Source organism: Pezoporus occidentalis, unplaced genomic scaffold (genome assembly GCF_034315485.1).
Source record: "Pezoporus occidentalis ecotype Australia unplaced genomic scaffold, CSIRO_AGI_Poc_V1 ctg1, whole genome shotgun sequence".
Classification (NCBI taxonomy): domain Eukaryota; kingdom Metazoa; phylum Chordata; class Aves; order Psittaciformes; family Psittacidae; genus Pezoporus; species Pezoporus occidentalis.
Window position 1 is genome coordinate 12,056,239 of NW_026912778.1, and position 288,358 is coordinate 12,344,596.

Here is a 288,358-nt window from a genome sequence, read left to right on the forward strand (position 1 = left end):
GCTAGCTTGGAAAAGAAAATCCCGTGCTCTGTGAAACAGCTTAATTACAAGAGTTGTTTACGCATCTAACTCTGGACACCTGTTGCATTTAGACATTTCTTAGGTTGGGTGAGGGAAGTGGATGAATGTCGTGGTTTAAACCCAGCCAGACAGCTCATTCACTCACTTCTCCCCTTTGACTGCTACTGCTAAACCCAGGACAATGAATCAAGGAAAAAGACTTAGCTGCTTTAACTCAAGGAAACAGCAGAACTGGGGAGATGAATCTAGTATGAATATATATTTAATCAATAAGACAAGCATTTTTCATCTCTTACCACCTGTATGTTATTAGCCTTATATTTTCTTCCAGAGCACTAGAGATTTTAAAGTACGCCAGATGAACCTAAAGCTTAGATCAATATGTGCAACAAAGTGCTTAAGAAAAATCTTTAAGCCTTAACCTTCTTGTGACATGTACTAGAAGAAGCACTGTTTCTGTTGGAAACATTGTTTGTACGCTTCTCATAAATTGCTTTTTGTGTAAGATGGTGTATGCTGTTATAGAATATCTGTTAACATGAACACTTTGAGATCATGGGTGTATTATTAAACGGGCTACACCAGTACACTTTCTGGTTTAGTCTGCTTGCAGAGCAAATGCACTTTAACATTTATGGATGGCAGCTTGTAGTTATAACAGTCCATAACGCCATATAACTTGTACCATCTTATTTTTTCAATTGTGTAATCAAGGGAATAAGGTCTCATCCTCTGGTGAACACACTTGCCACAGACTAATCAGCTGTCAAAAAAACCCCATCATAATTATTTGTAAAACACTGTACAATTTAATTATCTTGTAAACATGGAGTTCCTTCTGATACCTTCCAGAATTTGTAGCTTTGTAAAGCAGACATAAGCTAATGTGAATTTGCAATGAGGGCTGTTAATGTCCAGGTAGCAGAGTGGTAGTGAGAACTAGGAGGTAAGGTGCTCCAAATGTCAAATGAAGCAAATGTGTACCTGAATCCTGTGGGGTCAGTGTCATTATTGTAACTGATGCTCAGGTGGAGGATCTGCATGTCTAAATGTAAGATGGAGAAGCGAATGAACCTTTTCTGATCAGATACTTATGAAAAGATATGAAAACACTTCCAAAATCTTTGTTGGTTACAGAATGGTAGCAATGCCTCACTGGTTTAGAGAGTGCTACAGACAAAAATGCTCTTCATAAGGAAAAAATGGGGAATTCACTTTTGCCCTCTAAACATCCCTGTTCTCTTAGCCCTTTCTGTTCCTCCACAGGTAAGTAGCAAACTGGCTTGGGAAACGAGTACTTGCTTTTTGTTAGCAAGTTTTGCTACTGTCTCACATGCGCTCCTTGGCCTGTTCTGTTGCAATGCTGAAGGCTGTTCAAGCGCAGGGTAGTGGAGAGGCTGGGAGTTGGATTTTGCTGTTTCAGGTGAAGGGCGGCAGAGCCGGTTTGTGCTGCTGGGACTTTAGCAGAGTGAAGTATGTTTGGTGGTGGGAGGTTACACATGTTCTGGATTGGCAGATTCTGGCCTAAATAACCCAGAACTGACTGTTTGTTTTTGGTTTTTTTTTAATTAGTTACAAGGTTTTCTTAGTGGCTTTATGGCGTCCATGAAAAGGTAGCATCTATGTCTCTTGCAAGACTGTCTCGGGATGCTCTCCTAGCATAGCTCTGTATCTGTATAGATGAAGCCTGTTGGGCACAATTTAACTGTAAAGAAGTTATATAATAGCCAAAAGTTTAAGAAAAGGGTATTTTTCCTTAGTTACTGTAGTGGTCCCTTGTAACTCCATTTTATCAGGGGTTGGTCCTCTAGAAATGTTGCCTGACTTTTCTGTCTTTAGTAACTTCCTTCTTAGTAGACTGTCTCGTTACTGTAGCCTTTCCTCCACCTCCATCTTTGTAATTGATTTTCAAGGTAATTTTCCCTCTCTTTCTCTAAATATGTATCCTCTCTGCATCTTTAAGTGTGCTATTACAATACAGTAAACAGATATCCTTCATGACGGTACACACTATTAGCAATTACAGCAAAGAGCCCATGAAACCCTTAGATGCCTTTCACTGCTCACTGAGCAATGCAGCATGTTTAAAAAACAAAATGGACAAAGAAGCTATTACAGACCAAAGAAATGGCATCATACACAAAAAGTACGTATTTACGGGGAGGAAAAGAATCCCAGAAATATTTCATGAAATAATATGTCTTCTAAATGAAGCAACCACTTCAGAGCACATACTATACAAATACTATGTTGTTTGCAACTATTAGATTGCTATTTTGGGAAATCTGTTCTGCATTTGGTGTCATGTGGAACTGTATAAAATGTCTGGTGTGAAAGAAAATGTGTTGTTAAAACCAATGAACTGTATGCTTTAGAAGCTGAATCAGTCACAAGAGAGTTGATGCTAAGATTTCCAAGATTTGTTTGCTGGCTGACAGAACTGGAAAATGGTGAACTTTCAACCCAAGTTTGGAAGTCAGTATATATGGGAATGAGTAAACAAGGACAAAGGTGAAAAAATTAAGAAAGGGAACTCTAAACAAAAAATGTGTACATTGAAAAATGTTGTAATTGTTGACCTAAATTTGTATGAAACAAATATAGGAAGAGAATTTCTTTAACAAGCCTAACAAGGGGATTTTTACCGGGGGGGAGGATGGATCTTCAAGGATAGCATGGTGCTGCTTATTCTTCTGTGAAGACTGCAAATACACAGGGGTGAGAAGGATGTGTTCAACCTGGAGATTAGCCAGGGAATTCAAACAATGGATCATGGTTGAGGGAAACACATAGAGGCTTTAAGCAAACAGCAGCACATATGTTTGGAAGGAAATTAATCTGTCTCATTCTAACATCAACTTCTGTCTGTTTAGTTGACTAATAAAGCAGAGGACTACACTTCCAGCTTGCAGTTCCGTCTGAGCTGCTTCTGTACAACCCTAGTGGTAAAAGGCTTGTTACTTCCTCCCTTCTAAACTTCTGTAATTGAGCCCACAAAACCCTAAAATCGTGTTTGCCTTCTCCCTGCTCCCATCCACATTGTCATGTGGACTTTCTTCAGATCCCTGCTGAAAACTTACTTCTATGAAGCTTTGCATTAAACATTGCATTGTTGGTATGAAGGGGTTAATAAGGGTGCATGTCCTCAGTGCCCTGGGCAACACCTGAGGGTTGAGTAGGATTAAGGTTATGAGACACAGGTGTGGGGAGAGTGCAAAGGGGTAGATAGAAGGTTTGTTGGGAGTAACCTTTCTAACAGAGGTGTAGAAGGGTTCTTTGTTCTGTTGCTGGTGTGTGGAAATCTTGCAAGAAGCTGAGCTGCTTTGGGGTCTGACTTGAAGGTGGGGTGAGCTGAAGCAGCAGCTACATGGCAGCAGGAGAGGACAGACTGATTAAGGGGTAAAATCTCTGTATTTTTTAATTCAGCTTTCTGTAAAGGAGGTGGAGAAGGAGAGGTGTGTAATGTGTAAACGTGGTGAAGGAGTGAATGTCAGTCCAGATCTCACTGTGACTTGCTTTTTCTGTTGGTCTTATTACTGTCTTGGAGAATATATGTCATAATGTTTTTTTATATTGTTTAATGAATCAGAATCTGGACTGGGTACTGTTTCTGCAATCCATTTGTGCAGCAGTCAGGAATGTGTGTGGCAATTTTATGACAAGCCTTTATTAATTTGCTTTCCTGCTTAAATCATGTTGCCTCAGAGGAATAGGGTGGTCACTGTTTCATCCTTACTGATCCTCTAAAATGGGAGGGGGGACCCCTCTCTGTAGGTGTACTAGCATTTTACTGGTATGTGAACAGCAAGGCGAACTGAAGTTCAAACAATGTTCTGTAATTCTAGCCCTCATCAGTAGTGTGTTGGGTATTTCTCCTACCCAAGTAACCAGACACACAACCAGACATATAGACTAAAAGTCTGAGGTGCTGGTGACTCATCTGGGCCAGTTTCTAAGTCAATCTTAAAAACAGAATAGCAGAAATGTCTTTGAACTAAGGCTTTAAGTACAAAGAACCAGTCTGGTGGTGCAATCAGAAGCTGAAGGGAAACTGCAGTAAGTTTGAAATCCATTTATATTTTAATTCTAGCTAGGAATAAATAATTTAGATGCTTGAGAGTGTATTTATGAATTGGCTTCAGACTGCAGCTCCCTTACTGTTATACTGCTTCAGGAATATAAATAATCATAAAGGTAGCATTGCTCTAGGTGTGTTAGACCAGATGATGAGCTTTCAGCTGTGCAGTGTGTCATCCTAAGATCTGAAACACACTGGTCCCTTTCATCTATCCAATGTCATTCAGTGTCAGATGCTGTGTTTTGACTATGACTGCAGCTCTCAAGCACATTACTCTTGCTTTTTGTCTTTGTGTTGGTTTTCCATAGGGAAGTGTTTTCCTTGCTAATTTGTATACCAAGCAGTAACCCTGCTGTATAATACCCAGTTCCACTAATTCAGGGTGGCATGCCATCTGCACTATCTAAAGGTCAATTCAAGTGTTGCTTGCAATTCTGTGGCCTCTTAATAAGCTGCATACTAGTGCTGCACTGATTCTTGTTTTCTGGTAACAGTAATTCAAGTCCTGTACAAAATAAACCCCAAGTGTATCTCACCTGAAAGAAACCTATATGCCTTACAGCTCAGGAGATGCAACTGCGTTTCTGAACACTCAATTTCATTGCTGTGATATACTGAATTTTGCTTAATGTTGATGCATACAGTGCTCTTCAAACCCTCCTGTCTTGATTATAACAGTTAACAGCGGCCTCTTGCGACGGCAAGAGCTTTTGGCACTCAGGGTTTCCATATAAGCAGCACAGGTTAAACAGTCTTCCAAGCTGCTGTTGGATGAACGGAGGCCTGAACGCTGGGAGATGGCTCTGTTCGCTACCTGCAGGATCTACAGCTGCTGTAGGGGCAGCAGCATTAGTTAGAGTGAACAGCAGAAGGAAAGAAAGGAATCATGATAGAGGCAATCTCGGAGATCTGTCTGCCTATTGTGCCAGACCATGAGCCTCTCCCCTGCATGCTGAGATCCTGCTGGGATGTACTCTGGAAAAGAGCCCAAAGGCAGAGTTCGGGAAGTGAAGCACCTAAATGAGAGACAAAACTGGGCTTTTAGGAGAAATGTGAGCAGAGACTGTATAATGTCTCATAAAGAAAAATGGTTGGGAATTGGCTGGCCAGCAGTGAGTGCTGCTTCAGAGCACTAGCCCCTCCAGTAACATACATGGTAGGTGTTGTGGATAGAACTGAAGCCTTAAAACCTTAGGGATTCTTGTTGGGGATTTTGTTGTTGGTTTTACTGATCCAGTAGTGTGCTTTGAAAAAGGGGCATTTTGTAGTGGTGAGGTCTAACTTATCAAAGAAAGATGATGTTTGAGAAATGTTCTATCTTGCCAGACATAAGAAATTTTCTCCAACACCATGAACATACCGGTGTGTTTTGAGCTGTGTGAGATATTTATGAGATTCTTATGAAGAAGCACCGGCAATAGAACATGAAAGAACTGGAATTTGAAAAGGTAGGAAGATCTTCAGTCTCGAGTGCCAGTGTTTTGCAAACCCGTGGTGTTAGCACACTTGCATTGCCCTGTGTTACTGTTGAGTGCTGATCTGGATTTGTCACATCATTCCTTTGAATGAATGTGGAGCTCAAATATAAAAAAATATTGGTGGATAAAATCTTGTCAAGTTTGTAAGTGTATATAACATAATTATTTATTTTAGTTGAATAGAACATATGTTTGACTTTGTAAATCCCAATGAAAAGACACTTCACTGAATATAGAGGTGCCATGCTTGACCTTGTGCTCACCAACAGGGAAGGGCTCGTTGGAAATGTGACACTCCAGGGCAGCCTTGGATGCAGCGATCATGAGATGGTCGAATTTGAGATGCTCAGGATAGTGAGAAGAGCGTGCAGCAAGCTCACTGCCCTGGACTTCAAAAAAAGCAGACTTTGGCCTCTTCAGGAACCTGCTTAGGAAGGTTCCATGGGATACAACCCTAGAGGGCAGGGGGGCCCAGGACTCTTGGCTGATATTCAAGGATCACCTGCTACAAGCTCAGGAGCGTTGCATCTCAATTAGAAGGAAGTGCAGCAGGAGGGCCAGGAGACCTCCTTGTATGGATAAGGAGCTCCTGAGGAAAATTCAAATGAAAAAAAGAGGCTTATAAAATGTGGAAACAAGGACAGGCAGCCTGGGAAGAGTACAGGGATGTTGTCTGGGAAGCTAGGGACCAGGTGAGGAAAGCTAAGGCCAAGTTAGAATTAAACTTGGCTAGGGATATTAAGGATAACAGGAAGGGATTTTATAGGTACATAGCAAATAAAAAACAGACTAGGGAGAACGTAGGCCCCCTCAGGGAAGCTCTTGAGAGAACTGGCTGCACAGGATTTGGAGAAGGCTGAGGTTCTGAATGACTTCTTTGCCTTGGTCTTCACTGGCAAAGGCTCTGACCGCACCGCTAAAGACTTGAAAGGCAGACACAGGGACTGTGAGAATGAAGACCTTGGGACCACTGTAGGAGAGGAACTGGTTCGAGACCATCTTAAAAAATCTGAATGTGCACAAGTCCGCGGGTCCTGAAGGAGCTGAAGAATGAAGTTGCTAAGCCGCTGTCCATCATATTTGAGAAATCATGGCAGTCAGGTGAAGTTCCCAATAACTGGAAAAAGGGGAATATAATCCCCATTTTCAAGAAGGGGAAAATGGATGACCCGGGGAATTACAGACCAGTCAGTCTCACCTCTGTGCCTGGCAAAACCTTGGAGCAGATTCTCTTGGAAGGCTTGCTAAGGCACATGAAAAACAACAAAGTGCTTGGTGACAGCCAGCATGGCTTCACTAAGGGGGAATACTGCCTGACCAATTTGGTGGCTTTCTGTGATGGGGCTACAGAACTGGTGGACAGGGATAGAGCAGTTGATGTCATCTACCTGGACTTGTGCAAAGCATTCGACACTGTCCCACACGACATCCTTGTCTCTAAATTGGAGAGACGTCAATCTGATGGGTGGATCACTTGGTGGATAAAGAACTGGCTGGATAGCCACACACAAAGAGTTGTGGTCAGTGGCTCAATGTCCAGCTGGAGACCAGTAATGAGTGGTGTTCCTCAGGGACTGGTGTTGGGACCGGTCTTATTCAACATCTTTGTCGGTGACATGGACCGTGGGATTGAGTGCGCCCTCAGCAAGTTTGCCAATGACACCAAGCTGTGTGGTTCGGTTGATACGCTGGAGGGAAGGAATGTCATCCAGAGGGACCTTGACACGCTTGTGAGGTGGGCTGATGCCAACCTCATGAAGTTTAACCATGACAAGTGCAAGGTCCTACACCTGGGGCAGAGCAATCCCAGGCACAGCTACAGGTTGGGCAGAGAAGAGATTGAGAGCAGCCCTGCAGAGAAGGACTTGGGGGTGTTGGTTGATGAGAAAATGAACACAAGCAGGCAGTGTGCACTTGCAGCTCAGAAAGCCAACCGTACCCTGGGCTGCATCAAAAGCAGTGTGACCAGCAGGTCAAAGGAGGTGATCCTGCCTGTCTACTCTGCTCTCATGAGATCTCACCTGGAGTATTGTGTGCAGTTCTGGTGTCCTCAGCATAAAAAGGACATGGAACTGTTGGAACAAGTCCAGAGGAGGGCCATGAGGATGATCAGGGGACTGGAGAACCTCCTGAAGATAGGCTGAGAAAGTTGGGGCTGTTCAGCCTGGAGAAGAGAAGGCTGCGTGGAGCCCTCATAGCAGCCTTCCAGTATCTGAAGGGGACCTATAGGGATGCTGGGGATGGACTCTTCATTAGGGACTGTAGTGATAGGACAAGGGGTAACAGGTTAAAACTTAAACAGGGGAAGTTTAGATTGGATATAAGGAGGAAATTCTTTCCTGTTAGGGTGGTGAGGCACTGGAATGGGTTGCCCAGGGAGGCTGTGAATGCTCCATCCCTGGCAGTGTTCAAGACCAGCTTGGATGAAGCCTTGGGTGAGATGGTTTAGTGTGAGGTGTCCCTGCCCATGGCAGGGGGTTGGACCTAGATGATCTTAAGGTCCTTTCCAACCCTAAGTATTCTATGATTCTATGAATATGTATTTGTTTTTACTGAATAATAATCCAAATGCTTAGAATTAGGAAGCAAATTCTTTCTTTTAACCTATGATGTTCTCTGAAATCTAAAACGACCATAATTCAGTTTTAATTTATTCATTCTATATACTTACAGACTTGAAGAGACACTGCATTACTAACTTCAGCCTGTAGAGTTTGACATCATATTTACCTGTTTATTGACTTTTGTAATGTTTTATATTTAAAGTTAGTTGAAGGAGGGATAGAAAAAGGATGATTAGAGATACCTTAAGTAGTACCAGAGGCTTTAAATTGCAATTCTTTGCTTTTAACTAACTAAATCACAACTAATACTTTACCTTTCAAGATCTGAAACTGCAAGCTAATATACTGACAAAACTATGCAAGAGTGTTCCTGTAGCAGGGATTTCTGCAAAGGTTTGTTTCTAGTGGAGGGAATTGCATTTCTTCAGTGTTGGGTTGCCCTAGAAAAGAGTGGAAGAAACTTTATTGAACTTTGTTGTCGGACATAGCTGACATTATTGCTGTATAGTATCAGAGATGAAAAACAATTTCAGAAACAGGGCAGTAAAAATAACTTCTGTCTGGTTCAGACACTGAACTGAAAACTTCATTCAGTACAGCTGCATGAAAGCTCCTCTATCTTGCCAAAATGAACACTAAAAAAGAAACAGCCCAAAACACCCTTAGGTCAATTGAACCTTTAGTTCATCTTGAAAGGAAAGCATCTTATTTATTTCATTTAACAAATCAGTGAAGGAACAGAACTAAAACAATTCACAGAAACTGGAAGGCAGCACTAGTACAACTCCTCTACACCTTTATTCAGTGCTCCAAACTGCTGAAAGTTTTCCTTTTTGTGGGAAACCTTCATAAAAACTCTGCTTTACATAAAGGACTTTGGTGTGTTTTGTTATTGTGTTGTTTGGGGGATTTTTTTCTCCAATTTTTTTTTTTTTTTTTTTTGCCTTCAAAGTCAGATCTGGCTGCTGTGTAAATGTCTTTCAGGCAATACTCATCTGGTTATCTTTGGATACTAATCCTAACCTAATATTTTTACCTGAACCTGAATTTCTGTCCCTGTTCCATAACCATCTGAATGAAAGTGTGAATGTGCAGCTTTTGTATCCTGTTGTTGACTATGCTTCTAATGTCACAGTGCCCATGTGATATCTGCTTTTACATTGGATAAGACAAAGCTGTTTGGATTAATGTTTTTGATAATGGCCATAGTGGCAAGTGGTCTTTCGTCTCCTATGTGTAGAAACAAAGATAACGTGAAAGGATTGTACAGAGAATCTACAAATGCCCAGAAGACTGGCACTATGTGATTCAATTTAGTTCTCATTTTTCAAGCAGCAGAGCAGGTTGTCCAGTTTGATAGTCTCAATGTGCCTGTTTGCTGCTGCATTCTGCTATTAGTAATTGGCTTATTTCTTAAATGCTGCATTCATGGGAAGCTGGTACTTGGTTTGTCTTGCTCGGTATCCTGTCTTTGTCAGTGGCCAGTCTCATGGTCTGAGGCAATTTTAGTTGGCTGTGTCCTAGATAACATAAGGTTTAGAAGCATTAAGTACTTCAGAAGCACTGAGTTGGCGTCATATTGTCTCCAATGCTGTTTATTCTCATTTATTCATATCCTTTTATTGTGTGATTTCTACATTAAGACCTTGCAAAGGAATGATACATCCCAACTTTTACCACAGTGGACATAGATGCAAGGAAGGAAAACATCTGCTTGTCTTGAATTCCCCAAAGTTCCTGTTACATCTTGATCTTCCACTAGTTATATAAAGCTCTTCATCAGAATTTTCTGCTTTTAATATGTTTTAAAATAAACTTTAATTTTTGATGTCTGTAAATTGTTCCTCAAACATTTCTGGATAATCTTACTCTGTACTGTACTTGACAGAATTTGTTCTTTCTTATTTTCTTTGCTTTTGTGGAACTTCCGCTTCCTGAAGTTTATAGCATTCCCTGCTTTACTGTTTTACCATGCCTTTGTCTTTCAAGTTTTATTGAGATAAATGGTATAAGCTTGCCAATATGACATCTTTGTACAATCTGCATCCCATGCTAAGAATTACCTTTCAGCTCCCTCTTAGCTCTCTTTAAAAAGCTTGTTCATTTTGTGTGGATGTTTTTCATCATGGCAGGAAGAAATTTTGGCTTTTGATGCTCTTACAAAGCTTTAAAATGAAACTCTTCCATTAAATGCTGTGTCTTCAACAGTGTTATTACTTATTGGGTACTGTATACCACAAAGGATGAGTTCAAGAGTTGCTTTTGCTCTTAGGGGCTCATGGTATGTTTTGTGCAGTGAAGTCGCTGATAGGGCAAAGGTTGACAAGGTCAGCATCGTGCAGGTGTGCATGAAATACCAACACAAATAGGAATCGGAGAGAGAACAGGTACCCTACCTGTCTTGAGGCAAGGTACTAGAGAGTTAACTTTGTGGTAAATGAACAATAAATTACAAACATGAAGGAATTAAGATATTAATTGTGAATGACTGAAATGGTCTGTTCATGAGAGGAATCCTTAAATTTTCCTCATCTTTGAGAAACCTGTGTTTGGCTATTAATGGATATCGATGTATCTAGCTATTCTTAATGGCAAAGCCTACTTTAGCACAGTATAGAAATGATATTTTCAACCTTACACACTCGTCCCTGGATGTGAACTGAGCTGCTTAATATACCCTCTATCCTCAGAGCATCCTTTTTTTACTAACCTTGTAGAGAGAGAGAGAAAACTTGTTTGCTACAAGCTTTCCTTAAGACTCTAACCCTGTTGTAAGAGATCAGCCAAGGTGAACACTCATGAGTGTTTAGGTTGGGTTTGTTTTTTTTTTTTTTTTTTGTTTTTAACTGAAGACCATTATTTTCTCTATAGGGTCCTAAAATGGACTGATTTAAATGAGTTTCTGGCAGAGTGGTTATATCAAATATTCATATGGAGGGAGATATTTCTGCCCTTTCCCAAGGAAATTTACTAGTAATAGCCAAAAGGGAAAACCAAACACCTAAAGATCAGAAATGCTTAAAATAACACGCTTCACTCCAGATACAGGGAAGCAATCTCTGGCATTTAAAGTACAGCAGAACTGAATGCTTTCCTTGTTTGAGGGGTGATTTGGTAATACCTGGATCCAGGTAAAGTCTGAGCTGAATGTCAGCCCTTTTAACGCCAGACCTTTTCTCTACTCGTGTTACCAATAAGTGTGAATACCACTGCCTTCTGGGAACATAAATCCAGCTGTCCCTCCTGCGTGCTCCTGCTGCAGGGTTAAGAGGGGAGGGATGTTTCCTGATCTGCAAAGTGGCTGTAGGCTGTTTAGCAAGTGCTTGGCAAAAGGATTGATTAACCTCTACTAGAACAGAGAAAGTGGAGAGGAAATGAACTGCTGTCCCCAGGAGACTGGGGAGGCTCAATCTTGAGTCTGCCTCACTTCCTCAGAATGCTAAAATACAAACTGTGGGATTTTTAGGGTGGCCAATAGGAAAGTCATGGCCAGGGACACATATGGATTGTAGTAGGCTTGTTAAGAGGAAATGCTTTACCTTCTTAGAAAGGCTGTCAAGAGCAGGCCAGAGTGGTTTGCTGTCTCCAAAGTCAGATAGGATTTTAACTTGAGGGACACAGCTCTGCATCTAGCTCTCAGAAAAGCTTGCACACTGAGCAAGAATAAGCCCGCATTAAATCACAGGAAGCCTCTAGGCTGCAAATTTAAGTATCTAAAATACTTATGATGTAGCCTATTAAAAGACTTTGAAACTGTTATTAGGATATACTTTCTTCGACTTAAAGCAAAACCTCTCTCTGCCTCAGCTGCTCTCTAAGTTTGTCTTCCTCTGATTTTTCAAAATTCCTCACGTTTTACTTCTGTGCTGTCTCTGAGCTGATAAATTGCTGTTGTGAGGTGTGTGTGTGGGCTTGTTTTTAACCCTTGTCACCGTTGTTTTGTTGCTTTTGTTTTCTTGGGACACAAGGTGTGTCTTCTGTCTTTGTCTTTTCCCATTGGCCAGGTTAGATGGCTTTCTGGCTTCCTCAGCAGGAGCTCTTGAGGTGGGTAATCAGTGAAAGACGTGGGGTTTAGACACAAAGTGTTTAACTAGGGCAAAGTCATCTTTGTTCTGCTTTCTAGGTGTTTCTGAGCACTACACAGAGCTTTTGGAGGCAAGTTCTGTGGAATTTAAGTGGGACAGAACAAAGTTCAGCTTTAAAATAAAAAAGGCTCATTACATACAGTTAAGCTCCAATTTTACCTTTAGCTTTTTTCCTCTGCGAGTTCTTTCCCACACCGTCTCACCCCCAGTGAAACTCCAAGCAGAAGTTCCTATTATCTATGACCATCCTAAAGTAGTAATTGTTTAAACAGGAGGCATTTTAACTTTTATGCTATATATTACTGTCACTGCTTCGAGTTCTCCAGAAAAAGATATTAAATTAGAAAACAGTCTTTTTGATGCAGCAGCCAATCTTTCCTTATGTATTCCTTCAAAGTTAAATGTGAGCTCTGAAAGCAATTCATCCTGCTTAGCATGTTTTCCAATTGGTACCATGGGGACTAATGACTCATATACATAATTGGGCTTCTCCGTGCTCTTCCTCACTGAATATTTCCACTCCAAACATATAAACATATAAGAAGCTGAGGAAATTATCATCTGCAGCAAAGTATTTAGAAAGACAAATGGCTCAGCTTTGATAATTCTTGAACAAGAGCAAAGAGTTTCATTTAATGGTCTGTCGTGGTTTAAACCCAGTCAGGTAATTCGTTCGCTCACTTCCCCCCCTTTCTTGCCCTCCCCCTGCTCCCGGAGGGACGGAGAGGAGAATCGAAAAGAATGCAACTCCCACGGGTTGAGATAAGAACAGTTTAGTAACTAAGGTATAACACAAATCACTGCTGCTACCACCAATGATAATAATGATAAAGGAAATAACAAGGGAAGAGAATACATCATCTCACCACCAGCCGACCGATAACTCGCCCCCCAGGCCCAACCAAGCTCCGACCGATACCTCCTCCAACCCCGCAGTCTCCCAGCCCTTCCGGCTAACTCCCAGTCACATCCTGGGCATGACGTGCTGTGGTATGGAATACCTCTTTGGCTAACTTGGGTCAGGTGTCCTGTCTCTGCTTCCTCCTGGCTCCCCCTCCTCCCTGGCAGAGCATGAGGCTCACAAAGTCCTTGGCCAAACCAAAACATCGCTTCTTATCAGCTCTGTTCCCGAGCTGAAAGTCAAAACACTGCACTGCACCAGCTACCAAGAAGGGGAAAAATGACTGCTACTGCTGAACCCAGGACATGGTCATAATGTCAATGCTCTTAGTGATAGCCTTGACTCCTGTGTGGTTGCTGCAGGTGCCTAACTTGTTTGTGTATGAAGTTTTAAATTTGTGTTACAATTGAAATGCTTCCATGGGTCAGATTCAGCAATGAATGTGGGCATTGGTAATCAATAAGATTTTGGTTCTTAGCAAATAATGTATCATGACATTATTCAGAAATGTAGTTACCTTATATGAGGGGAAAATAATTCTAATAAGCTCTTAAATTTTTTTCTTTAAGATCAAAGCAAAGAGCTCATTTTCCTGCTTTGCAGCCATACTTGATACTGCACTGAGCTTCTCTGTTTTTCCTCCCACATGCCAGCTGTGGAAGAATGAATAATGCTGCCAAAATTCACATAAGCTTCAGAGTGCTTGCTTTAATGGGGGCGTCAAATTTTCCAATATTTTTGTGTGGGTTTGAAAGCCATTTACAGCTAAAAATTGGCAGCAGCTATGAAGAGATACTGAGGCACCCACCTCTGACTTTTGTGAGAGGCACGTGTGCAAGGCTTTGCTGTGAAGTACACAGACTCCTTGTATGGAGGCTTCAGGGGCCTTGGATGGCAGTTTGCAGCTAGTTTTTAGTGTGCAGAGCTGTGATCTGGACAGAGCTTGTGAATGCAAAGTCAGGAGTCATCCTGGGCACCTGCTTATCAGTAGCCTCTGTCTGCAGAGGTGTCAGCCATGAGCCTGAGAGAGCAGACTAATCTCTGCAGCTGTCTTCAAGGGCTTACCAGATAGATCCACCATGGAGTGGTGGATTTATCACCTTCTTTCTCCTCTACCCCAATGAAAGGGTGGATCTTGTGTCTTGCAGTTAGAGACTGATTCAATACTTTCTTTGGCCTGAGAGGACTCAGATTTGTTTCCCTTGGGCAGTGCAGGCAGGAAATCTCATTGGACTTGGTTGCTTGGGACAGTACTTGTTTCATGGGTAGAGCAGGGAACAATGGAAAAACAATCTGAGTAAATATCCTTGGAAAAGGGGCCAAAGCCTGGTACTCTCTGGTCTTGTTCCTTCTTGTAAGTGTGTACCTCTATCCTGGAGTCCTCAGATCAGGTGCGAGTGTTAAATACTGACAGAAATAAGCTTCATAGGTATGTCGTCTGTTTTCACCTCTTTTAAATACTATTAATCAGGTAGAATAGCAGTTTGTTCTCTGCTCTGAGGCAAAATATTTCCTACATTCCGAACAAAACATAGATTGGACAGAAGAGATTTGACTAAAATCTGCTCAATAAACTTCCGAGTTCTACTAGCTCATAAGTGTCTGTGTGTGTGTGTGTGTGTATATATGTGTGTGTATATATGTATATATATATGTGTATATATATGTATATATATAATCTTCCACCTTCTGTAGAAGGACAGAGAGTTAACTGGAGTCCAGTAAAGGGCCAGTAAAGCAAGAAACTGGCGTCTCTTTCATGAGAGACTTGAGAGAACTGAGGCTGTTCAGCCTGGAAAAGAGAAGGCTCACTGGTGAACTTATTAATGGTTATGAATACCTGATGTGAAAATGTAAAGACAGGGACAGGCTCTTCTTGGTGATGCCATGTGGCAATGGGCACAAACAAACACATGAAACTACATCCATGCATAAAACTTTCCCTGTGAGGAGACAGGAACGGGTTGCCCAAGAAAAGTTTTAGTCTCCATCACTGGAAACAGTCAAGAGATGCCTTCTAAGGTCAACTATTCAATCTGGGGTGTTGCTTTAAGACCTTTTAATATGGATATGTGAACTACCCAAAAGCTGAGATGAAGTTTGTATTTATCTTTAGCCGCTTAACATGTATAAGGAATTAAGTAAAACATACTAATAGTAACTATAGACTTGAATGTATGACTCCACTGAAACTCCCTATTTTAAAATGTTTGGCTCATAAAATAAACCATCTGGTCTATGCTTTTGAGTGTCTTGGGCTACTCTTGGGTCAAACAGTGCTCTGCTGTATCAGTGTTTTATTGGGTTAAAAATCTTATCAGGTTGGTCTTGTGTATTGCTGTAGCTTTGTGTGGGAAGCCGATTTAACTGTGCTTACTGGACTTGAATTAGGTGGTAATAGCTCCCGATATTTCTGCAAAGGAAGCATTTGTTTAACATGGCCTTGCTTTACCCACCAACTGCAAAGCTGATTGATGTGGAGTTGAAGCTGCCTGTTATTTCCTTAAGTGGCAGCTATCACACCCTCTTGTCCTTTGCCCCGTGTTGCCTAGCAGCACAGTTCTTGTGAAAAGATAAAAAGATGCTTTGAGACTTTCAACAAGGTTTTCTTCAGTTGCTCCATTTTGTGAGTACACAGCCCTCTTAAATACAAATCCAGTATCCTGTTCCCCCAGATGGTGGAAAGCCTAGGCTTAGCTCTCATGTGTGGGAGAATCTAATACTGTACCGTCCCAGGCTACAGAACTTTGAGATGGAAAACAGTGGAGATAGAGCTGAAAGGAGTCCAGGGTATATTAAAAATTCACTAATGTGCTAAGAAATCTGTCCTGGCCTTAAAATGCATCCCTTGTGCAAGAGGCAGGAGACAGATATCTCATTCCTTTACCTCACCATCAGGGCAAATTTGGGCTAGAGAACTTTGTTAGATAAACCAAGCTCTAATCAGAAAAGCAGCTGGATAATATACAGGTAAATGTCTAGTGTGAATTTAATGCAGAAAATTGCAATTATAATTGCGCAAAACCTCCATTCCATTTATCACAAACTGAAAGTGGCACAGAAATTCCAGCATACAAATACATAATCAAGGGACAATTATTCTTAACTATTTGGGTGATTAAGAAAGGAAGAAACTGCTTTAAAGGGCTTGTTTTTTTTTCTGTATCTATTTTGAGGACTTACTTAAGCAAAAACACTCAGTAATTTACGTAGCTGATATTGTATGTTCAAAGAAAAATGCAAACTACCCAGAAGGCTACTGGAGTTTGATACCCATCAATCTTTATTCATACTGGCCCGTTTACTTTTTCACACCATTAAGTAGACACACACTGCCATCTAGTGAGCATCTAACACAGCTGCGCTTTGACTTCTGAGGAGAGGGAAAAGTGGTGCTTGGAGCAATTAACTTCGTACAGTACAAAACATATACAGACTTAAAAACGCTGCACTGAATGCTTTGTCAATTGTATATTATATATAATACAGATACACAGAGCAAAGCTAAAGTATTTTATTAATAATTTATTGTCAGTAAGAAAGACTGGCTAATGGTAATTTTCAGTAAAAACCTTTCTTTACAAGACCATTGGATCACAAATATACAGACACTATAAAAACTGTGTCATGGTGGTTTTGGTTCTAAACTGGTATGTAGAGGGCCCCCAACGCACTTTCCAAGAAGGGAAAAATTGTTTACAGTTTTAAAATACAGCAACCCATTTAAGACATTTCCATGTAGCTGACCCAGAAGAGCATCAGACTTAACCTATGTACAGTTGGAATTGTGTGAAAATGTTTTTTTTTTTTTTTATTTTTATTTTTTTTAACATATAATGAAATGTCAAACCTTAGTTTTCTGGGGAATACATACAGTGACGCCCTGATTATAATAAGTCAGGGTGCTAGTTTTTAATGGCACACTAACACCACTAGTTTCAGTGGGAAACAAATTCACAAAATATCTACAAAATCTAGTTAAAACTATTAAAATCAAAACTGTACATAAAATTTACAAAAAGTAGGAGAAAAGTAATTGCATTAGAACTATAAATATATGTATCATGCTAACATGGAGAAGTGGTATGTGATTTTTCTTAACATAGACAATGTAAGTACAAAAAGGATGTTCAGAAATGGCACAGCCAATGGAAATCTTGGAACTGTCCAATTACAGTAGGTCAGGAAATGGAAACAGGCTGATTTAGTGAAATGAACTGCATGATCCAAGGCTGCCATGCCAGTTTAGCTCACTGAAACAAAAGCATTCACTGTGGCTAGGAAAAAGAAAAGAATAAAAAAGCTTTTGAAAGTTGTTCTAGAATTGATAAAGTTTGTTAGAGTCCAGGCACTTTCGTTGAGTGTGTCAGACTTCTGTATGTTGCTGGGAATCAAGTGGAGGAATCTTCACATCTTCAAAATGACCGTCGTCTCCACTCTCATAGTCACTCATCATGACTTCTGACTCCATTTCACAGCATGCTGACACATCAGAGCATGAAGCTGTGGAAGCATACACAGACATGGACATGCTGTCTACAGTTGGTGCTTCAAAGTCTCTATTGTACCCTAATGTGTAAGGAGCGTAAGGTTCTCTGTAACTACCGCTGACACCACTGGCTGCGGTCTGAGGTTCTGACATGTCTGCAGGATAGTGATGGGGAAGGTACTGATTAAGGTTAAATCTCTGCCTGCTTCTTGCAGAAGAACCCAAGCTACCTACAGCTGGCATGTCTCTGGGTGGCTGTATTGACTCAAATTGGTCGCTGTATTCTGGTGGTAACGGTGGAAGCTCATCAGGTGCAGGGAAGTCATCAGGTGGAGGTGGAAAATCACTTTCTATGTCATAACCACCAGGGTAATAGTCTGTATCGATGGCATTTGGATCATTGTAGAGGGGAGCTGACTCTTCAACCACTTCATAATTTGGATACTCTTGGATACCTGGCAACTGAACGCTTGGCATCCAGTCTGATGTATCCCAGTGATAACCTGAAAAGGTAATTTTTTTTTTTTTTAAAAGTAGTATTAGTATCTTGTCTTCAAGTCAGTCTGAACTGAGAAGTCAATATATGTATTAAGCCAATGCAGTCACCATGATTAGGACAGTACTTGTTAATTAGAGAGCAGTTTGTCCCGGTTCCACAAAGACATTTAACACAACACAACTTTACATTATGCCATGCATTAGATATTGCGTTATTCACACTTGAACTTTTACATTTTATTTTGACATCACGCCTAACACAGGAAGAGCTGTTGGTCACCTATGGAATGTGCTATTGCAATACATAGTATAGAACTGTTCACCAGACAGCAAAGAACCAACAGGCTCCCTGGTGCAGCTAAATTCTTAATTGTTGTTGGGTAATTACAGTTAGGGTGATAACAGCTACGTGTTTTTCTTAAAAATATATTTAGCACATACAAACCATATTTTTCTTGCATAAAAGAAATAATGTTTAATTGGTAAAGTATCCAGACCATTTAAAGCAACTTTACCCCTTAACTGAAATGTAAGGGTAACTTCACAAAATGCTGTTAGCTCTACATAACTGCCACACACCTCTGCTAAAAATCCTTGACTATTAGTAAAGGCATTCCACATTCAAAGGTCAAAACAAGATCAAAATTCCACATACAAGATCAAAACACGAAAATCAAGCTTAATCATGCATAAATGACTGAAAGTGATCCTTTCTCACAAACTCCCCTTAAATAAGTTTGTATTCATCTGCTGGAAACTAGATGTAAGCCTAATCTCATTAAAAAAAAAGAATTTTCTCTCATCTGAACACCGAAAAGGAAACTACTACAGAATTGTAAGAAGGTGCAAATCTAGTTAAGAATAATCACTGCAGACAGATGCACAGCAAGCAAGAGATAGTAAGTTTGTGTTAAAACCAAGTATTAACAGAAATATTTTGGTGAACATCAACAAACTGCATGCAGAAGTCACCTCTTGAATTGCTGAGGTCAGGAACAGCAAAAGATTCTTTAGGTGGCAGAATGAGAAGAAAAAGGAGAAAACATCTGTAGTTAGGAATCAAATACTAGAACCAATATGAAGATAAACAATGACTGTCACTAGGATGTTCATGCTGCTTTGCTTTTTTTCCAGTTTACTTAGCAGTGCTAAAGGAGTTTTGGTTTCTGTTGTGTTTTTTTTGTTTGTTTGTTTTACTCCTGGGATCCTTCTTTGTTAAACTTGAACTGTAGAATAGTTACTGAGTTACATACAGCCCACCTGGGACATGGCTGTGTGATGGCAAAATCTGCAGTCTCTAGTTTGCTGAAATCCTCTTATCAGTAGATTTAGGACTTCTGCTAAAAAAGGGTAACAAGACTCGACTTTTTTCTTTCCTTGTATCCCCCTTTGTTTTTTGATATAGGGCTGCATCTCTTAGGACTTGCACTTTCCAGTATTTCATGCAAAGACGGGAATGCTCCCTGTAGTATCTAGCTTACATACGCTGTGCACTGGGAGACCTGCCTCCCTTGGTATACTAATCCCAACAACTCACGCTCAGCAGAGAATTGGCCAGTGTTATCTGATGAATTTAGGTTTCTTTCTCTTCAGGAACCTATATTCCCTGTTCAGGTCTCTAAGGATGAGTGATGCCTATCCTAATGCCAGAATCTTTTCCTAAGAATGGATATTTTTACCTATTCTTTGAAGACTGGAAGGACAGAGACTGACTCTTAGGGGAGGTTCCTTTTTCTTTTCCTTTTCAAGCTTGCCTAACCCAGACAAGAAAATATTGTCCACAGTAAAGGAGACACCAGTTGAAGATCTAAGACTCTTAAAACATCTCTGCCCTTATCTCCAGGAGAAGGTTCTGACCACTACATCTACTTAGAAGATGACATTCTTAATTTTTCTAAGGAAACTGGGTGCAAAACTGAAGATGATAGGCAGACTGTGGTCTTATGACTTAGTGCACTTTTACCAAGGAATGGAACCTGATGTGCCCATCTTTCTAGGTGATGACCTGCTAGACTGGAGCTATATTTTCTCTTGCATGCGGCATTATCAATCTGCATGGAGCTACAACCTCCCCTGCAGAGCAGTGCAGAGAATGAAGACCTGCAACTGTCCTGGAATGAGACTACAGTTCATGCTTCCAGGATACCTCTTGAACAGAAACACTTGGGGAGACTAAAGGAAAAGACCATCTGTCCCAGAATGTGACCTTGCTGAAGGCTTGAGCAAGGATCTCTGCTACTCAAGCTGGCACTCTCCTGAGGGTGCTCAAAAGCAGAACTCTACCCAAGATGCTTTGAAAGAAGGAATGCTTATTAAGAGTAGAAACTTCCAAGTGTTAAGAAGTAGCTGAGCAGAACATCTTCAATTTCTCTACAAATATTGTGCAATGCATAAAATATTTATATTTATTTTACAGTGACACTAAACCACCAAGCAATACTTACAACTTTAACTTGAGAACTACATCCATCATTTTTAGTTTCTACCAGTCAAAATCTCAGAGAAAATCTGAGTGATTAAATATTTCCCCATATAGATTTTGCCTCTTCTAGTCTTCCAATTCTCCCTTCATAAGTACTGTGCATTACAGTTTTCTATCACTGAGGACTCTATACGTACACATCAATTACTGTCATGTAATTAGGAGTCTCTGCATTTTTTGTAGACAATGTATGTGTCTGTCTGCATACATTAGACAGGATGTACTTCAAATAGTAAATCTAAGAATCTTTAGATACTGTAATTTTATATTCTTAAAATGGCTTTAAGTAGAAATTAATAAAAAGTAGGGTTTTCTCAACAAATAGGAAACATGTGCTATGGATGGTATTTCAGAAGTAACCTCTGCAGCCTCATGGTCATGAATTGCTTGCATATTACTGGAACTTTAGGGAGTTTTAAGTTAATTAAAAGAATAGTTAGCATTTGTATAGACTCATTGGCACCTTTGTTACTACTATTATTTTGTAAAGAGTTGTGTTTTCCAGAGTGGTCAGTTCTTAAATGTTAGGGAAGAAATAAAATTCCACCAAAAATGTCTACTTCATCTAATTTCTGAAGATATACTACACACACAAGTATATGTGTGTGCACATGTATACACCCAAACATACCTTTTAGATACTGATTTAAGGCTGGGTAGTAACTACTTAAAGCAATAGGGATGAGTATGCCCATACACCTCAAGATCATATGAAAAATCAGAGGTTTTTGCTAAAGAGACAGACTGATCTGACAAACAGGGAAGTGAATATTGTCATCGGACTACTCCCATTCTGCTCAGCTGGACAAGGTGCCAACATATGTGGGTGTGAGAAGAAAAGGAAGCAGGGACTGCTGCTATTTCATCTACAGCAGTGTATGTAATTGCCTTTGATGCTGTCTCAATACTGCTGGGAACTTTGGCATGAAAATTTTCAGGAGTAAGAAGAGAGTAAGATCTTTTCATACCAATACTTCCCCCCCCCGAGATCACACTGTAAAACCTGTCCACAGGGTAGCTACAGCATACACATGAAAATACTAACAGATATACAATATAAACATATCCTTTGTTAAAACTTATCAGAAAGTCCAAGTAAATAATATTTTATGACTCCCATCTGCTAGGACTACATTAACTAGAAGACAAACGTGCATTATTCTGCAAAACTGTAAATAAATATGAAAAGCATGTATATACCTTCTTTTTCCACCGAGTCAACAACAGCATTGACAAGGTGTATTACAGTCACTATGGAAGCTTGTAAAAGGTATAAAAGGAGCAAATTAAAACAAACCTATAGTTAGTATCACTTTAAAAAGCATATAGATATACAAAAACCACTGTAAAATTGCAGTTCATTACTATTTTATAGAGCAAGATTATTGGTGTACATATACATTTACCCTCTTCTTATCTAGAAAGCAGTTGCATATAATACATAAAATACATCTCTAATAATGAATTTTATTCTTGATAAAAATGGAAATGTAATTACTCCTGAAGCAAATTCTGCATAAGCACAAAACTGCTTTAGTTGACCCAGGATTTCTGAAATTTGCCTAAACATACCATTTGCATAATACTTCATCTAACAGCAATGACCTAAAGCTCTTCTAAAGGCTTGTGTTGCATGAATTAAGGATTATTTCATTAGGCTTCCCTTTTAGACTGAAAACTACTCCCCCACTCCAATATAAGACCAGGGGAAGAAATTTTCACTGAAATGAACTAAAATGCTAGAATATGAAAAATATCTACTAAAAACTTCTGTTGCTGACCTACTTAATTTGTGTGTGAATAGTGGTATCACTGTAGAAATACCAAATTCAGGTTGTGACATTCTGATGTAAATACAGCTGAAATTAATGCATTTTTTGTGTCTTCCCTTTCCCAAGATTCTTTTGGAAGGGAGAAGGATTTACTCTTATATACGATGAGATAAACACATTCATTTTTTTTTTGCATGGCTTGGGGATCAAATTTCAAACTAATAAATTCAGAATCTACCAAAAAGGAAGGAACAATATTTATGATGCTACAGGTATTTCTCTTAAAATGATGTATTAATGAGTAAACAATACATGACAAGAAATGTAAGTATAGAATACATGAAATATATGGGATGGAGAGGAGGGGAGAACCACATGTACTGCACAACACTTTATACCACAGGAAAAAGGTTGAAAATTGGTAACAGGTCTACAGGTAGAATGACGAGTACTGTTAAGCATACCATTTTACTTTCACCACTCATTAACACGTTTCTTTTCATGCTGTTAAGAACAAATCACGCTACTTCACTGAGAAGTAGAATGTTCTTTATTCCTAAGCTAAAGCAATTTCAAATTCTTTTTACCATACAGAGACAAAAGCAGAAATTGGAAAAGGAAGTCAAAACACCTTAATGTAGTGAATTAAGTTATGAGGCAACTGTGGCTTTGTCCAATCATTCTGAAATGTTTCTGAATGCACAGATGCATTCACAGCAACTGTAAAAGTGTCTGTCATCACAACGGAAAAGTAAAAGACTTCCAATTAATAATAATAAATCCCCAATATACATATGCTGATTATATTTTGATGGACTGGATTTGTGATCAAAATATATTTTATATTGGCTTTTTTCAATGTAGGAATTTTTTATGAATTCATTTTAATCATGGTGAAAGCCAAATATACTGTTCTACTGTAACAAAATCCTTTTTGTGCAGCTTCCTTCATTACTAAAGTAATCAAACTTACAAGCAGTCCCTTAAACTCTGCTCTCACTCAGAACTGATCTGATCCATATGGGAGCTGAGGTCGCAGCAAGAAAAAGAGAAGGAAACAAATGAAACTGTAACACCAGAAAGGCTTTTACTGAGAGCTGAATGTCAAAGTGAAAGTTATTTGTGCAGAAGCCATTTTTACAATTCCCTGTATTCTTCTATCAGGTGGTAACTGATGATTACCTAGAAAAGTCTCTCAAATTTGAACACACTTTTAACACCTTTTAAACACAAGGCTCTGAACACATCTAATACTCTAACAGCAGAATGATCACATATAATTTTAAGCTAAAGTAATTAAAACAAGGTGCAATGCAGGCAAAATACTTAAAAAAATAACATATTGTGTTATTAACATAAGTAAATACAGATATATATATTAAATAAAATATTATTTAATATATATTGGATACATGTAAGCCCTATTGATACTAAGAGATGCAAAGACAGAACAAATAAACCTATGGGGCAAGACTGCATTTTACTTACCGTTGTCATCACATGATTCAGACTGAAAGGAGCTGAGAGACTGGACCTCAGACATGCTTTCTCTAGCACTGTAAGGATGGGAGTTCTTTTCATCCAGAGGCTTTTTTGAAAGACAGGGGTCAAGATCTACTACTTTAGCTGAAAGAAGTGGTGAGATAATTATTAGATTCTAGATTAGAGTCAATAACATTTAAGGCTAAGATCTACACATTTTTACAAAACTTAGCAGAGCTTGAAGCTCAATCAGTCAGACTCAAACCCCAGTAAAATCATAATGCCTTTTGTAACATAACAGGCATAGACAAAGACTCTGCATTCATAATAAAATTGCAGCAGCACACACCTTTAATAGAAAAGTAATAAAATAAGAACACTTCTTACTGTCATAGTCAAAATCCCAGCTGGGTTTCTGTATTGAATCGCTGTCTGAAGGAGAGTTGGAGGGAGGTGGAGGTGGCAAATTTGGTGCTACGCTGCAAACAGCTACAGCTTTCCGATGACCATGTACAGAATCTGGGTTAAAAGTACTAAACTCTGGGTGCTCGGGGATAGCAGACCCTTCAAAAGAATTCCTGTCAAGATTATTCCTGGAGTCACTTGGAATGCTTGGAGTGTATGAAATGGGACGAACAGGAACCTGTGGTGGAATGTCAGAATAGATGTTCTTATTCAATTTTGCATCAAAATAAGGTCTTTGCAAGAAAGCTGTTGTAACTCCCAGCTGCTTGTCTTCAGGTTCTGGCTGATGCTTCTTCTTTCTACTAATCACTTTGCGGCAAACAACAAAAATGACAACTAACAAGAATATTCCTGCGATGAAAACAATAATCCCAATCACTTCAGCTAAGCTAATGTTCCAAGATGTTGAAACGTATTTGTTAAGAACAATGTCTGTGCAGTGTTTTCCTCCAAATCCATGACTACAATTGCAGTGATATGAACCGTAAGTATTCTCACAAAGTGCACCATTAAGACATGGGTTTTCTATGCATTCATCGACATCAGTCAGGCACCTACCAGAAAAAGAGCAGAGCAATCAGTGATGGTTAGTTTACACTGGTAGTCTTTGTTCTAGTCTCCTTGATCTCAACACATTTAATATACAGTACTATACACTACTAAGCAATTTGCTGTTTTATTAACATTACAGATTTCAACCAATTTGAACTGTTAAGTAATACAGTTAAAATTCCATTTATGTGGAACACTACCTACCTTTCTCCACGGAAGCCTACTTCACACTCACAAACAGGTCCATCCAAACTGTCAATACACTTGCCACTGTTTTTACAAGGATTGTCTTTGCAGTATGGACCCAGCTGGCACCTGCAAGGGTGAAAAAACCCCAAACCACTACCTTACTGCAAGTGAATATATAGTGTGGGATTCAGGGCTATGCGGGACATAGGGCCTGCCATTAACTTTAACCAACTTCAGTGTGTTTCAACTCTGAACTTTAAGTAGGAAACAGATAAACAAGAAAGCAGAAAAAGTGTTACATTTATAACTTATTCTCTAAAGGGATCATTTGTACAATAAACCATACAAACGTACCTTTGCCCTGTATACTGTCCTCGGCACTGGCAGATAAAATCGTCACTGACTGGGATGCAAGTACCACCATAAAGGCAGGGGTTGGAAGCACACGGATTGACGCTTACATCACAGTGAGTTCCCATAAACAAAGGTGCACACTTGCAGTAGTAACCTGAAATCAAATACATTTTTTTTGAAAGACACACATGACTTTACAGGATTTAAGATCCTCTCTGCCCACTGTTCAGACAGAGTGAGGATAGGAAGAAATAGAAATATTTTTAGCAAAAGACAAAGGAGAGTCTAACAGTAAGTTTTTTGAATATGATTGAAGGATAACTTCCATACTCTCACAAAACTCAAGCTTGTCACTGAATTCAGAATTTTTGAAGGAAGACTCTAAAGTAGGCAGTTAAGAGGACTGACTACAGGCGTTGATACTGAAGTTAATCCCCACTTTGTCTGATGGACTTAGTCTACTTCATACCCCAAGGACCTGAGTCTAGAACACAGGCAGGCACATCCTTCTCACCTGCTCAACAATCCTACCTGTGGAACAATGTGTTCCACAACTCTCTTGAAAAGCAAGAATTATTCACAAAGTCATTTTGCTCTTCAAGGCAGTAAAGTGGAAAAGCAGTTTTGAAAGCCAACAGCAGAAGAACAGAGCACAGCTTACCTCCATTTGAGAGTGCGTTACAGATGCCTCCATTCTGACACGGACTGCTTGAACAACCTTCCGTGGTAGTCAGTAAACATCCAGGAGTCACATCTACAGATTCTTCCATGTGTGCATAATTTCGTGGTTTACTGTTCAGGGGCAGCTCTTGTCCATTAAGTACAACAGAATCCATACAGCCTCTGAAACCATTGCTAACCTGAGGGCTTCTACCATGTCTTGTACCTTGCTGCCGAATATGACCACCAAAAAACACATGATTATCTAGGTTTAGTGTCCTAAGTGTACCAGGAGCAGTACCAGAAGCAGTATGCACCCTATCCAGAACAAGTCGTGCATAATTTCCATCCACTTCAAGAGATACTGAATGCCACTGGCCATCATTTATCTGAATGCTCTGAACAGAGACAATCCCAGGTCCACTGCCACAATCAAATTTGTATTGGAGCCTTCCATGGTGAATCTACAGAGGAAAAACACAGCATCAACAAATGGTTTGCATGCTTAAAGAATATAAAATATCGATGCCTATAGAAGTTTGTTTGCTGGAGAGACAGGATGATGGCAGTGTTCATGGAAGGATGTTTAATAACATTGTATTCTAAACAGTTACAGTGATTGTGATTCATTCCATATGGTTCTTTAAAATATATACCTTGCACAATTTTCCTCTAGTAATGAAGTCTCAGATCATCATCAAAAGATTATAATACCTCAAGACCTTTCATCTTGTGCTTTAAATAACTTTTTCTGTATGGATTAAATGAGTATTATAAACAAATAAATGTAAAGTTGCAGCTAATTCAGGGTGTTTTTTGTTTTATTTAAAAAAACACTAAAGAAAACTAATTCCTTTTACACATTATAGAAATTCCGTACAAGTCTGTCACCTGGATGTATAACACACTCTACCTTGAAGGCAATTCTCAATTTTAACAATTCTACAGAGATGATATGATTCTATCTTTTAATTTGGCACAAAAAAAAAGTAAGAACATGGTAAGAAGAAAAGAGAAGGAGATATGAACTAAGAGATTTTAACATACCTCTAAGATACTGTAGTCTGTTCCTCGAGCATACATAACAACTGCATGAGCAGAGTAAGTCCTAAGTCTCATTGTCAGCTTCATTTCTTCTTTATTCTCATTTTCCATGAGACGGTATTTCACATAGCTGCTCCCAGTAAATGTCACAGCAGAGCCGGCTGATGCTTAGGAATACAAAAAAGCATAAAAGGTTTTAACACAGGTCTGGAATCAAATTTATGTTTGGAAAGTAATATTTTTTTTGCAGAGATTTTTAATTTCTTACCAGGACACTGTCCGACTTTGCTGTCTTGGCAAACACAGGTGTATTTTCCTTCCTTTGGATCTCCTAAACATTCAGTACCTTCAGGGCATGGGTTTTCTTCACACACACTATTCACCAAGGGGCATTTCCCTTCTGTAAAACAAAACACATTATTTCTCTTCTGTTGGTGGTAATGGTATTTTGTGAAAAGGGAGACTTAAGTGTAGTAGCTGAAAGTAACCCAAATGATATTCCTAACCATCAGACAAAAAAGTGAAGTAATAGTAATGGCACATGACTGGCACCAACACAGATGAAACAAATGGCATATGTAATTACTCAAACAATTCAATTGCCCGAATTTGGCAAATGGTGGTGTGGTTTAAAGTTTACCATTACTATCATACACCATAAAAAAACAACATGTAGGTATTCAACATGGACAGAGTGGGTTGGGGGGAGCAGAAGAGAGTGTCTGTATTTTAGACAGAAAAGGAACAGGCTTTAAATATTTACTTAAGATGTGTGAATTCACTCAGGACCATGATTTCAAAGCCATAGTTTTAAAAAGAAATGTTGTTTTCCTTGGAGCTAAAGACAAATAAATCTTCTGTTATAAATCTGTATATGTACCTTAATGAATATTCATTTCCCAGTTCACCCTGCCATTCCTATGCAAGTTTGGAAGTTGCATGGGCTACTCCTCTAAGCGGAGACCAGGTAGTATTCAGGTACTTTGCAAGCATTACCTTTGTGCATATAAGACCAAAAACGGCTGGCAATTTAGAATAGGGAGCAAAAAAGGGAACTTCCTTCATAAAATGGAAAATGAAGGTGCAGCTATAAAAAAACAACCCTTCCATAAGCCTGTATTACGTAAACGCTTAAAATGACGTAATGAGACAAGAAAGAATTACTCCCTACTCTGAATAAAATTAGGCAAATACTGCAGTGAGGGTTACAGGACATTCTTAATCTTGTCCCATAACTTGAATTTTCCCCTGTGTATTACGGCTGTTCAAAACCAAACCAGTCTTTTCAAGGATATGGTTTTCCTTACCGCTTTTCTTACCTTTACAAAGACAAACTGCTGTTCTGTGATGACGGGGAGTGACAAAACTCAACCTGGCTGTGCTGTGGGTTGACATGATGTTCTCATCCACTGTTACCTTTTCTTCACAAAATTTCAAAGGACAATCTAGGCCCGCACAAAGTTTATGGAAAACATCAATTATTCGGACACCCAAAATCTCCTCTAGGTCAGGCACAGAAGAGTTTATTTTGTGGAGCAAAATTCTCATTGGATGCTGAGAGCTACCAGACTTTTCAATATTCAGAAGGACATCAAGATTTGAAGGAGGATCAGAGGGCTGCAAACTAACAATCTGGATATCATTTCTCCTCACACCCAAGATGTTTCTCAATGCTCTTTGGAAATTGCGCCAGTAATCACCAATGAATTCTTCAGGGGCAAGGTTTGCAAAGCGTATTGCGATGCTGTGATTTAGTAAATCTTGTGTGATTTGTCTGATATGCACAGTAATATCAGCTGCAGTTGTAAATTTTCCATCTGTAACAGTGACATTTAGGAGGTACTGTCCTACGTCCAAGCTTTTATGTGCTATTAGTTTGCCACCGGTACTGGAAACAGAGAACAACGATTCCATTTTGGGGTCCAGACTGTATGTCAGAGTATCATAAACATCTTGATCGGTTGCATGAATTTTTCCAATAACACCACCTGAATATTCTTCTCCAAAGGCTGTGATAAAGATTTCTAGAGGCAGAATTGCTGGAGAATAAATGCTTTCCTCAATAACTCGAATATCAATGTAAGTCAAAGATGAAAGCGGTGGTTTTCCATTATCTGCCACCTAAGGAAGATGAGGATAGAGTTAGCTTTTTGTACTGTGGATAGTACAGTCGCATTTTTCTACAAAAAAAAAAAAAGGTCCCTACAAGAATATGGTTTATGTTAATTTTACAGCTCCTGACATCACTGCAAATCCTGAAAATTTAAGAAGCTTATATAAGTAGGTTCATGCAAACATGTTTTCATGTCTTCCAAGATTAAATGGCTGCAGGGCTCTTAATACCTGGTAATGCCAGGAAACCACTAACACTTCTAGCAAATTCAGAGGAAATGCACAGTAGCCAATTTCAGACAGCAGATGGTGCTTGAAGCTTTTTTATTTCAAGCATGGAAACTCATTACGAACTCGGAATGAGTCATGCATTAGAAATTTACAACATGCTTCACCACAGTTATTAGGAGGTGGTCTTGAAGACATTCTAAATGCAGTATGCCAAGCAGTACTTCAAAAAGAAAACGATACATGTAGAGAGTTACAATTAATTATATTGTCTTTCATGATTTATGATCATGGAGAGGGGAAAAAAACCCCACCTGTAGTGGTACTTGCTTCAGACAATTAAAATAATTGTCTTTAACAGAATCAGCCTAATTCAATTTTAAAGCCTGTTTAAACACCATGTCCCCTATCCTCCACTCCTTTTTTACAAAAGCATACATTGTTGTCATACGAAGAAGGGACCAAAAAAAAAAAAAAAAGTGTAGAAAAGTGAGAAAAGAGCATTCCCTTGGGTTCACTTCTTTCTATTTCTCAGTTCTTGCTTCCCATTTACCTTTTTCCCAGAGCTCTTTCCCAGTTACTGAAAGTGAGACTAAAGAAAGGGGTGAAGAACTGGAGAGATGTGAAGGGACAGATGGGGTATATAGAGTTCAGAAGGTATCCTGCATGGTTCAAAAGATTTTACAATAATTTTACAATTACTACAGGTAGTTGATACACTTTGAAGATCTATGCAGAGAAGCTGCTTGTGACTTTTCATATAAATTTAAGCCAAAGAGTTAAAACGCCAGGCACGAGATTGTCTGTGGGTGTCCACCTCATCACAGCATTTTTAAAAAGTAACGCATGTCTCATAGAAATGCTTGTCTTCATCCATTAATTCCAAAAGACAGGCATGGCTAGAAACTTGCCCTCTAGTTACCCAAACGTAAATAACAAGAGAGAGTGCTCCAGCTCAAGTTGGCAAAGTTTTGTTTTGCCTAGAATTCTGCCTGGAAACAAGACAAGGCAGGCAGTTCAGTTACAGGAGAAATGCCAAAGGGAAAAAAGAAAGGGTTCAAAACAAACAGGCAAGCAAAATTAAAACAAATGGACAGCAAGACGGAAAGAAGAGCCCCAGGAGAAGTGATTTTTCAATAGTGCAGATATTTAAAAATCTGCTGTGGTTTTAAACTAAAGACTTCAGAGTGTGGCATAGAGGACTGTATGACTCATAGCTGAAGATTTCACACACTAATGCTGTAAGACATTTGTTAATGGATAATCTATTTCCTTTGGAGAGAGGGAAAGCAAATGCGAGAGAGGGAAAGCAATGTGGCATGCACATGAAAAGTGGCTGTTTGGAAAAGAAAACACCTTATTTCTATTAAACCCACAAAAGTAAAGAAAGGCTTATGTTAAGTAAAGTTTGTTTGGTGGTAGTGAGTGTGTGGGGAGTATAAAGGAGGGATTATGTGTGGGGTTTTGTTCAAATTTTTTTGTTTTCCCTAATTAAGGTATGCCTGGAACATAAGAAGACCACTGCCTCAGCAATCCATTCAGGAAGCAGCCAAGGTGAAAGCTGTCAATACTGAAAAGCACACCAGTGAAGGTCAGTTAAAAAACAAAAACAAGTATTGAGACATGATACACAGCCATTAACTTAAGAGCTGCAAAATGAAAGTGTGGAAAGTGTAAACTTGAGAAGACGCCTTCCTACAGCCTTTGAAAAAAAATTATTTTAAAGGAAGAGGGGAAGAATGTTTTTCCACAGAAGTAACATATCTATTTTTGTGTGTATTATTGGAACTGAAGTCATGTCTTATAGAAATGCTAGTATTAGTCTTGGATGCCTTCATCCTCATGCATAGTGACTCACTAAGGAGAGGATGACAGCAAATTATTGCAGTGTATCTATTTAAAAAAGCTATCATACTATAAGATGACCAATGGCAATTAAAAGACTGTGACATATTTCCAGAATTCAGGCAGGCAGGAAAGTACAGCACACAAACCATACATGTTAGTATAGTTCATTTGAATGATTTACAGTCTCTGAGAAGCCTTTGTTCTAAATAAGTACATTTGTTATAAGACACTTGTTTGGCTATTGGATGCCGTTAAAATAGCCCTTACTCATTCTCTATAAAAAAGGTACTTTTCAAGTGCTGTGCTAAAGAGAAGATAGCTGAAGTACTGACAGGCTGTTTACAAGCATACTACAGCCTAAGAGTGGCTTGGAAATAAAAGAATTGCATGATTCTACCTAGAGGAAGGTGTTAGATAGGTGCCTCGTAATTAAAGGCAGGCACATTAGGAAGGGCCAAAGGTGCAGCTAAATAATGAAACGTGAGAAAGGCAATGTAACATTTTACATAGAACAGACATAATTGCCTGTGTATGTTTTCATAGAAATATGTTTTAGAAGCAAAATAAATAGAAATTAGTTACTGCTTAAAGAAATGTAAAATAAAACATATGAATCTTACATTTCACTGATGGCACATACAGGAAAAGCACTGCTGTTTTTTCTTCCCTAAACAAAAATGTTACTTTGGAGAACTGGTATAGAACTTGGAAAGCATATTAGGCAAGTGTGAGAATGCCTGGCTCTCCTGCTGTTCTGGACTCATGCAGCCTAGGAAGGACAATAGATCCATCGCCCAAGTACCCTAAAGGGTAATCTGTCCCACCACTAATTAGCAGATCACTACTGAGAAAAAAATGGCTAACAAAGGAATGATACACTTCCCTGCTTCGTTTTTAATCATCGCAATTCTTTAACCTTAAACTAAACTACATTTAAATGGAACCTTTATTTATGATGATTCTTATACTAGCCATATGATGCTCTGAGCTCCTAATGTTTCAGTGACTCAGTAAACGTACAGTACCTGTAGGAAGTTTCTTAATTTTCCTGAAAAAAAGAGACAGACTTTGTCTAAACACTTCATGATTATTATCCAAATGTGGACATAATTCAGTATACACTGATGCAGACGATACTGCTCTAGATCTCTGCAAGAGTATGCTTACTCAGAAATTGTCTGCAATATTACATCTGAGAGTAATTTGGAGATTGAAAAAAATTCCTTGGGTAAAAGTAAAGGTAAGGATTTTTCTTAATACACAAATCTGGAAATGAAGTATAAGAATTAAGGCCAGCTATTTTTAGCTTACCAATTTTAAATCCCCTGTTCACAGCTCCTTAGTTTATAACTGAATTAAAAAGGAGAGGATGAGATTAAAAAAATTGGTTTGAACTTTTCTAACATGAGGTTACAAAAAAGTATTTTAGAGAACTTAGATATGTTTAGGTAACCTAGATTTTTTTTAGACATGGGCTGGTCTTTTTGCTATACAACGGCAAATGTAGCCACATATTACAGCATTTTAGGGTAATTTTTGAGTTTTATGCCATGCTTTCCACTGCAAGATTCTGAGATCTCCAAGTAGTACTGCAAGTTTCAATGCTATAACAAAGGTCCAATGACCTGGTTTTCCAAAATTTTTCTTTAAAAAAAGATGTTTTCAATTGCTACTTGGAAAAGAATGTGTCACTATAGAAAAATATTTCAGTACTGCTATGATGTGCAACTTTCAACATCCCTGTTTCCATTGTATCAGCATATTCCAGCTCACATCTTCAAGGGTCAAAGCAATAGTGGCCAGAGGAAGTCTGCAGGCAACAGCAGATGGCTAAAGTGACCTGCCCCCTGCTGGCTTTTCTAGCATCCTGTGTAAAAGGCAAAGGGCTTACCAAGGCCACTCACTCCGTTAGCATTTCATTTATAACTTACCCTTACTGTGAGTTTAATTAAGCTATTACACCTGTGAAGATTTCCATTTAAACCAACAGATTTTGTCTCTGAAGATGTTACCTCAAGGTATGTGACCCAAATGACTACCTGGCACATCAGGATCTTGCGAAAGGAAGGCAAAGGGTAGGCATACTGGGCATACATGGGAAATGCAAAATGACCAGAGGCAGCACATCCTACCTTAACATGGAGTAAATAGTGATCCCTGACTTTACGATTCAGTGCAGCACCTGTTGTCAATACTCCCTGCTGGGTAATTTGAAAAGTGTTCTCTTCATTTCCACTCAGGATGGTAAAGAGAAATGGAGGGCCATTGTGAGAAGAATCCTTGTCTGTCACCACTAGCTGCAGCACACTAAATCCAACAGGCTTATTTTCCTATAAATGAATAATACAATTACAATGGTTTTGTTAAAATTGAGGACATTGCCTGATGATTTCTTTTTTGCAACAGAAAAAAAAAAAAGAATATCAAATTACTGTCAAACCAGCTAATCAGTGTAAAAGAAATTAGGAAGTACATTTTTAAACTTTGTGGGTTTTTTTTAACTTTATCTTATGACATTTTTTAAAGTAGCTTAGCCTTGAAACCTTACGTTTTCCACTTTTGGTCTGAATTAAGATTCCTCTAGATTAATTACCAAGTCATCAAAGACTTTTAGCTAAAACACCTGTTAAGAATAATTCAATGCCTTTGCTGGGAGGACTAGAGAAAACACACTCCCTATCTAACCCCTTGTGTCCCTAATTAATGTTCTGAACACAGTTGTGGGTGCTACAGCCACAGTCCAATTAAAATATGAAATCCAGGTTTTAAAATTTGCATCATAAAAATCCCTTCAAGTCTGCATCATGTGGGTGCCTGAGGTTTCATGAACACTTCACACACCTTGATCAATCATGTATCTGATACACCACCCCCCCCCCCTTACCTTGTAACAGGTAAGATTAACTTGTAGCACTCCTCCCAGAATATTCAGGCTATACTGTATTGACCAGATTTTTTTATATTTCTACACACACATGTATTTTAAATGCGGAAAAAGTAGAAGCCTTATCGTGAAGGCTCCTACAAGCACACTCTGTTCTTGAGAGAGCAACTCAAGTTAATTATCAGATTTGCAGCTGAAGCTTTATTTCGCCTTCAGTAAAACAGAGAAAGACCATCATTTTAAAACACAAATATTTACATTTGGACATCTAAAGTAATTTGATTTTCATAATAACCAAGCACATTTCCAAATGTGTCCATCTCCAATACGTCAGGAAATGCATACTTGCATTCTTGGGCAACTCCTTCAGCTTTTTCTCTGCTACCCTCATATCGGGACAGGCTGATATGAATGAACTATAAAACATGAGGTCTTCCTTTTTAATTGAGTAAGGGAAGCATCACAGACATTGGTTATATAGTATACAGTTTGAGGGGCTACATTAATTAACATTCACTTCAAGAAAGATTGTAACTGGGGAAAGCAAAATACCAGTGACAATCTTCTGTTTCTTGTTTGTTTGTTTTTTAACTAACAAACAAACAAACCAGTAAGATTCAGGATATCTTACTTGAATACACTATATACGTCGCATAGAGATATATCAACTTGTCCTCTTTTGGAGAGCTATCTTTACAAATCACATACATGGTCTCAATTGCTTCAATAGGTATCTAAACTGTCTTTTTCAAAGCAGTAACTCTAAGATTAAAAATAGTGAAATTATTATGTATTTTAACCTACTGTATGATGTAAGAATGTTATAAATGCAGTCTATAATATACATACATGTACACAAACTATGTGAAAAAAGAACATGCTCAGCTTGCAATGTAAGTTTCTAAATAGACTACACAATATGAATTTTGTAACCCTTAACTCTTATTCAGGTAAGCACTCTCACTGGCAATCTTAAATAATTAAAAATACAGAAGAATGAAACTGAAGCATTAGGTTTTCAAACCTTGAAGTCACAAATTAATACTCCAATATTACTGTTCTGACTATTCCACTCTCTATATTTACCTGGATGATAACACTATAGTTTCCTTTTGAGAATACTGGAGGATTGTCATTTACATCAGAAACATCAATGTTAACTGCAGTTGTGTTAAGTCTTGGTGGGTTTCCATTATCTGACGCTTGAACTGTCAAGGTATAGCCTGAAATCTAAAAAATAATAATTAAAAAAATTCAAACATTGACTAAGGAGTGAAAAAATAGCAAACTCAACTTTTAAGGAAGAAATTTAGTGCAAATCCCCAATAAAGCTTGCTTTCATGTATTTAATCCTTTCTTTTCCTCCCTGCTGCCAAAAAGCACTGACATAAATAGATGCTTTCACATTATTATAGCTATATTAATTTTGGAACATCAGATGGAGATTTACAAATGTAATAAAAATATACTGGTCATCAATTATGTACAGCAAAACTAATCCCAACTGCTCAAAAAGGATCAAAACCTTACCTTTTCTCTGTCTAGAAGTTTAGTTACTTTTATTTCACCCCTTGTGGGGTCAATTGTAAAAGGATTTCCCTGATTGCCATCTACAATTGCGTAGTGAATTCGGTTGTTTGAAGGTCCATCAGCATCATCTGCCATAACCTAAGGGACATTACAGTCTCATGTAAAACAGGTCAAAATAGACTTTATCACATTTCAGATAAACTCATCCTGAAGATCAGCACAGCTAGCTTTGTCTAATACATTTCATAGTTCTCCAGATAAATGTCACCCAAATAGAATGTACCAACATCATTCAATTTCCTGAACTACTTCTGAAAATTGAGGCATGTTCTCAAGAACACAAATATATCACAAAATACCAACTATTTTCCCATAGCATCTCAAGTCCTTTGTTCTGAAACTTTTTGAAATGAAATTTTCCATTCTCTCAGTGGCAAACTTATCTATTCGTTTATGTCCATCGTCAAATCAGTATTAATTCCTTCAAGACTGAAAGCATGATTGCTATGACAGGGTATTTCAAAGGAATAAACCCAATACGTACGGTAATGACTGATTGTTCAAGCATAGAATCTTCACTGATTACTGCAGTGTAAGTGTCTTGGCTGAACACGGGAGTATTGTCATTGATATCTGTTACATTAATATTCACTGTTACAACATCACTTAATGAAGGTGTGCCTCCATCTGTGGCTTCCACTGTCAAGTAGTACTCATGAGAACTTTCATAATCCAAGCTCTCAATGACAAAAATGGCTCCTAGGGAAGAAAAGTAAAAAGGTGAAAAGTTCCTGCTATTACCACAAAAGACTCTCACTTTAAAATCACCTGATTTATACTTTGTAAAGAAAGAAATGAAGAAAAATTAAAAAAGTGTTTTAAAAAAAATCTCCTTTTCTTAATTTTCAATTTAAATTCAGCAAAAATATGAAATGACCTTTAATTTTATTTTCCTTGCAACCAGCATTGATGTCATGATGCATGAAGAGGTGGCAAGAGAAGTGTCTGACCATGATTTCTGATTGATGGAAATATCTGAGTTAAAACGTGAGCTTTTAACTGGCTAAAGATAGTGCAGACTGTAACATACATGCTGATTTGCTGCTGGAAAAGTGTCTTCTTGGAACCTTTTTCCTCTTTTCAATATGTGAAGAAGTTAAACTGGCAAAGTACTTCTACAGCACAGTACTAGCATGCACACTGTAAAAAACAACTGGAAGAACTGCATTTCAATTACGCTGGTATAGATGACTACTATTAACCTTTGGGTAGAAATCTTTTCTAAAACAACAAACTTTACCAGGAATTAACTCTAGAAAACTCTTCTTTAGAGCCAGAGAAGAAAACAAGACTAGAAGTGAGATGTATATTGATCCTCAACAATTTAACTAACAATTATCACTAACACGGAAAACTTCTCCATAGAACCTAAATGCTTCCTGAGACTAAATCTGACTAACATGCAAGCCTAAAATCTCCACCGTCATGGTGAATATATTACCGAACAGAATATTCCAACCTCTCTTTAGTGCTGTATCAAACTCCTTTAGAACTAATGTCTTCATGGACTAATAACTAATTTTTCCAATCAATTTAATTTCTGATCTTTTACCACGTCTGGCCACTCATTCTGATTATACAGCTTTTGTGAAAAGACTATTATGCTTCCATTATTACAGACCTATGTTTCTCCATCCCCTCTGCCCCCAAGATGGGGAATATTCCAGCTAGGTAACCCTTACTCTTGCCAGCTAAATGAATCTAACCCAAATAACAATAAATAGCGACAGCAAATAAAGTTCCTATTCTACGTTTTACTGCACTCCTCTAATGTGTGCTGATAAAATGGGTGAACAGACAGTAGCACACAGATTATACATATTTGGCTGAATTACCGTAAAACAGTATGGCACTATGTGCTTGGTTAGCCTGAAGTATATTCATGGTTGTAATCTGTTACCTGTTGTTGAATCGATGCTGAATTTTCCATGTTCATTGCCACTGACTATTGAGTATGTGATTTCAGCATTGGCTTCAATGTCCCTGCTTGCAGCATAGATCTGGAGAACTTCAGTTCCAACCAAAATGTCCTCTGATACATTTGCACTATATTCCCTGTGCTCAAATACAGGTGGATTATCATTTATATCCAAAACTGAAACTATAAGACTACTTGTTGAAGACAGTCTTCTAGGTAAACCTTCATCTGTAGCCTTCAAAGTTAGAGTGTACACAGCTTGTAATTCCCGATCCAAAGGCTTCTCCAACCGAATTATTCCAGAGAATTCATCAATAGAGAACTGGCCCTCTGCAGAGCTCACCAATGAATAATGGATTTTACGGTTCATCCCTACATTTTGAAAACAATTGCAAAGCATGAAGCAGCCATTAAAGTACACCAACATAATAACAGATCTCATAGTTATAGAAATAAAACATGCATGCTAAGTATTATCCTTCATGTTAAAAGTAAATTTCAGCGAGAGTTAAAGGCTCTTGTGAAGGACTGAATGATTACTGAAAAGATGTAATCTGATTTAAAAAAATAAGCTGACGCTTCATTGCACTGATTTTCTGCCACATAAAAAATCATGGAGCATGGTCTGCTTCAGCCACAGTACTAGCTAATATGAAACGATTAGTAATATAAATCTAATTATAACTTATAAACAACAGCATCTGCTTAGCAGGCTTATAAATAACGCAGAAGGATATAGGAGAGTTAGGCTGCATCAAATAACTAGACTCAATACCAGTAAGTTTATTTAAGAACCATGTCCCCAGATTAAGAGAAACATGATTTTTGGCAACCTTCCTGTACACAACAAAGAAATTGAAAGCTTGTAGGCTTCTGGGCCAAGTATTTTGTTCTTCCTGAGCCTCAAAGACCAGTAAAGTGTGAAAACATTTGTCTGATATCTTCCAATTCAACAACCTAGCTTTATCCTAGCACAAAGCAGGTTGGTTGTTTCATGAGACTAAGGCAACAATTAATTAATGCTATTTGATTAATAAAATGATGATACATGGAAATCCTACACCTTTAAAAAAGGTTGTATTCCTTACAAGAAAGCCTAGAGAACAAACTCTTTCTAAGGTAGTTTTCAGTTCATGTTTACTTACATACTTGTAACTACACAGTGAAGATAAAGAGAAAGCAAAAATCTTAACAGGGTAGCATATGAAGAAAGCTGCAATCAATCAGGGTTGTCTTTATGGTATGATCACTGATGGCTAGCCTGAGAAGCACCCATTCAAAAATTTATGAACACACATTACATGAACTGATATGGTTTGATATTCCTTTCACTTATACTAGGAATAGAAGGCTGGGCCTAACATGTTTTAACATTAATAGCTTATCACACTAAAAATGTCCCGGATTTTGTCCCTCTTCCTCCTCTTATTTTTTGCAGAGACACAAAAGGACTATCATGCAATTTTGTCGCACTTGGAAATCAGGTGTTACATGATTTAGTAGACCTAAATATATCTTTCAGGAATCTAATCCAGCGTGGTACTAAACATTTATCAGTTCTACCGAAAGACTTAACACCTCTCAGGATAAGACTAAATAAATAACTTTGAGACCATGACAAAAGTTATCAATCAAAGAATGCATACCTGCATCTCCATCTATTGCCTGCACTCTTGTCAAAAGGGTTTTAGGCTCTGTGTTTTCAAATACTGTAATGGAGTAAGGATCAGCTGTAAACTCCGGGGCATTATCATTCACATCTTCCAGAGTCAGAATAATATTAGATTGGCAGAATCTTCCTCCTCCATCTGTGGCTTTCATTAGAAGATAATAAACTGCTTGCTGCTCACGATCAAGTGGCATTAATGTTTTCAGTTCACCTATAAAGACAGTAACATACATAAGCTGATGCAACTTGCAAGACTTCAGTATCCTAACGTTTTCTTCTAAAATCTCTGCACTCAGAAAAATGAAAAAAAATATTTCTTTTCAACAGTAATTTCATCAGTGGCTAAGTCAGCATCTGTACTGCGCTAATGAGCTGCTCTTTGAGCAAAGAGTGTCAGTGGACTGTTATTTCAGCTTTTCAAGATTAAATACTAAAATCCTCTGCCTTTTTTCCAAAAGCCTCTGGAACAGAAATTAGCTATAGTAAAACTACCTGATGGTGCAGAAAGGGAGAGAATATATATTCATGCACAAATCCATCTGGTTTTGTGTAAAGAGAATTAAAATATTAGAACTCTGGCTTTAACAAAATTCAAGGTAAAATCCACATGCGATTTTCCTGGGCTATTTAGTTGTGTTCCTTCCACAGCTATTGAGCTGGCTCCCCTCCTCTAACATTCAGTAAATGAACAGAACTATTCACACTATCAAATATAACTTACCACTATGGACAAACCTCTGGAAATCTAACAAATACTTTCTTTCCAGAGTGACAGAAAACATGGTGACAGACACAATGTGCAGCCATTGCCTCCTTTTAAACAATTCAAAAAAGTATCCTGACACTGTTTATGAGTATTCTCATAAACTCATTTGCCAATCTGAATTTATTAAATAACATGTCATCACAGCACACAGGCGACATTCAAATTGAAAAAAAAAAACCAAACCACCCAAAACAACAGTGAGAAAGATCATTCTCATTTATTTTGCCACTGAAGTATTCTCATCTCCTTCTCCATACTTCCACCGTATCTTTGTATTTTTCTTATTTTCTTATTCTTATTTTCTTATTTGTATTTTCTTATTTACTTATTTTTTTAATATTGTTTACTACTCCCTTCTACTGCATGTCTAATGCTGCCTGCAGAGAACAGGATTTTGGCATTAGCTTTGACTTTGTTATAATCCAGAAGACAGGAATGCCTTGAAAACCAAAGTCAGGCAAGTTAAATGTTATTCTCCTTCATATAATGCTTCTAAAACTGGAGGCACTTTTGGTGTTTAGTATGAAAAGGAAGTTTGTTGCTCCTTCTAACCTCATCCCATTTAATATGACAAACCAAATGCTGACAAAGAGAATCTGAATGAAGATATTTTCAATTATAAACCATTACTGCTATTAGTGAGTATATACTGAATACACAATGAATATAAAAGGTAAAAAAATTTATAGCATACATTTAGTCAAGTCACTTCAACATGGAAGCTTCTGGCTTTAGAACAATTACCATATTTACTCTTTAGTTCCTCATATATTAAAATACTAGCTTTTTCAATATATTATTAGCATTTGTGTTGTAGAAACTTTTCAAACAGTTATATAATAAAATAACCCTTACTGGAAAGCTTAAAGTACTGACATTTATGTATGTCTTAATGTAATCATACAACATTCTATAAACTGAGGTGATGATTAGAATTTTGCATAGTGTATAAAGTATTGTTACCTGTGTCTGGAGTGAGTCTGAATTTTTCTGCTCCTGTGCCATGCAGTGTATAAGTAATTTCTGCATTGGAACGAATATCTGCGTCTGTAGCAGATACCTGCATTATCAGTTTGCCAGGAAGCGCATCCTCAGGAACAGAATCAGTGTATAAAGCCTGCAAGATTTTAAAGTTACATTGAAAGACTAAACATATGAAGTAGTAGAGCTTGGAAAGGGATGGGGAAGAAGGAAATACAGATGAGATAATATCCCATTTGGGTGTCTGGTAACATATGAAATGAAACAGAGGATGAAACACCTGCAAATAAAAAGAATTTCTCATTTTCTAATTAATTAGCTCACATCTGTTAGGTTATTCAGAAAGGTAATTAATACTGCAACCATAGGGACTCCTGAATATCACTGCATAGCTAAGAACTCTAAACACTTGTAACTGATTAACTGATAATTAAATGCATTCCTGTAACAGGAGTTATAAATTTTTGGTAACTGCATCTTTTTCTTTTTTTGGTAGATTTCTAGGTCTGACTCAATCTAGAAGAAACTGATACCTGTCTTTTTTGTAAGGAATAAAAAGTTTTCAGTTTAATTAAAAACTAAGAAGAAAACAATCCAGAATTTAAAGGCACTACGCACTCTTACACTCATCCATGTCAGGGATGCACAGTAAATTAGAAGGACTGAGCCTTCTAACACCAATATTAACAAAATTGAAAGTCTAAAACCACTGACATACCAGTAGATATAACTGCAGTTGTTCATACGGAGGTAACCAACACAAACTAAAAAAACACAAAAGAATTAAATGCTCACTATATACTTGATGCTTCCCAGAACAAGAAAAGATTTCCACCTGCTAACATGAAGTTTGTGTTGAAAGATAGCTATGAAAAGTCCAAATGTGCTAAAGTAAAAAACAAAGAAGCTGACCATGAAAAAGCAGGGCTTTCTCATAAGGCAACTGCACATCTTACATGAGCCCACCTTTCTGGTTTGTGGGGTGTTTTTTTGGTTTGGATTGTTTTGTTGTTTTTTTTTTTCTTCTCATTCTTTGTTTTTCATGTCCATTTGTGCAGGCTATCAAATCTGGTATGGTGGATAGCTTTGTAACAGGAAAATGTTTACCGATTACGTATTTTTGGTGCTGTTGAGTGCAGCTGCAGAATAATATTCCAGTCTTTTCAACTCTTTTATCAGAAGAAATGCACAAATACATCAACTAAGTGATGGTATACAGCCTTCTTTGAGACTTCGCTTCCTTCAGAAAATGGAGCATATAAGCTATTATGGCTGCAGCTTAAAACAATTCCGTTTGGAAAAGCATGCATTAACACAGGAGAAACGTACCACAACTCTCCTTATACTCTTCAAATACCCATTAAGTGTTAAAAATACATCAATTTTTTATTTTATTTAAGAAGCCTGTCCATGAAGTAACTTTCCTTTGACAACAGTCTACCTTAATAGTCCAAATTTCTGTTACCAACATAAAAAGAATTGCTATTTGTCAGTATCCTGAGAAGCAATTTCATGAAAATTTCAGATTTTATGTATTGAAGCAGCTGGACATGAAGATACCAAGACTATGCCTACCTTTTCACAAACAGGGCTATTATCATTAGCATCAAGGACTTTAACCTCCACCACAGCTTTAGTTGCAAAGGTCCCATCAGTAGCTGTAATATTTAGAAGGTAATTATCCTTCTCTTCCCTGTCCAAAGGCTTTTTGACATAGACCTTCCATTCATTCTGTATATTTTCAATAGCAAACTGTCCCAAGGGATCACCTCCTGAAATACAAAAAGAAACATTTAATTAAAGAGAGAAATTGCTACTATTACTAGATCAACATTAAGTTATAGTTATAGAGGAAAAAAAGGTAAATGCAAATAAGCAACACTCTCTGTGGTGTTACAGGGAAATAGCTTCATTTTCCAGGTAGAAATAATCAGAAGATGCTCATACAATGAACATCTGTAACAACACTGTATCAAGACATATGCTAAAAACTAATAAAAAACACCATTGGAAATTAATAGCGATTATTTTGTGAAATTTCTTTCATTAGTTAACTCACCACTAATTTAAGTGTAAGTATATTTATAAAATAAAATTTGATATGCAAGTGAACAACAAATGTAGGAAGGCATTTTAAGCAAGGCATACATGAAATGGACAGCCAAAGATCTCTTTTCTAAAACTCTTTTTCCCCCTAAGTTCATATTAAGGCACAGACCATTTTTCTTTGAAGCTCTATGGTTTCAAATACTTTTCAATATCTCACATCATTCCAGGACCACTCAAATGATTATTCTGTCATTATTCAAAAAGATTTACCTGTAATGTAATAGAAGACTTGTTTATTGGCTTCTTCTGTATCAGCATCAGTTGTACTCAAGATGGCAATTACCCCATCAGGAGGGTCATCCTCACTCACTGTTCCTTTATATATCTCTGCAGTAAAGCGTGGTGGATTGTCATTCACATCTGTAACAGTAACTTCAATCACAGCCGTAGAAGACAGTTGAACTTTTTCACCCCGATCAGATGCAATCACTGTGACTTTGTATTTGTCTCGTTTCTCATGGTCAAGTTCTTTGAGAGTGGTAACCCAGCCAGTTTCCATGTTTATAGCAAAGGACTCTATAACATCTAGTTCTTGAGAAGGATCCAAGCTGTACGTAACCTGCCCATTGAGCCCAGAATCCAAGTCAGTTCCTTTAATCTGGATGACTCTTGTTCCAGCTGGCATGTTTTCTACAATGAATGCTTCATAAGGATTGGACTCCAAAACTGGTCTGTTATCATTTGCATCTTTTACCTGAATGCTTACCTCTACTGAGGAAACAACTTTATAATCTTCATTTGCATACTGTGCTTGAACTGAGAACTGGTACCATTTAGTTGTTTCATGATCAAGATTCTTATCAAGTTTCAACTGTCCAGTCTGTCGGTCAATCACAAAAAAAGCATCTCTATTGCTTTCAGGAGTGTTCCCTTTAATCAGACTATATACTAAAGTCTGATTATGCTCTGCTTTGATAACATCTATCTCAGTTCCAATTGGAATGTCCTCAGAAACTGTGTAAGAATAAAATGGCTCCGAAAATTTTGGAAGAGGCACTTCTGGTGGGAGTATTCTAGCATAGACAGGAACAACTGACTCTTTCTGGGGGGATCCACCATCAACTGCTCTAACAAAGAAGGTCAGAAACTCATTTTCTAAACCAATTAAGCTTTCTTTTGTAGTAATTATGCCAGACAATGAGTCAATTTCTAAATTCTCTTTAACATTTTCAGACTGTGCTTCAATAGAGTATGTGATATCTGCATTTGTACCCTCATCAGCATCAGATGCCCAGACTTTAACGACAGAAGTACCCCGTGGAACATCAGATCCAATATTTACTTCATACTCTGTCACTCGGAATTGAGGAGCGTTATCATTGACATCTGTAAGTATTACATTAACAGTACAGAAAGCAACTTTTCCCCCTGAATCTTTGGCCATTAAACTAATGGCAATTACTTTTTCTGCTTGTGTTTCACGGTCAAGCTTTTTAGAAGTAAATATCTGTCCTCTCTCATTTGTATAAAACCTATCTTTGGCAAAGTCATTCACAATGTGGTAAGTGATGTGGCCATATGTACCAGAATCTTCATCAGTTGCTTTAACTTCAGTCACTGAAGTATGCAATGGAGCGTTTTCAGCTAGTTCAACCTCATATTCATTCTGGCTGAAAACAGGACTGTGCATATTGGCACTGGTTACAGTTACGTGGACTTGGGCTGAGCTTCTGAAGACCCCATCAGAAACAGACACATTAAGATTATAATGTGACTTTAGTGTCTGTCTGCGTAGGTTTGATATGGTGATAATGCCGGTTTTACTATTAATTACAAAATTCTTCTGGTCATTGCCTGTCAGAATGGAGTATTCCAGCTTGTCAACATCTGAACTATCTGCATCTGATGCTTGCACACATGTCACAAAATGCCCTCGGGGAGCCAGTTCACTAATCTTAGCTTCATAAAGCAACTGGTTAAAAACAGGAGGGTTATCATTGAGATTGGTTACATCAACAGTTACAATGGTATCACTGCTCAACGGCAGCATGCCGCCATCTATGGCCCTTATTAGTAACTTGTGCTGTTTAATTTGTTCATAGTCCAAAGTTCTTGCTGTAAGAATGAGTCCAGTGATGCTATCTATGTGGAAGTAGTCATGACTTTCACTATTATCCTCAACCAAGTGATAGGAAATCCCCCTGTTTGTTCCAGAATCAGCATCTGTAGCACTCACTTGTACAACAGATGTTCCAATGACAGACGCCTCAGAAAGGGTTGCAGTGTAAGTTTGCTCTGTAAACACAGGATGATTATCATTGATGTCTTCCACTATGATGTCTACAAACACATCAGCGTGGGCCCCTGTTAAGGAGTCTGTTGCTCGAACACTCAGTTTGTAGGCTGGATGAGATTCAAAGTCAAGAAGGGCAACGACATTTATAACTCCAGTGTTGAAGTTGATAGTGAACTGATTGAAAGGATCTCCACCTGTGATGCTGTAAAACACCTTAAGTCCTTCTGGGCTGTTTGCTTGTACATGTACCACAGGACTATGGAGCTGAATGTTTTCTGGTATCTCTGCACTATAGAAAGGTTTTTCGAAAACTGGCATGGCTTTACTCATAACTGTAACTGGGACTGTAACTTCAGCAGAAAATGCAGGGTCTCCTCCATCTTTTGCCACTACTGTGACCAGATACTCCTTGTTTAGTGTATCTGGTTCAAACTTCTTCTTCAGGGAGATTTCACCAGTGGGATCAATTTGGAAATGTTCATGATGTTCTTTGAGATAATAATGCACCTCTCCATTTCTGCCTGTATCTTTATCTACTGCAGTGACACGCTGAATAACATGGCCTACTTCAGAGTCTACTTTAACAACAGCATAATATGGAAGACTGACAAAAAATGGAGCATTATCATTTACATCTTCCACTGTGACTTTAACTACAATGTGTGCAACAACTGATGGTCTATATTCCTCTGTCACTTCTACAACCACATCAAAAGATTCTTGCTGTTCACGATCAAACGGTATTCCTGTTGTTGAAAGGACTCCAGAAGTTGGGCTTATTTTAAATCTGCTGTCTGGATTTAGGATATGGTAAAACAAAGGCTCATTTATTTGATTTCCTATAGCAGTAACAACAGCTATTGTTTTTGCCTCTGTGGAATTCTCCTGCACTGTTGCAGAGTAAGAACTCTGTGTGAACTTCAGCTGGCTTGCCTTGCTTTCTTTCACATTAATTTTTACAGATGCAGTGCTTGCAAATCTGCCATCAGATGCTCTCACTGTTAATTCATATCTGCTTCTTAACTGAGTTGTATTTTGCACTGTTATATCTCCAGTCTTAGGGTTTATTGAAAATTTTTCTCCGATGTTGCCTTCAATAATGGAATAAATTAATTGTGAAAAAATGCCTGAATCAGCATCAGTGGCATTTACGCTGATGACTTCCACGCCTTTATAGGTTGGAACCAACATGGATGTCTCGTACAATTCTCTTGAAAACACAGGAGGACAGTCATTGATGTCAATTACATAAATAGTAACATTAGCTGCATATTCTGCGTATAAATGTGATATCCCCATATCATGTACTTGCACTGAAAAGTGGAAAATATTTGTCTCCTCATAGTCCAGACTCATTACTGTCCAAATGGCACCAGTGCTAGAATCAATGGCAAAATACTTGCGGACAGATGGTTCAACAATTTGATAAACAAGCAAAGCATTAGATTCTTTATCAGCATCTGTAGCTCGAATTACTAATGGAATATTCTTGTCAGTCAGAACCACACTGTTAATTGAAGCTGATTCACTGATGAGTCCTGTATATTCAGCCTGCATAAAAACTGGTGGATTATCATTCTCATCCCGAAGATGTACTAAAACTGTTGCATTAGTGGACAAGCCAGCCATATTTGTTCCTTGCACAGTCAGAGTGTAAACAGGCAAAGTTTCAAAATCAAGTACCTTCTGAGAAACAATGACACCGGAGTTTGGATTGATAGCAAAGGCATCACCTATATTACCATCTTTTATTTCAAAGACTACAGAAGACTGACTGTATGCTGTAACAATTCCAACAAAACTACCAATGCTGGCACTTTCACTGATTTCTGCAGAATATTCTTTGGCTGTGAATTTTGGTGAGGCATTATCAGAAACCGTGACAAAGATATGTACAGAGGTCACTTCACTCAGTGGAGGATCTCCTTTGTCTGTAGCTTTTACCATCAGGTTGTATTCTTCCTGGTTACTACGATCTAATTCCTTTGCAGTTCTAATCATACCCAAAATGGGATCTAAAGAGAAGGAATTTCCAATATTCCCTGTGAAGAAAAAGAAAGTAATTAAGAGGTATACAGAACTTCAAGGATGACTGTTTATTTAGCTAAATACTAAAAGAGAGAACACACTGAATAGTAAAGTCTCTTAGTTTTGTTTGATAAACATTTGTTAGCCTCTCTAGAAAGCTTTCTGTTATCAAGAGCAGTAATTCTAAGTTTGTTTGTGGAAACATTACATAAACCAGTTAGCAAATCTATCCAAGCCTTGAAAATAAATGGAGAAAAATGGTTTAATTTTCCATTTAGAAAAATTAAAAAGATAAGCATTTTTCAGGTTTCAACATTATAAATTCTGTATTTTCTTCAAATTATCTTTGTCACTTGGTTCATGTTTAAACCAAATTAAATACCTACTGAAGCTGAAATAGAATTATACTCAGAAATTAACATTAGTGCAATACAAGTTACATTTTATAATCTAAAATAAGTAGACTGCTTTGAAAAAAGGTGCTTTAATGAATTCATACTTGGCAACCCTAGTTGCTTATGCAAGTATTGTTTAAATCACTGCTTCAAAAATAAACTTCCTGAATTGGACCAATAATTACCTCTTTCCTAGCTTCCTATTAACACATAGGGAAGTTACTCCCTGTGATAGTATTAGAAAAAAAAAACCAAAACTACCCTCTGAGGGTTACCACCTGCCATTTGATAAATGCCTGTTTTCTGTGCATTTTCAAATATATAGCTGAACTATACTGCATACAATATTCAGTTCATGTACTAACTATTGCATACAATATTCAGTTCATCTACTAACTATGGCAAGATTTACATTTTACTTCCTTAAAAAAAACACATTACTAAAGCCATGTTCTCAGCATGGAAAAAAATCATTAAGAACTTCTGAGTAGGCAAGGGGGGGGGTGGGGGGGTGGGGTGTGGTTTTTTGTTTGGGTTTGGTTTTTTTTTTTAGTGGAGGCTCTAAACATAGTGGTATTCTTAGAATATCCCAATACAAATCTAAGCAGCCATTACAAGCATTTAAGGAATGTTCCTTCCATATGCTTAGAAAATCAATTATAATGCTTTTACCACTCAGTAGATCACAGTCCTGTAAAACAAACCTCATAAGTCTTACATTTATTCACACACAAAATTAGATGAATGGAAGAAAGCACTTGTCTCAGGCTCTTACTCTTTCTATGAAACCCTTGCTTTGCCTATGCCACAGAACATCGCTTACATTACCAAGAAAGAATGCTTTTTAGATCTGATTTTAATGCTCCTGTAATTTCTAAAGAACACTCCCCTCTTAAGGGTTGAAAGGTAGTTTTTTCTTCTACTACTACTAAAATGTTCTAAATGTATCTAAAGGATAATACAAATAGCTAAGGGAGGGAGATGACTATTTGCCATTGTAGTCTTCTTTTAAATGCTGAGGCTGTATCTTAAATACCTCTCACAGAATACAACAGGTACACCTGTAGTGCCTTCTTTTTTATAGCTATTTTTAACATGCCTACAGTTGAAATAAAGTATCAGCAAGCATAGTTTCAAAATAAACTGAAGATGTAATAAAGTCAATATACCTGATTCAATAGAGTACACAATTTCTGCATTTTTTCCTTTGTCCTTATCTAATGCTGTAACTTGAAGTACTGCTGATCCAACAGCTGCTGACTCGTACACCCGTCCTTCATTGGAAGAGCTGGTGAACCATGGAGCGTGATCATTTGTGTCACTAACATTAATGACGATTCTAGCATAGTTGCGCTTTACAGGGACATCTTGGTCTCGAACCTGAAGCAGTTAGCATATTACTAGTAATTAGCACTGTTATTTTAGTAGTTCATCAAATATTCATAATTCAAGGTTTAATCTGTACCAATCACAGAGACAAAGACTGCACACAAATTAAACATACAAATAAATGCTTTAATTAAGGGGACAAATTAAAAAGACATTAAAAAAGATCTGTTTGTTACTGGCTACAGAATATAATTTGTGTTTATTTACCATTACTGTAAGAATATGCTGGTTCATGGTCTCATGATCCAGTTTTTCTGAAGTATAAAGAGAGCCAGTTCCAGGGTCCAGACGAAATTTTTTAAGACTGATGGGATCAGTGCTGCCCTGAATAGTATAAATCAGTTTATTCTTCTCATCTCTGTCTGTGGCACTGACTTGCAGAATTTCTGTCTCTGGCATGGTGTCTTCAGGTATAACAACTTCATATTTTGAAGCAGAAAACCGAGGCCTATGATTATTTGTGTCTATAACTTTGATGTACACCTGAAATGATACAATGGGAAGGGGGAAGAATTGATGATACTTGGAAAACAGAGATGAAAAGAGGACATTTTATTAAAAATCAGACCATAACACTGAAATAATTCCACCTCAAGGCAATCTTTCTTTCAGGGACAGGATAAGATCTAAGAGGTGTAGAGAAGAAGAATCTCACTAAACCTGTATCTGCCTCACCTTTCCCAAAGTCAACCCAGAAATCTATACAATCAAAAATACCTTAGGTAAGGTATCTTGAAGGGAATTATTTTTGTCTAAAGCATGATGAAAAAGAACTTATCAGTAATTTTGGAATAAAAACAAGAAAAATAAAATTATCTCAGTCTGGGTTCCAGGGTGGGTAAAATTCTTTTTATTTGTGCAAATTTGGAATTCTAAGCAATGCTTTACAAGGCAGTGGATACACTGTACCTCCCCTTGCTCTCATGTGGAAGCAATCTTCTTTCATTCCTTACATTTCCAAGTCTAGGCAAGAACATAAAATTGTGGAATTCCCACGAAAGTATATTATTTCAAAGAACCACAGGTATTGCTTGCTCTTCTTCAACAATTTAGCTCAATCTCTGCATAGGTAATTGGTCACACCATTTTTCTGGAGTTACAGTTAAATTAACTTTGATGCTTCAAATTGTGCTTTCCCACAGAAATTCAGCTGGGTTCACTTATGTGCTATGCAGGCAATGATCTCTTTGAATCATAATGTTCACTGAAACCACACAATATCCCTGCACACCACTTGCCCTTCACAGCACTGAACTCTTGTACAGAAAGAGTAAGACACTCAGCCACCATCCTGTTCCATCAACAGTGATAATGTTAAACAAGCAACAGTAATGCAGAGGAGCTGGCAGGTAGGCAGCAAAGACCCCAGAACACATGGCTAAATTCAAGTTCTTTATGTGCTGCACATACAGCCATGCTTTTAGCCACTCAAAGGTTAGCTGCTTTGTATAAATTAACTGCCATCAACACATGTTTAAAAGTACTTATCAAAAGTGGGTTAGATTACTATTTGGAGATACTTATTGTTTCCCATTGATACCTGGTAGAGTCTAGAAATAAAATATAATGCAGTAGAAATCAGATTAGATGAATCCTGATGGTGGTAAGTAATGAAGAAATGTCATGCATTTTGCTACAGGAAAAGAAAACTTCCTCAACTTCAACCTTGCAAAACTAGAATCTTATGTTAAAACTTCTACCAAGGAAAAACAGATGCTGAGTGTATCAACAGGAGTCATACTGAGTCTTCTCAAAAAGTGGGATATTGCCCACTCTGGCACCTGAAATAACTGTCACCAGAAAGACTGTTTACACTGACAGTTTTACCTGGATAATATTAAAAGAACAGATAAGCATATAAAACGGAATATAGGAACAGAGTTGAGGTGACAGATGTGGAATCTCAAGTCAGAAGACACATATGGAATAAAAAGCCAGGTAAGGAACAAAAAGGGATTTAAGTTTGTAAGTTTATTCGAAACAATCTGTTATTTAACAATGCCACCAGAAAATATAAAGAGCAATCAAGGAGAAGAAAAGTCCATACCAGATTACAATTTTGCCTCAGTCTTATTCACCAAGAACAATAGGGAGCATGACCCTGCACAAAACAAACTAAAAATGAAACACTGCAAAGCAGTGATGCTGCAATAAACCTCTAAGTGGACACAAATCACCAAGATGGGAGCCACTCCCAGGTTCTGCTGGACTGCAGGATAAAAAAACCACAAAACTGAAAAACCCCATGATAATCCCCCTAATATAATACACTGTTAATAACACTGAGCTCCACCTCCAGAGCGCCAGTCAGGGTGGAGAGGGAAGCACACATATGTATGTGTGGACACACTAGTGTGTGCACACACACGTGCCTTTAACTTTTTTAGCAGATGTAGTCCTAAGCATTGCAGGTCTCTGAGCCATAATCCAATACATGGTACCTTTAGGGAAATATTCATAAACGTTGGTAGTTTTTTAATATTTGAAACAGTCTGACAGGATAAATGCAAAACTGCAGAGGCAAACTCTGCCTACCACCTAGATTTCCTAGAAAATGCAAGAAATAGGAAATGAACTAATCATTTGGCACATTGATAAAAATCCTTGCAAGATGTTGCTATGGAAACTAAGGAGTTTGGTTTTGTCATGAATTAGAAACTGATTAAAGGAACAGAGTTGGAACAAATATTGATTTTTAGTGGGGAGAAAAATCAATGGTAGGTGATCCAGGACACATATTAGGTCAAGTTTTTAAATACATTCACTAATAAAATCAAGCAGAAAATGAACAGCAAGAATCAAAAGAACATGACCTTAAATATGCAATTCTTTTATCATAAGCACAGTTGTTGGTTTAAATCCTGTATAAATAAAATACATTTTAAGGCATCTTGGAAGAAGAAATATGGAAGGGTCCAATGCAGTCAGTCACTGAGCATTTTAGTAAAAACAGATGCTCACAGAACACTGGTGCTCCTGAATACGAAAAATGAAACCAAACAAAGATAGTCAACAAATAAAAAAAAAAGGAGGTGGGGACCTGAAAACCCCAAACCTCAATACAAATAAAACTACAGAAATATTTTTGTATAAATAAAAGGCTAAAAGACTGTATACAATTACAACACTTAATTAATGGATACTATGCTTTCAAAATGAACACATTGACAATTTTTTAAATCAATTCCCACTCTCTCGAAAGATTATTAATTTCACACTCAGAATAGCAGTAAGTGAAAAAAGAAAGTGTCAAATTTTATAGATTTAAATAAAACCTGCTGTTTAAGCTCATACCTATTTCCCCTCTGATAATGTTTCTCTACACCCCTCTGCAGACTCTGGTGGATAAGGCTGATGTGAATTGATGGGCACCCTTTTGATAACTCGGCTAACTGCATGCTGGTCTGTTTTAATAAGGGAAGCAGCAGGCATGGGGCAAGGAATTACTCCCCTCTATTTGATACTCACTGGTGGGACTCTAGATCCACTAGAGTTTTGGACACTTCAGTCCAAAAGAGATCCTGACAAACTTAAACCCAGTGAAGGCCTACTAAAATCAATGGGGATCTAAAAGCTCTCCATCCACTGTGTAAAGGGAGTGCTGCTGGAAAGAAAGCCAGACTCTTCTCAGAGATGCACAGTGAAAGGACACTCCCAAGCTCCAATAAGGGAAAATACAGAAAGCCTAAGAAAAGAATATTTTTCAAGGAGGGTTGTTAAACACTAATGTAAAAGCAGGTCCAAGGAAAAGCTGCCATGCCCTGTCATCCCAGGTACTTAGAACCTGACAAGTCCCTGAGCAACTTGATCCAGCTTTGCAATCGGCACTACTTTAAGCAGGAGTTTTAACTAGATGAACTCCAGCAGCTCTTTCCTATCTAAACTGTTAAATAAATGCAGTAAGGAAGCTCTACTTTCAAGACAGGGACTGTTACCAATGTTAAGTGACAGGTGTTAGATGTGAATTTTCCTTTTAAATGTAAAAGGATCAAATTTTCATATAAAATTGTTAAGGCCTTCATATTAAATGAAAGGCACCTGAAGTAATAATATTAAGTGCAATTTTAAAGATTGACACAGAAGAATACGGGTTTGCAAACCTGAGAAAAAAGTACAAGAGCTTGTGTTACTCTAAAGTAACATGTATAATACAATAAAACTAGCTATTGAGCATTTCTCAATGAAATCATGAGATTAAATTTAAATGAAATAGACTATCTCCTAAGAAAGAAGTTGCACATTAAAAGAGCACACTACAGAAAAGTTTAACGTTACTGGAACATGTGATCTCCAAAACAACAATGGTCTGGAACTGAAAAATCTTGACTTGTCTTGCAGAGCTATACAAGGACTGTGTTGCACAACTGCTCTCTATTCACAGATCTCATGGAAAGCAATATAGCCTGGCTACACAGACAGAGAACACAGCAGCCCAGGATTATTTAGGGGAAGTATTTGAGCTCTACTAATTAATTGATAGGTAAAACCTAAATTTCCATAGGAAAGCATTAATTACTAGCAGCCTATAGCAGAGAGATGCGCTTTGACAAAACATACTCAGTTTTTAATATCTGAACTTGTTCCTTTGGACTGTTTTAATCTAATTTTTCATTTGCTGATTCTATGTGGAATTTAAAATCTCCTCCTCTCTCCATTCATAATTATACTTACATTGATATGTTTATAATACTTCATATAAACAAAAAAGTTATATTATCCAGAGATAATATAACTGAATTCCAGCTCTAAAATGACTCTGTGGAGCAGTGTGGTGATGGCAACCAAAAATACACATTTAATCGATGAAGAATATTCAATCCTTCATTCCCAAAGCATAATATCCATATGCATTTTGCATAAAGCAAGATTAAACATTCTGCAACAGCACAGCAAAAGGTAAAATCCTGCAATTACCTTTAAACCATCTTAAGTAATACTTCTGGCAAAAAAAGAAAAAAAATGATAGACTTAGCAATGACTGCAAGGGGCTACAGCTAGAAACAGGATATTCATTTTTTGTTTCCCCCAAAATGCAACTCAATAGTTCATATATTGCCACTTACAGCCTGTCAATAGCCTTTTCTATTTCAGACAAAAAGAGAATAAAATAAAAACATAAGTACATCGAGTTATATTTTTAATGATACTCCTTCCTAGTATGACACTAGTAATCTCTAACATCATCTGTCAAACATCACTACTGTAGGCCTGGAATTTGTTTGTCCTTGCTTTGCATCATGCATTTGGCATCTAGATGGATGCAAAAATCTAACAGACTCCACGCCTACTACTGCTGTATTTTTCAAAAAAGCTATTTAACTGAAGTCCTGAAGGAGTCAAATGCTCTACAGATGTTAATGGCCTGAGGCCAGCAAATGCCTTCTAGTTTAAAGTCAGATTCAATACATTGCTTTCACATAATAAGATTTTCTTTTCTTGTCCCCCTCCCCAATGTCTTGAAAATGTAATTTCCTTTTTCAAATTAAATGTAAAATTATTTAAACTGCTGTTAATCAAGGTCTGTTAAATTGTTTACTGTGTTTCCAATGTTTACAGCAATTACTTTGTAAGCTAAAAGCTGTGTGTATGGCATATTGTTGTGCCTAATGTATGCACTCAGTATGCAGAATTTCTTTTGCCTGTCACTTCATTTTAACTGCTCTCAATTTATCAGCTTTCAGAAGAATCCAACACCACATCAACACTCAAACTGTAATCATTATTATTTCAGCAGTGAGTAATGGAATTTACACACTGGCAGCCATAAATCATACCTTCAACTTGGATTTCCTAACAACATTTTTAAATTCCCTGAAGTTAAGCCTCATCTGAAATGCATCTTCTCAACAATAGCCCTGAAGACTACCTTAACAGAGTAGCCCATTTGGGTGGGCCAGAAGTTACAGGGGAGATAAGAGAATCAGTTAAAATCAGGAGTTTCTTCATGCATCAACAATTGTAGAGTTTGAACTAATCAATGCTCCTCCATCTATATACCACAGTAATGTGAGACTCAAAACAGCAAGAGCATTAATTGTATTTATGCCACCAGAAGGGGAAAAACGAAGACAACGCAAAGGAAGTCTTTGTGCTCTCCTGTTAACAGAAACCACAGCCTCTAATCTTGCCAACTCTAGCTGAGAGGAAAGACGCGAAAGAAAATCATGCAAAAAACAATCAGAGACAGTAAATTTGAGACTACTATTCCAATTCTTGTGCAGAAGATTGCTGTGGTAAATGTTGATATTGTTCACTCAGCTTTACAAAATTCTAAAATAACAAATTCATTTAAAGAAATTGGACAAAAGCTACACTGTGCACTTCAAGAATCACATAACCCAGAGGAAGAGAAGGGGTGAGGGTTAAAGTATTTTTGTGACCTTCCAATTCTTGGTTGTTCTAGAAGACAAAGCAGATTATGGTTGAACTGTGACAGCTCAGGACGCCTGCACAAATTCAGCTATATAAGCAGCAACACTGGATAGAATATCTGTAGTCATCAAGACCAAATATTCAGCCTTTACTAGCCCCCAGGCTACCTCAACACACTCTGCATGGTGGCGTTTTTGACTGCATTCTTGGGGCTGGGGAGAAGTGGGTGTGGAAAGCCTATTGCTGTCTTTCTCACTTTCCTGGCAAAAGGAATTCTCTTTAGCCGATTTGGATTTCTTTCATTATTTCTTTCTCTCTTCCCATCCCCCATCCCCCCCCAACCCCCCCCCCCCAAGTAATTGATGCCTTTTATCCAGCATTCTGTAATTAGTAGAAATGAATCTGCTCAGTATTTTTACTACAACTAGGCAATAAATTTAAAGACGGATTCTCCAAACCTTTCATGGTGTTTATCAGCACCAGAAACAATGGCACCACAGCTGTGATAGCTGCAAGTTCTGACTGGGGGACATGTTGTTGTGTTTGGAGATTTATGGTCTAGAATATCACTCTCAACTGTCACCATTAAAGGAAAAGGCAGTTCTCAGAGGAAACTGCTAACTCTGCAATCTTCTACTATTGAATTTAGTCTACTTGACCTATCAAGCCTCTAGACTTTCAGCCAGCTCAATAAAGATGCTGTTTCAAATCCTAAACATTGACAAGAAACATCTTTCCCTCTGGCCAAAAGGAGGAAGACAAGATATAAGGCATTAGAAAAGATGTCAGGAAACCATGCATACTGCACAAGAGTTCAACAAGAAATTGCATTCATAACACAGATTTCCATTACAGAAAAGACAGCAGTAACCTACTTATTACTCTTTGAGGTCCTGAGGGGTAGATCAGTGACAGGGGTAGGTAAGAAAGACACATCACTGTCTCAATCCAATAGTCTTAAATCAGTAAATAAATAGTTTTCTTTCTGTTTGCAAGAAAACTGGAGCCTGTCTAAGCTCCTGGCTCCATTCACAATCAACCTCAGCTAAACCTTACTTCCAAACATACTCAAGGTCTGGGTGGGGAAAACAAACTAGATGAGAAAAAACAGCAGAAATACACATCATAACCTACTTTACTACAAGTTATTTCCAGTAGTGTCACAAAAGGCTTCTGCCTTAAAGTGAACTTACTAGTTCAACTGCAAATAACTGCCACCACTATTAAAACTTAGTAAAGAGGTAATTTGAAAAGATTTGGTTTGTCTAAGATTGCTGCTATCTGGACAGTGTTTAACAATCTCTACCTTCACTGAAGCTACAAGAAAGTACTCAGAAATATACACAGAGATGTTATCATCTAAACCTTGTTTCTGTATGTACACTATACAGAAGGAGCAGCTCAGTTTCATAAAATGGTACTTGTACATTGTACTGTCATTCACAGATCTTGGGTGGAGAGAACCAAGCAACCTTAAAATGGTTGTCTTTTAAATTTCAAGTGAAGTAACCATATTATTTGGTGATTCTGGGGGAGCTGGATAAAGAGAAATAATCCAGATAAGAAGTAGTAATCCTTTTCTTGTGAATAAATCATGCAAGGAAGGGTTTAGTTTATGTTTTAATTTATTTAGCTCATGTAGGAACATGATACAACTTAAAAGCTGCTGATTCAGACTACAGCATAGGAACACATAACCTTCCACCTGGACTGCCAAACATGTCTCCAAGAATATAAGAATCCACTTTTCTTTCAGAGTCACAAACCTATATAAAAAAAATTCATTGTCCAGGGAGAAAATGCGATACCCTCCCCACCCCCCAGCTACAAATTCCTTCTTCTATATGTGCTTCATGAGGAAGTCCATTACCTGAGTGCTGATAGATCTGGTTCCATCTGTTGCCTCTACTGTCAAGTTGTAATTTGACTTCTGTTCTGCATCAAGAGGTCTAGCAACAATGATAGTTCCAGTACCCTTGTCCACATCAAATCGACTGTCATAGTTGCCACCTTGTTCAGGAAATTGGGAGAGGAATAAGTTCATAAAACACAGCACTGTTTCATTGTTTTCATGTATGATCATGGTCTGTCTTCAAATGCTTAATGAAGGTGGAGCTATACACACATATATATACACACTTATTTTAAAACATTTTTTTTAATTTTATTTTTCTGATAATGTGATATGCTCCTACTTACAGATATTTAAAACTGCATAGTTTTGGACAAAGCTGATTTGTCTGGCTCATGGAAAGTTAGCAGGTGGATTCTTAGCAAGATTCTCCACTTTTTTTTTTTTTTTAACCAGAATTTAAAGATTTCAAATAGCAGGAAACGGAGAATTACTATGTGAAATTTGATAGCTTCTTTCTAGCAGACTGCCAGGCTAATTAGGGGAAAAAACTACTTTGTAAGAAATTAAATGAAAATCCCAAATCATTACACAGTCAAATTTGTGTCTTTTGGATAAGAGCAAATTACTATAATCATATATGACTATGGATAAGGTTAAAAAAGCTACAGTACTTGAAAGGATTCTCATCTTAATGCCAAGTATCTGAAGAACTCACTATCTTATGCCTACTGAGATAAGCAGGACACAGACGAGTGCTAAATTTTAAATGTCCAGTGTTTAAATGTGGACAAGCTCCTTCTCCGAAGCAAATTATCTTAACTCCCCTTGTGAAACTTTTAAATTAGCATTTGAAATAGTTAAATAACTGTATAGAGCAATAGGTACACTTAACTGTTTAAACATTTAATTGATCATCATCATGCCACCCCAAGCAGACTGTCATGAGAATACACTGTCCATTAAGTCATTGTTAGCAATGATAAATACTGCCATTTAACTACAATTGCTTTAGACCTCTCAATAAACTGCCTGAAATAGAGAAATCAATTTTTATTTGGTCAAGCCAGTGCTAGATATGGCAAACCAATTTCTCCTAATTATGTGCATGTGTTTTTCTAATTATGTTTTACAAGGATAGTGTTCAGATATCCAAGTGCCTTATTATTTTTTTAAGAGTTTTTACATGTTATGCTTTATAAATCACTAAATGCCTTTTGCAAAAAGCCAAGACTAGAAGTGAGAGGGTGAAGTTCCAAAGGCTGCAAATTTATACTTAATTCAAGAAAGAACAGCAAATACTGAAACAGGCCCCCATTCACATGTAAAAAGGAATTCACCTTTAGAAGGTCCCATTGCATGACAGACATATCAGTTTAGGAAAGATGGGCTGGATTCTGCTTCAATGGATTTAAGATATTTGATGACAAAGATAATTCAATCTTCCTAGTTTCATTGAAAGCCAGTTCCTTTAACTGGCCCATCAGTAGTTTCTGAATCACACAAATGGATATGAGCTGGACAGCATAAAAGGCAGACACTTTTTAAAATTTATTTTTCACTTTTTTAACAGGTGTATTTGCAATTCTTTTAATGGGCTTTGTGCAAGACAGCAGCTTCAGAAAGCGAGTCTCTTAACTTTTGTTTTATAGCTGGCATGCAATACCAGTTACCCACGTCTCAATGAAGTCATCTCCATTTTAAGGGAAGAGTAGGATGCATGAATATGAATCTGTTCATTCCGTTTCCCTGATACAAAGACCAGCTCTATAACCAACTTTTTTTGTTTGTTTGTTTTGTTCCTTATCAAGGAAATCACAAAGATCTTGCCTGATTTTTGTAGTAGTGTTGATATCTGGTAATCCGTTGAAGCAGAATTCAACCCAAGCTTCTGCATCTGGTACACGGAAAGTGTAACAGCACCAGTTTTGGCCAAAGCCAAAACTGGATGCTCTGAATTGATGCTGTATAAATGTAATGATGACAAAACAAAACAAAAACGAACCTGTCACAAATGCAACCGTGAGCACTTTGATTTCCGAAGGGTTAATAAAATAAATATTTTATAAATGTACGCTTTCATTTCAGATCTCATAATCTGGTAATAAATTATGTGATCTCAGCAGATACCTTCTGCTGTACAGTTCAGGTCACAAGCCATCTGAAAGATGTAAAATACTTCACTAGCAAGCTTGTCTCCTGGCTCAGCCAAAAAGAAAGAAAGCATGGAAAGCAAGCACAGAACACAAAGGAAAGCTGTCAATCAAATTAATTCATGCTATTAGAAACAGTAAAAGAGGGCAGTAAAGACACTGCCTGTAAGAGTAGCCAATAACTTCACAACATGATCACATATCAAACTTTCTGAAACAGTTTTACTAAGAAAGCAGTCAAAATAAAATGGTTTATTTTACAGCGCATGGCCAAGTTCTGCTCTTTCCCCTTACAGAGTTTATGTTTCTTTTTAAAAATAGCAGAAAATGTCATCTATTTTCTGTGCTAAGCATACAATAAAAATTCTCTAAATGTCCAAATTGTGTTGCGTGCTTAGAAGGAGCAAATCAAAATCATACTATCATCAGAATTCTGTTCAGATGTACATACTGTTCAGAGTGCACAGCAACTGAATACAACTAAAAGACAATAGAAAAGTACTTCCCCAATCTAATTGACAAGTTTTTCTAATAAGAGACCCCAGGAAATGTCATTTGCTGTATCACAGTACCACACAGTATGCTAGAGATTGGAAGGGACCTCAAAAGATCATCTAGTCCAATCCCCCTGTACTCTCTGGAAACTCTCAAGACCTTCTATCTACTGTCATCTCCATGAACCACTCACCTTTTTCTGACAATATCCCTTTCCTAACCTTTCCTTTAATAGTCTACAGGGTTCCTTTCCTTTCTGGTCTACAGATGTTTTGTTTGCTGTTGACTGGATAACCCTCCTTGACTTGGAGCACATGGAACCTTCTCCTTGCTCCTGCTCATTTAAGTCACTTCTATTTTTCTGCTTTTCTACTCCCATACCTATGCATGTGTGTGCTCAAGAGAAGTAAAAGAGCAGCCTCATTTCCAAAATACCTCTAATGCAGAGAGCTTTTCCCCTATGCAAGTGGAAGAAGGCATCCTGAACTCTTTACTTTGTCTCTACACAGTTGTAAAGATGTCTAACCCCTTGGTTTGTCTAAATGCAAACATTTTTTTTCCAACAATGATCTATTCGGACAGGAACTTTTTTTTTTCCAGAATACATTAGATTAATCTAAAAAAGTCCAACCAAACCCCTATGTAAATATTTAATATATTAGCAGTGATTACTGATGTCATCACATGTTGCTCATGCGTGAAGCGTGAATTGAGGAAAGAGTTGTGTCTGTTCTCATGTGTTTTGAAGTTTTCTGAGAACACCCTCAAGTACTGCCATTCATATATTCCTGCCACATGTATTAGTTCTGCAAACTTTGTTTTTAACTGTTGCTGTTCTCAGCATCCTTCAGGAAATACATACCAGCAAAACGAACCTTTAACTAAATTCTTAAGAAATAATTCAAAAAATGCTCTCCCCAATAACACCATAACCATAGCTAAAATTTTCAGTAGTAACCAAGGTGAAAAAGATCCTTCTCTCTCTTGAGAACATGGTGGAAAAATCCCAATGTAATAGGTTTTAAGACCAGATACAGTTCACTGTAAGACACCTCTTCTGATACAAGGCTGTGCTATTCTTCTGGATTCTAAAGCACATAAACACATGGCACAATTTGGTTTTAGTATCAGTTATACAGTGAACACTGCATACTTTTGCTACCCACAGACCTAGTGAATAAGTCTAAAATTTTAAAGTCACCACAGCATGAAAGTAGTCACATTACTGATAAGAATTTCCCTTGCAATGGTACAGGCTCAGCTATGGTATAGTAGTAAGAATATGTACATGCAAAAGTCTTCTGGGGCTAGGAACATTGCAAGCCTTCCTTTTAGTACTGAATCAAGTGACAGTAAACTGAGAAGCAGCCCACAGGATAAGAAATCAATATGAACAGTATAATCTCACTTCAGGTGTACTATCCTGATTTGCAGAAAGCAGGTATTTTATTTCTTTCGCCATCCTAATGTCTATGAATTTGATTAATTTCACTGACACAATATTCATAAGTCATTACCAAAACTGCAACACAGCAGATATTCTTCAATGTAATTTTAATCTTTGATATACAGTGGCATTGATAAAAATTTGTTATTTTGATTTATAATGAAATAAGGGGAAAAGTATCTACAGATACTAGAAAAGAATCTACAGCTAAAGAATGCCAACACCTTGCATTATTTAGAGGAGAGATTAGGAAACCAAGCTGCTACGAGCCCTCCAGTATCTCAGACCCCATGTGTTTGTTTCTAATAATAAAAGCTCTTAAAGCATCCTTACCCGTTATGTCAAACCAAAGTGGTGTTCCAAGAGGTTCAACAGCTATTACACCAATCATGTGAGCAACTGGGTCACTTTCCATCACCGTAAAAGAAAAAAATGCTTCCTCAAAGTAAATGGGCTCTGTGGGTGGGACGGGCTTTGGAATCCACTCTATGTGAAGCCGTGTAGTTGATGATTTTTGCGGGCGACCATTATCTACAGCTTTAATCTGAAACAGACACATCTTTTAGACTACAGGATTGCATAAATCACTATGTTGCATAAATGGAAAAGTAGTAAGACGCTCCAAGCATATTTGCTTGTGTGAGATATGCTCAAAAAGGTTAAGGGTCTCTCAAAGTGGCACTTGCCCTTCATTATCAGAGCAGCAAATGGAGAAAAAGTATGCAGCACCTGACAGCAGCACAAACTGTTACCATAAATTCACTTTTATTTAACTTTCTTCCTGAAATAGAGTGAATCTGATTGCTTACGTTCCCTCATCATGTTCATTATCTGTCATGTTCCGGAAAAGTACACCAGCTTCTTAACTCACTCAGTACAAACATCTGAAATCATCCTTTAACCAAAAAAAAAGAAAACAAACAAAACAACCCCCAAAACAATACCTCTGGATTTGTTGAAATTTCTTCCTTCAGATACTGCAGTCACTCATCTGCCAGCTACTGAATAAGAAGCTATGAAGATACAGATAAAAGAACACTCCACTTATTCATGATATACAAAATTTTGACTCACTGAAAGAATATCATAGTCCCTTGCTGCAGAAAATTTCTTTGAGGAAACCACGCCAGTTTTTGGTTCAATAAAGAATTTGCCATGTTCATCACCGTCTTCTATGCTGTATGAGATCTCTGCATTGGGGCCTTCATCTTTATCTGCAGCAATAACTCGATAGATTGGCTCTCTCCTAGCAGTTCTCTCTCGTTCTGGCTTACCACGCTCTGGAAGACGGATTTTGTAGAACTTTTGCAAGAACTGAGGCTTATTGTCATTCTCATCTAAGACTTTCACAATCACCCGTGCAATTGTTGATTTTGCAGGAATACCATTGTCTGTTACCGTTACCTGTTTTTATTAAAAAGGATATGGTTAGCACTCAATTCAAACATAGTACTTCCAACAATGTTCTTTTTAAATGAGATTTTCTTAAAACTGCCTACGACAACTGTAAAGTAATGCCTTACTATCAGTTAAAGACCATTGTGTAAAGCTATTTGGTCAATATTTACATAAGGCAGTACAAAAGCTGATTCAGCTACTATCTTAATATCTTGCTGCTTGATGGATGTAGGAAAAGATAGATACATATGAAATCTATTTCTCTATTTTGCAGCACTGTAACTGAAATATTAACAAGTACAGGAACAGCACATGAGTATCTCTGATGTAACAGAGATGTACTACATAAAGATATTACACTTTCAGCATAGTGTTTCCTTGCCACTTTCCAATTTAATAATTTTATTTTACTCTTCAAAAGATGCCATTCATATAAGTTTCAGAATTTGACAGGCCTATGCACTAAAAATCCCCTATGTTTTAAGACATAAAATCACTACCTTGTTTGAAAGAAGCTTAAGAAATAGCTTTTCAAGGAAGACACACAACAATCTATTTCCACGGCCTAAATGAAGTGGGAAATGAAACCAAGTCTGCTCTTCCAGCAATAGTAAAAATAGCAATAGTAAAAATTTCTGCTAAAAAAGCCAGGAAATTAGTATAAAATATTTTACAATATTTATTCTAGGACTGATCTAATGTATTGGCACGAGTAGTGAACGTGAACAAAGTAAGAGTTATGTTAATTTGAAGTCAGAAAACAGAGAACAAAATCCTTATGTAATGAAAAAGGATCAAACTGATGGAAAATAGTTCTTTTATAGGACTCTTACCTTTAAACATTAACTTTTACCTATATCATCCTTTATTGGTTAATAAGGGGTTAAATATGAGCATATGTATATTACTTTAGCATCTATTTCAAAGAAGATATGAGGCTTATGTTCCTGCTTCCTGCAAGAGTTCAAGTTACAGAATGAGGCCTATCATTTTCTGTCTGCACCCTGGCATCCATATAAAAGCCAATTATGCACTAGTAACAGTATTGTCCTTCACTTCCTTTTCCTCGCTCTCTCCCTCCTGCCCCCTTTCAAATAATTTTCATTGACTCTATGTACTTCCTTATTATTAAACAGAAACACACAGGGATGTCTCAGGGTCACCTATGCCAGCTCTGCTGTGATTACAGGAAACTGATAAACTGAGATATGCTCATCTAATTCTTCCAGATACTTGTCAAAGATGTAGAGGAATGCAAAATTAAATAATTAAAAAAAAATAATCAAACACCAACTTTTTCTAACAAATTCTATGGGAAAGGTATGTTGCACACTGCAGTTTCATTCTTGTTTTGAGTTTGCAAGGAAGATACAAGTCTTTGTTGTGAGGGAGCTTTGTAGAGATCTCAGTTGCTACAAATACACTGGGAAAACATTATAAGGAAGATACATGGTTGGACTTGATGATCTTAAACGTCTTTTCCAACCTGAATGATTCGATGATTCTAAGACCAGTGCTGCAGATTGTGCTAAACAAAATCAACCCTCCTTAACTCAAACAAAAAGACCCTATACACTGAGATACAGGATATCTCAGTTCCAACAAGGCCACCCCAATCTGGGGGGGAACACATATTTTTTTTCAAGAATATGGATGGTGAATTCCTTCACTAGTTCTTAGAATACCCTGTGAAATCTGATTATCGAAAACCAAAAGGATTAAAGGATAATATGGATACAAAATAATGAAATGAATACTAATGGAAGACTAGAAAATTTACATTGACACGAATGAGAAGACGATCAGTTTTTCCCCTTTCCCATCTAAATAAAATGAAACATGCTATAACTTGAAAGTATGAAGAAAAAGTGTGAGTGATTAGCCACAACAAAACACATGAAATGAACATGAAATGGTAGGATTTCCACATGTATGAATATCTGCTCCCTTTAGTACTTGCAATGGAACATCTCCATTTTGCATTTGGAAAAAAAAAAAAAGCAAACCACCCCAAAACCACAAAACACAACCCAAAAGAGGAAATTCCAAACAGTACAGAATAACTTGTCTGTTAACATAAAATCAGCATTGCCCTGAGTTTGATTTGAATGTAACATCACCTTTGAAGGCATTACTGACATAATAGAATACTCGAAAATGAGAGAGTAACATGAAGCTAACCTAAAATAACTGCATTTGAGAAGTGCCAACTGGCACTCAGAAAACAGTTACAAGTTGGGAATAAAAGAAGGGGCACATTAATCACTATTATGTAAGCAGGAGTGCAATCAAGGATCAAATTTAATAGCAAACAAGAAATAAACCCACCAACCCATCTGATCAACATTTCAGTGCTCAATTAATTAGCCAGATGCTCAGCACTTGGCTCATAATCCCACCATCCTGTGCATTTCTAGGTTTTTTAGTTTCAAAGCTCTCAACATAAAACTAACAAATGGGAAAATGGTTACTCTGGGCCATGCTGTCTGTCAGTATTGCTCTGTATTTAAGAGTTCTTCTGTTGTTACTTAGTAGACGTTTATTTAATACTTTAATAACCATCTGGGATTCAAAATGCAGGAAGAATGAAGAATTAAAAAGGATACCAGCAGGCCATAACCAATATTACAAACTAACAACCAATCAGCTTAATCTGCTATCTTTACAGAGAATGCTGAAACCAGACAGTTTTATGCACCATTGTGTGATAACGTAACATTAAAAGAAACTTTCTGAGTTCCATACATGTTATCTTGATATAACTTAAGGTTAAATTAGCAGGCATGACTGCTAGCAGACAACTGCCCATAACATTACACTACTAGTATGATCTCTGGTATAAGATTTGGCTCAGAACAAATAGCACACTCCCACCCATTGCCTAGCTGCAGTCTGAGAATTCATGCAATTATGGCACCATTCTCAACCAGCAACTTGGACACAGCCATCCTGTTCCAGGGATAAGGCAAAAGCAGTCAAAGCCATACTGTGCCAGGTGGCTTCAGGGTCAGAGAACTATCTACAGCTCATTTTATTTACTATATAAATCTAACACAAAAGCCAGCACAATATGCATAGGAGTAAAAGTCATGAGATACTCATTTTACAACCAATATACATAGCAGTGGTCAAGAAATAAGATACAAATGACATGAAGTGCTTTGGGAAACTGACACAAGCAGATTTAAGGATGCAATTTAAAAAGAGAATAATATAATGACTTTCAGTTTCCAGGAATAACATGTCTAATGCTAAATCAGATTTGTCAACAATTAACTTTTCTGCTACTACTACTACTAGGAACACACTGCAGAGGAAATTGCATCCAATTGCTACTTAGGTGCGAAGAGTTCTTTCCAGAACTGATATAGAAATGAAAATAATGATAAAAATTTTGTCTAACAGCTGCATTAATCCAGCTTGCAATGCACCAAAGGGATAGAAAAAAGGCCAAGAAGACTGCATTTACACTGGAGTTCTGCAAAGGTGTCCTTTGCACTATCAAGGAATACATTCACTTCCAAGTCCTACTAGAAAACTCTTCTACAGATTTCTCAAGTTTTGAGGAAGCCCAGACTTGCTTCTGTAGCTATACTTAGTTTTGCTGACTCACATTGCAGTTTTTTATCTATCATCCAGGAGGAGAGGCAAAATAAAGATTCCAGATAAATCTTAGCATGTAAGTATCACTGTGAACATTAACTCTTAGATACTTAAATAATACTACAACATTTGTAATTGTGGGTGAAGTACAATGCTGTCACATTGCATGACAACACTTGTTAATGACACAGTTGTCTACACGTTTTTCTTTCATGTTTGACAGAGAATTTCTATTACATAAATTCCAGATGATCAATTAAATGTAACTAAAAAAAAAAAGAGTTCATGAATTTCATGCTCTTGGACTCTGGACTCTATAATGCATATTTCATGACTCAATACAATCTGTTAGCATTCTCAATGTTAAAAAAAAAAAATGATCCTGCAGCTCTTTTTCAGAGGTCTATGTTCAGCAAAAGGCAGGCTGAAATGGCCATTCCAATAATTACACAGGAAAATAAATAAAAAAAAGGAATCATACTCCTTATAACAATCACACCTTTGTACTGCTTAAAAGAAAAACCTGGTTTACAGATTTAAAAACAAAAAAATTGCCTTCTATCTATATCTTAATTCTTCTTACAAAAAAGGTCTAACATACAGTTTTTATAAGCTAGGTACTGCAATACATTTTCCATGTTGCAATATAATGAATATAGAAGAAAACTACTTCTGAAATCCAGTTCTCTAAATTCCTCATATAGTGATGAAGTATGGTAAACTTAACCCTTTGTGAAAGAACAATGAACTTACAGACACTATTTTTCAGAGAATTAAAGAAATTATTTACCTCTAATATGTGTTCTCCCTGCTGCTCTCGATCTAGTTTTCTAGATGTAGTTGTAATTAGACCTGTAAATGTAAAAGAATAATTAATCAGATCCTTCAAGAAAATAATGTGAATGAAGATTAGGTTAAACCAGTAGTTACTGATATACAAAATCACAATTTCTTCTTAGGTGGTCTCTTCTATTTCTGGAGAAGTTACGCTTTCATTAAGGGAAGGGGGGGGTGAGAGGTTTGCTTAAGAACCATGAAAATATTCTTTGCAATCTGAAAGCTAAACTGTTGCAGCCCTTAGGACAGATGCAGTTCAATTTTCAACACATCTGTGCATGTCATGCTTCTAACAGGAATAATGTATGTAATTCTCTCAGAAGTCTTGTTTTCAGCGGGTGTTCATACTCCTTATTCAGAGGGTGGTCACAGACATTATTTGAATAATTACCAATCTCTTCAGGAGAAATACCTATTTGTATTTTTAGCAACAAGAACAGGAAAAGGATGATGTGAAGAGATGCATCAGTGGTGGTAACCAAAGAAATTTGTGTTTGTTGGCTTGATTTGGCAAAGTTGTGAACGCTCCATCCCTGGGGGTGCTCAAGGCCAGGTTGGAGAGAGCCTTGGGTGACAGGGTTTAGTGTGAGGTGTCCCTCCCCATGGCACAGGGGTTGGAACTATAAGATCTTAAGGTCCTTTCCAACCCTAACTATTCTATGATTCTATGATTCTATGACAAGGAGTCAGTTGCTGTTGGCAACAGCAGACGAGTTTTTAATGCATCATGTTAGATTTTGTTGCAAGAGTCTGATACACCTTTAATGCAAGATTGGGAAGGCGTGATTACTTTTGCTTTAAATAAAGAAATTCAAAAATTATGAAGTGACAAAATAACACTGAAATATAAATACAAAAGGATGTTATTTGAATTAATTCTCCCTAACAGTAGGTTCAAAATTTTACCTATTTAGTTTGATGAAAAATAAACTCAATCAACTCAATTACAGTTGAATGGCTTGCTATGGTATGGCTTAACTGTGCCATGGATGCAGACACAAGAGGTAACTCAAGTTTCTTTGCTGCACAAAAGCCATTAACTTGTTTACAGATACAAGTTGGCCCCACAAACACTACTGTGGTGTTCACGTTAGACTGAGCCTGTGCTAGTAAATCCTGAAAGATCTAACTGGGCTTTTCATGGAGCAAACAACAAGATTTGTATTCACGCAGCTTAAGCCACTACTGGCCAAAGCATCCCATATTCTCAAGAATTCAGCATATATAAGATACAGAAGATGATGTAATGTCATGAGACCTTTTATCCAACTATTCCAGATTTTTACAGTGACAAGAAAGCACTGCTATCTCAATCCTTAATTGTCAAACTGAAAAACAGGGAAGCAATTACCCAATTAAGGCCAAATTAGAGATGAAATCAAGGCTACCTACTTCATGTTCCTAACTATACTATAAGCTTTATTAATAAGACCTCTTATAAGTAAAATTAAAATCCACTCTTAAAGTTTTCAAGGTTGATCTGCTTTAGTAAAAAAGCCTTCAATTTTGTCTCACAGCTGATAAAAAACAGAGTGTATAAGTAAGAGCAATAAAGATTTTTAATTTCACCTAAAAGAGAAAGGCCAATGGAAGCAGTATTGTATACCACCAGTGCATAGCTACTCAGTGTTCCTGTCAAAATACAGTTGTAGTCTGCATTAAACAACAGTGTGTACTAAATAGTATGAATAAAACCTATATAAGGCAATATTACAGCTGTCAAATGTTCAAACAACTATTATTCAAGAAATAGTGCAAATAATGGCTGTGCAATTATGGTCAAATCTGCCCTTGTTCTTCCAGCAGTTTGGTTTGCCATTGTATCAAATCCATTATATACCTGATATTCTAGACGTAAAGACTTATTATCTTCTCCTACTTTATCTTTTTATGCTTTTACAGGACATAGAAAATATGTATGTCATTGTTAAGATACAACTTTTGGTATTATAAAGCAATTGTCCCTAGTTACAAAGAAAATGAGAATGAAAATTAAAAAAAAAACAACCCAGCCAAACAAAGAAGGCAAAACTGCTTCATTAGTACTTCTATTTAGGAAGGGAGGGGAGAGTGGGGACAAGGAAAAAGAAAAAAAATGATGCTGCAGCTCTGAAGTAACCTTGAGGCAATAGCTTCCCATACAGATTAGACAGCTGTGACCAATAACAACTGAAAATATTTATTGTCACATATTCTAAGCAAAGCTTTCTCCTGATTTCCTGGCTGAGGTTGGTCAAGCCGTACCTTTTCTTTTCACAGGCTCTATGGGAAAAAGCAGAGAACTGTTAATTGGAAGTGAACAAATGGCAGAGACGATATCTTGTCTGCTTCCCTCAAGCAAAGGGACTTGTAGGCGACTTCAAGAAACACAAGCTCTCCTCAGTTTTCTATCAAGAACCTCTGGAGAAAACCAGTACAAGCCCTCCCACGAAGCATTAAACCTGAGAATCATCACAGTTGCAAGGAAAAAGGGTAAATTTCAGCATAGCCACTAAAGGAGTTGGCTACTGAATAGGTGGGTTGAGGATGAGGAAGGTCTCAAAAAGCACAATAATAATAAAGTAATTCCAGCAGAAATATCTCATTATGCTTGCACTTCTATGAATATTCAATATTCAGTCTATATGCTCTGTCTGACAATATTAGATTCTATCTCTCACAGCGGAAGCAAGTAAAGAATTGATAACGCATGAGAGCAGGAAGACACCTTTTAAGTTTCCTATCCACTTTTTCCCCAATTAAAAGCCATTAGGACTGGAGCCACCTCTAATAAATGCCAACTAATACTTTGGGAAAAGAAAAAAGCAAAAAAATGCTTTTCCTGCAAGCACTCCAGCCACTATTCTATCCTGTACCTGCTACTTGACATATTACAATTTATTAAAGGAAATTTAATTCCAGACATATTTTCTTGTTTATGAAGCCGGTCAATACAGCTCAAATGGGTAAGCACAAAAATGCCCAGTAAGAACAAAGATAGATATATATGCTCTGATCTGTTAAAACTTCCAGACTTTTCAACAAAGCACACCACACTGTTAAAACACTTCAGACCAATAACAGAAGGGTTTAGTCTTCACCGTATATATCCTGTATATTCAGCAGAAACTAATGCCAACAAGGGAAATGTAACATTTCTAGATTTAGAATCACATACACATGCATGGCATTCTTTTTATTTAACTCTTTACTGCTAGCCACTTTACTAAGTGAAAACTTAGCTTCAATGAAGTGTTTCACTACAGCTTGACTGTAAAAGGTTTGATTATGGCAGTCACTAAGGTTTTCAATTTTTTCCAAGTTTTTCCTATATTATAAGATGTTTAATGCTGCATTGAGATTTCATCAGTTGTTAAAGAGCTTTCCTGAATTAAGGCCATGGGAATAAGGTCTAATGCTCCTATGCAGCATGGTCTTTGTGACTGCCCATTAAAAGGGGTGCAGAAAATCTTTGGACCTAATATAAGTTAGCTCCCATGAACAAGAGCCACTACTACTCTTTCTACTGAAAACGAAAGTTCTTCAATTTCTTAGATTGAACTCCACTCTTTTCTGGAAGAGTTTAGAGATGTCTTTGCTGTGCCCCTCCCTCTACACAAATAAATGAATAACCACACTTTTCCATACACCACATCCCCACAGAAGTAACAAGTAAAAGGTAATTTCAATTAATCTCTGAAGAAGTCTGCAACATAATCAGTTCTGATAATCTTATTGTGGAGAGAATCTGTTTACTGCTGAACGAGAAAAATGACAGCATGTGAGAAACAACCGGCCTCTATGACAAAGCATTTTCAGTTTTGAAGCAAAACACACAGAGCATCATTTTGCAGTCATATTTTCATATTTTCCTCCTGCCTCCTCTTACCCCACTCCCTTTCCTTCCTCTCCACAAGACCAACAGGAACAATGAACTCCAGTAATTCACATCACTGACTATTATTCCACCTGGAAATCAATGCACACTATGGCAAGATGGGTCAAGCACCCTCAGGAAAACAAGAGTTTATAACAAACATTTCTAAGATAATGATGAGCAAATGGTATCTCTAGTGAATTGGTGCAATTTTCCTATTCAATAATGTTTCAAAACTCACGTCATGAGAAACATTTTCATAGCAGCAGCTTAGCAATTTAAAGAGCTTGGATAAACCACAGCTGTTCTGCTTCACTAGCTGCAGAGGTACTATAATGAGCTGAAACTAACTGTAAACATCCATAACAAAACAAAACAAACTCATCAGGTAACAAATACGATTGTATTCTCTCTTCCTTCCTCTTCTGAGTTTACATTCCGGTTATATCTGCTGCCTATTTGAGGCCTACTGAAAAAATCAAATTGTATTCAAACAAAATTTACTTTAGATTTCTATTTTAAACAGTATTAAAACAAACAGACAAAAATGCCACTACAGGATTCAATTACATAAATATAAATTAAAACTGCTACACTCGGAATACAAAATAGCACAAAGGAGCGGACGTTAGCAGGGATTTATCTTATCCCATATAAGCTTTCATCTCAGTGCCCAGTTACATCATGTTACATCTGCATCTGAAAAACAGCACATCAACCACAAATTTCACACAATGCCACCTCTTAAAAAAAATCCCCACAGCACATTAGGTGAGCACCGCGTTACAAATGTTAGTATTAATTCCATGCTATTAGCTATCTTTATGGCATGGATGAACTCAGTGATGAAAGAAGTAGCATCAGAAAAAGTGGTCTTTGCAAGGGGACGAGGAAGGCTCAAATTTTTTGTCGTACTGTGTATACATCATGCATTCCCTACTACAAGCATACCTACAAACATTTGTGTTTTCAAAACTGTACACACTTTCCAACTGCACATTCAGCTTGAGATGATGAAGGCTCTGGAGCTCGATAGGAGTTTGGCTGTTAGCCAGGGCTAACCCCCCATGATCCAAAAAACTAAAGCAGATGCTAAGTCTACTAAGCTGCCTCCAGTAAGCTTGATTTGTATAATGCAACACTATTTGAATTGTAGTGTATGAAAAGAAAGTTCCTCTGTTCAGTGAGTGCACTGGCACTGAAGGAAATATGGAAAGCAGCTACAACATTTTTTATCACCAAGTTCAAAAGATAAAAGACATTGGAACTAAATATAAGTGAGGTCACATTTTATTGATACGATTTTCATCTTCTATGTTGAACACAAACCATAACCAGTCAGCAGAAATGTTTTCTCTGGATGGCATTCGTGCAACTCAATCAGTTTAAAGCTTTAATCAGTTTGCTTACACTGTATTATTATTTAGGCTCTCATTTCACCCACTTCAACCTCAAAAAAGCCAAATTTCTAATGAATGTCAGAAATAATTATCTTGGCATTTTCTTTACAAGGTCTTAATATATAAATCAGTGTAAGAGTTGAAGGAACTATGGATTTTAAATTCACGTGTGGCTGTAATAATCTAGTTTGACAACTGCATAACATGACCCTAAAGCACAGGGCAAATTACCACTCATGTCCTGTAAGTTGAAGACCAATTATGTCTCTTCAAGTGATAAAAATGCTGTCGCGCCGCAAGGCAGGATTTCCTACTAATCATCCTCACTTAAGAAATAGTGTATTATATCCAATTCAAGACAGCTTTCCCTGTAGACAGAGGAATATATCTTTTGTCTGAGACTAAGTCCACTAGAATTAGCAGTTCCCTGCTCAAGAAAGTACTTCCTGTGAGCAAGCCATGTCTTAGACATCCCTGATAACAAAGTGTCAAGTCTACTGTTGGGAAGATCTCTTATGACATTGTTTTAAACTGCTTTCAGTATCTCCAAAATAAAGACAAAATGACTGATAAACACAGTAATCCATGATTGTTTCATCACTGACACAGGAAGATGACTATTTTTTTAGTCATCTTTCAATTCATTTCAAGTTCACTATGATTTACACCTCACTTTACAAACAATGACCATCTGAAAAGGCCCTTGTTTGCTTTCTAAGGATACTCAGATAAGCTTTTTGGCAAGACTATAGTCAAATCTTGTCTTCTGTGTATGCCAAGACAAAGCTTCACAACTGAAGCAAATAAACAGGTTATTAAAAACAGATCAATGAAAAGTAATAGCAGGGGGATTTAAGAACAGGTTTCAGCTTTGCAGCTGACAAAATATAAATTCTATGTCTTACAGTCATGTATAGGTGACGATTATAAGCTAGACAGTGTGCCACCGTAATACATTGCCATGAAGGCAGGCTGCTGAATTAAAAACCAAACAAGATCATAGTCCTAACCAGCTATCATACTGGAGAAAGTATATCATAAGGGAACTAACCAACTTTGGTTTATAAAGTCCTAAAGGTATTTCCTTAGCAATTTGACTTGCTTTTCATTCCTAAACTCTTACTTGTGCTAAGCACTTCTATGGCTTTCAATAAAACCAGCAACAGAACTGTCACCAGCAATTTTGAAGTGCTGAAAATATGATTATAAACATATACTCCCCGAAGACATTGCAGGATGCTTTACAAGCACATTAAACTGCTGCAACTGCCTCTTCTGTTCAAACAAAACATTTAAAAGCAATAATTTCCATTCTTTCAATAAAGACAGCAAAAATGGTACCACATTTCAAGAGAAACTGAAAGTCCAGGTTCTTTTCTCCATCCACTAGCTAAAGAGTTATGCTGTTGTTTGCTTGCTCTCTTGGGCCTCATGAATCTTACCTTTTTTTGCTATACAGCTGTTTAGGTAGAACAAAGATCACTTCTGCCTAACACAGCTTACAGCCTGTGGCTTAGCAGGCTTTTTTAGGCAGTTTAAATCCACTTTCGGGGCTAAAGGAGTAGTTTTTGCTTCACATATGAACTTTCTGATCAGGATATTTTACAAAAAAAAATTAGTTACAACACCCTATAAATAGATAGTTTTAGAAAAATCTTAAAGAGAGACATACTTCAGTACATTGCACTGAAATCAGCGTTCATTTTAAGTATAGCATGATTGCCCTCAACTAGTGCAGTCTTTCACAGTTTTTGTGCCTTTCCCCTTCAATTCCCATCTGCAGCAATTCAGTCAAAAGTCAGGACACTCCCACAACATACAGGCACCTAGGTAAACTCCAAATTGAATGGTCTAAAACACTTTATAGAACTGTACTTGCTCTTCAGACCACCGTTTTATTAGAGACACATCTTTATTCATGTTTCAAATGCTGATGCACATCCTCTGGATTTCACTCACAAAAACACTTTTGGCACATTTATCCCAGTGAATAAATGTCCTGCCCTTTGAATGATATGAAAAGTAAAGTAATAACCGAGATCTCAGTCGCACCCAGGTCAGGCCTGCATCAAACAAGGGATAACTGGTCTAGTCCATAGGGGTGGGCTTGTGCCAGCACATTGGAAGTACTGAATTTATTGAAATATGGTAATATCAGTGTTTATGAGTTTGTTACTTGTTGCCAAAACAGACTGCAAGCTTTGTATATAAGGTTAAAAAGTAAGTTACTTAACCCTGCTATATTACACCATGAATCACCACATTAATCAGTAACCAGGCAATTTAACTATTCAATCCTACCAGTAAAAAATGAAAGCACAAGGTGCGTATGTGAAGTTAAGTGTCACTTCCCTGAACTATTTTAATAGCTACAAAGACCTGGAATTCGCTTATCAGAGTACTCATTAACCATTTTAGTGATTACAAGCAGGGAGCAAAGACAAGCAACCTACCAAAGATTATTAATATATGGTATGAGGAGGAAAAACTCTTTACACAAACAACTAATTATCCAATCCAATAAACACTGTAGAGCTTCAATTTCAACTAGATTTCAAATGACATATGAAATCTGTGCTTAGTGATCACACAATTATATGAAAACTGCTCAAATATAAAAGTAAATATTGTACTTTTGAATACTCTAATGAGTCATGTAGCACATTATTTTCAGCTTATATTTATTAAGACAGTGATAAAACTGCTTCTGCCATAATTCTTTTACAAGTTGAACTATTTGGGGAATAATGAAAATAAATATGTAAATAATCACACATCCCTAAATAGCTATACTAGAAAAATAAACCAAAGCCTAAAATCCTACATTCTGAATGCTTCAAAGCACTTAGGATGTGTCCATTCTCATTGTCAAGCATATCCTTTTGGTAGTTTGTTTCTCTTATACATAACAAGATAAAAACCAGAACTGTAAGTCATTAGTAGTGTAAGATGAAAATACAAAAAAATAGCACTTAATACATAATTAAAAAATAGTTAAAAATTTTGAATGGAAAATAAAACAATAAAATGCAAGTGCGATTACTGAAACTAGTAAGTGATGATAAATGCCCTGTCAAATGAACTTTGATCTTGCTATCAACAGAGAACTACAAATTTTTGTTATTTCTTTGCTTACCTTGCAAAAATACTTTTGCCTTCAGCACCATCTGGTATACTAAAGCCACACCAATTCAAAGCTCAAATGCCTTTGATAATTAACTCTTTTAAGTGACCTGATCTTCATCACTTGCTTTATTATCTCATTTTGAGACATACCATCTTCAATAATTAAGTACAGAATTACTGCCATAGTCTTACACCATCTTGAAAGATCTTTTCAAACCTGACATAATCTCATTGCACTTATAGTGCCTGAACAAAGGAAGAAAACCCATGCTCCTTTCTAAACTTAGCTTTTTTTTCTCGAACAAAGAAAATGCATTTTTCTGATTATAGTAACCAGCACTGAGTTTTTAATATGTTTTAAATAAAATCACGATCAGTTGAGAGAGGCATTTAAAACCAATTATTGAATGACTGAAGTTAGTTTTGAGGTCACTTCCTCTGCTACGAAAAGTTTCATAATTTCATGATTAATCTCCCACAAAACTGCTGCAACACATGTGGATTAAAGAAGATTGACAAATTCACAAAGAAAGAACGTATATAGTCTTTTGAATTCATTCTGCCAGTAAAGCTATTTAGTTGGTAGCTATTGTCTCTGAAATGCAACGTAGCTAAGCAAAATTTAATTCTGAACTTCTTGCATTGAGTTAACTGAACATATTCATCAACAAGCAGATTTTTTAGCAGCAACAACCATAAAGTCAAAGTTTACATGCGCTGCAACTATACCTCAGTACACAAACAACCTAAACTTTAAGTCAGAGATTTAAAAGATATCACTGTAAGTCAAGAATACATGATTTCTAAGAGAAGTACAAGAGCCGATTTCCATGTTGGCTATCGTCTTGATGTCAAAATTACTCTTATACAATTCAACTGTTTTTACTAAAACTATTTTTTAGTAACAAAACAGTGGTTTGGTTGCAATTGGCATATCAATGACAGCATTGGTTAAGAACAACTGTAAGTAACACGGGAAATTACTGAACTCTTTATGGCATTTAATAAAATTCTAGAAACAGAAAAATGTATTATGAGGAAGAGTAAAAAGTTTGATAGTATTTTAATATTTTTGGGGGGGTAAAGTATGAAAACAGCTTTTAAATTTTTTTTTTATAAACTACAGTGATAGGTTTTAAGTGAAATAAATTTAAAAAGTGTAGTTAATATTTCTTAGTATTTAGCCTATTATGGTAACAAAACAACTCCCAAATAACATTACATTTTAAAATATAAAATTGTGAAAAATATTTGAGAACAGATATGAAAACTAGCTGACTGTTCTTGACAAAATCCATTTCCTCCAAATTTTGAAGACATGGCTTATGAAAGGGGGAAATTCAACTTCCAAATATTTATCACTGGATTTTGTGTGTGTCTGTATGGTTTATTTATTTTACTATTTGTTTTTTCTTAATTCAAACAATGAGAATTTCCTTAAGAAAGCTCACCAGTTGCAAGAGATAGTTGGTCCTTTGTCAACTTTAGAACTGACCATCCAATTTGAAAATAAAAACTTTTAACTTTCAAAATGTAGACAAAAAGAATATGTCTCCTTAAAAAGCCAACAAACAAAACTGTATCTCTGTTGCTGAAATACAGAAAGTTTTTCAAAGCTCTTGAAGGACTTCAGAATCAAATAAAAATATTTGGCACAGGCTTTTCCAACATGTATCACAGCAATGACACTGGATGGAAAGGTTTTTATCTCAAAGCAACTGGGGCAGGAACTAAGAGTAGCGTAGAATCACAGAATGGTTTGAGTTGGAAGGGACATTAAAATTCACCTAGTTCCAACCCCACTTGCCACATGCAGGGACACCTTCCACTCAATGCCCCATCCAATCTGCCCCTGGTAACACATCCAGGGATAGAGAATCCATACTTCTCTAGGCAGCCTGTTCCAGCGTCTCACCACCCTGACAGTAAATAATTTCTTCCTAATATCTGATCTAAATCTCCCCTCTTTCAGTTTAAAGCCATTCCCCCTTGTCCTGTCACTACATGCCCTTGTAAAACATTCCCCCACAGATTTCTTGTGGGCCCCCTTTAGGTAGTGGAAGACTACTTGCTATAAGGTCTCCCTGCAGAATTCTCCAGGCTGAACAAGCCCAACTTTCTCCACCTGTCTTCACAGAAGAGATGCTCCGGCCCCCTGATCATCCACATGGCCCTCCTCCAAACCCAACTTGAGCAGGCCCACATCCCTCTTTTGTTGGGGCCCCAGAGCTGGATGCAGTACTCCAGATGGAGTCCCATTAGAATGGAGTAGAGGGGAGAATCACCTCCCTCCTGTGACCCTGCTGGTCACATTCCTTCTGAGGCAGCCCAGCATACCGGGAAAACAAAAACATTGCAACACTTTGTTTGGGTTTGTGTATATACATCTAAACCCTGAAATGCTAGTTTCTAAATGTGAATTTGGAGATTCATACAATGCTGCTTCTCTCCTCCCCCTGGCCTTTTTTTTTTTTCTTCTTTTTATTTTATCATAGAATGCTTTGGGTTGGAATGGACCTTAGAAATCATCTAGTTCCAACCCGCCTGCGATTTGTAGGGACACCTTCCACTAGACCAGACTGCTCAAAGCCCCATCCAGCCTGACCTTGAACACTTTCAGGGATGGGGCATCCACAGCTTCTCTGGACAAGCTGTTCCAATATTTCACCACCCTCACAGTGAAGAACTTCCTAATATCTAATCTAAATCTACCCTAAATTGCATATTATTTTCTACAATTACAAGGCATAATACTAATGGAAGTCTAGAATACACTGCAGTTGTTTAACTACTGATTTGAAGGACTCCTGTAACTGAACCATATGTAAAGACCTCCATGCAACACTCATGACAGAGATCACATAAACTGCTGTCAACGGCCTTGTCTCCCCTCTTAGAAAAGCTGAAGAAGAGTTTTATAGCTGACTCGTAGTTAGCCCTTGGCTGTGACTCCACAGTTCCTGTACAACTATTATTTTTGCTGGGACTGATCTTTTATTTTCACCACTCACAAATCAAGCCAAGCTAGATCTGCATTATGGCACTAATTTGGAGTAACCTCTTGATTAATTCCGTATTAATACTAGCATTATAGTGTTGTTATGTACAAAAACTATCTAGGAAATACATATCTTTGAAAGCCTGTGTGAACGTAGTACTATGCAAGTGACTGATCACCATCTCTTCCCTGACTAGAATTACCACTTCACATTATATACTCCAGCTCAAAAAAAACATACGCTACAGAGGGAGTCTGGCACCATCATCATTTCTGCATCAGAATACGGGAAAATGGAAAGAGAACCGTAACTTTCTTTTAAACTCCTGCATTACAACACAGATCATGCAGAGCATGACCTTAAGTTTTTATGCAGTTCAAGGACAGAAAAAGGAGAAACAAAGGACTGCTGTGCTTCCCATTTATTTTCTACCTCCTACTATTTCTCTTTTTCCAGACATGAATAAATAAATAAGCAAGCCCCAACACCACCACCTAAAAGTGATCTCTACATGAATGCTTGGAAATAGTTCTTTAAAATAGCTGCCTATACTACAGCAAATCTTCTATATTCAAGTGCTAAATCCTTCAATATTGTAAAGCAGATATGAAGATGTCAGAAATTTTGCAGACATGAACTTGTTTTCCCAGTTCCAAAAAACTACCAAAAGAAAAATACTTGTCAAACTGCACTTCAAGTGCTTTAAGCGTCATTTAAAAAGGAAAATAAAAGTACCTCGTGCAGAATTAAGCTTTCTTTCCAAATACATATCTGTGTAAACTTTCATCTACTCATGTAATCCTCTGTGGTTGCAGGAGATCAACAAACACCTGGGTTAATTCTGGTCACATTTTTAGTAAAGGTTAAGAAAAAAAAAACAAACTGTTCCAGAGACAGTGTAATCAAATATTTTCTCTGCATGTGACAGGTAAATAGTTGGGCACATGGATGCTGCTATATATGCTTCGAGTTGAGTGCCATGAATGAACAATAGTTGAGCCTGGCATTGTCTGCCAGCTACAGAAGTAACAAGAACAACTTCAGTGTTTCGCTCTTTATTTAACTTTAAATCACATTAGTGTGTAATGTGGCAATACTGGTTTTATTAAAGTTCTAAAATATTACATCAATTGGGACTAAAACCCACAAGCAGTTAAGCAACAAAGATTTCCTTTGTTCAAATGAAGCCAATACTACTGTGCGGTCACTGGCCCTTCATTTCCTCACTAAGTAATTCTCCAGTGTTATCGGAAACCCATGGAAGTTGTTTGCAGCTGTACCCATTTCCTCTTTCACTTCAGTCTCCAAATCAGACAGACAAAGATACTGCTTTAAAGGTTACAAACAGTGTAAAATGATAAAATCATATGATGTAGACAGTTTGACCATGAGCCATTAGCATTTTATAACCTCACAAAGCTGTAATAATTACCCGGGCCCAACAGTGAGAGCCACGGACTCAGCGCTGCTAAAATTTAAATCCTGTTCTTCGATAGAACAAACTTTTTATATTGAACTAGCATTCTATTTTGGGTTTGTACATACAGAAACGTCTTTAAGTCAGCACTTAATCTGAAGGCTGGTGTTAATTTGTAATGCGTGGTTTGAAGCATGGTATATAATTTATGAAACAGACTACCGCAATCCTAAATTGGCATAGGATCTATTTAACATAAGTACTTTCAAAAAACTTGAGATAGTAAAGAAGCATAGGGGAAAATTAAAAAAAGAAAAGACAATAAGAGCAAAAGTTATGTCAGATAATATTAAATCCTAGACAAACACATTTTCAGACTGTCACTCAAACTAAAAAACTCCAGCATCAGGACTGCTAAATCATCGTGACTGTTTTGCCATGTCTGCATCAAGATGCACAGATTCGGGAGTCACTGGAAGCACCCGATATAGTATATTCTGAAATATGTAATTACTCAGTGTTTCTGCTGGAATCCCCTATGTAAGAAAGGCCTTATATAAATGCCTAACTCCTACACCAGAGTATTACTAATTTCCTCAAAGGAATGTCTATGGCATTCTCATGATAATACCCAACTGCTGCTTAAATGTGCATTAATATATCTTCAGAACACTTATAAGCAATTAGGTCAAGCAATTATTTCTATTTTTATTTCTATTTAATACTTGCAAAACTGAAGTATGGGGAAATCAACACTCAAAATTAATTTTGTCATTCTCCTGGTTATGAACACAAGTCCAGGTTTTGGAAGTATATGTTATTTTCATATCAAGTTGCATTAAATGCATAGAAAGCTATACTTTTTCAATCAGCATTTCTGCAAATCTGTTATATGGAGCAACGTCAAGTAACCCCCTGCCTCATTTGCTATTACTGTGTTAAATTTCTGAAGTAAGGCATGGCTTCTGGGGAAAATGTTGTTTGCTACCCAACTCAAATTCTTTCCCAAGCCAAATCTGGTCAGTACAATAAATGTACCAGAAGTCCTCAGGGAGTGGAAACAAACATACCCATTTTGTAAAAAGATCAGAAATTATTTCTTGCCTAAACACATGGGCAAGGCAGTAAAAGAAAAAAAAGTACACTGGTCTTCCCTCACCCAATATGCATAGCTGGTTAGGATTCTGGTTTCTTGTTCGCTAAGAACCAGAACTCTGTTCATTATGAAAATACAGGCTTTGCCATTCTAATGCACATACTGCCACTTACAAGGTAGTATAAGCTTCTTTCAGATACCATAACTCAGCAATCTGAGATATAATCATACCAAGCCTGTACCATTGAGTAGCAGCTGTATTTTAAAATTGTGGCATGGCAAAACTATTCCATCCATATGGAAACTGATATAGAGCACAGGGGACTTCAGCAAGCTCCTTTTGTTTAGAGAGAGTTCATTCAATGGCTCTAGTTCTGCAGCAATTAAGGTTATTCTCCTCAGCTCTTAAATTTCCATATTTTGCACATGACTCATTGAGCCATTATTGTTGGTCAGTTAAAGGTGAATCCCTTTCTTCCCATTTCACATGAGGCCTGCAATCCCATAATTTAAAGAATAAAAATAGAAGAAAACTACAAAACATAGGAAACTGAAAGAAAAATAATTTTGTTGACTATGGACTATAGTCGGGGAGCTAGTTTGCATACTACCCTTCACGATTCTTGCTGTGTGCAACAAAAAGCACTATTTAATGCATGTCCCACTCTCCTGTCTCAGACAGAATGAAATTACATGTTTTGACTGAAAAGTCTCTTAGTAAAATTAATAACTCTCTTGAATAAGCACTAACAGATCCACTTCTAAATGGTTAGTCCAATATAGATGAGAAATTATATAATCGTAATTCATACATGTGCACTTCTATATAGTGGTACTATCAGCTGTTATTAGTAGATGCCATACTAAGTACGTCTTCCACTTTCTCTAAAAATTACTGCAATCCTCCTGTCAACTGTCACGTTTCCAACATTCCTCTTCAAAAGCAATAAAGCAAATAAAGATATTATAAAATAAAAGAATAAATGATGAGGGGAGGGGTAATTTGTACACTCAAAACAATTGCATTAATGTTAAAAAAAGGGAATTTAATTCAAACAGTACAACAGTAAACTGTATTTTGTAAGTACAACCACAGTTTACATCAGTGACAAAACTTTTCAGATCTACAACTAGCTTGGAGTTCAATCACTGACTTAAGTAAAACAACTCGTCATTCCCTAAAGAGTCCATTTTTTGTCCACTAATATTTTCTTAGACAAAACATATCCAAATGCCACCAATGAAATATGGAAACTAACAACTATGAGTATTCTGATAATTAGTTTCCAAAGTCTTTGACCTTGTTACAAGGTAATTTAAAATTAAAATACCTGAACAACTCATGAACAAATAAACCACACCCATAGGAAGCAGTGAAATATTACTAAACTTTCTATTATACATACCAGCAAAAAAATAAATTGCGCATTGGGAGCTCCAAAGCACAAACCCAGAACTTGATTCCTGCCATATTATCTTTTGCTTTACATGAGAGTTGCTAAAGCACAAATAATTTCTTATCCTCAGTGCAACAGCTCTGGGGTTAAGTAGCGAGATTAACCATAGAGACGCAGGATGTGTTCTGAATAGCTATGAAATCCTGCCAACTCCAACTCCTTCCATCTAAACATTAAGATGCCTTGCATTTCTACCATTTTGTTAATTACTTCTGTATTTAATTAAAAGCTATGTTGAAAGAAGTTAAGCAGATATAAAGTAGTTAAAATTAATTTACATATTGCTCTACAGTTGTATTCAAGCTGACCATGAAAGTTATGCAATTAGTCTTTGCTTTAATTCTTTCCTGTAAATAATGACAACTGTTTTTATTCCACCTGGCTAGGTCATGTATACAGCAGCTTTTTTTTTATTCATGGAAACTCCAAAAGTAAATGAAATTATACTTTATTTGCTTTAATGAAAGGCCAGGTAGATCCGAAAAGTTTACAAAAATGTCCTGTGAAGTACTGTGTTATATATCCTGCTCCAAAAAGTGAAGCAGCATTTCTCCATGCAAAAAAACCTTAGCAATGTTTCTTTAACTAAGTTATTTTATAATTTCTTCAAACAAGAAATATGTTTTCAAGTGCTGATGAAGATTTACTGAAAGACATAGTCAGAAGCCGAAGCACATAGATACTATTATACCTAGTAACATTTTTAAGAAACAGATCAGTCAATCAATAGTTCTTGGCATGAAAAGAAATTGCTTCTTTCTGTGAAAGATTAACTATATCCTACATAGGTCCATGTCAGTCAGTTTCACCATCTAAATATTCAGGATTATCGCACAGAGAGAGACATCTTAGTCAGGAGCCTATAAAATTCTAGAAATGAAACACTTCAGAGAACAGAAAGCAATGTTTTACTTGGCATAGGTTACATTTAGATTATTTCTATTTATATTCTGTATTAGTATTATACATGCAGTTGTAGCCATGGGACCACAACACCATAGTGTTAAATTCTATAAAGACTCAGAAAAAGATGGATCTTTGACCTGCAGAGAAGACAGTAACATATTGTCTGGCATGGGGAAGAGTGGCTGAAAAGCTGCTCAGCGGAAAAGGACCTGGGGGGTGCTGACTAACAGCCGTTGAACATGAGCCAGCTTGTGCCCCGGTGGCCAAGAAGGCCAACAGCATCCTGGCCTGTATAAGCAATAGCATAACCAGCAGGGCCAGGGCACTGATCATCCCCCTGTACTGGGCACTTGTGAGTCTTCACCTCAAATGCTTTGTTCAGTTCTGGGCCCCTGACTGTAAGAGAGACATTAAGGTGCTGGAGAGGGTCCAGAAAAGCGCAACGAAGCTGGTGAAGGACCTGGAGAATAAGTCTCATGAGGAACTGGGGTTGTTTTGTCTGGATAGGAGAAAGCCCACAGGGGGACCTTATTGCTGTCTACAACTACCTGACGGGAGGTTGGGGGGGGGGGGGGGTTGGTCTCTTCTCCCAAGTAACAAGCAATAGGACAAGAGATAATGGCCTCAAGCTGCACCAGGGGAGGTTTAGACTGGATGTCACGGAAAATTTCTTCAGAGAGGGTGATCAGGCATTGGAACAGGATGCCCAAGACAGTGGTGGAATCACCATCCCTGGAAGTGTTAAAAAACTGCATAGATAAGGCCCCCCCAGTGACATGGTTTAGTGGTGGACCTCGCAGTCCATGGGTAATGGTTGGACTTGATGATCTTAAAGGTCTTTTCCAACCTAGCTGATCCTATGATTCTATTGTCAGCTAAAACATATGTTTAACGCTCACCACATATTTTAAGAAATCCAACACTAGCCTTGCCTTGACTCTACTGAATGCCTTTACTGTCCTCAATTTGCCTTTGGTGCTGCACAGCAGCCCAAAGTAACCAACATAACAGGTGCTTAACTCTTATTCTGTCACTTTTAATGTTACAATGGGATACAGTTAAAGACTTGATCCTTATTCCAGACCCACCTCCCCTTTGGCTGGAAGGGAAACCTGGGGCCCTGTGAAGGTTTCTCTTCCTTTATCAAATACCTTAGTGTCTCACAAGGTGTAACAAGGGTAACATACCTGCATAAGCAAACAAGATGGGATTTGATTTCACTAATTCTAGTCAAATGCATTCTTCAGCTGAGCCTCCTTTAATTAATTGAGGGTGATAAAATATACTGTGTTTTAACTGCAACAATAATTAGTGTCTTTTAAAGTGACTTTTCAAACCTTAACACCCTAATCCTAGTGAAAGCTTTCACCAAAGACAGGATTCATTCAGGTTAAACATATTTGATTTCTAATATGTAAAAGAGAGACTTGAGAAGTTATGAACCTGATAATCTCAGTCAAAACTCATCTTGATCACCAGGTTAGTGCCTACCACAGACTGTCAGTTTCAAACTGAACGTATAGAGGAAAAACAAGGCAGCCCATTAGATAACATGAAATCCAGTGTCAGTGTCCCTCTTAATAGAAAGACAGTATGCATAAGCTAGCTATTTAATACCCATTCAACTTACTTGAGTGCACTCTGTGAACACAGCAGAAACCCAACAAAGAGATTTCCCTTCTCTGTTTATGTCTTCTCTTCCCCTCTTCTTTATTTTATCTATCTAGCACTATAATTTTAACAGCAATAGAGACCAAATGAGTTTACCTATTCCAGTGATTTTAACTATATTAACAAAAATAATTTCTGTTGAATGTAAACCAAGAGGGAGATTATTTTCTTCTCAGTGCTCGTATTTTGATTTTTTTCTTTTTTCTTCTCCTTTAGCACAGAGCTGAGAGGGACTCCAGACCACACTGCTACGGTATGCATGCTTCAACATAGTCAGGTAAGAAACTCTCTTGACAGAAAATCTTTATTAGCTTTATATTAAGTGTTCCTTATCACTTTACCATTTAGTGTGTTGAGCTTTCTCAAGTTCCCTTTGTAACATAAATTAGATTGTCAGTAAGCTACTGATGTGGAAAACTACAAGCTCCAAAGACAGGTCACAATCTCTGCTGCCCTAATTTTTCTATCCATTAAATAGAAATAAAAAACATGTTTATGCATTTCAAAACTTATATAAGGGAAGCATGCAAGTGTCCTTTTTAAAACAAAGTTTGGAAAATGCTGCCTAATCATACAGAAGGCAGAGAGGAGTAGGAAAGGACTGGAAAAAAAGAGCAAGAGAAAGTGAGCTACAAAAAAAGACAAAAAGCAAACAAACAAACAAAAAAAAACCAACCCCCCCCCCCCCCCCAAACCACCCCAAAAACAGCAACCAAAACTAGATGGTCAATTATACAGTAAAGACTACATGAATGTAGGCAGAATTTATGTTAACTTGCAATTTGAGCACTGCAGTCACTCAATTCTTTCTACCTAAGTTACAGGCAATTTTACTGCCATTTTTATAAATAGCACTGATTGAGATGACTATATGGAAGTAGCAGTAAAGAAGTAACAGTACTTTTCAAAACCAGAAAGAGTTAGGGAGTAGAAAAATTTTCCTTTTGCATCATGTTAAGCAGAGAAAGACAGAAATAAAGCACACACACAAACACCTGAGTTTTCTGCATTCACTTTAGAAGATTCTGTGGTTGAATATTTCTTATCTTACTACTTAGGTTGCCTTTGTTCTAAAAGCAATGCTTCTGTAAATACTGTATTTAGATACAGGCTTTAACTATGCTAAAGATCTGCTGCTGCTATAGTGACCTCGTATGTCCCTCTTGGCAATGCCTTCACAAGCAGATGCAGCACATGCTGACAAAGAAGCTATTGTCAGAAATAACCTGAATAACATACCTGTGTTTGCACTCAGAGCTTTGCTGACACAGCAACTAGAACTGCTGCAGCACACAAGTCTTTCATACCCTGAGCTGAAATAACCATGAAACAGAATGAAGGCCACAGTGCCAACCCAGCCTTCAAAACATATTTTTTCACCCAATTTTTGGTCTTTTAAATCTCCCGAAATTTCCCCCATGAATGAGCAAGAGCTAAATGAATAAGGCTTCTATTGCTCTCTTCTAATTACTGGGGTTGCTACAGATTAAAGTTGCTCTCTACACTTCTAGTCTAAAAATCTCTGGATCCTAAGAAGAAATTTCAGGCTGAGTGAATTGGAAGATTCTCCCCTAATTTGTAATGTGAAATAGTTCCTAGATGGAACATATGAAAAACTACTCTGTGCCCAACCCAGCAAAATATTATTTAATTAAAACCAAATCTTTCTTTACTGTTAGGAAAGATCTGTGTATAAAAACATCCAGCATGTGTACTGTACATCCATGTTATTTGTAAATCCATGCTCATTCAGAAGCAAGGGATGGTAGGCAACCTTTACATTGTCTTTAACATCACTGTGTAGCTTCAGTTAATATTGATTATTTTGTTTCCTTTCTCTGCCCTATACACATTTCTGTATTTGTAATTCACAGTTACTAAAAGGTTATTTGTTTCTTGTATTTGTACTTTCCTGTTAAATGTTTTTTGTGAAGCTTTCCAAACAACCTCTGAACTCACACTTTGTTTTCATTACCTGCAAATTATCTTCCAGATTTTCTATTTCTTACAACAGCAATAGTTACTGTCAAAGATGGTCCCTTATGACTGTGGGACAAGTGAGTTTATAGTTAACACATGGCCTGTTAATAAATGGCCTTAGACTGACTACCTGGAAAAAAAAACCAGCCTGACAAAAAAAAAATTAGGTGTGAAAATTGGAAAGCTACGACTGCTAAAAACAGCTGGGATGAAACTAAGCTAAAATATGTATTTTTGCTGCACTACAAAAGCAAACAGGTATTGGCTAGTATAGAGGGGAGCTACCCTGAAGTAAACCTTCCCAAAATATGCACCATCTGGATATCAAGTACTTTGAACCAACTCCTTCACTCCCAAATCCTCTTCTGCTTGTTGATGTAACTTACTAATATTGACACAGACCAAGATACCAGGTTAACGAACATGAAAAGCATGGTTACAATGTTAAACCAAAGATCTTGATTTTGCCTGGTTTATGTATTTATGCAAATATGTTGATTCAGTCAGATGTAAAATAAATAACGGTACTGCACTTACCAGTTTTGGGGTTTATTGAAAAGAAACCCTGTGGATTTCCACTTGTAATCTTGTAGGTTAACTTTTCACTTGAGCTAGAATCTGGATCAAACGCTTCAATCTGAATGACTGATACATCTTTAGGTGAGTTTTCCATGACCTCTGGGTAATAAACTGGTTCTGTGGTCTGAGGAGCATTATCATTAACATCCCCAACTTCTATGTAGATTTCAATGAAAGATGATAAAGGCACAACGCCTTGGTCTGCTGCATAAACAGTTAACCAGTAGTGTGAAGTAGTCTCACGATCTAGGAGATCTGCAGTCTCAATAATACCTGTTAATAGGAAGAGAGATAAATAGAAAAGGCCCAATAAATATGCAGAAGCATGCAAAAATATAGTAAGCAACAAGCTCAAACAAATTAAAAAAAACAAACACAAGTTCAAAATAACTGACATTGATTCTACAGTCCTTGTTAATATACACAGACAACATATTGAGGCTAACCTGAAGCCACAAAAAATAGAATTCCTGTAACTTTTCAGCAATTGTGCATTACAGATATTAAAACAATATATATTTAATTTCTTTTCCAATATTATTTGAGATTTATCAGATCAATTAGCACTATTTATAAAAGCTATTTTGCCTAAAAGATTAATGAGTAATTCACAGTCTTTTGGGACTTCAATGACCCTCTTTACTCATCACTGATTATACTGAATTTTCTACTATATTAAACGATCTAATACGGACTACAAACACTTGAACTGTTTACCATTTATCTGAATAAACAGCTACTTCAATGTGAAACATTCTTATCTATGTGCCCAGATAAATTATTTAACTGCCTTTTCTTAATGGGCTAATTTGAGTTCACACAGAAATTTCACAGAAAAAAAAACCAAAAGCTGTACTTGAAGCTAAACTTTGTAACATTAGGACCACCCAATAACTGCAGTTACTCTAGCAATGGGAAGCAGGACTTAGCTCAATTTTACACACATAAAATGAATTTAAGGAACAGCTACATAATTCAGCAACTTCATAAAAATCTGTCTGCTGAGTGTACAGGAGCTTGGCTAAGCCAGAACTAAATAAAGAATACGGGACTCGAGTTTTTATCAACTGTGAAGGAAATACAGATCTATTTTTATAAGCAGCTTACTCTACAGGTACCATCCTAATATGCATGTGCAAAAAGGCTATGTGACATGGTACATATGATGAGGAATGAATATTACATTAATTCACAGAGCTGTGGCACAATAAAACTGAGCACTTTACTTTTTGTGATCAGGCTGCTCTTACAGGTTGTGTGATTTGAGATATTCTGTAAACCGAACTTGAAACGAACCTGAAACTTATCAGGGTGAAGGACACAGCAAAGCCCTTGAAACCAGTTCTGTGGAAATCTTGCAAAGCTTTCTCATGGATCTTACTGTTTGTTATACTGACATACACCAGGCATAATTGGGACTGGAGCCGAGATGAGTCAAACTATCAACCATGACAGATGATTCTGGACTCTGGATAGAGCTACCCAATGTGACTGTGTGTCACGTTGTCCTCCTGAGCTCACACCACACAACACATATATAAATATACACACCATCAGTAAAATAGGACCACGATAAAATTATGCCACTGTGTTTTTACAGGAATTCTTCAGGAAAAGAAGGAACTCATAAGTGTCATTTTCTTCACACAGACCAGGCACTTTTTTAATGCATTATATCAGCTGAGCAAAATGAGATTAATATTGAGGAATTACTCATTTATCCATTACTTTCTTTGCCTTTTAAGAATCTGCATAAAGGTCTAAAAATCTCAATTTGAAATTTTACAAAGTCAAGAAGATCACTGCAGAAGGGCTGGAGGGGTTTGCATCTAATGCTTAGACCTTCAAAATATCCATATATAGCATTTCAAGCAACACAGCATTCCATAACTACCACCAGATGTCAGTGTGGAAATTGGTTTTATTTAGTGTTAAATACTTCAGAACTGGGATAAAAAGGAGGGGCACTGCAATTTGAAAATATACACACATTACATACAGTCTACAAAGTTTTCTCGAAAGCAAACTGGTGGCTTTATAATTTCCTACACCATACCTCACCCTTCCCTTCAAGAAACATAATCAAAAACTAAGCCAAGGTGTTAATTTTAAGGATATTGGCATTTTACATTTTCAGTCTTTCCATCTCTTACTTACACTTTGTTTGATGGCAGGTTTTTTTATTAACCCCCCCCCCCCCCCCCAATCTACGTAGTCACTGGATTTGTGCTGTGATTAGTTTTGGATTGCTAATGTACATAAATTTGCTCTTAAAAAATAACATGTAGCTTTCAGCACCTAGCTACCTGGACTCTATTTTTGTAACTCTTTTACATTACACCTTTTATTCCTCTCTACCTTCAGGCAGGAGACTTGCTTGGGATTAATTTTTTTTTTCAATTACTGTGGCCTCACTTCTAAACCTAAATGCTGAACATGCATGCAATCACTTCATTTTAAGTCTGGGCAGACTACATGTTTGCCTTGGAAAATCTTGTAAAATCTTCATGTTCTACTAAACACAAGACTAGACTGTATCAATTCCCTTTCAGGAAGGCTTCCAGGATTGCTGCTCTGCTGCTTGTGATCCATGCAGCATAGGGCAGGCAGGCTTATGTGATGAATTGAGTAGCTGTTATCATTTTACACCTGTCCTGCTTTCTTAACAGTAGCTACATCACAAGTGGCAGATTAATTTTAAGATAGCATTGCCTGATTTTAAAGAAACATAAAAAGACACTTTTAGTGGTAATGGAGCTCTCCTTCTGCAATCTGCCCACCTGGCATCTATAAATTCTACCACCTTAGTTACCTAAGCCTACTTGAAGTTAAAAAATGACTGAACCTATTTTGCTTTAGTGGATGATAAATTCTTAAATGTCTGTTCTTGTAAGTCACGTACCTCACATGGGACAAAGGGGAAAAATGTGCCACACAAAAAAACAACAGTAATGGTACCTCAAAAAGAAATATGCAAAAGATCATAGGGATAGTAACTAACAGTACAACACCACACGTACAGACAACTTCATTTCTTTTAGTTAATTTTAAATTTCAAATTAGATTTGCATACATAATATTATTTCTGTATATTTTACCCTGTTTTTTTTAGAAATATTCAATGAAAGGCTTGTAATCTGATCATGCTCAAAAGTAGCATGAAATCCGATTCACTAAAATTACTTTTCCATTTTTCTCATGTTTCTCACCCAACAGATCCTGCAGTACTGGGTGAACATTTTTTCTGTACGTGCTGTTTATAATTTCGAACTGAAATAGTAAGCATCTAGGAGAACTGTTTTCTGAACAGATATGTAAAAATGTCTACCCAACTGTTTTAACATTTCCTAGAGCCATAAAGGGTACTTAAAAGAACTTCCATGTACCCTACTTAGAGTTTAAAACAGAAGGAATAAGCACGTATGTATGCGAGTTGGAAAACTTATTAGAGACAGGCATCACACACAGCTGTGATTCAACAGTATTAAAAATGAAGACCCAAAGTAGCATTCCTCCAGTATTAAAGTCATGCAAAAGGGGACAAGAAGGTAGCAAGCAAAACTCCCCTTTACACCTTACACACCGAGGTGGGTGGAGTAGAGGCCACCACACCTAGTTCTCCTTCATCACTCAAAGCTGCAGGCACCACAAAGGAAGGGCAGATTGGTCTATTGCTATGACTCAGATTTCTTCTTGTTTCCACCCAGCAATAAAATGCAACGGATACTGACCCAATACACATGCCTGGGGTGCGGGAAGCTCTGACTACCAAAACCTGATTTTCTTCTGGTCCTGCATCAGCACTTCTGCCACAAAACACAATCAACACTAAACACACACAACTACACAGAGTACTTGCTTTTTCCCCCCTTTTAATGTTGCAAAAACAACTAGATAACAATAGTTCTACCAAATCACAGCTCTAGAACCAGTCCTTAAAGTATCATTGGTTGGTGTGCTAACTATCTGCTTTTGCAAACGTTTACTATAGTGGCCTATATTACATATCAAGGCAGCATAATACTGGATACCATCTGAAAGCCAGCACCCACGTCAAGATGGCAGCGAAGAAATATGATGGAAAGTCACGTATCAAAGAAAAGTAATAAAACAATCTAAGTAAGAGTTAATTTGTTTTTATCTCTCAATCAGCTAGATCCATTAGGCATCAGTATCATCAATGTCAACAGCGTATTTTTGCTCCTAGAAAGTATTTTTACTTTTTTAAGTGGTGCAAAGCATATTTAGGGAGTACGTACAGCTTAAAGTGCTTCTATCTTCAATGCTGTAAAAGCTCCATCTCTGCTCTACCTCTTCTCCCATTCACAGAATCAGTGAATTTACCATCCATTCTCTATTGCTGATGCAATTTGGTGATTTTAACTTTTACAAGCCATTTGTTTTTTATGTAGCAGGACAAGTAGAGAAATCATCCACAGAGCACCACTAAAGAATCTTTAACATGTATGGTAATCCTAAAGACTTGTAAATATTATTGTTCAAAAATACGGTGAAGTGAGGATTCCTAAAACATTTTTCACCTGGATAAATATGCAATCTTGAAGCCTTCCAGGAATCAAGATAAAAAAAATAAAATCATATTCAGTCACTAACCACCAGAGGGGAGAACACAACTCTAACTAAATGTTTCTCAGCCATCTGCAAGAGGACATCAGAATTGATTTTACACTACTCATATGCCTGAAATTTTAGGCTAGATATTGTTCTCACTTGATGCAATAGGACTTTTCTACAAATTTCATTAAAGGTGGCAAAAGTCCTAAGTGAATACTATAGAACAGAATTTGGACAGAATTCAGTAAGGAGGAACAGGCTGCTTTATGAATACAGCAACTGAGGAAAAATCAGAATGTTAACTCTCGACAAGAATCAACATTGCTTCCAATTTAAATCCCACAACCCAAGTCACTACACCCAAACAAAACAAACATACAAATCCACCTCAAATCCAACAGTCTTACATATGCCAATTCCGTCTAATTAACAAATGCTCAAACTATAATACTCCCCAATTCCCAAGGATGATCCTCCTTAAGTGTGCTTACCCATGAGAACTCTAATTAACAATATTAATGATTCTGTAATGGAAATCAAAACCTGCAATCATTTCTCAGCAAAGCATGAAAATGCAGTTTAGCAGAATTTGCCCTAAGAGTGATATTTGAAACAAACTAAGAGAAATCCCCGGCCTGGAACATGATGCTTGAAATCTGATTACAAACTTAATTAATCTAAATTCTAATAAGCTGGGCAAAAAAAAAAAAAGCTTCTTCAGCAGCTTTAAAAGCCATCTCTGGCAGGGAAAAAAAAAAAAAAGGCAGTATTTTATGAATTTAATGAATTTAAAGGTTCTGATCAAATGTGACCAAACAAACAATCCAAATCAAAGTTCTAAAAGTGAGTGGATTAAGAGGCATGCTGTCCCTCATTGCACTAGTCTTCCAACACACCAACATAGACTGCAAGTTTGTCTTGAATTCTAAACAAACATTAAGTCATTGACGTGTAACCTATGACTAAGGTCTGCACAATACTCCGAGTGAAAAATAAAACTGGGGGAAATGCTCAGCACATAACTGCAGTTTACTATTTGAATCTCTGCCACCTCTTGATAAGCTGCATGTATTTTCTAGAACGTTATTACTATTAATGAAATTAGCTTTTTATGTGGACAACGGTTGAAAAAAACACAACTCCCAGAAGTTTACAGCTTTTCTGGCCAAATTTCTGCTTTACATTTTGTGGAGCTTTGCTTAGTTGTTTTAAATAAAGAATCACACCAGGCTCATTGATTAGTGCTTTGGGTTTTGTTTTGTTTTTTTTAAGTACAATCTTACTAAATACTACTGCACTTTTGACTTCTAATGTTAAGCAATTCAGAACAGACAGTTTTCAGATTATTTTCTTCCCACTTTGAGGATTAAAAAAAAAATCCTCTAGCCAATTTATCTGTATTTCTGTTAACTTGTTCTTAACTTCATTCTGATAACTTCTGGGCACCAATGTAGTCTGACATTGTGGAATGCCTTGAAGTAGCAGCCAAGTACAGCCACAACCCTGCCTGCTATAAAGAGTTCTATAAGGTGAAGGTTTTGAAACACGTCACACACTGAACTCCCAAGATAAAATTCGTTCTTTCCCTGAGACTGTTCTATGTAACTCAGGCCTCCACCAAACACCAGTGTGTAAAGGACAACTAAGCCTTAAGCCTACAATTCTAAAATAGCATCCAATGTTAACAGCAACAAGATATACTCTGATCACTTAAGTAATAAGCACTTGGTAAAACCAAAACAAAGGCAGTACAATATCACATCAGCCTTTATTTATTCTACACAAACCAACTATCCTTAAGCACTGAAGACTTCAAGTATGTCCTGCCACAAAGACAAGGAACTACTCAGCACTTAAAACGTCAGTTGAAAATTCCAAAATCTCCATCCTGTGAACTCCCTGGAACAATCTCCTTCTAAAGAAGGAATGGAATGAGATTCCTTTTGCAGAAGTGAAATGCCAGCTTGTTCACCCTATGAACATGGCAGAATGCCAAGAAAGGCACTGCACTCTAACTCCTGAAATACTAAAGGCCTCCAGCAGGCAGTGTGAACTTTTTAAAATTATATACCTCTTCTTTAAGAGTAGTATTTTTTATAAGCTAAACTGGAAAAGTGCTAGTCTTCCTTAGTTGTATCACATACACACTTTGAACAGGAAGCATTACCTGTTCATGCCTGTATAGAACAAAGTGCAACAGCCGCCCAGAGAAATATGATTTACACTTCAACTCTATAAAAATTTAAAGCTTATCACTGACAATGCAAGCTACTCACATATCAGACTTCTTGCATCTAAGATTCACACGGCCTAAACTGTACTGCGTCAGAATATAAATAATTCTTGGTTGCAGCCCTGAATGAGAGCAGAAAGTTTTAGCAACCACTGCTTGCCTTTGAATCACACATGAACAAGAGGTGTTCACTGTTCCTCTCTCTCCTCCTCTCTCATTAATTAGGCACAGCTAGACAGATTGCAACCTAGCAACAAACCTCTGATACTGCGTTTTGTGTAATTCATGAAGAATTCAGACTGCTTGTTTGCAAACGTGTCTCAGGTACATGAATATGCATAACTAAAAATTAAATCTAGCTTGAAATAGTTCACTTCTTTTCAACAACTCAATGATTCTTCTCTTTTGCTGCATTTAAGCCAAATCTTAACACATTCTGATTGCTTTTTTTAAATAATTGGTGGCTTTACCTTTTACATGCATCCCAGTTAACTTTACTTCAATGTTGAAAAAAAAACCAAAATATCAAATAAAACCAAATAAAGCCACAAAACCACAACCGTCCTTGAAAATTCTGCAAGATACTATGTTTGCAGGCTATAGAGTAAAGATTTTCACATGCACCCCACAAGTCTTTAGAAAATATCTAACATCTGTCAGGACTATAAACACGGTTTCTAATAGTTACAGCTTGTCATACATTTAGATTTTATATATTTATTTCTTTAGATATTCACTAAGTTTCTCTACAGTGATCTTAATCCACTTTTTCATGCATGTAACATCATATTCATGAGTACTGAAGAAAGGCAATGAAAAACTTGAAGTTTACAATTTCTGCTTTAGAGACTTCTCAGAGAAATTTCTCTCAGGAGAAGCTAGGAAAAAAGCACTGAAAATAAGCTGAAAGTAACATATTCGAATTACAAGACCTTTGTCAGCATATATAAAGACAGACTGTCAAAAAAATTGAATGAAATTTTATTTATAGCTCTCCAAAACAGAAAGCTGTATACATTTCAAGTAGTCTTGTGTACTACCAGCTGAGAAATCACACTTAGGATTGTTAAATGGAATGCAACTCTTGTTGCTGTTTCAAGGACAAATTGGTCATTCCCCAACAAATGAAGGCTTAGAAAGTTTCATGTAACTTATCACTAGCAGTATCTGCAAGCTGATGGAACTGTAGTGAATTTGAACAAGTTCTTTAATGCTAGATGCCATTTCCCTGTGCAGCTGCAGGACTTTCAAACATGTCAAATTCACTACCATTTGCTCCCTTTCCCGGCACTAGTTATTGCAAGTTCTGGGAGGTGGAAGGAGAAAAATATCACTGCAGAGCATATGGGGTCTCTAGAGCACATAGAACCCTTAACAGAGCATAGGAATCATTGCCATCAGAACACATTTAAGATTTTAACTGGGGAGAGGTGGGGGGGGAGGTTTGGGGGTGAAATAAATTAAAAACAAACTGAACAAAGTAAAATCTCGATCATAACAAAATGACCTGTTTTTTTAATCTAAAATTTAACTTCACTGAACTGGTTACATGTAATGAAATACATAGCCAAATCCAGTTTTGTACCAATAACTTCAGTAAATCTCATATCAGCACAAGTTTTCAAGAACTCCCAAATTTCATTAAATAACCTACTGAGTTTGAAATCAAGCAATTTTTGCATATGACAGACACTATCAGTGTCTACTCAAACCTGGCAGACTCCTTTTGTAAATGTGTAAGTTACCAACACATTTATAGTAGAACACTTTTTTTTTTTTTTGAGCAAAAAACAGCATCCAGAGAACCCCAACACGTGCTGAAATCCAAACCTTGACATAAAACACAAACCAGTTTTTGCATCACTGCTGCAAACAGAAGGCAGTAATTTGAACTGTGTTCAAGCAGGAAAGAAAGGGTCACTAGTGATCTATGCTACATGGAGCTTATAAACCAGGCAGATGCAGAGAGATCTGAAGAAATACAGAATATTCAACAGTTAAAACCAGCTACCGCTTAAGCATCTACAGATAGCAAAAAGACCTAGAAGCAAAGATATGCATAGTTAAAGGTGTGCACCAAGCACAGACTACATTTCAAAATACTGAGAAAACAGGTTTTACAAGTCTTCAATATGTAAAATAGAATGAGCACAAGGCAAAATAACTATACATAATTAGACCCAGTAGCATTTTGACTTCCAGTTCCAACCACATTGCATTCTGCACATTTGTACAAAACCAAGCCAAGTGAATGGAAAACACAGTGTTTAGACTATTTGTAAAACAAAAAAGATCTGAAAACATGCTGCTAAAATTGCCTAAATAAAAGACTATGCCCAGAAATTATTATTCAGTACTAGGTAGTAATCTGGGCTAAAAATTATAAATCTGCTAAGGTCCACAAAGATTGTGAACTTGCTTTCAAGAAGCCAGAGGGTGGTGAGGGGGAATTTTTGCAATTAGAAGATCTCTGATGGGGTTGCCTCAGAACTCAACTGATTACTTCCAGTTCAGAAAATCTTTTGGGACAATGGCAGACAGCTCCTATTGTCAGCCTCATTTACGGTTATTTTAATAGCTCCAGCTTATTTCTGTCAGATAGATTGCTTGTATGTCAAGCTTTCAGACAGGCAATATAATTGCCATACAGAGGAACAGTACCATGTTGCTAGAGCTCGATACGGAGAGACATAAAAGCCCCCTGATGAGTACACATTAGGGAAATGAAATGTTAACTCCTATGCCAATAGAAAAAATTATTGTAATACAACCACATACAACTTATGTTGGTTTGAAAAGAGAGCAAGTAAAGGAAGCTTTACTGTTAGCATGAGCAGTCACTCATGATTTGAGAAAAAGCATGCTCAAAAACCATGTGCGCGCAACTGCATCAGCACTACAGCAGGTTTATAAAGTATTAGTGAAAACAGAAGAAACTGCCAGTAGATTCTGGGCCAAGCAGGTGGGCTCTCAGTACCCACAAAAGCAGCTTTTCTTACTATGTTACATAAGCAAGGTTTGGAGGATCTGATTAATTTTACTTCTGGACAGATTTTTGTCTTCAGGTAAAGACAAAACTAGATTCTTTGTCTCAAGAAATACAAAGTATCCTAAAATTAGAATAAACTATGTTTAAGCAAAAACCCTTTCTGATAATACTGTTCCACAGTTTATCTTTAAATCTTGCTATTTATGGTTTTATGATCAACAGAATTTCTGTTGAAACATAGGTAGCTCAGAAACAAGTGAAGGGTTCTAAAAGTCTACTATTTAATTACGAATGTACACAAAGAAGGAAATTTATTTAATCAAATTTTTAGAGAGTTTGTGTATTTGCATGCACATAAGAAATGCAAAGGATGAATTTCTATGTTCTTGGTTAAAGTTTATAAGGATTTCTTACATATACAGACAAGTGAACATGTATATGCTCTTTACAACTCTGGCCTCACCTACCAAAATCCCCCTAACTTCACTGACAGTCTTCCTAGTACTAAGCAACTGTTGACAATATGAATGGTTATATTACCACTCTAACCATTTAAGTGGGAAATGGGAAGTCTCTGAAGGGGAAATTCCTCTGCAAATGGCCCCAGGAATTTCAAAACTAACTGGAATTGACAGATTAACCTAGGTCCCCCTTAGGCAGTGGAAGAGCCTACAAGGAAAATAATGAGACACTTGGGAAGCCAATTATGCACAAGAGCAACACATTTAATTGTACAGAAACTGGTTTGTTGATCTAGCTGTTTAGACCTCTGCATATTATTAATATACTGAACAGTTCTACAACAAGTATACTTACTTTTTTTGCCTCAATCTCAAAGTTTAGTGACCATCTTAAGGAAAATGGTCGCATGTGTCCCAAGAAACTTTTTCCTGCATGCAGAGTAGTTCTCTCATATTTCCTTTTTGGTTGTAATTTGAACAATTGCAACCTACCTCTTATTACTTCCACAAAAGTAACTTTGAAGGCTCAGCCAAGTTTAACAGAGGAGCCCTACTCTTTAGTAAGAAGCAGTTACAGCTGTGCTCCACAACACCACTGGCTCATGACTAACCCACATCCAAAAACCTGACATTTAGCACATGCATGTTACTTATTCTGATTTGTGTTTCAGACTGCTGCAATTTTGCTTCAAGCTTTCAGTCTTCACACTATTTTCAGTTGCAGAAACAGCTGGTTAACAATGACAGCTCCCCAGGCCAGGTCTGAGCAAGAAGAGATACTGATACCTATCAAAAGGCAAGTAGCATGATCAGGAAAACTGTAAATCAGGCTATTACTGCTGTTCATGTTACTGCACCAGCTAGCTACACGCACAATAGCACTTAATTACTGTCAACAGAAACACTGCTCCCAAGCTCTTCTTTGTCCACAAAGAGCCGGTGTACCTGGGGTCATATGAATGCTAGGGGAACAAAGTAAATCAATAAAGTCATGAGACTGAAGCATCTGCAATCCAGTGGCATCAAAAAACATTTTCATCCTTGTTCTGACAAATTCATTAACCCACAAAGTATCTATTTATTTCTTCAGACTTTATTTCTATTCGTGTATCCAGGGGAAATCCCACACTGATCAGTACTTTTTATACTAATTTGTTTATTACTCATCATTGCATATGAATTAAAATAAACAAAAAGCCATACAAAGAAATGTCTCCAAACTTGTTTGTTTCTGAGTAAAAACTTCACAGCAGAAGAGTCATGAAGACAAAGAACTCCGGGATTAAAAAAAAACACCAACCCTTTTTTGTTCAGATTACCGTATCAAGTAGATGAGAAATGCTGTTTGTAAGCAAATTCTTACATGTACACTGAAGAATCCACACTTAAAATCTAAAAGGGAGATTTGCAACTAGAAATTACTTATTAGATGTTAAGGATATTTTTTTGTAAGTGCCCTGGATGCCTGCTGGCAGGTGGGTTCTGTCTTCCTCACACAAATAATGGATAACTGCCTACATGGTTTTATTCAACATCTTCCAAAGGAAAAAAAATAAAATTATTCACTCTGTATTTATTGCTTAATAGTAGAACCTGCAAGCATCTGGATCAACACAACACAGAGTGCATTGGAATTTCCATTAGGAACTTCTTAATTCCCCACAGAAACATTGTTTACTGAAGGTAACTGCACCTTTAGTAACAATACCAAAGGGAATGAGTGATGTGAATAACTCCACCAAACAAGAAGTTTAATCATCCTAGAGCCATGATAAAAGTAGACCAACTCTGCTTACACTACTACACTCAGTGTAAATGGAAGAACACTATGATATTGTAGATGACTTGTAGATCATGTAGCCACAAAATACATTTTACTCCTGAACAAAACATTTTTTTTCCCTTGTTTAAGAAATTCAAAGAACCTGCAGTGACTAGAGATGGAGTTGCATCAGGTGACCACCTCAAATATCTGTATCGGTGCATGACTGTTCTCAGAAACATATTCTCAAATGCTGGCCATTCTCATGTTTGACTGAACAACTCAATTACCAAAGGTTTTTTTTATTTTTTTTTATCATCACTGGAATTACAGATATAGCATAGATTTCTTACTCTATTTCATATTATCGCAACCTGGATCAATAATCATTCAAACTTAAACCGCATAATCTGCAGTAATCTTGTTCTTACTCTAATTATCACCCCCTCAATTTATTACATAATACACATCAAAACTGACATTTCACTTTAGCCAATGACAACTCAATAATTTGTCTTTCACTAACAGTTTTGAACCTTCTCACACTCTCTTCCCCTACCTTATCTGTATCTGGAAGTCCAAGTCAATTCACAAATTCACTATAAAATTCCATTGTTCAGCAGGAACACTCTTAAGCAAGCAAAAAGCCAATTGAAAAGTACAAGTTCTAGGATTTTATTTTTTTAATATTTGTAAGCACAGCTATGAGCTGCTTAGATTTTTATCCTTTTTTATTTTAGCCATGTTTTCTCTATGTCCATACACAAAGTAACGCACTTCTTAAAAGCGTGTAAGAAGAGAGGACAACTTGTTAACTTTAAAAGGGTCTGGACAAACCCAGGCAACCCAAGATATTACTGTACTACCTAGCAGCACAGATATGGAAGCACATACATATAACCACACATCAAAAAGAAAGGCATAAATCATTCTTCCATTTCTGTTTAATCTGCTTAAATTGGTGCTATAATGTTCAAACTATCTTCAAAGTGAACTATGATACCAGACTTCTTACGCAAAGGCACAGTCGTCTTTCCCTCCCTCCCCACAGTAATTAACATTCTTTGCACAGGCAGCTGGACATTTGTTAATCATTAACTGTTTGTGTAATAAAGACAAAGGAATTGTTAGCCATTACTTGTAATGCTACACTATAAAAAAGAAAAAACAAACAAAAACTTTAAGACTCAAGGCATAGTTAATAGTGTAAAATTATTTACAGTAACAAAACCCCTGTGGTATTAACATAGCACATTCAATATTTTGCTGAAAATGCCTGTTTTTGTGAGCAAGACTTTCCATGTTCAAACCCAAGTAATTAACCCAGGAATTTAATCAATAAAATCACCCCCAGCACTTTTAACTGTAACAGAAAGAAAGAGGTACCTTTTAAAAAGATTAACAATGCTGTTAATCTCTTGGACAGTAAAATAATACATACGAACAGAATTGCAACACCAAATATAACAAGAGGCATAACCAATACACACATTCCAATCTTATCTAGAATCACTTTGATTCACTCTACCTTGCTTTCATTACAGGAAGGGCACAGCAAGGGCATTCCTCTCCGATCAAACAGAAAATTCCACAGACAGAAGTTTCCACATGTCTGATTCGTTGCAGATTAAACCCTTATCATTAGACAGCAATCTCTAATTTTCATAGAGACAGGATATACCCTGTCATGGTAAATCTACAGGAAAAAGTTAGGGGTGGATGGGAGATTTAAAAAAAATAAAAAAAAAAAACCTGCAGAATGGAGATGGTCCCCATCAAAGAGCTACGTGTATCACCCTCACAGCTTTGGAGGAACAGAGGGAACAAAGGTACTAGCATTAAAGACAACATATATAATTCCATCCATACATTCCATCATAAACTTCTTTGCACTGTAAATCTTTCAAGCTGAGCTACCGAACTCCCTCTGTGCACAAATACAATTGGCACTACAGGCCACACATGTAAGAAGCTTTCATTCATGGTTAGCAGCATTATTCATTCATTCCATATTCATTTTTAGCACCTCATGTTACCAAAATCTTCATTCCTTTACCCACAACTGGAGCAGTTCTGTAATGCTCATGTATGTTTACCAGTAACACTAAAATCGGAAGGCTATTCTGTAACTATATTTCTTACATTTTGGAATTCTTAAACTTTTAATCCTTAAGCCATCTAAAAAATATGAATAAGCACACTATGATCAGCAACTTCAAAACCAAAACTTGGAATTTTAATTTTTTAGCATATAGAGATGGTTTCAGGCTTTTTGCATCAGTGAAATTAATATAGCCTGTTTATTCAAGAAGCATGCAGATTTTGGAAGCAATCCCTCTCAGTAAGGATTATTCTAAGGTGTAGACTGGGCAATAAAACAATGCAGCTACTGAGTTTTCTGTGTGTAACCTTCCCTGTCATATAGGCAGATATTCAGTTCTGGTATTAGTGATACTATCTGCACAGACACAGAACTCTTGAGCCGAAAGATCTATTAATGATTGCCACTACTGGTAGGTCAAGACAATTTATATCCACTAGCTATATCCACTAGCTCAGAAGCCCTTTAGCCCAAATGCCTATCAAAAATTACACAACTCTTTATAAGAGCCATGTATGTATTGATTTATCCTTGTTCATAAAAAAAATTAAAATTAAATAGAAGCAGCTATTAGAAGTGTGGATAGAACACAAGGAGTTTGGGGAAACTTCGTTTCTGAATAAAGAAATTACCTGTTGCAGTCCTGTTGCTAGACTCTTTGGGCACTCCTGTTTTACCAAAAATTACTCTTTGATGGCACTGGAATACTAGACATTTTATTTTGTTGAACGACATGGAGACTGATGAGTTGAAAATTCATTTTTGATCACGTTCAGATGACCAGTGTAACCAACGCACATATGCAGTGATACATAGATTACAAAATGGACCTGCAAACCATAGTTTCAGCAAGCCCAAAGTATTTTAAAATTTAAGTTCTATAGCTGCCAGTACTGCATGCTATAAATTGTGGAAGTTTGCCAAATACTCATCTAGGTTTCCCCTTTGTTAAATATGCCCAAATGCCGTATGATTAAAGTTTTAAAATCTTCAAAGAAGAGAATAAACATTATGCAATCATTTCAAGCTCCCCTCCTTTGACCTTAAGATGTACTTCAAAAGCTAAGCAGATGTTTAATAGGAAATAAATCTCCAACTCAACAGATGTACCAACAGTGACACGGCAAGATGCACCTTCCATAGCTTTTGGCAACCCTTCCCTTCTATTATTCCTCGTCTCACAAGAATTTTTCAAGTCAAAGAGAGGTCTAAGCAAGTTAATAGGCCCTTAATATGTACTCTGCTGCCTGAAATGATTGCTGTTTATAAGGTAATCTTTGGGACCACATGTGGCTCAGCCTCAGTTCATCTCCTGCAGGGACACAGCCCCTAGGGCAACTCTGTTTTCATCAGACCAAGCAGCAACCCAATCAACACCTTTCACAACAAAACAATCCTTTACTCTGAATAACTCGGAAGAAGAGAGGAGCCCCAGCTTTTGAATGGGATCTCTGGCCGCTAAGGTGATGTTTTACTCAGCAGGATACCCAAGAAAACTCAAACTACTTTGCAAGATTCCCCGGCCAACAGCAAAACATAAGATGAGTATGTTTGTCTAAAACTAATTCAGCTTCTTCCAAAGACACACTCTAAAAGCTACATTAACAACCTAATAGCACCATCACAAATGCAAATTATATAGTTTCCTTCTAGCCTAAGAAAGGTAGGTAATCAGCTGGCTCCAGGGTGCTCAGGACCTTGTCCAAACCCAGGGTCCCTTAACATCTGCCAAACTGAAACTCAACATTAACTCTAAATGTCAGGCTTAGTTTGATGCACTTAAAAAGAAACATGAATGCAACAGCATCATCCCACAAGTTACCCATCAGTTCCAGGCCTTAGCTTGACTGTGACTCATACCATGAGCACAGTAATGCAAGGCTGCAAACTGTAGCCAAAACCAGATGGTCCCTGGCAGGTTAACCAGGTAACCTCTTCTGAACTTAAGTACTTACATGCACTTAACTGAATTCTGATGTCAGGCAGCCAGGCCACTGATATCAGTAATAAAGCAAAATAATGCACCCCCAGAATTTAGTAATCTCCTGGGAAAAAGCTTTCTGGATTGTATGTTTTGGGTTTTGGTGGGGTTTTTTTGTTGCTGTTGTGGGGGTTTTTCTTGTTGTTTTGTTGGCGTTTTTTTTTGTTTTTTTTTTTTACAGCAACAAATTCAGGACTTGGTTTCAGTCTAACTGATGGCAGATCTCTGGCTCTTACCTTTATTTCTTTAAACAGACACAAATTATACTGAACTAGGTCTACACTTCCTAAAAAAAGTTTTCTAAATTCCTCCTAAGAGAGGGTCTAAAGACACAACAGTTATTCTTAGTAAGCTCCTGTTACAACTATTCGTACTGTCTCATAAGAGAATCTATGTGCCAAACGCCTCATTTTTAAAACCATACAAAATTGGTGGAAAACATATTTAAGTTGCATGAAATCTTAAGCAAATGTTTTTAAGCTCAAAATATTACTCAAATTAGGCATAGTTGCTTAGTTGTGGGTTTGGGTTTTTTGTTTCATTTTGGGGGTTGTTGTTTTTTTGTTTTTTTTTAACATAACTAGGTTTTCTTGAACAACAGTCCAAGTTCGACTTTAACATGAGTGAAGAAAAATGCTGTAAAAACAAAGTGAAACCATACAAATAGTTTTCTGTGTCAACTTCACTCATTTTCAACATCATACTGGACACAATCAAACCCACTCAGTACCATTAACTAGAAGCAGAAAATAAGAGAACACCCCATTTTAAAAAAGTCTACATAACAAGGTTTTGAAGTATCTATAATCAACAGCCATAAATATGCCTCCTCATTTTAAGTGTTCCACAGATACAATTGCCTCTCCCATCTTTCAGACTAAGCTAGAACTTCAGATCTGCTCCATGTACTGCATGCCTGATTTTCAGTGAAACATCTGGTAAGTCAAAAAAAAAAAAATCATCAAAATATGGGATAAGTACTTTAGAAACCAGGTTACTGTGTTTGGCTGGGCATGCTACTGTAAGCGGTTTTGTTACTTATTGTCACAACAAAAACTTTCTTCTGATGGGCTCTGAAGAAGTTTGATAACGACTCTTTTGTAGTCACAAAACTGCCGGTGGAAGAGTTAAAATGGGTAGATCTTGTCTCCCAGTCACATTAAGTTGTTCTCATGCTGCTCATCTTTCTCAGTCTAATACCAAAATCACAGAATGCCCAGGAACTGGAAAAACACTGAACATACATCAGCATTGAAGTATTTTTCCAGAGTAGTTAACTATCAAATTCCTCTTTGCTTGTTGCCCGCTCTTTTTTCCTAATGCTGTATTATTTTTACTATGTTCTCCTCACAGAGGCAACTAAGGGAATGACTATTTCTGCATCTCTGACCTAAACTATTTCCTGTTCCCAGAACAAGAACAGCTGTATTTTTTATTATTATTTAGCAGAGATAAACTAGTACTTCTTAAGCAGAAATGTTTCCAGCATTTCTCAAAACCAACAACAACAAAAAAAAGCCCTCAACATACACTTTTATCCTGATATGCACAAAATGCATCTCAATCTCAGAAAGTATTACCTGAATTATTTTAACAGCTTTAATTACTGTGCTGAAACACGTAGAAGATGTTTGCCTTTGTATTACTTTCCAATGAAATTATGAGTTTAATAGTTTGTGTCTGAATTCCAGGTTTTGACCTGGAATCCTGTTCCAGATGTCAGTATAGCAACTGACAGGCCAGAATCCAAGAATAATCTGCCTAAAGTTCTTTAAGCAAAAATTCCTCTCTGCTTACCACTGTTTCATTCAAATCTCCAGCATATATATTAGAATCAGGTTTTAGTTCTCTTTAACTGCTAACTGAAGAGCTGAGCAGCCCTTCCTTTAAAAGATTAACCTTCCAAATTAACATTCACAGGTGTAAGACCCCAACTCCAACTTTGACTTTACAGAACCTAGTAAATGTTCTAAAAGGAAGGTTTTGGGGGTTTTGGTAGTTTTGGGAAATCGTCTTTGGTTTTCATAAACCACATCAGAATAACATTAAAAATTCTTACCCTATTGAATATTTATACCTCAGCCAGTGAAGAAAGTTACCTGCTATATGGGCTATATGGGCAAATAATTAACTTCAGTACAATGTAATGTGGCAGTACAGAATTCAGTGTAGGGTGAAAAAAAAACTTGCCTGAAAAGCTAATTAGATACCTAGGAAATTAGTCTGTGCTCTGAGATTCACTTGTGTTTGTACCCAAACTAACTAGGATAAAAATTTGTGGTACAAAAAGCAAACAGTTACTATTATACAGAATATTGAGCACCTCCTAATCCAGCTCACTTTTCAAAAGTATGGTAAGAACCACTGCGATTTGCAAGAAGAAAACACTATGAGAAGACCCTCATAGGAGAGGGTCAGCCTTTCCATTTATTCCTCATTTTTAACTGATATACTTGGAATTTCAAGACCTATGTGCCAATGAGACTTTATCTGTGGACAGAAGTTAAGCAGGAAATGTCATTGTTACAACTTCTGCAAATAAACTTTGACTAAATCTTAGATCATCTCCTCTTCATAGGCTATCACAGCAAACCCACCAGGAATATTCTTTCCCGACTATCAACATCACCTAATCAATAACAATTTTAATGTTTAACAACTTTTTTACAGAAATATTTGCTTAACATTTTTTTTCTATTGACAGTTTTCAGCAACCTATAACCTATCTGACAGTTCTGCAAGAACTCGGAATAAACACAGTACAGTCACCATATGGCTTTGACAGCAGCTTGCTTGGAAGATATATAGTAAAAAAACTTGTTATTATTAGTAACTTGGAGGGGAGTGGCCTAGTGGTTTTATTTGGCTGGTTTTGTTTGTTTGGTTGTTTTCTTCTTAATTTAAACTGAGGGAAAGTAAATTATTGTATATTCTGGTGTTTATATTCATGACTGTCGTGGTTTAAACCCAGTCAGGTAATTCGTTCGCTCACTTCCCCCCCTTTCTTGCCCTCCCCCTGCTCTTGGAGGGACGGAGAGGAGAATCAAAAAGAATGCAACTCCCACGGGTTGAGATAAGAACAGTTTAGTAACTAAGGTATAACACAAATCACTACTGCTACCACCAATGATAATAATGATAAAGGAAATAACAAGGGAAGAGAATACAACACCTCACCACTAGCCGACCGATAACTTGGCCCCCCAGCCCGACCAAGCTCGGACCGATACCCCTCCAACCCCTCAGTCTCCCAGCCCTTCCGGCTAACTCCCAGTTACATCCTGGGCATGACGTGCTGTGGTATGGAATACCTCTTTGGTCAGTTTGGGTCAGGTGTCCTGTCCCTGCTTCCTCCTGGCTCCCCCTCCTCCCTGGCAGAGCATGAGGCTCACAAAGTCCTTGGCCAAACCAAAATATCCTTGTTATCAGCTCTGTTCCCGAGCTGAAAGTCAAAACACTGCACTGCACCAGCTACCAAGAAAGGGAAAAATGACTGCTACTGCTGAACCCAGGACATTATCCACCCCTTATTCCATACCATTCACGTCATGCTCAGATCCCACATTTTCAATATACCATCACTCTTATCTAAGTGCATGGACCAGTAGCTATAAAGCTGCTGCGTCCATCTGGTCCATGATGTCAGGCTCCATCTCTTGTAACAGTCTTCCAGAGCAGGAGAGACTGTGTGCAGTGTTCACACTCATGAATAACCTGGGCAATAGTGTCCATTGCTAAGTCCACCCCTCGATCATGAGTCCATCTCTGTGTTGCATCTCTGCTCTGATGGCCTGAAGTGCCATGGGCCCACCAGGCTTAAAATAATTCACTCTCCCCTTCAGCAGTTTCTGCAGCTTGTTGCTGGGGACTCCATACAGCTGCCTTCCATCTCCGACGCTTCCAAAGCACTGGAGGGGCCCAGTGGACTAGATACTTGCCCATAGTGTCCCACACACCCTGCCACTCCTGGCTGTGCAGCCTTGGGGAAAACCTCTGGGTCCCCCAGCATTGTCGTCTAACCCCAGACAAGACCCAAACCTGACTCTGCTTAACTTTTGAGATCAGACAAAATGGTTGTGGGTAAACACAGCCTGTGTGTGTGCCAACATGCTGATCCCCATCACAATCAGCAGGCAGGTCCCAAGGATACCCAAAGGCCATTCAAAACCTTCAGAACTCTCAAACGATGCTGCTGTACTTGTCACTGGGGCTGGTGTAGCTGCTGTGCTTGTCACTGGGGCTGGTGTAGCCGCTGTGCTTGCCAGTTCTCCCACCGCCAGCTTCCCTTTTCCTGAGTCCAGCTCTTCCCCCTCTGCCTTGCTGGGAAGTGCTGCCTGGTCTCCGGCATCCTCCTGGGGCTCGGCGGGCGGCTTCGGGGGATGCTCTCGGCCGTCGCGGGGCTCGGGTCGGCCGCGGGGCTGGGCTCCTCCGCGGGGCTCGGCTCTTCCGCGGGGCTCGGCTCCTCCGCCGCCTTCTCCCGCTGCTCGGCAGCCGCCTCCTTCCTCTCCTCGACCGCCCCGACCTCCTCCACCGGCAGCCGTCCCCTCGCGGCCTCCGGCCCCGCTCCCGCCGCCGCTTGGTCCCCGGGGCCGCTCTCCCGGGCCGGTTCGGCTGCCGCCGGCTCCCGGGGCCGCTCCCCCTCGGGTCCCCGCAGCCTCACAAAGATGGAGGCGAGGGTGAGGGCCAGGACGGTGAAGAGCAGCCGGACGGCCAGGTACAAGTCCACGGCCACGTCCGTCCCGCCCTGCTGCTAGCCCGCCCGTATTACAAGCCATTGCCATAAAGCACAGTGAGACAAGAACCTTAGCCCAGGCCCCACACTTGATAAACACCAACACAGCAAATACCGGCTCTACGTAAGTTACAACATTCTGAAGCTGTGAGATCAAGAGAAACAACTCTGAGAGCCAACAAATCGTCATTGTGATGAGTGACTATTAATCCAGTCAAATCTGTTGTTATCTCAACCCTTCGTGCCCCACGTTGGGCGCCAAAAAGAACTGTCGTGGTTTAAACCCAGTCAGGTAATTCGTTCGTTCACTTCCCCCCCTTTCTTGCCCTCCCCCTGCTCCCGGAGGGACGGAGAGGAGAATCGAAAAGAATGCAACTCCCACGGGTTGAGATAAGAACAGTTTAGTAACTAAGGTATAACACAAATCACTACTGCTACCACCAATGATAATAATGATAAAGGAAATAACAAGGGAAGAGAATACAACACCTCACCACCAGCCGACTGATAACTTGGCCCCCCAGCCCGACCAAGCTCGGACCGACACCCCTCCAACCCCTCAGTCTCCCAGCCCTTCCGGCTAACTCCCAGTTACATCCTGGGCATGACGTGCTGTGGTATGGAATACCTCTTTGGTCAGTTTGGGTCAGGTGTCCTGTCCCTGCTTCCTCCTGGCTCCCCCTCCTCCCTGGCAGAGCATGAGGCTCACAAAATCCTTGGCCAAACCAAAACATCGCTTGTTATCAGCTCTGTTCCGGAGCTGAAAGTCAAAACACTGCACTGCACCAGCTACCAAGAAAGGGAAAAATGACTGCTACTGCTGAACCCAGGACAATGACTTTATACAATAGGGGTAAAAAACTAAAGTGCATGGAAGCGTTCACTGAAGAGTGTAAAGGAAGTCCCATATTTGTAAGGCTGCTTAAGTACTATTAACTTAAAACCAAATCATACTAGTCTCATTTTTGATTAAAAAATGCCTATCCTACCTTCAAGAGGTTTATGGCTGTATCAGTACAGCAGAGAGAAAATATTCCCAGGTACTGGAACTTCATTCTCTACATTGCTTTTGGCCTGTGCCAGCCAGCACTCTTCCAAAGAGCACTAGGGCACAGTTCAGAGTGGAAATGCAGCAGACAGCATTCCCAACAGACAATCTGGGTGCAGCCCAGGTACCTAAAGGTATAAGAGTTATTAGGATAGATGCAGGCCAGCTGGCAGACAGCACTGCTGGCTTAACAGCTATCTAATAGGTACTTAAGTGTTCTGCTCCACTGATGATCTTTCTTTGATCTTTGCTAATGCCTGTCTTATATGAAGACTCAGCAACAGTGAGTAGTGGCATGGTCTGAAAAGCTAAAAAGCCAAAGATCACTGAAGAAACAGAACCTGAAGCAACCCCCTTATACATAACTGTTAACCATATCCTGCATTTTAATTAATGCAATTATAAGAACACTACAAAGAAATGTTAACATGCTTATTATACGTTAGCAATGCTCTGTACCTTTTAAAAGTTTAATTCAGTACTTTGCTTTATGTAGTTAAAATCCTATTAATTCTACTTAATGAATTACTGTCTTCCCAGCTGGAAATGGTTCTGGTAATACAAAAATAGTGTCTCTTAGGCATTAAGCTTTATTGATATTTTACACACACAGCACAACAAAATTAATTTTCTTCCACAGGACCCTATTTTTTTTTTTGTTTGGGATTTTTTTTTCACTTGCTCTTTTAACATTCTTTACCAAAACAAATTATTTTTCTTTATCATGGTAGCATGACTTACACTTGACTATTACATCGTTCCAAGGGAAGACTACACAATAAAGATAAATCCACAAAAGGTTACAAACCACCAGTGTCTCAAAAATTCCTCAAATAGAAAATAACTAGAGACTGGGCAAGTATTAGAAGGAAGTATCATGTATCTGCTCTGGTCTTATTCTGCCTTACTCTACTGGAGACACTATATCAGGCTAGACAGATCTTCGTTCTAAAAAGGCAGTCATACTTATATCTTTTTAAGTCAGCAAATTAGTTTAATCAGTTTAAACTTTGTTGTTACTGTTAGAACAGAATTACTGTGATTTTGTAACATTTGTGGCTAACAACTTAACTGCAGGTTACTGAAGGAACAGTTAAGAATCCTGGTAACAACTATATTACTAGATTAAACATGAGTAATAAGGGTATCATGCATGAAGTTCATACTGTCACATTATCCTTACATTATTCTGGAACTAGGTTATGTGCTAGGAAATATCCTTAACTGCAGAAGTTTAGAAAAACACCTGCTGGTAGCCTTGCAAGTTGAACTAGTTGGGACGTTTCTGATAACAATGTGTTTGTAAAATTCAGTGTTTATTAAAATAGTTCAAACAAATTGCCATCATTGGAAACCTTACTGCGTAGGGCCTACATGTAAAACCCTGTTATCTGGATGTGCAAGGGTTGCAAATCCAACCACCCTAGTACACAACTGGATAGACACAACAACACATCATGGAATTCATGACTCTTGAAACTACCTTTGTTTCTGAACATCAGCTTCCAGGATGGGCTCCCACTTTCTATAAGCACTGCAATGAGAGCCGCCTTTGTCTAAATGACACACGGCATCTACACTCCCAAAGTCTACTGGCTCCCTCAGCTACAGAAACCATGAGTCCTAGAAAGAAAATAAAAGATGAAACCCTCGAAATAAGATAAAAAAACAGCTCTCTGTAATAAGCGAGAAGCCCTGATAATCTCAAGGAAAGGAGCAGTCTGCTTGTCAAAACTTCTTTGGAGAAGGCCAGATATGAGCAAATTCAGTAACGGTTCTCATTTTACAGCTGAAAAACAGCGTGTATATTTGCTCACCACATGCTGTTTCTCCCATGACAGCATCACTTCCACCAAGTGGGTGACACTGAATGGCCCTGTTCACCTATACAACTGGAAGCAGCAATGGGAGTTTTTTCTGATCCATTTTCATATACAGCTTCCACCTTTTATTTCACTTTTTGAGGATGTGTGTAAATACTTAATGGAAATGATCTATCCTTATTTTTTACAACCAAAAAGTAAACAGGAATACATTCCCTTTTTCCCTGCTTGCCTGCTGATAAGGAAGAGGTTTACCTTGGTCCCACATAGCTTCTCCTTTAGGTTCTCCTCCAGCAATTGCTTCTATCATTCTTTAGAGCCTTCCCAAATGGCAGTAGAAGCATAGTATTGACATGTTTTATCTCACTTTTATTGCTCAGTGTTAACAGGATTTAGATGGTGTGGGGTTTTTGTGGCACACTGGGATCTGTATCAGCACAATACATTATATTATTAATACATCCCAATCTGCTCAACTCCTTATCAAATTCTTTAGGAAAATATTTTACAGCTGCTTTAGTAGGCAGTTTATATAGCCAGCTGATCTTCTCAATTTGTAGACTTCAGTCTAGATCATACATAAAAAGCTATCTTAAATTCCTTCTCCTGAACACACATACCTAAAGGATAAACAAATTGGTTTGTTGTATAAATTCACTGCACAGAAATCTTGTTTTAACATTTTTCCGCTCATACTGTTATAATACATTCAGAATCTCCATTTATTATGTAATTTTATTATCTCCGTACAGTAACAGCCACAATGCGCTATTATACTTCTGAATCTTTATATACTGAGTGATGATCTCTGATCTCCGTCCTTTACCTTTTTGGCTTCCAGCTAACTTATGAGCTGGGGATAGCATGTGGCTAAACCTCAAAATAATCTCATTAATACCATTTATTTTCTTTAGTCATACTTTTGGTCTTTATAACTTTCTGGCAAATAAGTTTAATGACTTGATTACACTTCGTATGAAAAATATTTCCTTTAAAATCAGATATCTGTTAACTGTGTATGTCCTATTTCTTGCATAGCAAAAAAATCAGTGATATGAGGAAGGTACAGCAGTACCTACAAGAAGCTATCACAATTTGAAAGATTTCTATCATCTTACGCTCCTCCTCTGCTGTGACTGACTACCAAATTCACCTCTATGTATTTTTTTCCTATGTCTTCTTAAAAAACACCAGAGCAATCAGGCAAGAAAGTAATCAAAGCAACTCCTGAGTTTGGGAGTATGGGTGCTTTAGGGCTTCCTGTTCATAGATTTACTTCTAACAGTTGGAAAGGACTGCAGAAAACAGAACCTATGAGAACTAGCTGACCTAAACCAAAGGTAAGACTCAGAAAAAAAGTACTCGAGAGTTAGTGGCAAAGATGCATTAAATGCTCTTGTGAAAATTCCATAATTACAGGTACAAATATCAAACACTAATAAAATTTCCTACCATTTGAAATGCAAAATTAAAGTAACATGGGAAAAATAACTTGAAAGCCAGCAAAAAATCCATGCATGAAAGTAGCTATTTGATGCTTCTATCATCAATCATCTAGTCTTTCTGCAGATGTGATTGTTGTCCTTGATTCCTAATAAGGCAGGCAGAAAAGAATTCCTCTTAGCCACCGAATAGTTAAGCGTTGACTCCAAGTAACCTCCTAAATCCAGTTCATCTACCTTTGAACTGAAAGTATAGTATGATGCTTTCAAAGCCAGCAGGGAGATACATGTACATCAAAAGTAAAGTCAGAAGAGCTCTTTATCAAGCTCTTCCACAAATTCTTGGCTAATTAAAAGACTCCTCCCTGTATTAAAGCTAGTCCATTTTGAAAAACCTGCAAATACAGACACCACAGTATACAGGGTGCCATCTGTAACAATTCTAATGGCTTCCAGGGGGAAAGGGGGGGGGGGGGGGAGGAAGAGTCAAGACAAAATTTCAGCTATATTGTCAAGCTTGTAGATACTCCATGTTCTTTCCCTGTTCCTTTAGATCAACATTTGACAGAAAAACACCCCACCTACCAAACACATAAACACATCCTTCTGCAAGCCAGGGTCTTAAGTGGAATTTGTTCACTAAGATTAAAAAGTAAAACCACTCTCCCCTGATCAAGTCCCTCTACTTTCATCCCTTAAGAACTGCCAACACTACACACCAGATATGAATATAGACCATGCCTTTCCCCAACTTGAAAATACAGAGCGACTGTCCTGGCCCACATTATTAAACTGGTTTTGCCCCAATTTTGTAAACCTGACAGTTAAAAGGAACTTAAACTCACACCAGTTCTTCAGTAAAGCAAACCAGCTTTGTGCCAAAAGAATGAAGAGCCAAAACATGCAGAGAGCTAACTCTGCCACAATGGTAACATCACAAAAATACATGTACCTGCCCACATCCACACAAACAGGTACACGTGTATACACTGATGTCAAAATAAAAATACTGCTTCACTTTTTTCCATTCTCATTACTGTTATCTATCATTTGGACAATAAATCGCAAACTCATTCTGTAATACAACTAGACACTATATATATGTACAATTATGCACAGTAAATGTACTTATGTGAAAAGAAAGGCATAACAACACATGAATAGTCTCATACATACCAAAAACCTAAAAGTGAAACTACCAAGTCTTGAAGAGTACGTAATTCTCCATTTTTAGAAAGTATGTTCCACAGTCTTAACTCTGTGCTTTGTTAAAAGCAAAGCTAAGAGAAGCAATGATACATTTCAAGGTCTAGATTTGGTTCCTTAGCCACAAACTACATAATTTAACAACTGACATTCTAGAAGAAAAAATACTGCCAGTAACACTTTGTTCACTTAAACATTAAAGAGTAAAGTGATTTTGTGAGACTGTAATTGCCCACATCCACAATTGTGAGAAGCACACAGAACACACAGGATGGCTACTGAATTAGTCAGACATGATTGACATTTTTTCTATTCTCAGTTTCAAGGTTATTTTTCTGTAAGACAATCAATGTGTCATAATTTACCTACATGCAACCCACAGACAGATTTTCCACAAGATTCCTCCTCAATTTATTTTAAGACACTTACGTAGCAGCACAGTATTAATGCTCTATCAGAGACATACATAAATGAGTAGTGACACAGATACCCATCCAAAGTGTTAGAAGTCAGCACTAGAATTTTATTGAAACCATAACTGTGCTACTTTTGAATACATGACACTGGAATAATTCTCACAGTTGCTTGTCAATTTATGCATTATTAATGAAATATGTCAGCAGTTCAATATACTTCATTTATATGAGCTTTTTCTAAAGGTTGCACTTATGCTTTACCAGAGGTCTTTTCATGAAGGAGGCACCACTTACTACCTCACTGATGGGCACCTACAACAACTCTGAAAGATAACTACCAAACCCAACATGTATGGCAGTACCACACTCATGCGTATCGCCTGCAAATAAAGCAAGAGAAGTCACTTAAGATTAAAAAGCATGAAAATCCCTTCAGAAAGCAGTTTGTTGCTTTAGCCTCACTGCCCCAAAGGCAACAGTTTTCACATAAGGCAGACCTTCATTTTATATCAACAGTATTCTTATTTTTGACAGGTGGCATATATTTTAAGATCTAAGAATGGTTTTAGGTAGGATGGATAGAAATGAGGACAACAGAGGAAAACTACTTATCAAACGTATACCTATAATATTTCACTAAACTGGCAGACAAAACTATACACTTTATTGGTGAAGTCTTTCTGTCCTAACAAGAACATCCATGTCAACTGTGACAATGCTGCTTCTCTCATCTTTCTGCTGGCATGTGATTTGATTTAGAATATAAAAACAACAAAAAGCCACCTTACCTTTTTCTTCATCTATTCGAAAAACTCCTATACCAGATCCATCTCTGATGGAATATCTAATCTCCCCATCTCGTCCTGCATCTTCATCATAAGCAGATACTGTCATTACTGAGGAGCCAACAGGGGCATCTTCTTTTATAAAGCCTTTATCTGCAAATATAGAGAACCGTGGAGTGTGCAAGTTTTCATTCACATCAACTATCTCGACCTCAATGTAACACGTAGAAGACAATGAAATGGGTTTTCCTTTGTCCTTTGCCCGCACAGTCAAGTTATAAAATTGTTTCTTTTCATAATCCAGTCTTTCTACAATACGTATTGCTCCACTTAGCTTGTCAACATCAAAGGTGCCATCTCCACTGTCCAAAAGACTGTATCGTATTTGACTTGACTGGCCTAAATCAGGATCATAGGCTTCTAGCCATGTAATAATAGTTCCCTCAGGAAGATCTTCTCGAATTCTCACGTGATAATTTGAAGGAATAAACTTAGGAGGATTGTCATTAACATCTTCTACAGACACTTTCAAGATAACTGTTGAAAATAATTGAGGTTCTTCGGTAGGTTGGTCCCTAGCCTCTATTTTCAAAAAATAGACATGCTGTTCTTCACGATCCAAAATCCCTACAACTTTCACAATTCCTGTCACAGCATTAATAGTAAACTTGTCTGTATCTGTAAGAAGAGAATATTTCACTTCTCCATTAACCCCCAAATCTTTATCAGTAGCTTCAATTTGAATTATTTCACTGTTTGGCTCTTTGTTTTCACTCACTTCAATAAAATAGCTGTCCTGCAGGAATTCCGGTGGGTTGTCATTAGCATCCAAAATTTTTATATCTAAAAGGTGCCACGCAGACTTCTGTGGTATTCCAAGATCATAGACAGTAATATTTAGAGTATATTTATCTTTTACTTCTCGGTCAAGGGGGGATAAAATTTTCAGCACTCCTCTTTCCATATCAACAATAAAACTACTATCTTCATTACCTCCAGAAATAACATACACTAGCTTTCCATTGAAGCCAGTATCAAGATCAGTAGCATTCATAAGCATTATGCTGGAACCCACAGGTTGGTCTTCTCTTATCTCAATGCTAGTGGGGAGAGTACTTTTAAATTGAGGTGCATGAAGATTCACAGAGTGAGTGTCAAAGAAAACATCCTCAACTTCTCCACGACTGTGCAATTTATTTGCTTGTAAGAGTTTCTCTGCAAGCATTTTGGCAACACCAGTTTCTTCACATTGCAAGTTGACAGGTTTGCGAGTAGTAGCTACAGTTATGTTGATATACAAAGGTTTTGCAAAGTTTTCTCCATCTGTGGCTGTAATTCTCAAACTGTGAAAAGATATTTTAGCACCCAGGCCATCTATTAATGACTGTTTGAGTGAAAGTACTCCAGAATTTGGATTTAGGCTAAATAAATCCAGTTCATTTCCAGATTCAATTTGGTATCTCACCAACTGGAGCTCATCAGCATCAATAGCAGATACAGTTGTTATTTGTTCTCCAACACCAAGATCCCTGGGGATTGTTCCCTCACAATTTATTTTCTCAAATAGAGGTATATTGTCATTCAGGTTATTTAAAATAACAGTAACAGGAACTTCGACTTCTCGACGATATGGTACACCCCAATCGGAAGCTCGAATCCTCAAATTGTAAACCCTTGGCATCAATTCATAATCCAAGTCTTCTGAGGTACTAATAATCCCACTGAAATGGTTCATCGCAAATGGCAAAGGATTTAGGTTTGCAATGCTGTAGGTCACATAACCATTTTCCCCTTCATCAGAGTCTTTTGCACTGACTCTCATGACACTTGTACCTACTGGCACATTCTCATCGAAAGAAGCTTTATAGGATGTCTGAGTAAATTCAGGAGGATTGCTGTTCATGCCTAGTATCTTAATTAATACTTTTGCAGACGCTCTTCTGTCACTTGTCGCAACTTCAAGTTCAAAATGGGATGCATATTGTGCTTTTATGGGTTCTGAAGTGGTAATAAGACCAGTGTGAGCATTTAAATTTAATTTTATTTTGCCCGGTGTATTTTTAAAAATATATGTTAAGTGTGGGTAACTAGGCAGAGCTTTCACCATTATCACAGGTGTATTTGGAGGGGCAAATTCACTTATTTCAGCTCTGTATATCTCTTTTTCAAATCTGACAGGACCAGACTTGAACTGTGGTGATGTTACGTGAACAACTTTTACAGAAGAAAACTGCGGGGGATTTCCTTTATCTTTAGCTTGAAGGGTAAGGTTGTATCCAAAAGGGTGGCTCTCCCAGTCGATGTGACCAATAGCTTTTATTCTGTATTCTTTACCTCCTGGAACAGACCTCACTGTTTTGAACTGCTGAAGTGGATCACCCGCAACAATATTTAATGATGCTATTTCCCCATTAGGGCCCTGATCATTGTCCTCTATAGTTACAATTGCGTAAGTTGGGTTTTTGTCCGATTCCGATGGAGTTAATGTAACAGCTGTGATAATGGGGGCATATTCATTTGCTTGCTCTACATAAACAGTGAGTTTTGCCATACTACTTATGCCACTGCTACCATACAGCTTCAGCCCACGGTCCACTGCAAGAATTTCCATCTCATAATGCTTAGTGTCTAAGTAGTCAAGTCTACCAGTTAGAACTACCACTCCACTAGTTGGATGTATAGCAAACAAATCTGTTCTTTCTTTAAAGCTATAGTAAAACTCTCCATTTGTTCCTATATCTGCATCTGTTGCACTGACTCTTGCAATACTGGTCCTTACTGCTGTGTTTTCAGGCAAAGAAACACTGTAAGATGTTGGAGAAAACAAAGGGCGCAAGTCATTTGTATCCAGTACCTGTATCCTGACCTTCGTGCGTGTTTCAACATTTGTGTTTTTTTCAACTGCCTTAACAGTCAGCGTGTAATGGTCTTTTACCTCTCTGTTAAGGATAGCTGTGTTTCCTCCCTTGGTCCGTATTCTCAAAAAGCAAAAGTTGCCAAGAACGTATTCTTCAGCTTTGAACAAGTTCTCACTGTCACCAGAAATAATTTTGTATCTTAGGTCCCATAATGGATTTGTAATGTAAATGCCCATTTTCTCCGGATGCCCAACATAAGTCTTGGCTGCAGAATTCTCATACACAGTGGCATTGTACTCTACTTGTGTAAACTGCACTGGTGAAGCATGATGTAGCCTTTGATTTCCTTCACAGTTTCCAAAACGCTGCACCAGCAGCATCAGCAGCAACAGCATAGTCAAGTATCTTCCCATGGCAGCAATTACAAAGAAACCCTGCAACAAGACAGAAACGTGTCAAGACTTTTATGACCGTTCAAATATTCTCAAATAACCCTGATGTTTAGAACTCATGTTGAAAGAAAACTACAAGTTACACCTCTAGGTTATATCCATTTTTGCACAAAGTTTCAACATGATTTACAGTAAAAGCAGATAAAATTCCCAGAAAATGTGAAGAATTCACAAGACCAAAAGTCTAGGAGCTACTACCATGACACAAGGAGAATATACAAAGTTAACTTCAAATTAACAATTCCCAAGTAACATATTCGAATACGCCAGTGCTGTCTGCTATAAGCAAGCAAACTAGATCTGAACTTATCTGGAGCAGTGAACGTTCACCCCAGTCTTCTACTTCCTATGTGACATTGTCTTCTGATAAAAATTCTTCTCCCTTGTTTCACTTATACTGTAAAATGACTGATATCAAATAATGTGGAAGTAAACTGTAGGGGTTTGTTTCAAATTACAATAAACTTTTAAAAGCATCCTATGAGCACCTGTTCTAATAATTATAAAAATCATAAACAAAGACTAATTCTATATGTATTGTACCCTCTCCAAATGAGTACCCTTAAAAGAATAATGCATATCACAAAAAAAAAATTTATATCAAACATCATTAATTTATGAAACCAATAAAAAATTAGTTATATTTCTTTTATTTCCCTCTCAGAACAGATCTGAAACAAATTAGCATCAAGAGCTATGAGAACAGGGATCCATCAAATTAACTGGAGGAACTATTAAGATGTTTCTCAAACACTCCTGAAATGACAGGGTAGGAGCCTGGAACATCAAGACAGACACAAAACACACCCTCACTGGCTTTCCCATTTGAAAAAGTCAGTATGTCATTTCCAATGCCTAAATCCAGACAAGACTGCAGTAGGAAGAAAGGCAGAAACTTCACGAACAAGACCTTTGGGACCACCTTCCTCATCTGAGTTTATAGTAACAGTCTTTACTCCCCAAAATCTCACAGGACAACAAACTGAGGCTTCAGAATGCCTCCTTAATAAGACCAAGCTTTCAACAAAATCTTAGTGGAAAAGTTTCTTTCTTTCCAACAAGCAGAAAGATATCTAGCTTTGACTTGACTGCTTCAATTAAGTACTGTCCGTTCTTTCCTTCCAGTTTTCCCTGTTTATCCTAAATATTTTTCCCTCTCCTTTAGCATCTTTTTCCTGGCCAGTCTGTTACACAGCTCATACTAATTCCTAACTGCACTCTTCTTTAATTCTTCCTGAGTTTTTCTCCCACATTTTAGCCCTAGTCTGTACTCACTCTTTGGCTATCAGCATCTCCTCAGTGTCTGTCCTCACACTAGTTCTGTTCATCAAAACTCAGAAGGTATCACATTATGAGGTCTCCTTCTTCCACTCACATTTTCTCTTATAGTTATTTTTTCTGCCCTAATTCCTATCAACTCAGGTAGATACATGAAAGATTGCACTGCCTGAAATTCCATGCTTCTGCCCACTACAAAGCATTAGAGCAAATTAATCTACTCTGTCAACAGTTTACTCCAAAAAAACTCAGAAGAAGGAATTCAGTCACAGGCATTAGTAAGTAAATAATTGTAAGAAGAACTTAAGACTCATGAGCACATAAGCTACAGGAATACTGAAAAGCAGCAATGAAAACTTAGCTAGTACACTTTTGGAAGGAAAAAAAAAAAAAAAAGCAAGCATGTATGCCTTCCAAATCTAGCAATGAAGCTACACGATTAAAGCTATAACCACAGCAAACGATAAAAATGAACAAGCAAACAATGAAAAGTGTATGAGCTTTTAAAAGTAAGTCACTAGCTGGAACCACAGCTGACAAGGTTTTAATGCTGAATGAAGGAAAGGCTGGTAAGGCAAACCAGTTTGAGGTTGGAACAGCTGCCATTTCAATGAGTCAACAGTATCATTCCTTCCCTATGTACTCTTCTTCCCAGGCCATGATTTGTCCTGGGAATAAGCAGACACATGGGTCTCCAGGGCTTCAACCCCCTAACATACTGCCAAGTAAATGAACATTTTCATTAAAAACGAAAAACACAACCAAAAAAACAAACCCACAAAACAAAACGAACCACCAAACAACAAACCAAACAAGCCTTGCCCCCAGCAAAACAAAACAAAAAACACAGCAAAAAAAAACAACTAAACCTATAATAAATGATACCAATACTTACAAAACTCCAAACAATTTCAGATGCCATTAGACTGTCATAAAAGTCACATTAAGAAATTATTGCATCTTTTTTAAATTATTCAATAGAAACAGGTTCTTTTATTCCATCGTGCTGGAATTTTGAAAGCTATTAAAAAAAAAAAAAACAACCAAAAACCTACTTAATGATCAGATATAATACTTATCAGATCTTTTCCTCTTTTCTCCCTCAGTTATACTAGAACTATTCATTTTTTTCTTTTTTACTTATGCTGAAGTCCAAAACCCAGTTCCAGCTCTGATTTATGGCACCACATAACTCACTGTCTACACTTACCTTAGGCAACAGGCTGTCTGAAATAGTCTATTACATAAAACACTGTACCTCACCATATCTTTTATCATCTGCTCCTCAGGCCTGTTAGACACAATGCACACCATACTGTGAGGCATTAGACTGTGTTAAGATATCCAAACTTCTCATTAAAATTCAAAGTTGGACACAGGTAGGTTTTGCTATTACTGTAAATATTTTTCTGTGCCATAATACCTTAAGCACTTTTTGCTGCTTTTGTGTAATTACTTCATGTGAAGCCTGCTCAGAACTGGCAATGGGCAGCCTATTACACATGCTGATGCAACTACCAGTAAGAGAAGCAAGCAGCAACTTCTAAGGTTTGCTGAATCACAGTCAAGAGTTTAAGAGTTAACCATGTTAGACAAAAGCAAGTTAGTAATTTCACAGAATCATAGAATAGTTAGGGTTGGAAAGGATCTTCAGATCATCTAATTCCATCCCCCCTGCCATGGGCAGGGATGTCTCACACCCGACCATGTCACCCAAGGCGCTGTCCAACCTGGCCTTGAACACTACCAGGGATGTGGCATCTACCATGCCTTTGGGCAACTTGTTCCAGGGCCTCACCACCTTCACAGTAAAGAACTTCTTCCTTATATCTAACCTGAACTTCCCCTGTTTAAGTTTAAACCCATTACTCTTGTCCCATCAATACTTTTTCCATTCTGTCATAATTTACAGAGCTACTGGAAACAAAAAATAAACAAAAAAAAAAGTTGACCCAAGATTATCCAAAAGTCAGCATACTATAGCTGAAGTATTAAACAATGCCAGTAGTAAAGACAGTTAACTACTAAGGGAAAGTATGAAAGTTTTAAGATAAAGTGAGAATGTGTTAGATATAAACTCAGCTCATTATAGTGAGCCAGAATGACTCAGAATTTCAGAAACATTTTAGTCAAAGGCTACACTTCGAACTCCTAAATTTTTTATTATCTTTGGAATAGGACCAGTTTAGGATTTTCTGCATCCATTTAACACATAAGGCAACTGTTTGCTTAGCAAAACATCACAGCCCTAGGTTTACAAGCAGTGCACACCACATTTACTCTGAAAAACTCCTTTAAAGTAAACTTTGATATCTTATCTGGAAATTATTATTCAGATAATTTTTATTTATATGCATACCCTGGAAATTTTTATTTATATGCATATTAAGTTCTGGAATACACAAGACAGTTTTACTACTTTGTTACAATATTAACAAAATTATGAACACATTAACATAATTTGTATATGGGGGGGAAAACCTAACAGAACTTAGAAATAAGAACTATCGTGACATTCAAAGTTTACAAAGCAAAATTTTGCAGCTATCAGACCTCAATCTGGTAATTTACAAATGAAGATGACCTGGATAAGATAGCAGTAATGTAAAAGACTGTCTCTCTTAGTAGTACATTTAGAGTGCCTAGGCTTCAAAGTTTGAGACTTGAAATTTTCAAGCATAGACAATTTAGTACATAGCAATCTCAATGCCAAACAAGACAACAAAACCCAGCCAAACAAGCTTATCTTCTACACAATGTATCAAAAGAGAGCAAATTTACTCTCCCAGAAATCAGAGGTAGAAAAAGAACCTATATCAGGCCACATGGCCCAAGCTGTGATGAGTTTTAGCCCCACTGCTATCCCTTTTCTACACATAAGATAAGCTACATCATTTACATTAGCAGAATAAGACTCTGTGATCATGGCCTGTTACACTGCTCTAGGGACATATCAGACTATTTTGAGCATTGAAAGAGGTTCTTTAATGCTGTTTCTACATTGCTTGTCTACTGAAATCTTTAATAAATGTACTGGGGGTTTCACCCCATACAGGCACCAGCTTCTTTGACTTGTAATGTTAAGTTAGCAAGACTAAAATGCCTCCACCAATCAAAACATCACCTATTTACTGTAAAAGTCAGTTTTGATCAGCATACACTATTGATGCCATTTGACACAAATGTACCATGAAGAGTTATTATTGCGGTAACTAAACTGTCATACCAGGGTTCCTATTGTAGAAGGCTATGAGAGATCATGGGGCTTTGTAGGCTGTACTAACTGTAGTTACACATACTTTCTCAGTTATTGAAAAGCAATTATTTATGCAGTCTGACTGGGGAAAAAAAAAAAATAAAAATCAGGTTTAGCTGTTTCAGGATGCTAAAGTTTCCAAACAAAAACCTCAACAGTGTCATTTTCTTTCCTGTGAGGGAGGGAGTACATCCAACTGTTTTGGCATTTAGAACATTAACACATGATGAAAGTGTACCACAACATTACTTCAGTAAAGCTGGTAAGTTATCAAACAAAATTGTACATTGCCATAGATATTAACCTAACAGTTTCAACTTGTGACTAAAGCCTAGTAAATTTTATGCTTGTATTCTCCATATTATGCATTAATCTCATGGATACGTTTGATTTATGCTTTCGAGACCTTTGCTGTTAAGAGCAAAAATGCAGCCACTGTACTCAACATGCATGCAAAGATTCTGAATCCACAGTGAAACAAAGTTTCACACAGAGAACTACTATTTATCTGTATGGCAGTTACTTACTAGTGTATCTTATACTGAACTCAACAGTTGTGCAAAGAAAAGCAGACCTTCAATCTTTGTTAGGAAAGCATTTGACTGAAATTTGGCATAGCACTTTAAAGTTTGTGAAGACAAAAGTAGTAGTTTCACTGAGCTTGAACTCAGCTTTAAACTTAAAAACAAAAACAATACACCCCCGCCCCCCCCCCCCCCAATTAAATATTTGAGGGTTTAAGAGAATTCTGTATTGGCCTACTTGCACTCATAGCAGTGATAACTTAGACATGAAAAGTTCTTTCACATACTAAATTATAAAACCCAGGAGATTATCCTACTCCTGGGACGACTGCTAAAGCTCACCTTCCAGACGTCTAAAAGTGAAACTTTAGGGTCCCACAGAGAATAAACTCAAAAAACCAAATAGCTTTCAGCGCTCAAGCAAAGCGTTTTACTCACTAAACAGCTGAGTATTTCAACAGTTTGACAAGTAAATAGGAAATACGCATCTACACAGCATTCTTTTCTTCCACAGAAAGCAGAGGTGGTAAAAAAATACGGGCAATATTTCCCATTCAACTGCTTATGAACAACTTGCATGCAAGTGTTTAAAGCTCAAGAAAACCTGACTTCTAGAAGGCAGCATTTTTTAAGTTATTAATGCGTTTCCCCTTCCCCCACCAGCCCCCCCCCCCCCGAAAAAAAAAAAAAGCAAGTTTACAACAGGGGGAAGAATAGCAGTAAGACACACCGCCGCTCACTGACACCAGGAGGTTGAAAAGCGCACCTTTCAAACAAAGCTTTGTTTTCTTTCAACTACCGTGAAGAGAGAGAAAGCAAGCAAACACGGGAACCGGCAGATGCGCCCAGCCGGGATCTCCCGGAGAGCCGGAGCCGAAGGCGGACACTGCCTCTCATCTTTTGGAGGAACGCGGCGAGGAACGCAACAAGGGACACGAAGTTAAAGTGCTGACAAAGGAAGAAAGTCACCCCAACGTACTTTCTCACCGCGAATCGCCCCTGCCGGTTTAACAAGGAATTAAGCTTGCAACGGCACGTCAACCGCATCCGAAACACCTTGCCTCCGGGGGGGAAAAATCACCGCCACCCCTCTTCCTCGACGCAGCTCAGGAGCAACCTGCCGGCTCTCGGGAGAGCGTAGCCAACACTCCAGCCCCGCCGGCTGCCGCCAGCCAGAAACGGAGGAAAGGGGGGGCAGCCGGGCGCCAGGGCCCGCGACGCCCGGCAGCCACCAGGGCCCGGCACCCTGGGCAGGCGGGGCAAGGGGGGCGGGCGCCGCTCCGCAGCCCCTTCCGCCGGCCCCCGCAGCACGAGGTGCATGCACGGCCAGAGCCTCCGGGAGGCCTTGCCTCAGAGACGAAACTTTCCAAGGGGGCTCAAACCACCTCCTCCCCGCGCCAACAAAACTTCCCAACCACTCGCCCAGCTGTCCTGTCCCGTCCCCTCCTGCTGTGCTGCATCTCGCCGCACCTTTCTGCTTCTCACTACCTGCGGGATGGGGGCACGGGACGGGGCCAGCCCCGCACGGTACCCGCCGCGCCGCTCCCCCTTTCTTCCAGGGCCGCCAGCGTGCCTCGCCGCTGCCTCTCCGCCCCCTCGGGCCGCGGCGCCCTCCCAACCCCCCCCCCGACTGTATTCCTCCGCGGCGCTGTACGGCCGCTCCTCCGGAACTCGTTCCGCAGCACTCCGCGGGCGAGGGCACTCCCGCACCCCCCCCCCCGCCTCTCGACACATTCTCGGCTCGGCAGAAAGAATACGGAGTGTGGAGAGGGGGTAACAGGGAGAGAGCGAACCACAGAGCAAACTGCTCTTCCCAGTGGCCTGGTGCCCACGGGGAACGCCAGCAGGGCCAGGGGGGACCCCTCATCGCCGCCGCGCTTGCCCCGCTGCAGCCCGGCCGGGACGGCAGTGAAAGGGGCTCCGGTCCGGGGACACGGCGGCTTCGCGTGTGGCAAAGTTCTCCCTCGGAGAAACTACTCAGAAACTTTAAGAAAGCTACTGCCAGGGAACATCTTACGGGAATGGCGAAGGAGACCGTCAGAGCCCGCGGGAGCAGCCGGTCTTTGATTGTGGGGCTTTGGTATCCGAGGACTGGCAGGTATCCAGAACGAGCCCAGCCGCAGCCACTAGCGCCGATGGCAGCGAGGACCGCCCTTCGGCGGCCGCAGCCCCTCGGCAGCCGTTCCCCCCGTGCGGCGGGCTTGGCCTCGCCTCTCAGCTGCTGGCCCCGGGCTGGGTGAGACGCCGCTTCGCGGCCGTGCGGAGGGTGGTCTCCAGTAGCGGCCAAAATTGACTGACGGCTACCGCGACTCCCAGCCGCCGACTTAAGGAGTAGCGCCGTGTCCCGGCGCCGAGAAAAGCGGCGGCGAGGGGAGTGTGAGGGGGACTGGGGGCAGCCGGGGGATCGCGGCAGCCCACCCGCGTCCCGGGGAGGTGGTACAGGCTGCCTCGGGCGTGGAAGTAATGCTGAAGGATGCCTGTCAGCCCACCAGCCTTACGTTAAAAGACTAATACTCCGAAACAGTTCTCGGAGGATTCCCCGCTCATTAATAAAGTGATCGCGCTTAATAACGATTAGACGTTTGCCTGGGGAATCCCGACTTAGCGGGCTCACGGTGAAGCCGGGCTGCGGGCGGGAGAAGCCAGCGGGGGTGCATTTACCCTGCATTAGCCCCGCCACGTCTTTTATTAGCCACATAAATAAAGCCAGCTGCATAGGGGGCCCTCCGATAGCCAAAGCCTCGCACGCCCGGGGCTGCAGATCAGAAGCAGCCGACCCCTTCAGAAAGCGCCGGCTTCCAGGCGCAACAGCTCCTGGCCAGGAGACTCTGGGGGCCGCCCAGGCAGTTCCCCTCCGCCCCTGCTTCCCCCCACCCGAGTCCGGACACCGGCCTCCCCGCGGCAGCGACAGGGCCGCAGTTCCGCAGCTGCCGGGCAGGGGGCGCCGCGCCACAACGTACGGGCAGCCGGGCACAGCGACGGCAGCCAGCCCGGGCTCGGCAGAGCGAAGCGGAGCCGGTAGCCCGCGGCGCCGAGCCCGGCTCCGGCTGCAGGCGGCTGGATCCGGCAACCCGCGTGCCGCTCTCTCGATGAAGGTGGTGGTGGAGCGGGCGGTGCCCTCAGCCCCAGGTATGCACAGCTTTGGATAAAGTCGGTATGCCTATATATATTTATGTATATATATATAAGCCTACAGAATCATACATACACTACACAGTTATAAACTAGGGGTTGAAGCGAAGACTTCAGTATTTTCAATAGCTCAACAAACCAGAGCACCAAAACTCTCACTGGAATTATCTAAGCACCCTGATGATAATAAACTCATTATACAAAGAACTCACCAGACCAGCTGGACTCGGCGCGCTTCTCCCAAAGTCCGCTCCAGCTCTGTTCATCTCTGCACGCTTTCTACCACCCCTTTCTTTTTTGTCCGCTTGAGAAAAAGCGAGCAATGCTCAGGTGCCCACACACCTCTAGAGTCCGAACCCCGCAGCTCTGGCGCTCAGCGCGGCGCCCGGCCCCATCGCCACAGCGCGGCATGTTGGCTCCGACCCATCCGCTGCTCGAAACTTGAACGAGGGTGGGAAGGAAAAATAGGGAGGGGAAAAAAGGGGGGGGGGGGGGGGAGAGAGAAGAGAGAAAGGGCGAAAGAGGGAAAAAAAAAAAAAAAGAAAAAAAAAAAAGAAGGCGAAAGGCAGAGAGAGATGCAACTTTAAGACATGTCCAGGCAAAGAACGGACAGAGTTGAAGAGTTGCAGCAGCGGAGAGTGAGTGGGTAAGCTGCGCCGGATCGCCGATCCCCTCCCTCTTCCTGGATTCCCCCGCCTCTCTCCCTCCCTTCTTCCCTCCCTCTTTCCCTGCGTCTTCTTTCTCACTCCGTCCGTCCCCCTCAGACCCTGCTCCCGGCAGCACCGCCTCCTCCCTTCTCACCGCTGAAGCGGAGCGCGGCGGCGGCAGCAGCAGCAGCAGCAGCAGGACCGCGCCCCCCTACACCGCCCGGGCTCTGCGCGGAGCCCCTGCCGCGCACCTGGGCGGTGGCCGGCCGCCCGCCCCCCCCCGCAGGTGAGGTGAGGCCCCCCTCCGCCCTCGGTCCCCTGCCGAGGCTACTCTCCGCGGCCGCCGCCGGTTTGCGGCCCCGCTCTCTCTACCGCCGGCACTCGGCACGGCGAGACGCCGCTTCCTCTGCCGCACAGGTCCTCCTCGGCGGGGCACAGTCGCTAAAATAACGGTGTGACTCCAAGTAGGCTGAGCACGGCAATCCGCGCTCTCCCCCAGCTGCGTTAGCGCTTGAAGACCAGAACAGTTCTCTCCTCTCCTTCTTCTCTGCTGTCCTTTTAGGGTTTCCTTTTTTTTTTCCTTTTATTTCTTTTGTTTTTCTTTTTTTTTTCTTCTTTCTCTCCTCTTTCCCCCTTTTTCCTTTTTTTTTCTTTACCCCTTTTATTTCCTTTTTTTTCGCTTTTTTTTTCTTTTCATTTTGCCTTTTTTTCTTCTCCTTTCTTCTCCCTCTCCTTCATTTTCTTTTTTCTTCCTTAACTTTTTCTTTTCCTCCAGGGAATGGATACAAAATATAGGGGAGCTATATCTTTCAAGGCACAGCAAAGGGTTTCTACATGGCCTGCTCCGCGCCCCACCCCCCCCCCCCCAAAAAAAAAAAAGCAAAGTGGCAGCTCCTTCTCAAAAAATAGTAAATCATAACCAGGGAAGGCATATTTAAACTGGTTCTTTATTCAAACTAACCCCCAACAAATTGCTCCCCCTTGACAAAGACCAGGAGAGGTGTCACAGCTAAATGACCAGGGGTCAGCTAAAAGCAGGGCTGGGTAGGTCCTGAATGTGGGGGTTACAAAATTTTGGGAAAGCTACAGAAACCATTTTAAAAGTTATTTATTTGAGAGAGATAGTGTAACACTAATTTTGTAAATCACTCCCAGATTCCCACAAGGTAAAGTATTAATTTGTAACATGATTTATACTTAAGGACCTTAAAGTCACAGCCTTCCTCCAGAAGTCAATTTGACTTCTGAAGACATTGGATCGTTATTTCCTATAAGATATACCACTAAAATCTATCAGCCATGTGAGCATGCAGTGTTCTCTGTTAAGAAGAGCAGATACAAGCTGCAGTATATAGATTCTAAGTACATTTCCAAACAGCGCATACAAGCCAATTCAGCCTGGGAATGATCACTTTGACTGAACCTGTATGGAAAGTTTAATGTCAAAATTCTCTGGCCTCATAGATTTCCACAACAGACACAGCTGATTGATTTACTTAGCATCTCAGAGTTACTTTTTGAAGACACTAAATGGAATTATACTAAGTGCTTATCCAAATGCCACTGGGCCAAATGATCTTTCCTTCTGTGAACACAGCTTCAAAGTAGTCTTTGTAAAGTAAACCACATTGAAAATAGCATTCCAGAAAAGAGCTAAAAGGGGAACACTTTAAAGGCATTATAGTTAAAGGCTATAAACAAGTGTAAACCACAGTTCTACGCAGTACAGTTGCAAATATTTCATAATTTTGGAGTATATAATTTGCTACCTTTCAGCTTCAAGGCCATATTATGGTTGATTGCTAAGTAACTAAAGGCCAGACCAGCAGATCGCTTAAACCTTTGTCTAAACTTTAATTCTCAGTGCTTGGAGAAGTACAGTGGTGGTCAATTGCAATAACCTCATGTACGAGGGTGGGAGCATCTCTCAAAAGTAGCTGGTAAAGATAACAAAAAAATCAGGGCTTTCTGGATTTCCTTCTATACACATGCTATGCTGACAGCAAGTACTTCAGATGAAGAAAAAAGGGATATGCCGTCACTTTCCAGTGGTGGGTAATGGTGCTTAGAACTTCAGATAAAGTGTTGGAGCCAAGATGTCCAGCCAAGTGTATTCATAAGTCTTCTTGATATATATAGTTTTACCTTCTAAACCAGGTTTCTAACATAATGAATAATATTGACAAAGTTACTCTGATAGTTACTGAATATTCCATGTTTATTTCATTTCTTCTCTGTCCTTTGATTTTTATTCTTGGACACAGTATCAATAAAGCTGTTAAAATAATTGTTGACTGTCACATTTAAAGATTAATCTTCCCAGGGTATCTTTTTGATATCCTAAAGAAAATTCATGTATTCTGTTGCATTTTAACCTATAGGTAAGGTACAAAAGAGAATACTTGAAATCACACTTCAGTGCCTAGGGCACCATGCACTTCCCTGAAAGACTTCCAGTCTTAGAACCATCGTAGCAAAATGTGTTTGGTGCTCCCTGTCATCTACTGACATGTCCTGGTCCTTATGAAACTGCCTAAGCTGAAACAAGTTTTGGCTCAGCTGTCACTAAAAAAAAGTAGTTCTCTGGATTAGACAGTTTAGTTTTGAGAGAAACATGGATCCTTCAAGTCTGGAATTATTTCCCAAAAACTGAAATAGAAATCTGGTATCAGACTACCAGCAAGCATTAATGTTAGAGAACTCTTGTCATAAAATAATAAAGACAACCAGAAATTATATTCTGACATAATAACAATCATCATTTCCCTGTGAGGCATTATGTCTCTCTAAGGCGAGACGAATCTTCTCACTAATCTACCTCAAAACTAGCCTCATAGATCTCAACTCTTTTCCTATGTATTTAACAAACAGGAGCTGATAGATCAACTGAGTAGGTCAATAGATTGGAAGTAAATAATGAAGTCAAGTGTCCTCCAGAGAAATTTTCCTGCTGCCAGCCCCAGCAATACACAAATGCATATGGGGATTGATATCTCAAGTACTTTAGACTGACCTCTCAGCTCCCATTTTGGGGAAAAAATAAAAATAAAAAAAATGAAAAGGTTAATTTCAAATTGTAGGGACTTCAGCTACAAAAAGCTTTCAAAGTTGAAATCGGCACTTTGAATTGGACTGGCTCAGAGATGGCAAAGGTGAGGATAATTATGGCTTGGTCTCTATGAGGATGAAACAGTGCAATTGCTACACCAAGTGCAGCTTCCAAAAAACACTTCTGAACACAATAGCAGCCAGTGACTCAGGGGCAATCAAGGGCCCATAAACATTGAACCTCTGTGGCAGAGGGCAAATGCATCTTCTCAGTAACGAGGTCAGGCGCAGTTTCAAGCAAGTTCTCCACCAGTTAAATATGAACTGATCTGATAGAGGTTTTAGAGTAAGAATAAAATTCTCTACAGTACAAAAAGCTAGCACAAAACCTGTGCCCTGTCTGAATCGTGGTTACACAGAGAGAAGGAGGTTGATAAGCAGAAGCTCTGCTCTGGCCATTCCACTCTTCCTCTCATGGCCCCCGTGTTTCAAGAAGAACTCCCCAGCATGTCAAATAGTTGTAGCCTTTGTAATGCAAAAATCCCCACCCAAACCAATTCCTGGAAACCTGATAATCATCCTCTCCCCAGCCTGTAGCCATGGATATATACTCATTTACCACTATATTGTTTCCTCTTTTGTAAATGCAGACCTAGGGAGTAAAAAACAATTCTGCCTTTCTGGATGTTCATGCCTACTCTCTGCAAACTTGGATTGAACCACAGCTGTCCGCTTCTCTCTTCCCCTGCCCCCTTTTTTTAGAGGGGAAAAGGTGGCAATTTGTATGAGAAACATATTTGAGAGAGTGCTGGCATTTTTCTACCTAAACCAAACCGCTGTAAACCCCCTGAAAATCTTTAGAATTGCCTTTGCATGTCTTTCTTCATCTGACAGAATTTGAGCAAGAATATTTAACTTTTTATAGTTTCATTATTTTTATTGACTTCTTTTTACCCTAGAGAATTCTTAATGCGTAAAATATCACCAACTATTTGATTGGGTACCCTTTCACAGTGTTCTTCAAGACTTTCAAGGCAGCAGTGTCAAAATAATAGTCATATATCAGCACTGGTATAATGAAATGCTAAACAATCTCAGCTTCTTGACAATCCACTGTGCACCCTGTGAACCTACAGAGGAGTTTACTGAGGTGACTGAATCATTAAACCTACAAGCTACAGCTATTTGTAGGTATGTGTTAAATACACATATATGTAACAGTAAAGAAAACCTGCAGCAATTCTACAGAGGAGAAAAAAGGAAACACACTTAAAGGACGTTCTTGTGTTTCTATAGTACGCTAGTTCTTCAGGTAATAATGGGAGGAGCAGGAATGACAAATATTCTCTAAACAAGAGTGAGTTAGGCAGCCTCATATTTACAAAATTTCAGTCCTACAGATTACCTCTATGTATGTCAACTTTTAAGTATTTTGGCTTTGCTTCAGCAACAAGACACTTTTCCACATCACCAATCTATCTCAGACTGAGGGCTAGTCAAATAGATTACTTTAAGCCTACATAATAAAAAATAAAAAGACATAATTTAAGGTAAGTTTGCTCTTATGGCATTTATCCTATCCTATGCCATACTGGCAAGCTGGAACCAGTAGTACCATTGTGGACAGTACTGGTTTTTGATAAAAGGTCGAAATTAGGGTAATGGTTTGTGCTAGTGCATCCCAAACAAAAGTGAAACATCCTGGTTATCGTCAATATTCAGCAGGTTGGAATGATAATGGTATGACCATCTGCAGGGATTTTTGTCTTGTCTCTCTCAGCAAGGTAGGGTAAGTCTGCTCCTACATTATCTGTACGTATCCTCCTTCTTAGTGGTGCTTGGACTGCACGATCAAGTTCAAATCCACTGAGCCCAAGGCAGAAAGGCATCAGTTCACAGTCTTATGCCTATAATACGAGAAACTCTTTAAGTTAGATTTAAATAATTAAAGAACAATTAAAGTGTTTGACAAGATCAGAAAAGGGCTAGGCTATAATGGTAATTAAGCTTTTTTTTTTTTTTTTTTTTTGAGTTGCATACGCTAGTATTTAGAATCATCATAGAATCATATAATGGTTAGGGTTTGAAGGAACCTTGAAAATCATGTAGTTCCAACTCCCCTGCATGGGGGTGATGTTTTCCCTTTTCCATTCAGCAAAAACTTCATCAGACTGCCATGACCTCTCAAATATGATAGATAATGGCTTGGCAACTACATCCACCAGTTCCCTCAGTATTCGCAGATGTATCTTGTCAGGTCACATGGACTTGTGCACTAAACTTCCTTGGTTTCGAGTAGCTGGAATTAGTTGTCCAGGTTCCATTAACCTCCGAGCTGGTGTGAATTCACAGAAATAAAATTTTAAGAACTCGGGACATTAGTATTACAAAGGGCTGAATGAAATAAAAGAATGTTTGGTGTTACTGTGGTCTTCTTTATAGTAAGGTACTGGTCTTTTTGGTTCTAAAACTGGTCCTAAAGCTAGAATTAGGGTTTGAAGAACTGTAGAGAAAAGTAGAGATCCCCAGTGACAGTAGTACTCATAAAATAAAATATCAGGAATAAGTTTGGTCTCTGTGTAAGACATGGATTTGCCTAGTGCTAATGGATTGGTAAGCCAGTTTTAATTTAGTCTAGGATGATTAATATTGGAATTTAATACTGCGAATATCTTTGAAGTTCTTCAGGTCATAAAGAAGAAGGAAAGGCATAGGTGTCTACTGGGACTAAGTCATTATGCCCCTTTATTGTGGTCACTGGTCCTTTTATAAAGACAAGATTTAGACCTACAGCTTATAAATCTATAGCATTAAAATATATATAGACTATAAGTCTAGAACTCAATTGACTTAAGTGTACTGAAGGGCTCAAAGAGATTTTAGTTGAGCTAGCATCTACAATGTCATAAGCTTCATGTTTCTTTAAGAAGTATCTCTTTTTCATCCAGCATTAATCTTAGGTTATGGTTTGGTTTAGAATTTGCAAATCCAAATAATTCAAAATCTAGACAGCTTCAGAATTTTGAAAAGCTGATTGTTAGAAATGAAGCTGTTTTCCATTGTCACTAAAACACAATGTTTTAGTGCGTAGTATGGAATCCTGTACCTAGTCCTTCCTCTGCAATTAGTCTAGACTTACAGCTAAGTTTAGGTCAAAATAAAGAATTGAGAACCCAATGCTTGTGTGCATGCTGTAAAGCTCATAAAGGTTTAGTCTCCTATGTGTGTAAAGTATTACATCCTCTTTTACTGAGGCCTCAGAGCCGTTAGGTTTCATTGAGATGAAGATCCCCGGTTTTCACCCATGGCTTTATCCCATTTTACTATTATTGGGATAATATCTGATTAAGCTTTGTTTACATGTATCCAGCTTCTGAAGTTCAGTGTATTTGGGAATATTATTTCATCCAATGGAAGAGAGGACTTTCATGACTAGACATTCCTATCCCACATGATGTCTTACCTGTAAACTGTATTGCTTGATCCGGAAGGAGTATATATGTGAAAAAGCCCTTTCTTTGCTTACAAGGTGTTCTTCTCTACACTGTTGATCAAAATCTAACTTAAATCAATGCAAAGAATCCAAGTTCAATGAGTGTCTATTTGATTTTGCATGTGCCTGAATACCTGAGTAACAAATAGAAGTGCTCGGGATGACAAGAATTTCCCTTTCCATTTAGCTGTCTAGTTCAAGCACAGTGTCATTGCAAGGAAATGAGTCTCTTCTTTAAGAAGAACTTGCTGGAAGGAACAGAGAGCTGATACACAGCTATCCGCCAGGGATTATGGCAAAATAACTGGCCTCATGAGTACTGGGGGGCAGTTATTTACTTTTCAAAATATTACTCAGCTAGCTGAAATTCATCCAGTGAAACAGGAGCCTCTCTTGCAAAGGAGCAGTGTGCAACAAAAGTGTAATTTATTAATTATTTCTATTTGTTTCCTGTCTTAACTAGTCACTGTGAGTTTTTTTACTGTTTATGAAGTCAAGTCTTCTTAAAAGTTAATAAAATCTACTTTTCCTATATTTGATAGTAATTTAGTATCTTTTTTGAAAGCTTGGTATAAGAGAAGGGTCTTGGTCTATCCACTCTACCCAACCTAGGTCTCCGTCACAATCATTGTCATGGTGTAGCACTTCTTTTCTTGTTTATGCAAATAAGTTTTGTTAACAAAAGAGAATTTCTGAAAAAAAATCATTAATATATTTCAGCATAAAATTTGCCTGCTATTCTCTATTCTCCCATGTGTTTGGTATTACTGAATAAGATTTGACAACCCGTTGTTTCTGTCACTCTTTTAGCACTTACAAAACTTGTATTTTGTTTTCATTCTAAACATAGAGAACACGACCTGCTGCCTTCTTTGCTCCTTCCCACCAAAGTTATTTATTTTAAATAATTAAATAAAAGCCTCACAGAACATCCAAGATCAGTAAGACACGCTATCCTCCATAATAAATCTATGTCATATTTAAGCTCTAAGCTCTATACTATCTCTAGTACTCTATTCCATCTTTAGTACTGTTATGACACATCAGATAGGGTTATTACTATGTAAATTAGCCAAATAATGAACACTGTGGAAGTGTTCATTCAGGCCAATATTGTATCACTCTGAATGTGTGGAAAAAATTCTGTCACATAAATGGGATCACATAAAGGTCAATGTCTGTGAAATAAAGCATACATCAAAATAAGATCTAAGTAAGAATCAATATCAGTATATCCTCTTTTCACATCATAAGCATATATAATGTCAGTCACAAGAAATGTATTGTGTCCTTTTCTGTTTGTAATTGCAACATCATTGCTTACCTACAGTAAATTATAGAGTATGCCTTAAGACATGAATTGCCCTTAAAATAAAATTCTACTATTATTATTTGATATTGACAATCCTAATAAAGCTAGTGTCTCAGAAGCTGAAGCTGTATAATAAAACTTCTAAGCCACCTAGCCTCAACTCCTAAGTAGTTTCTTTAAGTTCATAAAGGCTTACCCTTGCTTTAGTTTAAACTAAGTAGACATATCTGCCATGAAGGTCTTACACAGGGATGATTAAAAATAAATTAGATTGGTGAGCTAGACTGGGTAGAGTTCAATAGATGATGCATGAGAGAGAAAGAAGGAAATGTTTTTGCTTTCAGAAAAGGTACTATGTGAGCTACAGAGGTGACATTCAGTTAATATATTCAAACTTACTGTCATACCAGTCAATTTTTGCACGTTTCAGGCACATTTTTCCACTAGCCAATGTAGTTAGAATTATTTGTGCCTTGAAAGCAGATGTACCCAGTAAAAAAAATGCTGGTGCCATCTTTTATAGCATCTTGGTGCCAGCTATATATATCTTGCACAGAGGGAACTTTTCAGACCTATGGGTGGAACTTCAGGTTGAACATTGTTCAAGTCTATTGAGTCAAAGACCAAAGAGACCCATTCCATTCTGAATAAATCACAGTGCTGTCCAAAAACTGGAATAGAGTATTTCAACATGTATTCTATCCAAAACAAACTGATTAATACCCACAGAAAAGAACAAGAGCAGTCTAGTAAAAGCAAACAATGAAGAAAAACATTGCTTTAAATTTGACATTTGGTACTTCCAAGGCCTTGTATCAAATGAAATAATTTTGAAGAAAAATCATACCTAATCCTGCTTTTCCTTTGTTCCATTTTATTCATATTTTCTGTCTTCTCTTCCCCTCCACTCTTTCCCTTTTTAACAAGTTTTAAGGATATTTCTACTAATGCTGTCTCACAACTTTTCTCTGTACTTACTATCCCATGACTGTAATAGGAATCATAATCTGACTACACAATGGAAGGCTGGCTTTGATGATAGCTCCTTCTCTGCTCTCAAGATATTGACTTTTCTCTCTACTCAGTTTTCTCTCCTGTTACTGTTACCAGCATAAGTGTTCAAGAATGGGGCACTCCATTGAACCTTCACTTGAACTTTTGCTAAAAATCTACCCAAGACCAGCAGAATATCTTATCTAGTGTTTCCTTACTAAATAAGCATAAATAAGAGGCCTTTCTGTTTCAGGTCTCGGTTTTGAAGCTTTCTTCCCACAAATGCAGTGAATCCAGATTATTTATTAACCATTTGTCTGCTGTAAAGCCCATCATTCCCTTTTTTTATATTTGGTATTATCAAGACACTATTCAAATGAAACAATCCTAAGGAAAGGATGTGTTGAGCTAGAAATATTTTTACACTAGCATTTTAAAATTAGTGACCCAAAGAAAACCAGATAAAATAAATGCAATACTTTATCACCTGTACTTTCTTGTCAGAATTGAAGTATGTCACAGATTCAAAGCAATTGAATGATTGTATCTCATGAAGTCACTACCATAACTCTCTCATAATCCTTTGCAAAAAGAAAGTGAAATGCAGACTGAAAAAGACTTTCTGCTTTCACAGAAATGGAATAAGTTTGTATGTTCAGTAAGTAACTATATTTGAGCTAGCAGGACATAAGTCTTTTACTCAACTACTTGAAATGTTCTGGCTATCTCCTTATTTCATTACTGGGGTCAGCAGACAGAAACTACATTATGTGAAATTGTGTATTGCTGTATACAAGTCTTCTTGTCTTCCTTGATTTAAATAGTCAAATATATTGTTAAATTAAGTGCTTAGTCTGTATGATGACAAGGAATGTTAAACTATCTAAAGTGTAAAAAGTACCTATTAACATGATTTTGTTTAGTTCTGGCCTTTCTGATGAAAATGGGTGGTTTTTACAGGTAGGCTCATTGAAAAAAGAGACTACATAATTAAATTGCAGTGGCTATAACAGAGCACTAGTTGATTGTGTTATGTTAACTGTATTTGTAAAACATGTCTGAAGATTTTGTCCTTTTTTAAATATTTGGCAACACTGCCTGCTGCCTTCACTTCCAATTTTTTATTTTTTTTCCCCAGGGTTTCTTCACACACAGTGTATTTCTTCTTTTGTACTTACTACAATTGTGCTCTAATTGCAAAGATCACTGCACAGAAGAATAAAACCTCTTACCATGAAAGAGTTTTCTGCATTTTGATGAAATATCAAATATAAAAGTTAAATCGCCTGTATCTTACCAAGCATCATAGGGTACTTTAGAGTTTAGTGGAAATAAATAATTACAGAGTAAAAAGGCTATCTATCTGAGATGATGGATGCTCAGAGGAGTGAGAATAGATTTTTCACTGCCAGGTCACTGGCTTGAAGCTAACACATTTGTGGAGACTGAATGTAGTTACCTTCCAATAGCTCATCACTGGCTGTAAGAAATTTGTGAATTAATCTAGTTCTGTGTAGAAGTTTAGGATGTTTAGGTTGCAGATAAAGATGCTATACACACAAAGTTTCAGAAGATAAAAAGGGATACTTCTAGAGACTTTATAATAAGATAAATGCAGATAAGTATGTAATAGCAATACAGTGAATCATGTGCTGCCGTACCTTCATGTTTGATCTGTGCATCAAGGATTTGAGTTTCTCAGAATATTCACACCTTACTGCAGAAAATAATTACTCTTTTGAAAAGATGCCTGGTGAAACATAAGGAGCAATTCTGTAACTAATAGTGAGCAAAACTGCTTCCATAAGCAAAATCCAGTGTGAAAAACTGTTGCAGAATTGGACCCTTGGCAAAATTCAAGATAAAAAAATGTTTACCATAATCTTAAACTGCAGAAAAACCCATACTGATTTTTGATTAAAATAAATTCATTAAAAATTACACACACAACCCAAGGAAAACTTTTCCACTATTTATTTGTTAAGAAGACACGTTTCAGATTTCCAGTTATGAATTAGGCAGTTATTAAAAAGGAACACAGTTAGCCAATGGCTATCTATCTTTGTTTAACGGTTTTGTTTTTTTTTTTCCTCTAGTTAAGATTTTGAAATATTTCCTCAAGCTTGTCTGTGTAATATGGTTTAGTCTAAGTGAGACCCTCATAGTTTATTTATGTGTGCATTTCATTCTACTATTAAATAAACACTTTGTTTGGCTTAATACCATATCAATACCATGATGACCCTTTCACTAGTTAGTATATATTCTGAAACAGTCACAACACTAGAAGGACACACACCCCCCTCCCCCAATCTACAGAAAATTAAAGGTTTACTTTTTTCACCTTTTATTTAAATGCACTTGGTTTCTTTGTCAAATTCACAATATATGTTAATGTTGCCTTTCTGTTCAATGGCATGTCATGATTTCTACCCAACAAAGATACAGCAGTTTAAAGTGTATTATTGTTGCTATTATCAAATATTGCTATAAATAGAGCATAGATTTTCTGCTAATGCTTTCAGGGATGATTGTTTCTGGATTCTGTGTGCATAATAAAAAAAAATTATGTTCCCAAGACTTTAAATGTTTGTGTGTATAGGCAAAATAAACAAATACAAACTGGTGACAAGGAGTATTCAGAAGCAGTGAGACAGACTGTTCTGGTCAGCTGGAGAGGACAAAGTATCATTGGCAGTAAACTAACTGTTGTCAGGTTTACTGTAAACAAAGGAGACTTTTGTGGTTGGTTCAGAAGGACTTTAACTAGTTATTTTGAAAACATTTATGGGAGAGACTGACACTGTAGGCCAGTGAGTCCAAATAAATCAAGGTGTTTACTAGATATTTTAATAATTGAAGAATTTATGTCCTTAAGCTACTTATTTGAAGAATGTCAAGGGATGGCTGTCCTTTGGAATAATCTTCAACGTGTTGTGCTGCTTTGTATGTTTCAAGATGGCTATATGAGAATGTTTGTAAGAATAACAACATGTTAAATAGAATTTGCAAATTATCATCTATCTGAAGGTGCTAAAAGAGTATTTCTCCATGGTTTCCTCCATGTTTCTGTTATCAAGGTGTAGAAATGACTTATGATAGATGAACTCAGAGGAAGAAAACATTAGAGTGCTAGTGAGGTAAGCTTTGGAAATGATATTAGGACACAAATGGTTTTGTTCATGCTAGGCGACATGCAGGTAACAAGGACAAGGATTCACTGAAATCGCTGTGATATTCAAGTGGCTCCACAAGAAAAGCAGTTGTTTGTAAGGATTAACTGGTCCATCTGGATACATCTGTTGGTTAAGGAGTGATACTTCATTCTGTGTAAGCAGTTTTCATTTGGTTCTTTTAATCACATCCAGATTGATGTATTCTATCTGCTTTGACAAAATAGTTTTTTTTTATATGACCAATAGGAACAAGGCCTTTTATTTATTGAGAAGCCTGCTTCCTGCAGGTTTATTTAATTCTCTCTTGTAGCATTGTTTCTTCCTAAATCCACAGCCATGAAACACACTTTGTTGCCCTCAGAATTCAGAGGAAGCAACTCTCTGAGCATGTTACAGGACTCCTGTAGGAACATGTAAGATGGAAGAAAGTTACCTCGGCAAGGGAGGCTCACACTTTGGATATTTCCTTTATCTGACTGACACAGCAAGATTTAAGAACTCAACTTTTAAATTCATTGGCTGATTAGATAAAACCAGTGCAGTTCAGTACATACCACTGGACTCTTGGCGTTTTAGCTTCATTTCCTTTGCAGAAGAAAAGGAAAAGTGTGGCAATGCTATCCTTCTAGTATAATATTAGTCATTTTAGTGTAGAACTGTCATATATCATTGTTCTATCTCAAAATCCAGTGCTGAGTCTATGCAGCTACCGTCTTACTTTATCATATCACCATTGTTTACTTCACAACTTCAATGTGTTTCTTTTTATAATAAAAATTTGAGTTTAGAAGATTTTAGTATATTCATTTCATACCTGCAGAAGAGAAACACAAAGGAGAGCTTTCATTAACATGCCCGAGTCCCATTTTTAAATTACTTAGATGCCAAAATCTCACCAAGTGTTATTGGTTATTCAAGAACCTAAGGGCCTTACTTTAAATTACCAGTTATGAAATACTGAGACATCAAAAATAGGTCAGTAAAGTCAGAACAACCATAATTAACATTTTATATGAGACAACATCAGAACAGACTGCAAGTTGCTATACCTTCTGGTGCTATACCTGATCCTGAACAGTAGAAACTGTGGTGACTACACCTAGTCTTAAAGCTGCTATGTAAGGGTGAACCTGGTGAATGACTTCAAATCAAGTGTTTTACTCTCAGGCCTTGGAAAAACATATGATCGTCATTTAGGAAGGTAATGTGCTATTGCTGTGTAATAACATACGGACAGTTCCTGGTTTGGGGCTTAAGCCTTAATGGGTGACATCATTCAAAAACAGCAAAGAATAGAGAGCAAAAAGTGACTCTAATCAGCCGTCTGAGGACCCATATCTCAAGATATGGCTACTCAAGACTTATTCCATATTAATTGCTGTGGAATATTTTATTTTGTAAAAATTTTCCTGAAATAAGAAAGAACATTTGCATGAAAAAAATCAAGCTTGCATATTGATAAAATTCAGCTGTACTGTGAAAGACCCTGAAGAGATTTATTAGATTTTTATTGACACAAATTTAGGGTAATAACAAATACTACTTATAGAATCATATAATCATAGAATGGTTAGGGTTGGAAAGGACCTTATCATCTAGTTCCAGCCCCCTGCCATAGGCAGGGACCCCTCACCCTAGACTGTGTCACCCAAGGCTCTGTTCAGCATGGCCTTGATGTAACTTTAAAAGGAAATACACAAAAGTAAACTAAACTGGGCCACCTCAGCAAACAAGTGCAATTTCCAATGTGTTACTTTCTAGCATGCTATTATTACCTAAGATGTAGGAATTGATGTCCAAATGTAAGTTGTATGACAGAAAATGCAGTTAAATGCCTATAGGTGTTTCTAGAAGTGCCATAGTAAGTTAAGCACCTCATTTAAATAGTTAATGTGAATGGTGAGTTGCCACTGAACTCCTCTATCCACATCTGTAAGTGATATTATTCCCTAACCACATTAACAGATTGAAGGGATAATATTAAAAATATTGCACTGAAATAATTCAGTGGTTCTTGTGAATCTGCAGACAGCCTGAAATTACTGTCTCTCCACAGTGTTAACTATTTAATCATTGGTTGAATGGTAGAAGAATGAAAGAGAGAATGATTTTATGTGAAACTATGAAATTTATGACTGTTCTGTTAAATATCAAACACCACTTCTGCCTGAAAGAAATTCCCAAGATAAAGTGTTGGATGAGTGTTCATGAGAAATATCTCCATGTGCTTACTTTATATTAACATTCTTTCCTAGGCATTCCTGTTGTCACAGAATCACATACAGTCTCTGAGAGGTTGAATGGGACTTGAGATCATCTAGACTAACTACCCTGTCTAGGCAGGGTCAACTACAGCTGGTTTCCCAGGACTGCGCCCAGTTGTGTTTTGAATATCTACAAGGATGGACACACCATGACCTCTCTGGGCAACCTGTGCCAGTGACAATTCTCACAGTAAAAGTGTTTCTTACATTCAGAGGGAATTTCATGTGTTTTAATTTGTGTCCACTGCCTTTTGTCCTGTCACTGGCTCCATCATCTTCTCTCCCTCTCATATGATAATTATACACATTGATAAGATCCCCCTAAGCTTTCTCTTCTCCAGGCAGAACAGTCCCAGCCCTCAGCCTTTTCTCACCTGAGGCATGTCCAGGTCATTAACTCGTGTTAAGCATCACTGGCCCCAGTGCCAGCCATTGGCATATACACTCTGGGCCTGGCCACGTGGTTGTTAACTGATAGTATACTTCTTCCCTAGGTGTCTTTGTTGTTCACAGTCACAGCACAGAACACTGGGCTAGATAAACCCGTTATAGCCATTATGTTCTGCTTTTAGTAATTAAGGTAGAAAGAGATTGTTCTTATGTCAGATAGTCCCAGGTCTTTCTGTCCTCCCAAAAACACCCCCAGGCCTGAAAAGAAAGAACTGGCATGAAGGGGTTTTCTGTAATCATACTCTAGGCATATGTCGTGGTTTAAACCCAGTCAGACAGCTCGTTCACTCACTTCCCCCCTTCTTTCCCTCCCCCTACTCCCGGAGGGACGGAGATTAAAATTGAAAAGAATGCAACTCCCACGGGTTGAGATAAGAACAGTTTAGTAACTAAGGTATAACACAGATCACTACTGCTACTATCAATAATAATAATGGTAAAGGAAATAACAAGGTAAGAGAATACATCACCTCACCACCAGCCGACCGATAACTCGCCCCCCCCAGCCCGACCAAGCACCGACCCATACCTCCTCCAACCCCGCAGTCTCCCAGTCCTTCTGGCTCACTCCCAGTTACCTCCTGGGCATGACGTGCTGTGGTATGGAATACCTCTTTGGCTACCTTGGGTCAGGTGTCCTGTCTCTGCTTCCTCCCAGCTTCCCCTCCTCCCTGGCAGAGCATGAGGCTCACAAAGTCCTTGGCCAAACCAAAACATCCTTGTTATCAGCTCTGTTCCCGAGCTGAAAGTCAAAACACAGCACTGCACCAGCTACCAAGAAGGAGGAAAATGACTGCTACTGCTGGACCCAGGACATTATCCACCCCTTATTCCATACCATTCACGTCATGCTCAGATCCCACATTTTCAATATACCATCACTCTTATCTTAGAACATGGACCAGTCCCTATAAAGCTGCTGAATCCATTTGGTCCATGACGTCAGGCTCCATATCTTGTAACAGTCTTTCAGAGCAGGAGAGGCTGTGTGCAGTGTTCACACTTGTGAATAACCTGGGCAATAGTGTCTATTGCTAAGTCCACCCCTCGATCTTGAGTCCATCTCTATGTTTCATCTCTGCTCTGATGGCCTGAAGTGCCATGGGCCCACCAGGCTCAAAATAATTCACTCTCCCCTTCAGCAGTTTCTGCAGCTTGTTGCTGGGGACTCCATACAGCTGCCTTCCATCTCCAACGCTTCCAAAGCACTGGAGGGGCCCAGTGGACTAGATACTTGCCCATACTGTCCCACACACCCTGCCACTCATGACTGTCCAGCCTTGGGGAAAATCTCCTGGTCCCCCTATATAGTCATCTAACCCCAGACAAGACCCAACCCTGACTCTGCTTAACTTTTGAGATCAGACAAAATGGTTGTGGGTAAAACACAGTCTGTATGTTTGCCAACATGCTTCCCCTCCTCCCTGGCAGAGCATGAGGCTCACAAAGTCCTTGGCCAAACCAAAACATCCTTGTTATCAGCTCTGTTCCCGAGCTGAAAGTCAAAACACAGCACTGCACCAGCTACCAAGAAGGAGGAAAATGACTGCCACTGCTGAACCCAGGACAGCATATAATGAGAAACACTTGGACCAATGTGCCATTTCCTTGATATTAAGAGGACGGGATTGCAATAATGCTATGATGTTTTAAGTTCCCTGGCAAAAAAATCCCAAACACCCTTCCCCCCAAAAAAACAAAAACCAAAAAATATCCCCAACCAACAAAAAAAAAGAACCCAACCTAGGGATTACATGAATATCCAACTATTTAATTTTCATGATGAGTACCTTTGTCTTCTAATGGCCTTGACAATCCTAACCCATGAACTAAGTCTGTAGAAATAAATGTACATCTTTCTGAACAGTGTTCTTTACCATAATTTTCTGTAAATTACGTAAGGAATAAATTAGAGTAAAGTTTCTTTTTTAGCTTCAACCTCTGCATGTATTGTATTAACTCAGTGTGAATATCTATGTTCACATGTCATATGTCATTCTATTATTCTTTGCTGGCATAAAAAGAACTTTAAAAAATATAAAAATAATACATCAAAAGGAGCAAGCAGCTTTGATCCTCACATCTAATTAATTGCACATTAGATAGATTTAGCTCATACAAATGTGGGATAGTTGCTTCACTCATTAATAATAATGTATGAACAGTTGTTTGTTTTTTATTCATTCCTTCCAAATACAAAACCACAGACACCTACAGTTCAAGCATCAGGAAGGAGGTTAAAGCATGCTACATCTGACCTCTTCATAGTTATTTATGCTATGTAGGGTCTGAGAAGCACCCATCTTCCAAGGGCTTTTCAGTAATTAGCTCATAAAGAGGTATAACATGTATGAAGTTACCTAAGCATCGTTTGTAAGTCACTACAGATGCTCTCATACCAATCAGTAAAACATGAGGAGCTATAACATATAACAGCTGGTACACTAAGATCCATTTATTATATTTTACACCTATACAGCAATTGATGTATGTTGCCAATTCCCTTGGGATATGTGAAGACCTTGGGGACAGACGTAATATTATTTAGAATCATGATACACATCACATGTTTCTTTGATCTGAGATAAAAAGAAGCATAAAATAAACCTACTTTTCTAATGAAAATTTTCATGTCACCACCAAATGCTTTGACTTCTTTCACTGTGCCCAAAATGCTGTGGTTCAGAACTAAAATTTTAAAGATAATTTTCACATTATAGTCTGTGATATTTGCAATACTATTCATGCATAATATACAATTTTTTTTTTTCAATTACTCTTTGACAAAATCCTGCCAAACGCAATAGATATGAATTGTCCATGGTGAGTGAAATTTACCTTTGGTTGCACAGCAGTAACTCATTGATTTGGCAGAGTATGTTTTCACAGGGACTGAATCACTATCAGTGTCTGCTGATTTATGCTCTCAGTATGTCTGAATGTGTTTGTGTGCATGTATGTATAGATCACACAATTCTTGTCTAGCTCCAGATAATTTGCAATTTCTCTGAGATGGCAGACATTAGAAAGTAAAAGGTGTGTATTTTCCCAGCAGAAATCAAAGCAGAAAATAGCACAACTTAGATAACCTTTCTGTCAGGCTCCCTCACCAGTGGAATTCCCATTTAAACACCTTTCCCAGAACTGCATCTCCTCCCTCTCTGTGCTTTACTCTTTCTACGCCAATGAGTGTAAGTAGGAGGTGCAGTGAAAGGTAAAACCAAAATGTTTTGATGCTTGGGGCTTTGATCCTTCCTGCTCTTTTAGGATCCCTTGTATCTGGAGCCCTCAATCAAGTTCTGAGAAACTTCTGGGAGGAAGGATGGTCTTAAAGAGTTTTCGTTCCTTTTTTTTTTGTTTTTCCCACAGAAGGGCGTATTCAAATTCCTAAAGAAAGCTTTGAAAGAGATCCAATGAGGCAATCACATGCATGTGCAACTATTTTTTTACCAGGCAAGAATATATGGAATGTGGATGGAGTTTCAGCATAGCTCTGCAAATGTAAGTATCAATTGAAACTGGGTAGGCAAATTCCATTAAGTTCTAGGCAAATTAATGTGCATATAGCTGTTGGATTACTAACTTCGTATAATTGAAAGCAGGAAAACCTGTCTGCATTTGGTTCTTAATATAAAGCTTAATTAGAAGGAAGATCTTTAAGAGTGAAGAGTGTTGCTGAGCAGCACAGGCTTTACAGTGTCTTGAGAATATGATTCCACCAAGTATAGGATTTCTGAAAGGAAAAATAAACGTTAGTCATGCTTCTCTTGTACAAATAGTAATATCTATAAACTTTCTATCTATAGGTTAATCCTAAAAAGGAATAAATATTTTTCAAAGACCAGACAATATATTCTTTCTCCTCAGGTAAAAAGGTGTAACTGAAATCCATGTAACTTATTGAGTCTATAAAATATAAATCAGTTGAAACATATATGATTTTCACATTCTAAGTAGCTAGAAGATGCAACAGTTAGTTTTTATTGTCCTCCTGTTTAAAAAATTTCAAGTCATACAGGAAGACAACAAAAAAGCACCTTGTGACCTAAGTGACTACTGTGAATAATATGAGGAGACTGACCAAGTAGACTTTCAAACAGCATAGTACTTTTGCCAGTGTTTTTCAGGCTATAGGTCCATACATTCTACTATGAATAAGGGATACAATTGGAGCAGTTAGGATTGATTATTGGATGATATAGAAGCAAAACAATGATATATTTATCAAATACATCCTTTGCTGTGACCATTTTGTAGCCATTATTTACTGCATTCACAGTTGTTTTAAGACAAATGTTCCTCAAGTTACCTTCTGTTATTTTTATTTTTTAAATTTTATTTCCATCTTTACTTTCTATGAGTGGCCTATATGCTTGTAGGACCTATGTGGAATGGCATAATCCTTATAAAAATGTGACTAATTAATCCTTCTTAATTTAATTTTAATTTTGAAATTGAGCTTCCAAAGTGCAGGGATGGACATATGGGTAGACATTAAAAAAAAAAAAAGCTCAAGAGCAAAAGCTTGCTTTTTCTTATGCCTCTGTCTAAAAAAAAAAAAATACATACACTGACTAGAAAAGTAGGATTAAAGTTGTTATTTGAAGGATGTTTACTGGATGTATTTTGTAGAACTGCAAGTGAAGAATGACAAATTCATGTTTGCTTGACTTTTCTCAGTTTCCTACGACCCAGCATTGTTGGGCTTGTTCTATCTTTATTTAAACTTTGTTCCTCTGTGAGGAGCTGTGGCTCCTGTATTTCTCAGAATTACTGTACCCCATGGGTGACATTTCCTCTGATCCTTAAAATGCTGTATTTCAGATGTTATATCACACCTCTGAAGGGTAACTTGCTTAGGAAAATATAGCTGTATTTTCCTGAAGGAACTGGAACTACATCAGGTTGAATTTCACCCTGTAGGTTATTTAAGCACAGTATGATGTTATACAAACTAAAAACAGAGGGCAAATTCCTGACTGCTATTGAAGAGATGTCATTGAGGGGGGAAAAAAAAAAGCAAATAACTCCCATTCCCTTCCACTGATGTCTTAAAAAGCAAAGAGTTAGTTGTGCTGAACTGGAGAATGAAATTAATTTCAAACAAGAGTGGCATGCAGATAATTTGGCTCTTGCTTTGTAGTTTAGGTATATAAAATCAACAATTTACAGCCTCTTGGTCTGATCTTTTTTACAGAAGGTTGGATAAGGGTTTTTTTGTTTGCTTTTTTTATGTTTTTTTTTTTTCCCCTAGTTTCAGCTGATTTTAGATTACCTTCCTCTACTTTTTCATTAGGGTCAGTTATCTAAACTCTGTGGTGCAATCTGGCTTCATATTAGGGATTCTTTGATTTTTTTTTTTTAATTTATGGAAATTTTGTAAAGTCTGTGTGCCATCTAGGTCTGTCTATCATTCTTTTTATCTGCACTCTTTCCAGTGCTCAAGATCTTCCACATTTGCCATGGTCGTTTACCTAAAATTGCAGTAAGCAAGCAAAGGGATCAGTGTATGTCTCTCTGCAATGTCTGAATGGGAACCTGCTTCCCCATGTCCAAAAATTCTAGAGGGATCAGAAGAGAAAACTGGAGAAGCACATTTTATCCTATTTCATATACTTCAGCACCTGAACTGCTGAAAAAGCCATAATGATCCTTAAGGGTCACATTTTCCGATGCTGAGACCTGTGGGAAGCTGCATGGGTCAGGTCCTTCCAAATTTGCATGAATGCTCATTCACTTGCCAATGGTCTTTACCTCTTTTTGAAACACACAGCTCAATCTACAGTCTTGTTCTCCAGTACAGTTCCACTATTTCTGCCATTATCAAACCATGCTGTTCCTCTCTGTGTGAAGTCCTGCAAGCAACCTGCTTTGTTAGTTGTATTGCCTTTTATAGTGGATATATTTCTTCATGTTCAGAAAGTGAAAACTAGTGAAATTCTTTAGCCTAAAAAGTGCATCATGGTGGAAAGGTGTAAGATGTGTTCATTTTCCATAGAGTTCTCTAAAAATTGAATACAACTAAAGTTAAATAAGAGAAGGAATCCAAGAATCTGAGTCTGTGCTTTGTAGCAACATTGATTCATAGAATCATAGAATAGTTAGGGTTGGAAAGGATCTTAAGATCATCTAGTTCCAACCCCCCTGCCATGGGCAGGGGCACCTCACACTAAACCATATCACCCAAGGCTTCACCCAACCCAGCCTTGAACACTGCCAGGGATGGACCATTCACAACTTCCTTGGGTAGTCCATTCCAGTGCCTCACCACCCTCACAGTAAAGAATTTCCTCCTTATATCCAATCTAAACTTCCCCTGTTTAAGTTTTAACCCGTTACCCCTTGTCCTGTCACTACAGTCTCTAATGAACAGTCCCTCCCCAGCATCTCTATAGGCCCCCTTCAGATACTGGAAGGCTGCTATGAGATCTCCACGCAGCTTTCTCTTCTCCAGGCTGAACAGCCCCAACTTTCTCAGCCTGTCTTCACACAGGAGGTTCTCCAGTCCCCTGATCATCATGGTGGCCCTCCTCTGGACTTGTTCCTTGTCCTTTTTATGTTGAGGACACCAGAACTGCACACAATACTCCAAGTGAGGTCTCATGACAGCAGAGTAGAGGGGCAGGAGCACCTCCTTTGACCTTTGATGCAGCCCAGGAAATGGTTGGCTTTCTGGGCTGTGAGCGCACACTGCTGGCTCATGTTAAGTTTCTCATTGATTACAGAAGAAGTTAGCAAAAAATAGGAATTAGAGGACTTTTTCTGAGTTTGAATAACTTGTAAGTGTGGTTGTAGGAATTAAAAGCCGGCTAATTGCTAGTCAGGTGTAAAATGCCTTATATCTTCTTTTTATCTGCCGGTGTCTCTGTGGCAGAACATATTAAAATGATTTCCTTCATCTTTTTCTTAGTTAATTTTTAATTTTTCAAATTCACTGCTGTAGTTCTGCTCCCCTTTCTAAGATGGTAGGTTGTAAAGTGCATACCCTAACTACATCTGTCCTGGGTTCAGCAGTAGCAGTCAAGTTTTCTCCTTCTTGGTAGCTGGTGCAGTGCTGTGTTTTGACTTCCAGCCTGGGAACAGTGCTGGCAATACCGATGTTTTTGGTTGTTGCTAAGTGATGTTTACCCTGACCAAGGACTTTGTGAGGCTCATGCTCTGCCAGGGAGGAGGGGAAGCCGGGAGGAAGCAGAGACAGGACACCTGACCCAAGCTAGCCAAAGAGGTATTCCATACCACAGCACATCATGCCCGGGGTGGGGGGTAACTGGGAGTTACCCAGAAGGACACGGGGGCTTCTGGGTGGGACTCGTTTCTTGGCCGGTGGTATTGTATTCTCTTCCCTTGTTATTTTCTCTCATCATTGTTGTCGTTGGTGGTAGCGGTGGTGATTTGTGTTGTACATTGGTTGCTGGACTGTTCTTGTCTCAACCCGTGGGAGTTGCACTCTTTCGATCCCCCTCCCCATCCCCCTGGGAGCAGGGAAGGGGAGAGCCCCTGGGGGGGGGGGGGCGGCTTCGATTGCTTCCAGCCTGGCACCACTCACTGGGAGTGAGTAAACAAGCTGTCTGGCTGGGGTTTAAACCATGACAACATCTCACTGTTTTAAAAGCTGCTCTTTCACACTACAAAGCACTGTGATATACTGAAGAAAAAAACAAACACAGCGTTGCAAAATTTTCTGTCTTGTTTCTGTAGGTGTCTTTGGCCATCAAAATGCAATCTTCCTTTTATCCCTGTCAGGAACTATGCCCTGAGCATGTACTACCACAGAATGAATGAATGTCCTAACAAATGCTTTTAGACAATACTCTGGATCATTGTTTCACAGTAGCTTTTAAATACAGTTATAAAGTCACACCTTCCAGTTAGCAAGAAAAGACACAATTTGTCTGATGTGATAATACTGTTAAAAGCCTTTTAGAAACTGCAGAAAAGGTTAGAAACATGTTTTATTGTTTTTTGTTTTGAGCAGCAGCACCACATAATGCAGTGCTGAATTTGTATCTGATGAATGTTTTATTCTGGGCTTGCCCTTCCCATCTCTCAGCATTTTCCTATTTAATGTAAGGAGAAACTGATACGATACAGTGGTTTTACATGTTCAGAATATGAATAGTAAGTGTCGTATGCAAAGTTTTCAGACATCTTTTTCTGTCTCAACAAATAATCCTCACTCTTTTTCTTCCCCTTTTATGTCTACGTTCATCATTTTATCTTATGCATACAATTTATATTTGAATACAACAATGAAAGCAAGTTCATTTTCAGATCATATGTTCACTTCCCTCATCAACATTTCATATAGCTGTACATTATGAAGTCTCTCCTTATTAAGTCTTTTTTCTAGTCTAACATATTTTGCTCTTGATGATTTTAGATGAGGCCTAAACAAAGTCTTGCAAAATGGGATCATTACCTTTCAAGGTTGAGATTTTAAGTTAATTCACAACCTGCAAGAACATGCAATGCCCACAGATAGGCGAACAGGTAAAGAGAATGTTGGGCAGATGGGTGGACTAAAGATAATAAAAATACAGTATTATGGGAAAAGGAAGAGGAAAGACAGGCTCCCCTCCAAAACCAAAACAAAACAAACTGGCAAACCCAAATCCAAACCAAACCAAACCAAACCAAAACCAGCCAAACTGAACACTGCCAGCGTAAATCAAAGGCAGCTCCAAGTTAATGCTTCTCCACTGATAGCCGTTCAAAACAGCTGTGGATCTGGGCCTGTGACTATCAACCCTATGTACAGAGATATAACACTACCTGTATTGAAACACATTGAATTTTAAGTCAGTTTACCTTTGATCCTTGACAGTGAAATATTGTGCAGCATGATCCAGAACACCAGCAGTGACATCCTCAGCATCTGGCTACTTGCCTTTCTGCTGATTTATAGCAGGATATTTCTACGCCATGTAGTGACATGCTATATGAAAGACATCTCAATTAACTTCATGCAAACACTGCTGCACATAGCCGGGTTAAGATACTGTGTTAGGCACTTGGAAATGTATAGCTTTGCTCCAGGATCTCTCTCCTTCTCTTTGCCTAAGTATGTAGGGTGCAACATCACACCAGTGGAGCCTCCCCTCCAGTATTATAATGTCATAGGTGCAATCCCTGTCGCAATGGAGATTTTTTTTTTCTTGGTGAAACATCTTTAAAAGAATAAAAATATTTCCGCCTGTTTCTCTTTAAATACCTTGGGGTTTAAGCACTGTTATAGAACAGCTAGGGTTTCATTTTCAGGGAGAAAGGCCTTGAGTGAGGAACTCCAAGTTATTATATAAACACTTTGATGCATGTGCCAGCAAAACCAGTATTATCTGAGGGGGAAAGAGGGTTTTCTCTGAATCCTGATTCATATACATGTGATAGGAAGTGTTGGAGCATGCCAAATAGACTGAGAAGTTGAAGATATAAGGTATCTAGAAGATGGAGACTTGTTGGTCTTAATATCTTTTAAGTGGGGAGCAGCAAAGCATCAGGAATGGAGCTCTTCTGTGTGCGGAGAAACAGAACTTCAGGGGCTTGGCAAATACTAATGCTAAAAGTTCTGTGCCTGTGGAGCTTAAATGCTTTGGCCTAGGCAGACCTGAGTAGGAATCACAGCTGTATTTCTGGAGATGCATCGTCTTTTTTGGGCTAGCTGCCATGCATTTAATGAGAAATTATCCACCTAGCTCAGAGCTCTGGATTACAATAGACAAGCAAGCACCTAAGAATGAAAAATTGCCATGAAAAATTGCCTAAATAAATCTGAGACTTCTGTAGAGAGCCAGCACTGATTGTTATTGATCTCAATGAGAATGGAGACAACTAACTGAGGAACTTTTTAACATGTAGCTTATTTAATGAGAATACTAAAACTTTAGATGGTTCTTCAGAGATATTCTAGTAATTTTAAAAAGCAAAATCTCAGCTTTGCTTTAGGAATGTGCTTTTTAGAAGGTCTGTTCAAGCATGATTTCTGTTGTTCTGCAATATCAACTGCAGTTAAAATAGGACAGCTTCTTTGTTCCTATAAAATATTTGGATTTCTGTATGCATTTATTTGTATACCTGCTCAATTGTTCTCAAAAATTACTGGTTTTGCCTCATCACATTTGATTGCACAGCTTTTTGAAATGTCTTTTTTGAAATGTAGCCCTGATTGTCCTTCTTAAGACATAAGAAGAGATTAAACTTCATATATCAGCTTCTTTCTCTTTAAAGCTTATTAACATCTAATCAAGATTAGATATGTGGTCAGACTTGTGGGGGAGGTGTGTCAGCATGCAGTAACATGTAGAATACCGTGCAAAGTGATCCATATTTATTCTTCCTAATTAAAATGACAGAAAGGCTATGTGGCTGCTGAAAGGAAAATCTTGATAAAAACTCCAAGGAAGGTTCTTTCCATGACTCTGTCATTCATTCAGTGTTTTATTTTATTTTTATTTCAAGAATTCGATCTATCTAATAGGGGAAGAGGACAGATTTCACTGAAGTACTGATTTGAGTCAGTAGTGATTATTATTCTACAATTTTAAATAACTATGTGCTTCTGATTTATTTTCTATTACAGAAAGCTTTATTAAGATGTTGATACAAAGTAACCCCCAGCTGAATTATAATAGCCAAACATCCAATATTTACCAAATTATTTTTCTGACCTAGAGAGGTTGCTGTAAAACATTTAAAAATAATGGAATTAATCTTTAAAAAAAAAAAAATCCTTAACTTCCTGCCAGAAAAAAATGCTGTAAATTGTATATAAAATTAGAAAATGGTGTCTAACTTTTGCATAAAATTCCCTGAACTAGATTTTCTTTTGTTAAATCATCCACTGATTTCAGGAGGAGCAAGAACAAATCCTAATTTCACTACTACTCTCCTAAAACATCTTTTTCATAACTATGTAGTCAATACTTCAAAAATAAAACTTTCCTGTAAATTGTAGTAGTATATAATTCTCTTTCCTATTACAATCCATAAATTTCCATTGGCAGGGGTTAACCACAAAGCCTCTCTTAAATGACTATCATCTGTAAAGAATGTGTACATAAACATTTCATTCTTCTCTGAGAGCTTTCTTTATAAAATATAGTATCCTTAACCAAAAAATAACAGCTGTCCAGCTTTCCTCCTTCCTTCTCTCTCTCTCTCCCCTGCCCTTCTGTCTTTCCTTTCTTAATTCTTTCACTGTTTTTGGATTTCTGTGTATTGACAGAGCTGAAATCTTGGCTCTAAAAGGAAAGTGTGAAGCTCTGTAAGTATACAATTTTATCTTGCAGGTGAAAAAAAAAAAGTTGTCGTGCCTACTTTTGATCTCCTAACCTGCTAGGCAGGCACTAATAGGAAAAAGTAGGGTTTGGTTGTTTGGTTGTTTGGGTTTTTCTTTAATTTGTTTCCCATTTTTCAAGACAGCCAGTTCTGTTATCAGGAGATGGCTTTTGTCATCAGGAGATCTTGAATAGAACCATAGAATCATAGAATAGTTAAGGTTGGAAAGGACCTTAAGATCATCTAGTTCCAATGCCCCTGCCATGGGAAGGGACACCTCCCACTAAACCATGTCATCCAAGGCACTGTCCAACCTCATCAAATCATAGAATAGTTAGGGTTAGAAAGGACCATACATATCTTATGTTGATATTGACCCAAGACTCCTCTTAAAATTACTTTTAACATACTGAAGATAGTTAAAATCATAGAATCATTATAGAATCATCATAGAATTGTAGAATGGTTTGCACTGGAAGAAACCTTAAAGATCACCTAGTTCCAGCCCTGCTGTTGTGGGCAGGGATACCTTCCACTTGACCAGGTTGCTCCAAGCCCTGTCCAACCTGGCCTTGAACCCTGCCAGGGATGGGGCAGCCACAGCTTCTCTGGGCAACATGTGCCAGTGTCTCACCACCCTCACAGTAAAGAATTTCTTCATAATATCTAATCTAAATATCCCCTCTGTCAGTTTAAAACTATTCCCCCTTGCGCTATCACTATATGCCCTTGTGAAAAATCCCTCTCCAGATTTTTTGTAGGCCCCCTTTAGGTACTTGGAAGACTGTTATAAGGTCTCCCCTGATCTTTCTCAGGCTGAACAACCCCAACTTGCAGCCTCTTTTCGTAGGAGAGATGCTGAAATTATTTCTTGATTCCTCTTCTGTGCACACTATCACTTTCAGTGATACACCTACACCTGTAAATATAATTGGATAAACATAAAAATCTGTCATATTCACTTGCATTTTTTTGTGCAAAACACAAACTGTGATGATTCTTCAAAGTGTTAGAATGTTTAGCTATCATTACACTGTTACCAAGGCTGTTACATAACTGGTGGTATGGTTGTCTGCTGCCAAACTATATTTTATCCAATACAAATCTTGAATGAACAATACACCTGGACAGATGAATGCACCACGTAAAGAGTAACTACAAATGGCTTATTAAGTAAACCATCATACAACTTGGAATCCTGTTATTGAATATAAATATACCATAAAGTAAATTATATTTAACTTATGCAAAAATAAATAAAAACCAGAATAATCTCAGCAATGATTTTCTGTGAGCCATACTGCCTACAGATTTTCCTAACTGCCCATGCTAATCCTTGTAAAGAATTCAGTTTAAGAAGAATATTTATTCCACTTTGGTTTGTATAACCTGTTTTGAAAATGGAGTAAAATAATTCTCCTATCACCTCTGCTCCACATAAACATAATCTGATATTTCTTGAAATAGTAGGGTAGTATTCTATGTAATTTAGGAAATGAAATTGGGATTTAAGGCATGAATTTTACATAAATCTCTGAGTCCTATTAATTTCTTTAACATTGGCAGAAAACAAGCTTAGTGCAGATAAAAACATTTTGAGACAGGAAATACAGACATAGATATGTTTGAACTGTATCAGAATTTAAAGCATCTTGCTGCATTTTGGGTTTTTCATCACTTGGAAGTCCTCTAGCTGAAGTTGCCACTGCAGGCTTAAAACCGGTTTGAAAAAGATTCCAGGTAAATGTAGGTAAGATACAAGTCTAAAGAGGTGCATAGAACAGTGGAATAAGGTGCTTTATTTAAATAAATTTAGTAATGATCTATTCCATAATTTCTCTCTGAATAGCAGAAATGTGTTAGGTAAAATTAGATATGTTTCTGTAACCTTCTAAGTGCTTTATTTGAAAACACTGAACACAATTATTAAAAACACATTGGAACACACCTGTAAAGATAAGGGTTTGATTTACACCAGTGTCTCCAAATAAATGTGGTGGAGTAAAAGCAAAATCAGGCCAAATAGTAAAATCCATATGCTGGATAATAAGTTATCCAGACACTCTATATTAGCTAAGGCAGTCAGATTCCGGAACTATTAACAAACAGTGGCATTAATCTTGTAATGGAAAAAGTTTTTATTCTCAGCATCTTTTTGCATATGTTCATCTTAATGTCAGGTAACATCAACTCAGCAACTCTGATTTAGACTCAGCCTTGAGTTTTATAATTTATCATCAGATCCTTTGAAATTTTTCCAGATTATAGGAGGAAAGACAGCAAAATTCAGCTGGACTCTGGGTCAGCAATTGTGGCATACAAATATCTCAGTTTTACAAAGATGCTCTCTAAAAGATTTCTCATATTCTTATAACAAGACCATACACCACGGCAATTTGGCTTCTGCCAAAGAAGTATAAAAGACAGTTTTACTTGAAATACCCAGAATCTGAGGTACAATACAGTGCCTCTGTGTCTATGCTTCAGTATAATAGTGTCTCTCTCTCCTTCAATCCTGATGTCTAAGAAATCCTAAGAGAGCTCTTTTGAAATGAAGCAATGATCAGCTATTGATTACAGACATAGATATGCCATTTTAAGGTACTACCTGTATTGCTGTTCTTTGTTATTGCCAGTCTGCTGGAAAGCTGAAAAGCTCACATAATCATCTCACATAATCTTCCATGCAAAGGCACCTGTGTTAGTTTAGATATCATTCTATGTATGAGAAACTTACTGGACTGGCTTTGAAAAGAAATAAAACTGCAAATAAAATTGTTACAGATTGAGTATTTCTGATATTTTTTTTCTTTTTCTATTATTCTTCTACTGAAGAGTTGACCCTCATCATAGGGAAGTGTGTAGTCTGCCTGGAGCCCGGATCAGGGATATCACCAGGGCGCTCCCCAACCTGGTGCACCCGACAGACTACTACCCGCTGCTGGTCTTCCAGACAGGTGGGGAGGAAGCTGCTTCCCGCAGTCTGAGGGGGATGAAGAAAGACTACAGGGCCTTGGGGCGGATGGTGAAAGAGTCTGGGGCTCAAGTGATCTTCTCCTCACTCCTTCCATCTTCCACTGATGATGTGGGAAGGAATGGGAAGATTCAGTTCATGAACAATTGGCTTCGAGACTGGTGCTACAGGCAGGGTTTGGATTCTTTGATAACAGCTGGTTTTATAGGGGACCAGTCTGGACAATGACAAGTGGGAAAGGTTTATCTCACAGAGGCAAAAGGATGCTGGGGCACGAATTAGCAGGGCTTATTTGGAGAGCTTTAAACTAGATTCGAAGGGGAATGGGGTTGTTGCTGGGCTTGCCCCAGTGGGGCAGCACTCCAGAATTGATGAAGACTGGGAGGCCTCCTATAATCCTAGGTGAAATGGGTGTGCTCAGCTCGCTCCCTGGAATGTCTGTGCAGCAATGCGCGCAGCATGGGAAATAAGCAGGAGTTGGAAACCTGTGTTAAGTCAGGAGACTATGATCTGGTGGCAGTTACAGAGACGTGGTGGGACAGCTCACATGACTGGAATATAGTCATGGAGGGCTATGCCCTTTTCAGGAAAGACAGGCCAGCCAGGAGGGGTGGTGGGGTTGCTCTTTATGTGCGGGAGCAACTACAATGCACCGAGCTCTGTCCAGGGACAGATGGTGAGCGAGTTGAGAGTCTGTGGGTGAGAATTAAGGGGCAGGCTGGCAGGGGGGATGCTGTTGTGGGTGTCTGTTACAGACCAGCAGATCGGGGTGAGGAAGTTGATGAGGCCTTCTACAGGCAGCTGAGAGCGGCCTCACAGTCACAGGCCGTGGTCGTCGTGGGGGATTTTAACTTCCCTGATGTTTGCTGGAAGGACCACTCGGCAACCGAGCCACAGTCCAGGAGGTTCCTCCAGTGTGTGGATGATAACTTCCTCCTGCAAATGGTGGATGAGCCGACCAGGAGAGGAGCGCTGCTGGATCTCATCCTCACTAACAAGGAGGATCTGGTTGAAGCAGTAAGGGTTGAGGGCTGCCTTGGTTGCAGCGACCATGAGATGGCGGAGTTCAGAATCTTGTATGGTAGGACCAGTAGAATACCAAGTAGAATTGCAACCCTGGACTTTAGCAGGGCAAACTTTGGCCTTTTCAAGCAATTGCTAGGGGAAATCCCATGGGCAAGGCTGCTTGAAGGTAAAGGGGCCCAAGATAGTTGGTTGACATTCAAGGACTGCTTTTTCCGTGCTCAAGATCGGAGCATCCCGACACGTAGGAAGTCAAGGAAGAGGGCCAAGAGACCTGCGTGGCTAAATAGGGAATTGATGGGTATGCTCAAGTGGAAGAGGAGAGTTTACAGGTCATGGAAGGAGGGGCCGGCCACTTGGGAGGAATATAAGGCTGCTGCTAGAGGATGTAGGAAGGCAGCTAGGAGGACTAAGGCATCCTTAGAATTAAACCTGGCAAGAAGGGTCAAGGACAGCAAAAAGAGCTTTTTCAAATACATGGCAGACAAAACTAACACCAGAGGCAATGTAGGTCCACTGATGAACGGGATGGGTGCCCTGGTGACAGAAGATACACAGATGGCAGAGTTACTGAATGCCTTCTTTGTCTACTCTGCTGCAGGCAGTCCTGAAGAGCCCTGTACCCCTGAGACCTTAGATGAAGTCAGGTCGACGGAGCAGTTTGCCTTAGTCGATGAGGAATGGGTTAGAGATCAGTTGAGCAATCTGGACATCCATAAATCCATGGGTCCAGATGGGATGCACCCACGGGTGCTGAGGGAACTGGCAGAAGTCATTGCTAGACCACTCTCCATCATCTTTACCAAGTCTTGGGAAACGGGAGAGGTGCCTGAGGACTGGAGGAAAGTAAATGTCACTCCATTCTTCAAAAAGGGCAAGAAGGAGGACCCGGGTAACTATAGACCGGTCAGCCTCACCTCCATCCCTGGGAAAGTGATGGAACACCTTGTCCTTGGTGCCATCTTAAGGCATATCAAGGATAAGAGGGTTATGAGGGGCAGTCAACATGGCTTCACCAGGGGGAAATCATGTTTGACCAATCTCTTAGCCTTTTATGAGGAAATAACACGGTGGATGGATGATGGCAGAGCGGTGGATGTGGTCTACCTTGACTTCAGCAAAGCATTTGACACAGTCTCCCACAGCATCCTCACGGCTAAATTGAGGAAGTGTGGACTGGATGATGAGGTAGTGAGGTGGACTGCGAACTGGCTGAAGGAGAGAAGCCAGAGAGTTGTAGTCTATGGGGCTGAGTCTAGTTGGAGGCCTGTAACTAGTGGAGTGCCTCAAGGGTCAGTACTGGGACCGGTATTATTTAATATATTCATCAACGATTTAGATGAGGGAATTGAGTGTACTATCAGCAAGTTTGCTGATGACACTAAGCTGGGAGGAGTGGCCGACACGCCAGAAGGCTGTGCTGCCATCCAGAGAGACCTGGACAGGCTGGAGAGTTGGGCAGGGAATAACGGGATGAAATATAACAAGGGAAAGTGTAGAGTCCTGCATCTGGGCAGGAACAACCCCAGGTTCCAGTATAGGTTGGGAAACGACCTGTTAGAGAGCAGTGTATGGGAGAGGGACCTGGGGGTCCTAGTGGACGACAGGATGACCATGAGCCAACACTGTGCCCTTGTGGCTAAGCAGGCCAATGGCATCCTGGGGTGTATTAGAAGGGCGGTGGTTAGTAGGTCGAGAGAGGTCCTCCTTCCCCTCTACTCTGCCCTGGTGAGACCGCATCTGGAATATTGTGTCCAGTTCTGGGCCCCTCAGTTCAAGAAGGACAGGGACCTGCTGGAGAGAGTCCAGCGCAGGGCAACGAAGATGATTAAGGGAGTGGAGCATCTCCCTTATGAGGAAAGACTGGGGAGCTGGGTCTCTATAGTTTGGAGAAGAGGAGACTGAGGGGTGACCTTATTAGTGTCTATAAATATATAAAGGGGGAGTGTCACGAGGATGGAGCCAGGCTCTACTCAGTGGCAAACAATGATAGGACAAGGGGTAATGGGTGCAAACTGGAACACAAGAGGTTCCACTTAAACTTGAGAAGGAACTTCTTCTCAGTGAGGGTGACGGAACACTGGAACAGGCTGCCCAGGGAGGTTGTGGAGTCTCCTTCCCTGGAGACATTCAAAACCCGCCTGGACACATTCCTGTGTAACATTATCTCGGTGTTCCTGCTCCGGCAGGGGGATTGGACTAGATGATCTTTCGAGGTCCCTTCCAATCTCTAGCATACTGTGATACTGTGATACTGTGATACTGTATTATTTAAGGGAATTGAGCTGTTTTTCAATCTGAATAACACTTGCATGGCTATTATTTAATGAAATTGTAACATGAACAATGTTTTACAAGATCAAAATATAACATAAGAGCTTAGTAATGTAACTGTCAAGCAATTTCTTTTTAAACATTTGAAGTTTTTTTGATTTTTTTAATATTCTGTTCTATTCCGTTTCACCATTAAGATACAGCAAGCATCAGAATATGCATTAAATTATTCACATTTGTACTTATGGAACTGCAATGCATTAAATGATAGAGATGATAATTCCTTTCTTAAAACTGTGGACAACTGAAGTAAGAAATAGCAAGCACCTATCACAATATCAAATCATGAAGAGAAAACAATCTCAAACCATATACTTTTATCAACCAGAGAGACTATTTTAGCAACTCTTAGAAGTTAACTTGAGTCCATTTTATATGACATTTACAACTATATTATAGCTGGGTTATTTGGAACAAGAGCAATAAGCGTCAAATCAAAGGTTTACAAATGCAATATCAAAATAATATAACATATGCCTCTGTTCTGTTCTATTTAAAAGCTGGAGTATATGCATTTAGTGGACTCTGTTTTTCTAGGAGACATTACTTATGATGTGGTAATATCTTAGCATTGGTGGGCTATAGTTTATAAAATTGACTGCCTAAGTGTATCGTAAAGTATCACAGTATAACATGTTTCCTATACTGTCATTGATATCTGGTTTATCATCATTTTCTATCTGTGCTTTTGCCACGATTTACCCAGTGAACAAAGAAAAAATATAATAATGATCAGTTTTTAAATTCAAGCACCCTAATCAATGAATTTGCAGAAGCGAGCATTTAGTTTAATAAAATCCTGGAATTGAAATGGCTAGTGATTAATTTCACTTTGAGAAATCTTGATTAAAGCTCCTTATGAAATGTACATGAAAGCTGAACAGCTTTCACTGAACAATTATTTTGCTTTGGTTGTTAGTTTAGGCAAGTGTTGAAGGTGGCTTATAAACATAGGACAAGACTATGGTGCATTTTCTACAGGTGATATTTTCTATAGGACCACTGAAAATGTTCACTGCTCTTCAGGAGTGTGAGGATCCCAGGAAATATGATATATAAACAAGAATGCATGATCAGTAAGCATGATCTGCAAGCTTTCTTCCTGGGAGCAAATGAAGCCCAGAAGACTGCCTACATGTGCAATCTGCAGTCTCAAAAAGGTGAAAATGAGTTAATCACACACTTTCACCCATTCATTTAACTTACTACCTGGGCTTTTGTTCACTAATTTCAGAAAATAGAGTAATATGTCTAGTTATTACTAGCTAAAGAACTGAATGAATTTTTGCCAATCAAAGTAGTCTTTAACATAATCTTCTTTACCCTGTGATATTTAACAATGCAAGATATGATTGCATCCCTTTATCATAGATATATTTCTAACTTTTAGGCATATTGCATTTACATTTTATTTTTAAACCTTATAACATGAAAAAATGTGCAAGCAGATTTGTTGAATTTTTTTTTTTTAGCAGATAGTAGTAGATAATAAGAGGAACAGGTTGACAGTAAAAATGTATATATTTTGCCTTTTTTTTTTTTACATGCATGCAAATAATTCTTAACAACCCTACTGCATACTCTCATACTTTATCAGAATTACACCCCATGTATCAGTAAGTAATGTGACAAGGGAACTTCTTTATGCCTGATATAAATCAATGATTGCTGCCTTAATTTAAAAGCTGAGTGATGATAAGATGCTGTGACTCAAACATTTGAGCTTCTAATATTATGCAGAAGAACATAAAACCTGTTTGTGCATTATAATGTAGCAATAATGTATCCCTTCCTAATCACTACAATACCTATCTTTTCTAGCTTGCCTATAGCATGCATAATAAAAAGTTTGCAAAATGTGGAGAAATTCTAATTTTCATATACCTGCATTATGAATCCCTGCAGCTATTAAAAAAATACTAAAAACATTAAACTATGAGGATAAAATACAATTTACAGAGTACATTTTGTTATTATTGCCTTTGAAGATAGCATCAGTTGTCTACACAGCCCCATAAAATGTTTTAAGTTTTCTAAGATACACCTTAATATACTTATCTTTCCTTTCTTAAAAAAAAAACAGATAAACCAACAACAACACTCTGAATTATAAATAAACAAAAGCAAGAAATAACTTACTGCTTGCCTAAGTTGACCTCAGGTTTAAGAATCAAGGATTGCTTTCTGTGGGCTCTGACATTAGCCAAACTAAATCCTAAAGCACATTCTTAGATGGTGTGAAGTTGGCCTAATTGTGTTCATGTGAAGCGACACTGATTTGCACAAGCTGCAGATCAGGGCCTTTACAGGACTAACCACCTGCCCATGTTTCAGAATTAACTGGGGATAAGACTGATTGTTTTGTAACTATTTAGTAGAGGATTGACTACTGATTAGTTCTTTTTGACATTGTCTCTTTAACCTTGTAGAGATATCTCAGTGGAAAAAGAAATGTGAATGGAGAAGGTGGAACAGGATGATAAGGAAGCTGTGATATTTTCTAGTGCAAGAAATTAATCATTTAATATACATTCAATGTGAACTTTGTGATCTATAGGAGATGTAGGGATGTTTCTTTTAGCTTTTCATATAGTCCCCTCAAGCTTATAGATCAGTACTCTTTCTTTTCCAGCTGATCTATGTATCTAAGACAAGAGTGAGAGGGAGGGGGTATTTTTTCCTATATTGGAATCGCTTCACAAAGAATATTTTTGAGGGGTTTCTTCAGTATAAATCTTGTCATTCTAGTTCAAAGCAATAAATTCAAACAAATTTGCAAAACATACAACCCAGTAAGTTCACGATGCTAATATAGATATGGTTGTTTATGTTCTCACCCCATTTCGCTACGTGTGAAATGTTGAAAGCAATTGTAGAGACCACAAGCATTTTGGTCCTGGCTTTAAGTAAAAGAAACTGTAAAAAGGGAGTTATTGCCTAACTTAACAAAAGCTTTAGCAATACTTGCGTTTTCTTTTGAACAGAAGTTTCATAGAATGAAAAAACCCATTGTTCACTGGTAGAATACAAAGATAAAATCTTTTTTGTTGTTGTTGTTGGTGGGTTTTTTTATTTTGTATTGGATTTTGGTGGGGTTTTTTGTTTCTTTTTTTTAGCAATACAAGACAGTAATGAACCTCATAAATAGGCTTACAGCTAGTGTTTAAAAAGTCTGCTAACGATCTCACGAATGGAAGCTAGATTTGGGCATCAGGTTTATGTCCAAAGCAGCCATTTTATAAGGAGTCACTGATAGAGGGACTTTTACTTTAGGATCTGCTGTTCTTCAATTAGAAGAACATGTATTATGAGGAATAATTCTTTCAGTGGGCACATTTACATGTACTTTTTTTTTTTCTTTTAAATTCTGAGGATCTTCTTTACACATGAACACTTCAATTATCAAAAAAATATTCTCATGGTTTCAAGCTTAAATACATAAACTCTTAAAAGAATCCAGAATACCTAGTTTCCATTGGTGTGTGATTCTAAAAATGTCAAGTGTATTTGTATGACATAGTACTCTTCCACCTTTAAACACCGTTTTTGACCTATAGGAAATCAAGTTTTAGACTGATGACATAGACAAATAATCCCTTATTTTTAGTGCAGTAGCAGGGCTGAACAAAATGACTCAGGTGAGATATTCAGATTGGATATTTGTATCATCCTACTAGCAGGAAGAGATTATAAAGTGTTTTACAGCAAGTTTATTTAGAAACTGCAGGGCCCAGTGATGATACTGATCAAGACAGTGAAAAATATCCAGCTAATTACAGTTAAGTTCAGGTACAGAACAGCTAACCTCTATTAGATTTTATTGCTCACCTCTTGGGCTGTTTAAAATACACACAAACTTTCCATTTTCCTCTGTCCTCCAGGGTAAGTACTTGCAGTATTCATCCTTGATGAATAGTACATGCAATCAAGGACTTTGACCTATGAACTTCCCCCACTGTGGTTCTGCTGGGAAAGGACTGCACCTTTGCACAGCAGCTACAAGGCCATTATTTTGAGGATGTGTCCTGGGTTCAGCAGTAGCAGTCATTTTTCTCCTTGGTAGCTGGTGCAGTGCTGTGTTTTGACTTTTGGCTTGGGAACAGAGCTGATAACAAGGATGTTTTGGTTTGGCCAAGGACTTTGTGAGCCTCATGCTCTGCCAGGGAGGAGAGGAAGCCGGGAGGAAGCAGAGACAGGACACCTGACCCAAGCTAGCCAAAGAGTTATTCCATACCACAGCACGTCATGCCCAGGATGTAACTGGGAGTTAGCCGGAAGGGCTAGGGGACTGCAGGGTTGGAGTAGGTATGGGTCGGTGCTTGGTCGGGCTGGGGGGGCGAGTTATCGGTTGGCTGGTGGTGAGGTGTTGTATTCACTTCCCTTGTTATTTCCTTTATCATTATTATCATTGGTGGTAGCAGTAGTGATTTGTGTTATACCTTAGTTACTAAACTGTTCTTATCTTGTCCTGGGTTCCGCAGTAGCAGTCATGTTTTTCCTTTGTGTTAACTGGTACAGTGCTGTGTTTTGACTTCCAGTTTGAGAACAGTGTTGGTGAAGCCGATGTTCTCGGTTGTTGCTAAGTGATGTTTACCCTGACCAAGGACTCTGTGAGGCTCATGCTCTGCCAGGGAGGAGGGGAGGCTGTGAGGAAGCAGAGACGGGGCGCCTGACCCGGGCTAGCCGGGGAGGTATTCCATACCACAGCACGTCATGCCCGGGGTGAGGGGTAACTGGGAGTTACCCGGAAGGACAGGGGCTTCCGGGTGGAGTTCGTTTCTCTTGGGCGGTGGTATCGTATTCTCTTCCCTTGTTATTTTCCCTTATCATTGTTGTAGCTGATAGTAGCGGTGGTGATTTGTTGCTGGACTGTTTTTGTCTCAACCCGTAGGAGTTGCACTCTCTCGATCCTCCTCCCCGTTCCTCCGGGAGCGGGGAAGGGGAGAGCCCCGGTGCGGGGAGGCGGGGGGGGGAGACGGACACGGACCTCGATTGTTGTCAGCTCGGCACCACTCACTGGGAGTGAGTGAACAAGCTACCTGACTGGGTTTAAACCACGACAGTTCTTTTTGGCGCCCAACGTGGGGCCCGAAGGGTTGAGATAAGAACAGATCTGACTGGATTGATAGTCACTCGTCACAATGCTGATTTATTGGCTCTCAAGGTTGTTCCTCTTGATCTCACAGTTTCAGTATATGATATCTTACGTCCATCCGGTACTTGCTGTATTAGTGTTTTTCAAGTGTGGGGCTTGGGCTAAGGTTTTTATCCCATTGTACCTTATGGTAATGACTTGTAATACAATAGAATCATTGATCATGAAACTGATCTGGCTTATGTTCCCAGTGTGGTCACCACCTTTATACTTTGGGAGGTATATGATGGAGGTGCTTAGCAATTACACATCTTTTTTCTCCTCCTCAGGTGCTCAACCTGGGAAGGAGACATCCTTTTACCCTCCTAGTCGTCCCCCCAGACCATTTACATTTGAGAGTTTTGAATTTTTTGAATGGCCTTTTAATGCTGTTGAGACTTGTTTGCTGATGGTGATGGGAATCACCATGCTAACACGCATACAGAGTGTGTTTTACCCACTACTGATTTCAAGAGTTAAGCAGATTCAGGTTTGGGTCTTGTCTGGGGTCAAACGACGATGTAGGAGGACCGAGAGATTTTCCCTGAGGCTGGACAGCCATGAGTGGCAGGGTGTGTGGGATAGTATGGGCAAGTATCTAGGTCAGTGGGCCCCTCCAGTACTTTGGAATTTCACTACCGAACAACTGCAAAATCCAGAAGAATTAGTAAAACACTTAAATGAGGTGTGTTGTCATTCTGGCCATACCAGAGATGGACAAATCACGGCAACGTGCTGGGGCTTGGCCTATGCTTACAGGGCCTTGTTCAACACTATCCAGCACCTTCAAAAGGAAAAGAATGTCGGCGGATCTGAGGGCAAAGCAACAGTCGCTACTCAAACTTTGGCTGCAATGAACAGCACAGCTGTCCCAGTGGCAAGTACAGCAGCTGCTCAAACTTCAACTGCAACAGACAGCGCGGTTACCCCAGCTCCAAGCACAGTAGCTACACCACCCCCAGTAACAAGTACAGTTGCTACTCAAACCACAGTGATAATCACTGCAGCCAAACCAGAGGACCAATTCGTACCAATATCAGTTGCCCCTGTACGCAAGAGAACAAGCAAAAAGGAGGCAAAAAGGGTGAAGCGAGATGAAGAACCAATGAATTCACCACCCGGTCCAGAATCTGATCAGGAGTCATCATCACATGACGAAGAAGAAGAAGAAGAGGTAACTTCTCGACCTCGGACCTCAACCGAGCTGCGGAATATGCGAAAAGATTTTACCCGTCAACCAGGGGAGCACATCATCACCTGGTTACTCCGATGCTGGGACAATGGGGCTGATGGTCACGAACTAGAAGGTACAGAAGCCAAGCAGCTGGGATCACTTGCTAGAGAAGAGGGAATCGGCCATCGTAGAGATGATCTATCACATCAAGCCGAATAACGGGGATACACCTATAGATCCAGATGAAGTTGAATGTACACGACCCATGTGGCGAAAACTTACACGGAATGCACCGTCATCATATGCCCATTCATTGGCAACAGTAACCTGGAATGACATAGTACCACTAACAGTGGATGAAATGGTTCATAAACTCCGAGAGTTCGAAGACAATCTCACCCCTTCCATCATCTCAGCTGTGAAAAAACTGTCCCAGGACATCGAACAATTGAAGGACAATCTATCTGATTTATCCGGCTCCTCACGTGTACCAACACGCGTCTCAGCTATTAACAAAAGGCGTCCTATTGTTCAAGAGAGGAGATACAGGAGGTATACGCCACGGGGTACCCTATGGTTTTACCTGCTGGATCACGGAGAAGACATGACAAAGTGGGATGGAAAACCTACTTCAGCTTTGGAGGAACGGGTGAGTGAACTGAAGAGGGGAGCAAGGGCCAAGACTGATCGTCCCATGAGAGCTACGGCTTCAGTCTCTGGTGATCAGTTTCCCAGATGGAGTGGAAGAGCTGATTTTACTCCAGCTCCTGTGATAACGAAGAATAATCCCTTTCAACACGACTTAAGTGTCCAATGCTGTGACGACTGTTAGAGGGGCCCTGCCTCCAGCCAGGTGGAGGTAGGGGACAATCGGATTTACTGGACTGTGTGGATCAGATGGCCTGGCACATCAGTCCCACAGAAGTATAAGGCTCTAGTAGATACCGGTGCACAGTGTACCCTGATGCCATCAAGCTGTCAAGGGGTGGAACCCATCTATATTTCTGGAGTAACAGGAGGATCCCAAGAGTTGACTGTGCTGGAGGCTGAAATCAGCCTGACTGGGAGGGAATGGCAAAAGCACCCTATTGTGACTGGTCCAGAGGCTCCATGCATTCTCGGCATAGACTACCTCAAGAGAGGGTACTTCAAAGACCCAAAAGGGTACCGGTGGGCTTTTGGTATTGCTGCTTTGGAGACTGAGGAAATTGAGCAGCTGTCCACCTTGCCTGGTCTCTCAGAAGATCCCTCTGCTGTGGGGTTGCTGAAAGTTGAAGAACAACAAGTGCCAATTGCGACCACAACAGTGCACCGGCGGCAATATCGCACCAACCGAGACTCCCTGATTCCCATCCATCAGCTGATCCGTAGACTGGAGAGTCAGGGGGTGATCAGCAGGACCCGCTCACCCTTCAATAGCCCCATATGGCCAGTGCGAAAGTCTAATGGAGAATGGAGACTAACAGTAGACTATCGTGGCCTGAATGAAGTCACACCACCATTGAGTGCTGCCGTACCGGACATGCTAGAACTTCAGTATGAACTAGAGTCAAAGGCAGCCAAGTGGTATGCCACGATTGATATTGCCAATGCATTTTTCTCAATCCCTTTGGCAGCAGAGTGCAGGCCACAGTTTGCTTTTACTTGGAGGGGTGTCCAGTTCACTTGGAACCGACTGCCCCAGGGGTGGAAACACAGCCCTACCATTTGCCATGGACTGATCCAGAATGCGCTGGAACAGGGGCAAGCTCCAGAACACCTGCAATACATTGATGACATTATTGTGTGGGGCGATACAGCGGAAGAAGTCTTTGAGAAAGGGAGGAAAATAATCCAAATCCTGCTGAAAGCCGGTTTTGCCATAAAACGGAGTAAGGTCAAGGGACCTGCACAGGAGATTCAATTTTTGGGAATAAAATGGCAAGATGGACGTAGACAGATCCCCACAGATGTGATCAACAAGATAACAGCAATGTCTCCGCCAACTAATAAGAAAGAAACGCAAGCTTTCTTGGGTGCAGTGGGGTTCTGGAGAATGCACATCCCAAATTACAGTTCGATTGTAAGCCCTCTCTATCATGTGACCCGGAAGAAGAATGATTTTAAATGGGGCCCTGAGCAGCAACAAGCCTTTGAGCAAATTAAACGCGAGATAGTTCATGCAGTAGCCCTTGGACCAGTCCGGACCGGACCAGATGTAAAAAATGTACTGTACACTGCAGCTGGGGAGAACGGTCCTACCTGGAGCCTCTGGCAGAAAGCTCCAGGGGAGACTCGAGGTCGACCCCTCGGCTTTTGGAGTCGGGGATATAAAGGATCTGAGGCCAGCTATACCCCAACTGAGAAAGAGATACTGGCAGCCTATGAAGGGGTTCGAGCTGCTTCGGAAGTGGTTGGCACTGAAGCACAGCTCCTTCTGGCACCCCGGCTGCCCGTGCTGGGCTGGATGTTCAAAGGCAGGGTCTCCTCTACACATCATGCAACCGATGCTACATGGAGTAAATGGGCTGCACTAATTACACAACGAACTCGAATAGGAAATCCCAGTCGTCCAGGCATTCTAGAAGTCATCATGGACTGGCCAGAGGGCAAAGATTTCGGAATGTCACCAGAGGAGGAGGTGATGCGCGCTGAAGAGGCCCCACCATATAATAAACTGTCAGAAAGTGAAAAGCAGTATGCCTTGTTTACTGATGGCTCTTGCCGTATTGTGGGAAAGCATCGGAGATGGAAGGCAGCTGTATGGAGTCCTGGACGACAAGTTGCAGAAACTGCTGACGGAGAGGGTGAATCAAGTCAGTTTGCCGAGGTGAAAGCCATCCAGCTGGCCCTGGACATTGCTGAACGAGAAAAGTGGCCAGTACTTTATCTCTATACTGACTCATGGATGGTGGCAAATGCCCTGTGGGGGTGGTTGAAGCAGTGGAAGCAGAGCAACTGGCAACACAGAGGTAAACCCATCTGGGCTGCTGCACTGTGGAAAGATATTGCTGCCAGGGTGCAGAACCTGGTGGTGAAGGTACGTCATGTAGATGCCCATGTACCCAAGAGTCGGGCCACTGAGGAACACCAGAACAACCAACAAGTGGATAAAGCGGCTAAGATTGAAGTGGCTCAGATGGACTTAGATTGGCAACATAAAGGTGAATTATTTTTGGCCCGGTGGGCCCATGACACTTCAGGCCATCAGGGCAGAGATGCAACATATAGATGGGCCCGTGACCGAGGGGTGGACTTAACAATGGACACTATTGCCCAGGTTATTCATGAGTGTGAAACATGTGCTGCAATTAAACAAGCCAAGCGGTTAAAGCCTCTTTGGTATGGAGGACGATGGTTGAAGTATAAATATGGGGAGGCCTGGCAGATTGACTATATCACACTGCCACCAACCCGCCAAGGCAAGCGCCATGTGCTTACCATGGTGGAAGCAACCACCGGGTGGCTGGAAACATACGCCGTGCCCCATGCCACTGCCCGGAACACCATCCTGGGCCTTGAGAAACAGATTTTGTGGCGACATGGCACCCCAGAGAGAATTGAGTCAGACAATGGGACTCATTTCCGGAATAACGTTATAGATATTTGGGCCAAAGAGCATGGCATTGAGTGGGTATATCACATCCCCTACCATGCACCAGCCTCTGGGAAAATCGAACGGTACAATGGGCTGTTAAAAACTACACTGAGAGCAATGGGTGGGGGAACTTTCAAGCATTGGGATACACACTTACCAAAGGCCACCTGGTTGGTCAACACCAGAGGATCTGCCAACAGGGCTGGCCCAGCCCAGTCAGAACTGTTACATATTGTAGAGGGGGACAAAGTTCCCGTGGTGCATATGAAGAATTTGCTGGGGAAGACAGTCTGGGTAATTCCTGCTTCAGGTAAAGGCAAACCCACTCGTGGGATTGCTTTTGCTCAGGGACCTGGATATACTTGGTGGGTAATGCGGGAAGATGGGGAAGTCCGATGTATACCTCAAGGGGATTTGATTTTAGGGGAAAACAGCCAGTGAACTCAATTGTATGCTGTTGCCTGCTGTGTAATGCTTTTATAGCCCATCAACTAGATGTCTCCAGGTCACCAGCGACTGGCCCTGACTTCCCTCCAGCCATCATCCCAACAGAGAATGAACTTTGAACATCATGGACCGAATGGACTCGGCAGCATTATAGGGATTGGTCCATGCACTAAGAAAATGATTTTTCCTCTTGGTCTGTATGTATATGGATGTATATACGTGGGAGAGCGATGGTGTATTGAAAATGTGGGATCTGAGCACGACGTGAATGGTATGGAATAAGGGGTGGATAATGTCCTGGGTTCCGCAGTAGCAGTCATGTTTTTCCTTTGTGTTAACTGGTACAGTGCTGTGTTTTGACTTCCAGTTTGAGAACAGTGTTGGTGAAGCCGATGTTCTCGGTTGTTGCTAAGTGATGTTTACCCTGACCAAGGACTCTGTGAGGCTCATGCTCTGCCAGGGAGGAGGGGAGGCTGAGGAAGCAGAGACGGGGCGCCTGACCCGGGCTAGCCGGGGAGGTATTCCATACCACAGCACGTCATGCCCGGGGTGAGGGGTAACTGGGAGTTACCCGGAAGGACAGGGGCTTCCGGGTGGAGTTCGTTTCTCTTGGGCGGTGGTATCGTATTCTCTTCCCTTGTTATTTTCCCTTATCATTGTTGTAGCTGATAGTAGCGGTGGTGATTTGTTGCTGGACTGTTTTTGTCTCAACCCGTAGGAGTTGCACTCTCTCGATCCTCCTCCCCGTTCCTCCGGGAGCGGGGAAGGGGAGAGCCCCGGTGCGGGGAGGCGGGGGGGGGAGACGGACACGGACCTCGATTGTTGTCAGCTCGGCACCACTCACTGGGAGTGAGTGAACAAGCTACCTGACTGGGTTTAAACCACGACATATCTCAACCCGTGGGAGTTGCATTCTTTTCGATTCTCCTCTCTGTTCCTCCGGGAGTAGGGGGAGGGAAAGAAGGTGTGTGGGGGGGGGAGTGAGTGAACGAGCTGTCTGACTGGGTTTAAACCACGACAGGATGTCAGGCGCACCAAATGGAGAAAGCAAGTTCCCAAGCCTTGTGCTCTGACTCTGCTCCTATCTCAGTATTATACTTCAGTTTAATGGGAACATAAAAAAATCTTGAGGCCCTGATTTTGATTTTATGTAATTGAAGACCAAACTCTGGAGCTCAATTTAAGAAAAGAATTTGACATTTCATGTTGCAGAGACTTAACCTTGTTAGAAGCGGGGAGACGACTATCTATTGATGTCTAATATTAATTATATTAAGTCTAAGCCCAAATTTATTAATAAAACCACAAACAAATCAATATTAGACTGTTAGGTTTGAAAGAATTCACAGCCTGAAATCTAATTTAAAGATAGAAACAGCAGGTTTTCAAACTTTTCCTCCATTATCCAAAATCCTTGGATAATAAATGATTATTAGAATTTTGATGGTTTTATGTTACTGCCAAAAAAATGACGTCTCTGATATAGGTAAACCCATAAACCAGCTGAACTCATTAATTTACCTTATATAATTGACAAGCTGGTCATCCCTTAGAAAAGTTCTAGATTTTGAAAATTTAAAAAAATTAAATAAGTAATCTAAAGATGACAGGTTATTTATCTCTGAGTCCCTTCTTTTGCATCTCCATTGATTTTCATGCATGAAAGTAAATAAATACTAGCCAGTAGGTTTTTTCGTTTTTTGTTACAGTTACGCATTACACATTCCTCATATATTTTTACTAATTATAAAGTAAACATATCTTTTTAGAACAGATTTCTCATTCACCAGGTTATCATCCTTCAGGGACTAGAATTTTAGACTCAAACCATATTCAAAAGCAAATATTTATTTTAGTCTTCTGGGCTTCTTTATTTTTCAAAATGTTGTGACAAGCCTTGGAAAATAAGGTGGTTTTTAAAAAGGAATTATGAATGTAAAAACTATGCATACAGAATGAGGTAAGTTTAAACCTGCAGAAGACAAAGGTAATGGAATTAGGAAGAATTCATCTGGGATGCAAATTCATTTACATTGATAAATGGAAAAGAAATAACTTCTGGGTGTGTTCTTGAGATGCATTTCCTATGTTAACTTTCTGAGACTATCTGGGGGTACAGTGTTATAAATATGGCTAGCAGGGTCCTAGGAAGCAAATATATGTTAATCTTCACAAATTTGCCTTGGTTTTATCTCTTGTCATGATCCAGCTCACACGGCATTTCTTCTCTTACATTAATTCAAAATTTGAGCCAAACTCAGAGACAGTTTGCTCATCTCCCTCACTGTTAAAGAGCCCACAATGAGTTTGCATGGAAAATCGAAGAAGGAACATTACAGAAACAGCTACAAGAAGTGATGTTGATTTTACTAGCTGTCCAGAGGGGATCAGGGGAGGATTCATGTGAAGTTTGTTCCTCATTGAAGAATAACAAAATGCCACAAAACATAAGTTTTTGAGCTTCTAAATGGCTGTGTTCTTTTCTCGGACACTAGCCCCAAACCAAGCTATCAGTATAGGCAAGTATGTATACGTTCCTAACAAACACTTTACATAAGAATATGAAATGCTAGATAATGTACACTAAAAAGCTGAAAAAGATTGGAAGTGAAATGAAAAGCTGCAAATTCCAACAGTAAATATATTTTGAACAGTTTACACACTTTAATAGTGTATCTATATGTTCTTCCTCCTGACTTTATTAGGTACCTATAGATCTCCTTGTATTTTAAAGACTCATAAACACAAACTTACATTTATGCTCAGTGTTAAACATTGCTTTCTTAAAATAATCCCAAAAATTTTCTGAGGGATTCCTTTGCCGCAGAAAATGTATTAATTCATAATTTTACAGGATGACTCATTGATTTATCTTACTGTATTTCATTTTATTTCTTGCATGGAATTTGCACAGCAATTAGCCTTTGAGGTTTCTGACAGTTCTCTCTTTCAAGTTTTCCTTTTGAGGAATCACTTCAGCCTTAGTTGGATTTAATATATTTCTTTGTGGAGCTCTTAAGATGCAAATATGAAGGGAAGATTTAACATTATCATAGTATATCCTGTCCTCCTTCTTTCAGTAAATCCAATCGAAACATGTATGGGAAAATAGTTTCAACATCATCAGTGATAAACAGTGAAACAGTCTTATTTAGATTGATAAGTATTTGTTAAAACTGAAGTATTCAAGCATCCACATATACTTATGCGTGGCTATATGCACGTTCACAGCCAACAATTAGAGGTTAGGCTGCTGAAACCACTGCAAGATGTTTTTAGTTATTTCAGTGTGTATTACAGTGGAGATGTGGTTAAATGGCAAGTCATATCTTTTTCTTAAAATTGTAGCTTTTCAAATCTACTGAATGTTCACAGTTCTGATTAACTTTAATCTGTATATTTCTTCAGAATATCATGCCAAATATTCATCCATGCTAAGGTGACAATGCTTAAACTTCTTTAAAATGTTTAGTAGAAAAACATTACAGTGGAACCTTTTTAGTACACATATCCCTGGATTCAAGTTGACCACATAACCCTGGATAGAAATGTGCCTTTTTCGATGAAAAAGGGCGATGAGGCATGGGAATTCATAATAATAGTGCATTACAGCAAATGGGAACATGTCCTAGCAGAGAGGATGGCTGCCCAAGGCAACCAAACTGCTGTTCCCAGATCCACTGTTAACAGCACATCAATTAAATGTTTCAGAAGACACACTTCTTAATAAAAGACTCTCTTTTTCTGGTAGACAACAGAAATCAGTTTCAACTGCCTACACGCCTCTAAGTGCTTCCAATGGAACTGTGCCCCACACATAACTTTATTATTATTGATACCTCCAAATGTTCAACACCAATAGAAATAGAAAATATTTATAAATATGGATATATTGGCAGTCGCTGTTGGGTCAGAGGATATAATCAGATGGAAATGTACATTTCCTTCCTGACTAGGGACTCTATATTTAGATTCTGTACTTGACTCCTTTATTCTATCTTTGGAAATACAGAGGACATCATCATTATGATATACTAAGGGTCACAACTCATATGGATCACAGCAATGTAGATATCCATAGGTCTGAACATGCAAACTTATAAAATACATCATGAAATGTAACAATCTCTGCTGAGACAATGCAATATCTACAGCAGGAATAAAACAGAAATAAGGGTTAGTAATAAAGTGGTAAAGACCAAAGATGTGCTTTACTCTTTACATAAATGCATTGTCACAATAATTCTAAGAGGTTGGCAAGACAAAATATTTCAGAATTGCTCCAATAAATGCCCTGAAACTTGCAGCTTCATGTGTCTGACATATATCATTAGTGTGAGTGGCTACTATTATGTCACAATTAAAGAATTGTGCCAGGAAAGCGGGCTTCTGAGTCTGATATTGCCAGGGAAAGAAGATTGCCTGCTTAGATGTAGTATACTTAACATTGCAAGACAAAGTTGTTCATGATCTTGCAGATTGGAGGCCACCTGGAAAAGGCCTGTGAGTGAACAGATAATTAATCAAGTTGAGAAATATTTCCACTTAATGGAAGCCATCACCCTTTGCAATGAAATCTACTTCCATCACAGGTGGGAACAAAAATAAATGCACGCTGAAAAGTGAAGGTGGAAATGTTGAGCCAAAGACATTTGCTGGGGAATGGAGAACCGAAATCCTGACAACTGAGCCATCAGCTTCAGCAGGCATGGGCTGCACAGGCAGGCATTATTTTTCATGAAATTACGAATAACGTTCAGTTTATAAGGTGCTTGGAAGCAAACAGCTGCTTTATTTTAAGAAATTATTTTTTTCTGTCTACCTACCCGTTGGTGACACATTCCCACTTCCTAAGCAAAGGGAGGAGAAATGAACACTGAGCCAACTCTAAAAACAAAATGTGTGGTTTCCTGTGAAGAGAGAGCTCTGGCAGCAACAAAATGACTGTAGTCTACAGCAGTGTCCTGGAAAGCCTGTCTGGCTGCTGGTGCTGCTCCTGAGACAGGCAATGGTGTGGCATGGTGCCCTGCTTTGGGCAGTTAGGAGGTGATGGCAGAAACCGTTGCTTCTAGAAGGAATCATAAACATCAGCTGCTGCAGTGGGTAGCTGAGCCCTTCTACTATTTTTCACTATTTTCTTCTCTCAGTTGCTGCTTCTCCCTTCTCATCTTCCAACACAGAAATGACTCAATGGTAGTAAGCCCTTGGTACTGTGGCAATAAAATTCAGCTTTGTTCTTCCTTTTCAGAAATCTTTGCACCATTTCTGAGTAAGTAAGTGCCTTGCAATGATTAGCACCTAAGTGCCTTAGCGTGGTACATCCTTTAGTTACACTTTCAACTAAGATTTGAGATTCAGAAATTCACTGAGATGTGATATTGCAACCATTTCAATTTGCAAGAAAGCAGCTGGGAAACTGAAGTATCTTAATAGGCCATAGTTCCTTTGTTGAATATGTTAGATCACATAAGCCGGACCAAAAGAAAAGTCCACATAAATTGCATTTTTGGCATCCCAAAGGCACTTGATGTAAGCATAACTTTTTTTATATATACTAAAAGTTTTGGCGTTTTAAAATTGATACATTTGGAAGTTTCATTTGAGTAGTTTTTCTGTTAATTAAACTAAATTTTAATCTAGGCCCATATTTAAATACCAAAAGGATATTTAAATCCAAAAGGATTTTGGATATTTTATATCCAAAAGGATATTTAAATATGGGTTTAGAGTAAAAGAAAGTATTGCTTGTGCACAGAATTTTTTTTTTTTTTAATATAAATTATTGTCATTCTTCATTTGTGCTGGGCTAGTGTTATCTTTTAAATTTCAGAATAGATACCAAACTAGAAAATCAATTTCCTCCCCAATAGAGGACATTGTGAGGAACACTGAAAGAATAAAGTTAAAGAGGGCATCTGTTGCCTTTTAACATGTCTTCTATCTTGATATAGAATGCTCTCAAAAGTGGCACAGTAGTCCTGGATGCTATTGATTTTCATGCTACTTTCAGCCTTTAACGTGATTGTACAAAAACAAATGCGAGAGCAATAAAATGCGCAACTTCCATTGAAAGTTTCCTACTTAAGTCTGGTGTTTCAAGGGAAGTTAAAACCGTTTTCAGTAGGGAATAATATAAAGGACCTCATGTCTAGTACATAAAACCTTTAAGGAATTGTCTCTTTTTTAAAATGTCAGGGTTTGGTTAAATATAAAGAAAATGTGCTCTGGGATCTGCCCTATTTCACACTAAGTGCAGTAATGGAACACGTGCTTTTCTTATTTATTATAAGCAGAAAACCCAACAGATCATTTCAGCCACAGAGAAATGCTGTAGTTTTTGACATTTTCTGTGCCATGCTTCAATGTTTATGATGTTTTCCTGAGGGAATATTTATCTTAGAAACCACCACAGAAAATCACAGGCCTCAAAAATCAAAGGAAAGGACATGGATATGAAAAACTACAGGCACATCTGTATATAAGAAAAAGCAACTAAAAGTAAGTGAAGTAAAAAGAGCATTTCATTGCTAATTAAAAAAATTCCACATTTAAAGGCCAAGTAATGGAATCTCTACTGATGAGGAAATGCGTATGTATGAACAGATGCAAAGAAAGTAATTATATGTCTTGTTATATTTAATCCAATTAAGAGTCACGATGGCTTTAAGGTATGTGTTTAGAAAGAAATATGTGGAAAAAAAACAACCCTGAAGTATGTATTCTGACCAATGCATTAGATTCAGTACAAACAGAAGCTTTCCTGTGGCCCCTGTGTGAATTTTCTCTCAAATACAGTGCAGACCTAAACTCTGTTCTTCCTTGTGCAAAAACAACTTACAGAAAGAAAGCTTCTGAAATACAAATTAACACAGAACAAACAAGATACAGTATAATGTTTCTATAAAGGGAAAACTATGTTATAAAAGAGACTATCTCCTGTAAAAAAAAAAAAAAAAAAAAAAGAGGATGTTATTCACTGATCTGTACAGACAGATGTATGAGTATATATGAATGCTAGCATTTTAGTCACTTTTTATAGTGATAACATTTTTTACTTCATTAATGTAATCAGTATCTATGGTGCAGTGCTAACAGAGAAAGCAGGAGGAAAAGAGTAATGATTGAGAGGCTGATGGCTCTTTTACACTCACTGTACATCTCTGTAGGTATAGAAGACTGGCCATCTGAGTTTAATTATATTGCAGAGCTAGGGCAAAATGCATGTATCTTAGGAGATAAGATTAATGACTAACAATGTAAAAGTGCAGGGTTTGTGTGGGTGTTTTGCTTGTTTGGTTGGTACTTTTTCTCCCAACTGTATATTTAATTGATTTACAAACTATTTTATCTGGGATAGCCAAACATTCTCAAAGGACAAAATTAAAATTCAGTGTGCTTAGAAAGGCCTCTATCTTGGACTGGAGGAAGAGGTGACCCTTAAGGGATCTTTTACTCAGTTATACTTTCATCATCTTTCTAGCAATGCATATTTTATTCATGTTAATACTGCCTTGGACATCTGCTATATAAATGCATAGCACCCTTTCCTAAGAAGCAGACAGCCAGTTGTGAAGGGTACTACAGAAAGGTCAGAACAGAATTAAAATTCTGGTATTTTGCCATTAGCTTGGTACAGAGCCAAATATTTTGGAAAACTACTTCTTTCCACTGAAACTGCATGTGGTCCCTGTAGGAGAGGTCTGAATAGGCCTTATCTTCCTGGCAACTCATCCTTTCCATAACCTTTCCAGAGAGTAGTGGCTGTTACGGTAAAAGACAAATGCATCTGTGGGACAAATGCATTGTGCTGTGAGAGCTCAGGAACATGGTTTGTGTCCCAGTGCCAACACAAGGGGCAAGTCTTGTAGCACATCATAATTCCTTCATGCCTTAACATCAAGCACACCTTGCTTCCAAGTAAAGCTTGGAGTTCACCTTTAGGGTTAGTGACAATTGTGGGGTGACCTAGTAATAGCTCAACAGAGTTTAGATATGTACACATGTCCTGGGGATTTGTGTGTGTGTGCATCTGTCTACATGTGTGTGCATGTCTGTTTGCCTGTACAGATGCAGGAAACTTTCAGAGACTTAGGTACAAGGCAAGCATACAGTAAGGTACCAGATTCCTCTTTCAGCCACTAACTACCTTTGGATTCAGTTCACATGTGTGTTTACTGTCATGCAACAAACACTAGGTAGATGGTCCTCGTTTCTCTAACAGGGTCAAAGTGATTTTTTATTATGGAAAAGAAAATGTTAAAGAAAAGTCAAGCTTGCTTTTCTAGAACCAATAAGAAATTAATTTCTCTTGCTAAGGAATATATCTTGATGGTGGAAAATTGAAGAATATTTAGGGCCTACTTAATGGAAAAATTAATTGCCTGATAACATTTTTGTGTAGTTGCAGTGAATGAGTACAAAATGTACCACTTCAATATTTATCTAACTGCCTTCTGACTTGCACACAATAAAACCTGACCACAGTTATGAAGACCAAAATAAATTAAAAAGTGAATTAATTTAAAGGTAAAATCCAGTAGATTTCTGATAACTTTTTTACTAAATCCAGAATCCTTTCCTCTAAGTATGGGATTTTTAGTTAATAATGGAGTTATGTGAAAGCACAGATACATATCTGTCAGTTATGTGCTGCACTATATCATATGTCTGACATATGACATGAAGATGAAATGCATTATTCTTTGTAAGAATTCAGTACAACAATATTATGCACTATATTGGATGTATAGTATAGCTATGCTCTATAACACTATGTTAAAAGAGCAAAAGGAAAAGGAAAGTCCTGCCACAAACAGCCCTTATTGAGCTATATTACCAGTATGCTAGTTAGTAACTTCTCAACAAGGGCAGTGTGTCTGAATAATGCCACCATCTCAGCATGATAAAATACAGTTTGGATGTTCATAAAGCTTTAAGAAATACTAGATATGAATAAAAACCTGCATCTGAACTTCACAAACAATGAGGGTCCTTTGTGACCTATCTCAGCTAAATCCATTTCTTTACAATCTGTGACTCTCAGGAAAATTTTGCTTATAAGGATTCCCTACATGCCTACAAAATCAAAGTAGGTAAAAGTGCTAGATGCTGTGAATGAATGGTTCTTTTGGATTTTTTAGTATTTTAACATCCAACTTGCAAACCTGGACAAATGCATTTTGTAGGGGCAGTTGCCCCTATGGGAACAGTTAGATTAAAGATACGAGTAGCTAATAAAACAACAAAGGCATTTTTAGTCATGCCACAGCACTGGTTAGGTGCTCATGAGGTCCTTAAGTGTTATACCCACATGTTCTTGAGCAGCCAGAAACTCTGAGGACATTGGCTCTCTGTCTGCAACATTTCACTTGTCACCTTATTCCCAAGACTACTGATGATACCTCAGCTTTCATGAGTGTTTAGATGTGCTAGATTTACAGTGCACTCTCCAAGGCTTCTGTTAGTTGAGAGAAGACATCCATATTTTCTAAGAGACTTTAACCACGATTACCCTTTATTTTAAATAGCACAGAAAATAGATGTAGCAAAAATAACTAACATATTCTGTATGGTTTTGTCTGTCAGGAAATTGGTCAGCTTTCAGGAAGTGAGTCAAAGTCCACTAGGAGTCTTTTGTGCCTGGTATGCCATTTCTCTCGTACATCACAGAAGCAGAGATTCTCATCTACGCACCGATTACCCCTTTATTTTCCTGTCCAAACACCGACAGGGTAAAAGACACTTTATTTTAGAACTCTTAGATATACCATTGCCTTATGTTCCTCTAGTCAGCCTATTCAAATGATTAAGTTCCTTTCTCACATGCTGGCTACCAGACCACAGGGCAGTATAAGACTGATTTATCTACAGAACTCCACAGGTAAATCTATTCAAATGTCATTGAGCCCAGATATTTCACCCTTCCAGCTTAGACCTGGTGGCGGGCCTTGCGGTAGTCCATTGACTGCCTTTTCCTAAATCCCAGGTAGTATCTCTGAACAGAATTTAATCCCTTGAAGTCAGTTAAGCAACCAAGATCACACAGTTACACTAAGTGACACTCAGTATTTCATAAAAATACTGCAAAAAAAGAAAATCCCCTATGGTCAGCTGGGAGAGTTCTGCCCACATGAGATTTTAAACATATTTTATCTAATTCAGACCTCTTTAAGCATTCCTCAAAGGCTTCAGGTTTGCCTGTGAGCCCACCATTTGTGCAGAATTTGGGAGTCCAGTGCTAAGTAACAAATTATTACAGCATATTCAGGAATAAGAAGTGCAGTCTTATGCTTATTCTTTTCATCACACTTGTACTAACTACATTGTAAAGAACTGTGAACTAATTTGCATTCCCAGCTCTTTCTGGGGTTGTGTTTTCTATGAAGTTTCATTTGGCTTTTAAGTCTTAGTATTCTTTTTCTCCCCATACATCCTTTTCCCCAGTGCTCATTTTATCTCTTGACAAGACAGATCAGGCATCCAACTAACTGTGATAGGAGTTAATAAATGTTAAGAGCCTCTCTCAGAGTGATATGCAGGGTCTTGATCTGAGAAAAGTAGCTGTGTGGCTGTAGGCTTGTAAGGAGTTTGGTGACCATATGAACTCTCTGTCTTCACCAGCCTGTCAACAGCATAGAAAGAGTAAATCGTGTGATACAATCTGGGTGACTTAAAATCATAAATGTTCCCATTATAGAAATTGTCCCATAATTTGGAATTTTGCTGCAGAGATTACTCAAAATGCTGAATATGACCTACTGAGCGAACAGATCCCTTTTTGTAGCACCTGAACTTTATGAGGGTGTTTGTTTGAACATAACTGCACTCCAATTGTATTAGGTTTGAAATTTTGAGAAGCAGTAGCAATATGTGGTTCTGGAGTGTACTTTGTGAATCATGAAAAGAAAAACACATATCCAGTGGTTTTACCTTTGGAAGAAATCCTGGCTTTATTAAAATGAATAGTAACATTTCTGTTGGCATCAATGATGCCAAATTTCACTTATTTTTTAGTAGAAGATGATGTAGTGTTTAGATGTTTAGGGTCTTGTTTTTATTATCCTGCCTGCAGAGAAAAAATTTCATTTTTAATTTTAAAAACACTGTCTCTAAAGACATCAAAAGTACACACGGATCAAAGTGAGAGGTATTTACCTGGGCATTTTTCTCCTCCATTGACTTCGGGCACACTGTGGAAAGTGGAAGGGGTAGATAAAAAGAGGGCTTGACTTAAGCTACACCTGACTTTTTATTTTGTAGTATCTAAATGTGAGATATCAAATGTTTGCAGAGTCAAAACCAGCTTTGTTCCATACTGGAAGAAAAATTACAGCAAATAATGTTAAATAATTCTGGCTACTTGTATGAAGAAAAATAAAAAATGCTGAATAGAAAGAGAAATGCCTTATTATTTTCAAGGTTTTATTTTATGAAGGACTTAGAGAAATACTGAACTGGGAACATCTCCTGTCTTGGGCTGCTGAATCTAAGGAGGTCAGTGGCAAAGTTTAGCTCTAATTTGTCTGATGCAATTATATTTGAAAATCCAGATTTTTATTGTTCCTCTCACCCACTTCCTTCCTCTTGCAGTGGTCAGGCTGTTTTATCTCATCTTCAGTAGATCTTGGAGAGAATCCAGGGCCACCCACAGGTTATTTTGAATTGAAGAAAAGGAGAACTTATTTTCCTTCTGAAGAAACAACTTTTTGTGAAACCTAAATTTATTGCTTCATTATTTAAGAATCAAGAACTCTAAATGGGAAATTCTGAAAAGATGAAGCAGATACAGGAAGAAATAGTGTGAGGCCACTAATTTATTTGATTTAAAAAAGGGAAAATAGAACCAGAAAACTTTTAGCAGAATTGTCTAGGACTCCCAGCCCTAGCAGAAATCCTCTGTCTGGTTTATAGCAGGGACAAGTACAACTAGTTCTATGTGTATTTGAGGGAAGAGGAGGAAGAAATTAATATTTTAAATCCTCTGTGCAAGGCTCCAGGAGGGTAAATTCCCTGAAATTTGGTAAGAAAAAAGAGACACCATAAAGATAGGATTCCCCAGGTTGGAGAATATGCTCCATTAATTACCATGCAGCATTTTTTGTCCTCATCCATTAAATAAAGAAACGAACAATTCAAGTTAAAGGAGTGGGTGATATTGAAAAGAAAATAGGTAAAAAACCAAAAGAAAAAATCATACTTTTCTGTCATATCAAGTAAAAGTGTATTGTGTAGTAGGATTACATGGAATATAAATATGCTAAAAACATACAGGTATTTTTCTTGCTGCTAATTCTTGTTTCTTTTCGTTCAAGAACTTGAATTTAAAAGAAAGAAAAAGTCATACTTCAATGTAAGTAGAAGTTTCCTGCAAAAGAGTATGCTTATTGTGCAGTATGCTGATGGCTAGCCTAGCTCTGTGTCTTGCTTGATTGGTTCACAACTCAGCTAATAAGAACCAAAAGGATCTGGCAGCTAGTTATTTTATGGAGAATACTTTTCTTTTGAGGAAAGTAGAGCCAGAGGTGATATGCAGTGTACAGTACCTAGCTACTGTGCTAAACTCATCATGAGCAGACATAAGATTGAGTACATTAATTGTATAATTACCTACACATGTAATCACCTGCCTGCTCTTCTCTCAAGACTTGGCAGTTATTCTGGAATGGTGAGGGAAATGCAATATGCTTGAACAAATGACAGTCTCACCCTGAGGCCCTAGCAGTGTGCAGCACTATTGCCTAAATATAGATTGTTTGCTGCTGTGGGCAGGCCTCTTTGTGGGAGCTTTTTGATGCCGATGCTTAAACCAAGCTTCACCTATCACTTTTTTCTTGTATTTGAGACAGCTTCTAACACTCTTGGTGCATTGGGTGCAGAACCAGAGGGTGAAAGTCCCAGCAGCTGAAACAAATAGATGAGTCTACTCACATTCATTCTGTGACTTCAGCAACAAACTCACATATATTATATGCACTCATATATTATATATACCTTTAGGTTATAAACCTGCCCTTGGCAAGGAGGGTTTGCTGCTAACATCTGAGAATTAGGTTTACTATTTGGTAGTAAGGTGAATGTGGCTGATCCTTCTCTCAAGGGTTGGCTTTCTTTTGAGGCAAGGCTGAGAATCGATCCTAGGCGCCCCTGAGCTAATTCTGGGGACATGATGCCACGTGAGACAGACTGGGCATAGCACACAGGACACAAATGCTGAGAATCAACTTTCCTATTTCCAGAGGACCATGCAATCCGCTGATGAAAGGTGATGTTGCTCCATTAACTTCAATGGACATCTGTGGATTTAAAAGTTGGAAGTTCAATTTTAAATCGTGCTGAATCATACAGAGTAAAAAAGGGGATGAAAAGAGGTCCAATATGTGGGGGTTTTGACTTCAGATTAAGCTTACAAAGGTAAATGAAAAATAGTCAAAAGTAGTGTTATGGTAACAAGCCCAGAAAAAGAGAATCCTCTTGCTCACAGGCAGCCAGAAGACAGCTGATTTAAAGAAAATGCTGTATCTGACTTGAGTTCAAATCTTTGTGTATAACACAAATCTTTCAATTCAAAACTGAGCCAGGCTAACAGAAAAGTGTGAGATGCAAGCTGGAAGTTGCAATGAAATATTCATTTTAATTCACCTAATCCATCTGCTAAATGAATAATGCTTCAGATACTTTCAGTAAATTTGATTAATTAAGCTGCCTAATGACATTTTACTGTTTCTTATAAGTCTGACTTTTTCAGAGCTAACAGGAGAATAGCAGAGAACTGAGACACCAGCTCTCGACTATATTACAAATCAGTTACAAGTGCAACATGCAGCTCAAAAACACACAGCTGATTTACAATTATGCAAGCAAACACTTCAGCTAATTGTAATGATACCTAAATTACCAAGGTACAGTGACATTCACTTGTGATGCTCGAGGATACAGGTATAAAAAAAGAATATGTCAAAATGAGTAATTTTAGTGTACAACTGGACACAGAGCTGAAAAAGAGATAATAAGTCCTTAATTAGTATCAAACAGAGCTATTTCTTCTGGCCATTACAAATTGAATACTTGCAAACACTGATCAGTCATTACTTTTCTTTTTTTTGTATTTCAAAGCTGATAGCCTTTAGATGTTGTTATTATTACTGAGTGGAACTCAAAACACCCACTAATGTTATTTTATTTGTTTATTTTATTTAGTGCTTCATCTTTCCTCCTGCTTGTGTACGTATTTTTGTTTATGCTTTCAAACAATCATTTCTCAACTAGCAGCATTCATTCCTCTACGCTATTAGTCTCCATGCATGACAGCAGCAACAGTCTCCATACAAGCAACATATAGCTTTAAGGAAATAGTGATAATGCCCCAAATACTGTGCATTTTTTTGTCACACAGTTTTTCTTACATAAAATGATGGTAGGTTTTTTTTTCTAGTTTTGTCATAAGGCAAAAAATTACAGTTTTTGAGAAATCTTGGGGATCCAAAGCCCATAAGTCTGTAGGCAAATTTGGCTGTGATTATGGAAGAAGATCAGGAAAAGAAAAAAAGAAATTGAAAAAAACAATATTATCATTACAATGAACTATGTATTTTGGCAAATAAATGCTGGGAATTTAAAGAGCTACCAATACCAGAAAAGTAGTATAAAACTAAAATATTTTGACTTCTGTGAAACCTGTGACAGAAAACCTGAATGTTTTCTTTTAAGTTTTTTACATTAACATTTTCCTTCTGATGTACAAACAAACCTGATTTTTTCAGTATACGTTTGCACATCAACCCACTAGGAAAGGTCCTGTGTTCTCACTGGGAGGAACTAATTATTACCTGCACAGAACAAAACAGCTCTTCCATTGCAACTGTTCTAATTAGAAGTGATCAGGTAATGAATTAAATGCAGAAGCAAACAAGCTGTGGAGAATTCAAATGAGCAGTTTTCTCAACTGGATTCAAAGTCACCAACAGCTGAATGAAAATGTTTTAACCCAAACCAGGTGCATAGGCATGGAGCCCTCAGCATATAAAAAATATATGAGGGATAGTTGCTTAGTGGTTCAAGGCATTTGTGTCCCATTCTGAGCCAGAAGTCTTGCAGCTGCCGGCACAGGTAGGTAGTACTGGCTTTGTGGCTGTGAGTCTATGAAGGGAGGGAAGAGAAGAAATAAATGTGTATATTGATTGAGTATATCTTCTACTTTTCCATTTCTGCCATGTTTCCTATAAATTGCTGGCAAAATTTGCCTTAAGAGCATCTAGCCATAATAAAAGGATTTATCCTACTATAGAGGTAAACTGTGTCTTCCCTTCTATCAGGGTTCAATAGCACTTAAGTGGTGCCAGGTGACACTGTATCTAACGGGGTGTTTGATAGTTAAGAGGAAGGAACAGATAAACAGTATGTAACAGATCATTTTCCTAGGGTTTCTCAGTTTCATATGTAGGCTGGTTTTTGTTTACTAAAAGCAATGTGATTGTATTAGTGGAATCACTCAAAGAATAATTTGCTTTGAGAAAGAGATCAGCATCTGGCTCTGTTCTAGCATAACCCACAAAGAAATGAACAGATGTGCTTGGAAAACTGAAGCCAGATTCTGGTCCGACCTATTCAACTCTTAGCTTCAGCAGAGCTATATGGAAATAAGTGAGTGAAAATTAACTTTTGCTCTTTGCTGCAAACAGTTCTGATACTTGGGTGGAATTTGGGATAAGTTTAGCTCTGGCTTAAATAGTATACAATTCTGCTATGTAAAGCACAAAAGAGTTCAGCCATTTGTTTGGAAATAGTTGCACATGAGCACCCGTCTGTTACTACTGAACTCTAAACATAACTGTTTTGTTGATGTTTTAATCCATGTGTGCTGCTGTGATGTGCAACAGCAATCTCTTTCAATTTTTTACTATAATTGATGAGAATACTGCTATGGTTTTAGGTTTTAGTCAGGAAGCTGCTATTTGAATAATAATACCAACTGATTTGGAGACAGTATTATCACGATACTGTGCATGAGGAACATGCCCAGCTGGAGAAGCTTTGAAGCAGTTTGAGTAGGACAGTGAAGTTCTATAGTATAATTAGCCTGGAAAACAAAGTCAGTCTGAGTCAAAGATGCTATCACAGTTAATCATTTTTGTTGTATTTTTTATTATGTATCATTAAAATCTAGAGAAAATAGAAAGACAAGTATTCCTTGAGGAACAGATGCTGCTGCCATTCTTGATACAAAGCCTCTATAGACTTTTGTAGGCATTTCCAGTTAAAAGAGATGACAGGATAGGTAATTGCTCTGTCCGTGATCTGTGCATGGTGACAGGCCACAGCATTAACATAAGAAATCTCTTGCAGTGGAGATAATGCTGATTCAGCCACTTCATTTCTGGATTATCAGTAAACAACTTAATGGTGTTGAAATTACACATTATGTTTTACTCTTGCCTCTACCACAGAGGAGTAGGGACCCCCCCACACTCAGCATTTCAGTTGTGTTGAATGCATACGTATTTGAAAGAAGTCATGAAACATTTTAACATGAAATGCATTTTGGAACACATGCTTCTATGATAATGACAGTTGGGAACTGTGTAATGGATAATCAGTAGATGGTATGAGTGAGTGGAAAGCTGTTTTCAGCGCTATACACTAGTCTGAAATGTTTGCTTATGAAATCCAGAAAATAATCAAAACTTTTGGGGCTGTATACTGAAACAGGCTGTGGTGAATAGAAGCTGCTGAAGATAGTGCGGACTGAGAAAATCACAGTAAAAGAAGTGAAAAGCATGACTTCTTTACAAAAACCTTTCTCTGTATTAAAAGCAATTATAGATAGTACTTGATCAGAACAGTCAAAACAAAGGCATAAATCACAATTTCCACTTACCATACAATTAATATGTATATTTTAAGTGTTTCTCATTAAGAAAATCTTGTGTTAGAAACTTATTAAAAAAGGAATGTGAATTTGCAGAAGGAGCACTGTATGAGAAACAGTAACTAACCAAAACACCACTAAACTGTTCAAAAGTGGTAAAAGCACTGGACATTTAGTTCTTTTTGTCTGAAAATGTGAAAGTTAGAATAGGACTACAGAATAAGAATCTATAGCAGTTTAGACTGTAAATTCACCAGAAAAGGGTTTATAACCCTTGGAAATCTTTCAGAAAAGTTAAGGTGACTCAGCTAGGATAGGAAGCTTGTCATTTAGAGAGGCTACTACTGTTTCAACAATGAAGATGAGCTAACATTGGAATTGCCTTGGACAATATTAAGAAGTACACATCATTCTGTGCTAAAGGATTGAATGAGATTCTCAGATAAAAGGAGGATCTTGCTTATATTAGCAATGTCACAATGGTGTAGTTGTAGCTCCTACAGGCAAGCTGTACGGTAGCTTACCAGCTTGTCTTCCCTTGCTACAGCTATATCAGATTTCTCTAAGAGACGTGCTATTTTACCTGACAAACTTTGCATGCTCTAGATCAACCATGAAGTGATTTCCTTATATGTGCAAACACTAGCTGTATTTAATCATGCAAGAAAGACTAATCCCCTGCTACTCTGGGATGGTCGTATACATCCCAACTTTTGTGATGAATTATGTGCTTACTGTAACATTTTTTCATATCCTCTTTCTGAATCAGTTTGTACTTTAATGGCCACACAGACTGCTCTTTATGTACATCTTCCTTCTAAAGGAGTCTGTGGGGCGGCTTTGTAGTTCCACATCTGTTTTTACACATTCTTCCCTTTCTGTTTCTCTTTCATAACAAAAGAACATATGCATTAAAAACAACAACAACAAAACCCCCAAAACCATAAAACCCCCAAACCCAAACTCAAGAAACAGCATAAAACCAAGACAGAAAAAAAAAAGAAACCACTTTGTGTCTCTTTCTCCCTCTCTCTTCTATCCCCCTCCTCCTCCCCCCCACCCTCCTATTTTATCAAGATTCAGAATTGTTACCATCTAATGGTCCAAATGTGTCAATAGCAGCATTCTGGTGGTTTTATATGCACATGTGTCATGGACTAATTCCTTGGTCTTGCTCAGATTTTGTAAATAGACCAAATGCTCTTTTCTGCAGGAAATGGTGATGCTGTAAAAAGAATATGCATTTATCTATTCCATGTAGAATAGGATTTAACTGAGAGGTAGTGGAATTCTGCCCTCTCAACCCACCTCTGACTATGAACAGTAGTTCAGGACAGCATGCATGCAGGCAATGTGACACAACTGAGATTTTCTTAGCGATGTTATAGATGTATCTCTGTTGTCTGAAGCAGCTTCTAGCTGAAATGTCAGTGATGTTTTGGCTTGCAATACGGAGGTTTCTGTTTGGTTCCATAGCCTCAAAATATTTTTTTTTGTACTTAAATATTATTCTTTTCTGATAAGAAAAACACAGTCATATTTAGTTGTGGGTGTCAGCATGCAGTGGTAGTTTAAGAGACTGACATCAAATCCCTTGAAACCAATGTTAATTTTAGAGCAGTTTTAGTGCATAGGCTTCAACATCACCAGTAGTATTGCATTAGAGATGGGCCTCTCCAGATCTAAGTGTGTCCAGGAGAGGGGGAAGGTTTTCACCCAAGCTTTTTCTTCAACACTTTCTACAAATAGTTACGGGTGGCTCTCAGAAACATGCTTGTTGATCTCATTCTTTGGTGGACCATGCAGCTCTGTTCATGGACACGTGCAATTCTCCAATAAGCAGAATATGTCTAAAATCAAAACACTGCCATGGTTTGTAACCCACTATTTAGCTAGAAATGAATTAATATCATGATACAAATCAAGGCAATGTTGGAAAATAGCCCGTCAAAAGCCAGGATAGTCCTTTTTTGTCATTTCTGCTCTATTGCAATATGCTTTCCATAACCACAGTTTTTCAGTTTTATGCAAAGTATTTATTAATAAGGCCATTTTTCCTGGTACTTGTTTCTTTACAGGGCATTTAATCATGTATTTTTGTGTCTGTATCCATATAATAACTAGGAATGTTCATTGATGGTGAAAAATTCTTGAACTGGTATTGCAAAGATAAAACTAGTGATTATTGTTTATCTTCATTACGTATCTTCACTACTGAAGAGCAGCTGTGGGAAATATAAATAATTTTACTTCTGTGTAATAGAGTGAAAGGTGTTTAGAAGAGAAGGAAACAAAGTTTTTTTTTCATATTGCTATGAAAAGGTAAATGAACAGGTGAGTAGAAACTGTATATTACCCCTTATCTTTATTTGACATAATAATTTAGTCAAAACTGAGTTGTTTATGTAATTTCAGTAATGGAATCTGAGAGAACGAAAGCGAAGAATTGAATGCAACTTGAAAGAAACCGTGTGCATCTTTTCCCACAGTACTCTTACATTAGTAGGCTTCCAAGTAAACTGCTTTCCTGAGAAATTGTGTGCCAAATAGAAAAGAGAAGAACCAGAATTACTGTTTCTTACAGATACCTTTTCCTGTTCTTGTTTATAGCAAATTTGATAAAATAATCTGTCACTTTCATTAAAGAAGAAGTGGTAACATTTCTTTATTAATATTAAATTGTGCAGCTCTCAAAATTGTGATCCTCATTTTACATGGCCCCTTCCGTTAGAACAATATAAATTGCCTTTTTGCCATCAATCTCATCTATGCTCTGTGAATCTAGATTTTAACAGCATGTTGAAAAAAATCAGTGAAGAGGTATGAATATTTTGCTCCATAATTATCTTTTTAACTGTAAGATTTGGGGCCAATTCTTTTTCTTTTTTAAGTGATACCAGTTCAACGTACTTTTTTTTTTATCAAAACATTAAAACCTAGGGTTTCTGTGAGCAGTTATTGTTCTGGGTCAACAACCAAATTTAAAGTCATACAAATATTTAAGTGGCTAGTTTAAAAAAAAAAAAAGGCCATCTGAGTCTCCTAAAAACACTCAAAGGAGGAAAGCTTGTGAATGGAGCATATGCTACTTGAACAATGTCCAGGTATGACATTATAGCTATGGCTAACACTACGGAAATGTAACTATGGCTTGTTGGCTAGTGCATATTTGACTACCTCCACCTGCAGGCCCCAAACCTCACCTAATTGAAGGACATCAAAGTCCTGCATGAGCAGAAGTGGGGCAAGGAAAGAAGTCAGCTATTTTTGGAGGAAACTGACATTTTATGTAAATTTATTTGTTAAACTTAAAAACATTTCTCCTTCTACATAATCCCACTCTCCCTACACTGCATGTAGAAGTGGTTCAAGTCCATTAGAAGCATAATTAATCCAATGGCCAAGGTTGGTTTCTTCACTAAGCTCTGACAGTTTTAATTCTGTCCCTAGACTTGATCTGCCAACAGTCTGTATGAGTTTAAGGCTATCTGCCGTGCATATGCATAGGTCTAAAAATGGATAGCTATGGGATCTGACGCATGAGACAATATGGCCTAAGTGTTACAGCGGTCACACACTGAACCTTGTTCCACAAATCAACATGCTATCATGCATCCTATTAATCATGATAAATCCATATATCCATAGCTTACAGAAAGTTTCAGTTAAAAAAATATCCTAGCTTAAATTTTAAATGATATCTTGAGTATTTCTTTTTCCCCATGGAAACTTGTCTGTATATCTGTGTATTTTCTTCCTATTGAAGCCAAAAGTCAGCAGTCAAGAGTCAACTACATGTAGAACTGTTCATAAAATGTAACCCGTAATGAAGTTTGTACTTTGTCCTCTCAAGTTATGCTGCTTGAACTTTCAAGTGTAATTCAGGATGTGGCCAGCTGATATCAGTAAGACCTTAATGTCTAGTATCAGTATACTGACTCGTAGTCTAAAATCTATTCTGTATGTTGGTGTGCCAGGTAATTAAAAGAGACAGAATCCAGAAAAAAAAAACAGCCAGCAGTTATGACTCAGAAATGTCACATGAGTTTTTACACTGGAAATGACCTAGGTAAATAAATTCCAAACACACATCTGCTTTTAAATTAGAAAAGGGGGAGCATCAATGAATAGGTCTGTAAGCATCTAACTTAATTTGGGTTTATTTTGGAAATAAAAAGAGACTTTTTTGATAATGAGCAAAACTGGAATTCAGCTTTTGCTCTAAATTTCCACTAAAGATATGACTCCCAGAAGGGAGTTTATAAATTAGCCTATATTTTGAACAACTTCATTTCCATCATCCTCACTGCAGTATTCTCACAGAAATTCTGGATTAATTAGTTTAAAACCACATTAACGTAAACAACACTAATTTAGTATTATAAGCTGTTAATTAATAGACATCTGTTCAAAAGAAGTTTAACAAATGGGCCTAACAAGTTCACTAATATTCCTACTGAATCTGTAGATCTGTGAACTTCAGAGGTGAGGTGATCCAAGAAGCCTTGGCAGAGAGCCAGTTGTTTCAGAGGCTGAAAACCTTAAGAGGACAAAAGCTCGGTTGAAGTGAAGGACTTGGCAAAACAGAAGCTGCACTCAAGTTTTGGAAGTGGAAGGCAGTGGAGAATCAGGCCTTCCGTCTTAACATGTATAAATATTGTCTCATCCAGTGCACCCAGGAATCTGAGAGAGTCATTTCATCTGGTTAAACAAACACACTGTACTTTAGTCTTTAGCAGACAAGCATTTATGACCTTCATTGAAGTCAATAGCAGTTTTAAACTGGTTCCCAGTGTAAAATCCAGGAAGACTGCTGGGCTGTAAACAGCCTGCAGTGCTTGTTCCACAATGTCATGACATAATGTTTATCACAACCTTCCCTTTAAACTGGCATTGCTCTTGTGATTTCCCAAGCAACCTGCAGAATGATTCAAAGAGGAGCATGCATTCCTGCCAGGCAGTTGCAGCTGTCATTGTAATCTCAAGATTTAGGAATGAAGGTATCGCTGAAACTAGATGTGCCATAAAGAAACTTAAGATAGATACTACAGCCGGTGGTGTTAGTGCTCAAAACATTTTGAATACTGAAGTTACTGTTTGTAAAAAAAAAAAATAAAAAATCCAGGCTACATTTGATCTAGAAGCACTTTAATTCAGCTTAACGCTTTCTCAGTATTTTCTACAGTATGATTATTCTTAGCCATATATTAATTTATTTCTTAACTCCAACCTATTTGTAGGAAATTATCAATGTGTATATATATTTAATATGTATAATGTGTCCTGAAAACTTTACATTGAATTTAAAGAGAATAATAAAAATAATAGTATGCTTCCAAGACATTAATAATTATTTCTCTTCTTATTTTCTTTTTTCTCTCAGAAAAATAGAGCTCTCATACTTGAAACAGACTTTGAGAAATACAAACAAACAAGCAAAAAAGCCCCAGCAGAGTGAAAACTATTTACAAAACTTGAAATGGCGGATGATGTAGATCACGGGCCTCAGTTTAATTGCATCTGTATCTTCTATATGTAACGTTAGTGGAAATATGGAAAAATTAACTCTGAGGTCTAATGTCATTCAGTTTCACAGGAACCGAAAGCCCTCTGGTATGCTATTCAGCTGCTTACACTATATCTGTTTTCAAGACAGTGCATAAGCTATGAGAGTTATATGAAATAAGAAAGGAATCCTTTGCCCCCATTTCCATAAATCACATTTTTGCAGTTCAGGAAGAATTCTAAATCAAAAAAGTAGGAAAGAAATCGTGGCAAACTTTTCTGCAGATGGTGCATCACATAAGACAACTGAGAAGTATCTAGGGTTTTAATGCAGAGACTAAGACATTAAAGGATATTTGCATTCATTATTTTTTTATTCAACTTGGATAGATTGCTCAGCACCAGCAGCTTCTTCAGTTGTGTCTAAGACAAAAGAAAAAGTCCTTTTAGAAGTGTTGCCCTTCACACTTCATGAATGAGCAGAACCATTACCCAATGGATTTTCTCCTCCTACTTTCTGATTATCGTTTGACAAAATATCTGATTGGAAGGCCTAATACTTCGTTGAGCACAGAAGCTCCCAGACTACACAAAATGGGGAGTCAGGTATCTCTGAAAAGGATGCCTGTAGGTGCCTACTGGGGAGGACTGAGAATGAACTTGAGGTTTACTCAGGTATACTTCTGTTAACCACAATTTAGAAATGAGTATGTGGGTATAAAATACAATTAGTGTTTTATGCACAATATAGTGAATGTGCTGATTTTTTGCCAAGGTTCAGTCTTGCATTTTTTGTATAAATTGCTGTCCTGGGTCCAGCAGTAGCAGTCATTTTTCTCCTCCTTGGTAGCTGGTGTAGTGCAGTGTTTTGACTTTCAGCTCAGGAACAGAGCTGATAACAAGGATGTTTTGGTTTGGCCAAGGACTTTGTGAGTCTCATGCTCTGCCAGGGAGGAGGGGAAGCCAGGAGGAAGCAGAAACAGGACACCTGACCCAAACTGACCAAAGAGGTATTCCATACCACAGCACATCATGCCCAGGATGTAACTGAGAGTTAGCCGGAAGGGCTGGGAGTCTGCAGGGCTGGAGGAGGTATGGGTCAGAGCTTGGTCGGGCTGGGGGAGGCAAGTTATCGGTCGGCTGGTGGTGAGATGATGTATTCTCTTCCCTTGTTATTTCCTTTATCATTATTATCATTGGTGGTAGCAGTAGTGATCTGTGTTATACCTTAGTTACTAAACTGTTCTTATCTCAACCCGTGGGAGTTGCATTCTTTTGATTCTCCTCTCCGTCCCTCCAGGAGTAGGGGGAGGGAAAGAAGGGGGGAAGTGAGTGAACGAGTTACCTGACTGGGTTTAAACCATGACAATTGCAGTCCACTTTGAGTGGTAGATTGGAGTGTCCTGGAAAATGTAACTATTGTAAATCATTAAGACAGTATGGGAAAACATTGCTAAAGAAATTATGACTATGATCCTTAAATGGTTATACAGGGATTAATGATGCAATAGCTTGCAATATTTAGGTTTACAGCTGGCAGACCTTAGCTGTACTTTCCAATGAAAAAGGTTTTTTAAATAAAAACCCAATATTTTTACTAAATTACATTTATATTAGGTTATTTAAAGAAAATGACAACATTTTATAAATATGCTGTCAGTAAATAGTTTTCATATATGAAAATTGTATTTGTTTCCATACTTGCTGAAAACACACTGAAGAGATGTTATTCATACTTACTTTTGACATAATCTCTTTCTGGTTAAATGTCTTTGAGGTTTTTATCTTCAATGATTCACATATATAATATAAGTGACTGAATTCTTCACAGTGCTTTGCTAATCACTGTCATAGCCTCTGTTGACTTTATCAGTTTCAATTCGCTAAAAATCTAATTGGAGATGGTGTGATAGTATTATGTTCCTGACACAGTAATGTTAATAAAGAAGCTTTTTGTCTAAAGCTTTTATTCCACTAAGCAGTTCTCAATTCTAACACAGAATATTGCATGAGAACACCTTTTATTTCTGGAAAGAAATCTGAATCATGTTATACCTGCTGAGCAATGAGAAGATAATTTAGTTCTTTAAAACATGTTTTGACAAAGCACATCTTGGTAGAAGAAGCGTGACTTATGAAATAGCACATAGCAAAGCCAGAGGCACTTGGCCCTCCATATGCCTTCCATATCTGTAGTATATGATATAGATAAAAGCAAATCCAGAAATATTACTTATTGTGAGGATATTGGGGCTGACTCCTTCAAAATTTAGAAACTGTGAAAATAAACTAAAAAGGAATCCATGGCAGAAAAGAGAGAAATAACTTCTTTACTAGTAAGTGAAATGCAAATGAAGAAAAACTAAAGGAAAATGGTTTCTTTTCTTTCAATTTACATTGTATTTCTATTCAGTGATTTGTACTTATTTCAAAGAAGTGTAAAATGTACAATCAGGAGCCACACCCTGTATAACAGGAGAAAGAGATTTTTACTTATAATGACCTCAGGAACATCATCTGATGCATTCAAAATATTTTTACTCAGCAATTCAGCAATAATAAGAGCAGAATTAATGTTACAGTTGCACAATACAGTAATTTGATGATTCTGTTTGAACCTTCTACATTATGATTCGTTCGATTGCATTGCTCCTTCTTTGCACGTTAGGATATAAATTGAGACAGGTTTTGCTACTGCTGCTTTTTTTCTTTTTTTTTTTTTTTCTGCATGTCTCATGTGTATCCCAGACCAGAGACTCTGGGAGTCATTAATATGACTCATTCGCATGGGAATACACTGTAGAATGGATTGGTTTCAGTATAAGAGAAAAAGATTGGAGTCATATTCTTAGAGAAAAAAAAAACCTGTAGTTTGCAACAGTTTCTCACTTGCTGAGCTGGAGAATTAAGGACTGAGGCAGGGCGTCTGCAGGGTGTCAGAATGATCAAGACTGTGTGGGGGGGGGTCTTCCCATGCACTGAAGCGTTTCAAACGGATCTGGGTGGAGCTTTTAAAAGCTGTGAAAAGTGAAGGCCTTTAATTCCTACAAAATGTTCGCATAAAGCTTGCAGAAAAGTTTCTGGGACGCGATTTTTCAGCAGAATTGAGAGTGGGACAGATACACACCAGATACAGAGGTATAATCACATCTTTCATAAATTTTTATTGTATTGGCTTGTAACTTGTCTTTGATGTAGACTGAATTCCACTTCAGCTGCAGCTTTGCAGAATAAGTGATGCTCAAATCTCTTGTGCAAAAAAAAAGTTCCAGTTGCTCCGGTCCCTTTTTTTCAGCATTTCAACTCCTCTCCTGTCTTTCCTAAACTGCTTGAAGTGCATTTTTTTGTTTTTGGAGGACACCTTCTGATTTGTTACCTCTTCATTCAGAAGTGGGAGATTGAAGGTTGCAGAAACAATGAAATGAGAAATCCTGGGAGACTTACAACAGTTATTCTGTACAGGATGATGTAGAAGATGGAATGCAGTCATAAAGTAAACAAATATTGCATGGGTAAGTGTAGAGGCACAATTCTCCCACTGCTGTGGCTGTAGTGCCACTAAATCCATAAGATTTCAGGGTTCTACTTATAGCAAATGATATCTCAGTAACCTAAACAATAAGAAACAGATGTAGTGAAAAATATCTGATTAGGTCGTATTTGTGATAGGTCTAACAAGAAATAGGCCTAAAAAATCTTTTTGCATAGGAAAACTTCTGCTGAAGAAGTGATAAAAATATTACATAAACAACATAATCATTATTATGATAAAAAAATGTTATTATATCTGCTTGCACATGAAAGTATATGGAGTTAAGAAACTGCAGAACAGTGAGGAAATGGCTATTCACAGCAAGGCTGGGGTACTTGTCCTTCTCTCCAGTGGGAATAGGTTTTTGCATACGCTTGATTGTGGTACTCCCTTTGTAGTGATAACTGAACAGAAACTGTAAAGATCTTGAGCCACTGCACTGCATCCATTTCAGTAGCCAGCTATATTAGGTGTGGGTAGTTTATACTAGAGTTGTGGTTTTTTCTAGTTTTGTGTTGGAGAAATGTGTTTGCAAAACTATCAACATAGCACATACCCACTTCCGCAAGTTACATAAATTGTATTCAAATCAACAATGAACGTGTCATTTTCCAGCTTCTATCTTTCCAGGGCGATCACTGCGACAATATACAACTTCTTCTAAAAAAAGGAATACTTTGATAAGCTTATAATAGTGCTGAAAATACTTGTGTTCATTTTGGATGACCCATACAATCTTCTGCTACAGGAAGTCAAGCATGTAACTTTCTCAGAACAGCAACAAGAAACCTAACTAGTTACTAAGAAAATAACATTAAATTAATACTAGCAAGGAAAGTGAATTGCAAATTATTTTGCGAACAATGGAAGATCAAAGTCATGAATATTAAAAGACCAATTCAAGTAAATTCACTTCTTGGTGCTATTACTTCTATGGCCTTTTTCCCAGGGAAGACTTCTGTATTAGAAATCTAAGTTCACAGGCAATTCATAGGTAGAGTAAGATTGACATTTAGAATAACATGCTGTGCTTGTAGCTGCTGAGTGTTAAAGAACTGGGTGGGTGACTGAGTTATTAATCCTGTCCCAGAGTCAAGCTACCTGACTCCTCTCCTGAAGACAAGTGCTGAAGCCTTGAATTGTAAGAAGAACTTCAGTATTATGGTCAGATAATTTGGCCTATAAATACAGAAATCTTGGTTTAATATTTCCTTATTGCATCAAAAAATGGAAGCCTACAGCACTAATTAGAAAAATTAGACATCATGGGTCTGGGACACAACATGATGCTGTGATCTAATAATCTGGATATTAGGCTAAGAAAGTAAATAAACTGAAGGCAGCAAAGACTGAATGTTTAAAGGACCGGGAAATTTCTAAAACCTGCTCAAGGAAGTAGACCTCCTCAGAAACTATCCTAGGCACTAAATTAATGTGGCTTAGGTGTTTTTCCATTATTGCCTGTTCCTTTTCTAGTCATAGTCATATGAAGAAAGAGAAAAAAAATCCCCGCACATTTGAAACTGGCTAAGGAAGAGGCTGTGTTTCAATTTCACAGCTCTTTATGATGAAGAGGGGTTATGTTTTACTTGAAAGTTGAATGTGTATCAGATATGCTCTCTCAATATCTCTCAAGTTGAGTTCCTTGGGGAACACATGTAAGAAATCACACAATTTTGGATCCTAATCTAGCCATATAAACCAGGTGAGAGCCAAGCATTGTGAACTACTCAGCTATATCAATTGTAGGCATCTCTGGAATTTAGTTTTAAAATGTGAGTCAGCTTCATAGTTTGGATGGCAGCACAGTGAAGATTTTTTTTTTTTTTTTTTTAAATGCTGTTTGGACTTGATTTCCAAACTACATGGCAGCTTAGCTGCCTCATTCCTCTGCTGCTTTTGACTTCTTGCCAGTTTGTTCTCAGGAAGATTACTGCATAGAAGGACAGCATTGGTTTATGTTGAGGAATAAGGGTAAACATAGAGGTGGACTCAGCTGGGTATAAAGACATTGCAAGTTTTCTTTGGCTTTTAAGGTATCTAGGTATCAGGAAGTTTTTTCTCTTAGCTCAGATTAAAAGTTTATTGTGCTTTTTTGTACACTGCAGGAAGACATTGTAGGCAGCACAAAAAGGGCATTGTTTCTAGGCTATTTTAAATTGTTTTGTTACAGCATGCCTCAAGATAATTTTCTTCCTTTCAGTTAGGGATCTGGTGTGTTTCAGAGATCTGGAATGTACAATAATTATAATGATCAAGTAGTTGAGTGTTTGAATGTGTGCCTAAAATGTATGGGTAATTAGTATAAAATGCACAAATATTTGACTAAGTGCCCTGAGACACTCTTCTTCACATCTTAAAGACAATATTATGGTATCGAGACTTCATGCAAAAAACACTGTGTGATATGTTTTATTCATATGTATTACATACAGTTACATTTACACAATCCATTGCCTGAATTTCCTTATAGTAACAGCTTTCTGTGCTTTAGGAATATAAACTAACATAGAAACCAGAATTTGGAGTGCTCAATTTATTTATGCAGATTATCTATATTACGCTCTAACTCGGAGCTGGAAGTAACCTAACCATGTTTGTGAGGTGCTTAGCAAGTGACCCATCTGGACCTAGCAGACCTTTATTTTTTTTCTCCATTATGCCAGTTACCATATATTCTTTCAGCTTAATTTTTACCTACTTTGCACTATCCTTGTTTTGAAATTATTCAGTTTATCACATCTAATTATCCCATTTGAGACTTAATTGACTATTCTGAATAGCATTGTTGTCCTAGTCCTGCCATTGTAGGCAGCCCTTTGTTAGATGCCACCTTGCCTTAGGAAGATTCTTCTTTCCTTTCGAGTTAGAAAGTGTACCAGAATGAACACAGGGAAAGGAGAAAAAAATGTATTGTGCTTTGAAGAGGAAAAGGAAGTTGTAACTAATATACCTTGAAGATGCACAGAACCAAATGAAAGATTTTGAAGAAGAGAAGACAGATTAAAAGAATTCCCTAAAACCAAAGGAAGGGTACTTCACTGGTTAAAAACATGAGCTATATAATTTTCTGATTCTGAATCTTTCCAAGAAGACATCTCTAGATTTAGTTATTTCAGTACCTTTGTAACATTTTAAGTTACATCAGGATAGTTGGATTATTCCTACAAAATAACTTTGTAAAGTTGTGGGTCTTTTTAGCAAATATTATTTTAACTGTGTTCTCTCTAAGAATTAAGACTTCTGAGGGAGAATTTCACTGAGGAACACTGTAATAAATGCACAGTAAATGTCTTCTGTTTTCCAAAGGTGTGCTGAAGTTTTATGTGAAATTATGAGTCACTTTAAAAAAAATAAAAATTCTTATTTGTAATCCTAGAATTGTAAAAATGAAATTACATTTCCCCCGAAGGATAATAAGACAAGAACTATTAATTTTTTCTTTGTTACTTTATGCTTGGTGGATTTTTTTGTATGGGACAGATGGCTAACTGTCCATTTCCCCATTCTTTCCTGACCATACTAACAGTACATGGATCATCTACGCTTGTTTTTTCTCCAGTTTCTGAGGTTTGCAAATGAGAAGGTGAAAGGTTTTGTGACAGTGTGCACATAGCATGACTATTCAGGAGGCTGTAACACAGTCTCATTTTGAACTTTCTATCTAGCAGCATAATTCTATCAGGTTAAATGAAGTCACCTGTGACCCTTGAAAGTGTACATGATGTCAAATTCAGCCTGCACTTGAATGTTCCTTCCCAGAAGTTCTTGATATTGAATCCTCTGTGACAGTATTGTGACAAGTTGAGAAAATGAACATGAGCCGGCAGTGTGCGCTTGCAGTCCAGAAAGCCAACTGTATCCTGGGCTGCATCAAAAGGAGCGTGACCAGAAGGTCGAAGGAGGTGATCCTGCCCCTTTACTCTGCTCTTGTGAGACCTCACCTGGAGTATTGTGTGCAGTTCTGGTGTCCTCAACATAAAAAGGACATGGAACTGTTGGAACAAGTCCAGAGGAGAGCCACGAGGATGATCAGAGGACTGGAGAACCTCCTGTATGAAGACAGGCTGAGAAAGTTGGGGCTGTTCAGCCTGGAGAAGAGAAGGCTGCGTGGAGACCTCATTGCAGCCTTCCAGTATCTGAAGGGGGCCTATAGGGATGCTGGGAAGGGACTCTTCATTAGGGATTGTAGTGATAGGAGAAGGGGTAACGGGTTAAAACTTAAACAGGGGAAGTTTAGGTTTGATGTAAGAAGGAAATTCTTTCCTGTTAGGGTGGTGAGGCACTGGAATAGGTTGGCCAGGGAGGTTGTGAATGCTCCATTACTGGCAATGTTCAAGACCAGGTTGGACGAGGCCTTGGGTGATATGATTTAGCGTAAGGTGTCCCTGCCCATGGCGTGGGGGTTGGAACTAGATGATCTTAAGGTCCTTTCCAACCCTAACGATTCTATGATTCTAAGTTATCATTGTCATGAAGGCAGCTATCTCCACGAGATGATAGAAAAACCTGTAAATAAAATATAAAGAATATTGTTGATATATTGGTTATAAGATAAATATCACATCTAAAGCAAACACTGGAAATGGTACATATGTTTACTGATTATTGTTGGCCTTGAGAACTCTTTCAGTCTACAGAAAATATGAAGTATACACTAAAAGTGAAGAGGAAAACACAGGAGGTTCAATATCTTTGTGAAAGGAGAGAATGGACTAAAGGATCAGATATGTAAATGTTAAGTGGTCAGATTACATTCAGTGGGGTATAAAAGGCGTTTAGGATAGGATCAGCTAAGTGCCAGAATTAAAAACGTTATAGTGGTTATAGCCAGACAGTGGGAGGTTCAGGGCTGGAGTGATAACAGACAGCAGCAGAGATAGGAAGGTGGTAAAACAATGGATAAAATAGGATTAAGAGAGACATAAATAAATTAAATCAACTGAAACCTTACTTTGCTTCTGCCATGTAATTATATACAGTTATTTCAGTGATCATGAAGCTCAGAAAATTGCAGCTATTTTCAACAAGACATGCCTGTTTGAAGAAAGAACAATCCAAAACGCGTGCCAAGCAAACAGCATACACGTGCACAGAGGGAATATATTTTTGCATTTTTCTTGACCTCTCTTGAAATATTTTCTCCTCGATTATAAACCTCCCTTTATCAACTAGAGGAAGCAGCCGTTCTGGGAAAGACATCACATTGTGCTGCTCTAATATGTTTTGTAAAGTGAAAATTCCCTGGAGAAAGCTGACTTAATCAAGGAGGTCTTTTTGCTGGTTTACAGGGCCATTTTTTCTTATTTTTTTTCTTTTTTGTCCACAAATTAGCTATGTGGAATCAATTCACGAACCGGGTAAGATTTATATATGTATATTCTATATTTATGATCTAGTAGTTACACTAGAATCTCATATTACATACTAGTAGTGAGATTCATCTCAAATAATTTTATTTGGTTGAAAATGCAGGTAGTCAAACTCTGTCAGTTTTTAGTTACTGGAGAGAGACTGGTGTCTCCAAAGCGCAATTCATCTGCTTCTTTCCATATGGAAGGAATCTAGACAGCTAATTTGTAAATGCCTGAACTTTGGTGGGAGGAATATCACTCAAAGGGTGCAGAAAGAATAAGCAAATTGTCTTGGATGTCTTTTGTTATCACAGAGTTATTCATCAATACAAATTATTGGTGGTTTATAACTCTGGGACAGCAGACCCATGTTTGTGTTTGTGGCCTCTATTTACAAGTGACAAATTTGCTGTGGAAGATGCTAGAGAATATAAATGCTATCCCAGCTGCATGAAAATAGACTAGGTTAGGATAAACAGAGAGAAAATGGGTAATAAACTGTGTGATGTCTGTCTTTTTATTAATAACAGGTGTGCATTGCTGCAGCTGTGAGGGAAAATGTTTACCTGATGGTCAGCCTTGGAGTCAGCTTCAGCCTGGGAAAGGTGATCTCAGGAGCTGCATGCTGAACATGAGAAGCACTTACTCTGGGTTTGATATCAAACGTCTTTACAGAGGATTGTGGCCAATAAATCCACTTTCTTATCACATAGCTATGAGTCAGACACTGTTATGAGCATGGAGTGTCATGCACTGGCCTGCCACGTGGATCTTTGTCCTAGAGAGGCATGATAGCAGGGATTTCAATGAGTTATCACACATTTTCAAGTGGAGCTTGCTATTACATCTTCTTATGCTTCCTGAAAATTTTATTTTTCCACACTTATTTGCAGTGCAGACTTGAACAGAAAATACCATGACTAAATAGGAAAGCCAATAAGTTGTTATTGTAGTCCTAAAAAAAATATATTTACAGAAATCATAGATGGTTTGATGTCTCTTCAAAGTATAATGACGTTCTAATCTGAAGCTCAAATAAATCATTAAGATGTCACTGGTTTTAAAGAAGGCCTTAACTATCTAGTATCTTGCTAACAGGTTTAGTTTTCCCCTGAAATTTGGAAATAGTTGCATATTTTCTATTGGATGGGTTAGGGTCATTGCATTAGCATTTAAATCCACATTTTTATTGAATATATGGTATTTGATTTGCTTATTATCAAAAAAGGTAGTTAAACCATTAAAAAAAAAGAAGTCTGGATTACTGTTTCAATCATGTTACATCTTCCAAATATAGCAAGTTCAGTTTTTTATCTGTTTGACTGGAAGGAAAAAAAAGCCAGCAAAGCCAAAGATTTTAAATCTGAGTTACGGAGACTGATATTATGTAGGAACATTGGTTTTTTATGAGAATAGATAGTAAAAGATTACATTCAGATCTCCTATTTTGTGAATTAAGAGGGCAAAATACATCAGATACTGATCCCTGCACATAAGTAAACAGCAGTTGCAAATATGAATTGCTATTTTACAACACCATTCATGCAATGGGTCCCAAGGAGCTTTACTTGCTATCAATAGAAAAACCCAACAAAACTGCTACTGAACTAGATAAGCTTTAGAAAACAGATGTCTTTTAAGTAGTATTAAAGTCAGAAAGCCAGCTGCTTTGGCCGAGCCAAAGGCTGATGCAGGATTTGAGAAAGTGAAAGGCATCTGTCTTTAAGTCACAGTCTTATCTGGGATTGGCAAAGGCCAGGTAATGGCTCACTGCCAGTAAACCCACTCTGCTGAGATGGGGAATGGGGCAGATGGAGAAAATCTCTCAGATTCTCACATACTTCACACTGCTACCAGGGGCAGCATCTTTTTGTGTTACCTAAACAGCTGGAGTCATTGCAACAGAGGTTTAAGAGTCCAACTCTAAACCAGAAGCGGGATGAAACAGAAGCCCAAGGGTGGGTGAAACACACATTCTTTGAGGGGCTATACTAGCTACCAAAACAGTGTTACCTCCCCTTGGCGTTACTTGGCAAGGTGTTGTTTGTACTAGATGGAAGTTTTAACATGCCTGCTTCCAGGCTACTGCTGTTTAAGTATTCTGTCACCAGTTTGTACAGGTTTTGTGTAATCTATCAAGCCAAGAAGGAAAGTGCATATGCACATAAAGGATTTTGTTTGAATGGAGGATTTCCTACATCAAATGAAATGGTACTATGTGTATGTGGAAATACATCAGATCACTGAGAATCTTTGTTGGCTGGTCTTTTTGTTGTTTTGGCTGGTAATTTTTCCTGCCCTGCTCCCCTCTGTACACCTGTCACTTGCCTTCCCTGTCCACTTCCCTTCTTTCACATTTCTTTCTACTTAGGTTATTTTCTCTAAAGTAACCCTCAGTTCTTAGAATGCATATATACCTATCAACCAAGATGAAATTAAGACTGTGTTAGCTGGACATAGAATGTCATACTTCCCTTTTTCAAGTTTATCTTACCTATCGAGTAAGGTGAAAGCTATAGAGAACAGACTATCTGCAGTGGTGTTTTTACACTTTTGTAAGCATCACTTTTTAGTTGTTCTCTGGGACTATATATTGCATTTATGTTGTATAATTAATATAATTAATGGTTCTGAGTTTAGGAAAGTATAAACTTTGCATGGAAAATGCAAATTATGAAACAAATAAATATATAAAGCTGTAATATTTAAAAATACTGAGCCAATAAAGAACTATCAGGAATATAGTAAAATGAATGATTGTCAGGAAGGAAAGGCAGTCACAGTATTTGGCAAAGTACATATTTTAGCATGTTTATGAAATATTGTAAGAAAGCAAGCCTTTCAAAATATTGTTTTATGTAGAAAAGCAGGTAAACAGTAGTCAAATGCCACTGACATTAATAATATTTATATATTATTAAAGATGCTTCGTGAAAAGAAAAAGCAAACCAAATTATTTTAACCAAAAATGTGTATCTCACATAAAACTTTCCTAAATGAAATTGAGTGCTATGATGTTTACAAAGCACTGCAGTATGTAAGAACCACACACAGCTTGATGTCTACATGCATTGAATTTTCAGTGAAGTAGAAGCATTGCTTTTTCTGTATACCTTTTGATGTTGAGGTTTGATGAATCATCACACAGTGATATGTGCCAAATGTCACCACCAGTTTATTTCACTGTAAGTTTGTAGTAGGTTACTGGAGGTAGGAAGTAGAAGACAACCAAATAGAAAATTAGTGTCAGCATTTCTTTGTCTGATGTTGGCTGATAACTGCTTAACCTGACGAGAACTGCATCTAATGCTTATGTAGATCTTGCACCTTCTTGAAGAAAACTGTTCCATATTAAAGTCACTTGACAAGTATTAGCCTGGGAGATACATTTTAGACCTTGATATTTTCCAGTTTGAGATGACGATATATTTTATATTTAATGAATACAAATCTGAAGAGAGAAGCAGCCATCACAAATCTTGAATTCCAAGTCTATTCTATAATTTTTTGACAAAAGAAAATATTAAAAATCTGTCCTTTTGGAAAACCTGCAGTATAACTCTACTTTCTGGGAAAAAAAAAAGAAAATCAGGATTTGTGCGTAAAATTAAGTTGCATGAGACTTTAATGCAATTCAAAGAAAAAAGTGTTCAAAAAGTCATCTGCTACCTGGTGCATAACATATGCAATTCTTTCATTAGTGTTATAGATAAAAATTTCTTTGCCAGAAGGCAGAAGTTTTTTTGAGAAGACATGTTTAGGCACTGAGTCTTTGCTCTTAAGGGATCTGTTGAGTTCATAAGAAACAGTTTTACATTAGCTGTGGCATTATCTTTGCTCTTTGCAGTGAAATGCAGTAATAATGCAATTTTAATTGGTCTTTGAAAATGGTAGTTTTCAACTGGTAATCTACAAGGAGGCTTAAAATACTAAAAAAAATGAAATCTGCTGTTTTAATTATAACAGCATCTTGCTTGAAGAATTAATACAAGCTAAGTATTTGTCTAATTCATGTGATTAAGCAATCACAAAATGACCCCTCTCATGGTTTGCATTTTGTGTGGAAATCTTGCATATTTTAAGAGCCACTGACAGTGGCTACATAGAAATGAACAAGAAAAATCTCTCTTTTCATTGCTTAGCTCTCATGAGACCTCACTTGGAGTACTGTATACAGTTCTGACGTCCTCAACATAATATGCCTTTTATATATACAGTATCTGAAGGGGGCCTATAAGGATGCTGGAGAGGGACTGTAGTGATAGGACAAGGGGTAACAGGCTCAAATTTAAACAGGAGAAGTTTAGATTGGATATAAGGAAGAAGTTTTTTACTGTAAGGGTGGTGAGGCACTGGAATGGGTTGCCCAGAGAAGCTGTGAATGCTCCATCGCTGGCGGTGTTCAAGGCCAGGTTGGACAGAGCCTTGGTTTAGTGTGAGGTGTTCCTGTACATGGCAGGGGAGTGGAACTTGATGATCTTAAGGTCCTTTCCAACCGTAACCATTCTATGATTCTATTCTATGATTTATAACCCCTTTCTATGATATGAAGAAATTCAACAGTGATAGCAAACAAATAGAAACCTTTTCTTACATTTGCTTCTACTTCCAAGATGAACTTGTATGGAACCTATTTCTGAATGCTGCAAAGAGGGCAAGGAGTTTTAGACGTCTGGATAACATAAATCACAAGAAGTGTGTTATCTTTTTTTTTTTTTTTCCCCTCAGTGAAACTACAGAAGTCTCAGAAGTGTTTCATAAATATGTGAAACTAACAATTTTGAAAAATAAGTCACTCCTCAGGTGGACAGTATTACTGAGTTACAATAATCTAATTGTCTAAACCTGGAAGCCATTGTTTTGCCAGGATAATGAGTGTTGAATGAAAACTTCTGTATTTTCAGAGCGGAAAAAGAGTCATGGCTTCATACTGCAGCTAAGAGAAATGAAAACGGAAAAACCCATGGTCAGTGAAGCTCCAACACACTGAGTTTTCATCACACTGATAGCTTTAGAGCCTGTAAACAGACAAAAGAACAGTCTTCTTGAGCGCAAAACAAAAACTATTACATCTGTAAAGAAATGGGATATTTTAGAAATTAAATGTCAATTTTATGTAATTCAAAAAGCTGTTATAAGGATTCATCTATATGTGTACACAGCACAATCTCCCCACAACTAAAACCTCTTGACAGATATTAAGTTGAATTCATTTCAAAAGGGCTTCTCTTAAATACAAAGTAGGTTAATAAAATATATATAAAAATCCCTCTACCAAAACCATGTAGTGATTATCAGACAAGACGGGAGTTTTCTTCAAAACATTGCCATCTGTAGTATTTAGTAATGAAAACAGGATAGGAAAAAGCCCCCCCTTTTTTTTTTTTTTTTAGAAAAATCTGTCCTTTTTTTGTGCCTTTTTTTTTTAGAATATTGTTGTTATTCATTTTAGCGTTTGAAGTGGCAAACTTTAACCCAAGTCTATACCTCATTTTAAGTTATAAAAATGAACTTTCTCGTTTTAGTCATATGCTATTCACTTTCTTTGGAAGTTGGCAATTTTAAAGTTATTGATTTAAATAGCAGCATTTAAAGGAAGTGCAATTTGCAAACATTTCCAGCAGCTAAGTTAGGACTTGGACGGAATGTTGAAAGCCATAATGAAAATTCTAGTTTCTATCACTTCTTATCATGTTGTCACATTCTCCATTCTTGAGGCAGACTGAAAATCATTATGCAGCCTTTATGATACAGCCACTATTTTGTCAGGAGGTATAGTGCCATCATTTTAGCAGCAGAGCTTTTATACTGTACTATATTAATTTTTTTCAGTAAGGATTTACAAACATTTCTACCTGCATATTAGGCCAAGGTATAACCCTAACACACAGCTTCCAAACAAACGCAGAAAAGACGGGCCGAGCAACAACTGTAGTACCTGTCGCATTCAAAGAGAAAAAAATAGTCATCACTTCCATCCTGGAAAGTGCTGAGGCACTTTGTTTTCTGCTTTGTTTAGTTCAGTAGTAGTCAATGCCATATAGAACTGAAACCTGAGAGAGAAGTCTGTTTTAACCTGATGCTTATTCCTGGTTAATGCAAGAAAGAAAAGCAAATAATGACCAAAGCTCAATCAAGTGTGCTCACAGTGGAACTTCTTAACAGACCATTAATTTCATGATTAGTGAGCCCTTGCAAAAGCAGATAGTTCCATTCACACTCAAAAATGTGTAATCCATATTGTCTGGCAGTTAACACAGACCCTAAGAAAGAGTCTCCTCTTTCTGTGCAGTTGTTTTTCATTGCTATGCATTTGCCCAGGCTAGGGATTTTAAAACTAATGTGCCAGACTTGCTGACTCTCATGCTACTCATACGTTATGAAGTTATTCAACCTCAACAATTAAAGAGAAATATTCGTAGGCATATCTTTGCCACAGAATCAACCAGGAGGCTCAGCACATGGGTTAGCCCCATGGAAGAAGCGAAATACTGGAAGCTACACTTGAGTTACCCTCTTTTGACATGATTGAGCCTTCACTTCACCTGTGGGTTGCTTGCACTTCTGGGGTCACAACTTTTATTCCATATCTTTGGGATCATATGTTTCTTTTCTTTTTTTTTGCTGTGTACAACACTGCAAATTTGATCCTCACTGGGAGAATGCAATTCACCTTTGAGGGCACAGAAGAGGGAGTTTTGGGAAAGCAGTGAAGGACAATGAACATCATAGGAGTATTTTACTCAACTTCCCATAAGGAAGCCAGCGACAGGGAAAACACAGCCCATGCTCTCAGTCAGGCTAGCTAACTCACATTCAAAGGAGCTTTCCATGCAACTGCTTAGCCTAATGTTGCAGACAGGAGAAGCAAGCAAAGAAACCCCACAAACAAAGAAACATGACTGACTGACTAACTAAAATTTAAAGATGTGAAGAACATTATTCAGTAAATACTTTTAAAGAATAAATTATTTTAGGTAAATAGTAACTCCTTTAACGGAAAATTCAGTCAGTAGAAACACCTAATGTTATTTTTCACAAGCAAATCAACCAGTTTAAGTGTATACACCGAAACCAATTCAGGAGCTTGTTTCACTGGCTGATTGACATTCTTTTCTCATAGTCCTACTTAAATACTTAAAACTTGCCGTACAACCACTAGTGGCTGCTAAGCGCAAGATGACCTAAGCCATTCATATAGAATATTGAATCTTCATGCATCTCAGTGAATCACAACAGAGTTTTGCTAGGTGAAAAGTTAGGGGGAAAGAAAGCTCAAGGTTCAGGGATATATTAAGTCCTACTTAAATTAGCTTCCTAAACAGTTATAGAAGGAGTGTCTGTCTCTATTGGGGTGGTTCTGGAATTCTTTCCTCAGAGAGTCTCAGTATACCTAAAAGTGTCAATAATGCAGATCAGTTTTGTTCACCAAAAAGAAAGTAGATGTAATGACTGGTAATTCCATACTGGTCACAATTTGTAGTGAAAAGCACCATATATTTGCACCCTGTTGTAAAAGTTACATGAGTAACTTGTACCTGAATGAAATGGGTCATGCAAAATTCTGTGAAATACTATTTGTCTAATGGCTGACTACATCTGACAGATTCTTAATCCAAACACTAGATAGCATCATGGTGTTTAGAGACTAGGTCTGTAGCTTAGCAGCAGCCGGGTGTTTGGGAGAGAAGTAGGATTACTGTTTCATATAGAGCAAAATAATTTTTTTTTAAATGCATCTGAAGAGGGGAAAAAACACCCCAAAAAGAATGAATGAAGGAGATGACTACTTTAATTACTCTGCCCTTACCAGGCAGAGAAGAAATTAAATGTGGCTTATTAATGCTCCCCAGGAAAACTGAAAAAGGTAATGGTATGTACTGTATCAGATGATTCCTCAGCAAAAAAATTCCTGAAATTAGAAGAACCTGTGAATCACAGAAAATGCATAGCAATACTTCTGTTCATATTTGAGAGAAAAGGGTTTTAAGAAAGAGGATTTGAAACCTTAGAAGGCTGGACTGGAAAACTGTGAGGTCATCCAAATTAAGGTCTGCTAAAACCAATTACTCGTTGACAATATACATGTAAATCCAGTTTTATATGACGAGAAGTTACTCTTCAGTGTGGCGAATGGCCCTAATTCATACGTTTAGTGTCCCTCATCAGGCCTTTTCTGCTCAGGATATTCACTGTAACTTTTGAAAACATGTAGGAATTCTTTTTGCCTGCAAATTTTTATTGTTTCTTTAACCAGTAATTAAAACCAGAGGCCTGTGTGAAAACAATTGTAGATTCTGGGGAAACTACTGAGTCTTGCTTCTTCAACTAAAACATGGAGACAAGCTTTTAAATTTGGTTAATAAACCCAGGCCTTTTGCTTTCTACTTATTTTTCTTTTCTGCACACACACTAAAGCAACAAAGCAAAGGTAACTTTGGGATTTGGATCATAAGCGTCTATCTTCACTGAAAGACTGCTTGCAGTGTGTCATGCAGCTTTCCTCTCCTTACTTGGCAGAATAAAGCAGTCCATGTTGGCTATTCCACTGCTGGATAAACTCCCCTCATTGACCCCTCTGATCACCAGTCTCCACCCTCAGATCTGTAAACTAACCATATATGTACTGAATGGCTGATTCAAGCCCTCAGAGCAGGGGTGGAATGTGATTACCAACTCCTGAAAGCAGATCATCAGCATGGTTTTACTGTAGGGGCAAAATTGTTGAATATTTATGGAGCATGACTTGATCTGATTGTTCAGAAGCTCCAATATCCAATCTTCTAGAAAACAGAAAGGTCCCATGAAAACAAAAATCTTCAGCTGTTTTCTTCTATAAAAAAGGCAACTATGCTCCAGTTCCTACAGCTATAAACAACATCAGAAATAGTTCAGGCAGACCACTGTATAGAGTGAAATCATAAGCCACAAAAATTTCTTATGTTTTTTATCCTGAGGGTAACAGCAAAAACACAATAATGCTTTGCAATTATGCAGTGCCTTTGAGCTGAAGAGCCCAAAATGTTTTACAAAGTTGGGTAAGAGCTATGCTTTTGAAAGACATATAAACAGCAGTACGAGTCTTCCATGTAGAGTTATCTGAAAAAAAATTGATTATTTTCTCTATGGTTCTCTGGCTGAAATGCAAAAAAAACAGAACCAAAAAGTCTGTTTGGATCAATAGAAGGATAATCTTTTATTTTCTTGGTAAAGATGAAAGTCACACAAATTCATGTTTTCCTTCTAAAATAAAACATTCTCTTTTGTTTTGCATGTTGAACCCGTTTTCTAATATACCTTTTATTCAAAATAAATTTTAAACCCAAATAAACCGTGTTATACTTTTAGAAATATTGACATGATTGACTTCCAATTTTGCCCATTTTTATTACATTTTAAGGTCTCTTTTCAATTTTATAAAAATTTGTGAAATATTTCTGTTCCCGTTTCTAATTAGTGCAGTTCTGTTCTGCTCTCCTCCAATGTATGTCATTAATACCTCTACATCCCGAATTTGTACCAGTAACTGGTACCACTGTGTAATGACTGATGAAACAATTCAATCTGAAAGTAGTGTCAGGATGCCTGAAATACACTTAATTGCACAGCAAGCCAAGCCAAGCTTGCAGAGGATGGATGGGGTTTCAAGGCAAGCAGTAACTCTAATTATTAAGCTGCGAGTAATGCTGATAGCAAAGGCTATCCATACTGAGAATCATTCTTAAAGTAAAATGAAGTATCTGAAATAATCTTTGTAAATCTTACTGAAGTCTGTTGCAATTAAATTAAACAGGGTATGAGGGGAAAAAAAAATGAAAAATTTGACTAAATGGTATTTCATTAACATTCTGAGTTTTCCAGGGCTTTTTTTTTCCACTAGCTGTGGAGTAGATGGGAAATTGCAAAAAAAATCCAAACAAACAAAAAAAACAACAAAAGAAAGAAAAAAAGAAAAAGATGAAGAAAAAGATAAAAGAAAAAGAAAAAGAGAAAAGGAAAAGAAAAAGAAAAAGAAAAAAGGAAAAGAAAAAGAAAAAGGGAGATTAAACTTTGGTTCTCCAGCTTCCAAGAAGGCATTGATGTTGATCTAGAAAAGCTTCAAGCACCTAAATATGACCATTATTCCCCTATCGTACTCAAGGAGTTCAGCATGTGTCCAGCCAAAGCTGTGGCTCTCTCCACTTATAGAAACTCTAATGACTAAGGCTCTGGAGATGAGTATGGCATCTAAATTTGTGAGCTAATTTTAGCTAAGTCTCTCCCAATTCTAAATAAACTGACATCCACTAAGATATTGCTTCCGATAGCTTATGCTCAAGCATGTTGTCTGACCATACAGTGTTGTCCTCAAGATATCCCCTCCAGACTTAAGCTTTGGAACAACTAAAGACATTACTATTAGGGAACCAGTCAGAGCTTTTATATGAGGCCTAATACTTCCCATAAAATGTGAGGAGTTTGTTCTGAACAGAAATTATAGCTAAGGACTTGGAAATAGTGAGTGTTAAATACATGAAAGAGAGCAAAGGATGAAAAAAGAAAGACCCTTAATGAAGCAGCCATCTGAAATAGGGAAAGCTTTCTACTTTGGCTGTCAGTAATATGTGGACTAACCCATGTGCAAATGTAACTGTACATGCAGAGACGCACTGTATTTGTACCCTGTTTGTATTTTCAGATTCGTGCAGGCATCTCTTCAAAAAACTTTCTCCAAACTGAGCACCTTTTCGTGCCCCAGGAGGAAACAGCAGAAAGTACAGGCCTGTGATATAAGAGATCAACTTCCAGACATTCTTGCAAAAAAATTTCTTGCCACCTAAATTTCATGAAGTCAAGGCAAGTCCAACGACTATGAACAGACAGTCACTGACTGCTATCAGCTATTTTTATTTCTTCAGAGTCTGATAATGTGAAGACAAATTTTCCATAGTATTTAGAAATTATATAGACATCTAAAAATGAAGAGACAGAGAAACATTCTTTTATTTTTATTACTAAGAATCTCTATATGATTTGAGTCAAAGGTATTGTGAGGTTGTTTTCATTGTGCAGCTTGTTTTTCTCATTATAAAGTTTTGATATAAGAGCAATCTGACTTTTCTTTTTCCCCAGGCTGGTTGAAAAGTCTTTTCTGAGAATTCATCTATATGAACTAGACAGAAGAATTTATTATTTGTGACTATGTATATAAATATGAAAGATGAGAATATGTTTCATTACTAATATTCATGTTTCAAAGAGCAAATCCATTCAGGATGCATTGTTCACTATTCTTTTTTTTTTTTTTGTAGGAAAGTATAATATGTTTGTCATTAAATATCCTCAGAAGATCCCTCCTTTTTTTTTTATTGCTTTCTTTCATATTTCCCACAGCCATGAAAGACCACACAAAATATTCCTGTAAAAATGAATCTCAGTATCACAGAAATTATCTTAGTTAATTTAAACACAGAACAGTTGTGAAACATACTATTAATTTTTAATGTGAAATATTGTCTTGTTTTCTTTTTTCTACAAGAAGAAAAAGAGAGGATATTTTATTTAAAAAAAAACTAAAGAAGACTTTCCAGTGACAGTTTTTATTGCTCTGCATGGAACCAAAGTTATTTTGTAATCCAGGAGTAAAAATGTAGTTATTTATCTAAGAAGTTAAGAATCTTTCCACTGAACTAATACTGTTCAGTGAACTATAGAGCAGGATAAATACTGTAAAATATCCCAAGTATATTGTTGCATGTTAAAAAAGTACCATAGCTGTGATCACATTTTTTTTATATCCTGTTTCCAAAAATACTCCAGCAACAGTGTTTTCTGGCAGGAACATTTCTAAAAATAGCCAAATGTTAGCATGATTATTAACAGAATGTCTGTGGAAAGAAAATGTTAATTTCATTTTGCAAGCTTCTGTATATAAAATATATTTCCTGGACTCCGGCAGACGCTTAAGTCTTGTTATTTTCAAAATGTATGCTAAAATATTCTCTTCTGAAGTTGAGAAATAGCTTGAAAGTATTATATTACTTTGACATTTCATTAGCTTATTAAAAAGATGAATTCCATACTGCAGATAAAACCACAACACAGACAATACTGTAGTGGAAGGGAGAAAACATGAAAGCTAAGCATCATATGAATTTTATGTCTTCTATTCAAAATTATTTTAATTCTGAAGGTCTAAGTCTTATAATGGACTTGGAAACAAGCCACAAACTAAAATTTTTAAAAAATAGAAATTACTCAGTAGTTAAGTTTAAAAACCACAATTTTGTATATGTTTAAAATGTGTGAGCAGGCAAAAAAAAATCCTTTGAGTCATTTATGATAATTTTATTCCTATTTAATTGTTAGAAAATTATCCACTTAAAAGGAATAGAGGAGTATTTTTGGGTGGGTTTTTTTTTTTTTTTAATCCATGAATAAGTATTGGTATTTTTTTCCGTATTTTGGTTTTCAAATAAAACATGCTACAGTTTTTAAAAATAATGCGGTATTAAGTCCAAGGCTTTCTTTGTTAGTGATGAGTCAAATTTCTGGTTTAGGGCAACTACTGTCTTGTTTAAATTCCTGATTAGCCACATTCTTTTTTTTTTTTTTTTTTTAATACTTCTGGAATTTTTATTACTGTGAGTTTTTTCCTGCTTTAAAAAAAAAGTGACTCTGTTAGCAGATCCATGCCAATAATAGCCAGTGGTGACCAGAGCCAACTCAGGCCAAGGCTGTAAGTACATAATATAACTTGTTTGGGGCCTTGTCAGTACCTGCTCAAGTCAATCAGTACCTCTTGCAATCAATAGAAAATTTTCAAATAGACTTTGTCTATAATCCTGAGAAAGGCAAATTTCTATTCTTCCATGAATCATGACTGCATGAAGTACTGAAATTGTTGGTGGGCGAGTTCCTTGTTCTCTGAAGTCACCACATTCTTTAACTGAGACTCACATCCCTGATAAGTTCACTGCTTTTCTTGGTAGTTCATTCCATTTTTATCACAAACAAACAATATTTAAAACTATTTTCTGAAAGTTATAGAAGTGGCTAAATATCTTCATTAATATACAGTCTGTATTTGTGTCAGACTTCCATCAGTTCTTATATTCTGGGGAAAAAAAACATTAACTTCTACAGTGTGACAGAAATGATCAGCCTCTCAAAGCTATTAAGTTCAGTAATTTTTATGCTTTTGTTACATTTAGGCATGAGTACCATGCAAACTTTTCTTTATTGTTTCTTCTTCTTTCTCTTTTCTTTCTCTTTTTCTCCTTTTTTAATTTTTCTTTTTCTTTTCTTTTTTATTATATTCCTTCCGTCCTTCCTTCATTCCTCCCTCCCTCCCTCTTTCTTCTTCTTTATTAAAAAAAAAGAAAGTAGATAACTTTTTTCTTGTAATTTTTGTGGAACAGTCACAATTATTGCTATAATTATCTTTTTTTAGTAGTCTTAGACGTAATATTGCTCCTGTGAAAGCAATTGGTTCTGCAGATCTCAAAACTGAAGGACTTTTAAAATAACCAATGATAAATCTCTAGTGTTTAGTTAACCATCAAAGTAAGGAAAACACAGGACAGGCTTTTTAAAGCAAAGCAAGTACATAAACCATGGCCCTTGGGATATTTTCCCATGATTTGCTTGTACTGGAATTTTCAAGTTGAAATTCAAAAGCTGAGAATATCTTTTCATGTTTCCTGCTACACAGAGTAGAATAAAAACTTCCCATGTATGCATTCTCAGTAAGCAGAAATATCTATATAGTTACTGCCACATTCCAGAGTTCCACGCTGTTATGTTTTTTTCAGACCTCATTTTTATGTTTTAGATTCTGAACAGTCCCAAATGGTTTCAGCCATCATATAATTTAAAACTGAGTCATTCTACATTCCTACAAGAAACCTTCTCTTATGCATGATTATATATTGTGAAAATGGATAGGCTAATTTTGCAACGAATTTTCTGTGGTAGCTGTTCTGCTACTATTTTAGTCTGGTTTTAATGCTATAGTCACTATAATAGCTGTCTTATATACAATTACACTTTTGAAAAGTGACTAACTTTGGTTACAATTATATACATCAACCCAGACTCTCTTCTGTGGATGAGTGTGCATCCACTTTTTCTGTGTTTCTAGACCTAAACAAAGATGTTTGAAAGAATGTGCCATGATACAGGTATCATCATGTAGGGATGAAAATGAGAAGGCTCTGACAGTCTTTCACCTTTGCTCACTTGTTTAATTTTCTAAGCCAATTTGCAGCCTAACAGAATGGAGCTTCTTTGGATTTTTGTAATACAAGTTGTGGGTCCAGGATGTCCATTTGCCCCACAGCAGCTAAGAGTCTGCTTTTATTTCTGCAAATCTAAACAAACAAACAAAAAAAAAGGTTATGCTCAAAAACTTGTACGACATTGAGCTTAAAAATAACATTCAGCTTAAACCTCTGACTTGTTTTTGCTTTGTATCTCTCAAGTCTGAGTAGAGAGAACAAACGTTTGGTAGCCATCTTTTGCTTGCTCAGCAAAATGGGTTGCTAAAGTAACAGCAAGTGACAAATACTAAACCAATCATGTAAACTGAAAAAGAAAAGACATATTAATGGGCCTAGGAGATGCTGCACAAAACCCCATTTAAGGATGCAGTGATAAAAGTAAAGGTTCTTAAAGAACAGAGTTCCTTATTCTCGAATTTGCCAGTAGGTTAACACAAAAGTTGCTACAAATTGAGGAACAATAATTGAAAGAAAGAGAAGAGGTCAGGTGGGCAAGAGAAGCACAGAAATCTTCTGCTTTGTAACTTCTTTCTACAAAGGAACAGCTTTGGATCATCCCCATAAGGAGGATGATAGAGATAAGCTCTCTGGTGGTAAGCATCTGGGGTGGGAGGGAAGATCATAGGATGTTGTGGGATTCTCTTTGCGTCTTTCTTTAACTGTGTATGTCTCTGCTGTTTTTTTTTGAAGCTTTTCCAAACCTCAAGGCTTCTGAGGTTCTTGCATCACTCAATTTAATTTATTTTTTTTATTTTTTTTTTAATGTAACAATGTCAGAGCAATGTGTATCTGTGTTAACACTGGAGAGTACCAGTGTTGGGCCCCTAATTAGATTCATATTCATACTGAAATTTTAAAAAGTCCCCAGCACAAATGAGTTACCATAATGATTACTTCCCTCCTGATGGGGAAAGATAGCAGTTGTTCTATGTACTAGCCCTGAGCCAAGAATATCCACAGATTCAAGTTCAATTGAAGCTCGAATACATTGTGACTTAATGAACTTGATTCATGCCTTGAACATACCACAGCTCCCCCACTAAGTTTCAGATTCTGTCTTGGGTTATCCTTGGAAATTACTATATATGTGGTGCTGTTGTCTAAAACCAAGTTATAGTCTTCAAATTAGAGTCTTTAGAATCATAGAATAGTTAGGGTTGAAAAGGACCTTGAGGTCATCTAGTTCCAGCCCCCCTGCCATGAGCAAGGACTCCTCACACTAAGCCATGCTGCCCAAAGCTTCATCCAACCTAGCCTTCAACACTGCCAGGGATGGAGCATTCACATCCTCACTGGGCAACCTATTCCAGTGCCTCACCACCCTAACAGGAAAGAATTTCCTCCTTATGTCCAATATAAACTTCCCCTGTTTAAGTTTTAACCCGTCACCCCTTGTCTTATCACTACAATCCCTAATGAAGAGTCCTTCCCCAGCATCCCTATAGGCCCCCTTCAGATACTGGAAGGCTGCTATGAGGTCTCCACGCAGCCTTCTCTTCTCCAGCCTGAACAGCCCCAACTTCCTCAGCCTGTCTTCATATGGGAGGTGCTCCAGTCCCCTGATCATCCTCGTGGCCCTTCTCTGGACTTGCTCCAACAGTTCCATGTCCTTTTCATGTTGAGGAACTGCACCACAACTGCACACAATACTCCAAGTGAGGTCTCACAAGAGCAGAGTAAAGGGGCAGGATCACCTCCTTCAACCTGCTGGTCACGCTCCTTTTGAGGCAGCCCAGGATACGGTTGGCTTTCTGGGCTGTGAGCACACACAGCCGGCTCATGTTCATTTTCTCATCAACCAACACCCCCAAGTCTTTCTCCGCAGGGCTGCTCTGAATCTCTTCTCTGCCCAACCTGTAGCTGCGCCTGGGATTGCTCCGACCCAGGTGCAGGACCTTGCACTTTAGTACCAAAAGATGTACATTACTGGAGAATGACCGAGTAAATACTGGAGTACTGCCATGTAAGTCAAGAGAGAGAGAAACATGTTAATGGAGGCAATTTGCTACAGGGAACTACTTGGGAATAGTTTAGGGGGTGGGAGGAAAGATTTTAAGACACAAGGAACAAACCCAAACATGTTTCGTATTTATTCAGCACTCTGTAGGCCGCTCTCCAGTGGACTTACCTTTAATGTAGAACACTTAATTTTTCTGTAGACAAACAAGAGCTCTATTTTCAAGGTCTCTGTTCATCCCACTCATTATGTATTCTTTGATCAGTGGGAAACTGAGGTAAAGGCAATACTTTAGGGCCTGATCCAGAAAGCTAGATAATTTTATTTACATGAATAGAAATAGGCAAATGTACACTAATGGATAGGGGTTGTACATGGACATATTTAAAAGGTAAGTTAGGAAGTGTTAACTTGCCTGCATGTGTAGGCAGTTCAGACAACTGTTTTTGTTAATAAGGAGTGAAAACAGTGAAATAGTAAACTATCAGTATAGATGGGAAAGGAGTCATACATTTAACATGTGATTATAGGCAATTGATACAGAAATTTTTTTTAAATTGTGTTGAAGAATATTATTTTCTTTTAGTATCTTTAATACTTTTATTTATTTCTATCCAGGACACAGGATTTGAAATTAGAATTCAAAATCCAGTGATTTTTACACTTACTTACTTCTATAACAAATCAGGTCATTCTTAGCCAGTTAGTCTGACTATCTGTCTTATAAACTACCAGTTGCTGAAAAAATGTGGGGTTTTTACCCACTAGAACTTAAAAGGGGCTATAATTTCTCAAAAAGCCTAGTTAAGTGTGAAATTTTAAAATATGTTAGAGTATTTCTCTGGTTTAATTTTGTATTAAGATGTGCACATGTAATATATATAATCTGCATAAAGTTTAAACAAAGGTTGATCGAGTAAATATAAAACTAGTTTAGAATGTCTCATCAATAATTGTGAAAAAAAACCCATGGCAAAATCTTGCTAGGTTTTATTAAAACAAAGTTTTGTACCAACATTTCACTTGTATAGACAGTTATGTTCATAAAGGCTGCTTTTACTTGGATTGTGATGAGCAAAATTTCACAGGATTAATGCACTTCAGTGGTCATTGTTGAAGTCAAATATTTGAGTTCAGCTTAGGAACCCATTTCTATTCCCTGTGCTTTTTTTAGTATCAAATCAGCAGAACATTGCTAGATCACAGATGTTCTCAATTTCCATTTTCTTCTTGCTTACCTGCATTTTTAATGGCTCCACCATATGTCAGGAGGTGTTCTTCTACCTTTAGAAGTTGGTTTCACTGTCTAAAGACTCTAATTGTGTCTGGAGTAGCATAGGTAAGATCAAGTGCTGCAACATCTTCAGGGTAAAACATTTGTTTTCAATATGAGTACCTGAAAGTTATTTGAAGTTATAACTTACACCGTTTTCCACCCTATCACTGCCTGTTACATCCTTGGTGAGTGTAGACGTAATCACTGGTCATTTGCCACACACAGTGACATGACTGACTAAACATCAAAGTGATCTTTGCAGATTTTATGCTATATGCAATGAAACTATAAACTGTATAAATTCAATGGAATTATGCATGCCTGAAAATGAATATGATTTGCAAGTGCATGGTTCATAATGGGTGATAAGAAATATCAAAATATTAATAAAATCTTGTAAATGAAACTACAAGATATAGGAGTTCCAACATTTGCCATACCTGCTTGTTGGCAGCTTTTTTTTTTTTTTTTTTTCTGTTTTTATACTTTCTCTGAGTCTTTGTCAATTACACTAATTTTTATGTTTTATAATTTTACATCCTTATTTGTAATTTGGCTGAATTTGTCAGCAGGCACAGAGCATAAATGGACCCTACCTTCACATTTTGGTTTGTAAATACTCAATCTTGTCAAAAACCTGTGGCTATTTGCTTCTCACTTTGTCATTGTAGTAAATGCATATCTGTATGGGTCACTGAAATGTTTTAATTTTTTTTTTTCTCTGATAAGCAACATTTTTCCAAATATAATTTCTAACAAAAGCTTGGATATATTGAACCATTTTTACAATTTTTTGTGATTTTTTTTTCATCAATATTACTATTGACATTCTTTTGCTGAAAAGTGACCAAAGTCCTTTGGCCAGGACATATACCAAAATCCCAGTGGAGCTTTGAACGAGGAACATTCTGCCAAGGGGACATAAATAAGTTTCAGGATTCCAAAGCTGTATTTTATCTTGGCAGCTTCCCCAGTTAGTTTCACTGTAAAATGCTTTTGGTCGTGTGAGTAAATGAGAAAGAAAAATGTGACTTTGAACTCCACCAGGGTTTTGGAGTTTTGGATTTTTGTGTTTTTTGTTTTTTTTTAGGGGGGGGTATTTTTTTGTTGTTGCTGTTTTTGGTATTTTTGTTTGTTTTTTTTTACCCCTCCCTCCCTTTTTTTTTTTTCTCTTTTCCATGTTGTTAGGTTTGGGACTTGCTGGGGCACTAAAACAAACTGCTTTTTGATATTTCTGGATTTTTAGGGGTAGTATACACAAAGAGGGGAAGGTAGATTCAGCTACCAAAAGCAACTTTTTGTTCCAATAGATACTTTGATTTGCTTAAATCTGTAACCTACAGGGGAATACCATTCAGTGGGTTGTCAGAGTTCACATGATTCTATATGTAATTACATTGGTATTATAATTGCCCTCCGTAACTACCTATGCTGGAAATGATGTAAATTTCTGACCAGGGGGGATGTTTTTACATTATTGCATTATTTATGCTTAAAGCAAGTTAGTGAGGAGTATAATTGGAAAGAGAGAAAATAAGGAATTTAGATGAAAGACCTTTATAGTAAAAGAATTTGGGTTTGGAAGCCTTTTTTCTTTTTTCTTTTTTTTTTCTATGACAGAATTGTTGTGAGGCACAGGAGTACATTCCCTATCCTATAGAATCATTACTTCTGCTTAAAAAAAAAAACAAATTTAATAATTCGGAGGATTTGGAAAAAACTCTTCACCTTTTTGAATGGGTACTTCCTGAATATAATGTGTTTTGAAACAAAACATGTCATTGTGAGAGCCTTCAAACTTTTGTACTGCATTGAAAATAGCAACAATTTAGGGAATGCGATTATAACACCAATCACGCAATATAGTTAAATGTGGTTTCAATAAGCTTGTGGGCTGGTTTCTGCTGTATTTCTGGAGAAGAGGAATCTGCTTCTTCAAATTTCAGAGGAAAAGTCATAAAATCTGTAAGACTGGAAATCTAGCAAGTTCTACACATGTGCACTAGCATAGCTCCCTATTTTAATGACTTTCAAATAAGCATATAATTTAAATTAACAGTTATTCTGACTTTTCATCACCTTTTCTATTAAAGTTCTCATAGTGAATTGAAAAAAAAAAGACTTATAAATGATCAACAAATGTTTCAGGAGGCAATAATCAGCTGTTGTACAACAAATTAGTACGTTGATTCTCATGTGAAACATTACCATGTTGTATTTTCTCCTGTAGTGCTATAAATGATTTGTACCACATACAACTTTTGCCAGCTACAAAATTCTAAAATCCATTATTCAGATTCTGAAATAAACCAACCATTTACAGCTATTTAAAAACATTTAAACACTGAATCCTGAGAGTTTAAGGGGACTTTTAATTCTGATTTACCAACTTTCTGGTGTTTAACCTTTCTATATAAGTAGAAACAGCTATCCATTCTCAAAAAAAAAAAAAAATATATACATTACTCTAACCACAAAAAGACACCAATATATTTAATGTTAATTAAAGGTAGGGTGCACTTTTTGAATAAAGAAATCAAGAACTGAGAGGAAAAGGGAAAACACATTTCCTTTATAAATTAATGGTCATATTTTAAGTGCTATATAATCTTTTGTAATAATGATATTCCTCTCATTTATACATCAAATATTTATACTAAAATAAAACTGCTCATATGATTTCCCCTGTTTTATGCATGTCCACAAAAAGGTCTCAATTATCTTTCCTAATATAAACTTTTCTTACAAAAGATTCTTTTATGACTTGACTTGACTTGATTGTGAATAGCTGCTAAGAGTATCTTATACTGAGTACCTGATCTGTAATTAGGATTGGTCAGTTATCCTTTGGACATGTACAACATAATCACAAGCTCTCTGAATCTCCCAAGAAAAGTAGTAGTACAGTTGGAAAAAAAAATAAATGGAATTTTATAACAGTTTTAATGCTTTGAGACTTGGCTACACTGGTTTAGCCCACAGCATAATTCCCGAATATATTAAGCTACTGACAGATTTAATGACTGAATGAAGATTTTAGATTAAGTTGTATTTTATCATATTCATGTGTGTAATTGTGTGAGCATGCACAGCCCCAGTTGCAAGGAAGAGCTGAAAACCATGGCTGAGTCATTGAATGCCTTTGCATCAGGGCTCTGGCAAGGGGTTTTGAGAAGAGCAGTGTCCTATTCTACACAAGGTTATCAAATGAATTGTTTTAATTTCTCTCATTCTCTCCCATTTATATTGCCTCTTGCATTTTATACAGTCATTAGCAATGCTGTCCCAAATTATTCATGAGTCTGAAAACTCTTCTAATTCAAAAGGGAAAATGATTTCTGTCTAAATAAGGACAAGAAATTTCAACAGACATTTGATTTTTCTTTTTTTTATTTTTTCTTTTTTTTTTAAAGACCAGCTTTATCTTGTGCAGCAGCCTTTGTAAACTGGTTCCATAGCTGAATCTTCCAGATTGAGAACAGTGTCCACCACCTGCACTGTTGACATAAAACAACAACATGCTTCTGCTTGGTCTGAACTGCAAAATGTATGCTCACATTCTTGCCTGGCTTATTTAGCTACTTCCAATAGATATGATCTTTGGAGGAAAACTTGTCTTTGGTTTTACCTGTGAATATATAATAACACTGATGTGAATACCTGAAACATGAACTTAAGACCAACTTCTTTTTGGACCAAGAGGGTGGAGCTCTTGGGATCCGTTTCTTGTGAATGATTGCATTGCACAAAGTAAATATGAATAGCATCTGAGACGCTCTGGTTTATGCCTGGTAGCCTCAGATGGCAATAGATAATACACCACTAAAAATTTCCCGGAGAAAAACACTCAGTAGATGTTTGTTTTTTTTTCCAGCCTGTGATGCGTTGCATATTGGCAGTGTAGTTTGGTAGAGACATTGGAAGAAATTGCGCTTGGTTCACTGCTGCTATTTTTTTCTCCTTTGCGCACTGCTTAAGGAGTATAAGAGAGCAAAGTGTAGATGAAAATCTAACCTTATCTGTCCCTTTTTTTTTTTTTTCCCCTGGTAATAATTCTTGTGAAAAAAACTCACTTATGGAAACCTCAATGTTTATCAGGTGAATTGGGGATGAATACAAAAGTAGTCTGAACATGACTGGAAGCAAATTGAAACAGCCAAAGATACAGTTTTGGTGTAATTCTCCTGATTCAACACTTGTTGATACGGTTATTGAAAAAGGGATGAAGATGTAATGTTCTCAGCTAGTTTCTCTGCAGAGATTCCAGCATTCAATTTAGTACTTCAATAATACACCTTAAAAAAAAAAAAAGCAAATGTGCTTGTGATTGTTTTTCATCATTCATTAAAAAACCCCTAATAATGAGAGTATTTATTTGATATTTTATTCATGAGGTAAATATTATAAATTGGTTGCTGTAATAATGTAGTTATACGGCTCTCTGTTTCCAACACTTTCTTCTATTTGTAGTCATGAAAGACAAAATATAAAGATGCAAACATGGATGAGTGATTATCATAATGGATGTACTGATCAAACTGTTTTTTCTTCTCTAGTTTCAATAATATAATAATTTTTTAATCAAAGAAAATTGCAGCAGTACATCCCTTTGGTGGCTTTTGCATTTTATTTCAAGTGAAAATGGCAATAAACAATGTTGCTCCTCTTTGTTGTTCCTCATTAAATAAAAGTGAGTTTTCACACTTGTCATATTTCATGGTCATTCAAATTCTAATCTTTAGGTCATTTAGAAAAATAAAGATTTTGACTAAAACTTTATTTTCATGTATAATGCAAAACTTTATAATGAAGTCTTACGTTTAATAGACAACAAGATTTTTTCTTTAGTTTGAAACATATTTAGTTTTTGAGAATGGAATAAAGAAACAGTGAGATTTTCAAAATTGAAAGATAGTTAAAAGTATTTTTTTCAAAATAAACTTATGGAAAAAAAACTATGTACAGTTACTGACTTTCTTCCAAAGTTAAGTTCCTTGTATTCCCTTAATATTCTTCCTAAACCAGCCTTTAATCCTGACAACAATTCAAGAAAAAAGAAAGAGCCTGAAAAAATAGTTTATTATTGTAGATTTCACTTCCTAAGTGTTGAATATGGCCACCTCACTACCTGATTTGTTGTGTTCAAAATAATGCTTGCTTATGGCATTCAGAAACTAGAGTACAAGAAAGAGACTTCTTATTTGCACTGTGCCTTAATTAAGAGGAAAGGCTTTTGATTTCTACAGTTTGCTTTTGATAACCCCTTGTTAGTACAGCAAAGTTACTGAAAATAACTTACATGCAATTTTTTCCATCAGTCCTAAATAAGATAACCCAAAAAAATGAAGTGAGGGGGAGGTAAGGAATCATAACAGCATATAAAAAGGAAGGTGAAGTCCTTTTTGAGTTAGACTTCCTTATCATATAAAATTAATTCAAGAAGGTTCCAGATCCTGCAGAATCAGATATATAGGTCTTAATGTGGGCGCAATATTAATTACTTTATATTAAGTTGTGCTTTAGATTATATGAACTTCTTTTAAGTGAATGAAATGAACATAAAATTTGCCAAAAGCAGGAGTTTCAATATCTGGTTTTAAAATCTGGTAGTTTATCCTTTTACCCTAAGGCTTTATGGGTTGGAACAAACTAGCATCTGGTCCTTGCAAGTCAATCTATAAAGCAGATTATAAAATTTTAATATAACATTTCTGCAAAAGAGGTTTTTTTTGGTTTTTTTTTGGGTTTTTTTTGTTTTTTTTTCAGAGATAAATTGTTCATGATCATCTTTTAGTGTCTGAATCTCAGATGAAGAAAAGCCTTTTGGATGACTTAGTTGGCAACAAACTTCATGACATAGTTTCTCTTTTGTCCTCCATTTTTGTAATTTAATCTGGTTTAAGTTCAAATATTTTCTCCATTTAGTTACCTTGAGCATCCTGTCTTTGCAGGTTGGGATAGTTTGTGTTCTTCTGCCAAACAGAATGAACTGAGTGAGTAGGAATGTTGCCATCCTTTTAATGCTTATATTCCAAAAGAGAAGGAAGACTTCCCAAGATATTAGTTGCTCCTACCTGAATTGTGAATGAGATTCATAATCAGTTAAGCCTTTAAGTTTTCAGAAAACCTTTATTAATTCTGCTGTAATTTTAATTGAAAAGCATAGTGTAGTAATATTGACTGGAGTTCCATATGACTTCCTTTTTACTGAAGATTCTTCTTATCCAAGAAGAATCCCCATTTAAACAGATAATTTTAAAATGCCTATGTATTAAGTGGTGCCTACAGTGTCAGTGTAGTCCAGCAGCTAAAGCAGAGGGATGCAGAAGACCTGAATGTTTTTCCTAGCTTAGGCTAGGAGATGCAGAAGACCTGGATGCTTTTCTTAACTTAGGCTTGGGCCCACACGGTGTCTTTCAGCTATTTACTTTACCTCTCTGAGTCAGCTTTCTCACCTAGGGGAATTTATGAAGTGTCCTTTTGTGAAATTTTTACTAATCTGCAACAGAAAGATATTATGCAAATGACAATTATATAGTTACAATGTTGTTCAGTGGTTTAAAGTTACAGAACCACATTTCAGACTTCACATTTGTAGTCCACCTCCTATCAAACTACCAGTCATTTGCCAATCACATATAAAAGGTAAGTGATCTGGAGGTATTTCTCATAGACCACAAGCATGTCTGATGAAATATGCTGCAGTATTTCTCACATTAGCTCCCAACAGAGACCACACAAAATGATGGTGAGTGAAACAGAGAAAGGAGAATAATAGCCTGATGAATCAAAATCTATATGGATTCCTCTTCATGGTACAAAGTCTTCAGAACTTCATGTTTTCTGGGCTACTAATTGACAGAAAGCATTGTTTCTTTAATGGTGTCTATTTTCTTAGTTAAAACTTGATATCTTTCACTATGTTTGTATATAAATATATTTTTGAAGACATACTGATGCTGAGCAATTTAATTTTTGTAGGCATTTGCTTAATACTGGAAGTATCTTTCATATGCTAGGCACAGAAAATATTGAGTTTTTCCTTCAGACAGTAGGATCTAAGCTCCTCATGTGGAATTCAGTCAGAAGGTTGTGGTTCTCAAAGCTCTGGGCAGTGCTACCTCTCTGCTTATTGGGTGAGTCACACACAACTTGTTTCTTGTTTTTTTTTCAGGGGCGGAATGGGGCTTTTATTGGGAGGGGAAGTAGGGTGTGGGATTTGAAGGGACACCTGGTGATGTGCCTTCTTGTGTATCTAAGCATCTTCTAGTAATCAAAGTGCCTGTAGCTCTGATTCTGTTAGAGGAAATGTGGAGGATCTTCATACTATTTACATGCTGAACACTGAACGCTACTTAAAGCACTGCTGAGCAAAAGACGCGCCCTTTTAAATTCTGCATTGGAGGCTTAGCATAGGCATGCGGAAGTCTGCTCATTAGTTCTGTGTGGAATGATATGTTAGAGGAGGTTGCATTTGTTTGGTTGCCTTTTAAACAGGCTAAAAAGCTTTTATTAAAGTTTCTTGTGCGAGGTCATAAGGAAAAAAAAAAAAAAAAAGGAGGGTTATTAAATGCTTTGGCACTGATTTCAGTGCAGTGAGAATTACAGGTGGTTACATTATAATATTGCCGGAAGAGAATTCAAGGGGTTATCCAGCCAGTGTCCATCCACCTACTGCAGGGCAGGGTCAATTATATTTAGGTAGAGTCAGAGAGACATCTGTGCAGCCTAGTCAAACACCTCCAGCACTGGAAATGCCATGGCTTTCCCGAGAGGTGCGACCCAAGCTTTACCTTTCTGCCCTATAATTAACATGGTTTTGTTAATATCTTGTTCATTATAATTTAAGCAGTTTGCTGTTTTTCATATCCACATGAATATGATATTAGGTTAATTCCTTCCCCTTTCTTGAAGTGTTTCTTTAGGTGAATACTTACTTTGTTTTTTTTCCCCTGGTATCTCAGTTTCTGTCCTTCAAATTAAACTTGGCCATCTCTTCATTCAATATTCTGTAATAAATCATGTTTTAAAAACCCCTCATATTTGTGTCTCTCCTCTGGACTGTCTTCCTGCCATATTTCTAGAAATATGTTGCCTCAGGCTGGACACAAAGTACTCCCACTCTGTCCTTACCAGTGCTGTCTAAAAAAAAATAAAAAATTGCATTTGTCTTTCATTTATATGTGACAATTCAAGATTTAGTTGGCTGGTTGCAAAAGCATGACTCCATCAACTTATGTTCTGCTGCTTATTAAGAGAACTACTATATCCACCTCTCAGAGTGATTTTCCAGCCAATTATTTCAGACCATGTATTTATGTAGATGACTGGCCTTTAGTAAGTTCTACTTCTCTCTGTTAAATACTATCCAATTGTTTTTCAAGATGCATCTCCAATCTGGCAAGTTCAACTCTGCCTTTCAATGTATTTGTAATCCTAATTTCATTATTTTAGCCCTCAGTCTGTTAATAAAAATATGGAACAGGTACGAGGACACAGATGCATGAGGAATAGAACTCTGCAGAAGTCCATTTGCCATCTAATTCAGAGAGAACCATTAAAGGCCATTCCTGGAACACTGTTTTCCTGAGCTCTACACCTACAACATTCATCCAGTCCATGATATTATTTTGCTTATAAGAATGTTATATGTAAAACAAACACCCACATCTGCTGATTTTTCTCTCTCCTCAGTGCCAGCTTTTCTGTAGTAAACTAAAATCATATTAGTTTGACTTTGTTTATTCTTGATAAATTCCTGTTCACTGCCATTTATCTTTTTTACTCTGTATTTGCTATGCATCCTTTGTTTGCCCACCCACAATTATGTTCTGCAGTTTGAAATTAACATAATAACTCAATAATTCCACAATTCTTCCTTTCATGGTCTTTTGAAGTAGAGGGTTCAAATATTTTTCCCATCCTTCTCAATTTCTCAAATATCTGCAATTTTATCAGTCAGTTCCTTAAATTACCAAGTACATTAGGCTGTTTTGGAATAGTGAAAGTTATTTAAGTGAAAGTTATTTGGAATAAGGAAGTTATCTCTCTTATTTATTCCTCTCTTACTCAGGGACAAGATTTTGCTCTTTGGTCCCTGGTATTATTTATTATAGTTAGATTATCAAACCTGATATTTTTAGGAACTGCTCAGAACAACCCTTTCCATATGCTCTCTCATTCTACTAATGTTTCTACAAAAGAATTCATTTAGATTCTTCACATCTCTTATTATTTACATCTCTCACATGCTTTTATTTTTCTGATTTTGTCCATACCTTTGTCTTCATCCTTAGTGCCCTGATCTAGCTTCCACTTTCTGCTAACTTCCTTCTTGTATCTGAGTGTCCAGAAAGAGCTCATTGCTTAGCTCATTTGCTAATACGCACATCTTTCCTCTACAGTAAATGGAAGCTTATAAGTGGAATGGTTTATAGCTGTATCCCAAAAGACGTTTTGCTAAAGAACTGTGTGTGCTTTATCCCACACCTCTCCAGTCTGAACTGCCAGGTTTTTTAGTTTATCAAAATCTACCTGCCTACGTCAATAGTTATTGTTTTGCTGCTATTCTCCTGTCTTAAGGAACTGATTTTTAATCCACTGTCTCCTAAAGCATCTTTCTTCTGGATATTTGACTAATTTCATTTTATCAGTTAAATCTCAAATGATCTTCTTGTAGATATATTCTCGATTTTGTTTCTGTGATAAATCATATCAAGGCAGATTTTACAAAAACTTGAAAAAAAAAAAAAGTAATTGTGCTCTTCTGACTTCTTTCCCTAACAGCTGTCTGAGTATCTGTCATTTCCCCAGTCCAGCCTTCTGCATAATTCTGACAGCTAATCACAAAAACCCTTTACCCATTTCTTTAGATTGAAGGTTTATAGAATAAATAATTTTTCCTCCACAGTCACTACTCATGGTTTCTTCATTGGTCAGTTTCTTTCTACAGTTTTAAAGAAGGATTTGAAAGAAATAAAATAATTGTCACTGGAGTTTAATACCTTTTTGTTTGTTTGTTTTTGCCTCTGGATTTTGGGGTTTTTTTTGAGCTGCATGTCTTGTTTGAGTCTTAATCTCTTATATTATTGCTTATGAACAGTGTACCTTTTCAAATTGAATGTGCTTTGTATTCCTTCTGATATATACCTACGGACAAATATACATTAATTTGATCTTGAAGTTTTAATGGGCTGAATGCATTGTTTAAATGCTCCGCCTAGCTCTTGTGCATTTGAGAAGGATTTTGAATTTTATTTCTTATTGGTGTGCTCACAATTTAGTTTGATGTTCTTCCATTTTACAAATTGAGTAAACGTCTAAAAATCCCAGTGATTTTCATTATTGTATTGTTTAAAATAGCCACATCAAAAATTATACATGTCATGACAACACACATGCAATAAATGGCTCAGGTGTTCATTCAGAACAGAAATGTTATTTTGTTTTAATATCTTCTTTTATGTTAATAAAATTAAGTAACTGATACCTTCTATATGTACAAAGACAAGGTTGCAAAGAAGAGAAAAGCTCCATGTGAATTTCTTTTGAAGTAAGACCCTATTCAGGAGCAGAAGTGATGTAAGTATATTAGCTTGGTTCATGATACCGTTGATGGAAGAGTGATGCTACAGAGTATGAGGTCCACAGAAAATCTAAGAAAGTACCATGGAGTATTTTCATTAAAAGCAAAACTAATCTTCTCTAAAATATTTTGACTTCTTTTTCAAAAAGAAGTCCTACCTGGCTACTAGAAGTAGTAGTCTAGGAGAAGAAGAGTTGGGATATGTTGGGAAACAAAAGAATGGATGCCATTTGAATGGCATATTAACTATACAACAATGTATGCCGTTTGAATGGCATAATAACTATACAACTAAATTTTTGAATTTAGTTGTATAGTTAATATGCCATTCTTCTATTGACTATAATTTTCTATCACATATTTATGAGGAAGATGGCTAATTTCTTCATACATACATTTAGTGATTACAGCAGTTAAAGTCTCAGCAGTAACAATGTTCAGTTTGCCCTACGCCACATCTTGAAATGCTGGATTTGCATGGTTCTCTATATATGCATCTTCCTCCTTTGGTGTTACAGTACTCCCTTATGGTGACAGGCAGTTTGCTGTTAAGCCTAATGATTTCTCAGCCTGAAAATAACAGTGTATTTTTTTTTTTAAATGCAGCACCCATTTGGGGTGAGCTGAGTAGGGCTGCTGAAAGAGACTGGATTTGAGCAGGTCCCTTCTACTGCTGGGCATGGTCTTGGGATAGGGTGGCTCTGGGCCAGCTGGGGAGCATTTGATAATGATAATATATTGATATTGAATATCACTATCAAGAAACTGCATCACCAAAACAGCCTAAATAGTATTTGTTGAAAAGCTTTCTCCTTTGAACTGAAGAAAACAGTAAAAATACATCAAAATAACATGAGTCTAAAGTGAAGCATTTTTCAAAACAGATGTCTCATGACATCTATTTAAGAATTAGAATGGTAATTATTCTAGGAAAGTAAGTGTATATAGTTCATGGAATATTGTTGTTCTATTGTTTTATTTTGTAAAGTACTAGACTGACATCCATGGAAACTAAATTTTATTTACAGAGTAGGCGTGACAGCCTACATTTTCTCACCATTGTTCCAAAGAATGTGTTCAGATTTTAATAAACATCCCAATAGCCCTAACAGCAAATATCTTCAGTTTCTTTACACTATATATGTATTACCTATAAACGTCTCCCCTTTCCATATAAAACCTGCTATCTATTGGTAGATTTACTGGACCTGTCTGCCTGGCTGTGTGCCCAATTCACCATGCCTTCAGCTCCTATACTTTGTGAGCATTTTAATTGGTGTCTGAAGTTGGTAGTTTTTTGCATGGCTATAGCTGGCAGTGTACATAATGGTGCACAATTTATATTTGCTTTTTTAGAGGTGCAGATATTATCATTTCCTATTTGTCTGTCTGGAGAAACATGAGGAGTTGGGGCACAGATATGGCACTGACACAGTAGTTTTCATCTAATTAAGGGCTGGAATCAGGGGAATACTGGTTGTTTTGTGGTTAGGGAAGGTCATGGATAGTTGATGAAAACCCTCATTCAGTTCAGTGGAGGCCTGACCTCATTGCACACTCTCCTGTTGATATGATAGGTATGAGACTGTGATGGAGGGAAAGGGGCCAAGAGATATTTTAGCCTTACAGGTACTACTCTATCAAGGGTCAGATTTCCCCGAGGCAGCAATTGGTAAAAGTGTTTACCACTCTTTTTAGCTACTACAGAATGATGCAATAAGCAGAGATGTCTTCATGGTTGTGGGGGTTTTTTTTGTGTTTTTTTTTGTTGTTGTTTTGTTTTTGTTTTTTGTTTGTTTGGGTTTTTTATTGTTTTGTTTTGTGTTTTTTTTTTTTGTGGGAATAAAAAGATTTTTTCTGCTTATTTTGTCCCTGCTGTGTGTAAACATAAGCAACTGTATCATAGACACTCCAGCATATACAGGACATGAGAAATGATCTTAACAACATGGGAAATAAAAGAATGTTGTAAGACCTATTTGACATACACATGTGGCTGCATATGCACACAATTAAAAAATTTCTTTTTTTGAAGAAGTGAGAGTTGTATATTATTTCCAGATTGGAAGGTAGGATAGGAAAGCAATCATTTTGAAATGATTATTTTTTTCAGCACAACTTCAATGAAGTGACTGTTAGCTGTAGAACTGACTCCCATACACTGTTCAGAAACAGGCCCTTGAATTGAACTCAATGCAGGAAGAGGGTGCTGGGTGGCCTTGGGGTCAGATTCTAACATCTTTCAACAATGAAGTCAAAATCTAGTTCTCCCAAGTGAAGAGAAATCTCTGACAATAGACCATGATATGATGCTTTTAGTTGGACAGGCTAACTTTGTAAGTTCTTGTGCTGTTTGATTACTGGTCCTACAATGGCAAATGAAATGATAGTTTAACCTGTCATCAATAAATTACGAAGAGTTAATTATCAAAGCTATCATCAAGTCTGTTTTTCCTTGTACCATTAGATGATTAAATTACAAAGCCTCTATATATTTTAATTAGGAAATTTAAACTCTACAGATGGAAAGTCAGGTGAGATAATTAGGTTTTCTACTCAATTTTAATCACAGATAGAGTTCTTGTACTTCTTGATTTCATGCTATGAATCAATTCAATATGGTATAGCATAGATTAATTCTTTTGAACATAATTAATAATATGGATATTTTAATCATAAATATTATTTATTTTTATTTTAAAATTGTGGAATAGAGCTAGTTGTCCAATAAAACAAAACACATTTAAAAAGATGAATATGTATTAAAACTAGGAGAAGGCAAGCATATAGCTTAAAACAATGTTTAAAATAGGATTAATTTTTATCTAAAACCACAATTTTGTATGCCATCATGTACAGTATGATGCAAATTTGTTGAACATAATTCCTGATACACTTCCACATTCTAAATAGCACATAACTTCTCTATTTCTTCATAAAATTACTGCATTCAACAATGTGGTAGCAACTGTATTACTAGTTTTATGATAAACATTTTCTTTAATAATAATTTTTTTCAGTAAAATTCCAGTGTCCTTAAAGCTAGAACTGGAGGTGGTATAGTTGCTGTAGCTGATTTTGCTGAGTTAAATTTGAGCTTCTACTTAGAACTATGAAGAATATCTTTAGGATTTTGTTTTTACTTTCATCATAGCATGTGTTACAGTTATGTAAGTCTCTTCTAAAAGTGTATGCTCTCCTACAACTGCTGTTTCTCATGGTTTTCTTTGATCACCTGAGCTATAAAACAGTGTGGCTGTTTCATGCTGCAATCACTAGGAGATAATCCTGTCCATGTAAAAAATCACTTTGTGTTTCTGGGTTATTAATGTCTTGATTTCAACAAATAAAAGAATAACCTGGTGCAATATTCCTTGATTCTGCCTTTTTTCCTGTGTGTCTGTCTCCAGACTTCCCCACACCAGCCCAATAACATAAGCATGTTACAGACTTTCAGCTACTTTTCCTACTTGCTGCTGGATTAGTTTGTGACTGTTTTCCATGCCTAAATTCCAAACCTTTTTCAAGGCTACAATAAGCTTGAAATTATCACGTGAATGTGAAGTTTTAACTGAACTGAGAGCCTGGAGCCCTTGCAATGACTGCCAAGAGTGGTTAAAGTTGACTACAAAAGGAGACCTTTCAGGTTTCAAAGATTTGCATTCCTGACCTATCTGGTGTTTTGCATGTCCTTTTTCATCACCAATAGTATTCAGCCATACTCTGTTTTATAAGACCACATCAGCATGGTGATCTGGCTGTTGACTCCCTTCTGTGAGTTACTTGAGATGCTCTTTTCTTCCTGAGCTTGCTGTTGTCTCTTGATACCTTGCTGCTGCTTAGGAAGGAATTAATTCTTAAGAAAGAAATGAAGTAGGAAAAGAACAGTGAATATCAAAAGTGAATTGGACCAGACAAGCTATGTGCAACCAGACTAAACAGCCAAGAATAGAAACAGATGAACAGGATATATGAAGGCTTGCCAGATAGAAAAGGAAAAAGGGCCAGAGGCTTGGGAGTGCTTGGCTTGTTTTTACACCTGCCCTGTCCCCCACACTTTCTTCTGTTATTTTTTATTTTCACATGCGTTGCAAATTTTTAGCTTGTTTTGCATGAAAAATAGAAGAGCCAGCACTCTGGGAGTGGTGGCGTATGTGTGTATGTTGTTCTCTTTCCAGTTAGAGCAGAAGTGCAATACTTATATTGAGACCCTGGTTCTGAAATACTTGCAGGATAATTTTGCAGATTAAAGTGAGTTAGCCAGAACTATTGAGAAGGCTATAATCTTACTCATTTCCATCCCCTGTACAATTTAAGACTGGCTCAAACGCTTGTTTTATTGCCAGTCTTGTACATACGTACACATGGGTGAAAGAAGATTTATATTCATTTTACAGTGTAATATGTAAGCCCTGCATGTTTAGGTGTATGTATATGATATATACATATAATTTTAGAAAAGTCCCTGGGAGAATCTTTTTTGTAAGATCCCTCTAGGGGGAGAAAATTGTTTTATTCACAACATTAATTGTCTCTGAAGTTCTGTTTTATTTTTCCTCATTTCTGTCAAAAATATAATGCTTGTTTTGCTGCCATGATTCAGAGCAAGCCTAATGAGACCTTTGAGAACACTCTTCCTTCTCAAAAAATTCATGCAGCCCTTCAGTAATTAATGACAATTTCATTTGTTATTCTCCACTTTAACACAGACCAAGAAAAGGCCATATACTTGCTCCTGGACTGTTATGATCTCTTAACCTGAATGTTATGATATGGTGTGTCATGTCAGTGAAAGGTTTCTTGGACATCTCTGTAGAGATTGGCTGTTTTTTCATGGGAAGCTCTTACTGCTAGCTGCTTTTTAGTTCCTTGGACTTGCTCCAGATTACTGGCTACTCATCATCATCCTGTGTTTATTAAAATATTACAAGCAAAAGATGCTCTCTAAGAACCTTCTGGGGTGTAGACTTTGCTGTTGAATTTGAACTGTGCTATAATCTTGCAAAATATCTGCCTTTGTGCAGGTGATGGCCAGATGCAAGGGAAACTGCTTTACCTATGGTGTGTTTACCATTGCCAGGAAAGGACAAGAGATATACACAGAGAGCTCTGAGCTAAATATGCCACCTTTAAGCATAGTGGCAGCCCATGACACATATATGATTCAGGGTTCCCTCCCTGAAGTGCAAAGTAGAACAGCTCAGATAATGTGGGATGTATCTCAAAAAAATCCCCAACTTCTTATTATAGTTTTAACATTTATATTAATACAAGCATCTGAATTATGTGCAGACTTCAGATATAAATATTCTGATGTGCTTTGTGTGCATACACATGTGTACATCTGCACATGAGCCTAGCACATGTGAATCCTGCAGCATAGCTTTTCCTTCAGTGTCTAGTGTCAGGATCCCTGGTGAATTTTGGCATTTTGATCATGTGTCATACTTTTGTAGCTATGAATTTAGCTTCCCCTGAAAAGCTCAACAGCCTTTTTGCAGCGTTGTCTGGTCATACTGGGAGCAGATGGACAAGCCCTATGGAGAAAAGATGTTATCCTCCGCAGTTCTGCCAGAAGCACTGAAGTGACACTTGTTCTTTTACCAAGTATCAGCTGAGTGCACTGTCATCAGAGGATTCAGTAATGGACCAGAAATCAAAAACAAAACAGATATTGGAATAATTTGTATATAGACCCAAGATCTCAGAAAGGTATAGTATAAAATTACATAACTAAAATTAAAAAAAGTGAAGAAATTTAGTGAACTTAAATATTCTTTACTGGTCTGTAAAATGTGATGCTAAGCAAGTAAAATGACTGCAGATAGCAGATTAATTTGTAATCATTTGCATATGAAGATAAACAGTTCAATAACTTTGCTTTCAACCCTACTCACTTTCATTGTGCACACCTACTGTAAAATGAAGCCCACGACATCTACTACAACCACACAGGGAAGGGACCAGCAAAAGAAATCAATTGATAGAAGGGTCCTTTAGCTAAAGGTCAGACAAAATCATACTAGAAACCTTAGGGATTCTTTCATGCATAGTTACTCTCCCAGTTACTAGAAGTTTCCTTCTGAGCTGATGTTTACTACAGGTTTTATTCTGCCTTCCTTTACAACCTATGTAGGCTTCAGAGGCCACTTAGAGTAAATTCCAAATGAAAGGTCTTTTCACTTTGTATATTTGTAATAATTTTACTCAGAAAAGTTGTGGGCTCTCAAGAGGTGATGAGACCATCACTGCAGTCAGATGTACTTAAAATAACTTCAGTTTTATGGGTTTCTTTGAAATACTTTAATATTTTAAAAGCAGCTAGTCAAAAACATTGACTTTCTATAACTCATTCATTAACTTCAGTTCTTCTTTTACACAACAAAATTCCTGTGGACTAATTGGGCACTGGGTCACATCTTATTCAGCTAAGTTTTCCTGCATTTAGTAAGCAAAGCAACTGAAATTTCCCACCCTCTTTTCATTCCCCTCCCTCTTCACTAATGAGTTCGTTTCCCAGTATTTGAATCATACATTTCCAGTGTGGAACGTTTGTTTAATGCAGTAGGCTCTACATTTGAACTGGAATTGGAATATATTTCACTGTCTCGATAACTAAGAGTAGAACAGATGGACTAATAACTAGGCCACAAGAAGATGCTTGTGATTCAGATGGTAACAGTCTTACTGTAATGGCTCTTTTGAGCCTCAGCATTTTCTGGCATTTCATCACAATAGATTTTAACTAAAAATGTCAGCAGTTTAAAACAAAGCCTTTTCATTAAAAAATTCTTGGGACAAAAATAAAAAAAAATAGACTCCAGAAAGGCACTGGCTGCTGCACACTTGAGATAAAAAATGGCCATTATTATCCCTATTTCCTTTGCCTTCAGGAAATTTTATAATAGGAATATATACTACAGTGCTGCTAAAATCTGGGTTGCTCCTGATCTCACCTGAATACTTCTACACACAACTGAAGCCATGACAATTTGATTTGCTATGATATGCTGTATTTCTTAGACTTTGCTTGAAGATAACTTCTTATGTACCACACCTTTTTGTCCATTTGTTCTGATTTTATGGTAAGACTGTATCCTTTTCATAATACTAATAAGAGAGAGAGGAAGGAAACTTTTCTGGAACTGTTCACTGAAAGCACTATTAGGACAGCCAAATGCACTATCACTATGTACACCATTTTCACTGAAATAAAAATATGAACTAGAGTTTTACAGACTCTTGCCAGAATTTCTTTTGCTTTTAAAGGAATAAATATTCTATTATGTACAATGGGTCATACCATGTACTCTGAATTGACACTTTTCTTTCTGGTGACCATATTCTTGCTACAGTCAGCATAGGGCATGAAAAAGATGGGGAAAGACTATTCAATATAATACTGATTTGGGGCTGAGTTTATTATGTGTATAAGCCTGCTCCATACATTCTTACTCCAACAAAACAGAAGCTAACACAAGTGGTATTTTTCTGAATACAGGGCACAAAATCAGTCTCCATGTGTGTGCGTTTGGACTTCAAGACTTTCTATATTTTATATGCTTCTTGCAGCTTGTATTTTTCTTACAGAGTATCCATACTGGATGGTAAAAAGTGAATTGGGGTTCTTTGCTTCCAGGCTCATAACTGGAGAAAAAATAATGTAAGGCAAGCTCAAAGATATCTTTATGCAAAAGTCCATAACTGGAGAGTAATACAAATTTTGAAGGGCCATTTAGATTGATGATGAATTATTCTATTCAGCTTTTCTTGATTTGTACATCTGTCCCCAGATGAAAACCTTAAGAACTCATAAAAAATTACTGGACAAGCCTGTGGTTTTTAAATGTTGTGCAGACCTATCTCTAATTGGAATGGCCCACACTATTTTGTCATACAAATGACAAATGACTTAATATTATATTTATGCCCTTTCTCCTGGCACCAAAAATTGCAATTCTGCTAGAAAAAAAATATAAAGTTGGTATTCAGACTTTTTTTTTTCTTTAAGCAGTCTTTCTACCTCTATGACTTCATTTCATACCTCAGCAAGGCCTCTGGGCTAAGTTTTGAGTCAGTCTTCATCCTCAGAACAGCATTTGGAGTGCTCTTTTTAGTTGTGTTTTCTAAGATGAATATGGGATTTTTTTTAGAGCTGATTTATAGCATTTTGGACTTTTTCATGGAGTAAACAAGGGACAAAACTGGTGGCAGTACAATACAAGGACAGAACAGGGATTAAAATAGAAGACAGTGCACTTAAGTCACTAGTGAAAAAGTGTTTTTTTTGACAGAGCCTCACTGATAGATCAGCTGATAACTGCTTAGGATATTTTTCCCCTTTCAAGCTGTGTCAAGGACAATAGATAATGGTCCATGGTGAAACACACAAAGAAAAGTACTGTTTGTCCGCTTTGGCTCCTCCCTGGAGAGTCCTGCTTGTCTGCTCCCCAGAGAGTCCAGATTTGGTTCCTACATGGAAAGTTCCACTTTAGAGCTCCCTGTAAAAGTCTCAACCCTTGGAGACCTTTCTAGTATTGCTGCCCACTTCTTCCGATGTAGGCTGACCCACTGCTTCAGAACGATTGTGCATTTTTGTTAGTATAAAAGCCTGAGCCTCATGCGATACAGGGGAGGCAGAACCTCATACCACCCAGGTCAACGTTGCCTCTGGGGGGGGATGCCCACTAAGGGTGAGCCTGCCACGGCGCACTGCGATGATGTTTCTCAGAGTTGGTTTCCTGATTGTCCTCACAGGGTCCTTGCGGTTGGTAAGACAACCAAACATCAGAAGTATCCTTTACCATATCTGTTAATATCTCTATATTTTCCTATATTAATAAACTAGTTGTGAGTTCTGTATTTGTGTCTTGTTTCTTTCACCCGGAATCCTCAAACTCTGGAACACAAGTGAGGTGTAATAGCATTAAGAAGGAAGAAATTTAGCTTTGCTTCTTGCAGATGTGTTGAGCATGTGCTACTGGAGGATGCTGAAAATGTCATTAGCTTCTATTGTGCTGTTATACCGATAAATAAGTTTCTGAGGTTCTCTTTACCCCTCTATGACATTATGTTAACAGATGATAGTGTTGTATTTCAGTAAATAAATACTTAAATATGCCTCTCTAAATACTCATACTGGACTGCTCACAATAGTATCGCAACACCTTACAAAGGCTGTTTCAAGTGAAGGTAATTAAGAAGGTAATAATTTTCAGTTCTGTCAAAATAAACTGCAATTTGGAATCTAGGTGAGTTTATTAAAAACTCATCATATTTTACTTTTGAAGTTCTGTTTATTTGGCTTTGCTCCCTTACTCAGTGATGTTTGCAGCTAGTGTTGGTCTTGCATCACCCAGTTCAAGATAAAGCTCCTATTAGAGTGAGATTGATGGGCTCTTGAAAGCTGTTCATTAATTTCCCTATGGGGCAGTTTAGACCAGAGTCTGAAACTAAGAGCTATGTACTGCATCTGATAGCAGCCTTCTCTTCCCACAGATGAAACTGTGATAGTGAATGCTTATCAAGGTCAGGTTTTTGTTAAGTTTTCATTTTATTGTAAGTCTTTCAGACATGTCAGCCCTCATTCTTAAGTCCTATGAGAGTGTTATGTTTTATGTACAAAACATTTAAGCCAGGATATTCAAAACAACGATGTTAAAGTGCTGATGGGGAGTGACAGCAGGATGATTGTGAAAAGCCAGTATAATTCTACCGGAAGAAGATAGTAATTACTAATGAGTGTCTTCACTCAAGGTTAAAGATGGGGGATGGTTCATCTTACTGCAGTTACTTACAATTTAGAGGCTGAAAACCAGACAGTGCAAATTGAAAGTAGCTATACAGACTGAGCTCTTCACTGATCTGACATCAAGATTTAGTAACTACAGTAGCTCTTAGTTGATCTAAACCAAACAGGATTTTTTTTTTTTTCCCTTATGTTTATTTTTCTATTATGGGAAGGGGAGAAGAAGACCCCAAAATTATAGACTGAAATTTATCTCCTAAAATGCTGGCTGAAAGCAATGATAGTTAAATGATGAATAACTGTGTTAGTTTTCATTTTGTTTTGAAAGGTATCTATTCTTATGTCCCCCATAACCTTCATCTGTAATGTATAAAAGCATTCTGACAACTGAAGACACATTCTGACAACATGGCATCATTTACAAACTGAAGAGACATCTGAAGATGTGACATGGAATACTGACTCCTTTCCTTATTCTATAAAGTAACAATCCTTAGCAGGACTTGGTTTGTAAAGATCAGAGATTTCTATGGGCTTCTATTTGTACATAGTAACTTAATTCTCTCCATGATAGAGCTATCATTATGTGTTTTGTCTACTCGCCCCATAAAGGGGTTGCTTTGTTCAGGGTATGCGCTCCTTTTCTCTGTCATTGTTTTGCTCTCTAAAAATGCATTAAAGTTGCAGCTAAACCTTTTCCTATCACCATAAAAGCTCAGGCAGCCAACTCCATTCTCTTCTTTGGTATAAGAGAAAAAGAGATATGGTAAAAACTTGGTGACTGATTTAGAGTGGCTCTAAGTTAAGCAAGGTGAGAAAAGCAAGTGATAATGACTCCAGAGATTGCTTTTGCTCTTTCTTTTCATCTTTTCTGCCTTCCCAGTCTGGGCCAAATGTAACTGAATTTAATGTTGGTTGAGTTCACGATGTTCAAATTTTCATAAATAATTGTGTTATTGCTTTTTGTTCTGAATATGATTTCTACAATTCAAATGAGTATTATTAAAAGGCAAGTGCATTTCAGTACTCATCCTCTGATCAGCTGAGTAAGGTATGCCACTTAAGGTAGTATGTGTATAGTAACAGTGACAGGAACAAGGTAAAACAAGATGCAGAAGCTATGAAGTATTCAGAGCTTGTCACAAATATTGAAGTCCCCAACAGTTTTCAATGATCAAAGAAATGCACTTTATTTATAAGCAGAAATGAAAGAACCATCAATGTAGCACAAAGACAAATCTGGATAAGTGGTTGCTATGCTATGATTAAAAAAATCCCAACACTCGGAGGAACTTCTAAATTAACATCCTGTCTGATGCTAAATGTCCCAAGTACACCCAACTGCTCAGCAGATCCATAATAGTATACCACTGATCATAGGTGATGGCAATATAGGGGTGCAGTGAGTAGTTAAAAGAAAGCCACCAGCTGTCAATTATTTTATTTAAATTTTCTAGTGTTCATAATTCTGTTTGAGACTCTTAGAAACACCATAATTAATTTGATTTTCTTCTGCTTTTTTTGCTTATTTGTTAAATTGTTTTCTCTCATCTCCTTCTAACTCCCAGTGCAACTGAATTTAACATCATTCTGTTTCTTATGCATCCTCATTTGTACAGAAAAATCACAGACTTTAAAAAAGCTTTTGTTAAAAAAAATCCACAACCTTTTAGAAAGAAATATTAAGCTCTTACACATTACTTTCTTGGTTATTACAAAAGAGCTGTTATTTATTAATTATCTTAAATAGTTTATCACAATCTTAAAAGTTAACAAGGTAAATTGTACTGCTAAAATTGCTAAATTTCAAAGAGTGCATCATAGATTGACTGCAGTTGTAAAACATCAGATTGCTCTAGAATAAATGTATGTTCAGGATTCAACACTAAAGATATTTCTTTGAGGTGATGACCTTACTAGGACTGCAGGATTTTAATGAATATAACTGGGGACACAAGTTTCTTTACTACTCCACAAATAACAGATTTTTCACACTGAAGTTCAATCTGGTTGTTGCTACTGTATGAATGCAGAGTAACAAAATTCTCACTGAAATAATTTGTACTGAATGAATGTCTTTACAAGAAAGGTCATGTGGCTTTTGTTTCTATGGAAGGAGTTCATTGCTCCTGGAAATATCACAACACAATTAGAATTTTTCTCCTTTAACTGTTTGAAAATCCTGTTAAAAACTTTTGGCCTCATTCAATTTTACTTAGTTTTCCTCATTCTTATGCTACTTATGACCTTAGTCTAACTAAACCTTACTCTTTAGTTACATGGATTACCTTACAGTAAGTCCTAAGTTAATTTCCCTCTTATTGGAAACCTCTTCTATCTGAAGTTGTGGGATGATTCCTTATTCCTGCTGGCATTCATTATCAAAATAATGCCTGACAGATGCAGATGTGGGTCTGCTTTGAGCACCACATACTTGCACAGAAGAAAAAACTATACAGAATTAATTTCTTGAATTTATTTCTATAGACACTTCGGCTCCCTTCAGAAATTTAAGGCTTTCAGAATATGGGAGGCATAGCTTCCAAACTTCTGTTTTCATTATGTGAAATTTAACTACCCAAGAAGTTGCTTGTGCTATTACTGTTTGTAAAGTTTTGAACCCTTGCTACACATCTGTTAAACATATTGGAATATTTGTTTTGAAGAAAACATAGCCTGGTGGATAGTGGTTTGTAATGTAGGAAGTCAATTCTCTGATCTTCCTTGTTCAAGATATGCTCTGCTTTGCATAAGAGGCTTGCATGTAGGTCTCTGCCATCTCTGATCCTGACTCCATGAGACTTTCTGTAAGGGTGTCATGGGGATCAGCTGGCTGCTGCCAAATGACACATTTATCACGGAAGGACCTTCAGCAGCTGGGGTGCACACCTCTGCCCCAGTGAAGGAGCAATGCAGGCTCAGGCATGGCAGCTGGGGTCACCCAAAAGTCTCCATCTATTGGGTGAAAATTTATTGGGACCTCACTTGTAACAGAAATTGCTCCATTTAATAACAGCAGGTCTATTTTACAATGAGATTTGACTAAAAATATGAAAAGCTTCCTGTTCACAGGTGTAAAGTATTTCAGTTTTCCTTTTCCATGTCAAGATCATGGACTCAGTGCCCTTGTTTGCAGAATTCCTTCCATTTATGGAACATTAGTTCAATTTCTTGAAAACTTAAGAACTTGTTTTACCATCTCCACTTTTTTCCATCCAATATTCCAAGGAATATTTGAACCTTAGACTTTAAAATGAAAAGTGGCTAAGCAGTGTTTTGGTTTGATTTTTTGTTGTTTTTTTTTTTTTTTTCAAAAAAGAATAAGAACTCTTAGTCTGTGTACAATATGGCTATCATTATTAGCGGACAAAAATCTTTTCAAAAGAAATTGCAGCTGGGAAATAAGTTTCTCTAAACACAGCTATGGGCAGGTTCATCTAACCCAGCTTTGAGACTTGGTTACTGCAACACATGAAAGTTCTGAAAATATTTCTGCAAATAAAAGTGATTAATTTGCTGCTGAAATGTTTCCTCCAGTTGCACAAAAGCTTTTACTCACATATTAACAGCCACAGCACTCACGTAACTTGCTGATAAACATGCCTGGTGGTCATAACAAGTCTGTCAAGAAACACTATTTTTGTGAAATTAGCATTTGCCTCATCAAGCAAAACTGTAACTCCATATTTGGTAAGCAAAGAGTATAGGATGGTACTCTGGTCTGTGTTTCAGTGGGGAGGGAATGGTGCAGATGCAGCTATCCTCTTTTCTCTGAAAAAAATAAAAAGCTGGATTGATGGAGAAGCAATTGTTTACACCTGTAAAATGTAATGAGAGAAGATTCTATACCTATATTCTGAAGCTTCTCTGAGTCTGTAGGTGTCTGGCTTCATAGAAAATACTAAGTTGCCAGCCTTTATACTTAGGTCTAACAGCTCTTTTGAGGACAAGCTAGTGAGTTGGCCACATAGGCAACCCACTATCTTGAAGCAAAAAATTGTAAATAATGTGAACTAATGACTTCAAAGATGGTGTTTGGTTCTAGGATGGCAGCAAAATATCAGTATCCTGTGTTCTAAGAGCAAGTTCTAGGAGTAAGTCTGTCATAAATTATCAATAAATATGCCTAAAAAAATGTGTAGAATTATTTGGATGAAAATTTCTGATCAATTGAAATAGGTTTTCTTTTTGGAGGTGATTTAAATGTTTTTCTGATTCCTTTTTAACTTTGCTAAATATCTAAAATTTCTGTTATTTTGTTCTGCATTTCAGCAGGATGTTTCCTTCAGTAACTTTATTTAATAACTAACTTGGACATTTTTTCTAGAAAGTCATTTAAGTTTGGGAGTCAAAGTTAAATGAAATGCTCTGAAATCCTGGAAGCAGTTTTATATTTGATAGACTTATGGTCCACTGTAATGAGATTTCAATTCAGTATCCTATTCAATGGCGGTATTTGAAAAAGGAGCTTTCTTTATAGGAATATTATTTCTTATTGAATAGTAGTTATAAGATCAGAGACCGTTTAATGTTCTTTTTGTTTATTGCATAATTCAATAAAACACCTTCAACAGGGATGTTCTGAATGCCAGGTACTTTTGTTTGATCCTGAAGACATACAGCCAGGGACCCCCTAAGCAGTAGTTCAGTTAGACTAAGGAAAAAAGAACGTCCAGTGGAAATTACTCCTTATTTTTACTGTGATTTCAAAGTATCTATACATATACATACACATGCACATACACATATACCCTTGCATGTATACTAGCAGATACACATAAAAAAAATCTACTTTTAACTTTATATGTATAAAAGATTTTATCTAGCATGATTGGCAGATAATTTGCATTTTGTTTTCTGCTAAATGGACCAGTGGTGTCCATCATTGAATAATTCTGTTGTGGCTATGATCAAAAAGAGAATTACAAGCAAGTAAATTTTCATAATGAAACAATGACAAAATAGACGTATTGAATAAATTAGTATGTTGCTCTTTCCTTTACCTATATTGACCAGGGTGGGAGAAAAAGTGGTATGAAGTGAAAAATTTCTATATACCCATTTCATATTTTTTGCCTTTGCACTTTGTACCTCTTAAATGTGAAAACATAAAGCATATGTCTTATGAATAATGTATATTTCATAACAGAAGCCAACTGTCACGTGTATTTTGATACTGAATAATTCATGGCTAATCTGCAACATCTGCAGAAAGACCAATCCACTTCTCATTGTACGAGACACTTAGATAATGACATGACATGGTGTCCTGGGTTCAGCAGTAGCAGTCATTTTTCCCCTTCTTGGTAGCTGGTGCAGTGCAGTGTTTTGACTTTCAGCTCGGGGACAGAGCTGATAACAAGCGATGTTTTGGTTTGGCCAAGGACTTTGTGAGCCTCATGCTCTGCCAGGGAGGAGGGGAAGCCAGGAGGAAGCAGAGACAGGACACCTGACCCAAACTGACCAAAGAGGTATTCCATACCACAGCACGTCATGCCCAGGAGGTAACTGGGAGTTAGCCGGAAGGGCTGGGAGACGGCAGGGTTGGAGGAGGTATCGGTCAGAGCTTGGTCGGGCTGGGGGGGGGGGAGTTATCGGTCGGCTGGTGGTGAGATGATGTATTCTATTCCCTTGTTATTTCCTTTATCATTATTATCATTGGTGGTAGCAGTAGTGATTTGTGTTATACCTTAGTTACTAAACTGTTCTTATCTCAACCTGTGGGAGTTGCATTCTTTTCGATTCTCCTCTCCGTCCCTCCGAGAGCAGGGGGAGGGCAAGAAAAGGGGGGGGAAGTGAGCGAACGAATTACCTGACTGGGTTTAAACCACGACAGTTCTTTTTGGCGCCCAACGTGGGGCACGAAGGGTTGAGATAACGACAGATTTGACTGGATTAATAGTCATTCGTCACAATGCTGATTTATCGGCTCTCAGAGTTGTTCTTGTTGATCTCACAGCTTCAGAATGTTGTAACTTACGTAGAGCCGGTATTTGCTGTGATAGTGTTTATCAAGTGTGGGGCCTGGGCTAAGGTTCTTGTCTCACTGTGCTTTATGGCAATGGCTTGTAATACGGGCGGGCTCCAGCAGCAGGGCGGGACGGACGTGGCCGTGGACTCGTACCTGGCCGTCCGGCTGCTCTTCACCGCCCTGGCCCTCACCCTACTCTCCATCTTCGTGAGGCTGCGGGGAGCCGAGGGGGAGCGGCCCCGGGAGCCGGCGGCAGCCGAACCGGCCCGGGAGAGCGGCCCCGGGGACCAAGCGGCGGCGGGAGCGGGGCCGGAGGCCGCGAGGGGACGGCTGCCGGTGGAGGAGGTCGGGGCGGTCGAGGAGCAGAAGGAGGCGGCTGCCGAGCAGCGGGAGAAGGCGGCGGAGGAGCCGAGCCCCGCGGAGGAGCCGAGCCCCGCGGCCGAGCCGAGCCCCGCGACGGCCGAGAGCATTTCCCGGAAGCCGCCCGCCGAGCCCCAGGAGGATGCAGGAGACCACGCAGCATTTCCCAGCAAGGCAGAGGGGGAAGAGCTGGACTCAGGAAAAGAGAAGCTGGCGGTGGGAGAGCCGGCAAGCACAGCAGCTACACCAGCCCCAGTGACAAGTACAGCAGCTACACCAGCCCCAGTGACAAGTACAGCAGCATCAACTGAGAGTTCTGAAGGTTTTGAATGGCCTTTGGGTATCCTTGGAACCTGCCTGCTGATTGTGATGGGGATCAGCATGTTGGCACACACACAGACTGTGTTTTACCCACAACCATTTTGTCTGATCTCAAAAGTTAAGCAGAGTCAGGTTTGGGTCTTGTCTGGGGTTAGACGACAATACAGGGGGACCAAGAGGTTTTCCCCAAGGCTGCACAGCCAGGAGTGGCAGGGTGTGTGTGACAGTATGGGCAAGTATCTAGTCCACTGGGCCCCTCCAGTGCTTTGGAAGCACCGGAGATGGAAGGCAGCTGTATGGAGTCCCCAGCAACAAGCTGCAGAAACTGCTTAAGGGACAGTGAATTATTTTAAGCCTGGTGGGCCCATGGCACTTCAGGCCATCAGAGCAGAGATGCAACACAGAGATGGCCTCATGATCGAGGGGTGGACTTAGCAATGGACACTATTGCCCAGGTTATTCACGAGTGTGAACACTGCACACAGTCTCTCCTGCTCTGGAAGACTGTTACAAGAGATGGAGCCTGACATCATGGACCAGATGGACTCAGCAGCTTTATAGGGACTGGTCCATGCACTAAGATAAGAGTGCACTGAGATAAGAGTGATGGTATATTGAAAATGTGGGATCTGAGCATGACGTGAATGGTATGGAATAAGGGGTGGATAATGTCCTGGGTTCAGCAGTAGCAGTCATTTTTCCCCTTCTTGGTAGCTGGTGCAGTGCAATGTTTTGACTTTCAGCTCGGGGACAGAGCTGATAACAAGCGATGTTTTGGTTTGGCCAAGGACTTTGTGAGCCTCATGCTCTGCCAGGGAGGAGGGGAAGCCAGGAGGAAGCAGAGACAGGACACCTGACCCAAACTGACCAAAGAGGTATTCCATACCACAGCACGTCATGCCCAGGAGGTAACTGGGAGTTAGCCGGAAGGGCTGGGAGACGGCAGGGTTGGAGGAGGTATCGGTCAGAGCTTGGTCGGGCTGGGGGGGGGGAGTTATCGGTCGGCTGGTGGTGAGATGATGTATTCTATTCCCTTGTTATTTCCTTTATCATTATTATCATTGGTGGTAGCAGTAGTGATTTGTGTTATACCTTAGTTACTAAACTGTTCTTATCTCAACCTGTGGGAGTTGCATTCTTTTCGATTCTCCTCTCCGTCCCTCCGAGAGCAGGGGGAGGGCAAGAAAAGGGGGGGGAAGTGAGCGAACGAATTACCTGACTGGGTTTAAACCACGACACATGGAAGCTCAGAAAGATAAATATATCCTGGGATCAAAAGAATTGTGACCAGTAGGTTGAGGGAGGCGATTCCCACCCTCTACTCTGCTCTCATGAGACCACACCTGTGCTAGTTTGCCCAATGTAAGAAGCTCATATTGGTACAAGTTCAGAGGAAGGCCACTAAGATCATCAGAGAGCTGGAGCACCTCTGCTGTCAAGATAAGCTAAGATGGCCTTTTTTCAGTCTGGAGAAGAGAAGGCTCAGGGAGACCTTAGAGCAGCCTTCCAGTACCTAAAGGAGCCTACAAGAAATCAAGAAATCACTTAAATGATATTGTGTGCGTTTAATTTATGACACTGGTAACCTCAACTGCTTTTGCCATAAGTACAATTGGAACAGTTGAATTCACTAGGACATTAGACACGTTTAAATTCTTCTTTTTTACCTAGTAATGAGAATGGTTGATGGTATGTTCAGGCATGCAGTGACTTCATTAAGAGACATGGAATTTTAAAACCATCAAATGACAGACAGACTTTTTTTATTCTGTATTTGTCTCTAAATGTATTGTAAAGAAGTAGATCCACACACACAGCTAAATGCCAGCAATGAAACAATAAAAGATAATTTTTTTAACACAGAAGGTAACTTGCAGTGCAACCCAACTATCCTGGGTTTAGCAGTAGCAGTCATTTCTTCTCCTTCTTAGTATCTGGTGCATTGCTGTGTTTTTGACTTTCAGCCTGGGAATGGTGCTGATAGCACCAATGTTTTTAGATACCGCTCAAATGTTTTAGTCTGGCCAAGGACTTTCTGAGCCTCATGCTCTGCCAGGGAAGAGGGGAAGTTGGGAGGAAGCAGAGACAGGACACCTGACCGAAACTGACCAAAGAGGTATTCCATACCACAGCACGTCATGCCCAGGATGTAACAGAGCTACCCAGAAGGGCTGGGACTGTGGGGTTGGACAAGGTATCCGTCAGTGCTTGGTTGGGTGTGGTGGGGTGAGTTATCAGTCAGTGGGTGGTGAGGTATTGTATTCTCTTCCCTTGTTCTTTCCTTTATCATTGTTGTTATTGGTGGTAGCAGTAATGATTTATGTTATACCTTAGTTACTAAACTGTTCTTATCTCAACCCCTGGGAGTTGCATTCTTTTTGATTCTCCTCTGCGTCCCTTCGGGAGTAGGGGGAGGGCAAGAAGGGGAGTGAGTGAGTGAGCGAGCTGCCTGACTGGTTTTAAACCATGACAAAACCGTACAGCAATTCAGGATCAGATGGATTAATTAATTTATAGTATGCATTTAATCAAATAGTTTTATATTGTAATGTAAAAAATAGAATAAAAAATAACATAAAAAAAATAGTAAGACAAGGACTGACATTCATATTAACTTTCCAAACAGTGACCACCATCTATAGTAAAGGCAATTTCTTCTAACTATATAGAGAATTCCACAAGATCTAGATTTTTGTTTTGAAATGGGACAAAGAATATGCTTACAGATTTTGGAAGCAACCTTTTTAATTGCCAGCACTTTTGTAAAAGTGAAGTATTTCATTAACATTTTGACATATAACACAAATAAAAACAGTTTTGAAATAAAAAAGGTTTTTATTCTGAAAATGGTGAGTACTGTACTTTTATATATTAAAAAGTGGGGGTTTTATTTCTTTCAAATCAAACTTTATTTTGTGTCTGATTTTCAACACCAACTATTCAATGATTGTTAATAGTAACTCCTAATGACTTTTTAGATTGAAAAAATAAAAGCTTCTGAATTCTACCAGTCATTTGCCAAGGTAGAAAGGATGAGAAATAAATGCAGTGTTTCATTAGAGCTTTTAAGACCTAATTGCAAATAACGGTAGAAAACATCTACATAAACAAAAGAATTCTAGAGTTTTGTGACTTGCAGAGATTGATTTTTGTTTGCAGTCTTCTTATTTTAGTGAAAAAGACTTGAACCAGGTGGCAGATCCCCTTTAACAGTCAAATAAGCTAGTACAAAATAAACTGCTGAACAACTGTTGGGAAAATGAGATTGTTGAAGTGCAGGGATCCTAGTGACTCATATATATCCAATATACCTTTCTCCATTCTACAAATCTGATCCAAGTCTGAGAAAGAAGAGGATGTAGAGAGGATAAATGAAACAAATCCACTTAAGACTAGAATATTTGTGGGACAATCCTAAATCCTTCAGTATTACTGTGGTGGGATTTGTATTATCCCTGACAACTGTAGGTGGACAGAAGATAAATCAAACAAAAAGTAAGATGAATGATTTTAAGATAAAAACAGCTGTTATAGACATGGTTGAAAGTAGTTGCCAAAACAATAAATATAAACACAGAAGAGATATGAAATCGCACGAATCAAACAGATGGTACAAAGTAGCTGGGATGCATATTAAAACCCTTAGTATTAAAACTGATAAAAATATTGTTAAAAAGTTCCTAAAGAGAAAAAAAAAAAGCAAAATGAAAAATTGTTAGACCAAGTAGTTACTATGCTGGACCAGAGCCAAAAATCTCTCAAATCGTAACTCAGTGTTCAAGTATACAATATTCTGTACAAGGATCCAGAAAAAAAAAACCCACACCAAAAACCCAAAAAAAACCCACAAAACCCCTACACTTTTTTTGTCTCTGAAAAGTTGTAATCACTTTATTCTACTGGGAAAAATATTCATGATCCTAAGTGACTGCTGCTAATTATTTCATTATGGCTGCACCAGAAATGTTTCTACATCACACTGAAGGCCATCTTTCATTTTGGAGAATTTTCTATGCCAAATTCCACACCTTTATATTAGTCTGATGGTGAGAGAACTATCCTAAGAACTGAATAATTTCATGTCTTCTACAGCTTTAAAGGGTTCAAACTCCTGCTTCTGAGCTTCCTAAACAATGTGCTGTGGGCAAGACGGAAGAGGGGAAAATATCCTCTCTCTCTTGCTAGGTGTATGTAACTGTGGAACTAAGAAACCAAAATTCATTGGGAAAAAGAGCTTTTCTCAATGAATAAATGGTCTGTCTTGTATTCTAGTTTTGTTTATTGCTTTTTGTCCTTTTACTGGCTACCACAGAGAAATGCCTGTCTTCATCCCATTAGATAAACAAGGATAAGATCCCCCTGAGCCCTCTCTTCTCCAGGCTGAACAGTCCCAGCTCTCACGGCCTCATATGACGGATTCCTTAACCATCTTCATGGCCCTTTGCTGAGCTCATTCTAGTAAGTCCATGTCCTTCCTCCACTGCGGAGTCCAGAACAGGAACCGGACTCCAGATGTGTCTCACCAGTGTTGAGCAGAGGGAAGGATCACCTCCTTTGACCCTGAGCTGATGCTGCTCTTCATAATGCAGACCAGGATGCTGTTGGCTGCCTTTTCCACAAGGGCACATTGCTGTCTTCAGTTCAACTTGCTATCCACCAGGACATACTAGGCCTTTTTTTCAAAATGGAATTTCTCCTTGAATGGGAGATTCAATGCCTTTAGTATTTCCAGACTTGTCACTCCTACCACTTTAATATACTTGCCTGTAAATTACTGATTTTTTTAGAGCAATACTTATTTTAATGAAAAATGTCTCTACAGAGTTATAAAAAAAAATTGCTTCTCCCAGATTTTTAGGAAATGGACCATTTTCCTGAAAAATAATATTCTTTGTATTAATCTGAACTCTGAATGAATTTATGGATTAAAATATCCTGTCTTTCATAATAAGCCCATTCCAGCTTTTCCCTTCTTTCAGGAATAAAAGTCAGATGGCACCAAATTAAAACAACACTTCAACCCTTACGAGAGATTATACCTGGAGTTATAGATGGGTATTTTCTACAGTACTATGCAGTGAAATAAATAAATATCATACCATAAAACATAATGCTTTCCAAAGCATAAAAAGTTTTCTTGATCTCCAATAGTATTTTAATCTTTTAATTTATAATAATTGGCTAGTACTGCTAATCGTGATTTGATTCTGAAGACCATACAAGGAACTTGAATTGTAATTATATTTCCGTCTGGGGAAATAACACCACTTTGCTTGCTGTTTCTTTGGCGATAATTAGCTGCTTTAAACAGGTATTAAAAGAGTGCTTCAGACATGCTGAGGCCAAAGCTTAATTCTAGCTACCTATAAATAGTTTTGGTTGAAATTATTTCCAGCTATGAGTTAATATATATTTATTAGTAAGAATGAAAATCCCCAGCTACTTTCTGGTATATGTATTCAAAAATAGAAAAATAGAATGACACTGTTTCTGCTTAGTACAGATGCTGTTCTTGTGCAATACCTGTAGCACTTTGCCTGGCAATTCTGCTAGTTTGGAGTGAAAAGTAAATGCTGCACTTGTAGAAATTGTAATGCAGAAAAGGAAGTAATATGGAACAGGGACTAGAAAAGCTTTGTTTGCTCTTTATCTATTCCAAATAGAAGGAAGGATTGTCAGACTACAACAGTTTTTCTTGATGTTTTTGCAGTTTTCTGGAAAGTGTTCTCGTATTCTTATTCAGTATGTAGCACATACAGGTGCTTCTCACGCTGGTCCACTGAAGCCTACTGTAGCTAAGGCACTTCCTGAAAAGGGTCAGAAACAGAAATTAACAATGAGGTGGGAACACTGGCTCCCAGCCATAGGATCCTGAAGGGTAGTCCTGGTTAATTCTGGAAAAAGGAGAATCCTAACAAATGAGAGAGAACTCAATCTCCCAGCTCCAGTTCCAGGCAGGAGAAAAAAAGGAGGCAAAAATTTGTCACGGTGTTTTGGACAGCTGGGAAATAGAAATATTATTTTGGTGTCTTTTCTTTTTTTTTCCTGGTTGGCTGTTTTTTGGGGGGTGGGGGTGGGGGGTGGGTGGGTGGGGTTTTATTTTGTTTTTTTTTGTTGTTGTTTTTTAAGGTTAAGCTTTTATTGATCTCATTTTATTTTAAAACCAATTTAAACCAGGATGTAGTTCATATGAAATTCAAGTATCAAACTTGTACACTTTATTCACATCAAATATGCTGTCGTGGTTTAAACCCTAGCCAGACAGCTTGTTCACTCACTCCCAGTGAGTGGTGCCGGGCTGAGAACAAGCAAGGCCCAACCCCCCCCGGGGCTCTCCCCTTCCCCGCTCCAGGAGGAATGGGGAGGAGGATCGAAAGAGTGCAACTCCTACGGGTTGAGACAAGAACAGTCCAGCAACCAATGTACAACACAAATCACCACCGCTACCACCAACGACAACAATGAGAACAGAAAATAACAAGGGAAGAGAATACAATAGCACCGGCCAAGAAACGAGTCCCACCCAGAAGCCCGTGTCCTTCCGGGTAACTCCCAGTTACCCCCCACCCCGGGCATGACGTGCTGTGGTATGGAATACCTCCCTGGCCAGCCTGGGTCAGGCGCCTCGTCTCTGCTTCCTCCCGGCTTCCCCTCCTCCCTGGCAGAGCATGAGCCTCACAGAGTCCTTGGTCAGGGTAAACATCACTTAGCAACAACCAAAAACATTGGTATCACCAGCACTGTTCCCAGGCTGGAAGTCAAAACACAGCACTGCACCAGCTACCAAGGAGGAGAAACATGACTGCTACTGCTGAACCCAGGACATACGCATAGAAGCCATGAACTGTGATTTGAATACAGATATATTTGAACAAATCATGAAGTGCTTTCGGACAAATAGATCAGTCCTCAGAGTGAAAAACAATTAACATTTTTTCTTTTTAGCAGACAGGATTAATGTTTACTGTTAGAGTATCTGCCATAATATTTTAATTTCTTCAAGAGATGGATTTTACTTCAGAAGGAATGTAGCCACTTATTAACTTGTGTATCTGTAGGATATATCATAGAAAAGTTTTGTATTCTTACATAGAGTAAGATTCTTGTTGAACTTGCAAATTGACTTCTAATGCAAATTCCATAGCAACATGGTGAATATTTGGAACAACAGCTTTCAAATGCATTATAGATTTAAAAATTAATCTATTTCTTGCCACTCATTCCATTTCCATTGTTACTGTTTGGGGTGTTGGTATTCAAAACAGAAAGTTGAACCTGTGTTTAATGATAAATGAAATAAGCGTGTGAAATCTAACAAGTGGAAGCTTACACTTCATACAGTGTAAAGTGTGAGAGTTATTGCCTTAATTTGTCACTTTGGGAAAGGAATTTCTTTCACAACCAGAATAAGAAAAAGGTCAGAGGGAAAACAGTAAGAATAACTCTTATAAAACCATCTGATTATTTTATTTCAAAAGTATAACACAGTAATGGTGCTCCTTAGTCAATGATACCTTTAAAATGGAAAATAATTGCTTTTGGAAAGGTGTTTTCTGAACTTCAAAAGGTACAATGCTGTCACTTTGCATTTTTATAAACAGCTGAAATGCAAATATCTCATAATCTCTTTTCCTTAGTTTTCAGCTTACCATTTCTAGGTATTTCAAAATTTACTGTGGTAAAGAAATTGATGAAGCTTGGCAATGTGCCATGAAATTGTAATAGAATATATTATAATTGCTTTTAATGGGAAAAATAATGATCAATAACAAAAAAGATATATTGTATATACTAAAATTTGGGGCAACATTAATTTCTTTCTCTCTCTTTTCTGCCTGTTTTTCCTTCTAACTCATTTTTTGAGCTAGTAAACTAATTTGTCTTCTAGACAGAACTGATTTACTAGCAACATGCTCCATGCAATGAGGTGAGGCATTATAATGCCAAAACCAGACTTCAGTTTTATCCTTGTGACACAACTGATTTTATTATTCTTTCCTCCAACACCTTCACTTAGACTATTCCTTCTTTAACCTTCAGTGCACCGTTCAGAATTTTGCCCATAAGCTATAATATAGGTAAATCAGATATAGGTACATTGATTTACAGGTTTTAATTATCTGGGGCATTTAAAGAGTTTTAAGGACAGTAGGATAGTTAGTAGTTCCTACCCTACATTAGTACATATTACAGAAATCCGTATCCATATTACAGAACTATCATCTCTGGAAAAGCATTCAGACCATGAGAGTCGGACACAAGTGGGTATAAAATTAGATAAATATTAGGTTAAGTAAAAAACAGGTCATTTTGTCAGCTAGTATGCCAAAGAATTATTACTATATACCTTACTTCTTTGTTTCTCTTAAATTTTGTCCCACACTCTAACTACAATATTTTAAATGGCAGCATATGTGAACAACCAAATTATTTACCAGGAAAATAACTGTTCAGATTTTAAGTATTCATAAAAACCTAAGTTAAAAATCCCATTGATCTCAAGGCTTGTCCAGCCTACATAAGAGAAGATCTTGGAGGAGCATCTAAAGCCATCTTTCCTGTGCCTATGCGGAGGTTATTAAGAAGACAGAATCAGGCTCTTCACAATGTTGTGTGGTGGGAAGACAAAAGACACAAACATTGGAATGAGATTCCCATTGGATGTAAGAAGCACCTTTTTTTGTTATAAGATAGTCAGACAGCTGAAGAGGTTGCCCAGAGTTTATGCAATGTCCATTCTTGAGGGTTTTCAAGACCTGGTAGGAAAAAGCCCTGAGCAACCCCTTCTGATCTCACAGATGAACGCATTTGAAGCAGGAGGCTGGATTAGAGACCTTTTAGGTCCCTTTTGAAGTGGTTTATCCTGTAATCCTAAAATCCTGTAATAGGTAATTCCTAAAGCAGGGAAATGTGCTCAGAAAGTCTCTTCTATAATTAAAAAATCCCCCCCCCTGGAAAAAAAATTAATTTAATCTTCTTAAATTTTATAAATTTTGGAAAGTTTTTCTAAGGTTAACTACACTTATATGGATTTTAATATTGTGCCAGACTGTAATTTTTCTGCATATAGACATCTTCACCTTTCTCTGAACAGGAAGTTTCATAATAGAGCAGCTAATTAAGAAATGCTGAAATTCCAAAAATCCTGTCTTTCCATGCCAATTAAACCTTCAGTAATATATTCCAAATAATGGCTAATGGATTTTTTTTTGTTGGAAAGAAAGCTTTCTTTAATTTTTCTCCAACTATAAAAGTTAATCTTTTCAAAGATTACCTTTCTCTCCAAATTTTTCCTTGCTTACATTCCCCAGACCATCATTGGTATGAATACAACACCACTAGTGTTACTTTTTTCTTCTGAGTTCAAAGACTGTTTGTTATGATCTTTGGAAATGCAAAAATTCAGTTTCAGGGTTTCTGCTTGATTACTTTAATAAAATATAAGGACATTTCATTAATCAGTCACGTACTAGACAAAATGCGTAGATTTATATCTGACATTTGCTACTGCACACCTTAAAAGCAAGTAATTTTTTTTTTTTTTTTTATTTGCTTTTGGTATTCTTGAAAGTACCTTTCTAATGAGGGGAATTCCAGTTCTCCAGGAGGGAGGAATTTTGTAATTGAAGGAACAAACCAGAGTTGGCAGGAATGAATAATTAAAAAAAAACCCTCTCTCCTAATTAGATATCATATACTGTCTTCTTAGAGTTTTTGAAATTTAGAATTCACTTTGTGAAGTGTAGGCTAAACAATGTTGGGTTGCATAAACAAAGTAGAAGTTATAGCCTGCTACATCCAGAACATTGGCTGCAAGCCCTGTGGTAAACTGCCTCAGTTAAAAGTCTGACTGCAAGAAGCTGGGGAGAAAAAAAAAAAAAGAGAGGCCAGGTAACCGTTTTTTTTTTTTCAGCATAACACAAGAGCATCTTTTCTGGATGAGATTGTAATTCTGTTTTAGACAGTGGTCAGTAATAGGAACAGACTGTAAGAGACAGTGCAACTCTAAAATACACTCTCTTTGTTTACTTTCTCGTTTTCTGGTAATAAGTGGGCAAGACCTTCCTGACCCAAATGGCTGCTTCATGGTCACTGTATTCAGTAGCCAACAGTCAACCTAATTTATTGAACACATTCATATTTTTGCACTGTGCCAATAAATTATTCTGTAAAAAATTCTAAAAAAAATATCATTAATATTCAGAGATATTTGCGTTAAATCTGGGCCTGCAAATTTAAATAGAACTTGGAGAATCACAAATGAAGTAATTTGACAATGGAGAATGAATCTGTTCTTCCTCACAGAAGTCACTTGTGCAGTGATGAACCATGTTTTAATTAACACTGTTTCATCAACTCTGTTAAGCTGGAGATATCCAAATCCTAAACTGGGTTGTTTCATATGCATTTAATATTTTGCTCAGTGGACACACCACCTTTTCCAGTTTTCTCCAATATTTCCAGCTCATTGTCAAAGAATTAAGTTTCTTTTTTTGTTGTATAATAGCAAGAGGACAGCATCAATTATGTAGTGTGGTAGTGCATCGAGGACTGCACTTCGAGCATCCACTCGCCAACTGCACAGCAATCCTGACTTATGTATGGGAGTAGAAAGTAGAAGGTGGTAGAGACCCAGTCCATCCATGTAATCCAGTATACTTCATGCAGCTGCACTAGCTGACATTCAAAGATTGTCCAAATTTGCATCCAGGTTCAGAGATCCCTTTCTGTTTTTTTTTGTTCTTTTTTTTTTTTCTCTTAGCATCAGCAGTAGGTTATTAAATGAAAAGGGAAAATAACCCAGCCTTCTTGTAAGTCACTTTAATATCTAGTGACAAAAGGTGATATGTAAGAGCCTGACATTATAGCTATTATTTCATTAAGTAATTATCGTAACAACCTCTGTATTGGATACACAACATAGGTTTTTGCATTTCTGCAGCAAACATTTCTTCTGTACATATAATTACAGTATAGTTATCTCAGTTTAACTCATATCTAATTATGTAAATAGGCATATATGCCCTCAAACTGCTTTTTGCATACTGTTCTGACCTAGGAATCATGCCTTTACTCGCTCATATTCATGGTTTAGAGGTGTTAGCCCAAAGATTCTTTACATGCAAGTTTATAAATAAAGATGGCATAGAAGTCTTATTATTCTTTTTTAAACTTATTTTTACTTTGCTTCAAATCAATTACTGTCAAATCTCAGGTGATTAACCTGGCAAGATTACAAATGTTGCAGTGCTGAAATTTCTTTAATTCTGTCCTGGAATTCAAACATGTCTTCTAGAATTTTATAAACCCTGACATATAACAAAGGAGAGACACAAATATTTGTTTTAGTTTGGTGGGTAAGAAGCTTGCATGTTGAGACAAAAGCTTCTGCTTGTGTGAGAACACTTTACATTCGAAAATCACACCAAACCAGACTGTTCCTGTTGGTCATCTTCTCCACATACCATAAATATGTTGTCTCTCATGCTGTTTCTGTATTTGATTTTTTTGCTGTTAAAATATTAACAAACCTAATTATCCCTCTTGTTTTTTTTTTTTTTTCGCCTGCTTTCCTATTTTCCAGCAGTCCCAGGTGAAGATTCCTCAACAAATGCTTTCCAAAAATTTTATATCTGAATAATGTCTGGCCTCAGTAAAATAGAAAATTTTAGCAAAATATTTCAACCAATTCTAATTATGTGTTAAACAAAGCTATGTGACAGGCCTAGGTAATTAAGCCAAGTTTAGCATAGTTCTGGTGTTTATTGATTTAATTAGTGGTATTAATTAATAAAGCCCATTCTTTGATATGAAATGAAGTATTCACATTTGTCTTAACCTCTTAAGACAACAGAAAGGAATAATGTCAAAAATATATTGTCAAAAGTCATCCTACTTACATGATCATGACCGATGCTGGAAGGTACCTCTCGAGACCATCAAGTTGAACACCCTGTTCAAAGGATGGTGAATTACAACAGGTTGCTTATGGCTGTGTCCCATTGTTTTTTTAATACCTTCAAGGATAGACTCCACAACTTCTCTGGGCAAATTATTCAAGTGCCCCCGCAGGTGAAAAATGTCATTTCTTTTCTGTGTTTAGATGGATTTTCCTGTATTCCACTTGTGCCTGTTGCTTGTTGTACTTTCACTGGGTGCCACAGAGAAAAGTCTGCCTCTGTCCTTTATCTGCTCATCAGATAAACAAGGATAAGATCACCCCAAGCCTTCTTTTCTCCAGGCTGAACAGTTCCAGTTCTCACAGCCTCTGCTTACATGACAGATCACTTAACCATCTTCATGGCCCTTTGCTGAACTCATTCCAGTAAGCCCATGTCCTTCCTCCACTGCGGAGTCCAGAACAGGAACCAGACTCCAGATGTGTCTCACCAATGTTGAGCAGAGGGAAAGCCCACCTCCCTTGACCCTGAGCTGATGCTGTTCACTGTATTGCAGGCCAGGATGCTGTTGGCCTCTTTTGCCACAAGGGCACATTGCTGGCTCATGTTCAACTTGTCATCCACCAGGACATACTAGGCCCTCCTTTTTTCAGAGATCCTTTCCAGTCCGCTGGACCCCAGCTGCGTTGGTGCATGTGTTTATTGCCCCTCAGGTGTAGGATTTTGCATTTCCTTTGGGAGAATTTCATGCATATCATTGATATTGAACTCCATGAAAATGTCAGCCCATTTCAACAGTTTGCAAATGACATATAGTAACAGTTGTTAAAATATTCCTTCCAAAATATTTTTCAATAGCTAGCTGAAAACAAAAACAGTGGTCAGAAACCTTTACCAAGAATAAAGCATAGTGTCATAAGCAAAGTTAGAGGGGGAATACTAGTGCCCTTTTAATCAGTGAAACTCCAAATCCTCTAAAGTATTTTGACATTATTAATTTGAGAAGGAGTACATGTTTTGAATAAGTACAGTCGTTCATAGGAAAAGACTGAATTACAGGACAGAAATTTTATCAGAGGCAACCTGAAAGACTGAAAAATATTATTTAGAAACTCATGAAAAGTTGGAGCAAGGCTGCCACATTACAGTTCCCAAAAATTTTTAAACCAGATTCTTCTGCCTCTACTCAAGTTATCTAGCATTTGTCCTACAAACTGACAAGCAGATAAGTTCTGAACAGAGCAATCAAGCAAAGTATTTATTACAAATCAGTTAATCTGTTCAGGTACAGCACAAAAAATTAGGTGGTTATTAAACTATATATAGTCTGTGGTTCAGATAGAACACAGATTTGTAAAAAGCAAGTTATCTCTTTCTTCATCTGACACATGAACTGTGTCCTGTGTATTGTGGCATCTGAATGCTTACCCGAAAGGAAAGACTGGACTTCCACAGAACTGGCAAGTATGTTAGAATTTCCTCCTTCTTCTGTATACACATGCTATGACTTGATTAATCCAAAAATCTTTACAATTTTACGCAATGTGGATGTGGCCTTGAAGCTTCTGGTGTGGCACTCAAACAGAAAAGTAACAGCAAATTCATTGTCTGAATCCCATACGCTTTTATATGGGTTTTTGAAATGACAGTTGCTTTTATTTTGGTTCTCATTCAGGAAGTTATCAGATGTTTCATCAAAATTAATAATTTGTTTTCCTTAGTCACAAACCCCACACAAATATTTAGCAGTACTGAGCCCTTCCTTCAGAATTCTGTGTGGAAGTGATTTGTAATGAAATATATGAAAAATTACATTCCTGCAGATAGATGGAAATCTGTTTGTGCACACACCCTCAGCTTTTTTTTCTTCAGTCTGTAAAATTTCCATCTGCATCAGGGGTTCAATGATAAAGTAGGTGATCTTTCTCAGTTATTTTCAATGTGTGTACACAACCCTTTATGATGCTTTCATAGTATTTAGAAGGTCGTAAACTATCAAAAGCCACAGGGAAACTTTGCTGTAAAAATAATTCATGATAGAACAAAGCTTTTAGAGGATACTCAATTATAAATTAGATAAAAATGGTAAGACTTAAATTGACCTATACTTCTTGTAATCATTTTGGCATTGACTTTATTTTAAATTTTTATCCCCTCAGTAAAGGCTTATGGCAAGAATATTTTTCCTTGAGTTTTGTGAATGCCAAGGCACAGTCAAAAAGAAATGGCTTTTAATCTGACTCAGTTTTAACAGAGTGTTATAGCCATTTCAAATCACACAATAAAAAAAAAAGGGAATTTTTTTGTCAAATTGATGCCATTCATATAAATAAGAAGTATATCAGGACATTTTTTAGTTAACAGACTTCATATAATTCAGGATTGTAAAGGCTCTTCAGCAAAGGCAGACTTCATGGCCCATATTTTGGGCTAGAAAGTAAGGAGATAGTCTTGGTTTTCAGAGAAAAAACATATGAAAAGTATTTAGTGATCTTAGTATGTTGAAGAGAAGTATTTCTTCATGTCAGCTGGAGCTGTTCAAAATCCAAACACATCATGAATGAATCTCATTATTACCTACTTGCAGATTAGTTTTTTATTTGTAACGATTTACAATTCAGTGAAAACTGACATGTTTCACTTACAAGGTAGAATCTGAACATGGGAATCTTTAGTACCTTTTTTATGAATTGGAGACTGAACTAAGGTTTTTATTTTTATATATAAAACCTTATGAGAAGTCTTATATAAAATTTAGGTTTATTAATATAAAACCATTTAATTTCATTTATAATTATACAAGCTGCTTATTGTTGATAAAAACAGGATGCTTGATGAAAATATGATTAAAAATATCAAAGAAAACTGAAGTTCATGATACAAATTCTTAAAATTAGGCAAAATATTTTTTCTTAGTATAAAAAATGAATCCCTCCTTTATTCATGATAGGCTCATATATCAAATATAGTACAAATTTTATTTTTTTAATCAGAAAGACTCTATATCACAGTATCACAGTATCACAGTATGCTAGAGATTGGAAGGGACCTCGAAAGATCATCTAGTCCAATCCCCCTGCCGGAGCAGGAACACCGAGATAATGTTACACAGGAATGTGTCCAGGCGGGTTTTGAATGTCTCCAGGGAAGGAGACTCCACAACCTCCCTGGGCAGCCTGTTCCAGTGTTCCGTCACCCTCACTGAGAAGAAGTTTCTTCTCAAGTTTAAGTGGAACCTCTTGTGTTCCAGTCTGTACCCATTACCCCTTGTCCTATCATTGTTTGCCACTGAGTAGAGCCTGGCTCCATCCTCGTGACACTCCCCCTTTATATATTTATAGACACTAATAAGGTCACCCCTCAGTCTCCTCTTCTCCAAACTATAGAGACCCAGCTCCCTCAGTCTTTCCTCATAAGGGAGATGCTCCACTCCCTTAATCATCTTGGTTGCCCTGCGCTGGACTCTCTCCAGCAGCTCCCTGTCCTTCTTGAACTGAGGGGCCCAGAACTGGACACAATATTCCAGATGCGGTCTCACCAGGGCAGAGTAGAGGGGAAGGAGGACCTCTCTCGACCTACTAACCACCCCCTTCTAATACACCCCAGGATGCCATTGGCCTTCTTGGCCACAAGGGCACAGTGCTGGCTCATGGTCATCCTGTCGTCCACTAAGACCCCCAGGTCCCTCTCCCATACACTGCTCTCTAACAGGTCGTTTCCCAACCTATACTGGAACCTGGGGTTGGTCCTGCCCAGATGCAGGACTCTACACTTTCCCTTGTTATATTTCATCAAGCTATTCCCTGCCCAACTCTCCAGCCTGTCCAGGTCTCTCTGGATGGCAGCACAGCCTTCTGGTGTGTCAGCCACTCCTCCCAGCTTAGTGTCATCAGCAAACTTGCTGATAGTACACTCAATTCCCTCATCTAAATTGTTGATGAATATATTAAATAATACCGGTCCCAGTACTGACCCTTGAGGCACTCCACTAATTACAGGCCTCCAACTAGACTCAGCCCCATAGACTACAACTCCCTGGCTTCTCTCCTGCAGCCAGTTCACAGTCCAGCACACTACCTGATCATCCAGACCACACTTCCTCAATTTAGCCGTGAGGATGCTGTGGGAGACTGTGTCAAATGCTTTGCTGAAGTCAAAGTCACATCCACCGCTCTGCCATCATCCATCCACCGTGTTATTTCCTCATAAAAGGCTAAGAGATTGGTCAAGCATGATTTCCCCTTGGTGAAGCCATGTTGACTGCCCCTCATAACCCTCTTATCCTTGATATGCCTTAAGATGGCACCAAGGATAAGGTGTTCCATCACTTTCCCAGGGATGGAGGTGAGGCTGACTGGTCTATAGTTACCCAGGTCCTCCTTCTTGCCCTTTTTGAAGAATGGAGTGACATTTACTTTCCTCCAGTCCTCAGGCACCTCTCCCATTTCCCAAGACATGGTAAAGATGATGGAGAGCGGTCTAGCAATGACTTCCGCCAGTTCCCTCAGCACCCGCGGGTGCATGCCCTCTGGACCCATGGATTTATGGATGTCCAGATTGCTCAACTGATCTCTAACGCATTCCTCATTGACTAAGGCAAACCGCTCCGTCGACCTGACTTCATCTAAGGTCTCAGGGGTACAGGGCTCTTCAGGACTGCCTGCAGCAGAGTAGACAGAGACAAAGAAGGCATTCAGTAACTCTGCCATCTCTGTATCTTCTGTCACCAGGGCACCCATCCCATTCATCAGTGGGCCTACATTGCCTCTGGTGTTAGTTTTATCTGCCATGTATTTGAAAAAGCTCTTTTTGCTGTCCTCGACCCTTCTCGCCAGGTTTAATTCTAAGGAGGCCTTAGTCATCCTAGCTGCCTTCCTACATCCTCTAGCAGCAGCCTTATATTCCTCCCAGGTGGCCAGCCCCTCCTTCCATGACCTGTAAACTCTCCTCTTCCACTTGAGCATACCCATCAATTCCCTATTTAGCCACGCAGGTCTCCTGGCCCTCTTCCTTGACTTCCTACGTGTCGGGATGCTCCGATCTTGAGCTCAGAAAAAGCAATCCTTGAATGCCAACCAACTATCTTGGGCCCCTTTACCTTCAAACAGCCTTGCCCATGGGATTTCCCCTAGCAATTGCTTGAAAAGGCCAAAGTTTGCCCTGCTAAAGTCCAGGGTTGCAACTCTACTTGCTATTCTACTGGTCCTACCACACAAGATCCTGAACTCCACCATCTCGTGGTCGCTGCAACCAAGGCAGCCCTCAACCCTTACTGCTTCGACCAGACACTCCTTGTTAGTGAGGATGAGATCCAGCAGTGCTCCTGTCCTGGTTGGCTCATCCACCATTTGCAGGAGGAAGTTATCATCCATACACTGGAGGAACCTCCTGGACTGTGGCTGGGTTGCCGAGTGGTCCTTCCAGCAAACATCAGGGAAGTTAAAATCCCCCACGACGACCACGGCCTGTGACTGTGAGGCCGCTCTCAGCTGCCTGTAGAAGGCCTCATCAACTTCCTCACCCCGATCTGCTGGTCTGTAACAGACACCCACAACAGTATCGCCCCTGCCAGCCTGCCCCTTCATTCTCACCCACAGACTCTCAACTCGCTCGTCATCTGTCCCTGGACAGAACTCGGTGCATTGTAGTTGCTCCCATACATAAAGAGCAACCCCACCACCCCTCCTGGCTGGCCTGTCTTTCCTGAAAAGGACATAGCCCTCCATGACTATATTCCAGTCATGTGAGCTGTCCCACCACGTCTCTGTAATTGCCACCAGATCATAGTCTCCTGACTTAACACAGGTTTCCAACTCCTGCTTATTTCCCATGCTGCACACATTGCTGCACAGACATTCCAGGGAGCGAGCTGAGCACACCCATTTCACCCTAGGATTATAGGAGGCCTCCCAGTCTTCATCAATTCTGGAGTGCTGCCCCACTGGGGCAAGCCCAGCAACAACCCCATCCCCCTTCGAATCTAGTTTAAAGCTCTCCAAATGAGCCCTGCTAATTTGTGCCCCAGCATCCTTTTGCCTCTGTGAGATAAACCTTTCCCACTTGTCATTGTCCAGACTGGTGCCCTATAAAACCAGCTGTTATCAAAGAATCCAAAGCCCTGCCTGTAGCACCAGTCTCGAAGCCAATGGTTTATGGACTGAATCTTCCCATTCCTTCCCACATCATCAGTGGAAGATGGAAGGAGTGAGGAGATCACTTGAGCCCCAGACTCTTTCACCATCCGCCCCAAGGCCCTGTAGTCTTTCTTCATCCCCCTCAGACTGCGGGAAGCAGCTTCCTCCCCACCTGTCTGGAAGACCAGCAGCGGGTAGTAGTCTGTCGGGTGCACCAGGCTGGGGAGCGCCCTGGTGATATCCCTGATCCGGGCTCCAGGCAGACTACACACTTCCCTATGATGAGGGTCAACTCTGCATATCGGGCCCTCTGTTCTTCTCAGAAGGGAATCCCCTACTACAATGACCCTTCTTTCTTTCTTATCAGAGGCCGTCTTGAGGTGCAAAGTCGACCGCCTTTTCCTATGTGGACTTGTAGGCTGGCCTTGACCCACATCCTCACCTACCTCTCCTTCAAGATCCAGGGCCTCGAACCTATTACAGAGGGGCACCTGGGGAAGCAGGGCAGGAAGGCGGGAGGGTTTCCCATGACGCCGAACTGGAACTCGCTTCCAACCCTCGTCGTCTTTTTGGTCCCCTACCTCTGCGCAACATCTACAGGGAGGGGATGTCTCGGGCCATCCCCCTCTGCCTGAGAAGGCAGGGGATCCTTCCCCTTTTGGGGGGTATCTCCCTGGAACCGTTCCGACTGGCACGCCAAGGAGTTACTCCACCAGTCGATCTCCCTTTCCACTCCCTGATGGTCCTCAGCGTCTCAACCTCCTCCTTAAGTTTTGCCTCCAGGCTAAGCAGATCTTCTACCTGCTCACACCTCACGCAGGTGGAATGCTGTCCTCCCTCCCCTGGCAGCAGCAGGCTCTGGCACTCCCTGCATCCAGAGACCTGAACAGCCACGGTTTGGGACAGGGTCTCTGAGTTGCTGCAGTCACCTTACTGCAAGCTCTCTTTCTGGAGGCGACCATATTGGTCCGCAGTCTGGGACACCAGCAACAGGGTCAGCAACACGACCTGCTTGTTCCTCCCTGCTCCCGGTGGGCAGTGACACCTCGCTGCCCTCTCAGAGGCTTTTTCAAGGCAAGGGGCAGGGGGGTGGTCACCGTCACCGTGGGAATGCCCCCCGCCACGTCAGCCGCTCTCTCGCAAGGGCTGCTGGGGCTTCGGGAGATGTCCGGAATCGCGATGTCTCTGCGCTCTCCCCTCTGATTTTCCTCACCTCTGTTGAACCTCGCGGTCGCTGAAGTGTGCCAGCTGCGCCTCTAGCTAGGCTAGCTCCGATCAGCTGACTGAATCAATATAGATTGTAGCTTAATCTTTTGCTTCTTTCAAAAATTCAAAGCTGTGAAACCCAAGTAGAAATGAAAATAATAATACTAACACCTACCTTGCTCATTTAGCATAAAATGTTATTCAACCTGAAAGGTATTATCACTGCAGTTCTTTTAAACGGTTTGTAGGAAATTGTTACTCTTTCTAGAAATTGTAGTGTTTTCTTACTCAATGCCAAGCATAAGTTTCCCTCCAAAATGCAAAAACAGGCTGGGCAATGACAACTGTTACTTATTTTTGTGTAAAGGTTTGGTTCAGTGAAAGAAGCAGGAAAGAGACACTCAGAGAAACTGAGACACTTCGGCAAACAATCGCAATCTGCATCCTGAAAATGTACTGGGAGCTAGGCTTTGACAAGGACTCTAATAACACACATTCAAAGGTGACGGCAGATGACTAAGCCAAAGGACTATCATTCATGTTTTGATAATCCTATATCTGAAGAAACAAGACTTTGTACCTTTTCTGTAAATGAAAAGGATGATCTAAACCACCATCAGTTCCCCTTTCCAGCTGGAAAAACATTCATGTCTCTAACACTATCTAGTTAGATGATTCCAGGGTGATAACACTAATGATAAATGTGATGGGGAATGAAATTTTGAGACATGGCTCACATCTTCATGCTGGGATGCTTTTGAAAACGAAGCATTTTCAAATGAACCACTGGTCTAAGTTTTTCAAACCACAGCAACATGGAAGAGCAAATCAATACTCAGTATTTTTCAGCTGTGTCCTCAGCCATTTCTTGAGGGCTGTCATAATGTAAAGATTAACAACTCTATACTTCATTGCTAGTATTCTGTTCTATCCCATGATTTGTGGATCAGACCCATTGACAAAAGACAGAAATTATAGAATCATAGAATCATAGAATAATTAGGCTTGGAAAGGACCTTAAGATCATCTAGTTCCAACCCCCCTGCCGAGGGCAGGGACACCGCACGCTAAACCATATCACCCAAGGCCTCGTCCAACCTGGTCTTGAACGCTGCCAGGGATGGAGCATTCACAACCTCCCTGGGCAACCCATTCCAGTGCCTCACCACCCTAACAGGAAAGAATTTCCTCCTTGTGTCCAATCTAAATTTCCCCTGTTTAAGTTTTAACCCGTTACCCCTTGTCCTATCACTACAGTCCCTAATGAACAGTCCCTCCCCAGCATCCCATCCCTATAGGCCCCCTTCAGATACTGGAAGGCTGCTATGAGGTCTCCACGCAGCCTTCTCTTCTCCAGCCTGAACAGCCCCAACTTTCTCAGCCTGTCTTCATAAGGGAGGTGTTCCAGTCCCCTGATCACCCCTGTGGCCCTTCTGTGGACTTGCTACAACAGTTCCATGTCCTTTTTATGTTGAGGATCTGCACCACAACTGAACACAATGATCCAGGTGAGGTCTCACAAGAGCAGAGTAGAGGGGCAGGATCACCTCCTTCGACCTTCTGGTCACACTCCTTTTGATGCAGCCCAGGATATGGTTGCCTTTCTGGGCTGCAAGCGCTCACTGCCGGCTCATGTTCATTTTCTCATTGACCAGCACCTCCAAGTCTTTCTCCACAGGGCTGCTCTGAATCTCTTCTCTGCCCAACCTGTAGCTGTGCCTGGGATTGCTCTGATCCAGGTGTAGGACCTTGCACTTGTCATGGTTAAACTTCATGAGGTTGGCATCAGCCCACCTCACAAGCATGTCAAGGTCTCTCTGGATGGCATTCCTTCCCTCCAGCGTATCAACTGAACCACATAGCTTGGTGTCATCGGCAAACTTGCTGAGGGCGCACTCAATCCCACTGTCCATGCCAGTGATGAAAATGTTAAGACCGGTCCCAACACCGATCCCTGAGGGACACCACTCGTTACTGGTCTCCAGCTGGACATTGAGCCATTGACCACAACTCTGTGTGTGGCCATCCAGCCAGTTCTTTATTCACCGAGCGGTCCATCCATCAAATTGATATCTCTCCAATTTAGAGACAAGCATGTCGTGTAGGACAGTGTCAAACGCTTTACACAAGTCCAGGTAGATGACATCAACTGCTCTACCCCGGTCCATCAGTTCTGTAGCCCCATCACAGAAGGCCACCAAATTGGTCAGGAAGGATTTCCCCTTAGTGAAGCCATGCTGGCTGTCACCAAGCACCTTGTTGATTTTCATGTGCCTTAGCATGCCTTCCAGGAGAATCTGCTCCAAGATTTTGCCAGGCACAGAGGTGAGACTGACTGGTCTGTAATTCCCTGGGTCATCCATTTAACCCTTCTTGAAAATGGGGGTTATTTTTCCCTTTTTCCAGTCATCGGGAACTTCACAAGACTGCCATGATTTCTCAAATATGATGGCCAGCGGCTTCGCAACTTCATTCGCCAGCTCCTTCAAGACCCACGGATGGATCTCCTCAGGACCCATGGACCTGTGCACGTTCAGATTTTTAAGATGGTCTCGAACCAGATCCTCTCCTACAGTGGGCACGAGGTCTTCATTCTCACAGTCCCCCCCATCTGCCTTCCATGATGGGTGGTGTGGTCAGAGCTTTTGCCAGTGAAGACCGAGGCAAAGAAGTCATTCAGAACCTCAGCCTTCTCCAAATCCAGGGTAGCCAGTTCTCTCGAGACCTTCCTGAGGGGCCCTACATTCTCCCTAGTCTTTTATTCGCTATGTACTTGTAGAATCCCTTCCTGTTATCTTTAATACCTCTAGCTAAGTTTAATTCTAACTTGGCCTTAGCTTTCCTAACCTGGTGTCCTGGGTTCAGCAGTAGCAGTCATTTTTCCCCTTCTTGGTAGCTGGTGCAGTGCAGTGTTTTGACTTTCAGCTCGGGAACAGAGCTGATAACAAGCGATGTTTTGGTTTGGCCAAGGACTTTGTGAGCCTCATGCTCTGCCAGGGAGGAGGGGGAGCCAGGAGGAAGCAGAGACAGGACACCTGACCCAAGTTAGCCAAAGAGGTATTCCATACCACAGCACGTCATGCCCAGGATGTGACTGGGAGTGAGCCGGAAGGGCTGGGAGACTGCAGGGTTGGAGGAGGTATCAGTCAGAGCTTGGTCGGGCTGGGGGGGGTGAGTTATCGGTCGGCTGGTGGTGAGATGATGTATTCTCTTCCCTTGTTATTTCTTGTATCATTATTATCATTGGTGGTAGCAGTAGTGATCTGTGTTATACCTTAGTTACTAAACTGTTCTTATCTCAACCCGTGGGAGTTGCATTCTTTTCGATTCTCCTCTCCGTCCCTCCGAGAGCAGGGGGAGGGAAAGAAAAGGGGGGGAAGTGAGCGAACGAATTACCTGACTGGGTTTAAACCACGACAGTTCTTTTTGGCGCCCAACGTGGGGCACGAAGGGTTGAGATAAGAACAGATCTGACTGGATTGATAGTCACTCGTCACAATGCTGATTTATTGGCTCTCAGAGTTGTTTTGCTTGATCTCACAGCTTCAGAATGTTGTAACTTACGTAGAGCCGGTATTTGCTGTGATAGTGTTTATCAAGTATGGGGCCTGGGCTAAGGTTCTTGTCTCACTGTGCTTTATGGCAATGGCTAGTAATACGGGAGGGCTCCAGCAGCAGGGCGGGACGGACGTGGCCGTGGACTTGTACCTGGCCGTCCGGCTGCTCTTCACCGTCCCGGCCCTCACCCTACTCTCCATCTTCGTGAGGCTGCGGGGAGCCGAGGGGGAACGGCCCCGGGAGCCGGCGGCAGCCGAACCGGCCCGGGAGAGCGGCCCCGGGGACCAAGCGGCGGCGGGAGCGGGGCCGGAGGCCGCGAGGGGACGGCTGCCGGTGGAGGAGGTCGGGGCGGTCGAGGAGAGGAAGGAGGCGGCTGCCGAGCAGCGGGAGAAGGCGGCGGAGGAGCCGAGCCCCGCGGAGGAGCCGAGCCCCCGCGGAGGAGCCCAGCCCCGCGGCCGAGCCGAGCCCCGCGACGGCCGAGAGCATTTCCCGGAAGCCGCCCGCCGAGCCCCAGGAGGATGCAGGAGACCACGCAGCATTTCCCAGCAAGGCGGAGGAGGAAGAGCTGGACTCAGGAAAAGAGAAGCTGGCGGTGGGAGAGCCGGCAAGCACAGCGGCTACACCAGCCCCAGTGACAAGTACAGCAGCATCAACTGAGAGTTCTGAAGGTTTTGAATGGCCTTTGGGTGTCCTTGGGACCTGCCTGCTGATTGTGATGGGGATCACCATGTTGGCGCACACACAGACTGTGTGCTACCCACAACCATTTTGTCTGATCTCAAAAGTTAAGCAGAGTCAGGTTTGGGTCTTGTCTGGGGTTAGACGACGATATGGGGGGACCAAGAGATTTTCCCCAAAGCTGGACAGTCATGAGTGGCAGGGTGTGTGGGACAGTATGGGCAAGTATCTAGTCCACTGGGCCCCTCCAGTGCTTTGGAAGCATTGGAGATGGAAGGCAGCTGTATGGAGTCCCCAGCAACAAGCTGCAGAAACTGCTGAAGGGGACAGTGAATTATTTTGAGCCTGGTGGGCCCAATGCACTTCAGGCCATCAGAGCAGAGATGCAACACAGAGATGGACTCATGATCGAGGGGTGGACTTAGCAATGGACACTATTGCCCAGGTTATTCACGAGTGTGAACACTGCACACAGTCTCTCCTGCTCTGGAAGACTGTTACAAGAGATGGAGCCTGACATCATGGACCAGATGGACTCAGCAGCTTTATAGGGACTGGTCCATGCACTAAGATAAGAGTGCACTGAGATAAGAGTGATGGTATATTGAAAATGTGGGATCTGAGCATGACGTGAATGGTATGGAATAAGGGGTGGATAATGTCCTGGGTTCAGCAGTAGCAGTCATTTTTCCCCTTCTTGGTAGCTGGTGCAGTGCTGTGTTTTGACTTTCAGCTCGGGAACAGAGCTGATAACAAGGATGTTTTGGTTTGGCCAAGGACTTTGTGAGCCTCATGCTCTGCCAGGGAGGAGGGGGAGCCAGGAGGAAGCAGAGACAGGACACCTGACCCAAGTTAGCCAAAGAGGTATTCCATACCACAGCACGTCATGCCCAGGATGTGACTGGGAGTGAGCCGGAAGGGCTGGGAGACTGCAGGGTTGGAGGAGGTATCGGTCAGAGCTTGGTCGGGCTGGGGGGGGCGAGTTATCGGTCGGCTGGTGGTGAGATGATGTATTCTCTTCCCTTGTTATTTCTTGTATCATTATTATCATTGGTGGTAGCAGTAGTGATTTGTGTTATACCTTAGTTACTAAACTGTTCTTATCTCAACCCGTGGGAGTTGCATTCTTTTCGATTCTCCTCTCCGTCCCTCCGAGAGCAGGGGGAGGGAAAGAAAAGGGGGGGAAGTGAGCGAACGAATTACCTGACTGGGTTTAAACCACGACACCTGGTCCCTAGCTTTCCGGACAACATCCCTGTACTTTTCCCAGGCCACCTGTCCTTGCTTCCACTTATTATAAGCCTCTTTTTTCATTTGAATTTTCCTCAGGAGCTCCTTATCCATACAAGGAGGTCTCCTGGCCCTCCTGCTGCACTTCCTTCTGCTTGGGATGCAACACTCCTGAGCTTGTAGCAGGTGATCCTTGAATTTCAGCCAAGAGTCTTGGGCCCCCCTGCCCTCTAGGGCTGTATCCAATGGAACCTTCCTAAGCAGGTTCCTGAAGAGGCCAAAGTCTGCTTTTTTGAAGTCCAGGGCAGTGAGCTTGCTGCACGCTCTTCTCACTGTCCCGAGGATCTCAAATTTGAGCATCTCGTGATCGCTGCATCCAAGGCTGCCCTGGAGCGTCACATTTCCAACGAGCCCTTCCCTGTTGGTGAGCACAAGGTCAAGCACGGCACCTCTCCTTGTCGGCTCCTCTATTACTTGCAGAAGGAAGTTGTCTTCTACACAATCGAGGAACCTCCTGGATTGCTCATGCTGGGCCATACCATCGTTCCAACAGATGTCAGGGTGGTTGAAGTCACCCATGAGAACAATTAATTGCTTTTCTTGAAACACAGTGCTTTTTCATGTCTTATGAAAAGTACTTCTTTGCTTCTTAAGTAAGGAGTTTAGTCTTCACATAGAATTCTTTACTTTTAAAACGTAATAATTAAGTTTCCTATGTTGTGGTTTAGATACATGACAATCAGAATCAATGGCAGTTCACTTGACTGGCTCTCTTGCTCCAGTGCCTACTTAATTTGCTGCTAGCTGAGTAAACCCTTTGCATGGCAGCATTATGATTTAACCTAAAAAAGGCACCTTCACATCAGTTAACCAGACTGCAGATTTTCCTCTGTCTAGTTACCTGAGGAGCAGAATGGATTTTCTGTTTGATTTTAATGCCTAATGGATTTTTGTCCACTTTATCTGCATGCAAGAGAAAAAACAAAACACTTACTGCATGTGCAAGGCATAAGTGATTAACTGAATCGTTAGTATATAGCTTCTACATAGTAACTCAAACAATCTACTGAGAAAGAGATCCTGAAATATATCAATAGCTAGGTGGACAGTATTAATTTTATACACAGAAGTTTGACCTACTTTTTAAAGGCTTCTATGAAACAATGCAAGACTAGATGGAAGGAATACATGTACAGAGATCAAGAGAAAGATACATTACTTCTGACTTATTACTCTATTCACTTTTATTCCTTTGGATATTTTATTAATGATTTTATCTTTTTGACAACCAAGTACCTATTCTTTTATTCCTTCAGGCGTAATTTTAACAAGGTTACTTAGAATCAGTAGATTATAATCACTTTTATTGGCTTAAGGGAAAGAATTGTAATACCAAGCTGTAGCAACTGAAAATAGCACTCCTTCAGGTCATATGATAGCAGCTTGTGATCTTGTCTTCAGCCTCAGCTGACAAATCCTAAATTTTCTAAACTGAAAATCTAAACAATTTGATGATCTTACTGCTGTTAACTTGTCATTCTTTCCTTTCTCAATGTGTTTTTTGTGGGTGGGGGAGTGTTTCAGAATTTTGTCTGCATTTTTATTGAATTATTATTAAGCTCAAAGTAGACATAGGTATACTCTATCATTCATTAGACCATTCTTAGGCTATGGTATATTTAGTCCAAAAGAAAAAAAAAAAAAAGCTTTCATTTAGAGTGTTCTTATTGGGAGTGAGGCTCCAGAACATATCCGTGTTACTCTACTATTATCTTGAAATTAATAGGCAAGAGAAAGCTCCTTTCTAAAATTATGCTCACTACCATTCCACCTTCTAATGAATTCACTGAGAGTGTTTAAGTTTCTTGTGTGGATTCCATTTGCAGTGTTCATTTCCATGTAAGATAATTGTCTTATTAAATGGTACTGTTCCCCACAAGACAGCATGGAATAATCCTGTGGCTTTGACTGCATAGAATAACACTTGTCTTATTCTTGTCACATAGAACGTTACACGTACTGCATATCAGCTTCTTTCCCTTAAAAGAGAAAACCATAGGCTGAAAAAAAGAGTAACTAGCATACCAGCAAGTGCCGCAATAAGTTTAGACTAATGCTGGTGACAGTGGCCTTGAGAAAAGTGGTCACATTTGCAAGATTTATGTCTTCATTACTTTCAACCTGCACAACTTAATAGCGATATAAAATATTATCTTTGAGTTCGTCCAATTATTGGTATGCCAGTTGTGACTTCAGCTTTTAAAATGAAGCTCGTAAGCACTTGTACTCTTCATAATAAAAAATAAGATCTTTCTTGACCAGCTAAAATGGTTGCATGTTTTTATTAATTAATACCATCTTGGGTTGACAAAGGGGTTTTTTTTACATTTGCATTTTCATTTTTTTCAGAATGTTTCTTGTTGGATTTTTGCATCATGGTTAATGTTTTTCTGCATTCTCTGTCAATATAGACAATGAGACTTGAGGGCTGAAATAAATAAGAACAAATTCATTAGCTTGAAGAATTTGTAATTCTTTTTCTGTTTTATCATATTAATCACTTGCTCAATATTAAAAATGTCACAAAGGCAGTAATGTAAAAATATTAAAACTATTAGTATAGTTCAAGTAAAAAAGTGATATATATGCTTTAATACTGACCAAAGTAGTTAGAAAATGCTAAACTCTATCTGTTTCTGTGCTAAAGCTGAAATAATGTCTAAAGTACAAAGAACATTACATTCTAAACAGTACATTCATAAGTACAATTCATAAATTATTCAATGAAACTATAAAATCTATTAATAATTTTAATCTTAGAGAATGGAAGATGACTAATTTCACACTTTGCACACAATTAATATGCAAAAGAACTCACAGAGTAAATATCACTGACTTTCCCACTTCTTTTTAGTAGACATGCAGTAACCAAAATATTCTAGGTGGTTACCACATATAAGTGAATCTAAGAGTTATTTTAGAAAAGAAATATAATTTTTATGCATCTCTATTTTTTCCTTTTTATATAAATATCTGAAATTACCATAGAAGTATCTGTGAATGAAAATTACACTAGATAAAAGTGTAAATAAATTGTATCTTTTGCATTTACAGAAATACAGGTGTGACCTGAACCTCCTCCCAGGAAATCTGATTCTTCTACTAATGGAGCTTAAAACTTTGTTTGGAAAAGCCAAGATAAAAGAGGAAAAGCAGCTTTGCATAGTTTCTTCCTTTCTTTCTAAAAATCCATGCATGTTAAACAAAACCATCTTCCATGAACAATTACTTAGAAGTTAGCAATTACCATGGAGCTAAAATTCTCAGGTTTTACTCTCATCAATGAGCAGCATATCTGTAACATGAGCCAGTGAGGAATTAAAACATAAACTCAATTGCATGTTTGGTCATTTACTCCTAACAATGAACATACATACCCCCAAATCCTATTGTTGGAACAATGAGCAGTTTACAAGAGGTGGAGTAGGTCCAGGGAGAGTGGGAAGAAGCAGCTGCTTTGCTACATTCTCCTTTTGAAGCTACTTTTTCCTGACAAAAAAAAAAAGGATATCTATATATGGATATATATATATTATGCATATGTACACACACCCCAGAGGTATAAGACCAGAAAGAAGTCATGGTGTTTAGCTTGACCTGCTATACTTCAAGAAAGAACAGAATTTCACACAGAATTCTCACTTGTACAGAATGTTGAATAACTTGTTGCTGACTATGAGTGTATGTATCATTTATGACAGAAAGGCTTGGATAAGACAGGGAGGCAGAACATAAACTATTTGCTTTTAAATAAAGGCAATTCTCATTTTCATATTTTGAAACTTCAAGGAACAAGTTCGTTATTTTTGCAATTGGTTTAATTTCCATTCTCATATACACACTTGATAACAGTATGCATTAAAACTTTTGAAAATGAATCATACATAGAATGGAAAAAGCAGGTTTTCTTGAACTAGAACAGAACAATAATGTAAGAAAATTTATATTTGATAAAATTAATGTCTTCCTTTCAAGGCAAAGCAACATAGCATAACCTGAAGTATTTATGACTCAAGTATTTGTTTTGGCAGAAGCATTGGTTCATCTTGCCCTGTATCAGTATCACAGATTTTTATAGATTTGAAGTACAAGGAATTAATTTGTTCCCCACCCAGAGAGCATTTTTTAAAACATCTGATGTGATAGAATATAAAGCAGTAGCCAAATGAAAAAAAAAAAAAAAAAGAAAGCTATATAAAGGCCTAATACACTTCTACAATGACTTCTCACTGAGTTATGACACTACAGCTTCTGCAGACATTCTGTATTTTTGCAGAAAGTGGTGCAAAAGCCAAACTACTTTGAAATTATGAAGATCTTCTCAGACAGATAATTATCAAGTGGATAGGCTGAAACAGGATAGAAAAGAAAGAGAAAAGATCAGAGGAAAATACACTGTAATTTATTTTTGTAGGGCACCTCTCATAGTCTAGAGTACCTTGAAGTGCTTTACAAAGCAATGAATTAACTACTTGTAGCAAAGCAACCATTAAGAAAAGAGATGTTATTCTGTGCCAGTGTTTCAAACATGCCCCAGCAAGCCTCCTGAAGTTCAGGAGTTGTTGTTAGGTTATATTGTTTGTATGCAGGAGTAGGCATGCTAGGAAAATTGCAGAAAAAAGCCCCAACAAACTTACATTACTTTTAAGTATTTAAGTTATTTTTAAATGTTGATGTTACAAATTTATGAGAGCACAAGCTTATCCTTGGAACTCAGAAGTTCAGTTATGTTTGTCTTCCGCAGGCTTGCTTTGTTTGTTTGGTTGGTTGGTTGGTTGGTTTTTTAGACAATGTGGGGGCTTTTGTGAGGTGGAAAGAATGTATCAACCATTTACAAGGAGACATATTTTATTTCGTCACTGACTCTTTGCAAATGCTTCATTATTATAATTTTCTTCTCTAGTGGTAAATGTCCTTTCAGAAGTGCTACAAAATGTGCTAACTCTAAAAATGAAAGTATGCAGACAAAAAAGATGGAAATTCATATGAATGTCAGGACAGTATCAACATGGAGCTGTAAGCTTTCAAATTTAGGAACTTAGCGTGCAGTCAAAAAGTGGTTTATGCATATACTCTCACTTAAAGCATTCACTAGAATATTCATTATTCTTAGCTGCCCAATGCTTTAGAACAATACAACATAATATTTTACAGTGAGTGTTTTGGACTTTCTGCAGAAAGCACAAAATTAAGACTGCAAAGACACTTGCTGAGGTAAGAGTGTAGAAAAATGATCCTTAGAGAATATGAATTATAGCTCAGCACTAGCGTCTGGGATTATCCCTTACGCTAGAATTATGACTCATGCTACAGAGCTGTGTTAGGGGAAGTGACATATTCTTCTGTTGATGAATTGAAGATAAACCTCTGGTTCTCAGAACAAATGGAAATGAAAACTGCAAAAACTTCCTTTCCACCACCCCTTTCCTTTCTGGGAGCAAAGGTAGGCTAACTGAGGTCTTTTCTAGTGGTGTCATAGCTGGGTGTGTCTAATTTTTACCTTCATCCTGATGCAACCAGGCAGAACAAAGCTGGGAGGAGTGAACTGTACAGGGGTGGGAACATGGATTGTAGACTCATGATTCAGCTTCCAGCACTGGCAGCTCTGCTGACACCTCCAGAGAAATAGTTTTTCTTCCATGTCATCTGAGAAGAACAAGCTGGAATCAAATAACTCAGTGAGACAGATCTATTGATATGATTCACTTGCTTTTACTGTGATGGTGTGGGACAGTTCCTTAGGTAAATTATCTTATGCTATGGCTGAAGTACAAACTGCTCAAAAATCTTGGGTGATCAAGCTTCATCACTTCTTTCAATTTTTCTCCTTTGAGCAACATTAATTTTAAGACACTTGATAATGTAGCTCTTACAAAATATCTGGGAAGATGGCAAAGATATTTCTGAAGGTTTCTTTTTTTTTTTCCCCAAGAAGACAAGGAAAAGAGGTTGCATGCCCCTGCATCAGTTACAGAGCAACTATCAACCAACTTCAGATTTAAGACTTAATTTTTGCTGCTACTGAATTACATAATACAATGCAAGTGCGTTTTGATTGGATTTAGAAAATGAATGTTGGAGCAGCAAGAACTTACTTTTGCAAAAGAAATCTTAGTACTATCTTTATGGAAGATTCCTGCTTTGCCTGAACCAGCCTCTAGATATTCACTGGAATTTTATGTTGACAGTAGAATTCTATGTGACAAATAAAACAGCAGTAGAAGAGAAATAATTCTTAAATAGTAAATGCCATAATTTTTTAACTGATTTTTACATAATTTATTTCTATAAGATTGGTAGTTTCTTTTACTTCTATAAGTTATTTCCGTGAGGGCTATCTAAAATTACTTGTGAAAATAGATAAACAGAAAATTCTCCAACACATTTTCCTAGTAGTGCCAACATTTCTACTGTACAGCATTTTTGTATTTTTTTATCTTTCTTTTTGATATTTTTATTTTACTTAATTTTATTTTTTTTTATATTTTTCTAGTTACGCTTCAAAGAAATACATAATCTTTTACATTTTATTTAATTGCTCCTATTGCTCAGAAAGACACGTATTTGAACGGTTTGGGTTTTTAAAAATAACACAGGTATTTTTATGCAGTGCTTTACATTCTGTCTATTGTAACTGACTGATGAACGATTTTTTATTTGCAGCTGCAGTGTGGCTACAACTTAGTCACATGCTTAGCTAGTACAAAAAGGCTGAAAACACCTAATAAATAGACAATACAATTGTCCCAACAACTAAAATACAGTAGCTTTCATACCAGCAATATTCCTAAAACTGAGCTATTCCAAGAGCTCAGCTAAACAACTCCTACATTATACTGACTAGCATGACTTGATTATTGAGTAAATGGCAGAAGAGATTTGGAGAATTCTCTGTGGGTTAGATCTACACGTACAGGAGATTTTTATGATGTCAGATATTCTATAAATTAAGCAGTAATGATCACAATTCAGTACATTTACTAAAGAATAATAAATGATGGAAAGAATTAATGATGCAAGGTGGATATGATGTCCATTAATACCAGCTGGTTATTATTTCCTTAAGAAATGCAGAAGATATGCTTGTGACTTCCACCACATAAATACAAACATTAAAATGAATCAGAGATACTCTCCTTCATTCTTTTCTGTCATAATTTTTGCTACATGTATATGAGAGGTGCTCTTTCACTTGACTGGGCATATCTATGTTATTAGTTAGTTATGTTATTAGTCAGACAGAACTGCGGTTGACTTCCTTCAACATATTTTTCCAGGGATAACATTCATGCTTTATTATTGTATTCCCATTGATTAACTGAAGAAACCTTTGCTTTATACATTTAAGATAATTTATAGAAATGATTTAACATTGATAAAAAATATCACGTTGCTGGGTATAGTTTAAGATATCATGGTAAACATGTAAATTGTTTAGGGCAATTATTTCAATGTTTCTATACAGGTAAACAAGAATGTTGCATCCTTCTTGTATCAGTTAAAAATTAGACAAGTTTGAATTTGTTTTTAACACAAATGGCATGATTTTTTTTTCAGTTTTAATAACTGGAAGATTAAATTATAAATAATTTCTATAGAACTAGAAAAGTAGTTGATGGCATTTCTATTTTTGCTGAACTTGACAGCATTGATTTTTTGTTTTCTTCTTGGATGATTAAATAATATTTTAAAGAAAGGATGTTATTATGCACTCTTTTATATACATAGTCCAAGACTATTGCTGTACTATAGGCCTGCCTTTCATGATGGATAAAAAAAATCCTATAATAAAATTGGTTCATTCTTAAAAGCAAGAATAGAATGAAGAAGAAATTAAGTGGAGGAAGAAATTCCATATTACAAAGTATTGCCCTAGGGCTACAAATCAGAAATGAAAAAAGTGAGCATAAAAAAACAAAGTATGAGGTGAAAATGGGCAACTACTCTTAGTGACTTCAGTAAGTCTCAACAGAACTATATCTACTTATACATATATTATTATTAAGAAGAAATTAAATAAAAGAGAAAATATTATACTGTACTAAAAATGAAATAACCAAGAATTCATTAACATGAAACACAAAATGAAGTATAATTCTGTTCTGTGTCAGATGCAGAGGAAGATATATTCTGTTCCATGCACTGTATCTAATAATGGAACTTTACTATGTAGTTGAACCCAATTTATAAGACTGAAATCCATACCAGACAGAAAGCAAGACTTTTCAAAATGTATCATCAATGGCAAGAGAAGTAAATTATACAGTGTTGAAGTTCTCTGACTCATGCTTTATATTTCATGTAGGGATGAGTATCCACAAATGATCCAGTCACAGCTTTTATCCCCTTCCTAGTTCTCAAATAAACAATACAGAATACAGAGAAAATGTAAGACACCCCCATGGTAATATTCTTTGTTGAAAACGGAACAAACCCCAGTGAATTACTGCTTTCACATATAGGTGTGCAAGAAGCAAATTGAGAAGAGTTGAACAATTCAGAATGTTGTACATCTCTACATTGATGTAAGTGGTCACTTAAGTGGAGTAATCTTCTGGAAAAAGGCAATAACAGACCATCCCTATTACTGGGACTGGTGCTGGGGGAGTGGAGGTGTATGCTACCCCTTACTTAAGGCTAGAATGAAAATGACAGTATACTTCTATGTAATTTGAATTCTTCTGATATAGTGATCCATGTTCTTTAATCTTCTTGTCACTGCAAAAGATTTGGGAGAAATAAGAAAAGTCTTATGTTTGTAGCTTTACATATATTCCTGAATTTTTCTCCACAAGCCAAAAAGGAGTCATGGCAAAATAAAAGTGCTGTCAGTTTAGAATGAGATTCTTTCTTTAAAATTTTAATATCACTGTTTCTCTAGTCTATATCTTTTTTCTTATCTGTCAGTACCTATATCATGTTAACAGGAAAGTAACATGAAATTTATTTTACAGTACTAAAAAACTTTTGTCTTTGTAAATGAAACATAAATGAGTTGATTTTAATCAGAAATTCTTTCTGACAATTCTATTAAAATAGTATTAACTCATATGGTGAAATAGCTGAATGTTATATTTAAATTTATTGATTATCCGTTTCATACAGTGTTAGATTTCAGTTATTTGAATGCAACATAGCAAATGTTGAGGGTCACATACTGTTATCTCTGAGATAAGTTACAGAATAAAACTGCCAGTGAAACTCATCAGAAACTTCAATGGAGTCATTCTTTCTTACAGAAAATACTGTCTGCTCTACTTCTTTTATAAGAGCATGTCCATTTTGCTAAAATTCTGATAGAAAACTATTTAGTATTGGCTAACCTTGTAGTTTAACCCTTTTCCTGCTTGGCATGTGGGATGTTGAGAATCTCCAGGCTGATTACATCACACCAAAACACATTTGAGGTGGATATACAGCAGAAGGGCTGGAGTGATTAAGCAGCCATGTAATCATACCTTGTGATTTAGTGATCCTCTCCTTCCCGCCTTCAAACACTGCGCACACAACCTAGACAAACCTTCCAAGAGAGACCACAAGATTTCAGTTTGCCTGTGTTAAGTCTGCGTATGTTTAACCAAATTTCCGGAGTCTATTTTTTCATACCAGCCTGCCAGGTAATATGGCCCTGCTTCATTAAGCAACCGGGTCATCTCTCATGTCACAAGGTCCCATCATTCTGGGTTCTGAGCAGCAAGAGAATGCCTAAGAAAGCTCTAAGCAAGACACTATTTTGAAAAATTTATCTTTAAACTTCCACTTTTCAATACAAAATACAGAAATGTAATAGTTTTATTTATCTATTTAGTTTTATTTATATATTCAGTGGCAAATTGCCAGCTACAGGAATACATATTCACCTCTTGTGGAACTAAGGCAGCAATTTGGTGTCTAATTCCACAAGTGTTGGAGCAAAAATGAAATTAGCCTAGCAAATTGCCATCTATCATCTGAGTCATGATCACTTTCTAGAAGAAAACTGTCAGCCACCTGTAATGGCAAAGTAATACAATTCAGCTTAACCTATAAAGAAAGGAGGTTACATTAATTTTGCATTACTGGGCACATGTCCTGGGCTAAAAGCGCATATGTGGACTGTTATAATGGCAGCTATGCAGAGAATTATTTGAGCTGAAGGCTTTTACCTTGGTAGCATATCCAGTCTCAGGACAGTGATACACAGATATCCTGCACCATCCATCATTCAGGCAACAAAAATTCAACTGGCAGCTATGTATTTACCAAAAGAGTTAGTTCTAATGTTTTCTTTTTTGAATATTCAGATTTTCTACCTTTTTGTCTGAGCTGAAGCATCTTGTTCTCTAAACCAGTTTAGGATTCACAGGTTAAGCAACCTTTTGCCTGCCTTACCTAGGGTCCAGCTGTAATAGGTGTACTCAAATTGTGCTCATTACACAGCATAAGCACCTAAGTTATCCCTGAGCGAGAGTAACATGATCACTTATGTTTAAAAACACGCTGCCAGATCTTCATGCTTTACGATGATGGACTAGAAATTCCCCAGGACATGGGGTGTACTTCAGCTTGCTGAATTCAATGTGGTATTTTCCGGAGTACCTCCTACCCATAGTAATCTATGACTTCACAGCTACATTGCAAGCCTCACAGTGGCTGCAAGGTATATCTGAAAATGATGAAAAAATTCTCATCTTTCCGATCTATGATTTAAGGACATCAGTCTAGAATGTCTAGGAAGTCTAGGAGGCTTCTGTCTCTGAAGTCCAGCATCAAAGTTGTACCTAACTAAGGACACAGATAGGTGTCTTAGAAATAGAAAGAATCCCTCAACCCACAAGATTTCAAAATAATCTCTCCTCCCTACCCACCCCCTTTTTTTTCCCTTATTGTTTTAGGTATCATCACGGAAGGAGTTACTAATTTTTTCTCAGAAAAGTAACTTTTTATGTTAGAACTACATAGATATGTAATTTATGCTTCTGGACATCACTCAGAGAATGTTTAAACCATTTTTGGGTATTCCCAGAATCTTAAATAATGAAATATAAAACCAAAAGTATCTCACTGCCTTCTATAAATTGACCAGATTTTATTTCTTCTCTGGCACTAAGAGTTTCAAAAAATGTTTCCTTTTTTAGATAATACGTATTTTCTTTCTTTTTTTGTCCTCGAGGAATGCTTCTATGACTTGATTAAAGGGGGAATTAAGGAATGAACTGAGTGCTTTTCAGTTTAATACTGGCAGGATAGATTTAAACCTCTGACTAGAGGTGATGTATTGCTTGCAAAACAACAGAGAACAAAAATAATGTGTTTTACTTTACCAGGGAGGAAAAGAAGAGTCAGATGAACGGATTGTATTAAAAACTGCTCCTAGACTAAGCATTTCCTCCAACAGCCTTGTGAATCACTGAGCTGAAAGCAAAACTGCGTCATTCCTCAATGTTAACCAACTTCTTTAAAAGCTAAAGTGGTTAAAATTTGAAATGTGTTTTCTAATACCTCAGTAATCTGCAGTTTGCCTTTCCTGTCTTTCTATACAACTTTGGAACCCTTGATCCCATTTAAATGTTTGTTCCTTCTCTCCACAGAAACACTATTTTTTTCTTTTTCTTTTGAAATTCTTTTCATAGAGATCACTCAAAGACATGAAGATAAACATCTTATTGACAACAAGTGTTTATTGTGATGGAAAAATAAACCAATTCAGTATAAAATTTGGGTTTTTTTTTGTACAGATGTTACACTTTGTGTCCAAAATTTTTTCTTTTGTTGTGAGGCCTGATGTGTAGCCACTACAATCAATATAAAATATCATAACAATAGTAGAAATGTCAAATGTAATTTCCTACTTGGTTGTTTTTTTTTTTTGATATTTTATTCAACACCTTTTCTTTTCTCTTGAAGGAACCAACTGTTTTTTCACTCCTTGGGGATGGGCCATAATTTACTTCTTTTTGGATCACTTCTTGATGGCATGTTGGATTTGGACAGATATTAACTTCAGGTCAAGCCAGTAATTTCCTCCCCTGAAATAGCCTTATTAGAAGCAGTATTTAAAAAGCTTGTATTCCAAGACTGAATTTCAGTTCAAGTGTCTGAGCTCCTTTAAATTAAGACTGAAAGTGTAAAAAGAAATTATGTTTGTGTTATACGTCCATAAAATATGAATAGAAATACATCTAATGCAAGTTAGACAGTCTCTTGCTCTCTTTATAAAAGTGTCATTTTCTTAATAATTTTTCAAAAGTTTTTTTCTAATTTTCCTGATCTAGTGGTTTTATAAGTGTACCAAGAATCTGAATGTTTTCAAAAGCCAGTGTCAGAAAAAGTGGATAACATATGAACCAGTGCATCAGGTTGTTTTAGTAAAAATGTTTAGGTTTAAAGTCGGTATCACCTCATTCATTTCCCACAGATTAAGAAGGATAGAGAGGATGAAAATTAAAGAAAGTCTGTAGGGTTTTGCCTGAGTTTCACCTTAGCAGTGAAGAAATTAGCCTCTGCATCTGCATCTGTTACTTCAGAGGTTCTGGTCCATGTGGCCTTTGTTTCTTTACTGTCAGGAGATTATGGTGACTCACTGAGATTAACATGTTTGTTAGCTATACCATAGAGTGTAGTAAAAATGTATCCAAGATCCAAATGACACCTTTTTATGGCAAAGTTGTGTTTCTATGGCAAAGTTTCTGTGGCAAAGCAAAGTTAACTGAATGAAAGCTCATGACAAAATAAAAATTAAACTCCTGGTCTACTTAAATAAAATTATCTTTTCTTGTCACCAGTGTCTACAGTTTTGTTGAAAAAAAGAAAAAACTGCTCACAGAAATATTTAAATCTCAAAAATAGATCTCTTTAATCATTCCTTATCTTGTAATATTGCCATTAGCCTGTTTGTCAGCAGTTTTTTTAATAAAGAATTTTTCCTATTCCTTGGAATTTTTGTTATCATCAAGATAAAGGCCTGAAACAGCAAGATACATCGTCTTCCCCACACATACGCTATCTCAAACAACACTGATTTAAATTATATTGAACAAATCCCAGTCACTAACAGCCCCCAACTATTAGTGGACTAGTAGTTTAAATAATGATTAGAGAAATGGGCTGGGGGAATATTTCTCTAAATTTAGTTCCTCATCACTTTTTTATATAAAGCATTATTAGTTAGGCATTGAAGAGTTTCGTGGCATTCACTAGTGATTTGGTACATAAGTTTGATTAAGTTAAATATTAAGCAGTCTACTGCTGGTTAATATAAATGGGACAAATTACAGCTGTAAATGCAAGGGCAGCTTCACTACAGACAGCTCCCAGGTAACTCAAAGTAGTTGCTGCAATGTACTTGAATGGTTGATTTTTCTTCTCTTTCTCTGATAAATTAATAAAAATAGTGTACAGCATTGAAGAACCTTAATGTTCTCCTTTAGGAGTTTACTACCTAGGAACAAAGTCAAAGTATGTCCTTTTAGAATTAAATGGCAAAGCATTTAGTGCTATGCAAAATCATTGTGCTTACACATGCAAGTGGTCCTGTGGAGTTACTCTTTTCTTTGAAACACTATGAAATAAAGTCAGATTTTGTCATCTTTTAGCTTTCAAATTCCACTCCTGCTCTTTTCCTTGCTCTTTAGATCCCCTGTTTCCTTACAATTTGTTTTCTTCTCAAAGGAGAAATTCAGGAGGTTTATTCTGCTTAGTATTCACAGAAAGAACTTTTAGGAGTAACTGGCCAATAGCTATTTCACAATCTTGGATTGCATTATTTCCAGTCAGGAGTTTGTCATACAATATGATTGCTTCCAAGATGATACTTTTGTTTACTCAGCAAAGAGAGATTTGCAGAATAGAGTGCAAGTTTTTTTCCTCCCAGTGACAAATAACAGTGTTAAAAACTAATATCCTTACAGAAATTTTGAGATGCTTATAAAGACCTAATAAATACCTGTCTCTAGGAAGTGTTTCCAGTTTTTACATTAAAAATAAAAAAAAAAATAAAATAAAACAAAATCTCAAGACTTAAGTTCCAGGGCTGAATAAATGTTATAATGTGAGACTTCTATGTATTTTGTTTTTGTCAATTAAAATAGATTCACCTGGAAGCTACATCTGGTGTATATTAGAATATGTAACAGTTTAAACTGTAAGTGGGATACAAAAATCAAGGTCTGGACCAAGGAAGAAGAACTTGCTGAATAGTACTTACTATATGAGGAGCTATAATAAACAGAAATTAGTGTGTATCTACACACTTGAACACCCTAGAACAGCTGTCAGAATACATGTACATTCAATATCCAAGGCTTGTCATAGTTGGTTTCAGAACAAATATGTGAGTACTACCTGCAGGGTAGTCCATTCCCTGCATGTTTGGAAAGATCTAAAGTTTAACTTAGCTAGTAAGCATGTCTCTAGGCTGAATATAAGTAAGATTTCAAAGCTGTAAAAGACATAACAGTATCTGCATTCCTTAAGAAATTTAATGCAGCAGAAATGCTTAGAAAGCCTCTCTGCACAGATAAAAGCAAACACACTGTATGTGTCTGGTTTGTTACATTTCTTATGGAGGCACTCTATCTAAAAGTGTGACAGAGACCAGCATATGGTGAGCCATGTTAATGAAAAAATTCAGCTGCTTTATATTAGCATTTAATGCCTAGGCATGTGTACTATTCTGTGTCTTACTTGGAATAAGACCCACCAAGACTGGGATGTACAGCACCTAATCCTGATGATCAGACAGTGTAGGTGTGAAGTTGACCAAGAGAAGTGGCTTCCCTAGCTGGGAGAAGGGCAGCAGTTAGAAGCCTATGACTCCAACTCGCCTTCTCAGTCCTGGGCTGGATACAGAGAGTTGGCTGGGGCGACATTTCAAAAGAGGTCAACTTGACAGAGTATTCTGGGGTGAACCAGCAGTGGACAGACTTAGTGGCAGGTTTTCCAAGCTAACTGAGACTTTATTACATAAACAATAAAATCTGATTGGGAGATTCACTGTACATAGTCATAGACGTCTACAAAATCTGAGCTAGTCTTTTCAAACTTGCTTATATTCAATTGAAAGGAGAAAGACTCTTCATTTGTGAGGATTTTCTAGGGTTAAGTTGTCTATTTCATGTATTTTCACAAGGACGGATATGAGGAATTCAGATTCTATCATCAGCTTCATGGAAATGCTGCTCTCTTTTGATTGGTGATATCCTGTGCATGAGAAATAAGAAGAGTGTGAAATGTTTCTGAATAGAAAATATACACTATGGTCATCGTTTGGCTCCCCGTTGCCTTACATATTTCTCATGTGGATGATATAATTCACAAAACAAAGATTGCCCAAGTTAAGATGTCATATTTAAATGAGAAGAAGCAGTTGCCAGGGTAGTCCTGGTACCAAGTCCTCAAGAAGTCTGGACGAGAGTTTTGAATTCCTAAGTGATGGGACATTTCGCTGCTTTATTGTCAAACTAAGGACTTGGTTACTGCAGGAGGAGGAGCTAAATCCAGTGACTAAAGCCAGTATTAATTCCAGAAATATATTATAGCCCAACAATTGCCTGCTGCATGTTAGAGATAAATAAATAAGCACTAAAACATAAAAAAATACAGCAAAATAAAAAGGCATAATACAGGAAAATAAAAGAAAGGTTGCACATACTAGGAAAAAATGAAGCTGAATAACTTGTTTTTTTTGGTCATTGCTCAGTTTCTGGAAGAAAAGTAGTGAAAAGGAATGGTTGAATTCTTTCTGCTTTGTGGAAGTTAAATCAATATGCCTCCCCCCCCCCCCCCCCGTTAAAAGCATAAGTAGTAAGCTTAGTGTTATTTCATAGGAAATTAATAATTTTCAAAGTATTTAAAAACATTGAAAGTATTGCTGGAATTTAATAGAACAAATAAAACCACTACCAAGTATACTTCTGTAAATATATGCAGTTTCAATGAGTATGTATTTTTATTTTTAATGCTTACCTATAAATTAGTACTATAATAGAATAGCTTACCTGGAGTAGGTGCATCATGTGTTGATATTATAGTCCATGGACTTCTACAGGCAAAATCTTTTAATTGCCTGGTGAAATGTGAAGATACTTTAATTTCCAAGCGCTGTGAAGTCTTGAAATGAGGTCTTTCAGCGCTCATAGAGAACATAATAGTTTCTCTTTGCAGATAATGAAGAAATAAAGTCAGAAATATCAATTGATGACTCAACGATTTGCCATGTTATGTTTGCTATAATGTCAGTCAATGCTGGTGGTACAGGCTTGCATTCCTTTACTCTTCTCCCCCTTATGGCTTCAAAGTTAGTATTGTCTGTCTTCATAATAATAATTTGTGGCCACCTCCACTTCATTTTATGACCAGAGTAAACTAGCTGAAAAAATTTAATTTTGCATTTGATACACAATATCCCAGCTAGACTCCACATACTTTGTTACTTTATATGGTTCAGTTGCACTGATAATAAAACCATACACATTGAATAGCTGATGTAGGTTTGGATTAGCTACTTTCAAGAAATAATGAAAAAAACCCCAACTTGTCATATACATCTATTTTTAATTTTCATTGAGTAAAAATACATTTTCTGTCTGAATAACTAATATACTTATTTTCAATCCTTTAAACATGCAAAAGTATGTATGGGATTAACATTTTGTTACTATGGTCGTGGTTTTAATACTTAAATAATAACAATACTGGCTTTATACAGTACAACACATTTTAATTGTCTGCCATTTAATTCATACACAGGGAACAGGGATAATACACAGTAAAACACTGCAATTTTGTAATTGGTGTTCCACAGTTTCCTTTAAACGCAAACCCCACACTGTCCCCTTACAGTGTGGATCTTACAATCTGAAAGACTATTTGCTAAGTGGCTAAAATTGGACACAGATTAGATCTATGTATGTAATGATCTGCTAAGAGACATTTATAGGCATTTATATATACATTATATAAAAACAACCACAGGCTTAGTTTGATTAAAATCCATCCTCAATGAAAGAATAGAGGAATGCTTACTCAGATGCCTTCAATAGAGCGAATTGTAGCAGGGCTTCATCACACCATAATTTATTTTCAATTCTGGTATTTGCAACACTAAGTTTTAGCCTTATTCTTATTCCTTCTACAAAAAAAATTGAAGTAACAAATAACTCACTGATTTGGGTTATTAACTTACAAAGTAAAGTACTTTTTTTTTTTTTTTCTATAGCATGTTTTCCAGTCATCTGGGGAAATAAATGTTCTTTATAGAAGAACCACACTGAAACAATTCATATACTTCAAAGCCTTAGGGTGCCTGCCAGAACTTGCTTTAATGTGTGTGTTTTGTGAAATTTAAGCAAGGGACAAAACATATATGCCTAACCTATCATTATACAATTTGCCTTTTTAAAAATTATTCTTAGGGCTAGGCATTTTTAGAGACATAAAAAATGTTTATAAATTAGATTATAAAATGATATGATAGATTTAAGTTTGTGCAAAGCACAGGGCTGGGAGTCATAAAAACACAGACTTTCTCTGACTTCAATAATGACATGATGAGAGGAGCCTTTTTACAACATTTAAGTTTAAACATTCATAAA

At 38.2% G+C, this 288,358-nt stretch overlaps 1 protein-coding gene and 1 long non-coding RNA gene across 8 annotated transcripts; one reads left to right on the plus strand and one right to left on the minus strand.

Moving 5' to 3' along the window:
- Positions 1 to 16,387: 16,387 nt before the first annotated feature.
- On the minus strand, positions 16,388 to 127,355 carry FAT1 (FAT atypical cadherin 1). Of its 7 annotated transcripts, XR_009967988.1 has the most exons (31): positions 127,178 to 127,355; positions 115,469 to 118,757; positions 87,870 to 88,184; positions 67,378 to 67,439; positions 62,661 to 62,990; positions 61,920 to 62,130; positions 59,622 to 59,690; positions 57,510 to 57,649; positions 49,475 to 49,750; positions 49,048 to 49,258; positions 43,430 to 47,497; positions 42,686 to 42,882; positions 41,093 to 41,246; positions 39,341 to 39,574; positions 37,677 to 38,066; positions 36,261 to 36,475; positions 35,717 to 35,854; positions 35,273 to 35,416; positions 33,435 to 33,632; positions 28,434 to 29,235; positions 27,383 to 27,514; positions 27,118 to 27,281; positions 26,072 to 26,534; positions 25,411 to 25,564; positions 25,072 to 25,182; positions 24,238 to 24,869; positions 23,857 to 23,994; positions 23,342 to 23,395; positions 21,797 to 21,856; positions 19,087 to 19,122; positions 18,099 to 18,119 (listed from the first exon to the last, which is right to left on the minus strand). XR_009967988.1 is itself a non-coding variant. In XM_062635668.1 (30 exons), exons 1-30 carry the CDS (start codon positions 127,229 to 127,231, stop codon positions 17,494 to 17,496), a joined length of 14,013 nt encoding a protein of 4,670 aa, XP_062491652.1. In that variant the 5' UTR covers positions 127,232 to 127,351; the 3' UTR covers positions 16,388 to 17,493. The 7 variants fall into 7 exon arrangements, 6 of the variants coding, with proteins under 6 accessions (XP_062491652.1, XP_062491919.1, XP_062491828.1 ...); XM_062635668.1 differs by lacking the exon at positions 23,342 to 23,395 and having other exon boundaries at positions 16,388 to 18,119; positions 127,178 to 127,351; XM_062635935.1 differs by lacking the exons at positions 23,342 to 23,395; positions 127,178 to 127,355 and adding an exon at positions 125,304 to 125,435 and having other exon boundaries at positions 16,388 to 18,119.
- Positions 126,705 to 202,753, plus strand: LOC134172783 (uncharacterized). Its single transcript, XR_009968025.1, has 3 exons — positions 126,705 to 126,962; positions 145,718 to 145,849; positions 202,071 to 202,753. It is a non-coding gene; the product is annotated as an uncharacterized LOC134172783 (long non-coding RNA).
- The last annotated feature ends 85,605 nt before the right edge of the window (positions 202,754 to 288,358 follow it).

What these genes read in the sequence shown, in the direction of transcription:
- FAT1 (XM_062635668.1), bottom strand. Translation starts at nt 127,231, where the DNA reads ATGAACAGAGCTGGAGCGGACTTTGGGAGAAGCGCGCCGAGTCCAGCT. An exon ending in ACTATTTACTCCATGTTAAG is followed by an intron (nt 29,236 to 33,434) that starts GTAGGATGTGCT and finishes CATCTTCCTTAG; the next exon opens with GTGGCAGATAATGGAAAACC. An exon ending in TGACCTCAGCAATTCAAGAG is followed by an intron (nt 18,120 to 19,086) that starts GTGACTTCTGCA and finishes TTACCTTTTCAG; the next exon opens with GTTATCACTGGGATACATCA.